The sequence below is a fragment of the Camponotus floridanus genome, unplaced genomic scaffold, assembly GCF_003227725.1.
Source record: "Camponotus floridanus strain SB8 unplaced genomic scaffold, Cflo_v7.5 scaffold110, whole genome shotgun sequence".
Classification (NCBI taxonomy): Eukaryota; Metazoa; Arthropoda; class Insecta; order Hymenoptera; family Formicidae; genus Camponotus; species Camponotus floridanus.
The window spans coordinates 260,068-548,425 of NW_020229227.1; the positions used below are offsets into that span (position 1 = coordinate 260,068).

Genomic DNA, 288,358 nt, shown 5'->3' on the forward strand with positions numbered 1-288,358 from the left:
CAGACTATTTTCTCGCGGGCTGTTATCCGGCTTCGATTCCGCTACATTTGCGCTTCCGGACACGAACGAATCACCTGATTCGCGACTAACAGCATTCTCGACTAAATTTATGATAAACGGAATTTACTGGCTGATTCTCGAAACGATACACCTTGGCTGGTTCATCTTTAAAGTACCATTCTTGGAAAATTTACTATCATACCAAATAAGCTCAAAAAATCAAGTCCCAGTATGCATGGGATTGCTAACGACGGCAAAGCATACGCTTTTAACGAATTAGTCCTGCCACATAACGTAAAAGGAAGATCCACCTCCCCCCTAACGCATGTCGTTTGGCCGGTTGCCGTAACTACTCGTCGGCCATCCGACTTTCGAAATTTTAACTTCAAATTATTCACCAATTCGACAACAGATCCTAGAAAAGTGCGAGTCGAACCACAATCCACTAGAGCGCTAATCTCATTTCCTAATAAATTAACACGAATAAATAACATCGACGGAATGTCACGACAACCAAAGGCACTAAACGAAAATTCATGAGAACAATTAACGACACGAAAAGGGGGTTGGAGTTGAATAGGAGTCGGGTCCCCCCCATTATTCGACTCCTTTACTCTTTTCCCGAACAGTCGGGACACGTTCGTAACGTTATTTCCGCTCGACCGCAACGATAACAGTGCATTCGCGGAGCGGCTTTACAATTTTGCGAAATGTGACCTACGCTCACAATTCCAACACTTTCGCGTGGCATTTCGCAGAGCTGTCGAATCTGCGGCTGTCGCCCCTGATGACGACGAAGCCTCTTGTGCGGCCTCTGTCCCGGTCGCGGCTCGAGCTGCGCGGTTTTTGTTTCTCCTCTCCTTTCGCGAATTCGACTTTGACTCTGATTCCGCCTCCGATGTACTCAACGCGCAAGAGTTTCCCGGCCTCGCGAGGGCTGTTTCGTATTACGCAGCGCATGGTACGCGAGATCCGGAAACAATAACTTCTCCGGAGTCGGGGGTGTCCGATAACGTTGCGACAGCAAATAACTAGCTTCTACGCGAGTCGCTAAATCTTCTAAAGCGTCTAAGTTTCCCACCTCATTTCGACAGACGGACTGTTGTAAGCGTGGTAATAAATTCCGAAACGCACTGCTCAGATTCAGTCCACGGTGGCGACAACCGATCAAACATAGCTCGAAGACATGAAAGAAAATCAGCGACAGACTCATGTTCTCCCTGAGTTCTTCGCATAATTTCTTCGCGAAGAGCAAATTGAAAATCTGGGTCCCCGAATCGCGTTCTCCACGCATCTTTAAACGTGTTCCAATCCGACAGCCGATTGCGTTTACTACGGAACCAATAAAGTGCTATGCCGGTTAGAAAGAACGGTAAGCAACGTAAGAGGTCTTCGTCGGATACGGGAACTAGCTCGCGACCTTCCTCAATTCGAAGTAAGAAGGTTTCTGCATCCTGCCCTCGCGTACCCGAGAATTTAAGATTCCATTTACGCATGACATTATACGCCGTCATCACGGAATTTCCCGTGTATTCACGCGGAAAATCTCGTTCTCTCGAGCGCGGAGTATCGCGAGAGCCAGAGGGTACGGTGAATCTTGCCCGATCCATCGGGCTATCAGGTCGAGCTCTCGCATCCGTAGGGACTTCTAAAAGTTCCTCGTCCGACATTTTGTCTGTATTAAATTTTCTATCTTTGCGTACGCGACGCAGCAAACGCGCGGTCTGAATTGAATAACTTCCTTCCGTGGAAAGTTTACGCCGCTGTAATTCTTCTAATAATTGCTCGCGACTTAACACGAAAATCCAGTCGTCCTCTGGGTCGACTTGACTCATACGGTACAGAAAGAAAAACTCGAAACAAAATAAATAAGCTCGAACTCAGCGATACGTGGCCTGATCACCGCGATAATACAAGTCGATAGCTCAATAACACAAGATAAGGCCATTATTGTTCAAATAATCGAAGGTCGACAACAAATACGAAAAGGTCGGCAAAAGAAACCTTCGAACGAAAGCATTAACTACAAAAGAAATGAAAACACGACAGAAGAAGAGTGACTCTGAAATGATTCGGCAAATAATATAGCTCGCATAAGCTCCCCAAACTTTCTCCTAATTTCTCCTTTTCAACGCGTGCCTCTTTTTCAGGCGCTAAAATTTTCTTTTGTTGGCGACGTGGCCCCACGTTGGGCGCCAAATTTTTGCGACGTTTCTTCAATTCAATTTAAATGATTCGCGACACTCCTCGAGGTGTTGGAGGGGAGCGTGCGCGGAGGAGCGAAAACGCCGTCAAAAAAAAATAGCGAAATTAATGTACGCGCGCTCTGAGGAACAGGGGATGGAGGACGTTCTCGCGCGAGCCGCGGCGGAGCGGAGGCTGTTTCGATATCTCGATAGGTTGGGCGCCAGATGCGGTCTTTCACGCATCAGTTTTCCACGAAACTACAAAGAACGCGAGAAATAATAGCCTGCTTCTCTACCGCGATATTATCGCCATTCATTACAACATTTTAACGTTAAAAAACGTTTCATTGTGATTCCGTAAATTTCTAAACGCTTTAATATTTGGATTTGTATATCCGACTCCCATGGTTCTGGGCTTTTTTGTGCTTTGAGCGTTTCTCTGAGGTTTTCTTCGAACAGTTCTTTTCAGAGCTACTTTTAACCGTTCTTTTAGGACTGCTCTCAGAACAATACTACAGAAAATTCTATTATCTGTACTATTTTTGATCGTGAATCTTAGAATTTGATTTTGAATATGTCCAGTATATACGTTGATAGATGTTGCAATCCCTACAATGTGGAAGGTCACAGAGGGAAAGATCTTCGACGCATTTCGAGTGTTATCAAACGATTATTCCCAAAGTTTCCAGATAATGCTAAAATTTGTGCAGCATGTAGGAAAATGAAATATCCTCGCATGAATGAAGATACGCACGTCTCATCGAGTCTTGATAAAATGTTTGATAATTGTACTCATGATACTGAACAGAATATTTCTGTATCTTCCGGTGCATCTTCATTATCTTTCAGTGGAATTGAATGTAACATAAAATCACAAAGAGAGATTGAGTTGGAAGATATGTTGAGTGGATTGAAAGAAAAATTTTCCACTCTTGAAATTAATGATCCTTTGAGATTGACGATTTTGACTGTAGTACCAGATGCATGGAGTCTAAGTCAAATTTCTCGGGAATTCAACTGTTCTAGGTATTTTGCAAAAAAAGCTAGAGAATTGAAAGCATCTAAGGGCGTTTTAGCAGAAACAACTGCTAAGAATGGTAAACCATTGCCGGAAAGTACTGTTACACGAATTAAAGATTTTTACAATAGTGACGAAAATAGCAGAATCATGCCAGGTATGAAAGATATGGTTTCAGTAAAAAATGACGAGGGCAGAGATTTGATTCAGAAACGTTTTCTCCTTTTAGACTTAAGAGGTCTTTATGATATTTATAGTAAATGCCATCCTGACTGTCCAGTTAGTTTTAGTAAATTTGCCCAACTCCAACCAAAACATTGTATACTTGCTGGTGCGAATGGTACGCATTCGGTCTGTGTCTGTACGATACATCAAAATTGCAAATTGATGATTGACTCTGTTAATTTAAATAATCTTACTAAAGATTCCAATGTGATTTTACATGATTATAAAGATTGCTTACGCCAAATCGTGTACAAAAATCCTGATGAAAATTGTTATATTGATGAATGCAGTAAATGTCCTGGTATTATTGAACTAAAAAAACATTTGAAAGAACTCTTAGATGAGAAAGGTATTCACCACATACAGTTCAGTGTCTGGACAACAACTAACAGATCAACTCTTCAGACGCAAATTCTTCCGTCGTCGGAATTTGTTGATGAATTTTGTGACAAATTGATCATTCTAAAACCTCATTCTTTCATTGCAAACGAACAATCTCGATTCTATCAGGAAAGAAAAGAGAATTTAAAAAGAGGTGAAGTTCTTGCAGTATTAGATTTTTCTGAGAATTACAAGTATGTTGTGTAAGATGCATCGCAGGCGTTCCATTTTAATAATTCACAATGTACTGTCTTTCCTGTCGTGTGTTACTATAAAAAAGAGTTAGAACATAAAAGTTTTATTTTTTTGTCGGATAATACACTTCATGACACAGCTGCTGTATATACTGTACAAAAGATGCTGATTCCTGAATTGAAAATAATCATTCCTGAGCTAAGAAGAGTAATCTACTTTAGCGATGGGGCAAAACAGCATTTTAAAAATAAATATCAGATGATGAATCTAATGCATCACGAAGAGGATTTTGGTGTTGCAGCGGAATGGAACTATCATGCCACTGCACATGGTAAAGGTGCTTCAGACGGTGTAGGTGCTGTGTTCAAAAGGGAAGCTATGCGAGCTAGCCTCCTTAGTAAACCGAACGATCATTCTTTCATTCGAGAAACTTGTTGACTGGGCTCAAAAAAAATCTAAACGTATTAGTATACTGTCATATAATGACAAAGAGCACCAAAAGACAAAAAGATTTTTGAAAAAACGATTTGATGTAGCTCCACCAGTTCCAGAGATTCTGAGAAATCACTGTTTCGTCCTAATCAACAAAGAAATGGTGATTAAGAGATATTCCAATACTGGTAATAGTTCGACTTTTTCATATCAAGATTTCAAAAAGTAGGGGGTAAGAGCTCAGGCGACATCAGAATCAGAGGTATCTCTAGTATCAAGTTTTATAAAAATCTGTCAAATTCCTAAATTTTCAATATTTTTGGTGTTCATATTAGATCTGACATTTTCAGTTTTCGAAATCCGACTTAAGATTTGTATTTAGCTGGCCGTAAAACTCTCTGTTCAAATTTTATAAAACTCCCTTACTTTTTAAAATTTTTCAAATTCTTAGTTGCCATATTAGATCCGTCATTTTGAATTTTCGAAATGCGACTTCAGATTCGTTATTAGTAACCCGAAAAAGTCCCTGATACCAAGTAAAAAGTCGTTAATTTCTAGAAAATACATAGTTATTTTTAAGAAAAAATATGTAATTTGCAATTACATATTTTTTCTTTGAAACAACTATGTGTTTTTTTTACACCAATTGATTTCTCTCATTATTTTGTACATAAAAGTATTAAAGCAAGATAATCGAAAAATGAATATTTTACTAGATATTTTACGGTTTATACAAAATTAAGAAATGATTTCAAGCCTCATCACTCGAAAAGTACGCAATGAAGAAATACTTTATTATAGTGTTTTGGAAAGCTCTCGAGATAAGCTACACGAATATGTAATAAAAAATAGGGAGTTCCATTTAAGAAATTGAAGGTTACCTTTACGTCATCTTCAAATGACTCTCCAAGATCAAACCATTGCCACTATCTGATGACCCCCTTCAAGCCATACAACTTTTATCTGAAACATTTTTTTGATTTTTCATTATTTTCCAAAATATTTGAGTGGATCACTTAAAATGGCCCACCCTGTATATATATACATATATGTAAATATATATGTATATATATATATATACATATATATATACATATATATATACGAGGGTAGTTCGAAAAGTTCTCGGCCTAATATAGAGATGTTGCTAAGAATATCAAATGGCTATGATTTTTCTCAAGTTTAATCCCTCAGAGGGCGTACCGCACAGTTTCAGACAGATTCGTTCGCTAGTTTGTTTACTGTGCTCGAGTAAAACAGACAAGATTTGATACTTCTCCAAAAATGGATAAAATTGAATATCGCGCAGTCATAAAATATTTCGTTTTAAAAGGATTAACGGCAACAGAAATAAAAAACGAGCTGGATTCCACTTTGGGAGACTCTTCTCCATCATTTTCAACAGTGAAGAAATGGGCTGCTGAATTTAAACGTGGCCGTTCATCCATCTTTGACGATGAACGTTCGGGTCGCCCGAAAACCGCCACGAATAAGGAAATCATTCAAAAAATCCACGATAGCGTGTTAAATGATCGACGAGTAAAAGTGCGTGAGCTTTCTAACATTGCAAACATCTCAATAGATCGTGTTCACAATATCTTACATGAACATTTGCATATGAGAAAGCTCTCAGCGCGATGGGTGCCGCGTTTGTTAACGGTCGATCAGAAACGCATTCGAACGAACATTTCTCAAGAGTGCTTGGACTTGTTTAAACGCAAGTCAACCGAATTTCTGCGACGATTTATCACTGTCGATGAAACATGGATTCACCATTACACGCCAGAGACGAAACAACAATCAAAACAATGGGTGGAAGCGGGTGGAAGTGCTCCAAAGAAGGCAAAAACAGTTCCATCAGCCGGAAAAGTCATGGCGACTGTTTTTTGGGATTCGCAAGGTGTGGTGTTCATAGATTATCTAGAAAGGGGACTATGTTGAAAAATAAAAAAGATTTTTGCTGGAAATCATGTGTTTTCTTTGCCAGGCCGAGAACTTTTCGAACTACCCTCGTACATATACAGGGTGGGCCATTTTAATCGATGCACTCGAATATCTCGAAAACAGCACTCTTCAGAAAGAACTGTTTCAAACAAAAATTGTAGGGTGTGAAGGGGGACATAAGATGATAGCATTGGTTTGACCTTAGAAAGTCATTTGAAGGTCACATAAAAGTCACCTTCAATTTCTTAAATTGAACCCACTATTTTTCATTACATATTCTTATAGCTTATCTCGAGAGCTTTCCAAAACACTACAGACAAATGTTTTTTTATTAAATACTTTTTGAGTTATAAGGCTTCAAAGTTTGCAGTACTTCGATATAAAATGCAAAATATCTCGTAAAATATTTAGTTTTCGGTAGTCCTAATACTTTTATGCACAGGATAATGAGACAAAACTATTGGTGCAAAGAAAACGTATGATTGTTTATAATAAAAAATGTGTAATTTGCAATGCACTTTTTGTTATAAACAATCATGCGTTTTCTTTGCACCAATAGTTTTGTCTCATTATTCTGTGCATAAAAGTATTAGGGTAAGACTACCGAAAACTAAATATTTTACGAGATATTTTGCATTTTATATCGAAGTACTGCAAACTTTGAAGCCTTATAACTCAAAAAGTATTTAATGAAAAAACATTTGTCTGTAGTGTTTTGGAAAGCTCTCGAGATAAGCTACAAGAATATGTAATAAAAAATAGTGGGTTCAATTTAAGAAATTGAAGGTGACTTTTATGTGACCTTCAAATGACTTTCCAAGGTCAAACCAATGCTACCATCTTATGTCCCCCTTCACACCCTACAATTTTTGTTTGAAACATTTCTTTCTGAAGAGTGCTGTTTTCGAGATATTCGAGTGCATCGATTAAAATGGCCCACCGTGTATATATACATATATATATATATATATATACATATATATATATATATATATATTGTGACGTGTATATATATATATATATATATATATATATATATATATATATATATATATATACAGGGTGAGTCATTTTAAGTGACGGACTAAAATTTCTCGAAAACTATAGGAGATACAGAAAAATGTTTCAAACAAAAATTGTAGGGTGTGAAGGGGGACATAAGATGGTAGTATTGGTTTGACCTTGGAAAGTCATTTGAAGGTCACATAAAAGTCACCTTCAATTTCTTAAATTGAACCCACTATTTTTCATTACATATTCTTGTAGCTTATCTCGAGAGCTTTCCAAAACACTACAGATAAATGTTTTTTCATTAAATACTTTTTGAGTTATAAGGCTTCAAAGTTTGCAGTACTTCGATATAAAATGCAAAATATCTCGTAAAATATTTAGTTTTCGGTAGTCTTACCCTAATACTTTTATGCACAGGATAATGAGACAAAACTATTGGTGCAAAGGAAACGTATGATTGTTTATGATAAAAAATGTGTAATTTGCAATGCACTTTTTGTTATAAACAATCATGCGTTTTCTTTGCACCAATAGTTTTGTCTCATTATCCTGTGCATAAAAGTATTAGGGTAAGACTACCGAAAACTAAATATTTTACGAGATATTTTGCATTTTATATCGAAGTACTGTAAACTTTGAAGCCTTATAACTCAAAAAGTATTTAATGAAAAAACATTTGTCTGTAGTGTTTTGGAAAGCTCTCGAGATAAGCTACAAGAATATGTAATGAAAAATAGTGGGTTCAATTTAAGAAATTGAAGGTGACTTTTATGTGACCTTCAAATGACTTTCCAAGGTCAAACCAATGCTACCATCTTATGTCCCCCTTCACACCCTACAATTTTTGTTTGAAACATTTTTCTGTATCTCCTATAGTTTTCGAGAAATTTTAGTCCGTCACTTAAAATGACTCACCCTGTATATACACAAACACACACACGTATATATATATATATATATATATATATATATATATATATACACACGTATATATATATACATATATATATATATATATATATATATATATATACACAATATGTATACACACACACATATATATATACATATACATGTGTGTGTGTATTGTCTGTGTTGCGTGTGTATGTGTATGTGGGTAGGTGTGTATATGTATGGACGTATGTATGTATAAAAGTGATGCAAGGATTACATGAGGAAGCGAGGTAATAAGAACGAGCGAAATAACAATAAGAGCGAACGAGATAGAAATAGTACGAGTCACGAGGATTCGAGCTCATGAATCGGATCTTTTTTTCTCACTATTATGTTTCTCTCGCTCGCATCTATTACTGTCTCGCTCGCTCCTATTATTGTCCCGCTCGCATCTATTACTGTCTCACTCGTTCTTATTATTGTCTCGCTCGCATCTATTACTATCTCGCTCGCTCTCGATTCTTGGATCCGCTCTTTTCGAGCTGTCTGTCAAGATTGTCAAATGTGACGGAGAAAGCAAGACCATGAGTAGAGAGCGAGTGAGATGACTTATCATCAAAGATTTCCGAAGACTCTTACAATCGGTTTCTTCGTTTCCTCTATCCATTAGCAATTCACGAAAATGTAAACATCTTATAAAATAAAAATGAAAACTTTTATTTTTAATTCCATCGGTTTGAAAATAATTTCAATGAATTTATAAGTTTTTTGCGATTAAAATGATATCAAACATGGCGTAAATCAGGTAATTTTTAATTATCTGATAATATAAGTTTTATAATTATATATTTAACTAAATTTATGCCACTTATATCGTTTGATCTTATTTTAATCATAACATTCTCATTATTCTATTAAAATTACTTTTAAATGAATAAAAAATGCATTTTCTGGCATGAGACTTTATTTATAATATTCACGAATATATGTCAGAAAATAAAATGCATTTTTTATTCATTTGAAAGTAATTTTAATAGAATAATGAGAATGTTACGATTAAAATAAGATCAAATACGATATAAGTGACATAAATTTACAAGGGGAATGACACATCACTGATTTTGATCTCCTTTGGTGTGTCTACGTCGAAAAAAAGTTGATCCGTGTTCGAGCTTTTCGTCCAATGCGCCTTGTAAAAAATTTTTTTTTTTCTCGAAGTTTAGAGAAATTGTCAGGCTCGTTATCAGGCCTAAAGAAAAACACACTTTCGATCGGTGCTGTTAGTCCAGTGGCAGAGTGCAAGACTAGTAATCCCGGGATCCCAGATTCAAGACTTTGGGCTGTCATAATTAAAACAATTTTTTTTTAATTATTTTATTTATATATATATATATATATATGTATATAACATGTATTATTTATTATGTTAAATAAATATTCGGCATACTAATAATGTTAGAATACACACTTTTCATTTTTCATAGCTTTACAAAATCGGATTTTCTACCTGCTGTGAATCACCGGATGCTATCGCCAATAATATTCTCATGATTTTATTCAAATTACTTTCAAATGAATAAAAAATGCATTTTCTGACATGATACTTTATTTATAATATTCACGAATATATGTCAAAAAATAAAATGCATTTTTTATTCATTTGAAAGTAATTTTAATAGAATAATTAGAATGTTACAATTAGAATAATATCAAACACGATATAAGTGGCATAAATTTAGTTAAATATATTAAATTTTAGTTAAATTTTAGTTAAATATATAATTATAAAACTTGTATTATCAGACTAATTAAAAATTACTCTATTTACGTCGTGTTTGGTATCATTTTAATCGCAATAATCTCATAATTCATTGAAATTATTTTCAAACCCATGAAATTAAAAATAAAAGTTTCAATTTTTATTTTATAAAATCTTTACATTTTTGTGAATTGCAAATCGATAGAGGAAACGAAGAAACCGATTGTAAAAGACTTCGAAACTCTTTGATGATAGATCATCTCGCTCGCTCTCTGCTCATGGTCTTACTTTCTCCGTCATACTTGACAATCGTGATAGACAGCTCGAAAAGATAAAAGAACCCAAGAATCGAGAGCGAGTGAGACAGTAATAGATGCGAGCGAGACAATAATAGGAGCGAGCGAGACAGTATAGATACGAGCGAGATAATAATAGGAGCGAGCGAGACAGTAATAGATGCGAGTGAGAGAAAAATAATAGTGTGAAAGAAAGATCCGATTCTCGATCTCGAGTCTTCGTTACTCGTACTATTTCTATCTCGTTCGCTCTTATTATTATTTTGCTTGTACTTATTACCTTCTTGCTTCTTCATGTAACTCTTGCATCACTTTTGTACATATATACGTCTATACATACACACATACCCAAAAACATCACACACACACACACACACACACACACACACACACACACTCGCACGCACGGATGCACCCACGCACGCACGCACGCACACATATACATACACGCACATACGCATGAACGTACAAATCATTGCATTATCTCTCCCTGATGCACGATTTTCCCTTCTCGTCTAATAAAAAAATTCCAGCACTCTCTATCGTGATGCTTGTGAACTAAATTTGCTGCTTTTTCCACTTTATTTTACCGACATCTCGAGGACTTGTGGACTGAAATTTTCGGAAGAATGCCATTTATTAATTAGGTAATTAAATTCAGTTTTTATAATTCTACAATGTTCTACGGTGCAGTACACAATCGTGAAAACTACTTTTATGCATAAAAGCTATAAAACTTTTATAAGAAGCTATATTTGTACAATTTGACAGCTCTGACGCCATGTTGCTTTGACATGTCTATAAATAAAAATGTAATTTTATACTTATTTTCTTTCTCAATATAAAATCTCGTACTATATAGAGTTTTCACGTATCCGTTTGCGTTTTATACTTCAGTTCTGGAGAAGGATTTTTAATTCTATACAAGCAATAAAAAATGGCACACTTCCGAAAATTACGGTGTTTTCGTCGATAATACAGGCGACTTCAGCATCCTCTTAATTTTGCATTTCAATGGATGGTTTGAATAGTAGTTTATATATCTCCCAGACCATGCAGGCTTCCTACATCAATTAGTAATAAATCTGTTGTCAGACCGAATGACAGTTACATTTAAAAAATTAATAGACGAATTAACTTCAATTTCATCAAGTGAATTTCAAACGTTGGTGGTAATTATTAAAATTCGTTAAAATCTCGTCTATCTTTGTACGTGGTACTATGACCAAAACATCATCTACAAATCTATAATAAATGGGAACAGTAAAATTCAGTAAATTTAAACATTGTTTCTCCAAATCATCCATATCTGCTAAGACAGGCGATAATGGAGAGCCCATTGGAGTACCGAAGATTTGTTCATAAAAACGTCCATCAAAAGCAAAGCAAGTTGAATTTAAAATCACTTCTATTGCATATAAAAATTGAGATAAATTAAATTTTGTGTTTTGCGCTATGTCATCCCATCGTTTTCTAATAGCATTTAAGACTAAATCTTTAGAATATTTATAAATAATGAACTAACATCCAACGATACCATAATATAACCATCATTAATAACCGTATTCTTTGAGGAGGGAAAGCGAGGGGCTATGGATGGAGAGGAAAAGAAGAGGAAGAGAGGAGGGGAAGAGAGTGCAGAGACGACAGAGGGGAAGATGGAGGTGGAGGGAGGAAGAAAGAGGAGGGTGATGGGGACATACGAGGGGAAGGGAGCGTGGAGGATGAAGAAAGGAAGAAAGAATGATGGTTGATGGTGAAGGAAGAAGAAGAAGAAAGAAGGAAGAGGGAAAAGGCTAGCGAGGGAAGAGGTGAAAGGAAGAGAGAAGAAATAAGTGAGAAGGAAAGGAAGCAAGGGGGAGAGGATACATGGAAGAAGGTCGAAGAGAGAAGAGACAGAGTGAGGAGGGAGAGGGAGAAGAGGGAGTCGGAGAGGAGGGAATGGGGAAGGGGGGGAGATACGGAAGAGGAAAGAAAGGAGGAAGAATGTGGTATGGAGAGGAGTGGAGGGGGCAGTGCGGAGGAGAGAAGAAGGGTGTTAGAGGGGATTGTGACGGAGGAGCTGGGGAGGAAGGTAGAAATAAGTGAGGTGAGAGAAAGAAAGGAGACGGCGGGGGTAGTGATAATTATTAAGATGGGGAAGAGGAGGGACAGGATGGAGTTACTGGAGAAAGGAGGGAGAGATCAAAAGAAATTGGAGAGTTGGAGTAGACAAGGACTTAACTATAGAGGAAAGGAAAGTTAGATGGAAGTTAGTGGAAAGGGCGAGAATGGAAAGAGCAAAAGGGAGGGTGGTAATGACGACAAATAGGAAGGTATGGGCAAATGGGAAAGCGTGGGGGTGGGATGTGGAAAAGAACGAATAGAAGGAGGATATGGTGGAGACGGAGGGAGAGAGTGATAATTAGGGAAAAGAGGGAGAGGGGAAAGGTTAGATAGAGGGTAAAATGGAGGTAGAAGAGAAAAGGGCAGAGAGGGATGAATAAGAGCAGCAGGAAACAGAGGGGAGGAACAGGGGCAAGAGGAAGTATAGGGATGGTGGGGAAGGTTAATTGAGGGAGAAGAGGGAGTTAAATGAATGTAGAAGGAACTGGAGGAAGTTGAGTTAAGGGGAGAGGACAGATATTAACTGCGCGAAGTTCTATATTTTGCAGGAACTGATGAACAAGAGGGAGCTATAAAAGGGACAAAACAGAAGAACAAGGAGGACAGGAAGGAAGAGGGGAAGAAAGGCAGGCGTAGGATGGAAAGGAAAAAGGAGGAGGAGGACGGACGGAAAGAAGCCGGAAAGGAAGAGGGGAGGGGAAAGAGAGGGTCAAGGGTAGGGAAAAGGGGGAGGGACGGTGAGAGAGGAAGGAAAGGGTCCGAGGAGAGGAGTAGGATACAAGATTGTAAAGGTCGCACAATGGCCAGGTCGGGTAAATAATTGACAGAATTGTAAAGGATTCGGGAACGCTCCCTAGAAAAGCGCCTTGTAAATCCTGAGGGAAAATACAATAAAACACTACTACTACTATTAATAATAATAATAACAATAATCGTACTCTTGATATTTGTGACGAAGGACCAACCATCCTTAACATATGAATTTGGTTTCCTGATAGAATTATATAAAATATCGTGGATATAACTCGAAATATTATATATCGGACTCCCTAGTGCAGATACTATAATTCTTAACGGAAAACCGTTCTTATGAATCTTCGACAGACCATAACAACGTGGTAAATTCCCATTAGTGCAATTTAAATATTTATAAGTCGTTTCATTAATCAGATTATTCTATACGCCAGGATTTGACTAATTTGTTTGTTAGTTAACAGTTTTGAAGGATCTTTCGTTAAACAAAAACACATCTACGTACTCCAGTAAAAGAACATTTTAGTAATATTAAATTACACGAAACGAATCATTCCGTCATAAGTAAGCATAGATTGGAATCTGGACATGAATTTGACTGGCCGAAACTTAATATTTTACAAAACGTGAAATTATCAAAGTTATATTTGCACACGCTACTCCGCGAAATTTTTTGTAGATGAAATCATTCTGGAATGTTCGATAAAACAATGCAATATATAAATCATGATAAAGAGCCACACCCCGCAAGTAGCTAAAATGCATCAGAACAGTCATTGGAAATGCTAAATTTTGCAAGTGTGTGTTACAATATGGATGAGCAAATTTTGCGAAAGCAATCCGCATTGATTGATTCGCTGGAAGATTACATTGTGTGAGAGCAACGATGCGATGCGTATATCGAGTCGTTGGAAGAGCAAAATCGAATCAAGCGACTCAATCGGAAATCGACAAGGATTGAAAAATTCGGTACGTGGACGTTTCATACACGCGGGTGGCGGATGTAGTGCGCGTCAAAATGGACTTGTGTCACGCGAGATTGATGCGGCGTTCGAGAGTATCGACTGGTGCGGTGATAAATTATAATCACATCGAACCTCGCCAATTTCTCGATGACACTAAAGATATTATAATAGAACATGTATAGGACGTTATAAAAAGATATAATTGTATGAAAGTGAACACAATATTTAATGGTGAATTTGTGGCTGCAGATAAAAGTATCAATACGAGAAACTATGAACTCTTTCGCACATCCGAGTGGTACGCGAGTGGTACGAACGGCGCGTTATCGAACCCACCCTAGCATTACTGGAAGAATTTCAGGAACGCGACAGCGGGTAGATACTGTCGCGAATACTAAATTTAACTGTAAATATAAACAAGTATAATCCTATATGCGCAGGATGTTACATTAAGTTACCGCGGGAAATTATGATAAAAAGAGCGGCTATTAACATGCAATCAAAGAACAATGCGTGTTTCGCGTGGGCAGTGGTCGCCCCTCTATACCCCACCGAAAGAAAGGCGGAACGGGAATCCTCGTATCCGCATTACGTGACAGTGTTGAATCTCCGAGACATTGAGTTTCCAGTGACTGTGAACCAAATAAAAAATTTTGAACTTGTTAATGACATTTCTACAAATGTGTACAGCATCAAAGACAAGAACAGCATTGCGCCAATACGTCTTTCGCAGCAGAAGCGGGACAAGCATGTCAACTTGCTGTACATTGAAGACGGCAACAACGTAGGACATTTTGGGTAGATCAAGAATTTATCCAGGCTCGTGAGCCTGTATTGTACAATACTATATTATGCAATACTATGTTATTGTCGGCAAGCACGCTTCGTCTCTTAATAATGACTGACGCGCCGTCGTCTCGCGTGTCGCTCACTAGCGTGACGCATGCGCTGTTCATACAGTTACAACAGTAAGTGTATGAGCGACTGGAATAAAATGTAATAGACATGTAATGAGTTATTTTATTTATATCAATATTTTTCAGATTGATCTTGTGCATTTTTGAAAAAGATTTTGTGGACAGACGAGTGCGTATTTCATAGTGACGGAGACATTAATCGACATAATGAATAATCATTATATAGAAGAAAACCCTCATTGCTGCAAAACCATTCATGTTCAGGGACATTATAATGTTAATGTTTGGACGGGCATTCTCGACGACATGATTATTGGGCCGTTCTTTTTCCCAGAAAATATTCATATTAATGGACAAATATATGCTGATTTCATCGAGTATACATTAAACGATCTTTTGGAAAATGTACCCTTACCTTTGAAGAGCTTATACCATAATTTTCCAGCAAGATATTTTAAACCTTCTGTAAATAAATTATGTTAAAATAAACATTTCAATTTTATAATTATTTAAGTATTTATTATAATCATTTAAATAATAATTTAAGTAAAAATTAATTATTAATTAATATTTAATTAATAAATAATTATAAAATAATTAATAATTCTTTTAAAGTGACATAGCGATTCTGAGAAAACTTATATAATAATCTCTAAAAAGTATTGATGAGAAATTTTAAAATTTTTCTTACTTTTTTCTTAATACAATTCGCGCGACAGCAATATAATTTCACAATGAAAAATATGTTTTCCGCAAAAGTTATAAACTGTTTCCGTATAATATTTTATAAAAGTATCTGTTTAAAATTTATATTTTACACACGCACGCACGCACGCACGCATACACACAATACTAAACTTTTTGAAAAATTTTGTCGTGGATTAATTTCATTGTAATATTTATAACTTAATATAATTCTTAACTTTATATCAATAATTCTCATATATACATGATTGCAATAATATTATAATATTATTACAATCATGTATATATGAGGATTATTGATATATAATGTTAAAAGGTATGTTATAATAATAATAATGTTGTAATATTATAACATTCTTTTCGATACATACTTTCAAATTTTCATGTCACAAGTTCACTATTCTGTGCAATTTAATTTTTTCTTCTAACAGCTTATAGTTGATAGCGTTGATAGCGTGACAGCTAGTATACTTTGTCGAAAATGTACGCGATCTATCCCTGTATTATCTATCCCTGCATTTCCGGCCTTCTATGAGTAGGCAACCCGTCGTAATGAGCTGTATGTTGATGAAACATCCTGTACATTGTTCATACGACGAATCGTTATCGGCATATCATTCGCGTCGTAGCGCCGATTGTATAGCATGATTCGCCACAGACCTCAAAAATTTAGCGTTACGTGTAAAAAATATTTTAAAAACAAATGTCCCCATGGTAAATTTGACGTCCGAAGAGTGGGAGAAATTCCATAGCGCCACTCAATGTCATATATGCGAAAAACTGTTCGCAGAAGACGATACACGCGTTTGCGATCATTGCCATGTGATCGGGCGGTGCAGAGGTCCAGCACACTCAAATTGCAATTTAAATTATAAAGAATCTTTTTGTATTTCCATAGTTTTTCACAATTTATCCGGTTATGACTCGCATTTTATCGAAGAAATAGCCACAGCATTCGAAAGAAGAATCGATTTACTTCCGATAACAAAAGAGAAATATATTTATTATATATTATATTTCGTTTACAAAAGATGTTTGTATGGAAGAAGAATTAAAAACTCATGTAAAATTACGTTTTATCGATTCATTCAAATTTCTCGCATCGAGTCTCGACAAATTGGCATCATTTTTGGACAAAGACAAACTCAAAATTTTAAAATCAGAATTTCAAAATTTATCAAAAAATTTCAATTTGTTAACGCAAAAAGGTGTATTTTTGTATGAATAAATCGATTCCGTTGAGAGTTGCAAGATACGTATTTACCACCGCGCGAATCGTTTTACAATTCCTTGACCGGTGACACTGTATCTGAGAGCGATTACATGCACGCTGAGAATGTCTGGAACCAATTCTTCCTTCGAATGCTAGGCGAATATAGCGACTTGTACCTCAAAATTGATGACTTGTTATTAACCGACATTTTCGAAAACTTTAGAGATAAATGTATCGAAAGTTACGGACTCGATCTTGCGTATTACTATACTCTCCCCGAATACACGTGGGATGCCATGTTGGAGCATACAAAGATCACGTTCGAGCTGCTTATTGACATCGACATGGTTATGTTCATCGAACGTGGCGGTCTGAGTCAATGTTCGGGTAGATACACTCACGCTAATAACAAGCACGTGGAGTCGTATGATCCATCGAAACCATCATCGTACTTGATGTAAATAATTTGTACGGATGGGCAATGTGTCAACCGTTGCTCTATGCTGATTTTCGATAGGTCGACGACGTGACCAATTTTGACATATCATCCATCGCGCTAGATTCGCCTACAGGCTATATCCTCGAAGTGGACCTCGAGTACCCGCAACATCTTCACGATGCGCACACTGACCTACCTTTTGCCCGACACGCGATAAACCACCTGGCGAGCGGGAATTCAAACTGCTCGCAAGGCTATACGATACGAAGCATTACGTGATACACTACCGCAACCTGCAGCAGTATACGCGTCACTGTTTTCGCATCACAAAAATACATAGAATTTTACAGTTTTCTCAATTTCCATGGCTTCAAAATTATATAGAATTAAATACACATTTCAGAACATTGGCTCAAAATGATTTCGAAAAAAATTTATATAAATTAATGAACAATGCGGTGTTTGGTAAAACGATGGGAAATGCGCTATCGTATCGATGTAAAATTATTAACAAAGTGAGATGGTCGGTACGGCGCAAAGGCGATGATCGCGAAACGAAATTTCCACAGCAGAAGTGTTTTTTCGAAAAACTTAATCGCAGTGGAATTGCGCAAACTCGAGGTGAAATTCTACAAACCGATTTACGTGGGTATGTGTATACTCGACATATTCAAGACGTATTTGTATTAATTTCATCACAATTATTAGCGCCAATGTATCGCGATAAATGCCGGATAATGTACACTGATACGGACAGTCTCATATATCACATTGAGTGCGCGGATGTGTATGAGAATATGAAGTGTGATATCGCTAGATTCGACACGAGCGATTATGCGGTGGATAATGCGTATGATATACCGTTTGTAAATAAAAAGGTACCGGGTCTAATGAAGGACAAAAACAATGGTGCCATAATGACTGAATTCGTCGGGCTCAGAGCAAAGATGTACGCGTTACAAGTGAATGAGAAAAATCACACGAAGAAAGTTAAAGGTGTCAAGAGTAATGTTGTCGCGCAAACGATAATGTTTGACGATTACACGCGGTGCTTGAACGAAGAGATTGAAATGACGCGTCAGCAGTCGTGTATACAATCTAAACTACACCAAGTATACACGATCCATGAGATGAAAATTTCTCTGAGTCCGTATGATTACAAGCGGTATATCGTACGCTGCCGTGGGGGCATTATAGGATACCTTTGTAAATACATGTATATATTTGTAACGATGCATTCCAGTGCATCGTTACGATTCCCGGCATGTCATCCGCCGGAAGTTGCCGCCCGGCAGAACACCCGCCGGGCAGAGACAGGGGCGCGATGCGCCCACCTTTTTTTTAAGACTGCCAAAAACCGCTCCAACTAAAATTCGGCCGAGCATCGCCGAACAGAGTCGATGTGACCCGAACCGTCGACCGGCGAAAGCCCGCGTTCGGCTCCTACCCGAATCCCTCCGAACGGGCCCGACCGTACCGTTTTCCGAAAACCCGTTCGGAAGGGGTTATACCGCCGCGCGCCGACGCGGGCAATTAGCCCGTATAAAAAGGGCCACATTTTGACTCTAGACACATTTTTCCGATCCGCTCGAAGCAATCCTCGAAAAATCCTACCGAACGCACAAAAGAGTCGAAGACAAGAGGTGGAGCGTGCTCCGTCTCAGAACGAGTGTTCTCGATTCCGACGCCAAAAAGTGCAATCCGCCTGATCCGCAGCTGCAATCCTCACGGAAGGTGGAGCTCTGAGCCGCCCCGGATCGGGAGTTACCGATCCAGCATACGCATAAACCATCCTTCGCGACCCGCTCCTATACCGCACGTGCAGCGCATACATTTATTGTTACCGTCGAACGCATACTGTATTGTTACCGCGGAGCGCATTTGCCTGTTACCGCCAAGCGCATACATTCTATTCGTTTGTTATTACCGATTCCGACATTTTAAGCGCCGTTATTAAAGCGCATAGACCGAATAAATCGAACGCGGACTTTAAATCGCGCCGGGGGATAAACAGTCCCGCGAAAATAACCGTCGATTCCGAGAATCTAAGAATTCTCAGAGCATCGGGATTCTCCGCAGAAAAAGCGCCGCAAAAACTCGCGCCGTCTCGCGCTTCGTAAACACCGGCCGGCGTCTAATATCGAGACCGAAATTAAAGCCGTTTTCGATTACCGTATAATCGTTTGCACACGAATGTTATATCCCCCACACCCGCACACACACACACACACATTGTACATTCATACACATTAAAACAATAAAAACACAAAACGAAACACACCGCGTATTTTATTTCCCGAACCTTGCACCGGCGATCTATCCGCGCTGTGAAAAACGTCCGAAAATACGACCGTTACATATTTTATTTATTATTGTATATATTTTGTACATAACCATGTATATTTTTGTATTTTTATATTTTATACATTTATATTTGATATATTTTATATATATTTAATATATTTAATATATTTTATGTATTTTATATATTTTATATATTTTAATAAATATTTACAATACATTATTTTGAATGGATCCAAGAGCTATATGATTTATCCATTCCCAATCATTTCACATATACGTCATCACCCTTTTCTCGCAAAATTTTTTCCACGAGATATACGTCGGGATTAGCGACGCGTTGTAGTTCGTATTCATAGAATTCTTCAGCTACGGAATTTTCACGCGAATCTTCGAGCATGAATGTCACGAGATTAGTTTTCTGCACTTCAATAATCTTAAACATTTCGGTTGTCCAATTTGGCGTGAAACCTTTTTCATGTGAAAGTTGGTCTTGTATTTGCTCACGTGTCCCGAATCGCCTACTTTAAATTTTGCGGGGCCGCAATTTTTACGTTGCTATACACCGTATTTAAAAGTTTTTCGGTGATCGCTAGAGTGACGTCGGCAGGTCTCATACCGATGATGCGATGTTTTCGCGTATTGTACTCTGCAACAAGTCGAGATAGCTCATCCATTTGTAATTTCTGTTGAGCGTAAACATTTTCCACATATTGTTTTTTAAAGTACGATTAAATCGTTCCACGACCGAGGCTTTCATAACGGAATACGTTGAGTAATGATTAATGTTGTGTTTCTTCATGAGTTTCTGCACACTCGCGTTGTAAAATTCTTTTCCTCTGTCGGTTTGAAAATTTTTCGGGCATCTTTTATCGTCTCCAATAATCTTTGCGATCGCTTTAGACATTTCGTTTCCGCTCTTATTTTTGAGCGGTACGACCCACGCATACTTGCTCAATACATGGATAACTGTGAGTATGTATTTATGATCCTTGTTGAGTCGCGAATACGAAAGCATGTCGACCACGTCCGCCTGTCATAGATCGTCGTATCCGCATACAATGACGCGTCTTCGTGGAAAATTTCTTCTCGCCGGAGCATGTAATTCCTCGACTAGTTGTCGCTTTTCCGTGGTGTTTTTCTTCTCTCGCACATTTGATCGAGGCATAATTAATATTACGATATTAGTATTTCTTGCTTACTGTGCCAAGTCAGATGTTGCATATCTCAGCGCATTCTTTATCTCGTCCATCATTATTCGCAGCGCCTGCACGTTTGTTTCGAGCGCGATTATCTTTTGCTCAATTTCTCCCTGTCGATTTCTTAAAAGTTTATCCACATATCGTTTGGCATCAGTATCAGCTTCTGATTGCACTACGCATTGAATCTTGCGCGACCTTGCGTTAAAGCCGGTAGTAGTCTGACAGAGAGCGTTATTGCGAACGTAATTTTTCAGTAAGCCATTCCATTGATAGTACAAATTGTTCGAAGTTCCGAGCGATAATCCAAATTTATTAATCGACATTTCAGTACCGAGAACATTGACCGAATGACATGTATTGCCGACACATAGTTTAGTTTATAATAATGCCGGCCTCGCGAAGTTCTTCGATAATTGACAAGATTTCATTGTTGTGAGCATTGTTGCCGGCTCGACGCGAGGCGTCCAGCAATCGTATACGATCTACCAATTCGTTGGAATCGTTCCAAGCACATAATCGATCATGTTGTCACTTAGCGTCTTAGTGCGTGGCGCGTCTAACCTCTTCCTATCTTTCTATCGGGGAATAATGGCGCAATTATATATTTATACTTGTATCCTTTATTATTTTTAATAGGATTATTAACTTTGTTGTCACGTTTATGCGCATTTGTTGTTTTTAATATATTTTAATATTTATACAAATCGTTTTGAATATATTTTTTATGAGTGGGAAATTTTTTTAAAATCAAATCGTAGATACCTTCGATTCCCTTACAGTTTATTCCGTCGATAATTACATTATCTTCCTTGTCCACATCGAAACGTTTATCAACGAGCATCATTCCTTCGCTAGTAAATTTAACACCATAGACGTAATCCATACTCTTATTTTTATCAACACTCATAGCTCCTATATATTTTTGCGTTGGTGGACCAAAATGATCTCGAAACATTTTCTGACCTTCGCACGTTTTTAATTCGTGTCGGACCGATGTTACAAATGAATCGAGCGTGGTCTTCGACGGACGGGAATGGTATTGTTTGACGCGGTTGTATTTTTATCGGAGTAGATACAGTAGTCATATTAGAAAATTGCTTCCTTCTTCGTTTTGATCGATTAGATGTCGAATATATCGATGAATTGTTTATCGACATGTTTATTTGTGCTTGCTTTATTCCTTGCTTTGACGTTTTTATTTTTTCCTCCTGCTTCTCTCCGAACATCAAACTCAATGGTTCGATTTTTGGCACATCAGATTCCGCAGTATTTTCGACAAGCTGTTTTAAAGGCTCGGTAATCGGCTTAAATTGTCTTTCCAATATGATATCTTCCACCATTTTAACAGTTTTCAAAGCGCGATATTTTTTGCGAATTGATTCGCTCGTTTTTGCAATCTCTCTCGCAATCTTTTCATGATCGTTCATGATGCTCGATCGATGTATTGATGACGACTGATCGCTTTACGGTATCGCGAAATCGTTAAATCCTCTTCTATTATATATCGTCCATTGATCAACGTACTATCTTTATCAATGATTACGAAGCCATATTTGCGTTGCCAACATTTCTGACACAATGCGCGGAAATAGTCGTAAGACATGTCGGTATTTATATGATCGTTGTATACGTGTTTCAAGTTTGTACCGTCTTGTTTAAACAAGATCAGCAAGTTCGCGTTGTTGCATATAAGATGCTTAGGTATCTTGGCGTACGTATGACAAAGATAGAAACAGTCAACGCTCGAGTGTCGACCCATTGCAAAATACTCTCTTATCGTATTCTGCTTGTCGCATGCCACATCATCAAAGGTGAATGGAATTCGGAAGCGCCTCGCTCGATGGAATGACATCGCTGTTATTAGAAAATGTAAAATAATTAATTTCGTCTATAGGTACCAGGTAAATTTTCCAAGTATCTATATTTCGGCTGTTGAAGCGATTTTGAGTATGCGTACACGTTCTCGAAACGTATACCGTATGGACCTTCTATCAAACTAATCAACACGTTTGTCTTACCGCAGTTTAAAGGGCCACAAACGATACCGCGTATTTAGTCGGCAGCATGTTTCCATGCTTGCGTACTTTTTTCTCCGATATTAGTCTATCGTCGAAATTTGATACTTTGATTACCTACGTTTGTCGCACGAACCTCATGTTTTCTGTTTCGAATCAATTTTGTGAATGATCACGAGAGAGAGATCTATTTATAGAGGTGTTTCGACTCGAAACCGCTCAGTATCAAAAATGTTTCTCCTTCTGTCGGATGAGAGAGATATTCTCCGGCTTATCGCCGAACAGCTGCAGTATATCCCAAAGATCGTTTTACTGCAAAATTTTGGTGATTAGGTGGAACGATTGTGGGACAAGCTTCCAGAATATATAAAGGCTGATTCGGAGGTTCAGACGTATCGTCGCTGTTACGAACACTACAATCAGCCATGGCAACGAACACTACAATCAGCCATGGCAACGAACATTACAATCAGCCATGGCAACGAACACTACAATCAGCCATGGCAACGAACACTACAATCAGCCATGGCAACGAACACTACAATCAGCCATGGCACACATCGATGGTCCGCCACCGTTGATAAAAGATTGTTACGAATGTCAACGAGAATTGTAAGAGATAGCGTTCTCTTAAATCGTGCGATAAACGTGCTTTTCATCGAATTACATATTCTTGGTTATCAGTTTTGCGGCCCGGAAACTCGATTAGAGAAACGATTGGCTAGAGGCGATTAAGGTATCAATTCATTGGACGCGGCGTGTTGCGAGCACAACATTGCTTACTCGCGAAGCAACGATCTGAACCAACGTCACATCGCGGATCACATACTAGCTGCAAAAGCGCGAGAACGCATTACCGCGAGGGATTCAACTCTCGATGAAAGAGCAGCCGCTACGACTGTTTGGGCGGCAATGAAGACAAAAAACAAAACTTGGCATGGGAATAAAAAAAGCAGTCGACGACAAAGAGAAGGAAAAAACGAATACTTCCAGCAGCGAAACACGGTGGTATTTTACTACTTTTATCGTTGTTGGGAGTTGTCGGTTCTTGGCCGACGGTGCGGTAAATGATAGCAAGGCGGCGCAACGTCAGTTGGAAGAGATGCAGCGTCACAATCGCGCTATGGAAGGTTGAAAATTTTATTTCGCTCCGTACAAGCGTCGACAAGGATTTTCAACAAAGTCTAAAAGAAAAAAAAATCGCCGAAAAAATAATAAAAATGCCTACGGGTGCGATAACTAACGTGCAATTGGAACAATTAGCGAAATGTATGCGCATAGCTTCTTTAGAGGTGTTTTCATGCGTAATAATTTACCGATAAGCGGTGTCGTCCGACGAAACGATATCGTCAATTTGGATGACGTTGAAGATTCCGGTACTCATTGGATAGCGTATGCAAAGAGGGGCGATCGTGTCGTATATTTCGACAGTTTTGGAAATCTTCAACCGTCCAAGGAATTTGTGCGATATTTCGGACGAATGAAAATTGAATATAATTATACATCTTATCAAAGTTACAATCAGAGTATCTGTGGACAGTTGTGTTTAAAATTTCTTCAAATGATCAATTTAAAGCCTGACAATCCATTGTCAGGACTCAGTATTCGTTCGACGTGTCACTGACACTTACTGGCAGAAGCAGCGTTCTCGCTGTAAGCTATTTTCCTACTATAGATTTGACCAATTACGAGCTCGGATTAACGGATTTTGAAACTTATCATACGATTCCGAACGTAAATTTTTCGAATAATAAATTTTACTTTGACAATGATGACAAGGAAATTACGATTCCTGAAGGATCATACGAATTGCATGCTATAAATGACTATCTCAAATGCGCAATTTTGCAAGATGAACACCAGAGATGTTGAAACGATTATGATGAGGAATATCCAATAGCACTCCGCGCTATCATAGCACGCTAAAGAGCGAAATCAAATGCGCCTACAGAATAAACTACTTTACCAAACCCGACAATGTAGGATCTTTACTTGGATTCTCATCGAATCGTATATATATTACAACCTCGCAAGTGGTACGAATCGGACGAACCGGTTAATATTATAAACGTGAATATTATTTGTATAGAATGAAACGTGACTATTGATGCATACAGCAATGACATGCGTGTACACACGATACATGAATTTTCACAGAGCGTACCGTCAGGATATAAGATATCGGAAACACCGGTACAAATCATTTATTTGCGGATCATCGTACGGAGCATTACGGATTTAACGATACGTATTGTGGATCAAAGAGGTCAATTGCTTGATTTTTGAAGACAGGAAATTACCGTAAGATTGCATATACGGTGGCGACAAATATGCAACATAGTATGCTCGTGCTGAACAAAATAGAGCACGCGAGAGACAATATTTTTACGAGGGACAATACTATTGGAGTAAGACGAGCGGTATCGGGTGACAATAATAAGATAGCCGTTAAAAAGAAGTTGAGTGCGTTGAATCGTAAATTTTTAAAGTCATTGGGATTTATCGTACGAAAAAAATGATTGATATTTTGAAAATTGGAGATGAGCCAATCTTTGACGATCGCATCGTCAAGATTGAGACTCATACTTACAATCTGTATGCCAATATGACGCTTGGATACAGCGATGAGATACGAATACCTATACAACATCAGGTTTTGTACACGTTACCGTGCGAAAGTTTTCTTTACACGAGGGAAAGTTGAATGTGCGTAAAGCGAATGAAGGTTGTATTGGAAAACAATTGCGTCGCATTCATGTTTCATGAGCTTCGATACGAACTCGATGGAGTACAGATTGATCGCAACAGAAATGTTGGAATAACTTTGACTCTCAAAAATTATGTCTCTAACGCACCAGAAAAATATAAATTTGAAGAACGCTGCGTGGAATTTGACGTACAACGGTGACAAAAATTATTTCAACTTTTACGTGCCGCTCAACATGTTGCTGGAATTTTAGGAAGATTATAAACGCGTTGTGATTAACGCTCGTCACGAATTGATTTTGATACGTTCGCACAACGATAATAATTGTCTATTCGGACATCCATCGTCAGAAGCTGAGATTAAATTACTCAAGATACAGTGGCGTATGCCTCATATAATATTGAACGAGATTTATAAATTGTCAATGTTGCGAATGTTGGAAAACGGACGATACTTGAACATGAGTTTCCGATATTGGTTTCTATACGAATTTCCTCTGCTACAAAGCATTCGTCGACCGTGAAAGCCTCCTCCTATCTAAAAAAACCGCGATATGTGATCTTTGCATTGCAAACTGATAAAAGGAATTCAGTGCCACAAGATATTACATTATGATGACTGCAAATTGACCAACGTTAAACTAATATTTAAACTCGGAATTTTATGATTTAAATTTAGATTTTGAAAAAAATAGTTTCGCCGTCCTATTCGACATGTATTCTCGTAAATTTTCATAAATCTTATTATGGATGCGATAATAGCATTACGCTATTAACCATTCCAAACTTTACATTACGGTCCTCTCGCGGTCATTGATTGCTCGCGACAAAACGAATCTATCAAAACTGCTACCGTGGACGTGAGAATAGAGTTTGAATGCAGGTAAAATATACCGGCGAATACTACTGCCTATTGTCTCATCTTGCATGATCGAATAGGGGTCGAATATAATCATGGCTGTGCCAACGTTTGTGGATCCGCAAGGATTTATCGTTGGGAAAAATTTGTCGTGAAGGAAGCTGCGATTCTGAGAAAGGAATATTCCATACTTTCCCATTACATTTTTACATGTCCCGAACCATGGCACATGCTCACAAAATCTGAGAGATGTCAAGTTTTATGGTTGCAAAATCACCATGGATTATCGTGGAATGATGGACACGTTTCATATTGGAAGTCGAAACGTTTAATTACGATGGCGGTGATGAGTGCGACGGAGGAGGATGATGCATGACCTCTCATATACGTTAAAGGACATGAAAAACGACAATGGCTAGCCGATATATTGGACAATGATGCAAGAAATGTGATTATCGAAACTTTGGATGCAGACTATGATGATGTGGCTTCTTTAAATAAGTTAGATGTTAAAAATACTATGCGTTGTGAAAATCATGTAAAAAATTGCGCTTTACAAAATGTATTTAAGATTTATAATTGATGGTCAAAGCATCATGATTGATCGAATTCATATTTATTTACAATAAATTGATGATGCGATATATGTTTACAATAAATTGATGATGCGACTTATATTTTTATCTTTCTTATTCTCTCCATTCTTTCCTCATCCCCATCTATGTACGTGCGCAGTATTGTGTTTCCGTACATGACACAGTTGCCACAGATATTGTATATCGATTTCGATAATACATTGTGATACATAATAAAACATTTAAATATTTGATAATTGAATATAATTTTGCGTTTGATAGCCGTTGATTTCCATTCAATAGTCGTTCATTTCCGTTCGACGGGCGTTCGACAGTCGTTCGATGACTGTTCAATTGCCATTGATTTCCGTTCGATGATCGTTTGAAAGCCGTTCGACGGTTGTTCGTTTCTGTTCGACGGGCGTTCATTTCCGTTCGATAGCCGTTCGATGATCGTTTATTTCCGTTCGATGGGCGTTCGATGACCGTTCGACAGTCGTTCGATGACCGTTCAATTGCCGTTGATTTCCGTTCGATGACTGTTCGATCAAGGTTGATCGTATTATATTATATCATGCTAAGTTGCATGGGAACATGCATACCAGCGGCCTTCCTCTTAGCCCGACGCACCCCCTCCGAAATATATTACACTTTTATTATTACTTATTATTATACTTTATTATATTTTTATATTTTACATTAAATTTTATATTTTATATTTTAAATTATTATTCTTAATTTTAAGTACACACACACACACACCCACACACATTGTATAGTACACGCACATTTTAAAATAAATTTTATATATTTTAATTGGGAAAAAAATTATTATTTACGCGCCTCTCCTTGCGTTCACATCCCTTGCATCTCTCTTGCGCTACTTGTAAGTTTCGCGTTAATCATAAGTCTCTCTTTTGTATGCGTTCTCTTCACTTTATCGTTCTCTCTCACTCGCATTGTTCACGCGCTATTATCGTTCTAAGTCTCGCGATATTATAGTTCTCTTTCGCACGCGTTGTTTTCGCTCTCTCTCTCTCCTTCTCTCTCTTTCATATGCTCGTTACTCACTTACCTTTGAATCGTTCTTTTCCCACCTATGCAGCATCTTATATTGCGTCGTCCTTGTCCCACGTTGACACCTTGTTACACGTGGATGCCATCCTTGTTGCATTGTCCTCTTCATACACTTAGTGTTATCCTTTTCCCATATGTCGTGCTATCCTTCTCACACCATCATTTTCTTTCCGCGGATTCCCTTTCTCCTCAGGGACCCCCTCGTCCATCGCTCGCGCCGCGGATCCTCCTTCCTCGCGCGTGACGTCACTCTTCCCTGCACTGCGGTTCTCCTCACGCCTCACCCTCTCTGAGGACTTGAGTTAGAACCCGCCTAGTCTTACTATTTATACACACACACACACAGTATATATAGTGTGTGTGTGTGTATGTGTATATACATAAATACATATACAGGGTGAGGAAAAAGTACCGGGACACCTAAATAACTTCTGAACGGTTTGAGATATCGGATTGAAATTTACAAGGTTACAATGGTATCACACAATCTATCACATAACACCAAAAACGCCCATTTTGACATTTCCGAGGGGCGGGGGGGAGGGAGGGCGAGAAAATTTTAAATGGAATGTGGGGTCGAGTGAGGGTTCGTTTGAAAGAGCTTTTCGAGATGAGAACAACGCGATGTCGCCGAGGTCTCTACGATTTTTTTTCGCAGAGTTATGATCATTTAAACATTGAGATTTCGCAGTAGCGGAGGGCCCACGACGAGGACGTGAGAAAGACTTTCCACGGACACGTGTGGATAAAATTGCATGTAGGAAGGCATGTGGGGTGTGCATGCTTGCGCAGTAATTAACGGCTCCAAACCACCTCTGCTGTGTGCGTGTGCGTGTATGTGTGTGTGTGTGTGTGTGTGTGTGCGTACGTGTGTGTGTGTGCGCGCGCGCGCGCGTGTGTATAAATACCTGTAATAAATACCTTTCTTGAGTTAAATAAAATTTTTTTATTTCAAGATAATCTTTCCCTCATTGTAACAATGTTAATTTCTTATTCAAATTAATAGTTATATACAAGATGTGTCATCTTATATGTATATATATATATATATATATATATATATATATATATACATATATCCCATTACACAAAGCAACAGTAACATAAGATTAATGCTATAATTTTTAACTCAATAATGTAATTATAATATGACATATCTTGTATATAACTGTTAATTTGAATAAGAAGTTAACATTGTTACACTGAAAGAAAGATTATCTTGAAATAAAAAAATTTTATTTAACTCAAGAAAGCTATTTATTCGGTGAATACCCAGATAGCACAAGGATATCCTATTTTTATCCGTGGATATCCTTTGGACGTCCTCGGGAAGAAGAAATGATAGCTGTATATTAGCCTCTGGAAAGTCCAGGGACATCCTGTGGAACATTCTAAGGATTTCTACAGGATATGTTAGGGATATTTTTCATATGTTTTAAGGAGCAAATTCTGAGCATCAATGTAATTTTTTCCTAAAAGCAAAAACGTAAAAAATGAAAAGTTTTTCGTGAATTTGATAAATAAAATTGCCGAATTCGTGCAAAACTTTTCACTTTTTACATTTTCGCTCTTAGGGAAAAGTTACATGATTGATGCTCTGAAAATGAAATAAACTAATATTACGTTCTGTTATTCATTGTGACTATTAAAATGTAATACTGAAAATAGTTCGTCATTTAATATTTATTATTAATTAAAAACAAATTACATTAATTTATTATTTTTAAATTATAAGTATTATTTATTTTTAAATTTAATGTTAATTAATATAATTTATTAATTATATTAATTATATTAATTAATATTAAATTTAAAAATTACAAACACTTATATGTTACAAAAAATAAAATTTTGATTTTCGCAAAAAACAGTAATAGGAAATGAGTGAACTTATATAAATAATTTGTTACGTCCAGACCCTGAAAGGATGGACTGTATGGAAGAACATAACTTACTTATCCGTGACACACTTTATTCGGGCTTGTGTATGGATCGGGTCGAACGAATATGAAGGGCCTGACACAGGTCAGCGACCGTAGGTCTCTTTAACTCTGCGTTTTTACGCCTATTCGTTCGGTGGTCCCTTTTCGGTAAAGGAATTTAATCCTTGTTACGCGGGATAGGACCTAGTGCGATCTCAGGGTTTAGGGAAGAGAACGGATTAAATAATTAAATTCTACATTAAATTAAAAAATACATATATTATATAAAAAAATATAAGGAAAGAAAAATACATCTTAGCAGTTATAGTTATGCATGAGTGAGTATGTGTGCGTGTATGTATATATTCTCGAGTATGTGTTATTATAGTTAGAATTAAAATTTTCTAAATTCGGCGAAATACAGGTCCAAATTAAAATACAATAATAAAATTGAGATAAAAGATTCGCCAAGTCTAAGTTCGAAAATTATTCATCTATTTCAATGATTTCTCCCAAAGTAGTGATAATACAAAGGAAAATAATATAAAGAGGAAGAAAGAAAAAAAAGGAAAAATAATAATAATAATGCAAGGAATGGGAAATTAAAAGAAAATGAAAGGGAGTAAAGAAAAAAATAGAAATGAAGAGTTAAATATATATATAAAGAAGGGCTTAAACGAAATATAAAGATAGAAAACAATACGAATTCTTGGTAAATAAATCAGAAAAGGCAACTAAAAGGAAATGAAAATTAAGGAATCTTTCGCGAACCGCCTTGCGGAGATTCTCAACGAACAAGGAAATGTTCGTGAATCGCCTTGCGGAGATTCTCGACGAACAGGTAAATTATTCACGAACCGCCTTGCGGAGATTCTAGGCGAATTTGAAAGAACTAGGAATGAGACTGGAGAAGAGGTGAGACAAGGATTGATAGTAATTAATAAAAATTTAATGATTATTAATTGTTTAAAATTATTAGTCAGACATAGATTTTAAATGATGAGATAGTAAGATATGGGAAAGGAAGAAAATAAAAATTATTCAAATTTACTCACAACTCATTGGGATCAATAAAATAAGTGCGTTGATAAAATTGCAATGGCTGAAGTCGGAGATTTATAACATAAAGAGCCGAGTAATGGAGATGTCCATCAGAAATTTCACACGATGCACAATTAAATGTTAACAAAATCATTTTCACTGTGATATAAAACAAATTAATAACTTAATTGCATAATGCAAGAAAAGGATCCCCGAGGCTATATAATTTTAAAATTGAATGGCTGAATCTTGACTGGAGCTGTCAACTGTACTGCTTATAGTCCTAGTTAGTGCTTCTTAGTGGACGCTTAGTGAACTAAATAGCAAGTGAACTAATGAACTAGAGAACTAATGAACTAATGAACTAGAGAACAAGTAAGCTCTCGCGCCTTGCGCTTGCATTTTTTAAAGTAGTTGCTCCTCCTCCTTAGTGGATGGTGGGAATCTTTGAAAATCGAATCAAATGATTTCTATTACTCCCTTCTTAGGGCCAAGGAGTTAGATTTTCAGTAAGAGAGGAGTATCTTAAGGTTTTTTTTGGTTAAGCCCTTTTGCGCGAGATTTAGCTCCATCCAGTAGAGTGGGAGCGAGGAGCTGATTATCTTATCGCTTGATGATTGAGAATGGCCTGTCGAACGAACGCACGTGCAATATTAATTTATGTTTACCTCTGGTCAATTTCTCGAGGACCACAGGCTCTTTGTTTAAAATCTCTAAGATAAACCAAGGATACGAGTGATTCGAATTTCATATACTTCCGAGTCTCATAATTCAAAAATTTGTTTAGGTTTTCCTTAGCGCTATCTCGATTGGCCACTCTCAATATTATGTTTAAATGATTATATACGCGGTTTAGATTCCGTTTTTCTATGCGCTATCATTATTCGAACAAGGATTGCTTTGTGCTTAAAATGCAAATCGATTCTTGATTTTTCTTTCACGGTATCATTTCAAAGAAAGAAAAGAATCGTGGAGTCCACTGGACGTAACAAATTTATTTAAATAAGTTTATTTGCATGAAAAAGTTTTTTTTATTTTGTGCAAATAAATTTATGTGAACAAAAAAACTTAAACTCAAAGTTGAAGTTAAACTTTAAACTAAAACTAAACGATTTAAACCAAAACTTTAAAACTACATTTAAAATAAATGTGTATTTATATATATAATAACTTTTATCTATTAAATTACATAACTGTATAAAATATGTGAACGCTTTTAACATTTGTACTTTATATTCATAAAATAGAAAAATAAATGAATAATTTTCTTCATAATAATATATGCGTGTGTCACTCTGTATATAATATTTTTCCACATTTGTAACAAATTACTACGTGATGCATTTATATATTTGTGTCATCTATCCTGTGAAAATAAATGATAATTAATAACTTATTAATAAATACCGTGTATTTAAGAAAATTTGTAAAAACTTATTTATTTTTCTTTAGATAACGCTCATTCGCATGTCGTAACCAAGATTTGATTGGCTCGGAAATACAATATTCAGTTGCTTCTGCAAATCGAAGTCGTACAACATCTAAAAAAATAACAAGTTACATAAATTACATTTATAAATAAATATTGTTTTTATCATGTATATTTAAATACTTGATTATTTACTCACTAAATATAATTTTTCGGAGTTGTAAATCATAAAATATCCGTTTTTTTTTCCTCCAACATAACTAAATGTAGAAGCTAACTTATCTGACATTAACACTCGTAAAAGATTAAAAGTGATGTCTTTGATATTATTTCCTCCAATAGATGATAGCTGCTTAATCTATAAAAGTGAAAAATATATAAGAAAAATTCTAATAAGTAAAATTACAATCTGTCGTACAAATTGGCAACTTCAGTTAGAATGCTATATGTATCTACATTAAGCTTTTATTCTATCAACAGAGCTTGTTAATATAATTTGAGATTGAGGATTTATCCGATGCTGCCGATATCTGATATCCAAAATAACAAAGTTTTTTTTTAAGAATTCTTACTTTTTAAGAAGCTATTATTATGAACATCATCATACGTTGGACACCAAAAAGACCATTAGATTTCTGTTAACATTCTACTAACTAAATTAATAAGAATAGAAACACAGACACTTGGAGAAATTTGTTTTAATAGATTTGACTATTAAGAATATAATTTTATACATACACTTAATAAAATTTTTTAATATATTTACCAATTCTTTGCGGTTAATAATATTATCCTTTAACGATTTTTCGAATTTTTCCAGATCCTCAATATTGTCAATAGGAAAATTATCCATTAAAGATTCTTCTGCAATTTGTTTGTCCAAAATTTCTTCATGAAAAACATTTCTCAAGTTTACGTAACATAATATCAATTCTATTGTTTAAAAGTCTTTCTTGTTCTTCTATTGAAGATAATTTAAATCCTATATCTGTTAATTTTCTTATTATATAGCGTTGAAAATCAGAGTTTGCTAAAAATATAAAATAAAATTATTGAAATATAAATATTAATAAAACATAAAATTATTTTAATAGATTCATAAATCACATTTCACACTTACATGAACTATTATTATTTTCAGTTTTATAATGGTTATTAAGAGATTCATCATCATATATAATTTCTTCATCTTTATCAAGTATTGCTACAAAAAATACATGTTTTAAAAATATTTTAATGATATTCTTATGATAATTATAAAAATTACCTCCACAATCATCAGCCAAATTGTACGTTGCTTGATTTGTTTCTGTTAAATTAATTTTTTTTCCAATTCTTTTTTTTCAAAGGTATATATCCTTTCTATATTTCAATATAAATAATAAGTTTAATTAAATTATTGTGTTATAAAAAAATATGTATTATTTATTTTTTACATACTTAATTGTTGCTTCGACTTATTATGAAATATATTCATTTTCGTTTCACGTGTATCCTTTTTTATATGTGGAATTTTAGGATAGGGTGGTAATTGAATCCTTTCATCATCATTAGTAGCGTTATCATCGCTGCTTGATATTGTTTTTTTGGCGCTATTCTTTCGAGATTTTTTTAACTCTTCAGAGTCATCGCTCTCTGAATTTATGTCCGATATAAATTCTGCTTTTTTTAATTTAAGTAGTCCTTTCTCATATGTGTCTAAATAGAAGATATAATTTATTAATGCTTAACACAGTTAAAAGAAACACAACATTATATTTTTAATTTATAACAGCAATTTCTTAACATTAAACATTTATTTTGTTTATATAACATTTATTTTTTTGTTTTGTTTATAACTTACTTGAAGTAGCTAAGATCCTTTTCACGTTATACATGGGCTAATTATCGTCAGATAAAATATTTTTCTGCATAGCTTTTACAAATCTCACATGTGAAGTAAATTGTGGCCAATAAGCAGCATCTTCTCATCTTTTATTAGCCAGGAAGTGGGAATCAGTAGGAGTATAGGGAGAGTTCTAACTCGGGTCCTCTCAGGGGGGGTGAGGCGCGCGGGGGATTACGAAGGCGCGGGGGAATGACGTCACGCGGGACGGAGGGATTTCGGCGGCGGTGCGTGTTAGATGTTTTATGGCAATATTATATTACATGCCCGGCTGATAAACAGTATTGCGCGTACGGACATGTTCGGTTTATAAATAATATAAATATCAGCATTTTTTGAATTGAGATTATGATCGTATAATAGGGATGTGACATTATCGCCATATCGTCGTAAACGCCTCGTAAAAAGTACGCGCGGTCTCATATATTTATCGAAAGTATATGAAATATTGTATCGCATGCCCTGTTGATAAATAATATAAACATCTGCATTTCTTTGAAATGCATCGCGTGCGAGAACAACGCGTGCGAGGGAAAGAGACTTAAGATTAACGCATGAGAGAGAACGATACTTATAACTAGCGCAGGGATGGGAACGCAAGAAGAGGTCTGTAAATAATCACATTTTTTCCAATTAAAAATATAAAATTTAATAAAATGTGTATGACTAATAAAATAATAAGTATAAAATAATAAGAAAAATATAAAATATAAAATTTAATCCGTTATATTATAGAGTGCCCATAGCTCATCAAAATTTACATAACAATCGTCATTATGATTTCTACTTATTGTTAGATCTCCATTCAGATTATTTTATTCTCCATTCTGATCTCTATTCAGATTTTTCATCTCTCCTGAAACATTCTCCTACAAAAAATCACCCAAAAATAATTACTTGAATATTTTAAATTAATTTCGTAATTATATTAGAAAAAATTATCCGTTACCTGTACATTCTCTTCCTGTTGCTTTTTCTTTTCATATGCATACTTTTTGTATATAATTTCAGGCGGACATTTGCATTTACGAGATTGACATTGTGTACAATACCGCGTTATATATAATAATTTATGATGATTACCAGCAATGCATTTTCTAAAATCATCATATTCAATATTATGATAAAAATCATTCCAGATTATTAAATCTATGTACGTTTGGTTTATGCCCGTTGGGATACGTATATTTATACACGGCGTGTATGTGCAGTCATTGATACACCTATCTACCCAACTGTAATCGACATTTTTATATATATAAACATGGTTCTCATATTCAAATATTTGGTCGCAATTATAGCGTCTAATACATTGGTATTGCCACCCATCTTCTGAGTCTATGATTCGAATAATTTTACGTTTACTGCCGAAATAAGAGTAATCATCATCATCATCGTATACATCAATTGAGAAGTGTGTCTTCCGAATTTCACGAAAAATTTTCAGTTGTACATGATCGGGCTATTCGATATACCCATTCTCGTACATATTAACCTCGGCTTGTCTGACGAAACGTTGCTTACGCATACCTCGTATGCCTAATTCTCGATCGCGCACATATTGTGTTATCGATATCTGTTGTGACGTGATGCATTTTAAGCTCCGTCCCGATTTCCCTGCCGAGGGAAAACAGCGTGCGCGGGGTCGTCTCTCGCGCCTGAGAGGAGACTACCGTTAGTTATTATTCAATTGTTTAGCCCTATTTTTTAGCGAAATTTAAGACCCGCGATTCGAATACGGCTACTGTGCGTGCGTGCAAGATCGACAAGTTGTAAAGGAAGCTACCGCTAGATATCGAGGATACCGAAGATATCGAGGATACCGAGGATACCGAGGATACCACAGGAATAAAGTCAAGTAGTAAGATCCCGCGCCACCGCGCTTTATAATGTAATTGGAGATTGAATCTGCATTATTTCAGATTGTAAAAGAAACGGCAGCAAACCCAGACGACGGTGATGAAGGCAACTTTCCAGGCAGCTGACTGGAAAAACAGAAATCTCGGGAGGAGACGCGGAGACGGCCTGGCCAGCCGGCCACGTCCCCGAGAATCGGCATCACGAATTACCGTCGTTCACAAGTACTGGGCCCCTGCGTAAGGGCAACGCCGTACAACAGCAGCAACGTTCGAGGGGGCGGAGAATCAACCCCGTTTCCCCGAAATCGACAAGATGCGCGGAGGATCGGCGCGGGATTCGAGGGCCTTACGAGCACAGACGAAGATCGTCACTGTATGGTGAGCTAGTGACCAGTGCACAGCAACCAGAATCCGGAAGAGACGACCCTGAGGGAGCCGCCACCCACACTAATTGTAAGCCGTCGCACAGGTAGCCGACTAGAAAAATTACTCCGGGATCAGCTGGTGTCATCGTGTCGAGATACCGTCACCGGGCGGCTATCGTACCGTAAAGAAAAATTACCGAGAAGTTGGATACTTGTACCGTAATTATCGGACGCCAGCTGTCACCGGGGTCGCGGAATTGTCCCTCTCAGGGGTGTTCGTACCGACAGTCCGTAGTATTATGTATCGTTTCCGTACCGTTTAGAATTGTATCGTTTCTGTTAACATTTTTCTTGTATCGATACTCCGAGCGTGACGCGGCGATTTTTGATCGAGTATACCGCATACCGGAAGGCGGGATTTGAGCGAGTAATTTCTTCGCGAGCGTGTGTTACCGGAATTAAGAGAACGGCTCTGCAAGAATATTGTCCTACGCGAAATCTCCGCCGAAAAGTATTTAACGTACCGCTTGTTCGAAATTTCCGTTACGCGGACGTTGTGATATTGTTAACGAAACAAAAGGTCGTGCTGCGACCGTTACATCGGGTAAACAATTTCCGTCTACCTCCTTGAAACTACCGTTAAAGAAAGCGTTTGTTTTTCATCAAGACTTTGTCGAAAGTCATCGTTAATTGCCGTAGGAAAAGGTTCGATTCGAGTTATATCGAACTTTTATAAAATACGTATATCGTCTATTTCGGGTTAAAATTCCGTTTATTTCGTAGTTATCTATTGTTCTTTACCGTTAATTGTCGTTGAGCGTAAAAGTTACCGTCACCATTGTATGAAAATTCAGGTTCGATTTATATCGATATTGAGCACGAGGCTCGCGCCTCCAGGAGTGTTCGTAAACCATCCGCGTATAATCGTCTGTTCGTGAAATCCCCGTACACTCTGGTTACCGTTAATTACGTGGATTACCGCCAATAAACTAGTTGAGAATTATAACGAAATTTGTTAGCGAGACGAACGTCTCGGCATACGAGCCGAAATCAGACGTAATTCGTTCTCGAGTTTGGTAGAGATTTCGCCGCTAATGTTCACGGCCTTCGATTACCGTCATTATTGAAAGGCTAAACTATTTTTTTAATACCGTTTTTTTTCCTTTTCTTTTATTGCCGACTCAGAGTCAAAATTTCACGTAGCCTCTCTGAGAGTATTGTATCTGACCTTCGCATCAGCCGTTATAGCGTGTCCATTGTTTCCGCAATTTATAAAATAACCGTTATATTTTCGAAATTTATCTGCTTTCTTTTATTATTTTATCTTGTGCCTTGCGTTCTTGTATATTTACCGGTATATTTACCGAGTTTATCGCTATTATATTAAATTTATCGCTATTATATTAACTTTATCGCTATTATATTAAATTTATCGCTATTATATTAACTTTGTCGCTATTATATTAAATTTTATCCATATTATATTCAAGTCGATTATACTGTTCATGGTGTGTGTATTCTAACATTTCAATATATGTAATTAATTCTGACCAAATAACTGAGTAATCATTTCTCTCGCCTAACAGTAATCTAGCGCTCTCTCCCCCTTACCGTAACTAATTCACAAAGAACTCTGCCCTTCTGCCATAAACTGAGCTTGCCGTTACCGTTTCGATATCGTGGCGCGGAAATACCGCGCCTGGCGCCCATATTCTATCTCCTTTTTTCTTGGAGATTCGGTTACCGTACTTTACCGCCATTTTAAGATACCGTACCGCCAGTTTGAGATCCCGATACCGCCAATTACCGACACCGCCAAATTTGCACGCCACCTCCTCGGGAGCGGCGTTCTCGAGGCGGGCGACGGCGTCGCAAAGATTTTGGCGCCCAACGTGGGGCCCGACGCCGTGTGAAGATACATCGAATCGTATCGAATCGAATAAAATAGTGGATTTTTTTTTTTTTGGTTCCTTTTTGGGAGAGAGCTAGAGAGAGAGAGAAAAAGGAATCGTTCTCGTTGGCTTTCTTAAGCCGAAAAATCTTTTGTTCAGTGTTGTGTTTTTTTTAGTATTGTACTTGTGCCGTTAAAAATTTTGCAGTGTTTTTTACTTTTCTGGTGTCCCGTATCAAACGTACCGTCTGGCTGGGGTAAGTTAAGACTTATTGAAGGCCCTAAAGCGGCCTGGAGTTTGTGTGCTTCGCGTCTTAAAGAGTACCAAAATTACTGAATATCATATACAACTGTCTAGAATTTATTTTTTTTTTCTTTTTGAATTTAGACCGCCTACCGTTCGTTTATCGTTCTTGACGCTACCGAAAATTCGATTTTATTATTATTTTACCATTATTTAGCATCATATCGATAATCTTGTGTGGTGAGAATTCAAAAATTTTTTTTTTAATTAATACCGTTAGTGGCTCGTGGTTAGGAATCGAAGGGGACGAATTGCTAATATTTTTTTTTTAGAGACCGTGCCACCCTCCTCCGTCGATAGCGAGAGAGACTTGTTTTGACTTTTGAATTTTTGAATTTTGTTTCGTTATCATTATTTTTTTTTTCCCTCTTCTCTGTTCCTTTCGTTCCTTTGACTGTATTATTATTATTTTTTTTATCTTTTCCGTTACCGCATTGTTTTGATCCCCTTTTCAACTTTCTTGTTCTCTTCTACCGTTATTTCGATTTTTTTTATTTTATTTGTATTTTTTTTTCCTCTCTATCATTTATTTTGACTTTCATTTTTTTACCGTTAAGACCTTTAGGCTTTTCGTGTTTCTGATACCGTTTGAACTTTTGAATTTTGTTTTCTCTCTGTACCGTTGTCCTTAGTATTATTAGTTTTTTCTATCTTTTCTTTCTACCATATTTTGTTTTGATTTTTGAATTTCTTGTTCCGCTATTATTTATCTTGTTTTTTTTTTTGAATTTCTTTTTCTGCTGCCGTATTGTTTAACTGGTGACTTTTTTGTTTTCTTTCCGTCACCGTACCGTCTTGATTTCGAAACATTATTTTGATTTTTAATTTTTTTTTTTTTTGTTCCTTCTGGCTCGTATATTGTTTTTGTTGTTTTTTTTTATTTCTATACTTCCGCCGTGTTATTTCGATTTTAGATAATTTTTTGTATTATTTCGGTCTCTTTCCCGTACCGTTTTCGATTTTGAATTTATTCTTTGATTATCTTATCTCGATCTTCTTTAGATATTTTTGCTACCGCTATTATTACTACCGTTTTCTTTTCTTTTATTTGATTAACTACCTCGTTTATTTTTTTTTCTCTTATTTTTGTTGTAATTTTCGCTTATCGGTAAGTCTCTCGTTGGCTCTATGAGGAAGGATAGCGATCCCCATCAGGGGATACAGGGATTAAACGTCGGTCAAGCGCATCGCCTCTTGTAAATCGGGGCCTGAGTGCCCCCGGGGGGGGAATACCGCCGGTTGGGAATGTCGTCATGGTACCGCAGATTCATTCCCCAATTCGCGACCTTTAGCGAACCCTTGATGCGCCTTGTGAAAAAGGGCAAGCGCTGGGAGTGGGGGGATGATCAGGGTCGCGCCTTCGATCAAATCATGGACCATTTAGTTACCGCACCGACACTAGCCTGTCCGGATTTTGAGTTACCGTTTACCTTACATACCGAAATTAGCACACAAGTTCCAGGGCCCGTTTAAAGTAGTGCGAGTGATCTCTCCAGTCATCTATGAATTGGGATTCCTGGATGGGTCACCCGCCGGCAAAAGTCACATACAAGACTTGAAGCCTTACCGTCTGCCCGGTACCGTTTAGATGCCGAGAAACGTGATGGACCGACGTGAGATGAGGAGGATCTGGCGGGCCTTCTGGTCGCGTCACAGATCCGTCTGGGAGCACATCGAATTTCACGATGAGGGCTTCTGGACGGATCTGGAGGACGTGGCCCACCAGGTCAGAGAGGCCTGCTGGACGACGGACGGGGCCGTGGTTAGGGAGTGGCCATCCTCCCGGAGCACCTCGGTGCAAACCACGTCCGACCAGGGGGTAGCGAGGGGGACTCAGACGGACGCCCCCGAGCCCCACACGGAGTCCGCGCCACGGGGAAGGACCCGATCTCTGGAGCGTGCCGTGGAGCAGGGTGCGGAGCAACACCGCGCCACCTCATCTGGGAGGCCTCGTGGCCCGGAGCGCCCGACGCGAGACGCACCCTACGCTGTAGGGTGCTGGAACTGCGGCTCACAGCAGCACTCCTACGCGCGTTGCCCCTTGCCCCGCACGGGTAGCTTTTGCTACGGGTGCGGGCACCGGGGGGTAACGCTGCGGGATTGCGACCGCTGTGGAGCCACCTACCGCCGCAGCACCCCATACTCGGCGTCGCGGGGACCGCGAGCGCCGCCGCCAACACCACCGCCAGTGCGGGATCATTCGCCCCTTCGGGATGGGTGACCCTGGAAGAGGGACGTGGGGGCCGATTGGTCGGAGGAATCCCGCCTCCGCTAAAGACTGTTGTGTTTCTTTTTCTTATTATTTTTTTTGTTTCTTTTCTTTTTTTAGTATTACGTTCTTAGTTTTTTTTAGTTCTTTAGTTTAGTTCTTAGGCTTAGTCTCGTTTTTTTTGTTACCGTATCGGCAGTTTTCTGTTTTTTTTTCTCGAGTCATTAAGTTTCGTTTCTTTTTTTTTCTTTTCTTTACTTATATATCAAGTTTTTTTTGTGGATTGTTGTTTATGTTGTTATAAGGAGGTCGGTTCGGAGAAGGACCGAAATAAAAACAAACAAAAACTTACTTTGACTCCGCGTTCACGCAGTTCCCTCTACCGTTTCCCAATTCCCCCATTTCCTGACGATTGTCAAAACGGAGATGACGGGTGGGAGAAAACCCCGCGGGGAACGCGAGGGCTGGGGTCGAGGTCGGACCTTCCGAGAACCAGAAGGGTGCAACGGACTGTCGAATAGCGGATACTTCAAAGGAACCAGGAGGGACAAGGTGGCCGCCTTATTGCAAGAATGAAGATAGAGCTACCGGAGCGACGGTCGTCGGTGTGCCGGGTCCTAGGGTCCCCTCGGCACCCGTCTGGGAAGGGGGAGTTGTGACGTGACGCTTTTTAAGCTCCATCCCGATTTCCCTGCCGAGGGAAAACAGCGTGCGCGGGGTCGTCTCTCGCGCCTGAGAGGAGACTACCGTTAGTTATTATTCAATTGTTTAGCCCTATTTTTTAGCGAAATTTAAGACCCGCGATTCGAATACGGCTACTGTGCGTGCGTGCAAGATCGACAAGTTGTAAAGGAAGCTACCGCTAGATATCGAGGATACCGAAGATACCGAGGATACCGAGGATACCGAGGATACCACAGGAATAAGGTCAAGTAGTAAGATCCCGCGCCACCGCGCTTTATAATGTAATTGGAGATTGAATCTGCATTATTTCAGATTGTAAAAGAAACGGCAGCAAACCCAGACGACGGTGATGAAGGCAACTTTCCAGGCAGCTGACTGGAAAAACAGAAATCTCGGGAGGAGACGCGGAGACGGCCTGGCCAGCCGGCCACGTCCCCGAGAATCGGCATCACGAATTACCGTCGTTCACAAGTACTGGGCCCCTGCGTAAGAGCAACGCCGTACAACAGCAGCAACGTTCGAGGGGGCGGAGAATCAACCCCGTTTCCCCGAAATCGACAAGATGCGCGGAGGATCGGCGCGGGATTCGAGGGCCTTACGAGCACAGACGAAGATCGTCACTGTATGGTGAGCTAGTGACCAGTGCACAGCAACCAGAATCCGGAAGAGACGACCCTGAGGGAGCCGCCACTCACACTAATTGTAAGCCGTCGTACAGGTAGCCGACTAGAAAAATTACTCCGGGATCAGCTGGTGTCATCGTGTCGAGATACCGTCACCGGGCGGCTATCGTACCGTAAAGAAAAATTACCGAGAAGTTGGATACTTGTACCGTAATTATCGGACGCCAGCTGTCACCGGGGTCGCGGAATTGTCCCTCTCAGGGGTGTTCGTACCGACAGTCCGTAGTATTATGTATCGTTTCCGTACCGTTTAGAATTGTATCGTTTCTGTTAACATTTTTCTTGTATCGATACTCCGAGCGTGACGCGGCGATTTTTGATCGAGTATATCGCATACCGGAAGGCGGGATTTGAGCGAGTAATTTCTTCGCGAGCGTGTGTTACCAGAATTAAGAGAACGGCTCTGCAAGAATATTGTCCTACGCGAAATCTCCGCCGAAAAGTATTTAACGTACCGCTTGTTCGAAATTTCCGTTACGCGGACGTTGTGATATTGTTAACGAAACAAAAGGTCGTGCTGCGACCGTTACATCGGGTAAACAATTTCCGTCTACCTCCTTGAAACTACCGTTAAAGAAAGCGTTTGTTTTTCATCAAGACTTTGTCGAAAGTCATCGTTAATTGCCGTAGGAAAAGGTTCGATTCGAGTTATATCGAACTTTTATAAAATACGTATATCGTCTATTTCAGGTTAAAATTCCGTTTATTTCGTAGTTATCTATTGTTCTTTACCGTTAATTGTCGTTGAGCGTAAAAGTTACCGTCACCATTGTATGAAAATTCAGGTTCGATTTATATCGATATTGAGCACGAGGCTCGCGCCTCCAGGAGTGTTCGTAAACCACCGCGTATAATCGTCTGTTCGTGAAATCCCCGTACACTCTGGTTACTGTTAATTACGTGGATTACCGCCAATAAACTAGTTGAGAATTATACCGAAATTTGTTAGCGACACGAACGTCTCGGCATACGAGCCGAAATCAGACGTAATTCGTTCTCGAGTTTGGTAGAGATTTCGCCGCTAATGTTCACGGCCTTCGATTACCGTCATTATTGAAAGGCTAAACTATTTTTTTAATACCGTTTTTTTTCCTTTTCTTTTATTGCCGACTCAGAGTCAAAATTTCAAGTAGCCTCTCTGAGAGTATTGTATCTGACCTTCGCATCAGCCGTTATAGCGTGTCCATTCTTTCCGCAATTTATAAAATAACCGTTATATTTTCGAAATTTATCTGCTTTCTTTTATTATTTTATCTTGTGCCTTGCGTTCTTGTATATTTACCGGTATATTTACCGAGTTTATCGCTATTATATTAAATTTATCGCTATTATATTAACTTTGTCGCTATTATATTAAATTTTATCCATATTATATTCAAGTCGATTATACTGTTCATGGTGTGTGTATTCTAACATTTCAATATATGTAATTAATTGTGACCAAATAACTGAGTAATCATTTCTCTCGCCTAACAGTAATCTAGCGCTCTCTCCCCCTTACCGTAACTAATTCACAAAGAACTCTGCCCCTCTGCCATAAACTGAGCTTGCCGTTACCGTTTCGATATCGTGGCGCGGAAATACCGCGCCTGGCGCCCATATTCTATCTCCTTTTTTCTTGGAGATTCGGTTACCGTACTTTACCGCCATTTTAAGATACCGTACCGCCAGTTTGAGATCCCGATACCGCCAATTACCGACACCGCCAAATTTGCACGCCACCTCCTCGGGAACGGCGTTCCCGAGGCGGGCGACGGCGTCGCACTGTTTAGTGTTCGATTTTTCCATAGCACTATTGTTATCATCTCGAAAAAGGGTGATTATGGACCTCCATTCGTCTATACGTGTTTGCAGCTCCATTGTTGTAATATGAAAAAAATATTCACTTCTTCACTTTCGATTTCTTCACTTTTGATTTCTCGAATCGCGCACTGCCAAACTCTTTCTGACAAGGCAGCGAGATCTCGAAACGAGATCGTATAATAGAGATGTGACATTATCGCCATATCGTCGTAAACGCCTCGTAAAAAGTACGCGCGGTCCCATATATTTATCGAAAGTATAAACAATATTGTGTCGCATGCCTGGTTGATAAATAATATAAACAAATAGTACCTCAGAATCATCTTTCACGATTTTTTCTCGGAAGAATTTTTAACGTATCAGCGCCGATGTTTGGCTGCTTTGTACCCTTGCTTCCACCGCTCGTATATCTGCGCTTTCGCGGTACACCCCTCACCCCCGATATAAGTAATTCTAGATTTTTTTTCGTTCGACGTATCCTTATCTCTCTTTCTTTCCTAGTGTTTGCTCTCTCATGATAAGTCTCTCGCGAGGAGCTATGCATGAAAGCAGGGATGGGCAAACGCAAAGAAAGTATACCATGATATAGTAAACTTAAAACTCTTTATTCTTGTTTTTTATATATTTTTGTCTTACATATTATATGGGCTAAAAACTAAAGCCGCCAGCTCGCAATCGACGAGTTGATGCTTGTTGAAAGCGTCACTCGCGCGTATTACATTTGATACTTCTTTAGGATCCGTTACAGTGGACGCGATATTGGAGAATTGCGTAAATTTGACATCAACTGTCTCGATCACTTTATTCAATCGATCAAAAGTTACATCTATGCAATCATCGAGATCGAGCATACGGTGTAACGTCGATTCGACCATCATCATGCATACGTTCGAAGATTCGAGACTTATGAGTTTAGCGTTGTTAATCGTACGAACTCGCACTGTTAGCGGTTCAACGCTTATAAAATTATACATGTCGTGAGAGTCGTTCCGAAGGAGATTTAGAATATTGCGACGTTGCTCGCAGAGTCCCTTCCACGTTTCGAGAGATAATATCAGTCCCTTTCCCCGATGATCTCCTATGACAATCTCCATGTAACTCGGCGGACCCATGTTGATACCGATTTCGAGGAATTTGAATTCCGTAGCTGTCAATGCGTATCGTCTGCCTAGTATACGAACCGCACGACGCTCCGATGAAATGTTACGGGAAAAATTAAAATTAAGTAATACTAATAATACAATTTGTAAAAATAGAAAAATAGAAAAATAGAAAAATAGAAAAATAGAAAAAATGTTAAACGAAACTTACTCGTCGTATTTGTTCTCAAACGATGGAGTTTTATCACGACTCGGCACGTAATTATTCACGTGTCTTCCGATGCCGCTGCTGCTTCTTTCATCGTAGTACATTTCTCTGGGAGGTTATGAAAAGTGAATCCACGAGCGGTTAACGCGACACTGGTCGGAATTACAGGAATTAATCGGTTATTCCTGACGCTCATCTATACCAAAAGTATGATGTAGTGGTGGGGGATCAATGCTTCTACCGCATTGGAATTTAGGATAAGAGGGAGGCGGCGCTCGAACAAAAGAATTCTTAGAAATGCAAGAAAAGGATTAGGGTGGGGAAATAAGAGATAACGCATATTAATGTTTACATATTTTATTTTTCTCGCAATTCTTTCTGGCGTCGCGACCACTAGTTAAATATTTTGAACACATTTTGTAATGCGCAATTCTTAACATGTTTTTCGCATCGCATACTATTCGTATCATCTAATTTATTTAGAGCATCGATATCTTCGTAATCCGCATCCAAGGTTTCAATAATATAGTCGTTCCCCGCATCGTCTAGTATATCAGCCAGCCATTTTCGCTTTTCAAGTCCTTTGACGTATACGACAGACGATTCTTCTTTTTCTTCTTCTTCGTGTATCGTACCAACGACAGCTGTTGTAATCGCACGCTGAGCCAAGCCATACGGAACGTTTCCGTCTTCCCATTGTAATCCGTGATGATTTCTAATCAGCCATGAGACTTGACATCGCTCAGATTTTGTAAGCGTGTGCCACGGTACGGGACTTGCGAAAAAGTAATGCGATAGAACGTATCCCTTTCTCAAGACTGCCGCTTCTTTCACGACAAAATTTTTCCCAACGATAAATCCTTGCAGATCCACAAACGTTGGTACGGACATGACGAGATCTCTCTCTCTTCGATACGCCAGTCGAGAGGAACGACAAAACTCTAAAACCATCTCGCAAGACTTTGATTTATATCATGCTCTTCTTCCCCCTCTCTCTTGCGTCGATGTTGTCGCAAACACTTAGGTGATTTTGCGTACAACGTTGGTCAATGGATTGTACTGGATCACGCGATCGTGTATGATGAGACAGTACGCAGTGGTATTCGGCGGCACGTTCTCCTTACACTCGAATTCCAATCTCACATCCACGGTCGCGCTCTTGACCGATTCGTTTTGTCGAGAACAATCGATAATCACGAACGGACCGTGTTGTAGAAACTTCAGGACGTTGAGACTCGGCTCGAGATACTCGTATCCGTAATAATTCTTGCAGAAGCGCATATACGTGTCGTACAGAATGGAATATCTGTTTTTATCTAAATCCAGATTCATATCGTCGTACGGATAATATTCCGAATTCAGATAAAGTTTAACGTTGATCAATTTGCAGTGGTTGAATTCACTCGTATCCTTAGACATGACATTCTTCCGACCTGTCTGCAGAGCGAAGATAACGTATCGTGGTTTCTCCAGCTGAGTCGCAGTCTTAATGGCCCACGAATGCTTGGTTGTAAGCTGCAATAGCGGATACTCGTACAGATCCCACGAGCGAAAAGCCATGCTGAGATATCGTCCGCTTTCCAGAGTACGCAGCATCGACAACTTTTTGATTTCGCTCAACAGCACGTGAGGCATTCGCCATTGTATCTTGAATATGTCGATCACAGGCTCCTGCGCCGAATTTGCATGCAGACAATTGTTGTCGTGACACTTGTTGCGCGATCGTATCAAGATCAATTCGTGACGAGCGTTAATCACCACGCGTCTGTAATCCTCGCAAAATCCCAGCAACATGTAGAGCGGTACGCAAAAATTGAAATGTCCATTCGTGTAGGTAAACGGCTCTCAATCAGCATTTTTCAAAATCGTGTCTCTATCGGATGATACCGTTACATAGTTTTTGAGCGTAGTAGTTATTCCTACGTTTCTATTGCGATCAATCTCAACACCGTCGAGTTCGTATCGAATCTCGTCGAACATGAATGCGACGCAATTATTTCCCATTATCACTTCATTTTCTCCTTCAGCTGGTGGTTTGTTTTTCGTTAGTCGTCCCTCGATGTATAGGAAACTCTCATGCGGCAGCGTATACAGATTCTGTTGTTGTATGAGTATTCTTATCTTGTCATTGTGTCCGAACGTTGTATTGGCGAACGGATTGTACGCGTGAGTCTCGATCTTGAAGATACGATCGTCAAAGATAGGTTCATCACCGATGTTGAGAATGTCTGTCATCGTTCAGCTGTTTCGCACCGCGAGTCCCAAAAATTGCAAAAACGCAACGTTCGATGCGCTGAGTTTCTTTTTCTCGGATGATTGGATATTAGCGAACGTCGACGTTGATGTTGTTGATGTCGCTGATTTCGTAAAGATTGCGTTATCTCTCGCGTCTTTCGATCCGTTCAACACGAGCATCTCATACGTCGCATACGTACGTACGTTATCGCCGCAACCGTCGTACGTGCAATCTTACTGTGATCTCTTCTTCTCGAAAATCGAGCAATCGTCCGTTCTGGTCGACAACGCGTAACGTTAAATCCGTAATGCTCCGCGCGATGATCGGAAGGTAAATGATCTGCGCCGGCGTTTCCGATATCTTATATCCCGGCGGTACCCTCGGTGAAAATTCGTGTATCGTATGAACGAGTTTGCCGTTGTTGTACGCGCCCGCGGTCACGTTACATTCTACGCGGATAATATTAACGTTGATAATGTTACTCGGCATGTTCGATTCGTACCATTTTCCCGGCTCGAGAATACGATTCGAGAATCCTAGCAGCGATCCAATGTTGTCGGGTTTGCTAAAATTTAATCTGTATGCGCATTTGATCTCGCTCCTCATCGTATTGTAATTAGCGCTGAGCACTATCGGATATTCGCCATCTTCGTAGTCATCGCCGTCAATGTGTTTCTTATCGCGATGTTTCCGTGAAATTGCACGTTTCAAAAATTCATGTATATCTCGCAACTCGTACGATCCCTCGGGAATCGTAATTTCCGCGTCGTCTTTGCCAAAGTAAACTTTATTATTCGAGGAATTCACGTTCGGTATCGTGTGATAAGTCTCAAAATCCGTTAGACCGAGTTCGTATTCATCGTCGCTCAAATCTACAGTGGGAAAGAAGTTTGCCGCGAGAACGCTACTCTTCCCAGTCAACGTGAATGTCATAGACATGTCGACGAAACTGTTTAACGAATACTGAGTTAAATAGCGCGATATCCGTCTTTAAATTCGCACGCATCGATCGTTCGAAGAAACTGCAAGCACAATTGTCCGCAGATGCTCTGATCGTAAGTTTGAACAGGGTGTGATTGTACTGTATCTTCATTACGTTTCGTCCGAAATATCGCACAAGTTCCTTGGGAGGTCGAAGATTGCCGAAATTGTCGAAATATACGATGCGATTCCCCCTCTTTGCGTACGCTACCCAATGAGTACCCGGTCCTTCGACGCTATCTAAATTTACGATGCCGTTCTCGTTTTGATAAATATCACCGATCGATAAAGAGTCGCGCATGAAAACACCTCTAAAATATGGAATGCGCATACGTTTCGCCAGTTGTAGCAATTGTACGTTGGTAGTTGCGCCCTGCGGCATTTTTAACGTCTCTTTGACGTTTTTTTTTTCTTCTTCTCGTTGAGACTCCTCGTCCGTATTTGTAAGGAGCGAGATATAATCCACGACCTTCCATGGCGCGATTGTGACGTAGCATCTCTTGCATCTGACGTTGCGCGGCTTTTCCGTCGTTCATCACCTTCGCTACACCCGCTGCTCCGCCGATCAGGGATCCGAGCGCACCCAGCATTGGTAGAATCGGCAATACGCCGCCGCATTTCGCAACCGGAAGTATCCGTTTCTTCGCAGTTTTCTTCTTCTTCGTCTTCGTCCTCTTCAGGCCCATACCGAGCTTCGTCTTGGCTTTCATCGCCGCCCAGACAGCTGTGGCGGCGGCTCTCTCAGCGAGTCTCTCGCACCGATACGATTTCGCGCTTTCTCGGCGAGTATCCTATCAGCCGCGTGTCTCTCGGTGAGATCGTTGCTCCGAGAGTACGCTATATTGTGTTCGCGACACGCCGCGTCCAATAAATTTATACCTCGATCGCCTCTGGCTAATCGCTTCTGCAACCGCGTGCCTGGACCGCAAAACTGATAGCCGGGAATATGGAATTCGATCGGAAGCGCGTTTATCGCACGATTTAAGAGACCGCTGCCTCTTACGATTCTCTCTGACATACGTAGCAATCTTTTATCAACGGAGGCGGACCGTCAATGTGCGTTCGCTGCCATGGCTGGTTGTAATATCGCATGCACGAACGATATTGTCGAACCTCCGGATCAACCTTTATATATTCTGGAAGCTTGTCCCACAATCGTTCGACGTAATCACCGAAATTTTGCAGTAAAAGAATCTTCGGAATATACTGCAGCTGTTTGGCGGTAAGCACGAGAATGTCTCTCTCGTCCGACAGAAGGAGAAACATTTTTGATACTGAGCGGTTTCGAGTCGCGACACCTGTATAAATAGGCCTTCCCCTCGCGATCATTCGCAAAATTGGTTCGAAACAGAAAACATGCGGTTCGTACGACAGTCTTTGACGATACGCGTGACGAATTGCGCGACGACAGATTACGCTCGATGGGGGACAACGCGGAGATGCGCAGACACGGTACGATGTTACCGACTACTATACGCGCGATCGTTTGCGGTCCCTCGAATTGTGGTAAAACCAACGTTTTGATAAGTCTACTGGAAAGTCTACACGGTGTACGTTTCAAGAACGTGTACGTGTACTCAAAATCGCTGCAACAGCCGAAATATCGATATCTGGAGAATTTATTGACGCCGATCGACGAAATCGGCTATTTTACGTTCTCGAATAACAGTGACGTCATTCCACCGAGCGAGGCACGTCCAAACTCGATTTTTATCTTCGATGACGTGGCGTGCGACAAGCAAGATACGATAAGAGAGTACTTCTCAATGGGTCGTCACTCGAACGTCGACTGCTTCTATCTTTGTCAGACGTACGCGAGAATACCGAAACATCTTATACGCGACAACGCGAACCTGCTGATCTTGTTTAAACAGGACGGTACAAATTTGAAACACGTGTACAACGATCACGTGAATACCGATATGTCGTACGAGGATTTCAGTGAATTATGCCGTACTTGTTGGCAGCAAAAGTATGGATTCCTAATGATTGATAAGGACAGCGCGCTTACGAACGGGCGATACAGAAAAGGATTTAACGTGTTCGCGATACCTCGAAACGATTAGTCGCTGTCGACATTCCGTCCAGAAGGGTGAAACGCTCGACGTTCCGTCAACATGGCTGGAAACGATAATATTCGCGAGCGTGAAAAGATTGCGCGGGAGATTGAAAAAACGAGCGAATCGATCCGCAAGAAACATCGCGCTTTGAAGACCGGTAAGATCGACGAAGATATCGCGGTCACGGCCCATTTTAGACCTATTATCGAGCCACTGCAAAAGATCGTCGACAACTCTAGGGGGGGGGAGGAGGAGGAGGAGGAGGAGGAGGAGGACACCGAAAAAGAGGAAACGATCGGTGAAGGCGAAACGTTTATCGATGTCGCGTATATCCGATCTATCGAAGACTTTATCGGATGAACCGCCGATAACCTCTACACCGTTCGCGCCGAAAATCGCGCAACTCGCGATACCCGAATCACTCGCAGTTGAAGATGTTTTCGAAACCACGGGCAATCCGCCCGAAACATCCGTTCGAAACATGTTACAAACGTCGGAAGGTCAAGAAGTGTTACGAGAGAACTTGGGACCACTAGGGCAAAAATATATGGGTGCTCTTCTTAGCGGTGACGAAAGAAAAAAAAACGCGATCGATCACGTGTACGGCGTCTATTTCGACGAGAATGGAATGCGTCTCGGTAACAAACGATTCGGCATTGACAAAGATGACTCTATAATCATAGACAATCAAACGCTCACGACAACGAGATCTTGTCGATCATAGAGGAACTCCGCGAAGCCGGCCTTATTATAAATTAAACGGCACCTCGACGAAACTAATCAGTCGATCGACGTCACTAGCATCGAAAAACAATGCCTATCAACAAATTTGGATTATTCGAACGGAGAAACAAAGAAATCAGCACGAGCGGTCATTGGGGTAAATTGGTGACGAGTTACTTGCGTCAAACGCTCTGTGTCGCATCGCAACGGACTATGACGCGAGGTCGCACAAGATTCGCCGTGTAGCGCAACCTGAGGCTGATACCGATGCGGTCAACAAACTGTACGTGGAAGAATGCGTTAAAACGTTGATAAATCAACGGAAAGAATCAGACGAGAAGCTGACTGCGTTCGAGAAGGACCTGCGAGCTTTGCAGGCTGCGATAAATGAGCTTCGTCGTACGATTAACGCTAATTCAGAAACGGCTATCAACCTGTAATGTGCTGTAGTGAACGGTTTAGGAGCGGCTATTGTACACTTATGAAACATCTAGAAAGGTTTATCGAACGGCTACGAACGATTATCCAACGATTATCGAGCTATAATGAGTGGCACTGATCGAAGAGGAAACGGTCTCGAACGAGGTTACGAACGATTCAAGAACAACTGCGAACGAGGCTACGAGCATCTCAAGGACGGCTGCGAACAAGGCTATGAACACGTCAGGAACGGCTACATACGAGGCGGCATACAAGTCCACAACGGCTACGAACGAATCAAAAACGATTGTCAACGAGGCTACGAACGGGTCAGAAACGACTGCGAACGAGGCTACGGACTGCTTAAAACGACTATCAACAGAGTCAATCGCGCCAACAAAGGGATCAAGAACGGCAGTGAACGGCAATTGAACGGCTATAAACGGCAATCGAACGGGTCAGCAACAGCTACGAACGGCTATTGAACGATTATTAACGGCTACGAACGGCAGTGAATGGCAATTGAACGGCTACTGAACGGCTATTGAATGGTTACGAACGGCTATTGAACGGCTAATTCGATCGACGAATCGAAACAACGATGGGTCGACGATCGGGAATAACCGGGGAAGCGAAGAAACAACATAATTTAGAGAAACGACAGTTGGTGAACGAACTGCACGCACCGGCGAGAAAAAATTTCCCCCGAAGACACGTAATAGTGTGGGGATACGATGATCTGTGGCAAGCCGACATTGTCGAGATGCGTCCGTTTCAACAGAGATTACAACTACATACTCACAGTCATCGATGCGTTGAGCAAGCACGCGTGGGCCGTACCATTCAAGAGTAAAGGTGGAAGNTCTTCTCTTGAAATGTAGACACGATCCAGACCTCAGTCCGGTTTATTCGAAGGAATCAGCGTATTTATCCCACCGTTGCCACCAAATTTTTGTTGTGACGTTCTGGTAACATCGCGATCATTGGTTCCGTGAGGCAGGTTTTTCCAACAGTTTTCCGAGTTCGACAGAACGTCTTAGTTATGGGTCTTCTTCTTCGATTAAGGGGAAAAACCCTGGGATAATTAACTGCTTTGAGTTGGGTTTCCTTTACTGACGATGATTAAAGAAATATACTTTGTTTAAAATTTAAATTCTTTATTCTGACTTGACTTGGTCTAGCAGTTTACAGTACGAGTAAGAATTTGAGTGAGAGTTTTAAAGTTTAGAGTATTTAAGTCTAGAGTGAATCTATGAGAATGAGGTTGAGAAGGAGAATGAGAATGAACTAAGCTGCTCTTTCCGTTGTTGGAAGAGTTTTTATACACTTTAAAATGAATGGTAGGGGTAATTTATGACGGAGTTTTAAGAACAAATTCTTTAGCTATGAAACGGATTTTTGCGAATTTCTTGGGTAGTCTTTAAGAGAAAGTTTTTCTAAGAATACATATTAGTTGATTTTCCGAATGCATTGCTTGCAAGGTCGTGTCTTACATACCCAGCAAACACAGAATATTGCAAATATTACAGCAATATTACAATATTGCAGCAATGTTGCGGCAATGTAGCTGCAATTTTTGGTTTGCTGGGTACATTATAATAAATTACGATAAATAACCCTTTTCAAAGAATTACAATAATTATTTAATTATTAAAAATATTTTTATTTTTACATAAATAGATTCTCTTTAATCTTTTAGATATATTTTACATTATATTTTATATAATTTATAATAAATAAGCTTATATTTAAAAGGACTTCCTTATATCGATCTTTGTCTTTCCTAAGTATTACATATAAGTCTATCTCGCTCGTATAGATGATTCATATATATATCTCTCTCAGATTCGCATTTTATTATAGGTGACGTATAAGTGTATCTCTCTTGGTTTCATGTTAGTTTGTGCTTGTAGCTTATTGGATGAAGGATAGTGAGAAAAGAAAAAAATCTTTCTGCTAGATCTTTCTGCTAGATCTAAAGATCTAGGGATCTATGGATCGCCGGATGTGACACAGTATATTACATCTGTAACGTATATTACATCTGTAACGTATGAGTATAGAATATTCGAATGATATCATGTGCTGTTAGGGTATTGTTATACGAAGTGTATTCAAAAAAAAAGGTGACTTTTCAAATTTCGTGGGCTACGTACATTCGATTTTCGAATTTTTTTTTGTTATGTGGGTACACATGTCCCCAACATATATTGACATTATCAGCTGTTTTGCATGTTTGGTTTGTTTTTCACAGATATAAGGGTTAGTGTGTTTTGGTGTGCTTGGCGATTTTTTGCTATCGAAAAAAATGGATCAAAGAATCTGTATTAAATTTTGTGTGAAAAATAAAATTAAGTGCTCTGACGTACTTGAAATGTTGACTGTGGCATTTGGCGAGTCTACTCTGAGCAAAAAAAAATGTTTACAAGTGGTACAAGCTCTTCACAGAAGGTCGAGAAGATGTTAATGACGATGTCCGCCCTGGACGCCCAGCACGTCAACAACCGATGACAACGTCAAAGCAGTGAAGAAAATTATTATGGAGAATCGTCGAATCACTATTAGAGAAGTTGCTGAGGATGTCGGCATATCGGTTGGCTCATGCCATGCAATTTTTTCGGGTGTTTTGGGTATGCAACATGTGGCGGCGAAGTTTGTTCCGAAATTGCTGAATTTCGACCAAAAACAACGTCGCGTAGACATTGCTCAGGAGCTGTCCGTGCGTTGAATGCCGTCAACGACGATCCAGATTTGCTCAAAAGGGTCATAACTGGTGAACGAATCATGGGTATATGGCTATGACGTCGAAACCAAAGCCCAATCATTCCAATGGAAGCGGCCAGAAGAGCAAAGACCGCATCACTGAAAAAGCTCGAGACCATACCAAAAAGCGCATATCAAAAGTGCTTCGAGGATTGGAAAAAGCGCTGGCACAAGTGTATAATATCTAAGGGGGATTACTTTGAAGGGGACAAAATAGATATTGATGAATAAATATTTTTCGAGAAAAATAAAAAGTCCCCTTTTTTGTGAACACATCTCGTATATATTATGTTACATATATATTGTATATATATTATGTTAATCAGTAAAAATAATATAGTAATACTAATTAATACTATAATATAAGTATAATTAAGTATAATTAATACTAATTTATAATAATATAATAATAAAGTTTTAAATTCCTAATTTTAGATCATTATTTTTTATACTGTGGATTGAAAATAATAATCAATTAGATGTAGCAAGGGCAAAAAACAATAAGATTTGTTATATGGAATACATACAGCCTTTTTGCTAACGTTATTTGCATTGATAATTGTCTGTTGAGACCATTGATTCCGACTGCAATATCAAGTTCTTTTGAATCAATAGGATAATTTGAAAAAGCTACAAAATTCATCAATAATTCTCCAATTAAAATAGATTTTTCATCATGATCTAAACAAATATTTTTAATGCGTACGATAGTCCTATCTTGCAAATAACAATATTGATCTGCTTTATTCATTATTGATAGTGTAAATTTATTAAAATGTAATATTATATGAGGTGATACCAAGTTCTTTCGATATTTTATGATTTTTACATGTCACTGTAGGTTTTTCGAAAAATAAATTTTTCTTTTTTTCAAAATTACATGCAATACGTTCTAAAATTCTATTGTGCAGCTGTTGTAAAGGTTTTTCTGCCTTTTTAATGTTTTTTAAATATTATATAAGTAAATCTCAAATGAAAAAGAACTGAATGAATCAAGATGATCAAATTTTAAAACATCACTGGCTAAATGAATTAAATTATGGATATTATATATCAAAAAATTGGTACCATATAATTCAGTACATTTCCCTATAAAATATTCCAATAAATCTGTAGCATATTTATTATTATCTTTGCAATCTGTTTTGTGACAAAGAATCCTGATTGCACAGTGTAGAGAAATAAAATGGATGAAATATTTCTTTGTGTTAGATTGAGCAATGTATAACCTCTCTCTCTACACTATGTATTCTATGTTTTAAATTCTTTCGTTTCTTATATATTTTTCATGCTTCATGACTCTTCTCGTACAGTTACTGAATATTAAAATACAGTTCAATGAATCTGTGATAAAACTTATTTCATCCACTCCTTATCCTCGCTACTCTACATCATCACTTTGATAAATAATTTTGAAGAACAACTGGACCTACATACAATAAAAATAATCTCAATTCAGTCGCTTTCCATCGATCAAGATATTCTAATTCCCGAGTTTTTCTAGCAAATTCAGATGGAATCCATTTTGCTATGATTTTTAAATTTACAGATATTTCTTTTAACAGATATCATTTTAGCAGAAAAACTTAATATATTTATGAGATCCTTTTGTTACCTTTTGTAAGATTTTTTTTACAGCTCCGAGACAAACAAAGTGCATATAATCAAGTGGGAATTGCGAGACCACCCCTAAATCTGCTTCTTCAAATAATGATGTTCCAGAATGATGATTTTCATCAATACATTTAATGAAATTTTCATCTGTTCTTAAGGTAGTTGTACCCCGACTGCACCAGTCAATGTAGAAAATGACATAAAAAGTGCAAAATATATATAATTTGTACACTAAAAATCTTAATAGGAGAAATACAATTCGTATTAAAACTATTTACACGGTAATACAAAATTATAATAACATGAACAAAAATTAATTTACTAATGCTCCACGTAGTGAAAATGAAAAGTTTAGACGTGGCAACGTCGCGTTCTCTTAATTCAATTATAGGTTGGATATTTATTTTTCTCAAATCATTATATAACCTCTACCGTCGCGTCGCTCATGCAAAATGTCATCGGTTACAAGAAATCCTAAGGGGAGATTTATAAAAAAAAAAGAACTCAAAAGGAGAGAAAAAGTAGCAGCTGCATGTGCTCAAATTGGAAGAAAAAGCATAATGCAATCTCCGGAGAAATTGAACCGTCTAATGTTTGCATAGGAAACAGGATCGTTGACATTCAAGTTTTGGCAAAAAACCTCGGGAGCGTCCCGTTTGACCACGTTGCGATTGACCACAGCCAATTATATCGACCTGTGCCTAGGGTAACCAGCAACGATTAACCAATCAGAGTCCTATTTTGAATTGGCCAATTGGCGACGTGGTCAATCGGGTGCCACCCAAAACCTCAAGTGTAAAGAATGCAAGTTACATTTGTCACTCCAAAGAATTGAAAAAGAAATTAAGCGAGGTTTACTTTCCACTTTTATGGTAAAGTGTGACCAATGTCAAACATTAACTCGAGTTGACACCGGAGAATTTCATCTTGTCGCTGAAGATGCTCGAGTTTATATTAAAGATAAAGTACATAATAATGTTACAACAAATGCAGTTCTAGGTAATTAATAATGTTCATTTACATCCCTGCAAAAAAATTTAGACAGGATTCAAACGATATTAATACGTATGGGAATTTAAAAGAAGTTAGACTTATACATGATAAATTTGATTATAGGTAGCTTGAATGCAGGAGTGGGTTGTACAGAGCTCAATAAAATTCTTGCTTGTTTGGATATTCCAACAATTTCAACAAAAATTTTCCGAAAATATGAACAAGAAATTGGTCCAGCGAATTGAAGCAGCAGCAAGAATTCCTGTAGAAAAGCTGCTTTAACAGAAAGAAAGTTGGTCCTTCGAAATATTGAGGAATTGCGAAAGGAAATGTAAATAACATTTCACAAATTTTTTTTATATATCAATTACTGCACGTTTCAGAATTTCATCGATGAATTTGAAAATAGTTCAAAGTAGTCTTCGTATAAAAAAATACTAATTTTTATTACATTTCATATTCATCAATGAATTTGAATATAGTCTAAAGTAGTCAAGAAGAATTTTTCCTCAATATAATGAAGCAATTGCAGCTGATAATAATAATAACAATCAAAGATTTTGACCAAAACTATAGGCAACATTGTCAATGTCATTGTTTTTTACGATATGGGTTAGTCGAAAACGCGGAAACGGTAAAAGTTACGACAACTTGAATTGGATACGGGGCAATAATAGTTCTTATCACAAAAAAATATTAGATTATCGTAACACGTAAGAGAAAATGCCGTTTGTGCAGCCTGGGACGAGCGAAGATAAACACGATTGCCGACTAAGTTTCACTGGCAGTGTAAAAGCAATGGAAGCTGATGCCGGTTCCGATCTTATTGCTGATAGTAATATTTAAAAGAGCTAATTTGGAAGTGAAATTAGTGTTTGGAAATGAAGATAGTTCTCTAATGCCTGCCGTTAATAAAAAAAAATAAAGAAAGTGCAATTTATAAATTAGCAGATATGAACCATGTGAAAAAAAATTTTTCAAAAAAAATTTATGGTCTGCAATGTAAACATAGCCAGTTAAGAAAAAAAGGATTTATATCGCACATAAAAAAATGCTTTAGCTATGCCATTGCGCAAAATAAAGGCAATAGTATAGAATTAGGCAATAACGTCCGCTGTATTCCTGATCATCTATATAACAAACATGAAAATTGCGGTCGTTGGTGCAAAAAAGTTTCTGGCAATAATGCTGAGCTGTATAAACCAAAATTTACTATCACAAATGAACAGTTTTATGAAGACTTAAAGGAAAATTTTTTCTGTTTATGCTGATAATGCATTTAAATATTGCATTTCTGCTTCTAGTCAAGCTAATGAAGCCTTTAACCATACAGTTACACGAAAATTTCCAAAAAATAAAAGTTACATACAAGTACATCTGGCCATATTCGAGTAGCTAGTGCTGTTTTAGTAAAGAATGATGGAAATATGTACTTGAAAGATTTAAAAGAATCAATCAATCTTCCAATCACTAGTCACATGCTAAATCATTGTAATAAATTAGATAAAATTAACGTAACCAAATCTATAAAATCTCATATACAACGTCTAAGCAGAGAAGAAATGACTGAGACAAGAAAGAGAAAAATTGCGAGTAGTCAATGAAAAAGAGGAAGGTATTACTTATAAGTCTAATGTAGCTTTTGAAAAACGTAGCAACAATGAAAAATCTAGTCTCAATGAAGTAATTGAAAATACAGATTTAAAAGAAGATTATAAGATGGTTGTATTTGATTTAGAAACTTCAGGCCGAAAGAAAAATTCAGATATTTTACAACTTGCTGCTATAGTTCAAGAAAATGTATTTTCGGTTTATGTAACGCCCACTCAAGATGTAGATAAGTTTGCTTCTGAAATCAATGGCTTACACAATATCGGAAGAGAACTATATTTACGAAATGAAAAATTACTTACGTTGTCTATGGTGGATGCATTACAAGCGTTTTATGCATTTTTATGTAAAGTAGGTAAAAGTAAAAAATGTATATTGATAGCACATAATGCTTCTTTCGATATATCATTTTTTTTTTAAGAGAATGTATAAAATATTCGCTAATTGATTGTTTTAAGTCGATTGTTTATGGGTTTTGTGATAGTTTACAGTTATTTAGACAAAAATTTCCTGATCGTAAGGGAAAAGGTATGTGTACGTTATCTAAATTAGCTAAAGATTTATTGGAAAATCACTCCAAAAATGAAAATTATCATGAAGCTGTATTTGATGTATCAATATTACAACAATTAGTTGTTGCAAATTTTCCTGTGAGCCTTATATTAAAAAATGTAAAGAGATTCGAAATGAAAGTAACAGATTATATTGACAAATCTGTGATACATTCCAAAGTAATAACCTATCTATATTTAAATCCATTTTATCTAATTATATGATAAGAAAAATTGCATCGCTTGATATTTCTTTTGAGCAGTTAAAAGAAATTTATACGAGAGATGGGGGAAAACTCGCTTATTTCTTTTTTATCAGAAAAAAAGGACAACAAAAAACCTCACGTTACTAATAATGCTGCTATAATACAAAAATTTATTGAAATTATTAAAAATGCATCAAAATAGATAAAGAATATTATTACAAATATATTTATTGAAATTGTTAAAAATGCGACAAAATATATCTAAATAATGTTATTACAAATATATTTATTGAAATAAATCGTTTATATTTTCACATGAACATATTTGCTTTTTTCTAGTAACCAAACCATATTTCGATCTCGGTTTGAATCGAGCACCACGCGCGCGCCGCGCGGTGGTCAGGCAACGTTGCCACGTGTACAATTCCTTCAGCAGTTGTTCATCGAGATACCCCGAAAATAGATAATTGTCAATTTTTGAATTAATATTACTCTACAACTGTATGGATGGCCCTTCCCCAAAAAAAATATCCTCTTCATAAAGGTTTTAATTAGTTTTGTGCGAATTTTGGAGTAAATTTCAATGTTTCGTCATTTACAAAAAATAAAAATACACGTTTTGTCGTTGTCGACGCCATTTGCCCTATGTTAATCATTGTGAAAAGTAAGAACTTTGACTGCGAATATCTAGAAAACTGTACGGGCAATCGATCCAAAATTTCACGTACGTGTTGTTTACAACAAAAATAAATTTTGCTAAAAAAATCAGCAAATTTTCAACATTTTGATTTTGGGGTACAACTACCTTAAAGCTGCACTCGAATTCAAAAAATAATATGATTGTAATAATTTCCTTCTTCTCTACATTTTCCACATCCAAAGTAGCCATTGTGATCTTTTGTACATGTGACGAAAGATCGTGTGCTGAACTGTCACAAATTACAGCTCTAATTGTAACAGTAAAAATTTGATTGCAATAGTCAAATCCGCTTCGATGTAAAATGTTATATTCATCAATAAATTCTCTCAAAAATGTATTACAGGAGTTAGGCTTTTCATATCCATGATAAGCTCCGATTACAATGGCTGGAAATTTTTGGATAAATTTCTCCCAGAATAAAGGGATAAAGTTCACTTTTTGAACTTTTAGCTATGGCAATCCATCAATATTTACATTTATTTGGATATCATGAGATATTTTGTTGATACCAATCATTCTCAATTGATCAGTTAAGGCTCCGGAGTAGTCACCGCGGCCATCTTTAAATCGTGACGTCATAAGCGAGAAAGGACATCCAGATTTATATTGCGACTGACATCTAAATAAAAACATATTTGAATGAAATAAGACTACCAATCTCTTCAGCACACCTGTAAAAATGGACGGATACTAATCCTTTCCTTTCACAATTTATAAATAGCCGTAAATTGAGTCCGAAATGAAGCCTTGAAAATGCGAAAAAACACGCGATTTGACAGCTGTCGAAAGGAGAGGAAAATGTTACTTTCTAAAGTTTATTCCTTATACAGCTTAGTATCCGTCCGTTTTTACAAGTTTCCTTAATACATTGCACATCACAACACTAGCACATAATTATGAAATGGAACGCAACGTAAATTGGGTCATTTCTCGCTTACGAGACCATTTTTCACGCCTTATAGTTCACCGATTTATAGCAATGAGGCTGCATGAGAATTTTGACATGTGGGTAACATGTGGGTAATATGATACCATGTAGGTAATGTAGAAATATTTGTACATAATGAGGCCCTTGTACAAAACAATTAAAAATTAAATTAAATTTACAAAATAGAAATAATTTTAAAACTTTTTGTATATACATATTTAAAAATACATACTTTTTATTTCTTTCTTTTAATTTTGTTCTTCCTCTTTTCTTCTTCTTTTCCTTCTCTTTTGTTTCATTTTCTTCGTCTTCATAAGTTGATTCTTCTTCTATACTCATCTCACTTTTTTTCTCATCCTTTCTTCTTTCATCTTTTCTTATATCTTTTTCCAATCTGCAAATTCAATCATGTCGTTTATTAAATGTTTTATTTACAGGACTTTAATTTAAAGAATACTCTAACAAAAAAAAGAAAATAATCTAAAAAGAAAACAATACATGTTATATATATATATATATATATATATATATATATATATAACATGTATTGTTTTCTTTTTAGATTCTTTTATATATACACACACACACACACATATACAGTATTGTGCAAGGTATTTTATTTTCAGCACTGAGGTACAGGTACAGGTACTCTGGAAAAAATGTACCAAGGCAGAGGTATTTCATAATATGAATACATTTTTTGCAGAGTATCTGTATCTGTATGTCGGTACATTTTTTCCAGAGTACCTGTACCTCCCTAGTAGCAGAATGACGTCAAATGACGTCTTAATAACGTCTTAATGATGTCATAGACGTCTTTAAGACGTCTTTAGACGTCATCTTGCTACCTGGGCTGTACCTAGGTACTGAAAATAAAGTACCTTGCACAACACTGCACATATATATATATATATATATATATATATATATATATATGGGACATTCTTTGTCAAAAAGGCCACCCCCTCTGTCCAAAAATTGAAGCAACCTAGAAAATTTTTCCGCGGGAAAATTTGAAGCTACACGTATGTAGTTTTTATTGAGCTGTGGCCTTTTCGGAAAAACCAAGATGGCGGACCTCAAATTGGTATCAATACGCAATGGTACAGAGATACGAAACACGAAATATTGGTTTATAGTCAATAAAACTATTTCAATTCAAACTAATGTAAGAGTCGATGCGTCTTCTAAGCTGTAGGGATAAATTTGTATAAAAGTAAGGTATCCGCGAACCAACAAAAACCAATATGGCGGGAAAAATCATACAAATCTCAAAAATATCCGAAAAAACGCACTTTACGAAAAAAACGCCCCTCACCATTCTTCAATAGTTTTCAACGAGGAATACGATGATGTGCTTGGTTTTAATCTTGACTCCAAATGTCATTTTCAAGGTCATTTCAAGGACAACTGTTAATAATAAGATTCTCATCAGCATTACCAGGATCCGAAATTTTAAAAAACCACTCGTTTACTATTCAACAACCAAAAACGGTAGTTATTAAACGATTTTCTTATGCTACCAAAGGAGTAGAATTTTATGCAGAAAATGCTTAGTATTTGCTCTTCTAGTAACAGAGAAATTTCCCGCCATATTGGTTTTTGTTTGTTGACCCCCTGGAGGACATTTTGACTTTGTCAAATGAATACATATCTGGATGTCAAATTTTACGTGCTGTCCATTCATACAGTCCAGAATACGGATTTTTTTTGTAGTAAAGAACAGTTGTCCTTGAAATGACCTTGAAAATGACATTTGAAGTCAAGGTTAAAACCAAGGACATCATCGTATTCCTCGTTGAAAACTATTGAAGAATGGTGAGGGGCGTTTTTTTCGTAAAGTGCGTTTTTCCGGATATTTTTGGGATTTGTATGATTTTCCCCGCCATATTGGTTTTTGTTGGTTCGCGGATACCTTACTTTTATACAAATTTATCCCTACAGCTTAGAAGACGCATCGACTCTTACATTAGTTTGAATTGAAATGGTTTTATTGACTATAAACCAATAGTTCGTGTTTCGTATCTCCGTACCATTGCGTATTGATACCAATTTGAGGTCCGTCATTTTGGTTTTTCCGAAAAGGCCACAGCTCAATAAAAACTACATACGTGTAGCTTCAAAATGACCCGCGGAAAAATTTTCTAGGTTGCTTCAATTTTTGGACAGAGGGGGTGGCCTTTTTGACAAAGAATGTCCCGTATACAGAGTGAGGCATCTAAAACAGGCCACCTGAATAACTCCGTTGGTAAGCCGAATACAAAAAAATTGTTCAGACAAAAGTTGTATGGTTTCAAGGGGGACATATGATGGTGTCATTAGTTTAATCTTGAAGAGCCACCCGAAGGTCACGTGAAGGTCAGCTCCAACTTTTTAAATGGGACACCTTATATGCTTTTGCATATTCTTGTAGCTCATCTCAAGAGCTTTCCAAAACACTACAATTATGTCAGTTTTCATTAAATACTTTCCAAGTTATGAGGCTTGAAATCATTTTTTAATTTTACATAAACCGTAAAATATCTTGTAAAATATTCATTTTTCGATTATTTTACCTTAATACTTTTATGTACAAAATAATGAGAAGAATCAATTGGTGTAAAGAAAACACATAATTGCTTCGAACAAAAAAATGTAATTGTTAATTGCAAATTACATTTTTTTGTTCGAAGCAATTATGTGTTTTCTTTACACCAATTGATTCTTCTCATTATTTTGTACATAAAAGTATTAAGGTAAAATAATCGAAAAATGAATATTTTACAAGATATTTTACGGTTTATGTAAAATTAAAAAATGATTTCAAGCCTCATAACTTAGAAAGTATTTAATGAAAACTAACTTAATTATAGTGTTTTGGAAAGCTCTTCAGATCAGCTACAAGAATATGCGAAAGCATATAGGGTGTCCCATTTAAAAAGTTGGAGCTGACCTTCAGGTGGCTCTTCAAGATTAAACTAATGATACCATCATATGTCCCCCTTGAAACCATACAACTTTTGTCTGAACAATTTTTTTATATTCGGCTTACCAACGGAGTTATTCAGGTGGCCTGTTTTAGATGCCTCACCCTGTATATAATATAATATAATATATATAATATATATAATATATATATATATAATAACACACAAACCTTTTTTTTCTTATTTCTTGTTCTTTCTCTTCCTTCTTCTTTCTCTCTCTTCTCTCTTCCTCTTTCCTTCTCTCAACTTTATTCCTTCTTCTATCTTCCTCATCTTTCTTCATCCTTCTGTCATCTTTCATCCTCTCGCTTTCTTTTCTCAGCATTTCTCTTTTCTGTTGCCTGGATCTATTTATATAATAAATAAAATTAATGTATAAATATTAAAATATACACCATGGCCCATTTTAATCGACGCACCTGAATATCTCCGTTGGTAAGCCGAATACAAAAAAATTGTTCAGACAAAAGTTGTATGGCTTGAAGGGGGACATAAGATGGTATCATTGGTTTTATCTTGAAAAGTTGTTTGAAGGTCACATGAAGGCTACCTTCAATTTTTTTAATGGAACCCCCTATTTTTATTACTTATTCTTATAGCTTATCTCGAGAGCTTTTCAAAACACTATAATAAAGTATTTCTTCATTGAGTACTTTTCGAGTTATGAGGCTTGAAATCATTTCTTAATTTTACATAAACCATAAAATATCTAGTAAAATATTCATTTTTCGAATATCTTACCTTGATACTTTTATGTACAAAATAATGAGAGGAATCAATTGGTGTAAAGAAAACACATAGTTGTTTCCAAGAAAAAATATGTAATTTGCAATTAACAATTTCATATTTTTTCTCAAAAACAACTGTATGTTTTCTTTATAGCAATTGATTCCTCTCATTATTTTGTATATACGTCACTACTTCGATGTATATACGTCACTACTTCACGTTATTTTTTATTACAGTATACTCTGAAAGATTTTCTATTATAATATTAAAAGAATTATAATTATTATATAAGTATTTATTATAAATTATTATTATAATATTTACGTATATATTACATACTCACATGTTGCTTGCACCGCAGTAAAGCATGGACTGATTTACACTAACAATACTCGCCGCTTCTCGCCGCGTTTTTCGCTAGTTTTTTGTTTTCGTCGCGTGCGATATCTTATTACATCTTTGTGTGCTAAGTACTTTAACAATCGAGCGATCTAGTAGACAGCTCAAGTTTTCATTACTTTCATAAAGTGATATTATGGAAACGCGTGAAATTAGTGAAAAAATGTGCGACGAAGTTAATGAACGAATTTATGGGAGAAGACGCAATACAAAAAAGTATCGATTATCATGCAAGCGGCTAAGCAGACGAAAATCGTCAATAAATAAAAGGTAACATTATTTTATTAGTAGAAAAGAAAATAGAAAAATTACCGTGCACATTGTTCGTTATGTAGCCAAAGTAATGAAAGCCAGTGTACATCAATCATGGTAATTAATCTTGGAATCACGGATTTTATCACGGATGAACTTTTTTTATAATGTAGTACTGTCAGTACCGTAACTAGAGGGTACTATCAGTACTTTATTAGAAACGTACCCGAGTGAAGTGATAGAGCGCAATATCAGACATTTTGTAAAAAATTTATTTAATAAATATAGCACTCTTTATCTACCGTTGACTCTGCACCATTCAGTATGAAGACGGCATTGCACGTGCACTTAAGTCCGAAAGTATCACGCTGCGAACTAGGGTTCTATTTCAATCTGTTCAATTTTTTTTCAAATTTTTAAAATTTTTGTTTTTATGTCTTATGTTGCATGTAATTGAGTCACAAATTATGGTTATTTATGAAAATTAATGTTTATTTATTTAAAAAAAAATTAATTTAAGTAACAAATATGCTGTTTTTAAAAGAGTAAAACAATTTTTCTTATTTATAATGTATTTTATTTATTTTAAACAAAATTACATATATATTTTATTGGTTCAAAACAAAATTATTTCGTATTATTTTATTTTTGTTCTTTGTTTATATTATTTTTTGTTGATTTTTTGGTATTATTAATTTTTTTCCTTCGTTTTATTCTTAAAAGAATTATGTTAGTCAAAATAATTTTATATAATTCGACATTAATTCGTTTCTAAATCAATTGTAACGATGCATCCCGGTGCATCGTTACGATTCCCGGCATGTCATCCGCCGGAAGCTGCCGCCCGGCAGAACACCCGCTGGGCAGAGGCTAGAGAACCTCTAGGAGAGAGAATGGACAACTGATCAAGCTTTTTCATGATTGGCTGGCAGAAAATGTATCAATTTTAGCTATTGCGACGCCAATGCAAATATGATAACACACAAATACGTTAATATAACCTATTTGTGTCATGATTTTTGCATTGGCGTCGCAATAGCTAAAATTGATACATTTTCTGCCAGCCAATCATGAAAAAGCTTGATCACATGTCACGTGATCAGTTGTCCATTCTCTCTCCTAGAGGTTCTCTAGCAGAGGCAGGAGCGCGGTGCGCCCACCTTTTTTAAGACTTCAAAAACCGTTCGGATTGAAATTCGACCGAACACCGCCGAACAAAGCCGATGTGGCCCGAACCGCCGACCGGCGAAAGCCCGCGTTCGGCTCCTACCCGAATCCTTCCGAACGAGCCCGACCGTACCGTTTTCCGAAAACCCGTTCGGAAGGGATTATACCGCCGCGCGCCGACGCGGGCAATTAGCCCGTATAAAAAGGGCCACATTTTTTGTTTAAACACATTTTCCCGATCCACTCTTAGCAGTACGCTTCAGAGCAATCCAGAAAATCCTCTCGAAAACGCACTAAGTAGCTAAGGACAAAAGGTGGAGCGAGCTCCGTCTCAGACGAGTGATCTCGATTCCAAAGCACAAGTGCAAATCGCCTAAATCCGCAGCTGAATTGTCACGGAAGGTGGAGCTCTGAGCCGCCTCGGATCGAGAGATCTTGATCCAACTGCATCGCGCAACCCATCCTTCGCGAAAGAAATCCGGAATTGCACGCACCGACCACCGCCGCACGCATATTTTGTGCTAATTACCGACACCGTCATTTTAAGCGCTCTGCGCTAATCACGTCGTCCGACGATGCGCCTAAACGCATTGTATGCAACTACGCGAGCGCATCTCGACATCCAGCGATAGACGCGTAAACGCCGCCGAATTAAAGCGCATAGATCAGAATTATACGCGGACTTTAAATCGCGTCGCCACGAAATAAATAATACGGCGCAAATACCCGTCGATTCCGAGAACTGAAGAATTCTCGGAATACCGGAATCATCGCGAAAAAAAGCGCCACAAAAACGCGCGCCGTCTCGCGCGATAGTAAACACTCGCCGGCGTGCGAAAACGAGGCCGAAATTAAATCAGCGTTAATATTCGGCATAATTACACGAACCACGCGACTTATACACGAACATTTATAATCACACAAACGCTCACACACTCGTCTACACATATACACACTCCAACTCTGTACACACATTAATACGATCTGAATAAACGCAATTATACTACACACCGCGTATTTTCATTTAAAGAAACCCAGCACCGGCGATCCGCGCTAAGAAAAACGTTCGAAAATACGACCGTTACACAATAAACACAATTTGTGGCTCAATTATATTTTTAAAAAATTGGAAAAAGATCGGAAATAGGAATCGAACCCTAATTCGTAGCGTAATACTTTCGGATTCAAGTACTCGCGCTACGCTGCCTTCATGGGGAATGATGCAAAGTTACTGATACATAAGGAATTTTGTATTTATTAAATAAATGTTCTCAAAAACGGTTGAGCGTTTCATCTTTTTGCTACACTGCAGTACTCCTCTAATAAAGTACTATATTATAAAAAAAGCTCATTAAATTTATATATATATATATATACACAGGGTGTTCTAGACCACCCGTACACCCCTTTTCTTTCAAAATCTAAGCATTTTAGAGAAAAATGTTTTCCATAAAAATTGTATGGTTTTGAGGGGAACATAAGATGGTGTCATTGGTTTGACCTTGGATAGCATCGTTAAGGTCAGCTCATCGTCAAGGACACCTTTAATTTCTTAAACGGAACCACCTATTTTTTATTGCATATTCTTATAGCTTATGTCGAGAGCTTTCCAAAACACTATAATAAAGTATTTAATACTTTTACGTACAAAATAAGAGGAATCAATTGGTGTAAAGAAAACACATAGTTGTTTTTAAAAAAAAAATGTAATTGTTAATTGCAAATTACATATTTTTTTCTTAAAAACAACTATGTTTTTTCTTTACGCCAATTGATTCCTCTCATTATTTTGTACATAAAGGTAAGATTTTCGAAAAATGAATATTTTGCAAGATATTTTACGGTATATGTAAAATTATGAAATGATTTCAAGCCTCATAATTCGGAAAGTACTTCATGAAAACTAACTTAATTATAGTGTTTTGGAAAGATCTCGACGTGAGCTACCAGAATATTTAATAAAAAATAGGGAGTTCCATTTAAGAAATTGACGGTGATCTTCACGTGACGATATATATATATATATATATATATATATATATATACAGGGTGTCCCGAATTTAAATGTCATAACCTCGGGAGCGTATAGGGAATCGATAAACTAAAAGAAAAAGTGGTATAGAGATATGCTCGTTTTTGCTTCGTTTTGGAGAAAATCGCAAAAAACATAAAACGTAGTTTTTATTTCTGTACTTATTTATTACTTTTTAATTCATATTTTTTTATTTTATTTTTTTTATTTATTTATTTATTTTTTTTCATTAAATATGAATTAAAAAGTAATAAATAAATACAGAAATAAAAACTACGTTTTATGTTTTTTGCGATTTTCTCCAAAACGAAGCAAAAACGAGCATATCTCTATACCACTTTTTCTTTTAGTTTATTGATTCCCTATACGCTCCCGAAGTTATGACATTTAAATTCGGGACACCCTGTATATATAACATAACGAAAAAAAGGTTTTTTTCGGTAAACACCTAATAATTATATCGCAACATTATATAATGATATAAATTATAATATTTTATAATTTTTTTATAAATTTTATTATAAAATTATTATTTTATTATAAAAAACAATATGCAAACGTTTTATTGATTTGAGATATTCGCGCATTATTCTCATCAATTCATTTCATTAATTTATGAGAAAAAAGAAAAATTGAAAAAAATAGATATATTGAATAAAGGAATTAATGTATTAAATAAAGAAATAATGCAAATAGATCAAAATAAGCATACTTTTCAGGATGATGTAATTATGCATGATAATTTAGCTGCAATGGATATCGAAATAAATATAGATTAGGAAAAATTGACACAAGATCACAATGACACATTAGATAGTAATGAGCTAACTTTTCACGAAGATAGAATAATGCATGGCAAATTAGCTACAATGGGTCTCGAAATAAATACTGACAAGGAAATAACGACACATACATTAAGTGATAATGAATTGGGAAAAATATTAGAGGACAGTGAGACTGAAGAAAGTGACACTTAATAACAGATAACAATATAGATGCATACCGCCTAGAAAGTAATACTATGTCAGGAAAATGTATCGTAGATTTTGTCTATCTTTTTGAACAGTTACATGAAAAATTTGATAACCATAGTCACGGAATAGAATGTAGTTTTCGTTACTTAATATTTATTGGTGTCCGAGCGTATGGACTAAAAAATAAATTCTTTTTCAAATGCCGAATGTGCCATTTTGAAAGCTTCGTCTGGAGTGAGCCGCCTCCTGACAAAAGTCATGTAAATATAGGGGCAGTGGCTGGCACAATACTAACTGGTACAGGATATATACAGTTACAAGAAAGTTGCGCTGCTATGAATATTAAGTGCATGACAAAGAAAACTTATGAAAAGGCCCATGAAACTGTTGCTGAAGCATTTGCAAAAATTGCAGAAGAAAGCATGAATGCTGCTGCGAATGAAGAACGTGATTTGGCATTACAACGCAATGAAATAATAAATGGAATACCACATATAGCAGTAAAAGGTGACGGAAGCTGGATGAAAAGATCATACAGAACAGGACGATATGATTCTTTATCAGGTGTAGGCACAATAATTGGTGGACGAACAGGCAAAGTACTGCACATGTTTGTAAAAAATAAATATTGTGCAGTTTGTGTTACAGCAGAGAAGCTTAAAAAAGAACCTACAAATCATAAATGTTATAAAAATTGGGATAGAGATTGTAGTTCAACAAGCATGGAAGCAGAAGCGATTGTAGAAGGATTTAAGAGAAGTATAGAAAAGCGCGGACTAATTTATTCCACATTTATAGCAGACGGAGATAGCAGTGTATATAAAAAAATAATACAAGCAAATCCATATCCTAATGTTTTTATAGAAAAAATAGAATGTCAAAATCATTTATTGCGCAACTTGGCATCAAAAATAAAGGAAATAGCAAAAACAAAAGGACGTTTTGGCAAATTAAGAAATGTTATTGGTAATCGGATACTTCGAAATAGAACAGCTGTAACGAAAACTGTAGAATATCGTTTGGAGGAGGAAAGTACAATGCAAGAAAAAATTAAAGCTCTCAAAATAGATGTGGATAATATAATAAATCACGTTTTTGGCGAATATAATGGATGTGCAAGAATAGAATATTTCTGATGGATCGCAAAAAGAAAACGAAGAAAATTATATTCCAGAATTAAAAAGATGTGGACTATATGAAAAGCTTCAAAATGCATTAAAATATATAAGTTGGAATGCCAAAAGTTTATTACAAAATAAAGACAGTAATAGAGTAGAAACTTTTAACTCTGTAATAGCAAAATGTACGGGTGGAAAAAGAGTTAATTATGGTCTAAGAGGATCGTATGAAACGCGTTGTAATGCTGCAGCAGTTACATTTAACACTGGCAAGCCTATAAGTCTTTTAAGTAATGTTCTGGGAACAAAACCAGGGGAAATAGCAGTGCATTTAGAAGAAAAGAAAAAAACAAGTACACATTATATGAGAAAACGATCAACACCGCAACGTTACGTAAAACCCCTTACGAAAAAAAACTACAGTGGATTACAGCAAATTATATTGCAGTGATTACATAAAAATATTACACGAAATTACTGACTATAAGTATTGTAATATACTATAATATTTCGCACTACATGCTCGGATTACAGGAAAATATTACAGGAAAATAATCTGTAATATGTCGTGCGCTGGGATTACAGGATAAGACTCTACGCACAGTAGAGAAACTATTAAGAATAAATATTAAATATAATATTAAGATTTTAAAATAAAATCGAAAAAAACTTTAATATAAAAGTATAAATTCGGGTATAAATATAAAGGACTTTTACAAATTTATTAGCCGTTCCTAATCCTTATTTATACCCGAATTTGTATTTTATTTATATCAGAATTTTTTCGATTTTGTTATTTAAAAATTTTAATATTTAATATATTAATTCTTAATATTTTCTCTATTTTGTGCGCAGGGTCTAATAACATATCAACATAATATATTGAATTAAATATAATTGTTTATTTTTTATATAATTTTTTATATATAATACACATATCCTTTGATGTAACGACATTATTATAAACTAATAATTTTAATAATCTAATAAATTAAATTTTTTTACTTATCGATCTGCTTAAAATAAAACTTATTTAAAATTAATCTTATTTAAAAAAATAATTAAAAAAAATAATTAAATAAAATTCTTTGTTTATCTTTTATTGCAGTTATTTTTTAAAAATTTTGAAATCTAATTTTTAAACAAATTTTTTTAAATAAAACATTTAAAAAAATAATGAAAAAGTAATAAAAAAATGATCAAATAAAATTATTTATCTTATTGCACAGTTATCTAAAAAACACAAATTCTAAATAAATCTAACTTTTTAAAGTTCAAACAAATCTTATTGTATTAATACTGATTATTATTATAATTTATCAAAATTTGTTTAACTAATATGGCTTATATTGGATTAATAATCAATAGTCAAACCGATCTTATATTGATTAAACAATTACTTAGCGAAGTCTGACAATTTCACCAATCACAAACTTTAAAAGTGTTATATATATATATATATATATATATATATATATATATTGTTAAATAAGTTGGATTTCGCGAAACAATTGCTTAAATAATGATTATAAATATCGGCCTCAGAATCTTTGAGTTGGATGACTTTAACAGATTGTAAAATTGAATGTTTTAGATTATTGAATTGAATTGACGGATGTCACTTTTTTCTTAGCATTGTTGCACTTGCTTCGAACGGCACTACGGAACAATTTTGTATTGTCATCTTGCCGAATTTCTCGTAAATAAAATCTGAAAAAGAAAACACAGAATGAAAAATCTCTTTCTATAACAATGTATCAAATTCAATTATGTACACATATTTTTGAATAGCATGCATAATTCAGATATTTTAAGCTCAATTTTAAATATATTATGTATTTTTATATATATGCACAAGTATAATGTTAAATTGCAAAATTTCTTACTTTCTACAGCTTTCATTCGAACATGATCTAATTTCTCGGTTGATTTTTTATCCGGATTTAAAGATTTATTTGCATTGGCTATAGATCCAGTCAAACTGGAGTTTCTTAACTTCGTTTTTTCATAAACCAAACTGAGAAGATCACTAGTTAGCTTCGAAACGCTGCTGTCATTAACCTTGCTCAGTTGAGTATTTGTGATATGTTTGAATCCAAAATATCTCCCTCCAGATATCACCTGAAAAATGTTTACGTGTAACAATTTCGTATATTAGCAGTACATATAGATGTAAATATATGTATAAGTTATTATAACATCAATTATGTATAATTATTTCACCTTTTCGGATTATTTCACCTGTCGAATTTTCTTTATTTTCATTATTACTGTCTTTATTAAGAAGACCGCTTTCATTAAAAGCAATGTTTTCCTGAAAAATTTATTTTATGTAATAATAGAATTTTTTATAATGTCAAAATACTCAAAGTTGCACGATTAGATACACTAATATAAAGACACACATATTTATATAAAACATACATTTATTTCAGATGTATGTGAGGGTTGATATTCAATTTTAGTATTTTTTATTATATCAGCATTGGTAATCCCAGAATTTGTAATCATAAACTCCTATATTAGAAAAATAAAATTGTTTAAAAATAGCATTTACAAATAAGCTCGCGCGTTGTCAATTATCTATTTAGATTATAGAATTAACAAAATTTCATGACAATTATGTATATAAATATCCCCAATAGCCAAGTCTGCTAAAGCAGATCTTGTCAGGGAATCTGTTAGAAATTGTTGTCGACAGAAAGATTACAGAATCGATGCAGGTTCTGATATATCATGTGATGTCGCCAGAATGTCAACAGAAATATAACAAAGCTTGTTAACATAATCAATTACCAGATTGGCAGCAAAAATCGAACAGATTCTGCCGGCATAACTTAGTGGCAGATTGGTGGCAGAAATTGAACAGGATCTGTGCGATGCAATTTGACAACAGATTGTCGGCAAAAATCGAACAGGATCTGCGCATACAATCTCTGATAGCAGATTGATGGCAGAAATGGAATAGGATTTGCATGATTCGATAGTTCTTTCACTTACCGCTACGTGAGCTGTACTTTCTCGTAATTGAATTTCTGTCAGAAATATATATAAAGTCACGAATATGAATAAAAGACTAAAAATATAGTAATTATCATTTTAATTTTTCACTTTAATTTCTGATATCTGATACAAGCAAATGAGAGTCAGAATTCAGAATATTAAACTGATTGGAATCAATATAATATATGGAAAATTATTCATGCACTGGCTATTTGAGGCATAAAGCAAGAATTTAATTCTAAATAAATTACATCTCAAGTTTTACAAGTTACATTTACTTTATTATTAATTTAATTAAATAGAATTGAAATTAGTCCTTCGCTATATGAAATATAACTATGATATAACATATTACATATATGTCATTTTTATGTATTTTCTATAAGAAAATTCTAATTAACTTGCTGATAATATTGTTATTTAGCACCTGTAATAATCAATTTTGTTGCATTTATATAATATTAATAAAAGTGCAAATCTTGTGAAATTTCTGCTGTCCATTTGCCATCAAATTGCACGCGCAGATCCTGTTCGATTTCTGCTAACAGTCTGACATCAAGTCATGTTAGCATTGATAGCAGATCCTGCTCAGTTTCTGCCGACAATCTGATATCCGATTCTGTGAGCAGGTTCTGCTAGCAGATTAGAAGCAGAATGAGGACGCAGTAGATGTCATTCTGCTGACATGGTTTGATCAAATCTGTTGCCAGTCTGTCGACATACTGCTTACATTTTGCTTATTGGGTATGTAATAAACTATGTACTTTTTGTTTCAATTTGTTTCACATACATGAATTGTCTTTAAGTTTTGTTTTCTTATTTTTAATACATAAGAATTGAATGATTTATATATATACGCAACTAATATAAAAAATATATACTTTACCTTATCCATTGGATTCAGGCATTCATCATTCTGTGAACTGTTTTTCTCTGGACTGTTTTTTAAATTACAATCAATTAATATATCAGTAACCACAATTTCGGATTTATTTCTATCATTAGTGTATATTGGAATCGATTCAATAGTACTTCAACTCTATATAATATAAAATAATACCAAGATATAACAATTTAGTAATTACATACAAGATATTTGTGTATATATTCACCAAAACCCCTGATATTAATATTAAAATTAATTGATAATAAATTTGTTATCTTACCATAATATGCTTTGTGTTTTTATTGATTTCTTTTTCTAAACATTTTAATTTTTCTTCAATATCTTTTGCTCTGAAAAATATTTTTTTATGATATTTGTCTATATGTTGAATATCTGAAAGAATTATTTATTATTTTATTTATTTAGGAATTTCTATTTAAATAGATGCTTATTTGCAAAGAATTTTTGTGGTGCATGATAAGTGACAATAAAAATATAACAGAACGTAAAGATCAGGCACAAAAAGATAGAGTAAAAGTTAAATATATAGATAAAATATAGTAAAATATGAAATGAAGAAAAATATAGGTATAATAAATATGAAATGAAAAAAAATATAGGTATAATTAATAATATAAGTATATTAAATATGTATATAGATAAATATTAAATATATAAATAAAATAAAAATAAATAATGTAGAGAAGAGAACAGCGAAAACGGTAATATAGATTATAAGTTCCGGAAATAAATAAAACAAAAAAGCGGTGATAGACAGTTCTAACTTCGTTACATTTATATATGTAAAATTGTATTTTTACCTTCCGAATACTTTATAATTTTTTTCAATCGAAAAATCTCATCTTTTAATTCCTTCACTTCCTGATGATACTTGTGCAAAAGATTTGTCTTTGACATATCGTGTTTTGATACTCGTTCGTCAATCATCTTGAATTATTGGATGAGTCTGTCAGGGTATTATCCTAAATTTCAATAAAATGTCACATATTTAGTTAAATAAAATTATGAAAAAACAGAACAAGCAGTACTGAAATATTCTTTACAACGAAAACAGTAAAGATTTAACACTCGCTTTCAGTCATTCATTTTTTTTTAATGTCCACAATTTTGTTCCACACAATACTTTGTATGAGAATAATAACTTTTTAATACCATGTTTAATTGGAATTAATAACGCTACTTACATCTTGAAATTTATCTTTCTTAATATTCAATGCTTCTACAATGTTCTTTTCTACTTTTTTTTGGCAGTTTCTCGTAATTTCGAAGTTTTCTTTTTTTCCTGAAAATATATAACATAAGAAATTTATACCATAACGATCTTGGTAGAAATGAATAACTTAAATCAATATATAGAAAATCTACTTTTAAAAACTAGATCTTAATAGTTACATTTCGAATCAATTTAATTTTGTTAAAATAAATAGTTACCAATCAAATTTAATTAATTATATTATTTAATAAAAAATATATTAATATGATTAATATCAATTAAAATTCAATCGATTTAATATTCACAAAAAATATTTACTTTAAAAATTGATTTTTTTTAATTGATGAAAATCGCAATTTTTCCCAAAATTTTTCCTTGGAAAAATTTTTTTTTAAATTCTATTGAAACCATGGTTTCAGAAAAATAAGCAGTTTTCTTCAAATTAACAAAAACAGAGTTTTTATAGAAATTAAAAAAAGGAAAATAATTTTTAAGAGAAATAATCAGATAAATATGTAATATAATTAAATGTATAATTATTGATAATTATTTCAATAAAATGTCTTAAAAATGAGAAAATATAATTTATTGCAAAATAGCAAAAGGAACGATAAAAGTCAACAATAGTATAAAAACATTAATACAGAATTAATAAAATTTAAAAAAACCATTAATGAAAATTTTATGTATATACATCATTGTATTTATATACCGTTCGATTTTTTTTAAAGTCATTTTCAATAGAGTCTTCATCTTCGGAATTTGTTTTCATGTCACAATTTTTTCGTTTTATCACTTTTCTTTCACTTTTTGATGGGTTTGGAATTTCAAATTTTAATACGTTATCGCACTGTGTACACATTTCAGTCCATTCTAATAATTACAAATATAAATTTATTTAGAATTATTGCATAAAAATGTTATGTGTGCGTGTGTGTGTGCGTGTGCGTGTGCGTGTGCGTGTGTGTGTGTGTGTGTGTGTGTATGCCTTTTACTGGGAAAGTTATTGACAATTTTTTCGGAAATGTCTTTAATCGTTTTCAGATAATTTTCAGACATATTTTTGAGAATTTCTTCAATTCTTATTTACAAAATCAAGATTTTGTTTTAATATATTCATAAATTTTTAAGCAATTTCAAGGATTTTATGAAGGAATTATAAACACCCAATAAGCAAAATGTAAGCAGTATGTCGACAGACTGGCAACAGATTTGATCAAACCATGTCAGCAGAATGACATCTACTGCGTCCTCATTCTGCTTCTAATCTGCTAGCAGAACCTGCTCACAGAATCGGATATCAGATTGTCGGCAGAAATCGAGCAGGATCTGCGCATGCAATTTGATGTTAGATTGTCAGCAGAAACCGAGCAGAATCTGCGCATGATAACAAATTGACAGCAGAAACTTCACAAGATTTGCGCTTACTTTTATTAATGTTATATAAATGCAACACAATTGATTATTACAGGTGCTAAATAACAATATTATCGGCAAGTTAATTAGAATTTTCTTAGAAAATGACATATATGTAATATGTTATATCGTAGATATATCTCATATAGCGAAGAACTAATTCAATTTAATTAAATTAATAATAAAGTAAATGATAAAAGTAAATGTAACTTGTAAAACTTGAGATGAATTGACTTGAGACTAATTTATTATATTTAGAATTAAATTCTTGCTTTATGCCTCAAATAGGCAGTACATGAATAATTTTTCATTTATCATATTGATTTCAATCAGTTTAATATTCTGACTCTCATTTGCTTGTATCAGATATCAGAAATTAAAGTGATAGAAATTAAAATAATTACTACATTTTTAGTCTTTTATTCATATTCGCGACTTTATATATATTTCTGACAGAAATTCAATTACGAGAAAGTACAGCTCGCATAGCGGTAAGTGAAGGAATTATCGAATCATGCAAACCCTGTTCCGTTTCTGCCATCAATCTGCTATCAGAGATTGTATGCGCAGATCCTGCTCGATTTTTGCCGACAATCTGTTGTCAAATTGCATCGCACAGATCCTGTTCAATTTCTGCCACCAATCTGCCACTAAGTTATGCCGGCAGAATCTGTTCGATTTTTGCTGCCAATCTGGTAACTGATTATGTTAACAAGCTTTGTTATATTTCTGTTGACATTCTGCTGACATCACATGATATATCAGAATCTGCATCGATTCTGTAATCTTTCTGTCGACAACAATTTGTAACAGATTCTGACTGACAAGATCTGCTTTAGCAGACTTGGCTATTGGGGCATATTTGAGATATTTCTGTAAGAATTCTTTGAAAACGATTTCAATATTGCAATATACATTTTTCAAAGAAATTTTCAGCGACTTTTCAATTTTCCATTTTATTGAATAACTTTTTTCTTCCAACAAGGATGTGTATATAGAGTACAAATAAGAATATTTCTATAGGAGACATGCAAGTTATAAGGTTATATTATTAATTTTAGTATAAAAATACTTACCTCCAAACGACAAAATATGTACAACGTGGGATTTCCATGAGCAATTTCGTACTTTTCTTTGCATCTTTAATGCTGGAGCAATTTCACAATTTACGGGCCAATTAATTGCAACTTCTTCTTTTGCATCGATAACTTTTTGTAGTGTTTCTTTATTTCGTAATGTCTTATTTTGAAGCCACGACCAGTAGCCTACTGCGACTTTATAATCCTCGTTAATAAATTCTACTAATACGCACTCGCTATCTTTCTTTTTTTTACGATGAAAGTATCTTGTTTAATAAAATAAAAGATATAACAGACAATATAAACGTCTTAATAAACATTCGACAGACAATATAAACAATGGCGAACGCACTGCCACACAGTCACACACAATGGGCTATGTTCAGAAACATCACCCGAATGCCCCCGGGTATCATTTTATCCTTGCTGTTCACCGAATGTTAAACAAGAATAAAATGATACCTGAGTACACTCGGATGATGTTTTCGAACGCAGCCCTGCCGGCTGCCGGCTGCCCCGGACCGCGATTCTCACCATTTCTGGCTCGGAAATGCTGGGGAATTGTTTCCCGGCTACAGCTGTTCCGCGTTCCGCGCAGTACGGTATTACGGTATGACGCAATGCACGCTCCGCAACAGATATGTAGAGCACATGCACGTGAACGAAAGTATATCGTTCCATCTGAATATAAATTGCAAATTATGACATAATCACAGAAAACGCGCTAATTAACAATGAGTGTTAATAAAAGAGGACCGTATAAACAATACATATATGAGGAACATAACCCCGAAATACCAGCATCAACAGCATTTTCTCGAAAAAAAAAATAGAGAACAGTAGATGAGAGAAGTAGATGACATTTTATCATGCTTAAGTTATACAGAAGATGATTCATTATGTTCAGATAACTTATCAGAGTATGAAATTGATTTGGTCTCTGACATGGACGAATATGAAGGAATTCCAACTGCTAATGACAATAATGTTATTGATAATGCCAATGATCATAATCAAGATCCACACATGGAGCAGGTAATATACATGTATTACCTTACAAAATGTCGTTAGTATATAACTAGTTCGATGAAAAACTATTAAAAATAATTCATTATAACTATACAGAAAGCTATTTACCATTAGATTTACCATTAGATTTACCATTTTCTATGTGATTAGTGAATATCGTTTTGAATAATTTTCTATTGGACATAGTTACTAAGAATTTGCTGATATTTGTGCACAAATGAAGTCTTAATTATGCAATGTATAGTTGTGTTTTATACAATGCTGTTAAAAAATTTCCGAACATCTCACCCCAAAATTAAAATATTTGAAGTTTTATCGTGATCAAACATTTTCATGAGAAGAAATCTAAAAACTTATTTCTTTGAAATAAATTATATATATGTATAATTTATTTCAAAGAAAAAATAGCATTCTTTAAGATTAATGTTGGTATTTTTATAGTAGTAATAAGTAATATAAAATTTTTTCATGTTATAGTTTCGCCAAATACTGTACGAAGGATGCAATCTTTCTAAAGAAGAAAGCAAAATGTTGCTTGTAAGTTTGGCTCTTCGTCATCAACTGACTGATGCTGCGTTGGAATCTCTTATTCAAGTAATTGATTGTCATCTTCCTCGTACACATCATGGCTCCAAATATTTATTATTAAAGTGATTACCAGAAAATAAAGCGCGTAAATATTATTATTGTCCGGAATGTTATATGATATTGAATTTACGTACCGATAATAGAATGAAATGTGAAGTTTGTACAACAATTTACAAAGAAAAATATCTCGATAAAAGAAATAATTATTTTATGCATATTCCACTCAGAGAATAATTAATAGAATTAGTAAAGACTGAAGATTTTGCACAATTCCGAAAAACTAAAGAAATGGAAAGTGATATCATTAATGGAAACATTTACCGTAATTTAAGAAGTAAAAATATCATTGGAGATAATGACATTACCCTCCAGTGGAATTCAGATGGAGTACAATTATTTAAGTCTTCTATATCATCCATTTGACCGATTTTAGTTACGATTAACGAATTGCCTTATCATTTGCGAAGGCAACACATTCTCTTAGCTGACATATGGTTTGACACATCTACGAAAGCAAATATGAACATTTTTCTTCAGCCATTCGTTGATGAACTTATTGATTTACATAATAATGGTTTTATTACAACAACATTCATGCATAAGGATGAAGCAATATGTATTAAAGTTCATACACTTGTAGCTCCTGTTGATTCAATAGCAAGGTCTATGATACAAAACATAAAATAGTTTAACGGAAAATACGGATGTTCATATTGCTATAATAAAGGAAAGGTAGTCAAGACAAAAAGCAGGGGTTTTAAACATATTTATTGTGGAGATGTTTATGCTTTACGTCATAAATATCAACACAACAAACATGTTAAAAAAAGTATTTCAAAAAATCATTCAGTAAAAGGCGTTAAGGGTCCTTCGGTAACACAACTTATACCGCTCTTTGATATAATTAAGTCTTTCCCGCCGGATTATATGCACAGTGTTGCGGAAGGCGTAGTTAAACAGTTTGTTATGGCGTGGTTTGATTCCAGCAATCATAATAAAGAGTGGTATTTAGGGAAATACCAACAAGTTTTTGATAATAAATTGACAAATATATTACCTCCATCAGAAATAACACGAATACCACGATCGATAGTTCAAAGAAAATTGTTAAGGCATCAGAGTGGAAGAATATTTTACTGTACTATTCATTGCCTTGTTTAAGTAGATTAATACCATAGAAATTTATTAAACTGGCTACGTTGGCTACTTTTTGTATTTAGTATGTATATTTTTCTACAAACACATATTCCTGAAGACAAATTTATCGCTGCTAAACAAGCATTACGAACATTTGTATTGCAAATAGAAGAATTGTATGGCGATGATTTCATGAATTATAATATTCATTTGTTATTGCATATACCTGCATCAGTGAAAAATTACGGTGCTCTCTGGGCTTGGTCAACCTTTCATTTTGAAGGCTTTAATCGAACACTAAAAATTTTGTTCAATGATTCACAATGCATAACACAACAAATATCTAAGTTTTATTCTAGATTAAGATTTATTAACAACAAGATTTATTAACAACAACAGATCGATTTTTATTGCCGAAAATTGTAGCTCGAAAGGCAAAGCTATTTTTGATAACTTAATGAAAGTGTGTCATATTAAAAGATGTATAGAATACGAAAATTCTTTAAAAGAGAGCATTTGGAATAAAAAAAGAAATAGTGTTAACTGTTACACAAAAACTTATTGTAGAAGAATTAATAGGGGAATCCGTCGAAAGCACGGCTTTTACTTTTAACCGATTTATTTTTAGAAATATTCTTTATCATACTTTAAATTATCCTAGATTATTAAAAAGATATAATAATACAATATTAACAAAGAATGGATTGATATTGGATATATTACATTTATGTATCGTGACAAAAGCAAATGATGGAACTGAAACTAATGTATTATTATGCAAAGAATATAATATTTTACCGGAAGAAGTATGCAAAAATAATGGAATATCTTCCAGAAATTTTAGTTTTATTACTAAAAAAACTGATAACATTAGAGGTTGTCTATTGGATATAATTAAAAGTAAATGCGTTGTTATACCATATTCCAATGAACATAAGCAATTTATCATACCTATCGTTAATACAATTGAAACAGATTGATTTCTAGAGACACGTAGACTGCGTTCCAATATTCACTGCTAGTACTAAAATTCTATAGTTTACGTGTGTCACGTACACTATAGATTTTTAGTACTGGCAGTGAATATCGGAACGCAGCTAGAAAGCGAAAGGTACGGGTGAATATAATGCGTACACACATAGAGATGAATATACAATTTACAATATTATATTATTATTAAGTTAGTGTTTTTATATAGTTGATGTAATGTGAGTTAATGTATTTTATAATAAATAAAATAATATATATTAAACAGATATATCAAATCCTTACGTATTTATATATATATATATATATATATATTGACCAATATATTATGATTATATTTATTTTATAAAAAAATATAAAAATATTTATAAAATATATATAAAAATAATATAAACATTTTACTGTTTCATATCAAAATGGCAAACATCTTGTAGTACATAGATATATTTTATACTTTTTATATTTATTTACTTAGAAAATATGAAATTAAAAAATAATGAAATGTAGTGTTAATAAAAAGTGATACATTAAATTTAATAAATTTCAAACATTATTTATAAAAATAATATATATACAACTGCATTGAAGTAAAAGTATACTATATATATATGATAAAAGACTCACTATTTCAAATTTCATTAAATACTGGTAGCATTATAGATTACACGCGTATAGTAATGTATTACACATTTTGTAGATTACGTATAATATATTACACATGTATTGGATTACACGTGTAGTCTATTACACAAGTTATTTATCACACGTATAGTATATTACACATATAGTGGACTACACGTGTAGTATATTATACATGTAGTAAATTATACGTGTAATTATACGTGGATTACACACTTCATGAGCTAAACATGTATTCCCTATTATAGAGATTTTACGTACTATAATAACTATAGCGTGTAATAATTACAGATTATTGTAATTCTTTCTGTAATAACTACAGGGGATCTTGTAATAACTATACAACTGTAATATTTTCTGGCTGTAGTTTCTTTCCGTAAGGGCTACAGTATAATATACATTATGCTTATGCAAGTTTATCTGGATAAGCTTTTATTATGGTTGATTATGCATATGCTTATGTCTTATGCAAGTTTGTCTGGATAGGCCCTAAAAGCTTATCCAGATAAACTTGCATAAGCATAATGTATAGAGAAATCGACCAATCATAAAGCTGCATTCCGAAATTCATTGTCAATATTGGCAATTGGCAATGAATTTCGGAACACAATCGCCGGTGTTATTATACTATAGTTTATTACCAAAGAATAAAATATTTGCCTCGTTTCTTTTTTGTGTATATTTTTAAAATCGGCTACACTTTTGTCATACAAATGAGGAAAATTTTTGACAAAATCTATTAAAATTATATCAGTATCGGCTTCATTATATTCATTGCATATTCATATTCTTGAGTGAGATCATTTACTTTTTCTGATTCCATCTTCTGACTCCAGTATTTATAGTATTTTTTTTCTTCTGGAATATTATTGAACCCTGTAAATATATTTTACAATTATTTTTGTATTGATCGCATACTTTTTCTTAGACATTTAAATTGGCATTTCTAACTGTACCTTTTATTATTATATTCTCTTAATAAATCGATTATAGAAAAGTATAAATATATAATCAATAATAATGTACGTATAATGTATGTAATAATGTAAAAATATGTAATCAACAATGTGTTTGCAATTCATTAATTTAATACACGACAATCACTATATTTATTTATAATTGTATGCATAGAAAGATTGTATATATTAAAAAATTGTAAGAATATATAAACTTTATAAAAATTTATAACAAATTCTAATATTGTAAATATAATGTAATATTGTAAATTGTGATAAAATTAAATATATATTAGCTATAAAAATGTATATCATATTTTATCATTATACAAAAATATGTTTTAATTATTTATTCGTTTTTTATTTTTAGGAATCTTACCTGCACAATGGAATAACTTGGTGAGCGAAAACTGAGTACCCGGTTGTCAGAGAATATCAGACTGGTTTAATCATAGATTATAATAAGTATATAGATTATCGGATGATATTCTAGAACAATGTCACAGTAATGTCCTATAAAATGGCATTAGCTCCTGCATATACATATTAGCTCCTCCATATACGTATGCATAAAATTTCAACGATATGAAATCTAGTGACTCTACTTTTGCTTGTGCATATGTTACATTTATGTTGATTTATATTTCATCACGATTTTTCTATAAAAGACGTGATTGACTTAGCTCACTAGGCCGCAGCACACACTTTTGCATAAGCGCATAACCATAAACATAAGAAAATTGATTGGTTCCCAAATATATGCATAAGAAAATGAACCAATTTTCTTATGCTTATGATTATGCACTTATGCAAAAATGTGTGCTGCGGCCTTATGCATACGCCATGCAAGCTTTCTGGATACACAAAATTTTTCGACATTATGTATATATTTTATGCTATAGTATAGTATCCTATATGAAAAAAGTCATGTGACGCTTGAATTGTTGCCGTTTTTCCGCGATGCCGATTCTTTTATTGCGCTCAATTCATGTTGTGAGCAGCTGTCATTTGCGATTATTACAAATTTTGACAGCTTGTCTAGTTCCTTAAATGAGACATGTGATTGGTCCATTTTCTTATGCATATGCTTATGCACTTATGCAAGTTTGTCTGGATAGGCCCTTAAGATCGGATGAATACCGGCCCTTGTGCGGAGGCCTCTATGGCCGTGTTCTGAAATTGCTGCCAGTTTACTGCCAGTACTGAAAATATATAATATACGTAACGTGCACTATAGAATTTGCAGTACTGGTAGTAATTTCGGAACACGGCCTATATTGGAACGTTACGTCGAATTTAATATCAATCTCAAATACAGGTTATTTTCAAGCGTGTATTTGCAATTATATATGTGATTTTTAGAGGACTTCTTAAAACTTGGTACTTTAATTTTATAATTGTGCGTCTTAAAAATGATAAATAAGATTTAAAATAATAAAAAGATTTATCGTACATCATTTCTTAATTTATAATGAGCCTTCTTTAAACTCGCTTCAATTTTTAGGGTAGACGTATATTTATAGAGCTTATGTACAGATTTTCTCACATAATATTGCCTGTAGTAAAACATGGCGAATTAAAAATACGTCTTCTTTGTAATTTTCCGATGACTTTGACGTATTGAGAATGGCAGGAGTATTCGACATTGAATTGCATGAAGGAGATGCCACAAAACAAGACGAATCAGATGATGAAATAATCGAAAACAGAGAGGTAAAATGTATCCGTCTAATAACATTTGAACTATGTAATAATAATTAATTTAATAATTTAATTAATTTTCTCTCTTCCCGTCCCCCTTTTCTTTGCTCTCATATATATAGAATGTATAAAAAATATTTAAAAAAATTCTTAAATGGAACACAAGAATTTATTTTATTGTAATTTGACAAAAAAGTTCAAAAATATCGTTCAAGATCATCAATACAGATTTAAATTCGAATTATAAAATATAGTCTACAGAAAAGTTCTCTTAAAAATATTTAATCATATTGAATCTCTAACTTAATATCTTTTCTCTCTTTGAAATGATTTTACATGAAATAATTGAGTTTGACTAAATAATGTTCAATAATAAATGTATTTTTTTTCCTAGTAATATTTACATTTAACATTTACGTGTTTATAAGATGAGTTTATGAATATATGTTTATAAAATATAATTGAAATATAATTATAAGATTATAATTGAAATATAAATTACCAAATATCATATTATATATATTTGTGTGTATGTATTCGTGTGTATATGTATGTGTGTGCATACACACATAATATGAATAATATATAATATGAATATTTATTTTTAGGAGGAATATAATCATGCTGCAACTGTAAGCACTATATTAGAGTAAGTATTTTAGTTCTATATGATTTTAGAATAATTATTCTTTTTTAATTATTAAAAAATAGAGTTATTGAATTACTTTTTAGATCTGAAAATTTGGAGAGAGTTCAATTATCTGAACAAAATGTAAATCCTGGTCAAGAAAAGGCTGGTCCACAAGATTTTGAATTATGCAAAATCTTAGGAGAGGGTGGTTATGGAAAGGTCTTTCAAGTTAGAAAAGTTACTGGAAAAGATAAAGGCAGTATTTTTGCTATGAAAGTACTGCGTAAAGCATCTATTATAAGAAATCAGAAAGATACTGCTCATACTAAAGCTGAGAGAAATATTTTGGAAGCTGTAAAACATCCATTTATTGTCAATCTTATGTATGCGTTCCAAACTGGTGGTAAATTATATTTGATATTGGAATATCTATGTGGTGGCGAACTTTTTACATACCTCGATCGAGAAGGTATTTTCTTAGAAGACACAGCCTGTTTCTATTTATCTGAAATTATATTAGCGCTACAACATCTTCACAATCAGGGAATTATATACAGAGACTTGAAACCAGAGAATATTTTATTAGATGCTGAAGGTCATGTTAAATTAACAGATTTTGGTCTTTGCAAAGAACATATACAAGAAGGCACAGTGACACATACATTTTGTGGAACAATAGAATACATGGCTCCAGAGATTTTAACTCGGAGTGGTCATGGTAAGGCAGTGGATTGGTGGAGTTTAGGTGCATTGATGTTTGATATGCTTACAGGAATGCCACCATTTACTGGTGATGACAGGAGAAAAACTATCGAAAAAATTTTACGAGGAAAACTAAGTCTTCCACAGTACCTAACACCAGACGCTCGAGATCTTATACGGAAACTCTTGAAGAGGCAAGTTGTTCAAAGATTGGGCTCTGGTTTAGAAGACGCCGAGCAAATTAAGAACCATAACTTTTTCAAACATATCAATTGGCAGGACGTAATTGCACGGAAATTGGATCCGCCATTTAAACCGTCATTGAAAAGCGCTGACGATACATCGCAATTTGACGAACAATTCACAGCGACCGTGCCGGTTGATTCACCAGTTGAAAGCACTCTCAGTGAATCTGCGAATATGATATTTCAGGGGTTTACATATGTGGCACCGAGTGTGCTGGAAGAAATGTATGCGCAACCGAAAGTCATAAACGCTAGAAGTCCACGTAGGACATTGTTGAATAATACTGGCTTTGGTGCAGCAACTGGTTTACAGAGTTTCTCTTCGTCTAAATCGATGGACGTTCATCTGCATCCATCATTAGATTTTCAACAGCAGCACAGACAACATATAATGGAGTCCAATAGTATAGAGGACACTGAAATGATAGATCTTGGCCAGCCACCAAATCATTTATAGTGCTGCAACGCATTGTGCACAAACTATCAACTTTCTGGTGTGAATTATGAACGGAAGAAATATAGTCCATAAATCTGTTATATCGTTCACGCTTATGTGACGATAAATGACGAACATAATTTAGAGCACAAATTCACAATATTATATATAGTAAAAAAATAAATAATAAATTTAGGCGGCCTCCTAATATCGCAATATGTTTGCACATGCGACTTAAGCTATGTTCCCATATACTGTCAATACAAAAAATCTATAATATACATAATGTAAACTACAGATTTTTCCAGTACTAACAATTTATATAGAAACCCTGATATATAGATTATTTTGGAATAGCCAAATGTTTGCAATACAAAAAAACGAATATCTTTTTGTTATGTAAATACACGTCAAGCACATTCTTTAAAAAACAAATTTACAGCATTAATGAAATATTTACAAACAAAATGCAGTTTAAATCCAAAGATTATATTAATAGTGTAATGCAAATACCATATCATATCGTTCATTATAATTGGCTAACAATAGAATTTCGAATAGTACAGGAACAAGTTTATATAAAATGACGAGTGCTTCTAACATATTAAAATAAAATATATATTTCAGAGATAAACATTTTTTTCGTCAATTTTTCATTTTTTATGTCAAGAACATTGAATCTTTTTTTGTTTTCACGTGAAAATAATCTATTTTTTTTTACTTTTAGTACTTTGGTACGCGTTTACAATCTTTTTATTTCAAATAAAACACTTGTAATTTGGAAATGTATTTTCTACTCTTTCTTGAGCAGCTTTCTTTTTCATGCAATAGATATAAAAACATATATGTAAAAGATAAGCTATTTGTTCAATTCTAATTAAAATAATTTTACATTCCGATTTTATATTCTGAATATTACAATAATTCATATTTATATATTTATCAGGGAATCTTAGAAATGAAATCCACGTTTTTTTTTCCTGCAGTTATATATATGCAATGTAAATATATATTCAATTTATTATGTAAAGAATATCCTGTTTTAATAAAAACAAAAATTATATTGAATAGAAATTCTATATTACATCATATATGTAAGAGTAAAGTCGATTTTTTCTAGTGATTTTCTAGAGCACCTGTTTTTTTTAAAAAAAACGACATTTCTCTAATAGGATTGCTTATGATTGTTATATCATTTTAGGCAATATGGAAAAGATGAAATGTTTCATTTATAATATAATGAATGTATTCTCCTTTTATCAACCTATTCACACATATATATATGCATTCAAATGTCATTATTAAACAATTAAGTAAATTAATTGTATAGTTGTGAACTTCCAACATTACTTTCTAAAATTATAATATTGTATCACATTGAAAATGTAATTTATTTGCAAGAAATGTATGCAAGCCGGTTAAAATGCCCAAGTGTTCAAGGTCAATATGGCTACATTTTATACACAATACACACATATAATACACAATACACACATATATAATATACTTTCGTATATTATATGTATAGCAAGGCAGAGGTGGAATTGTTATTAAATTAACTATATTATAAAAAATAAAATAAATTATTATTTATTATTTATTATATTTTTGAAAATAATACATGCTACATAAAAAAGGAATTCAATTAGCACTTGTAATATACATATATGTACATTGCCCGTGATTTTATGTATTATCTTTGTGGAAAGGAGAAAAGGATATATTACACTATAATTACACATAATTGTAAGAATAATATGTGAACATGCTTCATTGATTTGTAAAAATAAAATATGTTATAAAACTTATTAAATGTTTGTATTACTATTAGAAATGTTTCAGTCAAAATGTTAAAATTAATTTATTTGTGATTTTCAATTAATATTAATGTATTAGTAATTAATAATCTTCAATTAATACCCAGATAACGAAATCTGTTAGAACAGATTTTCATCAAATGCTCATTAAATTTTAAAGGCAGAAAGATTACAGTTTGTATGAAGAAACTGATATATTCGCCCCAATAGCCAAGTCTGCTAAAGCAGATCTTGTCAGGGAATCTGTTAGAAATTGTTGTCGACAGAAAGATTACAGAATCGATGCAGGTTCTGATATATCATGTGATGTCGCCAGAATGTCAACAGAAATATAACAAAGCTTGTTAACATAATCAGTTACCAGATTGGCAGCAAAAATCGAACAGATTCTGCCGGCATAACTTAGTGGCAGATTGGTGGCAGAAATTGGACAGGATCTGTGCGATGCAATTTGACAACAGATTGTCGGCAAAAATCGAACAGGATCTGCGCATACAATCTCTGATAGCAGATTGATGGCAGAAATGGAACAGGATTTGCATGATTTGATAGTTCTTTCACTTACCGCTACGTGAGCTGTACTTTCTCGTAATTGAATTTCTGTCAGAAATATATATAAAGTCACGAATATGAATAAAAGACTAAAAATATAGTAATCATCATTTTAATTTTTCACTTTAATTTCTGATATCTGATACAAGCAAATGAGAGTCAGAATTCAGAATATTAAACTGATTGGAATCAATATAATATATGGAAAATTATTCATGCACTGGCTATTTGAGGCATAAAGCAAGAATTTAATTCTAAATAAATTACATCTCAAGTTTTACAAGTTACATTTACTTTATTATTAATTTAATTAAATAGAATTGAAATTAGTCCTTCGCTATATGAAATATAACTATGATATAACATATTACATATATGTCATTTTCTATAAGAAAATTCTAATTAACTTGCCGATAATATTGTTATTTAGCACCTGTAATAATCAATTTTGTTGCATTTATATAATATTAATAAAAGTGCAAATCTTGTGAAATTTCTGCTGTCCATTTGCCATCAGGTTGCATCCGCAGATTCTGTTCGGTTTCTGCGGACAATCTAACATCAAATTGCACGCGCAGATCCTGTTCGATTTCTGCTAACAGTCTGACATCAAGTCATGTTAGCATTGATAGCAGATCCTGCTCAGTTTCTGCCGACAATCTGATATCCGATTCTGTGAGCAGGTTCTGCTAGCAGATTAGAAGCAGAATGAGGACGCAGTAGATGTCATTCTGCTGACATGGTTTGATCAAATCTGTTGCCAGTCTGTCGACATACTGCTTACATTTTGCTTATTGGGCGATTATGTTGCCAGCATGTCAGCACTCAGACAGCATATAGGACATTCCATGGATATTTATTTTATATCCATTTTACGTTCGTACGTCCATGGACATGAAATGAACATCCATCGTACATCCGATTTGAGATATCCGTTAATGGCCAATATTTGGACGTCCACAAAATGTCCGATCTTGGACGTCCACAAAATGTCCGATCTTGGACATCAAAGTTTCGCGCGAGCACACAACCCAAATAGCACATGGATGTCCCATTGACGTCCAGTGGATGTCTTAGTTCGGACATTGGGACATCCAAAAGACGTGTGAATTAAGTTCGACAGATATCCATTGAACGTCCATAAGGCGTCCGTTTGTCACAACTTCGGACGCCTTTCGGGCGTTCAAAATAATACTCAAAAAAGGACTTAAAATGGACATCATTTTCAGTGTCTTACTCTTCCAAATTATTGTTGGAATAAACATCAAAAATTCATAAACTCAGAAAAAAATTTATATTTAATTATGTATAATTGTGTAGATATAATTATGTATGGATTTTGACCTAATTTAATCATATATAAAAAATTGTTATTTATTATACATAAATAAATAGCATTATGCATCCTTTATAACATATAAAACAAAAATTCTTTGGCCCAACAAAATTAAATAATATAATAAAATAGTATAATTTATCTATTTCATATAAAACTTTACATAAAATTCAAGTAAAAATTTTATTTATATTTATACTTGCTTATTGCACTCTACATTTTAAATAGGTAATTTAAAATGTAAAATGCAACAAGGAAGTTTAAATAGGTACCGGATTATTTTCATTCATTTGCCGGACATTTACTTGTCCGACTTATAAAATCAATTTAATATCTGAAACTCTTGTATTGAGATCAGAAATTAAATTGAACAGTATATTTTTAATCTTATTTGTTATTCTTTGCAAACTTTATATAATTCTTATAACTAAAACTTAAATACGAGAAAGATAGCGCATCGCACATCGCATAGCGATAAACGAACGAACTAACACATCCTTGCGTGCTCGCGCGAAACTTTGACGTCCAAATCGAATATTTTGTGGACGTCCAAATATTGGTCGTTAACGAATATCCCGAATCGGATGTAGGATGAACGGTCATTTCATGTCCATGGACGTAAAATGGACATAAAATGAATGGCCATAGAATGTCCTGTGCAGTGGGAAGGACTTGTTAGTTCGTTTATCGACATGCGATGCGTTATCTTTCTCGTATTTAAGTTTTAGTTATGAGAATTATATAAAGTTTGCAAAAGGTAACAAATAAGATTGAAAATATACTGTTCAATTTGGGAGGATCCCAGTTGGGCACAGAATGAAACGGACACAACCATCATCTCGACCGATGCTCACCCGACACAAACAGTAAAATCCACGTGAAATCCACGTTATTACCATATGGATTAATATCGTTGAATCCACGTGGATGTTCGAGTGGATAATCCGCTTAAGAATGGTATTAGAATCCACGTGGATACGATTATCAATTTAATGTGGAATCCATGTAAAAATTTTACGAACTTTCGAGATATATCCTCGTAATATTCACATGAAGTCTTATTTTCTAATCTAATAAATTTTGTGATATTCATTTTAAATTAAAAAACTATATTTTTAAACATTAGAAATTGTTACAGAAATATATAATATACAGGGTGTTTCATTTTAATCCGACTACCTAAATTTCTCGGAACCTAAGCAAGATAGAGAAAAATGTTTTAGACAAAAGTTGTATGGTTTCAAGGGGGACATAAGATGGTGTCATTAGTTTGATCTTGAAGAGCCATCTGAAGGACATGCGAAGGTCAGCTCCAACTTTTTAAATGGGACACTCTATATGCTTTTGCATATTCTTGTAGCTCATCTTAAGAGCTTTCCAAAACACTATAATTAAGTTAGTTTTCATTAAGTACTTTCCAAGTTATGAGGCTTGAAATCATTTTTTAATTTTACATAAACCGTAAAATATCTTGTAAAATATTCATTTTTCGATTATTTTACCTTAATACTTTTATGTACAAAATAATGAGAGGAATCAATTGGTGTAAAGAAAACTCATAGTTGTTTCGAAAAAAAATATGTAATTTGCAATTAACAATTACATATTTTTTCTTAAAAATAACTATGTCTTTTCTTTACACCAATTGATTCCTCTCATTATTTTGTACATAAAAGGTAAATAAATTAAAGTAAAATAATCGAAAAATGAATATTTTACAAGATATTTTACGGTTTATGTAAAATTAAAAAATGATTTCAAGCCTCATAACTTGGAAAGTACTTAATGAAAACTAACTTAATTATAGTGTTTTGGAAAGCTCTTGAGATGAGCTACAAGAATATGCAAAAGCATATAGGGTGTCCCATTTAAAAAGTTAGAGCTGACCTTCGCGTGTCCTTCAGGTGGCTCTTCAAGATCAAACTAATGACACCATCTTATGTCCCCCTTGAAACCATACAACTTTTGTCTAAAACATTTTTCTCTATCTTGCTTAGGTTCCGAGAAATTTAGGTGGTCGGATTAAAATGAAACACCCTGTATATATATATATATATATATATATATATATATATATATATATATATATTTATATATATGCCATTTGCAGCTAAAAGATCACTCTATACTCTATATAATCAGCAGCATTGTTATTATCTCCAAGATATATAAAATTGTCATTTGTATTTTTTAATCAAATACATAAACAATTACTAAGTGATAAAATTAGTAACAAAGGCGCGATAATTGGCATGAGGAAGAAGAGAATTCATCTTGTTTTTTATTTATTGATATATTTTAAAATACTTGTTTTTGTTACAATATATACATCAAATACAAATGTTATCAATTAATAATTATTTTGAGGGAATTTTTTATTTTAATATTTTTATTATTATACCTACATAATACATTTTATTTCCAAAATTGTTATTAATGAGCTAGCTTTTTCTTTATTTTATAATTGTGTTTCAGATTATCTCTGTTTTTATCTTCAGATTTAATTTTTCTTTTCCTATCATAGTGATTATCTATCTCATATTTGATATTTCTCTCTTTATGTTTATACTTGTGTACATCGCTATTTCGTTTTTTCTTATGTTTATGAGTACATTTTTCTTTATAGTTAGATTTCTTTCTCTTCTTACTTTGTCTTGAATGAGAATCTTCTGAATCATTGTTGATGCATGTGCTGTTACTGTTATTATCGCTATCATTATTAGTACTACTATTAGTATCACTAGTACAATTAGTACTATTAGTATCACTAGTACTGCTAGATTTTTTATCATTAAATTTTTTTTTCTTCAAATTTTTCTTTTTCATGTGATTTTTCTTCTCTAATAACCGCAATTTTCTGTAATTCAATTGTAAAGATAAATTATAATATTCTTCAAGTTCAATAAAATAAAAAATATTTATAAAAAAATATTTTATATATACTTTTTTTTTATCATTAGTAAGAGAATATATATATATATATATATATATATATATATATATATATATTCTCTTACTAATGATAAAATTAGTATATATAAAATATATATAAGTAAATATATAAAAGTATATATATAAGTAAATATATAAAAGTATATATAAAATTTATACACACACGCACGCACGCACACGCACACGCACACGCACACACACACAGAGAGGGTGTTCCACCTAGAAGTGGCCATCCCCTTTTATCTTTTAAACTAAAAGAGGTAGACCGTAACAAATATATATGAAATTAAATGGCTTGAATAGAACTTTATTGTAAGTATAGTGATTGATTACAAAATTTATCTGTATTTAAGAACGTAGAGATATGCATAATTTTTTATAATAATGTAGATATAATAAAATTGATATAATAAAAATTGTAACGCTGTTTGAAGCAAATATAATGATGTATGATTTAATGTAAATATTTTACATATTATACGAGATTTTCCGGCTTGAAATATCGCAGGCGACGTCCACAATTTCATTTTCGGCCCTGCGATATAGCCAACTTCTGACTCGTGCATTAGAGGAGAGGTTGACGTATGTCATATTGTCATTTAATCATGATACTCAGTTCGAAGTTGGTTATATCGCAGGGCCGAAAATGACGTCGCCCGCGATATTTCAAGCCGGAAAATCTCATAATATGTAAAATATTTACATTAAATCATACATCGTTATATTCGTTTCAAACAGCGCTACAACTTCTGTCATATCAAAATATCTACATCATTATAAAAAAAATTATGCCTATCTCTTCGTTCTTCAACACATAAATTTTGTAATTAATCACTATATTCACAATAAAGTTCAGTTCAAGCCATTTAATTTCATATATATTTGTTACGATCTATTTGTTTTAGTTTAAAAGATAAAAGGGGGTGGCCACTTCTAGGTGGGACACGCTGTATATTACAATTATGCATATATAATTCAATTAACTCACAACAATAATTTTTTCTTTTCTTTTTTCGACAAAAATTTTAGAAAAGACAATTCTGATTGCTCTTCATCTTCAGAGATAATAAGATGCTCATGTTCTGGAATTTGTAAATGTTGTTGTACATCCAACACAGATCTGCAATATAAAAAGTTAATTTAGTAATTAATTTTTGTTTGCAATAATCCATTTCATAATTTTCATACACTATTTAATCAAAACTAATTCTATATTGTACATTCGCAAATACGTATGCGCGCAGATAATACATTTTATGAACATATGATGTAACGTTACTTTTTTAGAGCCAAACCATCTTCTCGCATTTGTTGTACAAGTATCATAGTATCTGGAGCAGATGGTACTTGCAAATTATTATTTGCCATTACAACACTCATTGCTTGACTATATAATGGACACTCCTTATCTAAAAAATAATTTAATATCAAAGTTTATTTCTTATATATTAACAGTTCTTTTAATACAGTTACTAATAATATTACTACTAATTCATAGTTTTTTAACTATGAATTCATCATAATTTTATAACTAAAGTGAGAACTTGTTTATTTGACAAAAATTGCCCTACAGATCTTTCCAATAAGTTACTGTTAAAGATATGTATAAGATAAATTCATCAGGAATAACTTGTCAATAATAGATACAATTTCAGATTCATTCAAATATAATTTTTAATTTTGTAAAAGTATAAAAAGTAATTTCATAATCCAATAACATTGTAAATATTGTTACATTACCTGTATTTATATGTCCCCATTTGTGACATTTGATACATCGTACATTTCTTACTTGTATACCAAAGGGTTGATCTCTTATTTCACTATCCCCTTTGCAATAACTTTCTCTTGGAGCATTATACTTCCGCTGCCACTCAAACTTGTATTCAGGTTCATTGTCTTCCTTCTCTCTTTCTTTTTTTGCTCCAGGAGGTGGTTCATACATGAAATTTACACTAAGTTTATCTTTGCTTTCTTTGCTCAGTAATGCTCTGAAAAAAAATATTACATTATTATTATTTTTATTAGAAACAAGATTATTTATTATAGAATATTGTAATTTACTTATTATTATGAAGATCTTGTTCTTTTTCATATTGTACTCGCAGTTCTTCCTGTTTCTTCTTATAAGCTTCTGCTTGTTGTTCTGCCATCCATACCTGAAGGAATATATTTTGCTTATGTTGTAAGATTATTCAAATATATGCAAAAAAATCAAGATATTGTCAAAATATTTTAAATATTTCAATTTCTGTTAAAATATTTCTGAATTTTACAGTAAAAGACTATATTGTATGTGTGTATATTATCATACTCGTTTTAAATTATCTCGTGATGCTGGGTGGAAAAACTTCTTGCACATGTAATTATTAAATCCTTTTCCCATTTTTACTTCCTCTTACAATTTTATGAATACAGTTACAGAATATTTATATATACGCAATAGAGAGCAGTTACTAGCTTCGAGCACATTTTTCTTAAATCCTGATTTACAATGGGCGTGTTCCAAAATTCACTACCAACGCTGAAAATTTAGCGTGGCACCCGATTGACCACGTCGCCAATTGGCCAATTCAAAATAGGACTCTCTGATTGGTTAATCGTTGCTGGTTACCCTAGGCACAGGTCGATATAATTGGCTGTGGTCAATCGCAACGTGGTCAAACGGGACGCTCCCTCACGTTTCGTATATTATATATTTTCAGCGCTGAATTTGCAGTGAATTTTGGAACATAGCCAATAGATAATTAAAGGCTATAGCACACACTTTCCATAAGACAACAGTAAAGTTTCGACCAATCACATTGCTCAATTTGATTACGAACGGCCAAATTGAGCAACGCGATTGCTCGAAACCTTACTGTTATGTCTTATGGAAAGTATGTGCTATAGCCTTAAGCGTCGTCTACAATGGCAGTAGGATTAATGGATTAAAGCAGTAACTTAAGAATTGACCAATCACAGTCAAGCATCAAAAGAATACTCGATTTCTTGAGTTACAGCTTTAATCCATTAATCCTACTGCCATTGTAGACGACGCTTTAAAAGTCATTCTACAATGGCCGTAGCTTAAAGCGGCCTTTTCATTGACGCGAAAAAGTAGCGTCAACCATTGATTGAACAAAGAAATAAGTAGTTGCTTCATTGGGTGCTTTCCAATTGTTTAACACATCTTAACACAAACATACACAGGAAGGCACAAAGTGTAGCGATGTGCACGACTCAATTGGAACAAAGTTAATGTGCGACTTTCGAGTGGAGGGTTAGGATTCTTCATAACCATGTCCATCTTGATATTTTTTAATCCATGCTGAGGGTGATAGCATCGATATATAAAATGGATTGACCATTGCGTGTAGACAGGCGTCAGCCCGCGGTGAAGAGAGAGATACTACATGCGAGGCCTATGTCTGTCTCTTTTGCTAGTATCTCATTGGTAATTTTGCATAATATTATATAATATATAAATAATATATAAATAAAATATATAAATGCATATTATATTAATATATAAATATGAATGAAAATTTAATCAGTAATATATCTAACCTGCAAATAATATGCAAAAGAGACAATTTTATTTTATTTATTAAATATAATAAAAAAATTAATTGTACAAAAACTCATTAATTTGAATTACTTACTTCAATGATACTTTTAATATTTTTATTGTCCATTTTTGTATTTGTATGGTGTACTTTAATGGTTGTCTTTTAATTAAAAAGGATAAAACGAAAAGAAAATTGCCAACATAATCGCCGTCAGTCTGTAACCGCATATTTCATTTGTCCCTAGAAAACAGAAGGTTACACAAGTTGACTAGTAGCCCTCGAGCTGAGTACGGATGTGTAAAGTTGTGTCGGCAGTTACGGCAATTGGAACGCGACTTGTGTCGCCGTGTGCATAAAAGTGTCTAGGGATATCTCAATTGGAAAGCACCCATTGTTTAACCAATGGTTGACGCTACTTTTTAGCGTCAATGAAATTGCACCTTAAGGTTATAAGGCATAAGCTAAAAAAATTGACCAATCACAGTCGAGTATTCTCTTAATACTTAACTGTGATCAATTTCTTAAGTCTTAGGGTCTATCCAGACAAACTTGCATAGGTGCATATGCATAACATAAGACCATATGGACCAATGAGCATCGAGTATTATGTTATGTAAGTCAATATAGCGATTTAATACTCGATGCTCTTTGGTCCATATAGTCTTATGTTATGCATATGCACCTATGCAAGTTTGTCTGGATAGGCCCTTAAGGCCGCAGCACACACTTTTGCATAAGCGCATAACCATAAGCATAAGGAAATTGATTGGTCCTCAAGTATATGCATAAGAAAATGAACCAATCAATTTTCTTATGCTTATGGTTATGCGCTTATGCAAAAGTGTGTGCTGCGGCCTTTAAGGCTATAGCACATACTTTTCATAAGACATAACAGTAAGGTTTCGACCAATTGCGTTGCTCAATTTGGCCGTAAACCGTAACCAAATTGAGCAACGCGATTGGTCGAAACCTTACTGTTATGTCTTATGGAAAGTGTGTGCTATAGCCTTTACGCCTTAGGGCCTATCCAGACAAACTTGCATAGGTGCAAATGTGCGCGCATGCGTAATATATAAAATATGAATTGATGGATAAATTCTTTAAACGAAAATGCAAAACAAATTCTCTATCTGTATATATAGGCACTGTATGTTCAACATAGTCGGTTATGCATGTTCTAGGTCGTCAGACGAAACCTTCCTTTCAATAATTACGTTAACAGCAATATCTGCAAATATAAATTATATAAAATTCAATAAAAATGCACAAACTAAAAAAAAGGCGAATTTAACATAAAACCAATCTTTAGAAATTATATTAACACAAGATTAGAACTCTACATCTTTTTAATACTCACTTTCCATTTCGTCATCGTTTTCATTTTCAAAATTATTAATAGCCAAGGGTAATAGATTTTGTTCTACAAATTCATCATTAATATTATGAATTATAATATTATTAATTATAATATTGAAATCAGTAAAAGCATCAAGATGTTGTCAATAATGTGTGATTGGTTGGAAACAAAAAAAGAAGGAAAAGTGCCTCGTGTCACTAAACGTTGGTGCATGAACTCATCTGCTCTAACCGCCATCTTGTGATCCAAGCTCTCTGGAGTACATTGGAGCATGCGACGCGAACAAACCTTTATGCTACGGCCATTGTAGAATGGCCTTAAGTTGTAGGCAAATTGACCAATCATAGTCGATTATTTCAGAAATAATCAATGGGTGCTTTCCAATTGAGATATCCCTAGACACTTTTATGCACACGGCGACACAAGTCGCGTTCCAATTGCCGTAACTGCCGACACAACTTTACACATCCGTACTCAGCTCGAGGGCTACTAGTCAACTTGTGTAACCTTCTGTTTTCTAGGGACAAATGAAATATGCGGTTACAGACTGACGGCGATTATGTTGGCAATTTTCTTTTCGTTTTATCCTTTTTAATTAAAAGACAACCATTAAAGTACACCATACAAATACAAAAATGGACAATAAAAATATTAAAAGTATCATTGAAGTAAGTAATTCAAATTAATGAGTTTTTGTACAATTAATTTTTTTATTATATTTAATAAATAAAATAAAATTGTCTCTTTTGCATATTTGCAGGTTAGATATATTACTGATTAAATTTTCATTCATATTTATATATTAATATAATATGCATTTATATATTTTATTTATATATTATTTATATATTATATAATATTATGCATATATATACATCTATGTATGTTAATAACTTTGCTTCGAATTATTTACAGACTAATTACACAAATTTTACGTGTGCAACATGTTTTTCCCTTTTACCAAATGGAGAAGAATTGTATGAACATATTTGCTTTAAGGAAAAAACTATTTATTCGAATGAGGGCGTTATTTATTGTTTGAGTGATGATCAAGAAACTTTCATCGAATTTGATGCCTGTCTACACGCAATGGTCAATCCATTTTATATATCGATGCTATCACCCTCAGCATGGATTAAAAAATATCAAGATGGACATGGTTATGAAGAATCCTAACCCTCCACTCGAAAGTCGCACATTAACTTTGTTCCAATTGAGTCGTGCACATCGCTACACTTTGTGCCTTCCTGTGTATGTTTGTGTTAAGATGTGTTAAACAATTGGAAAGCACCCTGTGTATGTTGTGTTAAGATGTGTTAAACAATTGGAAAGCACCCAATCATGATTGATCAATTTGCCTACGACTTACGACTTGCGACGTTACGATACGACCAATGTAGATCTGGCTTGAGACTGGACTATGAATACCTATGATGAATACCGGCCTAAGAGCATATACCAATCAGATTCACGAATTTTACAACAGTTGCAAAGCAGCTTTTCCTGCTGAACGCAATCAAGGCTCCTGCACACAGGACGCGGCAATATTTGTCGCGCGGCAGAAGCCGACTCGATAGCCAATACAAAAGTTGGATTGAGTTCAACTTGACGCGCGATGGATATTATATATCTGCTGATTGGCTATCGCGTCGGCTTCCGCCACGCGACAAGTGTTACCGCGTTCTGTGTGCAGGAGCCCTCAATGTACACTTTTTGAGCTGGTGTAGCCAGTTGAGCTAAAAAAGGATATTTATTTAGTATCGATTTGATTTTATAGCATAAAAAATAATGGGAAAGAAAGACAAAAAAAATAAAAATAAAATAAGTGGCAGTGTGAAAACTGCGCTAAAAACTGAGAAAAAACTTAATGCTAGACAAAAGAAGGAATTAACGGCACTTGGTGAGGTTAGATTTCTTTTTTTTCTTTGGTTATATAAAAAAATTTGGATTAAACAATAATTAATCTTCCAAAAAACTCTAATAAATTTTTACGAAAAAATATGTACTTTTAGTTCATGTTTTTGTGTATATATATATGTGATTTGAAAATGTTTAATTTGAATGTTTAAATTGAGATAAAAATTTACTTGTTAAGATAAGATATTTAATATAAATTTTATGAATATCACGTTATTGACAGTATTCATATTAAGTCAAAATTTAAATAATTTTCGAAATGAAAATTATATATTATATATTATGTAATATTACACACATACATACATACATATACGTATATATATATATATATATATATATATATACAATTTTTAAATTATAATTTAAAATTATATAAACTTCAATAAAATTTTTAACAAATGTAATTATTGTTGCAAAATTTTAAACTGTAAATTTCGCTGAAACTTTTGTTTTAATATGATGTAATATGAGCAAAAAACAAAATAATAATTTATATAATAACATATTATTAATTTATATTCAGCAAATTATTAATTTATATAATTATTAATATTGGTAATATGTTTATTTTGTCTTTGATAATAACATTATCTAACATTATCAACACATACAGTATTACGTATATAACATTATCTAAAATTATCAACATATATACAGTATTACGAACATCAATCACAAAATGATCCCAGACAATATATATCCTTAAAAAAAGGTCAAAAAATAACTTAAAGACGTTTTATCATTTTTTTGACTTTTTTGTGTTGTCTTAAATGAATGTAACATTGATAGTTAGTATAATCTGTTTATTTTTGTTACTTGTGCTATGGACAATAATTTTAATACGTATTAAAATTCATATAAGTGAAATAATTATTATAGTATTTTTTAACATATATATATAATATATATATATATATACACACACAATATAAATACAATATATTAATGAATTTGTAAATATATACACATGTGATATATATTTACACACACACACACACACACACACACACACATGTATATATTTACACATTCATTAATATAATTGTAATAAATTGTATTTTGTACTTATATCAAGTTTGCAGCTGCAATATGAGTAGAAAAAATACAAAAACATAATAAGCATACATATAGCTTATAAATATAAATAATTGAAAGAAGTATTATTTGCAATAAATGCAGGGATGAATGCATTGAAAGCAGGAATATACATTGCCAGAAAGAAATTTTAACATTTTTCATTCAACTTTAGATGCAAAAAGGAAAAAGTTTATGTAGAAGAATATCTGAATCACTATAGCTCTTTCAAAGAAGAAGAAAATGCATTAATAAATTAGATATTTTATTTGAATCAAAGAAGTTTCCCAATAATTAAAAATCAATTATTAATGTGCAAATGATTATTAGATTTTTACAAAGAAAAAATAAATTTGACAATAATCGCATGTCATTAGTTTTTTGGAATGATAAATAAGTTGGAAAAAGAATGTTAGAAATTGAAAATTTGATTTCTTGTGATTTTTGAATGCTGATGTTACTGGAAGTGCTTGAGAGATTAATTTTGTGATGAAGTAACTAATTATATAAATTTTAAAGAACTATTAAATATTACACCAGAAAGAATTTTTAACTTTGTCAAAGCATTCTTTTTATTCAATTTTAAAACTCATTTGTTTTGATAAAAAAGAAAATAAAAATGTATAAATCAGATGGTTCAAATTATAACAAATCAAATAACAGATGGATGGTTGCAGCCAATTTTTATGAATATTATTAATATATTTTATCCATGGCATATATACATGTACGAAATAGAACATTTTTTCCAGTAATATTCTACTTAGATGGTTATTCTTATATGATAAAACATTTTAGCGATTTATATAACATAAAGTATAATTAATTGCTTTTTATTTCAATTTACATAATTTTTAACTGATGAGTGTATCAGTATTTATAACTGATAGAAATGATATTGAAAACTTTCTTTCATAAATATCGCATGAAAAATAAATAATCAGCTCTTATAAAGAAAGACTTTGGATTATTATTAAATAGCCAGGTATAATTATAAGATTTTAGCAGCAGTTAGCATCATAACAGCAGATCTAATTATGACTTTACAGTAGATTCTTCCATTGTATCCGCAATTGTTTACTTTCTACTAGCATAAGTTTTTGATATAATGTGAAAGCAAAAATGCAAAAAAATTAAGTATGACTTATCAACATGCCGTGTCGATAAAAATATGGCAATTATGAAGTCTTGCCATCATGATGTGATAGCAGAAATACAGCAAGGATAGAATATGCTTGTCATAATGACGGCAGATTATACAATTGATGATACAGCAATGTTAATTATAATCCAAGTCAAAAAATTATCTAATTTTTTATTGGATCATTAATTGTGGAGCAAATAATTAATAAAAATACTCAAGTGTAATATTATTAATAATAGTTAAAATTAATATTATTAAAAAGTATTGTTATTAATAGTTAAAAGTAATATTTAGTAGAATGCAAAGAAGGTAATAAAATAATAGTCGCGTATATAGTATAATCCTCAAAAACTTACCTTTTTAAAAAAAGGTAAAAAAGGGCGCCAAGTTCATGCATTAATTGTATCCAACTGTCATATTGTTTACAAAAATAGTGATATAAAAAAATTGCGCCAACTAAGGATAAAAATTTGTACAAGATAAATAAAAGTATAAGGAAGAAAACTTGTACAATTTAAATAGAAATATTTTAATTGAAAACATTGTTATACAAAATAATTGTTTTAATTTTCAAAAATAATAATATTAAAAAATTAAAAATTTGTTTAAAAATTCAAAACTGAACATTAATATAAAACAAGAAAGTAAAAAAAATTTTAATTAAAAAAACTTGGCGCTGCCAATTTTATTAATATATTGTTCAGCTTAAAAGTCTAAATTTCCAAATGTAAATCAATATAAATTAATTAAAATATTAGGTTAGGTTAGGTCATTAAATTTAAATGTTAGACTAATAATTGGAATATGTTCCAATCTTTTAGATTTCCATACTACATAAAGTTGATAAAATAGAAAAAACATAAGAATAAATCTCATAGAAATTTCTAAAATAAAAAGTATAATTTGTGAAAATAATATGAAAATGATAAGAATTATAATAATTAAATTATTAATTGAAGATCCAGAGAATTAATCTTAAGAGAAGAGATTGAAGATCTTAAAAGAATTAATAATAAATGTCCAGCAATTATATTTGCTGTTAAATATATATTTAATTAGAATATATACCAATTTTATTGGCAGCGCCAAGTTTTTTTAAATTAAAATGTTTTCTACTTTCTTGTTTTATATTAATTTTCAGTTTTCAATTTTTAAATAAATTTTTAATTTTTTAATATTATTATTTTTGAAAATTAAAACTATTTTGTATAACAATGCTTTCAATTAAAATATTTCTATTTAACTTGTACTAGGAGGAGAGTTTCTATTTAACTTGTACAAGTTTTCTCCCTTGTACTTCTATTTCTCTCGTACAAATTTTTATTCTTAGTTGGCGCAATTTTTTTATATATTACTTTTGTAGACAATATGAAAGTTGAATACAATTAGTGCATGAACTTGGCGCCCTTCTTTTACCTTTTTTTAAAAAGATAAGTTTTTGAGGATCATATCACTTCTTTTTTTAGTCTAATTTGCTAAGAGATATTATATTTAAAAAAGTATATATATACATATATACATATATATATACAGGGTGATTTTAATCGCCCCAGGCGGATATTTCAAATGCTGTTGAGTTTAGAGAAAAATGTTTCAGACAAAAGTTGTAGGGTTTGGAAGGGGACATAAGATGGTACCATTGGTTTGACCTCAAAGAGTTATTTAAAGGTCACATGAAGGTCACCTTCAATTTCTTAAATGGAACCTACATTTTCTCTTTACATATTCTTGTAGCTTATCTCGAGAGCTTTCCAAAACACTATAATTAAGTACCTTTTCGTTAAGTACTTTTTGAGTTATAAGGCTTGAAATCATTTCTTAATTTTACATAAATCATAAAATATCTAGTAAAATATTCATTTTTCGATTATCTTACCTTAATACTTTTATGTACAAAGTAATGAGAGGAATCAATTGGTGTAAAGAAAACATACAGTTGTTTTTAAGAAAAAATATGTAATTGTTAATTGCAAATTACATATTTTTTCTTAGAAACAACTATGTGTTTTCTTTACACCAATTGATTCCTCTCATTATTTTGTACATAAAAGTATTAAGGTAAGATAATCGAAAAATGAATATTTTACTAGATATTTTATGATTTATGTAAAATTAAGAAATGATTTCAAGCCTTATAACTCAAAAAGTACTTAACGAAAAGGTACTTAATTATAGTGTTTTGGAAAGCTCTCGAGATAAGCTACAAGAATATGTAAAGAGAAAATGTAGGTTCCATTTAAGAAATTGAAGGTAACCTTCATGTGACCTTCAAATAACTCTTCGAGGTCAAACCAATGGTACCATCTTATGTCCCCTTCCAAACCCTACAACTTTTGTCTGAAACATTTTTCTCTAAACTCAACAGCATTTGAAATATCCGCCTGGGGCGATTAAAATGAATCACCCTGTATATATATATATATATATATATATATGTATATATGTATATTTTGTTTAATATATAAGCAAATTATATAAAAATATATAAATAGAATAAGTATATATAATATACAGGGTGTTTCATTCTAGCCAGGCGAATATTTCCAACGCTGTTGAATTTAGAGAAAAATGTTTCAGACAAAAGTTGTATGGTTTCTAGGGGGACATAAGGTGGTATCATTGGTTTGACCTTGAAGAGTTATTTGAAGGTCACATGAGGGTCACCTTCAATTTCTTAAATGGAACCTACATTTTTTCTTTACATATTCTTGTAGCTTATCTCGAGAGCTTTCCAAAACACTATAATTAAGTACCTTTTTGTTAAGTACTTTTTGAGTTATAAGGCTTGAAATCATTTCTTAATTTTACATAAACCATAAAATATCTAGTAAAATATTCATTTTTCGATTATCTTATCTTAATACTTTTATGTACAACATAATGAGAGGAATCAATTGGTGTAAAGAACACATACAGTTGTTTTTAAAAAAAAATATGGAATTGTTAATTGCAAATTACATATTTTTTCAAGATAAGCTACAAGAATATATAAAGAGAAAATGTAGGTTCCATTTAAGAAATTGAAGGTGACCTTCAAACAACCCTCATGTGACCTTGAAACAACTCTTCAAGGTCAAACCAATGGTACCATCTTATGTCCCCCTCGAAACCATACAACTTTTGTCTGAAACATTTTTTTCTAAACTCAACAGCGTTGGAAATATTCGCCTGGCTAGATTAAAATGTAACACCCTGTATATTTTATATATATATATATATATATATATATAAAATTATTATATTATATATATTTATATTTGGCTTGTAAAATATATATATATATACACGGTGGGCCATTTTAATCGATGCACTCGAATATCTCGAAAACAGCATTCTTCAGAAAGAAATGTTTCAAACAAAAATTGTAGGGTGTGAAGGGGGACATAAGATGGTAGCATTGGTTTGACCTTGGAAAGTCATTTGAAGGTCACATAAAAGTCACCTTCAATTTCTTAAATTGAACCCACTATTTTTCATTACATATTCTTGTAGCTTATCTCGAGAGCTTTCCAAAACACTACAGACAAATGTTTTTTCATTAAATACTTTTTGAGTTATAAGGCTTCAAAGTTTGCAGTACTTCGATATAAAATGCAAAATATCTCGTAAAATATTTAGTTTTCGGTAGTCTTACCCTAATACTTTTATGCACAGGATAATGAGACAAAACTATTGGTGCAAAGAAAACGTATGATTGTTTATGATAAAAATATGTCCCCCTTCACACCCTACAATTTTTGTTTGAAACATTTCTTTCTGAAGAGTGCTGTTTTCGAGATATTCGAGTGCATCGATTAAAATGGCCCACCGTGTATATACAGGGTGTATCAGAGCGACCGTATCAGGCTGGTATTTCGAAAAATACGCATTTACTTGAAAAATGTTCCGAACAAAAGTTGTAGGACTTTAAGGGGCGCATTACATAGCATGATTAGTGTGACCTTGGATAGTGTTGTTAAGGACACGAAAAAATCAATTAAAAGTTTTTAAATGGAAACCCCTATTTCTGATTGTATATTCTTATAGCTGACCTCGAGAGCTTTCCAAAACACTATAATAAAGTATTTCTTCATTGAGTACTTTTCGAGTTATGAGGCTTGAAATCATTTCTTAATTTTACATAAACCGTAAAATATCTTGTGAAATATTCATTTTTCGATTATCTTACCTGAATAATTTTATGTACAAAATAATGAGAGGATTCAATTGGTGTAAAAAACACATAGTTGTTTTAAAAAAAAATATGTAATTGTTAATTGCAAATTACATATTTTTTTCTTAAAAACAACTATGTTTTTTCTTTACATCAATTGATTTCTCTCATTATTTTGTACATAAAATTATTAAGGTAAGATAATCGAAAAATGAATATTTCACAAGATATTTTACGGTTTATGTAAAATTAAGAAATGATTTCAAGCCTCATAACTCGAAAAGTACTCAATAAAGAAATACTTCATTATAGTGTTTTGGAAAGCTCTCGAGGTCAGCTATAAGAATATAGAATCAAAAATAGGGGTTTCCATTTAAAAACTTTTAATTGATTTTTCCGTGTCCTTAACAACACTATCCAAGGTCACACTAACTATGCTATGTAATGCGCCCCATAAAGTCCTACAACTTTTGTTCGAAACATTTTTCAAGTAAATGCGTATTTTTCGAAATACCAGCCTGATACGGTCGCTCTGATACATCCTGTATAGATATATAGATATATATATTTATTTATGTATTTATTTATATATTTGTATATATTTACTTAAATATAAATATATATATTTATTTACCTTGCTCCAATTATCATACCATACTGGCTCTTGCCAATTTTTAATTAATAATTTAATTATTTATTATTTATAACTTGCACTTTATTATTTATTGCTACTCAAAATGCGGTTAATGATACATACTATATCACTAATGACACATATGACACATGTCATTAATATCGCAAAGCGTCGCTAACGCAATCTTCTGTGGAGAATAGGAAATGTACGTTTTCTCTTTCTATGTGTTGTGATGACTATGATGACCATGATAAAAACGTTTCTTAATTGAAAATTTTCATATTTCGAGTTTGCCTTATGATATCTCCGTTTATAGATTATGCAGCGCAAAAATAAAGATACTTTCTTTATACAATTCAAACCCGCTCTATCGATTAAAGCTAGTAAGAATTCGATCCATTCAGCCGTTATTGAAACCCGATAATCTGAGTTACTCTCAACTGTTTGACTCGCGTATATATATATATATATATATATATATATATATATATATATATATACAGGGTCTACCAAAAGTGTGGAAACCCCTAAATATCTCGGAAAATATACGTTTTACAGAAAAGTGTTTCCAACAAAAGTTGTAGGGTTTAAGAAGATCTATATACTGATTCTATCAGTTTGACCTTGGATGGCGTCGTCAAGGTCAGGTCAAGGTCACATTGACTTTTTTAAATGACACCCCCTACATTTGATTGTATATTCTTATAGCTTAATTCAAGAGCTTTCCAAAACACTATAATAATGTTCATTTTTATTAAGTACTTTGCGAGTTATGAGGGTTGAATGATAGAGTAGCGCCGGTATTAACATTATCCAAGGTGTACTACATGGAGGTTACTCGCTCGGATTTGCATCTGTTGTGTGTGTGATCCAGCTAACTAAGGCAAGATCGGTCGTGGATCCAGTCAGCAAAAGCAAAGACCCAACCAAATTACAATCGAGCATTTAAAGACCTGGAAAGCAATCGACATAGTAAACAGTAAATAAATTTGAGGATGCTCATTTATCATAATAATTGTTCGAAATGTGTGCGTGTGCGTGCGTGCGGTGCGTGTATACAGAGATCAGGTTAGGTTGCACCAAACGATTGCAAATGTGTTTCAATGTGTTAAAGTAAATGCTAAAACGTTTAATTTTAATTAATCGTACGTTGTATTTGGACGATAACAATTAATTTCTGCTTGCTCAAAGCTGAAGTTAGAAGGTGCTCGTTCTTTGATAGCTTTATACATTCTTAGTTGAATTTTAAATGCGAGTTAGACTGCATGTAGTGCGTCACATAGCGGTAAATGAAGGAACTAACGAGACGTTTCATACACGTTTTATGGAGCAATTTTTTGGCAATTTGACTTCAGCGAAATATGAGGATATGTTGAGGAATCGATCTTGCCTTAGTTAGCTGGATCACACACACAACAGATGCAAATCCGAGCGAGTAACCTCCATGTAGTACACCTTGGATAATGTTAATACCGGCGCTACTCTATCATTCAACCCTCATAACTCGCAAAGTACTTAATAAAAATGAACATTATTATAGTGTTTTGGAAAGCTCTTGAATTAAGCTATAAGAATATGCAATCAAATGTAGGGGGTGTCATTTAAAAAAGTCAATGTGACCTTGACCTGACCTTGACGACGCCATCCAAGGTCAAACTGATAGAATCAGTATATAGATCTTCTTAAACCCTACAACTTTTGTTGGAAACACTTTTCTGTAAAACGTATATTTTCCGAGATATTTAGGGGTTTCCACACTTTTGGTAGACCCTGTATACAGGGTGAGGCATTTATAGTGACGCGGGCGTATTTCTCGGAAACAAAGCGAGATATTAAAAAATGTTTCAGACGAAAGTTGTATGGTTTCAAGGGGGACATAAAATGGTGTTATTAGTTTGATCTTGAAGAGCCACCTGAAGGACACGCGAAGGTCAGCTCCAACTTTTTAAATGGGACACCCTATATGCTTTTGCATATTCTTGTAGCTCATCTCAAGAGCTTTCCAAAACACTATAATTAAGTTAGTTTTCATTAAGTACTTTCCAAGTTATGAGGCTTGAAATCATTTTTTAATTTTACATAAACCGTAAAATATCTAGTAAAATATTCATTTTTCGATTATTTTACCTTAATACTTTTATGTACAAAATAATGAGAAAAATCAATTGGTGTAAAGAAAACTCATAGTTGTTTCGAAAAAAAAAATGTAATTTGCAATTAACAATTACATATTTTTTCTTAAAAATAACTATGTCTTTTCTTTACACCAATTGATTCCTCTCATTATTTTGTACATAAAAGTATTAAGGTAAAATAATCGAAAAATGAATATTTTACAAGATATTTTACGGTTTATGTAAAATTAAAAAATGATTTCAAGCCTCATAACTTGGAAAGTACTTAATGAAAACTAACTTAATTATAGTGTTTTGGAAAGCTCTTGAGATGAGCTACAAGAATATGCAAAAGCATATAGGGTGTCCCATTTAAAAAGTTGGAGCTGACCTTCGCGTGTCCTTCAGGTGGCTCTTCAAGATCAAACTAATAACACCATTTTATGTCCCCCTTGAAACCATACAACTTTCGTCTGAAACATTTTTTAATATCTCGCTTTGTTTCCGAGAAATACGCCCGCGTCACTATAAATGCCTCACCCTGTATATACAGGGTGGGGAAAAAGTATGGAAGCAAACAATTATTTCCGAAACTATTCATTTTTCGACAAAATGTCTTAGACATAATTTTTATGGTATGAAAAGATGTATTATGTGGCATAGACGGCATGACCTTGAAATGACCCTTACGAGCTGCATACAAATAACGTAAAAAATTTCAAATGGAACTCGTCAGTTTTTGTTACAGATTCTTGTAGCTGATGTCGAAACGTTTACAAAACACTGCATATGAGCCCCATTCCCTTAAAAACACTCCCAGTTACGAAACAATTGTGATAATTCGTATTGACGAAATTGAAAATAGAGCGTACGTGTGATTACATGAATGTGTGTAACGCGACTGAATGTCATTATGAGAGATCAGTACAACAGTAGCGATTACTGCAACAAATGGAGAATAACCCGCTTCGTCTGAAAAAATTATTTTCTTATGCAAGTTGTCATCCGTCAATCTCAAATTTTGCCAACATTGTTTCACAAAATTCAAGTCGTCGATCAAAATCATCTTCGGCTAATTCCTGCACAAAAGTCATTTTGTAAGGGTGAAATTTATTTTTTTTTAGAATCTTCGCAACTGATTTTTTATCGATCTCGTTATCACCTGCAGCTTTGCGAGTTGATGTATGCGGATTTTCGATGAAACTCTGCAATACTTCTACCGCTTTATCATCATTTGTTGCAGAAGCTGGCCTTCCTACTTTTGGCTTATCCTTTACGGAACCTGTTTTATTAAATCGTTGAATTGTCTTAGCAACGGTAGATCTTACTATGCCCGGTTGTCCGATTCGAAAAGTTTCATTAAACAAAACTGTAACTGTAACTTCATCGTGAGTTCTTTCATTCTCACCCCAACCACGCATCATCAACAGCGATATTCGCTCTCGTTCTGTTAATCGGGCCATCGTGAAAATAACATTTGAAATTACAGAAATGAAAATCAGTAACAATTCCTATGATAGAAAACGACAAAAATAGCAAATTTTCAAACACAATATCCGAAACTTGTATGCTAATTGACACTACTTTTTTAAGGATAAAATAAATGATAATAATAAATAAGGTAGCGATGATCAAGAAATAAAAAAAATTCTATGAATACTCATAGACAGTATCATATGACAACAGGTACAATTACATGTTATTAGTGGACGCAACTGAACGTCATGATGCGAAATCAGTAAGCAAAGTCAATGTGCATACAAATTGTTTGTATCACAATTGTTTCGTAACTGGGAGTGTTTTTAAGGGAATGGGGCTCATATGCAGTGTTTTGTAAACGTTTCGACATCAGCTACAAGAATCTGTAACAAAAACTGACGAGTTCCATTTGAAATTTTTTACGTTATTTGTATGCAGCTCGTAAGGGTCATTTCAAGGTCATGCCGTCTATGCCACATAATACATCTTTTCATACCATAAAAATTATGTCTAAAACATTTTGTCGAAAAATGAATAGTTTCGGAAATAATTGTTTGCTTCCATACTTTTTCCCCACCCTGTATATATAGATAGATAGATAGATAGATAGATAGATAGATAGATAGATAAATAGATAGATAGGTAGGTAGGTAGATACACGAAGTGCCGCGCGATGCTTCGCATGAACTTAGCGCAAGACACTACCGTGTTTCTTGATATATAATTATTCTCTCGTTGCATTTTTATCAAACTAAATGTTATCATTAATTAGCTTTTATTAATCAAATATATTTTAATTTATGATCCCATGAAATAATTGCAGAAAATTGTTCTACTTGGATTGTAACAATGATATTACTTATATAGATATAATTGCATCACATTTGATTAGATATTATGTGTCTGAAAAATATATAGTTACATGATTATTAATTTACATAATATTTGTTCATATTATATATTAAGAAAAATTCATTTTGCTATATGCTCTTTTTTATATAAAATAAAATAAATCTTATCATACATGTATACATATATAAATCTTATCATACATATATACATATATAAATCTTATCATATATATATAATGTTCGTAATATAATATTCGTAATCTTTAAGAAAAACTTAATTTTAGCTTTCTCTGATTTTTCGGTAAATGTTTAGAGATTATCTTATTTTTTACAAAAATTTTTATGAAATTTGTGATATATAAGATTCAAAATCTAAATTTTTATGAAATTGGTGATATATAAGATTCAAAATGTAAATTTATCAGAACATAAATAGTACATTATATTATAATATACTATATATAATATGTAAAATATATATCACAATTTTCTTTTTTTGTGTATACATTCTATGTTTTAATAATATATTTCTTCTTCTTATTTCATACTTAAATATTGCAAAATCTTAAGTAGCAAGCACACATCATTTTGACGTTCCAAACTGGCCATGTTTGGTCATATGTCATCAAAATGACTAATTTGCTACATGACTATATTGACATCTTGATATGACATTATTTTGACGTTATATTTCAGTCATGAACTGAGGATTATTTTATTATTAATGTGATTAGTTAGTACATTAGTTAGTCGATCCCATAGAAAAAAATCTTTTAAAATTTTTTATTGTATATAACATGACTTTCGCGATCAGACTTTAACAATTTTTCTTTCGAAGCATGCGTTTATCTCATGTTGTTTAACTACTCAAGTGTTCATTAAATTAGTGTACAGTGAAAATATTAGCTATATCAATCGAGTGTAATTAAAGTGCCAAAAAATATACATTTTTTTTATAATGCAATTGATTGGCAAAATATATTTTTATAAAACGCAGACAATGGAAGACATTATTTGTTGAAATTTTATATGATATTAGAATTAAATTTTTATTTATGTTTAAATAAAATAATAATAACAAATATAAAACTTGTGACCTATTTTCTTACCATATTTGTGTTTTCCAACATTTTCAAATAAAGCAGTTTAATCGATCTGAGATTCCTCTGAAGAATAAAATGGTTGTAATTGTTCAATGATGCTCTCGAATCGGTTAATCTACTTTATTCGACAACGCTATTAAATACATTATTATGCTAAGAAAAAGACGTCAAAATATGGTACAAAATGCGGTACATGTCATGACGTCAGGAATAGTCAGTGAATGACCATATCTTGCGCTTATCTTTTCCATTTCTTTAGCTCTTCCATTTTTCCAACTTCTCTCCTTTTTTATTCGGATTAATTATTGATTTACTTGCAAAAATAGCATATCTTTAGTCCAAGAAGAATGCAATCCATTTTATCACTTTTATTTTAAAATTCTTGTTCCGGTTTTATATTATGTTTATCGTTTTCTGGCTCCAAAAACTTGGTACCTCAATTTTAACTTTTCAAATTCTTTTCTTTATTCGTTTGTGATTCATTTGTAAATGATTGTGAGATTAATTAAAATGTTTGTGAGATCAGCCTTTTATTGTAAAATAGAAAATAAACATTAAATTAGCGCCCTCGTTTTTAATTTTAATCCTATTTAAGTCTTGCATTATATTTAAGTTTTGCAGAGGATTTTTTTTTTAAGAAACGACGATTTTACAAACCTTTTAATATATTCTTTTTAATATATTCTTTTAATATAATTAATATATTCGTGATTCACAAACGATTTTGCGTCGATTGACTTCTAAAAAACTTAAATAGGAAGGACCGCTAATTTAACGGTCATTTTCGTTTTCAATTTTATAGTGAAAGATGTCACAAATGTTTTAATTAATCTCACAATCATCTACAAACGAATTACAAACGATTAAAAAAAAATTCGGAAAGTCAAAGTGGGGGTACCAAGTTTCCGGAGCCGTTTTCTTTCTCTGTGTTTTCATTTTAATATTTATAATGCTTCTATGATACGTTGTGTGTGCTCTCATTTGGTTTGCGGATACTTGTCTAATATCGCTGCTTTGCCGAACGTAATGCTTTTTTCGCATTAACTCGAAATGCTGCTTTAATTAGTTTGCTAAAATATTAATTATTGCAGCATCTCAATATAATATATCAAGTTATTAGCAATAAGATTATAGTAAACTATAATTCATATATTGTTATAAATAATGTTATATATGTTTCAATTCAAACATAGTACCATACATCGCCAATATACGTTTATTATAATCTCAGAATTCGCAGACATAGAATGCACAGCGTGGTTGTTTGTACCAAAAGAAGTAACATTTTCCTCTTTTTCAGACGCAAAATTGCGTCTGAACATTACTTTTTAAATAAGAACAACTTTAAGCGCTTTAGATTACGTATTAATCAAAGACAGCGCGCGTACAATATGCGCAGCATTTGAACATATACGCTATTTTGCTAAAGATACAAGGTTTCAGGAATTATGCATAATATCTAAATATCGCTGATTTCCATATCACTTATTTAATAAAAAAAGATTTTCTATTTGATATCATCGAAACAACAATTGAAAATAAAATAAGCAGATATATAATAATATATGTAGATATATAATAATATATTATATAACATATATTATATGTGAACAACTTTGATATGAATATTTTTGAATAATTATAATCCAAAATTATTGTTCCAAAAATTGTTTTGGCCCTGAAAAGAATTGATTAAATGTTTTAAAGTATATACTCGAAATGCAGATCTTTCATTTGTGTGCACATATTAGATTTAGAAAAATAGTTTTATTGTACAATAGCAACCGGAAATGGTCCAATATATACAAAAAAGAATCTTATTCGCAGAGCAAATATGTGTATACAAACAGAAGACCTGCATTTTAAGCATATATTTTAATCGACCTTTTTCAAGATCAGAAAATTTTTAAAACGTTAGAATAATAATTTTGGATCAAAATTATTCAGAAGGAAATTTACAACCCCTATACAAGGTATCCTAGAATTATACGTTTATTATAGTCTCAGAATTCGCAGACACAGAATGCATAGTGTCGTAATTAAAAAAATTTAATAATTAGAGACTTGACTCAAATAATCAAAAAATTAAAAAGAAAATAGCATAAGAGCGGTAGTTGGAGCGCGGTAGTTGGAGCACAGAGAAGCAACAACACTTTTTTTCTTTTTTCAATATTAGTTTATTAAAAACATATTATAAGAACAAAAAGCGAACATTTCGGATCATCTTTTGATCATTCTTCAGCGCGATGTTAACAATATATATTACAGATAATGACGCGTTATATTAAACGAATTTATTTTTATAATTTCTCGATGCGTAGGTGATGCTAAATTGCATTCCGCGGAGGTCTAGTAAGCACTCTGCTTCCAACAGTCAATTAAATATACTATAGTTATGTTATACGACGTCACAGCAGATCTAGCCAATCGAGTAAAAATAATAAAATAAATACCAAAAGATATTACACGTGAATAAGCTTTTTTGCTTAAATTGAATTTAATTAGAAGCATGACTCACCAGATTCCGCGCTTTCTTACAATTAATAATATAGTATACCGCTGTGTGCTTCATATTTATTCGAGACTCGATGACGAATTATATAAATATGTCCTCGGTAGTCAGGACGTAAACATGGACTCAATCAAGGATATGCGCAGTTGACTCAACGATAACAAACATACTGACGCGTGAACGAACACCTGATATTTTCGATAAATTATCGATTATCGTCGCAAATGTATGATGCAAGCCCTTTGTATCACTCTGCAAGTTTAAGCTATTTTTTTGGCGCTTGATAAATAGCATTTCAGAGACAAGCCTTTTGCCCAACGAGGATTCCCTGTCCAAAATTTCACATTCTTCTCAATTAAAATCGTGACCGAATTCCGGTCTGTGATTAGTTATAACCGAAGGTTGTGACGTATTTCGTCGGATGTGATTTCGGTGTTCGGAAATATCAGATATTTGTTCACGCGTCAGTTTGTTATCGTTGAATTAACGCATGTCCTTGACTGAGTAATAATCGAGCGAGAATGATTAATTTGCGAAGACGGAGAATCTCGCTTGCGACGAGCACGGTCGATGCGATCGATATTCGACAACCGTCGGATACCGCTTACTTTCCTTTCGGCGTAACGCTCTTTATTTATGCGCAATTCTCGAATTTCGGCAATTTCTTAAATCGTTATAATCTATTACGCACCGCGACACACTCACACGCACGACAAATATCTCGCAATAAGCGCAAACCATACACGTAGTGAGCGCGACAAAAACAGCACTATGTTTGCAACGTCACGATATGCAACAGTCATATACTCACTGACTAAAAATTTGTACATGTATTGCGAATTATCAGGTAATTTCAAGTAATTCCATGTAATGCACCATGTACTCTAAGTAATGCGACGTAATACGAAATAATTCCATGAAATATAAAGTAATGTAAATTCTATGTAATATAAATATATTTATTTATAATTTTTTATTTTGCAAAACATACATATTTAAAATTTTTAAAAATCTTAAATCTCTTTTAAACTTTGTTCCAATTATTAATTTAAAAAAATCTTCTATTTTAAACTTACGAACATGAATACATATAAGATACAAATAAAATTAGTACAGATCCTAATAAAATCATTAAAAAATATATGTATAACTAAATATTATAATTTATAAAATCATTAATGATTTTATTCCGATCTGTACTAACTTTATTTATATTTTATATATGTTCATGTTCGAAATTAAAATAAAAGATTTTTATCTTAAACTTATATATATATATATATATATATATATATATATATATATATATACAGGGTGAGTCATTTTAATCAATACACTCGAATATCTCGAAAACAGCACTCTTCAGAAAGAAATGTTTCAAACAAAAATTGTAGGGTGTGAAGGGGAACATAAGATAGTAGTATTGGTTTGACCTTGGAAAGTCATTTGAAGGTCACATAAAAGTCACCTTCAATTTCTTAAACTGAACCCACTATTTTTCATTACATATTCTTGTAGCTTATCTCGAGAGCTTTCCAAAACACTCCAGACAAATGTTTTTTCATTAAGTACTTTTTGAGTTATAAGGCTTCAAAGTTTGCAGTACTTCGATATAAAATGCAAAATATCTCGTAAAATATTTAGTTTTCGGTAGTCTTACCCTAATACTTTTATGTACAGGATAATGAGACAAAACTATTGGTGCAAAGAAAACGTATGATTGTTTATAACAAAAAGTGCATTGCAAATTACACATTTTTTATTATAAACAATCATACGTTTTCTTTGCACCAATAGTTTTGTCTCATTATCCTGTGCATAAAAGTATTAGGGTAAGACTACCGAAAACTAAATATTTTACGAGATATTTTGCATTTTATATCGAAGTACTGCAAACTTTGAAGCCTTATAACTCAAAAAGTACTTAATGAAAAAACATTTGTCTGTAGTGTTTTGGAAAGCTCTCGAGATAAGCTACAAGAATATGTAATGAAAAATAGTGGGTTCAATTTAAGAAATTGGAGGTAACTTTTATGTGACCTTCAAATGACTTTCCAAGGTCAAACCAATGCTACCATCTTATGTCCCCCTTCACACCTTACAATTTTTGTTTGAAACATTTCTTTCTGAAGAGTGCTATTTTCGAGATATTCGAGTGTATTGATTAAAATGACTCACCCTGTATATACAGTGATGGGAAAAAGTTCCGGAACGGCTGGATAATTTCAAAAATACGCATCACAGAGGAAAATGACCTAGACAAAAGTTGTAGGATTTTTCCCGGGCAATCCGACGGTGACCTTAGATTTGACCTTGGATAGTCATTTGAAGGTCACATAAAGATTACCTTCAATTTCTGAAATAAAACCCCCTATTTTTCATTGCATATTCTTGTAGCTTATCTCGAGAGCTTTCCAAAACACTATAATTAAGTACCTTTTTATTAAGTACTTTTTGAGTTATAAGGCTTGAAATAATTTCTTAATTTTACATAAACCATAAAATATCTAGTAAACCATTCATTTTTCGATTATCTTACCTTCATACTTTTATGTATAAAATAATGAGAGGAATCAATTGGTGTAAAGAAAACATACAGTTGTTTTTAAGAAAAAATATGGAATTGTTAATTGCAAATTACATATTTTTTCTTAGAAACAACTATGTGTTTTCTTTACACCAATTGATTCCTCTCATTATTTTGTACATAAAAGTATGAAGGTAAGATAATCGAAAAATGAATAGTTTACTAGATATTTTATGGTTTATGTAAAATTAAGAAATTATTTCAAGCCTTATAACTCAAAAAGTACTTAATAAAAAGGTACTTAATTATAGTGTTTTGGAAAACTCTCGAGATAAACTACAAGAATATGCAATGAAGAATAGGGAGTTCCATTTAAGAAATTGAAGGTAATCTTTATGTGACCTTCAAATGACTATCCAAGGTCAAATCTAAGGTCACCGTCGGATCGCCCGGGAAAAATCCTACAACTTTTGTCTAGGTCATTTTCCTCTGTGATGCGTATTTTTCAAATTATCCAGCCGTCCCGGAACTTTTTCCCATCACTGTATATATATATATATATATATATATATATATATATACAGTCTGTAAAGTAAGAGCGTGTACATATTAATGTGTAGAAAAATTTATTTTTAATGATTTATAAGTACATGGATTTGTTGTATTACATGAGAAGAAAAATGCTATACCATTAATAATGAGTCCAGTCATCACCGGCATTGATAATTGCCTGACATCTCCGAGGCATACTTTCCACTAAGTTGACTGCGTATTCGTTCGGTAAAGACCTCCAAATGAGACGAATTTGTCGTGTCAGCTGCTTCAAAGTGCATACTCTTTTTCCTCGAAGCTTGTGCTTGAGATATGCCCACACATTTTCAATGGGATTTGCATCTGGCGATTGCGATGGCCAATCAAGTGTGACGATGCCAGACTGCTGTGTGACTGCTCTTTCCATTCGGTGCAAAGCTTGCTCCGGTTTGGGGCGTTGTCTTCCTGTAAGATCCAGTCCTCGTTTTTTTTTATGAAACATCGTTCAGCAGTCGGCAACAAACACTTTTCATAAATTTTAAGCATTTTCGGAGCATTTAAATTGTATGTAAACAGATGTAATGCTCCAAAACTCTGTTTTGAAAAACAGCCCCAAAGATGAACTTTTACAGGGTGTTTAACGGTCCGTTGTATTAATCTATTGGTCAAGATTGACCAGGAATGTCGGATGGTAATATATCCCCAAACAGAAGCTTCGTCCGTAAAGATCACGTTGCTCCAATCTCGGTCCAAATTCTCCTTTGCCCAAGCGAGTATTTTCATCACATGTTTTTCGCTTAACAGTGGTTTCTTCATTGTGCTTTGATATTTGATGTTATGCGCAAGGAGATGGGTTCGAATAGTTGTATGTGATATTTCTACACCCTTCTGTTTTAATTTTGCTGCTCCTTGTCGCAATGTTAAGGTCGGATTCCGCTTAAACAAATTCGCAATTTCTTTTTCCATGTTCGGCGTCACTTTGCCTATCGAGCCACGTTCTGGAAAGTCATCGACATTTTTGGTCTTCTTATATTGCTGAACCCACTTAGCGACGAACGATTTTGACTTTCCCATGTATTTAGCAGCCGCTACATATGACATTTTTGGTCCTTTCGGGTGGGAACAAAGGAACACAGTCTCGTAGCGCGATGCGTATGCGGCACTCGTGGCGGTTAATGTGTTTCTCAGATAAGAATTCGACATCAACTGAATCTTTTGTGACAAAGCATTCACGACAAAGATTCCATCTATCGACTCACAAAAAAATTAGAACGATATTTGAAGCCAACTGCCATTTATGCCGTACACGCTCTTACTTTACAGACTGTATATATACAGGGTGTTTCATTTTAATCTAGCCAGGCGAATATTTCCAACGCTGTTGAGTTTAGAGAAAAATGTTTCAGACAAAAGTTGTATGGTTTCGAGGGGGACATAAGATGGTGTCATTGGTTTGACCTCGAAGAGTTATTTGAAGGTCACATGAAGGTCACCTTCAATTTCTTAAATGGAACCTACATTTTCTCTTTACATATTCTTGTAGCTTATCTCGAGAGCTTTCCAAAACACTATAATTAAGTACCTTTTCGTTAAGTACTTTTTGAGTTATAAGGCTTGAAATCATTTCTTAATTTTACATAAATCATAAAATATCTAGTAAAATATTCATTTTTCGATTATCTTACCTTAATACTTTTATGTACAAAATAATGAGAAGAATCAATTGGTGTACAGAAAACATACAGTTGTTTTTAAGAAAAAATATGTAATTGTTAATTGCAAATTACATATTTTTTCTTAGAAACAACTATGTGTTTTCTTTACACCAATTGATTTCTCTCATTATTTTGTACATAAAAGTAGTAATATAAGATAATCGAAAAATGAATATTTTACAAGATATTTTATGGTTTATGTAAAATTAAGAAATGATTTCAAGCCTTATAACTCAAGAAGTATTTAACGAAAAAGTACTTAATTATAATGTTTTGAAAAGCTCTCGAGATAAGCTACAAGAATATGTAAAGAGAAAATGTAGGTTCCGTTTAAGAAATTGAAGGTGATCTTCATGTGACCTTCAAATAACTCTTCAAGGTCAAACCAATGGTACCATCTTATGTCCCCCTTGAAACCATACAACTTTTGTTTGAAACATTTTTCTCTAAACTTAACAGCGTTGGAAATATTCGCCTGGCTAGATTAAAATGAAACACCCCGTATATGTATATATATATATATATATATATATATATATATATATAACGTATATTGTGAGGACATTTTCATTGAACAACCGTATATTATGTAGACCAAGCGTCATTATGAGGCCGGTACTCATAATATTTTATACGCAACGTATATTATGAGAACCGGATCTCTCAATTTCTTTACCGATTTTCGTACATTATGAGTACCATCCTTGAAAGTATACAAAACGTGTATTATGAGGACCTCTTTATTTATATGTACTGTATATTGTGAAGACCATATAAACACATCCAATTTACTTTGTAATGATTCGCATGTAATAAAATTTGATTTGAAGGTTATCTATTATTTTGTACAGTTTAAAGCATATGAAAAGATATTATATAGGAAAAAATTTGTACAGACAATTACAACACATTTTTACATAAAACATAAATAAATGATTTGAAATAGCGATATATAAGATAATATTTTTAAAATAGCTCGAGAAATTGATCAAAAAGATCTTATTTTGTAAATTGCAATCTGTCATAACTTTAGTGGAAAATGTAAAAATGTGATTCACGTTATAAAATATTTTAGTGTTCCGAGAAATTGTGAATTGGAAAGTTTTATTCTGCGACTCGCTATCTACCATTGTTTTAACATAAAAATGCAAAAAACGTACGTCTTCTTATCATAATATGATAACAAAATAATCAATACATATTTAAATTTTTTTTATTTGCGCAGTTTGACCTTTAACTGTATCGACATATGTCCGTATACTTTGAGTGCTCAGGAAAAATCTGCAATCGATAACGAAGGATCTGAATCATCGAGATTCTTTTATTTACACGTAGAGAAAATCATTTGATCTAGACCTTGAAAACAATGCGTTTACTTGCCGAAAAATTCACTACGGTGACAGCGTTTCTGCCAAATTTATGATGGTCGAAAAAATTGGAAAAGTCCCGGCGTTAAAGGATTAAACAGAAATAGCGATTTTCGGAATCATAGCCTTTCAATAACACTAAAAATTGTCGATCGAGAGTGTCTTATCCTTTGCATTGCAATGATTTTATGTAAAATGAAAAAAATATACCGGTCATCTTATTATACGATAGGTCAATATATTATATTAAAATATATTTTTTTCTAATTTCTGCTTAATTTGAGATAATGATTTATATTATATTTTTTTCTATAATACAATAAATTATCTATCAATTGATCTTATTGTACGAATCGTTATTTAACATTGTTTTCAAGTAAAATGTAAAAAAACGATCGGTCCTCTTAAAGTACAATAGGTTAGTATAAATCTAAAAAGTTTTTTCAATTAATACTGAAACGGCTTAGATAGCGATTTTCGAAATCATAGCCTTTCAATAGCGCTAAAAATTTCCGATGAAGAGTGTCTTATCGGGCGAATTGTAATCATCTTACTGTAAAATGCAAAAAATATACCGATCCTCTTACTGTACGATAGGATAACCATATATGTGATAATATTTTTTTCCATAGTACAATAAACTGTCTATCAAAAGTTCTTATTCTACGAATCGTTATCTATCATAGTTTTCAAGTAAAATAGTTTTCAATGTAAAAAAAACAACCGGTACAGTACGGTAGACCAATATATATGTAAAATGTTTTTTTCAATACTTAAACGGCTTAAGATAGCGATTTTCGAAATCATAGCCTTTCAATAGTGCTAAAAATTTCCGATCAAGAGTGTCTTATTGTGCGAATTGTAATCATTTTATTATAAAATGCAAAAATATACCGGTCCTCTTACTGTACGATAGGTTAATATATCATATATGTATTAAAATATAATTTTTTCTAATTTCTGCTTAATTTGAGATAACGATATATGATAATATTTATTTCGTACTACAATAAATTATCTATCAAAAGATTTTATTCTACGAATCGTTATCTATCATTGTTTTCAAGTAAAATGTAAAAAAACAACTGGTTCTCTTAAAGTACGATAGGCCAATACATATCTAAAAAGTTTTTTTAAATTTATACTTAAACGGCTTTAGATAGCGATTTCAGGAATCATACTTTAAAAATTATCGAGCAGAAGTTTCTTGCTCTGAAATTCTCTATCATATCTATTATTATTTTAATGTAAAATGTAAAAATATATACCGGTCCTCTTAATATACGATGGGCCGATGTATATTAAAATATAGGTTTTTTCTAATTTACGTTACGTTTAAACGGCTTGAGATAGCGAATTATGAAATAGTTCAACAAATATTCCTATCGAAAGATCTTATATTATGAATTGTTATCTGTTATCTGTTATAGTTTTAACAAAAAATGAAAAAAAACCTATATTATCGGTCTTTTTACAATGTAGCTTTTTCTTCCAATTTACGCCTAAAGAGTTTGAAACAACGACTTCCGGAATAATACCTTGTTGAGAGCTCTAGAAATTCTCAATCAAAATGCAAAATGAAAAAAATGTATCTTATGATACGATATGTTAATAAAATCTAGCTTTTTTCTAATTTATGCCGAAACTTGTTGATAGCGATTTTATGAGATAGAAGTTTTTTGGTGGTAAAAGAATTTTGCAATTAAAAGATATTATACTGCGAATCGCAATTTACCATTATTTTACTGCAAAATGAAAAAAAAAACATACCGATACTCTTACTATACGATAGGCATATACATTATATATTAAAATAGTTTTTTTCTAATTTCTGCTTAAGACTTGAAATAACGATTTATGTGATTTTTCAGTAGTACAATAAACTGTCTATCAAAAGATCTTATTCTACGAATCGTTATCTATCATTGTTTTAAAATGTAAAAAAAACAATCGGTCCTCTTAAAGTACGATAGGCCAATATACATATATGTAAAATACATATATGTAAAAAGTTTTTTTCAATTAATACTTAAACGGTTTAAGATAGCGATTTTCGGAATCATAGTGCTAAAATTTGCCGATCGAGAGTGTCTTATCGTGCAAATTGTAATTATTTTACTGTAAAATACAAAAAATATACCGGTTCTCTTACTATACGATAGGTTAATATATTATATATGTACTAAAATATGATTTTTTCTAATTTCTGCTTAATTTGAGATAATGATTTGTGTGATAATATTTTTTTCCGTGGTATAATAAATTATCTATCAAAAGATCTTATTCTATAAATCGTTATCTATCATTGTTTTCAAGTAAAATGTAAAAAAACAACTGGTCCTTTTAAAATACGATAGGCTAATATATATCTAAAAAGTTTTTTTCAATTTATATCTAAACGGCTTAAAATAACGATTTCCAGAATCATATGCTTTAGATAATTGTAAACATTAGCAGTCAAAAGTTTCTTATTTAGCAAATGTTTATCTATTTTAATGTTAAATGTAAAAATATATGCTAGTCCTTTTAATATACTATCGTATATCGGCCGATATACATAAAACATAAGTTTATTTTTATAATTTATGTCTAAAGGGCTCGACATAGCGATTTATGGAATAATATTTTTTCTGTTCGACAAATTTTTTATCGAAAGATCTTATTCTGCGAATCATTATCTACCATCGTTTTAAAATAAAATGTAATATCAGTTTTTTTTTATATATATGAAGAAAAGAATAATTTTTTAAGTAATTAAGTAATTACAATATCCGTGTAATCTTGTCTTATTATGACAGGAGCCGTTAATTATTAATCTGATCCGATTTAGATGGCTAGCTCACTTCAAGCCGCCTAGCCACCTAGCCGCCTAGTGACAAAAATTCTAATCTGTACATCCGTACATCCCTGGAGATTGACATAATTTTTTTGATATTTGGACTTTAGGCTACGATATCTTTATTTATACAGCACGCAGGAGAAAAAATAAACATATCTTTATTATATATTTTGAGTACACGGTGTCGATTGAGCCTACTTTTAAATCGATCGGCTCTATCGTTATTGAGATCCGAAAATCTCAGTTCGTCTTAACTTACGGTCTCGCGTAAAGAGACACGTGCGGTCTCGCGCAAAATTCGCGCTACGCGTGAACTTGGCGTGAGACACCGTGTCTCTTGATAAAACAAACAGCCGGTCCTCTTAAAATATTATAAACTAATATATATCTAAAGAATTTTTGAAATGCTTCTATGCTTAAGCGATTTAAGGTAACGATTTCAAGAATTATGCTGTAAAAATTATCGAGTGAAAGTTTCTTACTCAGGAAATCTTTATCTACCATTATTTTAATGTAAAATGTAAAAATATATACCGATCTTCTTAGTGTACAATAAGCCGATGTATATCAAAATATAGGTTTTTTTCTAATTTATGTCTAAAAGATTTGAGACAGTGATTTCCCGAACAATATCTTGTTGAGAACTTAAGAAATTATAGATTGAAATACAAAATGCAACAAAATATATCAATCATTTTATGATATTTGTTAAAATATAATTTTCTTTCTTATTTGTACCAAAAGTTATAAGACAGCGATATAGAATTTTTTTGTGTTCTAGAATTTTTCAATTAAAAGATCTTATCCTGTGAATCGCAATCTGCCATAATTTTACTGCAAAATGCAAAATAAACATACCGGTCTTCTTACTATACGATAGAGCGATATATATTAAAATATAATTATTTTTCTAATTTACCTAAACAACTGAAGATAGTAATTTATATGAGATACATTTTTTTTATGGTTTTAGAAATTTTCAATTAAATGGTATTTTACGAATCGCAAATTGTCATCGTTTTTATGTAAAATGCAAAAACATTAATTAATTAATTCTCCTTTACAGTAAATTTTTAATAATTTGTTTATAACAATTAGTTTTTATTGTGATATGTTTGTTATAACAGAAACATTCTTTTATACTTTGATCTTATTTTCAATTGTTATTTTTTTTTCTAATTTTGTTGATCTAGCTATGAGCCTTAATGGATCAATCCGTAATCCGATAGAGATTATCGATAGAGATTATCGAATTATGGATTAAATTAATAAAGTTAGATTATTATTGCAGATTAGCAAATTTTCATATTTCATATATATTTTTTGCTTCATATATATTTTTTCCCTAGTTTTTTATAGATTTATTTTTTATTTATAGATTTATTTATTATTTTCTCATTTTTAATATGCTAAAACGTGATGAAAAAGAAAACATAAAATTCAGAATAAACAAAGCAAAGTAGGGGAAGCAATGAAGAATGGAAACAAAAATGTACAATAAATTCGAAAAACTAATGCAAATATCAAAAATTTTATTGATTTGCATATATACGTGTCAAAAAATCTATCAAAATGTAATTCCAATTTAAATGTGATTGAAAATCGCTAAAATGAATATAGAAAACTATAGATATATTGCTGGATCTCATAATAAACGTTATATAAAATTTTTTTATTTTTGATAATATTTTGCTTGTAATAATATATATTTAGTTAATTCTGCAATCAGAAGCACTAATTTATACTAAAGATACTATGTATACAGGAATATTTTAGATCGAGAAACATAATTGTGTTTTATGATGAAATAAATTATTGGCTCTCACATTATACGATTACTGTATAAAGACGAAAATGCTCGATATTTTATAAAATTAAATATACATATATAAAATTCCATTAATATACTCATCTACATGTTGATGTATATCTATGTATACGAAAAAATATGTGTGTTAGTGTCGGTCCTCACAATATACGGTTCACGTACATATATATACAGGGTGTGCCATTTTAAGTGATCCACCCCAATAACTTTTTTATATTTGAATGTACAACAAAATGTTTCAAATAAAAGTTGCTTGACTTCGAGGGGGACAGAAGATGGGTGGCAAAAATTTGACTTTGGATAATCATTTGAGGGTCACATAAAGGTTACCTTCAATTTCTTAAATGGAACCCCCTATTTTTCATTGCATATTCTTGTAGCTTATCTCGAGAGCTTTCCAAAACACTATAATTAAGTACCTTTTCATTAAGTACTTTTTGAGTTATAAGGCTTGAAATAATTTCTTAATTTTACATAAACCATAAAATATCTAGTAAACCATTCATTTTTCAATTATCTTACCTTCATACTTTTATGTACAAAATAATGAGAGGAATCAATTGGTGTAAAGAAAACACATAGTTGTTTCTAAGAAAAAATATGTAATTTGCAATTAACAATTCCATATTTTTTCTTAAAAACAACTGTATGTTTTCTTTACACCAATTGATTCCTTTCATTATTTTGTATATAAAAGTATGAAGGTAAGACAATCGAAAAATGAATGGTTTACTAGATATTTTATGGTTTATGTAAAATTAAGAAATTATTTCAAGCCTTATAACTCAAAAAGTACTTAATGAAAAGGTACTTAATTTTAGTGTTTTGGAAAGCTCTCGAGATAAGCTACAAGAATATGCAATGAAAAATAGAGGGTTCCATTTAAGAAATTGAAAGTAACCTTTATGTGACCCTCAAATGATTATCCAAGGTCAAATTTTTGCCACCCATCTTCTGTCCCCCTCGAAGTCAAGCAACTTTTATTTGAAACATTTTGTTGTACATTCAAATATAAAAAAGTTATTGGAGTGGATCACTTAAAATGGCCCACCCTGTATATAAATTTAAGATAAACATCTTTCATTTTAAATTTACGAACATGAACACATATAAAAAATATATATATTATATATATTGTGACGTGACGCCTGGTGGTCCATCACAAGGATCGCGAGATCTGATCGAGAGTAATTTTGGGCCCTCGTTCTCCCCTGATTTAGGGAGAGAAAACGGATGTTGAAGGCGGGGATAGACTCGCCTCCCTTGCGTAAAGATTTATTTATTTGCGATAAAGCGAATAAGATTAGAATTAAGCGCGAACGTGATGGAAGACGTTAGCGAGATCTCACCCGGTGACTCGACCCGGTAGAAGACCAGGCCAAAAAGATACGAGCGCCGATTAGAAGGAGAGCGTCGCGCTAAGTATCCCTCTCTGTTTTTATGAATCGTAACATCAATTTAAGACTATCGCTGCCGCCCCTGTAAACATCCATATGCTCAGCAAGTACGAGGAACAATCGCGGGGAAGGCCGACCAGTAAATAAGATTAAATACTGGAACCCCGAAACGGAGCCACTTCGCCCGGGTTAAGCGCTACAGAAGAACTCTAAAAGTCACAGCGAGCGGCTACCGGAAAAATCCCTCACACCGGGCTTTAACTGCAGGTCCTAGAGAAATTTGAGAAGAGACAGGGTTGCGACAGGCGCGTATACGGCCCTGAAGGTCGCAGGATTAATTAAGACCCGCGACGATCCTGAGGGTTGCGGAAGCGCCACAGGTGGCCTAGTTACGCATTAACTTGCCGGCATGATTCCGACGGGCCTTCCGCTCGTCATTGTTCGGCGGACCGGCGAGGAATACGATGGCCCAGGAGCATTGATTTTCGTGCGAATGCCGAGAGCATCGAGGACCTCACGGAGTCATCGGTCGAGCGTCAATTCAGGCCGTTTTATCGTTATCCGGTAGAAATAGCTCGAACAGGGTCGGTGCCGAATTGCTGTCGTCATGAAATTCTTTTTAGAGATTCATTCATGTTTTTAGTAATTGCGTAGTAGAGTACGACGGCCGGCCGACATACTTGTTCGAGTTCAAATAAAATTAAGTACCCTCTCTCCCGGGAAAGCGCCGACAGTCAAATTAATTGTCTTTTCTTGTTATGATCGTTGTGTTGTGGAAAATGTTTGTCAATTATAATTTTCGATAAGACGAACTCACACACAAAAGCAATTGCGATATTCGATAACCGGCAACAGCGTTGCGGCGCACAGTGGATCGAACTACGTAAAAATGCGGACATAAGCTCAAAAAAATTTTTTTTTATATCCAGTTTTTAATTGCAAATTTGATTACTTCAAATATTATAGAAATTGTATATAATCCTCATTTTGAAATATATTATTACAATCGGTGCGTAAAATGACTTGGAACATTACGAGTTTCATGATTCTGTGTTTCCATCAATTTAGTTGTCTATTTTCAAGGCAGTATAGTTTATTTTACTTACTATATTAACATACTAATTTTTATACATCGAATGGACTATTCTTTTACTTAAAAAAAGTCCATATCCAAATAAAAAAATAATATAATTTAAGGTTTGATAACAATTTTATTATGTTTTGAAGAAAATTCCGATAACTAAATTATAAAATAATTTTTAACAAAAATCTTATAATATCTTAAACTTTGAATTGTCAGATTTGATTAAAGGGGTGTCCTACTTCATGAAATGACATGTTTTAGCTGCTCCTATTTGCTACTTTGAGAGATATATTGCAAAAAGAGAGAGGGCACCTCGAGAAAATCTAAAAAAAAAAAATGTAACAGACGCTCGCACGCGGATGATACTATTGACTACTTTTGTTCTTATTAAATTAATGACCTGATGTTATGTGAAAATTCAAATCCATCAACTTCATATTAAAATCAATGAACTTAGTATTGTCGATGTCGTCCGATAAAAGTCGAATTCGTTCATGAAAATCCAGAAATTAAAAAAAAACAAACGAAAGAATACAAAAAGAAACAACAAAACTATTACTCACAAAATGTGATAATATTGTTGTAAATTACGAAATGTTGTTCACCATGGTTGATTGGTAAAATGTGTGTAGCTTTATAAGATATAAGTATTATCTTGTTCCATATGTTATCTTTGAGGAAAAATCTTCTGAGATAAATGATATCAACAAAGTACTTCATAAGACTATTAATGTCAATGCATATAATTACGGAATTTCTTCACGGAAGTCTTCACGCAAGACCGTGCAATCTTTTTGCGTAATATATTGGTTACCAGTACTTTTGGCGCGGTATTTATATAAATTTTTAAAAAATTGTTGTTTAATACAATATTGCATACAACAATTATTTAAATTGTTATTGTTATTAAATTGTGGTTAGGTATACACTTCATAATTGTGTGTGCATAATTATTTCGATCTAATTGTATTTAATTGTTATATCATTCTTACAAGTGTGATGTCCACTCTTTCCTATGTTTCAACCCACTGTGCGGCGTCGGCTCGCATATCTCCGAGACTCGAATCGTTTGATACTTTATTATCTTTAATAATTGTTCGTATTTTGTTCGATCGTTTATGTTATGTAATTACGTAATCGCTCAATTATTTCATTAACGCAGTAGATCTGTACTTGTATAATCGATCAACTATGACTCACTACTTGAGAAATTATTTTATATTCATTTACATGCTGTTTGATACGTTCACAAATTTCAACAAAGTTTGTGATTTTCGTTTTGAAGTTTTTGATTTATATCTAAAACAAGATTTCTTTTTGTCTTTGTTCGATCTAATCTGCTTGGAAATTTTGTTATTTTTTGTGGAAGCTGGATAATTTCGTCAGAATTGCTGTTGTCATTTTGATTTGCCTCCTTAGTAATTTCATTCTTAGAAAAATCCGAGGAAAAATCCAAGAAAAGACTTGCATTATGTAATGTTAGTTGATCATTCGTATAAAGTTGAGTACATGAAACTAGAACTTTGTGACATTTTCAATAAAATAAATTTTTTTTAATCGAATCATCAACACATGAAGAATATAATGAGACATTTGATAATTTTTCAGTTTCCATACATGTATTTTCTTGAGTGTTGAGTACATTATCATACGGAATTACGACAACATTGTTATTACATTCATTAGATTTGTTCATTAATATGTTTTTCTATTACATTAGATTTTGGATTTACTTGGAGAAAATTTAAAATATTAGAATTTTTTACCATATTTTGAGATTTTTTATTTTTAAAATGCGTTTTAAAATGCTTATTAAAATTTGAAAGAACTCATTTATATTTATTATTTTCAATTTGTGTAAATGTTTTAGAAATAAAATTGCACTCTGTGCAATTTACATAAGCAGTTTGATTTTTTATTTCTATGTTAATATTATCTAAGTTAGAAAGAGTTTGTGACTTTTTAGCTTCATTATAATCGATATTTTGTAGGAGTTTAATAATATAATTTGAAACTACATTTTTAATATGATTAACAGCTTTAGATTTATCGTCTTTAGTTAAATAAGAAGATTTGTTTTTAGATGTATTAATTGTATTATTAAAATTATTTTTATTACGTTTTATATTTCTATCTTTATTTAAGCATTTCCGTTTATTAGACATACTTTAATGTGTACTAACGTCACATAAACATTCTAAATTTTTTTCTTGACTTTTCTACAATAGTAGATTCAAGAAACTTTTTACTACTTTTAATTAATATATTTAGTAATTCTTTATGCCTAAATAAAATTTCAAAATGTTCTTTCGTTGTGTATATACCAAAATTTTTTTTTCTTCAGGAGTTAACAATAGAGTTAACTTTTCTTTGGCAAAAGTCTTTCTTCGTTTATTTTGCTTATTGATGTGATATTATCATATCCAGTAAAAAGGAGAAATTGCTTCAAATAATCAAGAGATACATATAACTTGTAGATTGAATTTTTCTATAAGAAGAAAGAATTTTTCTATTTTTCTATAATTTTTCTATTTAACATCGACAGTATGGGGATGATTCTGAACGACCGCACATGCATACAAACACTGTGTACTGTCCAAAATGATGACCCCCACTCATCTCCATTCCTATGCTATCGATGCTGCTTCAGACGTAAGCGCGGTAAAATGCGAAGTAATTCGAAGTAATTCGAAGTAATTCGAAGTAATGCATAAGTAATTCTAGGAAAATGTACATGTATTGCGACAGTGAGACACTCCTTGATGGCTGACGTTGCAATCATCCTTGATGCCTCGGTCACTTGTCTCCGATCGCTCGAAATACACGAAAATCGCGAGCTGGGTACAAAGCCCAAGCAACAACGAGACACGAAAATGGCGACGGCGACAGAGCAACCGGTCTTCAAACGAAATCGCGTACGTGGCTTAGCGATGGGCAACCTCACCGATATTTGCTCCCGCGGCCAGGGGATAATCCTCGACTCATCCTTTCGCCCTAATTTCGACTGCGACACTTAACGACAACAAAGCAATGCTAAGCGACTACTCGGTGTGAGCGCCCGCACCAGAATGAATCCCTGGTTCTCGCGATCCAGGGTCGATAGCGGCGTCAATTCTGCGCAGGGGTGCGCGGATTCACGGCCAATAGCGCCACGACACGCGAGGTATTAATGCGCCTCGTGATAACGTCGTAACGGCCCCGAATATTCGAAAATCTTGATGTTGACGATCCGGTTATCGGTGATCTCCCTGATGCTGATCGTCCGTTCTCCATCCTCGGAGGGTAGCGCCGACCGGGCTCTGTTATCCCGGTCCAAGACAGCTGTTTCTTTAAAGCTTTTTCTCCTCTTGCTGCTGGGGCGAATTCCGCCCGCGATTCTGCGCTGTCCTGATCCTTGGGCACTATCTTCGTTCTCGAATAATTTCTTAATTTTACATAAACCATAAAATATCTAGTAAACCATTTTTCGATTATCTTACCTTCATACTTTTATGTACAAAATAATGAGAGGAATCAATTGATGTAAAGAAAACATATAGTTGTTTCTAAGAAAAAATATGTAATTTGCAATTAACAATTCCATATTTTTTCTTAAAAACAACTGTATGTTTTCTTTACACCAATTGATTCCTCTCATTATTTTGTACATAAAAGTATGACGGTAAGATAATCGAAAAATGAATGGTTTACTAGATATTTTATGGTTTATGTAAAATTAAGAAATTATTTCAAGCCTTATAACTCAAAAAGTACTTAATAAAAAGGTACTTAATTATAGTGTTTTGGAAAGCTCTTGAGATAAGCTATAAGAATATGTAATGAGAAAATATAGCTTCCATTTAAGAAATTGAAGGTAATCTTCATGTGACCTTCAAATAACTCTTCAAGATCAAACCAATAGTACCATCTTATGTATGTGTGTGTGTATATATATATATATATATATATATATATATATATATATATATATATATACAGGGTGTCCCATTTTAATTTGGACAGTAAAATATCTCAAAAACTAAGCCCAGCAAACAAAAATGTTTTAGACAAAAGTTGTATGATTTCGAGGAGGACATAAGATGGTACTATTGATTTGACCTTGAAGAGTTATTTGAAGGTCACATGAAGATCACCTTCAATTTCTTAAATGGAACCTACATTTTCTCATTACATATTCTTGTAGCTTATCTCGAGAGCTTTTCAAAACATTATAATAAAATATTTTTTCATTGAGTACGTTTCGAGTTATGAGGCTTGAAATCATTTCTTAATTTTATATAAACCGTAATATATCTAGTAAAATATTCATTTTTCGATTATCTTGCCTTAATACTTTTATGTAGAAAATAATGAGAGCAATCAATTGATGTAAAGAAAACATATAGTTATTTAAAAAAAAATGTAATTTGCAATTAACAAATTACATATTTTTTCATTTTTGTGTTCGCGAAAATTTAAAGGTGCACGAGGCGTATGCATATGTTCCTTTTAATTTATTTAATTCACGCGGAGAGATCGCGTTTTTATTATTTCCATAGATATAAACAAATAGACGAGAGAGATATCAGTGTGGGGCTGAATAGCTCAGTGGTAAGAGTAGTCGCCCGGCAAGCGAAAGACTCGGGTTCGATTCCCAATTCAGCGACTTCGCCCCGATATTTTTCTCGCCTACGTCTCTTCAGGGGAGTAAAGAGGGGTCTTATAGTGTGTTCTGGGATTGAGAATCTATATCTTGGTTTTATGCACCAAGTAAAATATAGGCATATGTCAATGATTTTCCAAAACGCGTTTTAATTTTCGCGAATTACTAATCTTTTAAATTTCACGCACTACCATCCGCGTTGGCTCTTAATTAGCTCTTTTCTCGAATAATATGTCTTTACGTGTGAGATTCTCGTGTAGGAAAAGGTTGTTTTAATAATGATAATAATAATAATAATAACAATAATAATAATATAATAATTTATAAATAATAATATAATTTATAAATATAAATATAATAATATAATTAGTTTATATTATATATTAATAAAAACTTTTAATATGCAAAAGCAAATAATATTAATAAAAACTTTTTATATTAATAATAATATATTATATTTTATAATATATTATATTATATTTTTATATTAATAATAATCATTTACATGTCAAACAGTACCGTAGATATATCTAAGATATTTGGATTTTCAGTACAGTTTTAATATAAATTTCTGGCATTAAAGCAAATAAGCACGCTTTTCAAGCACGTAATTTTTGTTAAAATTTTTTAACATAATGAAATCGACTAAATTATTAAGTTTAATGCGATTGCCTTGCAATCATTTATAATTAGGTAATACCTATCAGAATACATATATTTATTAAAGCGTCTTTGATGTAAGTAATACTTAAGATTTTTTAGTGATTTGTAACATTAGAAATATTAGAAACTATTGATAAACATGCAAAAAAGTAACTCGTCCTGTCAAATTTTAATAAAGTAAATCATAACATGACGGTTACAGCAGCCAGACAAACGGCGACGGCAGCTAACCAATTAGCAAATATAAAAAATGCTATTAATGTGATAGATCGATTTTAAGTCTAATTTGACTAGACTGTTTTTCACAGACTAGAACGTATACAAAAAATTAATAGTTTTAAGTCTTAACACTCATTTTTACTGCCTTCTGGAGAGATAGTGGGTGTTTCCGCATCTATGAAACTTTCAAAGTCATTATAATTATTCTTTGATGCCATCTGGTATGAAAATAGATAAATAAAAATGATTAAAACTGATTTAGTTTTAATACTGTTTCTAGCATAAAAATACATTTGATAAACACATCACTAAAAAAAAATGAAATAAAAATTTTATGTCGAATTCAGCATTAAAAAGGATTAAAAGTTAAAGCAGATTAAAGAATATGAAATCGCTTAAACACTTTTATGAATAGAATTGCATTGAAATTGAATTTGAATAATATAAGATAGAATAGGATAAGAATCATATCCAAAATCTGGCATTAAAACAGATAGATAAATAAAAATGATTACAACGGATTCATTTTCATACCATTTCGAGTATAAAAATACATTTGATCAATTCGTGATAAGTACGAATTAAATGGAATAAAAAGTGTAATATACCAAAAGTAGCATTAAAATGAATAAAAATATAAAACAGATTAAAATGTATTAAATTTCTTTACATTTATATGAATAGAATTGCATTGGAATTAAATTCGGATAGAATCAGATAAAATTTTCACTTGAGTTGGAATAGACAGTATAGAAATGGATTCAAGTGGATTCAGATGGATAGAATTTCAATTCATTTCAATCCAAATCTATTCTCGATTTTCACTAGGGACAACTTTTGTGTGAAACATTTTTTTCTACAATCAAAATTAAAAGTTATGAGGGTGGAACTTTTAAAATGGGACATCCTGTACACACACACACACACACACACTCACACATGTGTATAATACACGTGTAGAGGAGATATGGACTTTATCATATAGGTATTTAGATATTTATTAGATATCTATGAGATAATTTTTTTTATATACGCAAATAAGCATTTTGATATATGTTATTTATTTTACCTTTAAATGATATAATATTGTATTTTTCCAATATTAACCTTTACTTTTAAAAAATCTGTTAAAAATCAATAAGATAAATTGCACTGTTGACGCATTTTGTGTGTGTTAAAAATTTTAACAATATAGATATTTTATGAAAACAGACAAAAACACAAATATATACTAGAAATATATAAGAAGACAGAAGAGCTAAGAGATAAAGGCTTTTCTTAATGAAAAATTGATCCTATTGGATTTTATTATGATATCTTTATTTATAAGATAAGATTATAAGGCAAGAGCAAAAATAAAGATCCTGATATAATTGAACTCTAAGCTATATTAAGTTTATGAAAGTTTATTGAATATATTATTTATATATAAGCTATTATTAGATATTATTATTAGATAATACGTAACGTACTTGTACTAGATTGTCTGTGACTTGCTATTGTATGTAACTTGATGTGAGATACTGATTTTTGACATTGCTTTATTGTATGTGACTTGATGTGAGACACTGGTTTTTGATATAATTAAAAACTATTTCGTTGTACATTATTATGTTTTATTTATTATTTATAGGAGGATATAGAAAAAGTCATTGCTGAGATTGAGAAAGAGGAAGCCCATAGACAACGCATTAAAGAGATGGTAGTAAATGCGCCGTCTAGACGAGTCAACTTCACTTTGACGGCACATCCCTTCAAGAACGAACTTATTATGTTTGGTGGCGAATTTTATGATGGTCGGCAGGTATGTATTATATTTAAAAAAATTGATATTTAATATTTGGAATGATCTTAAAATTTTTCCATACAAAACGCATTAATATATTACACGTGTAGCAAAAAGTGCCAATATATTTACAGCTTATTCGTAAGAACGAAAGATTTATCGACTAACATATACAGAGTGTCATGAAAGTGAACATTACTTTAAAAACTTAAGGTAGATTGGCTCAAAGTTAGAAGAAAAGTTTTGTACAGTTATGCAATATTCGCAATAATTAACGAGAAATAAATTAAAGAAAATCGGCCAATCTGCGTGAATAGAAGCGCGCGGCGGTGAAAGCGATCTGTAATGGTGGCGCGCGGTGAAACGATGATTGAGGAGGGAAGAAGCTTTCGCCGCGCGCCTACACACTCATCGCTCCTCCTCTCCCTAATAGGGAGATCGTAGAATACAAATATATATAGAGTGTCCCATTTTATTTTTGTCAGTCAAATATCTTGATATTATTCAAAGTTATTCAGAGTTAAAAAAAAATGTTTCAGACAAAAGTTATATGACTGGAAGGGGGCCATAAGATGGTGTCATTGGTTTGACCTTAAAAAGTCGTTTGAAAGTCACGTAAGGGTCACCTTCAATTTTTTTAATGGAACCTCTTATTTTTTATTTTTATTTATTATTTATTTTTATAGTTTATCTCGAGAGCTTTTCAAAACACTATAATAAAAATGAAACTTTTTTAAAAAACCAAGAATAGAGAAAAAGGATAAAATTGAAAGTCTCAAATTGAATAAAAAACTCTAAAAACAACTTTTGTCTGAAACATTTTTTCGATTTTTTCATTATTCCGAAATATTTACCTGGGGATATTAAAATGAGACATTCTGTATGTATATTATAATACATATATTCGTGAATATGGATATACGAAACTTTTTTAAAAAACCAAGAACAGAGAAAAAGGATAAAATTGAAAGTCTCAAATTGAATCTTCGCCTCCTTCTACTTCTACTGATTCATCGGCTTCCTTCTACTGCTTCAATTATTTCTTCAATTACTTCTTCAATTATTGCTTCAATTATTTCATCCAACGTTGCCATTAACAATTACATATTTTTTTTTTAAAAACAACTATGTTTTTTTTTACATCAATTGATTCCTCTCATTATTTTGTACATAAAAGTATTAAGGTAAGATAATCGAAAAATGAATATTTTACTAGATATTTTATAATTTACGTAAAATTAAGAAATTTCAAGCTCATAACTCGAAAAGTACTCAATGAAGAAATACTTTATTATAGTATGAGAGAAATCAATTGGTGTAAAGATATTTTATGTTTTATGTAAAATTAAGAAATAATTTCAAGTCTCATAACTCGAAAAGTACTTGATGAAAAAATGTTTATTTATAATGTTTTGGAAAGCTCTCGAGATAAGCTACAAGAATATGCAAAAATATATATAGTGTTCCATTTAAAAAATTCAAAATGACTCATGTAACTTTCATGTGACTCTTCAAGGTCAAACTAATGGCACCATCTTATGTCCCCCTAGAAACCATACAACTTTTGTCCGAAACATTTTTTCAACTTTCCATTATTTTCCGAAATATTTTCCTGGGAAAATTAAAATGAGACACCCTGTATATAATACATATAATATAATATACGCCTATCGTCTATCGTTTATCGTCTATTGTACTTCACTTACTGTTCGCATGTTAGCAAGGAATGTTCCCCACTCATCGCTCGCACGTTAGCAACGAGTGCCCCCCACTCACCGCTCGCGATACGCGTAACTAAGGAGCACAGCGCCAGTGATGCCAGAATGGATACGCTGGTAATAGTAAATTATTTCGCATATAGTATAGTTTGGCGTTCCTGTGGAACAGTCGAGGGTCAAGGAGCGTCGAGGAGCGTCGAGGAACGTCGAGCTCTATGCGAAATAATTTGTTGTTGCCAGCATATCTATTCTGGCATCACTGCACAGCGCTTCGTCTCAGAAGCGTTCATAATACCTATATATAAACGTTGTGCTCTTTACAATTAGTTATGCGTATCTGGCGACTCGTTGCTAATATGCAAGCAATGAGTTGGGGGCAATAAGCGTAAATCGGATCGAAATGTGATCGAGATGTAAATCCCAGCACGTTTATTCAAAGAAAGAGTATGTAAATTCCAAATTTTTTGCTGATTCCAAATTCCAGGAGGGGGCAAATGCCCCATCTTGCTGTCTCCCGGCCCCCCTGGACGTCCATGATCATTAGATACATTTTATTTAGTTCTACAACTTGGTTCCTTACATATTTTTCATTATAGTTGATCATTTTCGAAATATTTTCATTATAGTTGATCGTTTTCGAAATATTAGCTTTCCGGGACCTTCTGAAGACCTTGTATACACACACACGCACACATACACTCACACACACACACACACACACACACACACTCACAATCACACTCACACACACTCGCACACACTCACACTCACACACACACACACACACACACTCACACACTCACAATCACACTCCCACACACATACACACACACTCACGCACACACTCACACTCGCGCGCACACACACACACACACACACACACACTCACAATCACACTCACACACACTCGCACACACTCACACACACACTCACACACACTCACAATCACACTCACACACACATACACACACACTCACGCACACATTCACACTCGCGCGCACACACTCGCACACACACACACACACTCACACACACACTGTCATTTTAATGTCCCACCCCAAATATCTCTTTTCCACCTTTTACAAAATAATGTTTCAGACAAAAGTTGTATGGCTTGAAGGAGGACATAAGATGGTGCCATTAGTTTGATCTTGAAGAGTCACCTGAAAGTCACGTGATGGTCACCTCCAACTTTTTAAATGAGACACCCTATATACTTTTGCATATTCTTGTATTTCACCTCGAGAGCTTTCTAAAACACTATAATTAAGTTTTCATTAAGTACTTTCCGAGTTATGAGGTTTGAAATCATTTCTTAATTTTACATAAACCGTAATATATCTAGTGTGACGTTCTGGTAACGTCGATCAGTTGGTTCCGTGAGGCAGGCTTTTCCAACAGTTTTCCGAGTTCGACAGAACGTCTTAGTTGTGGGTTCTTCTTTTTGCGGTTAAGGGGGTAAAACCCCAGGATAATTAACTACTTTGAATTGGGTTTTTTTTACTGACGATGATTAAAGAAATATACTTTTGTTTAAAATTTAAATTCTTTATTATGACTTGGTCTAGCAGTTTACAATACGAATAAGAATCTGAGTGAGTTTAAGTCTAGAGTGAATCTGAGCTGAACTGAGCTGAATAGATCTGAGCTGAGCTGAACTGATCTGAACTGACTGATCTAAAACTGAGCAAGAATGAGGTTGAACTGAGCTTTTCTTTCGTTGTTGGAAGAGTTTTTATACTCTTTTAAAATTGAATGTTAGGGGTAATTTATGGAGTTTTAAGAACAAATTCTTTAGCTGTGAAACGGATTTTTGCGAACTTCTTGGGTGGTCTTTAAGAGAAAGTTTTTTTAGGAATACATATTAGTTGATTCTCCGAATGCGTTGCTTGCAAGGTCGTGTCTTACATGCATTATAATAAATTACGATAAATGACCTTTTTCAAAGAATTATAATAACTATTTGATTATTTAAAATATTGGTCATTTATCATGATTTTTACATAAATAGATTCTCTTTAATCTTTTAGACATATTTTACATTATATTTTTATATAGTTGTATAATAAAAAAAGCTTATATTTAAAAGGACTTCCTTATAGCGGTCTTTGTCTTTCCTAAGTATTACATATAAGTCTATCTCGCTCGTATAGATGATTCATATATATATATATATATATATATATATATATATATATATATATATATATATACAGGGTCTACCAAAAGTGTGGAAACCCCTAAATATCTCGGAAAATATACGTTTTACAGAAAAGTGTTTCCAACAAAAGTTGTAGGGTTTAAGAAGATCTATATACTGATTCTATCAGTTTGACCTTGGATGGCGTCGTCAAGGTCAGGTCAAGGTCACATTGACTTTTTTAAATGACACCCCCTACATTTGATTGCATATTCTTATAGCTTAATTCAAGAGCTTTCCAAAACACTATAATAATGTTCATTTTTATTAAGTACTTTGCGAGTTATGACGGTTGAATGATAGAGTAGCGCCGGTATTAACATTATCCAAGGTGTACTACATGGAGGTTACTCGCTCGGATTTGCATCTGTTGTGTGTGTGATCCAGCTAACTAAGGCAAGATCGATTCCTCAACATATCCTCATATTTCGCTGAAGTCAAATTGCCAAAAAATTGCTCCATAAAACGTGTATGAAACGTCTCGTTAGTTCCTTCATTTACCGCTATGTGACGCACTACATGCAGTCTAACTCGCATTTAAAATTCAACTAAGAATGTATAAAGCTATCAAAGAACGAGCACCTTCTAACTTCAGCTTTGAGCAAGCAGAAATTAATTGTTATCGTCCAAATACAACGTACGATTAATTAAAATTAAACGTTTTAAAAATGGCTGGCGACTTGTCGGAACGTGAAAGAATCACTATCCTCATGATGCGTGGATGGGGTGATAACGAAAGATCGTTCTCTGATGTCGTTCGATTATTTAATGACACGTATCCGAACCGTCGAATTAATAAGTCCACTGTGTTAAAAACAATAGAACGTTTTAGACAAACTGGTAGCGTAAGAAATCGCTCTAAGTCAGGAAGACCATTGTCTGCAACCAACGAAGAAAAACAACTTGATGTTCTGCAGACATTTATTGAAGATCCCAATTCTAGTGTTCAGAGAGTCGCTCAAACTCACGATATTGCTCCCATGTCGGTTTGGAGAATTTTAAAGAAGAACAAGTTCCATCCATATAAATTGCAATACGTTCAAGAATTGCAAAACGGAGATGAGGAGCGTCGTATACATTTCTGTGAAAGAATGATGGCACTAATAGATGTCCGGCCCATCTTCCCTTATCAAATTGTTTTCACAGACGAGGCAACTTTTACCTTAACGGGAGAAGTTAATAATCAAAATTTTCGTTTCTGGTCAGATGAGAATCCGAATTGGGTGCGGGAAACTCACACACAACATCCACAAAAAATAAATGTATGGTGCGGAATAATAGATGGCTATTTAATAGGGCCGTTTTTTTTTGAAGAATATTTGAACGCTCAAAGGTATGAGAGATTACTTGTTGATCAAATAATTCCAGCCATACAGAATACTTTTCCAAATAATTTCCAAGAAATATGGTTTCAGCATGATGGAGCTCCTGCTCATTTTGGTGCAGGACCACGTCGTATTTTAAATGAGACTTTTCCGCTACGGTGGATAGGAAGAAGGAACGGAAATGAGGGAGGAGAGGATTGGCCACCTCGGTCACCAGATCTAACTCCTCTTGATTATTATCTATGGGGATATCTGAAGAGTAAGGTTTACAGAACAAAACCTAAAACCATTCACGAATTGATACAGCGAATAAGGGATGAAATGGCTTTGATACCTTTTGAAACGAATCGTAAAGTCATTTCTACATTCTACCAAAGATTAGCATATTGTCAGGAAGTAAATGGCAGCCACTTTCAGCATTTACTTTAACACATTGAAACACATTTGCAATCGTTTGGTGCAACCTAACCTGATCTCTGTATACACGCACCGCACGCACGCACACGCACACATTTCGAACAATTATTATGATAAATGAGCATCCACAAATTTATTTACTGTTTACTATGTCGATTGCTTTCCAGGTCTTTAAATGCTCGATTGTAATTTGGTTGGGTCTTTGCTTTTGCTGACTGGATCCACGACCGATCTTGCCTTAGTTAGCTGGATCACACACACAACAGATGCAAATCCGAGCGAGTAACCTCCATGTAGTACACCTTGGATAATGTTAATACCGGCGCTACTCTATCATTCAACCCTCATAACTCGCAAAGTACTTAATAAAAATGAACATTATTATAGTGTTTTGGAAAGCTCTTGAATTAAGCTATAAGAATATGCAATCAAATGTAGGGGGTGTCATTTAAAAAAGTCAATGTGACCTTGACCTGACCTTGACGACGCCATCCAAGGTCAAACTGATAGAATCAGTATATAGATCTTCTTAAACCCTACAACTTTTGTTGGAAACACTTTTCTGTAAAACGTATATTTTCCGAGATATTTAGGGGTTTCCACACTTTTGGTAGACCCTGTATATATCTCAGATTAGTATTTTATTATAGGTGACGTATAAGTCTCTCTTAGTTTCATGTTAGTTTGTGCTTGTAGCTTATTGGATGGAGGATAGTGAAAAAGGAAAAAATTTCTCCTAGATCTAAAGATCTAGGGATCTATGGATCGCCGGACGTGACACTAGTAAAATATTCATTTTTCGATTATTTTACCTTAATACTTTTATGTACAAAATAAAAGAGGAATCGATTAATATAAAGAAAAAACATAGTTATTTTTTAGAAAAAATTTGTAATTATTAATTGCAAATTACATATTTTTACGGATAAGCTTATCGATTTTAGTGACATTGACATATAAAGTCAAGCTCACTGTTCTGAGCAAGTATCAAAAGATTTTAAGAATCACTTATTATTTATTAAAAAATTATTATATCACCTATTATTTATTAAAAAGTTATTATATAAAATAATGAAAAAAATTTAATGAATAGAACATAATTTTGCGACAGCGTGTACGTTTGAGGAGAAATATCTAACGTAATTTAAATCAAATTTTAGTTGTAAATCAGAAATAGGGTTTGAGTTAGGTTAGATTATAGATAAAAAACGGAAAACGGTTGGGGTAGGTTGTAAATAAAAAATTCCAATAAGAAATAAGAATAGACTGTATTACTTATTGAAGATAATTATAATATATTAAGCAATATATTATTTTATAAATTGTTCAAAATGACTATCGTTTTGATCACACAATTTTGCTCTTTGAGTTATTGATGTTATGGCAATATCTAAATGAAAAATTTCTTAGGCGCTGAGTAACGATATACAATACATAATGATGCGGTACTTTTGTGTTCCATAACATCAATAACTTAAAAAGCAGAATTGTTTGTGTTCTTATTTCTAATTCCAATTTTGTTTTTTGTTTATAACTTTAAAACAATCGACTTTAGGGCATATGTATATTCAGACTTTTTGATTTCAAAAATTTAATTATATTTTTTTTTATCTCCTGGAAAAGATAAGGAGATATGATGTAAATGTTAATGTAAATGTTAGAAAATCGTTGTGTGAAAAATCGAAAATATATACCGAAGTTTATATTTTTAGATCTCATTTTGTATCTAAAATATTGAGTAATGTGAGAAATACAGATCGGAAAAAACATTTATTAAATACCTTTAGGTGTCTGTAAATGTTTAATACTTGTCTTTCCAGATTGCCATTTTTGACTGAAATTTATATTGCATAGAGAATCAGAAATATATCTTTTTAGATCTTAGTGTCAGAATATCAGACAACTAATATTTGTTTATAACTTTATATAATAAACAATTAACAACATCCTTTTACTAAAATTTTTTTAATGTTTAGGATTATAATCTTGATCACATACTTCTATCATTAAAAAATCAAGAGTGGCCCTTAATATTCAATTTTACTAAAAAATTACTGAAATAATTTGTTTTTAGATTTTTTGATAGAGTAAATCAAATCAAATTTGATAAAGATAAATAATATTAAAAGAGATTAACTAATATTAAAAGTGATCTAACAATAAAAAAAATCATTTTTCTATTTAATAAAACAAAATCTAAACATAATAAGAGTTTAATTATATTTAATTCTTTTAGACCATTGTATATGGCGATATGTTCTTCTATAACATAAATAAGCGAGAATGGACATTAATAAAAGCGCCTGGAGCACCACCACCGCGATGTGGTCATCAGACAGTAGCTACTACTGCAAATGGCAGTGGCGAATTATGGATATTTGGCGGTGAATTCACTAGTCCGAGCGAGTCGCAGTTTTATCATTACCGTGACTTGTGGGTATTCCGGTTCGCTGAAAAGAAATGGGAAAAGATCACGTATGTATAAGAAAATAGAAAAAGAAATAAATAATACATAGTTATTTTTAATTGTGAAAAATTATTTACAATCAAATAAAATTTGAAGTCTGGCTCAAATAATTAAAAATTAAATCGAAGTTTAGCCATAGCGCAGTAGTTTAAACACAGAGAAGAAATAACATTTTCTTCTTTTTGATTACTCATTTATTTATTATTATTATTCGTTTATTAAATAAAAATAATTACATTAATAAAAAAAAATTAATGCTTTACATCATCTTTTGATCTGTCTTCAGCGCGATGTTAACAATATTAAAAAAAGAAGTGATATAATCCCCAAAAACTTACCTTTTTAAAAAAAGGTAAAAAAGGGCGCCAAGTTCATGCACTAATTGTATCCAACTATCATATTGTCTACAAAAGTAATGATACAAAAAAATTGCACCAACTAAGAATAAAAATTTGTACAAGATATATAGAAATACAAGGAAGAAAACTTGTACAAGTTAAATAGAAATATTTTAATTGAAAACATTGTTATACAAAATAGTTGTTTTAATTTTCAAAAATAATAATATTAAAAAATTAAAAATTTATTTAAAAATTGAAAACTGAAAATTAATATAAAACAAAAAAGTAAAAAAAGTTTTAATTAAAAAAACTTGGCACTACCAATTTTAGTATTATATTGTTCAGCTTAAAAATCTAAATTTCCAAATGCAAATCAATATACATTAATTAAATAAATTAGGTCATTAAATTTAAATGTTAGACTAATAATTGGAATATGTTCCAATCTTTTAGATTTCCATACTATATAAAGTTGATAAAATAGAAAAAACATAAACTTGAATAAATCTCATAGAAATTTCTAAAGTAAAAAGTATAATTTGTGAAAATAACATAAGAATTATAATAATTAAATTATTAATTGAAGATCCAGAAGATCTTAAGAGAGTTAATAATAAATGTCCAGCAATTATATTTGCTGTTAAATATATGTTTAATTGAAATATATTTTATTGGCAGCACCGAGTTTTTTTAATTAAATTTTTTTTACTTTTTTGTTTTATATTAATTTTCAGTTTTTAATTTTTAAATAAATTTTTAATTTTTTAATATTATTATTTTTGAAAATTAAAACAACTATTTTGTATAACAATGTTTTCAATTAAAATATTTCTATTTAACTTGTACAAGTTTTCTTTCTTATACTTCTATTTATCTTCTACAAATTTTTATTCTTAGTTGGTGCAATTTTTTTATATCACTACTTTTGTAGACAATATGACAGTTGGATACAATTAGTGCATGAACTTGGCGCCCTTTTTTTACCTTTTTTTTAAAAAGGTAAAAAAAGAAGTGATATAAACCCCAAAAACTTACCTTTTTAAAAAAAAGGTAAGTTTTTGTGGTTTATATCACTTCTTTTTTTAGTCTAATTTGCTAAAAGATATATTTAAAAAAAATATATATATATACATATACAAAAATTATACAAAATAATTATACAAAAACATATATATTACACAATTATATAAAAATATATATAGAATAGTATACAGAGTGTTCCATTTTAACTTGGACAGTAAAATATCTCAAAAACTAAGTCCAGCAAACAAAAATGTTTGAGACAAAAGTTGTATGGTTCCGAGGGGGACATAAGACGGTACCATTGGTTTGACCTTGAAGAGTTCTTTTTTTAGTCTAATTTGCTAAAAGATATATTTAAAAAAAATATATATATATACATATACAAAAATTATACAAAATAATTATACAAAAACATATATATTACACAATTATATAAAAATATATATAGTATATATTAGTATATATTTTATAGTATATATTTATAAATATATAATAAATATATATAGATTTTTTTGTAGGTCACATGAAGGTCACCTTCAATTTCTTAAATGGAACCTACATTTTTTCATTACATATTCTTGTAGCTTATCTCGAGAACTTTCCAAAACACTATAATAAAATATTTTTTCATTGAGTACTTTTCGAGTTATGAGGCTTGAAATCATTTCTTAATTTTACATAAACTGTAATATATCTAATAAAATATTCATTTTTCGATTATCTTGCCTTCCCTCGCTCGAATTATCGCGCTGGGGCTCTTATTTGCCAATTTTGATTTAATTTAAAATTATTTACGTTTCATAAAAATTTTATATTATAAAAATTTTAAAAATGAAATTCTCTAAAAAATATTAAATTAGAACATTTTTTAATTACATGCATTTATATTACAGGATATACATTTATGTTAAATGTTGCTTGATATTGCTTATATTATTTGATATTTTAAACGATCTTTTACACATACAAAGTGTGTGTATGTGGTGTGTTATATATTTAAAATAATGATTGAAACAAAATGTATGTTATTTCTTTTATTTTTAGTAAAAAGACGAAATTCAAAATATGTTATATTGTATAACATTGTTTTTCCAATGTTAATTTTTACTTGTTAAAAGATTTTATCAAAAGTTGGTATCGCAAACATGTTTACAATCTTCCCAGCAAACACCAAGTAACAGTTATATAACTGTTAGTTGTAATTTCCCACTCAACAATATAACTGTTATATAACTTACATGTTATATAACAGTTATATTTGTTAAGTCTTTTTTTTTAATCTCACGCTTTTCTTTTTCTCTGTAATGATAATCGATAAATGAATCGAAGTCGAGCGAATTTTGGTCGATACAAGCGGTAGCGGATAGAGCTACAATATGGTAGAGCTTTGTTTTAGTTTTACAGATGTACTTTACTGAAAATAAAAAGTTTCTTTTTAACAAGTCTAAGTACGTAATACGTCTCTGAGTTAAAACCTTAATCTAAATAATATTATTGAGGGAAATTACAACTAACAGTTATATAATTGTTACTTGGTGTTTGCTGGGTTGAGACAGTAACAGCATTAAGATACACAGAAAATAGATAAGCCTATGCTGTTTAAGGATATTAGAACAGAAAGTCGACTATAACGACGACACTAACGTTTCTAAAATGATAATTTGCTTGATTGGATTTTGCATTATCGATATTTTTACTTATAAGATATACAAAACAAAAATAAAGACTTTTGACTAATTGAAACCCAAGCTATTGATTAAAGAACCTCGTACAAATCTTATGGAAAAATGATATCAGTGAAATTACCTAAAAGTTGGATATGTTTTAGTTTATGACCTCCTCATCAAAAGGACACAACCTTCAAAAATGGACAGATTTTTTGTTACAGACGTTCAGAACGGACAATTATATTTACGCTGGAGATGTATTCGACATTACATGTTGATATGCATGCATGTTGGTATATTTGTATGTGTGGACTTTATTTTGTAAATAGGATTTTATTTACACTTTGATTTCTACAATCTTTGATCGCCAAGCTATTCTTGGCAAATTCTTAGTGTATTTTACTTTCCCGAGTTTTTCTCCTCAGCTATTATAGAATTCGGTTTAGGTTCCTCTTGATCTTTTATTTGATGAGCGAGGAGTCCTTGGTGGAGAGGTACGAGGTGTCGCCGGGACAGAAGAAAATTTCCTCTCGAAAAGTTCAATCGGAATCAGTTTCCAAGGAAGAAATTGAATTACTTTCCGAGGGTCGGTTGGCATTAGTAATGCTAAGATGATCTTGATGATTTCGAAGATCTGGAAGATCTCGTCGGTCTCTGGGATCAGGAAGGTCTCGGAGATCTCGAGGATCTGGAAGGTCTCGGAGATCTCGAGGATCTGGAAGGTCTCGGAGATATCGAGAATCTGGAAGGTTTTGGTGGTCTCGAGGCTCTGGAAGGTCTCGGAGATTTCGAGGATCTGGAAGGTCTCGGAGATCTCGAGGATCTGGAAGGTCTTGGTGGTCTCGAGGATCTGGAAGGTCTCGGAGGTCTCGAGGATCTGGAAGGTCTCGAAGATAAGGTAAATCGCGAGGGTATTCAAAAAGTACAAAAGGTAATTTCGCTGAATAGCTAGAAGCTAATTTCTGCGAGGTTACAAGAGGTGAAAAAGTCGTTACCCGTATCTTTATAAATACATTCCAATGTTTTTAAATTGCGAGAAAATAATCTTAATCTGTCGCGCCTTTCAGCGGCATTAATTATAATTGAGATTGTGCCAACTTCATTACGCTGGTCAGCGCTTCCCGCGATCGCGCTCGGTGGCGAGCGTCAGGGATGCCACAGTATGTATGTATTGTTTGTTTGTTTGTTCGTGCGCGCGTGCGTGCGTACAGGATCCCATTTTTTAATTGTTCACCCCAATTAACATCGCAGAAAGTAGACGAATGAAAAAATGTTTTAAATAAGAGTTGTACGGTATCTGTGAAGCTGGCACGACAATCTACGAATTTAAAAAAAATACTAAGAGTTCTGATAGCACTTTTCATAGTTCTATAGTTTCTGATAAAAATTAAAAAGAGTTCCGCATTCTTTATATTAAAAAATCGAAATCGAAAAAATGTCGTGCTAACTTGACGAATCTAGCACGACACTCTTCCCTCTAAAGTATCAAAACGCGTTAAATATTATTATTTTTAGCAAGAGTTCCCGATAGTTCTGTTCAAGTTCAGCCTATATATGCAATTTCAGATCGATATTTCAATAATCAATAATTTTTAAACAATTTTTAAGATTTTCATCCGGCACGACATTCTCCCTCTAAAGTACTAAACCGCGTTCAAAACTATTATTTCTAATAACAGTTCTTTATAGTTCTGCTATAGTTCAGCCTATATATGCAATTTCAGACCGATATTTCAATAATTAATAATTTTTTATGAATTTTTAATGTCCTCGATTAGCACGACACCTAGTAAAAATGTGTCGTGCTGATGATTTTCCGTAGTTTTAACGGCAGTTTTGGACAGTTCTATATAAGTTCTATCTTTTAGAAATATTTTTATGCAGAATTCCAACCGATTACTATTTTTTAAATAATTTTTTACAATAACTCAGCACGACACTTTCACTCTAAAGTATTAAGACGTGTTGAATATTATTTTTTTTTAGCAAGAGTTCCCGATAGAATTTCTGCTATAGTTCACCTTATATACGCGAAGTTAGCACGACATTTTTTCGATTTTGATTTTTTAATATAAGGAATGCGGAACTCTTTTTAATTTTCATCAGGAACTATAGAACTGAAAAGTGCCATCAGAACTCTTAGTACTTTTTTAAAATTCGTAGATTGTCGTGCCAGCTTCACAGACACAGTTGTACGTGAATCTAATTATCCGTTTTGAATGTCTGTAACTGTTTTGTTTTAAGTATACACGCAGAGGATTGAAAGAGAGAGAGAGAGAGAAGGAGAGAGCGAGAGACGAAATAAATGCTCACTGCAAAAAATAGAAAAAATGAGAACTTTTAATTCACACAACATAAGCGATATAATCTATTAATTAATAACAACTAAATAACACTTCTGAGTATAATTAATATAGAGGAATTAACGTAATAATTAAGTTAGTAACGAATATTAAACTGAATTCACGTCGATAAGATTAAGAATAATTTTCTGATATTGAATAAAATTTAGAGTATCATATTTAGAGGCTTATAAAAGGGTGTGTGTGGTTGTATACAAAGAAAAGAAAGGAACGGGGGTAGGGGGCCGGTGCAACGTGTCATAAGATCTGTCCGGAAGAATTGATCGTAGATCAATTCTTTCCAGACGAAAGAAAAAAAAACCAACAAGATCCTCAGACGAAAAGACCAGCTCTCCCGTTATCCCGATCTGAGCCTCAGTATGAAGCTGAAAACCTGGATCCTCGTAGAGGATTCCAGTATCAAGATGGCGGATCCTTTGTTTCGAGCTGGAATAGTTCTGATTCCGGATTCACCATCAATATTTAGAAGGTCAGCTTCCCTTTGAGCTCAGCTTGCCGAATGATTGAACTCAGATTGCAGGATGATTCTACTCAGCTTCCAGGATGATCGCACTCGAAGTTCAATCCAAGTCGCATGTATCGTCACAGACCGTCGTTACGCGAACGTCGTCCAGGGAAGATTAAACACGAAAAACGGAAAAACCCGAGCTCGCCCCCGGGAACGGGGCGCGATCGCCGCGCCGCTCTATACCTGTACGCGAGATCGGGAGCGACGCTTCTCGTAGAGAAGCCATCTCAAGAAAAGACTTCTCGTAAAGAAGCACCATCTTAGTGGAACGCTTCTCGTAAAGAAGCGCATTGTTTGAATGCATCACTTCTCGTAGAGAAAGTGTCTATGTGAAGGAGATTATTCCTTCTTTCACTTTTAACATTCCGCCCGCCTTCGTCAACTAGTGTCGACGAAAGGATTAAATAGAGTTAACCGAAATAGGAAGGGGGCAGATTTTGACAACTGGTCGTTTTACAATGGCAGATTGAGTGCGAATAGAGACCACTCGTACCTGACCATCCTTGCCTGGATGAGTTTGAATAATTCGGCCTAAGGGCCACTTAGAGGGAGGATATCGTTTATCTGTAATTAGAACGAGCGAACCTTCCTGTAAGGAAGGACTGATTCGATTCCACTTATAAATGGCAAGGTGCCGTTGCAAGCACTCCCTTGACCAACGTGTCCAAAAACTTTCCAGCATTTGGCGGGTGAGTTGCCACCGCGAAAGGCGAGAGCCTTTAACTGATAACAATGACGGTTCAGGTATTGTGGTTAGAGAACTTCCTGTAAGAAAGTGTCCTGGAGTTAATGCATGAAGATCCTCTGGATCGTCAGAAAGACAACTGAGGGGCCTAGAGTTTAGCACTGCTTCTATTTGAGTTAGAAGTGTATTCATTTCTTCATATGTTAGGAGATTATCGCCGACGACTCTCTTCAAATGGTATTTCACAGACTTAACTCCTGCCTCCCATTGACCTCCGAAATGAGGAGCGGCAGGAGGATTGAAGAGCCACTGAGTACCATCGTTACTTAGCAGCGTAGCTAAATCTCCTAATTCCTTTGAATTTTTCGAGAAGAGATTCTGAAGCTCCGAGTCTGCTCCTTTGAAATTAGTACCGCAGTCGCTTCGAAGAGTGGCACATATTCCCCTTCGAGCTGTGAAGCGCTTAAAAGCTGCAATGAAGGCTTCAGTTGAGTAGTCTGTAACTAATTCTAAATGAATTGCGGAAATAGCCTGGCAGACAAAGAGAGCAATGTACGCCTTGTATTTTCGGGAATTTTTTCCTTTCCAATTCTTGAGTAGGAGTGGCCCCGCATAATCAACTCCGGTATGTAAAAATGGTCGAGATGGTGTAACTCTCTCGAACGGTAATTGACCAATTATTTGCTGTGCTCGGTTTTGGCGGTATCGAGAGCAGCGTACGCATTTAAGAATGAAGGAACGTACCGGACTTCGTCCTCCAATAATCCAGTATTCGTTTCGTAGAAACGTCACGGTAACTTGAGTTCCTCCATGGAGAGTTTTTAGATGAGCGTCAGCAATAATTAGAGAGGTGAGTGCAGATTTCTTGGGGAGGATGAGCGGGTGTTTTGCTGATTCAGATAATTGAGACGACTGAAGACGACCTCCAACACGCAATAACCCACTAGGATCGAGAAAGGGTGTTAGGCGTAAAAGAGAATTGGATCTCGGTAATGATTGTCCTGTCGATATCTTGGAAAGTTCGTCTTCAAAGTATGATTGCTGGGTGATCTTAACCCAATGAAGTTTCGCTCCTTCTAATTCTTGAATAGTGATCGGTCCTGTTATTGAATTCTCTGATTGTTTTTTAAATATACGAATTGCTCGCAAGCACCAACAAGTAACGCGCAACAACCGTGTTAGGCTAGAATATCGATTAATGAGGTTCCAACGTTCCATGGATTGTGCCTTAGTAATGACGTAGGATTTTGTAGGTCGCTCTTCGAGGTTGTCTTTATGAGATGGCAGTTGAGAGTATTTCGGCCAGGTTGATTGCGATAACCATTGAGGTCCTGTCCACCACATCAAGTGTTCAGACAATTGCGAAGGTGTTAGTCCTCGGGTTGCACAGTCAGCTGGATTTTCAGTGCCAGGAACAAATTTCCAGGTTGCTTGTGGCACCGTCTCTTGGATGAAGCAGACTCTGTTGTAAACAAAGTCTTTCCATCTAGAAGGATGATTGTTTATCCAGGTGTATGCAACGGCAGAGTCGGTCCACATGTATACTGGAGAAGTTGAAAGTTCTAGAATTCGGAGAACATGCGACATTAATTTGGTTAAAAGTACTGCTCCAGTAAGTTCCAGCCGTGGAACAGTCATTCTTTTTAAAGGCGCAACCTTTGTCTTGGAGCATACTAAACTGGAAATTGTCTCCCCTTGATCGTTAGAGGTTCGAATATAGATCACTGCAGAGACAGCTTGTTGAGAGGCATCGCAAAATCCGTGAATCTCGATTGGTTGTTTAGACTGAGTGTTCAACCAACGCGGGAATGTTAAATTTGACGTGGTCTTAAGTTGATCAATAAATTTGATCCATTTGGAAGAGAGGTGCGGAGGCAACGAATCATCCCAGTCAATCTTCATAGTCCATAATTCTTGAATAAATATCTTAGCTGGAATGATGACTGGTGATATCAAACCGAGAGGGTCAAACAATCTCGCGATGGTTGAGAGAACGCTTCGTTTTGTCATTACTGGAGATGATGATAAATTAATTGTAAATTGAAAATTATCCGCAACAGGTTTCCAGCACAGCCCGAGTACCTGTATTGCAGTCGTATCTTCGATTTGTAAACATGGCGAGTTAACCCGTCTTCCAACAGGAATAGGATCAAAGATTTCCGAGTTGTTGCTTATCCATTTTTGCAGGGGAAAACCGCCCGCCATACAGAGCTGATCTAATTGCCTGACAATCTCACACGCATGGTGAATCGAGTTACTTCCTCCAAAAAGGTCATCAACATATCTTCCACGTTGTAGAATTGGAACAGCGAGTGGAAAGTTAGATCCTTCGTCAGAGACCAGTTGATTCAGGACTCGAAGAGCTAAAAATGGCGTACAGGCCATTCCATACGTAACCGTTGTTAATTGATACGTAACAGTGTGGTGAGACTCGTCCAACCACAGAATACGTTGAAAGTTCCAATCGGTGGGATGTACCTTTATCTGACGATACATTTTTTCCACGTCAGTAGAAAACACGTACCGAAATTGGCGAAACCAAATAATAACGTCGAATAAGTTCAGTTGTAATTTTGCTCCCGTATGTAACAAGTCGTTTAAGGATACACCTGTGCTACTGCGACTTGATCCGTTGAAGACAACTCGTAATTTCGTGGTGAGACTGCCTTCTCGTACAACTCCATGATGTGGTAGGTAAAACGAAAGTGGAGGCTCTGTCTCATCGTCTGGAACACGTTTCATGTGATTCAGGCTTTCATACTCCTTCATGAATGCTGAATAGGAAGAAGAATAGGCAGGTTCGTTCTTTAATCGCTTAGACAGATTATTAAGAATTCGCCCAGCTTTTGATCGAGAATCACCAAGGCTGTTTGTCGTTTTCTTAAAAGGAAGTTGAACGACATATCTTCCATCAGCATCCCGAGAGTGGGTAGTGAGGAAATGCTGTTCACACTCTTGAGCTTCTCTAGATAGAGATGATGTGGAGGTTGTAGAGACTTCTTCGCTCTCCCAGAACCTAGCGATTAAATCGTGAAGCTCTCGATTAAGTGAGACGTGATATCCTTGTATTTTATTGAGATTCGCACGTGATCCGGCTACGCCTGAAATGATCTATCCCAGTTTCGTTCTTTGTGCGATAGGAGAGTTCTTGTCCGCTTTTACAAGTCCGCTTTCAATGATTTGCCCGTAGATATCTGCACCTAGTATTAGGTCTATAGAGTTTGGATACGCGAAGTCCTTATCCGCTAATTGGAGTCCATCTAAATGATGCCAATTGCGTTGTTCAATCTGAATAGATGGAATAGTGTCAGTCAGCTTTGGCAGTATATGCGCGGTCATTGACAATTCTGAGTTGGAATTGAAATGCGGTCTGAATTTGAAGAAAACGATTCCTCGTGTTTTGTTGGATTTCTTTCCTCCTATTCCAACTAACGGGATAGATGACCGTGTTCTTGGAAGTCGTAAGACTTGTGCAATGCGTTCGGAAATCAACGAAATCTCAGATCCTTGATCGATTAAAGCTCTTGCTCTTAAGGTTTCGTTGTTCGGTGCTATGACGTCAACTTGGGCGGTAGCCAAAAATATAGATGACATCGATGGTTTTGATTGTTTTGCAGCATGCAAAACATGAGCTTCGGTGGATTTAGGGTTTGTAACGGATGAATTATCAGGATTAATTCCCGTATCAGAAGTTGTTCCTTTATGTTGGTGAATCGTAGTGTGGTGTTTTTGCCCACATTTTTGGCAGCGGGTTGTTATGCGACAAGCAGACACTCTATGAGATCCTAAGCAATTATAGCATAAACGATGTTTTGTGATGATTGCAACTCGTTGTTGAATTGTTTTCGAGCTGTATTGAGGACATTTTGGCACATAATGATTGTCAGAACAGATTACACAGGAATTTGCTTTGCTGGACTGACCTTCTTTCGCCTTGCCCTGAAAATGAGACTTGATGGCACTCTGAGATGATTTACCTGTCCGGGATTTTTCGAAAGCTTGCAGTGATAGCAAACGAGTTATCAGAAATTCGCTGAATTGTTTCCATGTTGGAGGATCCTTGGATGGTCCTAGGTGATGCTCCCATGCCTTGACCGATTCTGAATCTAATCGCTGTACGGCGAGAAAGACTAAAAAATCGTCCCAAGTCTCCACAGGTCGATGTAACGTTTCCAGAGTCCGATATATTTGCATAATGCCGGTGTATAACTGTTCCATTTCGTTGGCAGATTCTTTCGTCATTCGCTTGAGGGTTACTAAAGAATGAAGAGCTGCATTAACTAACAATCGTTTGTTTTCGTAAAAAGAAATTAGTGCATCCCAGGCTTTCTGGAAGTTATCTGCCGTAAGCGTGGTATTTTTCAACAAATGAGAAGCAGATCCGATCAGACTCGTCTTTAAATATTGTAATTTCTCGACAGCGGTTAGAGTAGGATTTGCTAAAATGAGAGAGCTAAATAAATCCTTGAATGACAACCAATCAGCGGGAGATCCGTTGAATTTAGGAATATCAATTCGAGGCAGTCTTGCATGATGGAAGAACACAGGGACGCCAGATGTTTGAGACTCCGAAGGAGTCGATGGCGTTCTTGTAACTTGATTTTCAGAATCAAGTAATGAAGATATTTTTTCGACTGCCTCGAGATAGCATTCATGCGTACTTGAGAATAAGTTTTCTGAAAAGTAAGAGAGATTTCTTAAACATGATTGTTCCTCTAAGCTTAATTTTGTCATAGACAGTATGATGGCATCATGGATAACAGAGAATTTTGACCAGTTCTCGTTAAGAGAAGCGAGTCGTGCTTGTACTCGGTAAGAAGTGACGTTGGAGTATCCAACCTTTGCAAAATTGCCGTAGGCATTGTCAATCAATTCCTTAAGAATGATCTGTTGTTCGATACGTCTCTCGATATGATCGACTCTCATTCTGCTCTCCAACTGCTTGCCGTGATCCGGCTCGAAGGACCAAAAAATGTTTTGTTTTAAGTATACACGCAGAGGATTGAAAGAGAGAGAGAGAGAGAAGGAGAGAGCGAGAGACGAAATAAATGCTCACTGCAAAAAATAGAAAAAATGAGAACTTTTAATTCACACAACATAAGCGATATAATCTATTAATTAATAACAACTAAATAACACTTCTGAGTATAATTAATATAGAGGAATTAACGTAATAATTAAGTTAGTAACGAATATTAAACTGAATTCACGTCGATAAGATTAAGAATAATTTTCTGATATTGAATAAAATTTAGAGTATCATATTTAGAGGCTTATAAAAGGGTGTGTGTGGTTGTATACAAAGAAAAGAAAGGAACGGGGGTAGGGGGCCGGTGCAACGTGTCATAAGATCTGTCCGGAAGAATTGATCGTAGATCAATTCTTTCCAGACGAAAGAAAAAAAAACCAACAAGATCCTCAGACGAAATGACCAGCTCTCCCGTTATCCCGATCTGAACCTCAGTATGAAGCTGAAAACCTGGATCCTCGTAGAGGATTCCAGTATCAAGATGGCGGATCCTTTGTTTCGAGCTGGAATAGTTCTGATTCCGGATTCACCATCAATATTTAGAAGGTCAGCTTCCCTTTGAGCTCAGCTTGCCGAATGATTGAACTCAGATTGCAGGATGATTCCACTCAGCTTCCAGGATGATCGCACTCGAAGTTCAATCCAAGTCGCATGTATCGTCACAGACCGTCGTTACGCGAACGTCGTCCAGGGAAGATTAAACACGAAAAACGGAAAAACCCGAGCTCGCCCCCGGGAACGGGGCGCGATCGCCGCGCTGCTCTATACCTGTACGCGAGATCGGGAGCGACGCTTCTCGTAGAGAAGCGCCATCTCAAGAAAAGACTTCTCGTAAAGAAGCACCATCTTAGTGGAACGCTTCTCGTAAAGAAGCGCATTGTTTGAATGCATCACTTCTCGTAGAGAAAGTGTCTATGTGAAGGAGATTATTCCTTCTTTCACTTTTAACAGTAACAAAAAAATTTGTTCATTTTTTAAGGTGATATCTATTGAGACTTTTCCTGAGGAAATCATAAATTAAAATATTCAATTTTTAGACAATTTTACTGAAATAACGTTTTTCTATGATTTATGCGGGATTCTTTATTAAGAATTTAAGCAGTTTATGTCCTTTTCGAAATGTTTTTTTGTTTAAAATATTTTTTACAAAAATTATTTTCGAATTATTAAATTATATCGATTAAAATAGATTACTCTGTATATATTGATGATTATAGATCTGCAAACGGTCCGTCAGCCAGAAGTGGACATAGGATGGTACACCTAAAGAAGCAACTGATAGTATTTGGTGGATTCTATGATAATCTGCGGCACGATTATAAATATTTTAATGATGTGCACATTTTCGATTTGGAGAGTTATATGTGGCAGAAAGTCGAGCCTACTGGTAAATAAACAAACAAGTATTATTATTATTGTTGTTGTTGTTGTTGTTGTTGTTGTTAATATTATTATTATTGGTAATAATATTCGTCTAAAATATGATCAATCCCTACAAATATCAATAATCTTGATATACAGGATGATTCAAAATAACCCTATTGTTCGTAAAATGATATATTCTTTAGTCAAGGCAATTAGTTCTAAGGCAATTTTTCCTTTGGCAAAATTTTATCCGACGCTTAGTTTTTTGAATTATTAAAGAAAGTAATTAACTTATGATGGGTCGGATACAAGAGGCAGGCAAGGGTGGCGCAATTCACCGTCAAACGGATGCTTATGCGGGGCGCCCGTTGCAATAATGAGCAGAAAGAAGCTTAAAGTTTCCATTAGTTTATTGGCCTGGCCGAGCGGAAAGGCTGTTGTCTATGTGGCAAAGAAAAAAAGGATAGTATTCACATTGGCCTTCACTGGCCTTCACTTGGACACAGTACAATTAGACACGTTGCAAATGGACATATTACAAATGGACACAAAACTTTGCACACGGTTCATTTGGACACAGAAATATACACATTGTTTATTTAGAGAGGTATGAGAGGATTTTTGTTGCATAATTTATTTTTTAGAATTTTATTACATAAATCTTCGCCTTACTAACTACTTGATGAGTCTACTTTATACTAAAAATGATAGATACTGAAAAGATGCGAGGCCCCTACAGGGAGAGTGTATTATAAATCGCAAACAAAAGCGTCCTATCTTGCGTAAAAATTTTGTTTCTACTCTTGTCGGTATTTTTAGTATATATTTAGTATACGAGGGTAGTTCGAAAAGTTCTCGGCCTAATATAGAAATGTCGCTAAGAATATCAAATGGCTATGATTTTTCTCAAGTTTAATCCCTCAGAGGGCGTACCGCACAGTTTCAGACAGATTCGTTCGCTAGTTTGTTTACTGTGCTCGAGTAAAACAGACAAGATTTGATACTTCTCCAAAAATGGATAAAATTGAATATCGCGCAGTCATAAAATATTTCGTTTTAAAAGGATTAACGGCAACAGAAATAAAAAACGAGCTGGATTCCACTTTGGGAGACTCTTCTCCATCATTTTCAACAGTGAAGAAATGGGCTGCTGAATTTAAACGTGGCCGTTCATCCATCTTTGACGATGAACGTTCGGGTCGCCCGAAAACCGCCACGAATGAGGAAATCATTCAAAAAATCCACGATAGCGTGTTAAATGATCGACGAGTAAAAGTGCGTGAGCTTTCTAACATTGCAAACATCTCAATAGATCGTGTTCACAATATCTTACATGAACATTTGCATATGAGAAAGCTCTCAGCGCGATGGGTGCCGCGTTTGTTAACGGTCGATCAGAAACGCATTCGAACGAACATTTCTCAAGAGTGCTTGGACTTGTTTAAACGCAATTCAACCGAATTTTTGCGACGATTTATCACTGTCGATGAAACATGGATTCACCATTACACGCCAGAGACGAAACAACAATCGAAACAATGGGTGGAAGCGGGTGGAAGTGCTCCAAAGAAGGCAAAAACAGTTCCATCAGCCGGAAAAGTCATGGCGACTGTTTTTTGGGATTCGCAAGGTGTGGTGTTCATAGATTATCTAGAAAAAGGCAAAACCATCAATGGGGAATATTATGCAGCATTGCTGGAGCAATTGAACGATGCTATTAAAACCAAACGTCCTCATTTGGCAAAGAAAAAAGTGCTTTTCCATCACGACAATGCACCCGCTCACACGTCTTCAATTGCAGTTGCAAAGCTCCATGAATTGCGTTTCGAATTGTTACCACACGCACCGTACTCGCCAGATTTAGCTCCCAGTGACTTCTTTTTGTTTCCGAATATGAAAAAATGGCTTGCTGGAAAAAAATTCACGTCAAATGCGGAGGTCATCGCTGAGACGGATGCTTATTTTGGAGGCTTAAGCAAATCGTATTATACTGAGGGTATAAAAAAATTAGAACATCGTTGGTCTAAATGTATTGAGTTGAAAGGGGACTATGTTGAAAAATAAAAAAGATTTTTGCTGGAAATCATGTGTTTTCTTTGCCAGGCCGAGAACTTTTCGAACTACCCTCGTATATATTTGCTTTTATAGTTAAAACTTTATGAAAGACGGGGGAAGAACGGAGCATGCCCCTTCCTGTCTGCACTCACAAACATTTAAATATTTACAAATTATAAAACACAATAAATATTTACAATTATAAAACACAATAGGATAGCTGATATTTTTTCAAGTAAACCGTTTGCCTCTGTAACATATCTAAGTGAACGGTGTGTAAACGAACAGTGCGGAACTGAACGGTGTACAAAGGAACGGTACGCAAATAAACGATGCGCATCTTTCTATGTACAAATGAACGGTGTGCAAAAAAACAATGCGCAATTGAACGGTATGCAAACAAACGATGTGCATATAAACAGTGCGTATATTTCTGTGTCCAAATGAACAGTGTGAAATTAAACGGTGCAACTGAACAGTACCCAATTGAACCATGCAAAGTTTGTGTCCATTTGTAATGTGTCTATTTGGAACGTGTCTAATTGTACTGTGTCCAAGTGCACTACCTCCTTTACATTCTGTGCTACTGTCCTGTCCTTACTCTTAGGAGATATACTCTGGGGTCATATGTTTCCTGTGAATTACAAAACGTGAGGGTGCGCGACCTACACAACCTTCTTGTAACGAATAAGATGGATCGCCACTTATAACCTCAGACAATCACGAGAGTTACAAAAGAACTTTTAGATCTAGGTGACATTAGGGACTGACCTAGCCCCACTCGTTTTCTTTACTACTACTACTACTATTACTACTATAGAATTACACAATAATAGACTTGTTTTACACTAAAAGCAGTGTTTTATATAGGTTTCCAAAGGACATGCACATTCCCGCACATTTTATATGAAAAATGTAGCTTCGGCCAAATTGGCTGAAATTGAAAAATGTAGTTTGATGTAGATGGTACCGATCGAAAGTTTCCTCGGGCAAAAAGTCTGAAAATCAAAAGTATAAAAAATACGATGATGATAAGATGATACGATGATTTAAAGTGGATAGTATTGAAGTTTAAAAAATGCCTGTTTTTAAATATATAGATTAAATTAATATATAAATACTTGAAAACAAAATTTTTTTCAATTTCAGCACCACCTAAACTATAACATATTTTAATTTCAGCCAAGTTGATCGAAGTCACTTTTTTCATATAAAATGTATGGGGTCCTTTCCATACAAAATGAGGTCCACTACACACTTTTCCCTTTCTTTCTGTTTTGAAGCAAAATTATATCCATTGTACGATTCTACTGGGATTTTGATTTTCTATGCGAATGCGAGATTCGCGCGAGTCTCCTTATCATTCTCTTTTAGAATGAAAACAACGTATCATATAATTAATAAAGTTATAAGGATATAATAAAACTTATTTTTGTTGTTCTGTTCAGTTTAAAGATTTCTATTTGTATATGAGTATTGATCATTAATTGTCAAACACCGTATATATGAATATCTAAATATTTGTTTTGATTTAATGTCATAGTTTGTTGCGTTTAATCGTCTTATTTTAGTTCTTTGTGAATTAACAAAGGAACTTCGCAAAATGGAAAATTCTGATTTTGATGAAATTTTATATACATGTGGGAAGAGGGGGACTAAATAGAAAAATTAAATAAATTACGATCTATAAACGATTTTAAAAAAGTGAAATTATAAAACGGCTTGTTCACTATTCACTATTTACTTATTCATTACACATTTGTTCACTGTTCACTGTGCTCACTTGTTCACTGAATAAATAATATAATTGTTGAGCAGATAGCAGGAACGGGTAGTTTCGGGAATACTGAATAAACCGAGCATGTGCTGTATGACAATTAATCTTATATTTCGATCGTACTTAAATAACAAAATAAACTGTATAATGATGCACTGGACAAAAAAACTAAAAATGGAAAAGCATGTTTCAGTACGACCGACTCGATTCGACTAAAAACGAGAGAAGACAATAACACGCGCGGACGCATGCGCTGTCGTTGACTTCCTTTTTAGAAAATATTGCGTGAAGCGCGCGAGCATCGATAAAAACAAAATACGGTTTTATCCAACAATAATATAAATAATAAAAATTATATCATTATAATGTTTTATAATCAATAATTTTGTTTTAAAAAAGAATATCTTACATAAATTTAACGCTCGTGTTTTCTATATACAAAATATCTTAAAATCATCAGTTGTTTTTTTGTAGAATTGTAAATTTATATTGTGGAGATGATTTTCCGCCGTTCACTGTTTACTACTCATTACTTGTTATTCATTGCTCATTGCTCAGTGGTCATTGCTTTGCTCACTGCTCATTATTCTCTGCTCTCTCACACACACACAAATATATGTGTGTGCGTGTATATACAGAGTGTCCGATTCGTGAGGGACCAAACGAAAAGTGATGATAAATTGGGTCAAACTAAGAAGAATAGTCCTCTATCATTTTGCAAAATTCGCAATAATTATTAAGTAATAAGCAAAAAGCGGTCTACCGCTTCTCATGCGCCGGGACATTTTTGCTTATTACTTAATAATTATTGCGAATTTTGCAAAATGATAGAGGACTATTCTTCTTAGTTTGACCCAATCTATCATCATATATATGTATGCATGTATGTATATGTATGTACATTTTTGCTTATTACTTAATAATTATTGCGAATTTTGCAAAATGGTAGAGGATTATTCTTCTTAGTTTAACCCAATCTATCATCACTTTTCGTTTGGTCCCTCACGAATCGGACACCCTGTATATACGTGTGTGTGCATATAATTTTTTATATATTGAATTTTTATATGCTGAAATAATTTTTTAAGGTATTGCACCTGCTCCTCGATCCGGCTGTATATTACTGCCGACTGCCGATAGTAAGCTTGTTGTATACGGCGGCTATAGTAAAGAAAAGATAAAAAAAGAAATAGACCGGGGTTGCATTCATGCCGATATGTTTCTCCTGACTCCAATGGATAAAAATGATTTAACCAAGTACAAGTGGGTTTGCGTGAAACAAACCGGGATTCAAGTGACTCCAAGATGTGGCGTTTCTGTTGCATTACTTCAATATGCGAATCAGGCTTTCATATTTGGTGGTGTTTTCGATAATGACGATAGTGATAATGATGAAGAAAGTTTATGTGGAATATTTTATAATGATCTATTTGCATTGGACCTGGAAAAATTACTCTGGCGCGCTATAACATTAACTGGGAGAAAAGTAACAACTGTTAATGATGACACCAAAAGACAACAAAAGAAAAAAAAGAAGAAAGAATCTGATGAAGAGTCAGAACAGAGTAATAATTCTAACCAAGAAAAATCGGAAAAATCTCCAAATCCTGTACGGCCTACAGTTACTGTGGACGATGACGGAATATTTACGGTATGTTTTTTTCTTTGTTATGCACATATAAAATATACATAAATATATATAAAGAATTAGGAATCTTTAAAAAGTTCTCAAGGATCTGCATAGAGTCCTATTTTACTTTAACTTTTATATCAACTCAAAAACATGACGTTTTGATAAAAAATATTTCAAATAAAAGTTTTAAGATTTCAAAAAAATCATTCGATAAATCATCTAAATTTTCAGTACAGCGCCTATTTTCAGCCCAAATCCCATAAGATTCAAGTCGATTTTTTTAAATGGAAATTCCTATTTCTTTTATTACGGAAGTCGTTTTATACGGATTTGTTCTACATGAAAAAGTAAAGTTTTATTTCTAGTCATTTTTCGCTAAACCTCCTCCAACCTAAAACAGCGCTACTTATTTAATATATTACATAATGTTGATATATTATAGAATGATTTTTGACTATGATATCAAAGAAATGACGAATGTGACAAATAAATTTGTATTTTAATTTGTATTTCGTTTTTGGTAGCTATCTAATAATTTGAGTCATTTTGAATCCGGGACCTATGGAGCTCAACAAGGCTTTAATCGATTTTTCGGATTAAAATTTTTATTGCCACGAATTTTTTTGTGTCAGGTTTGCCTTGAAGCCTTTAACTTTCTGATATAGTAGATCTAATTTTGGATCTATTTCGAGCCCAAATAGGCTTCGATTTTTTTTTAATCTTCATTTTCCATTTTTTTTTACTTACGAGACTTTTTAATTTTCATTTTCCATTTTTTTTACTTACGAGACTTTTTTCGGATTTTTTATTGGATCTTATTGGACTCAATATAGAGTCAAGTCAATTAAAACTATCGGGGAATGATCCGATCAATTAAAGCAAGATCGGGAGATTTAAAGACGTGAAGCACATCTGTAGTTCCTGTTCACCAACAGCAGAATATCCACTACACAAAGAGATGCACGAAAGTGTCTCTCTCCGATTTTGATGAACTTTTAAGTTGTTTTATAGAAAAAAATAAGGGACATATATTTTTTTATATATGTCCATACGCATGTCTAAGAGGTAAAACACCCTTTTGAAAAAAACCGATTTTTTTCTTTAGAGACAAATATCTCCGCAACTATAAGAGATAGAAAACATTTTTCAAATTAAAAGTTAAATAGTTTCAAGAGTACTTTACAAAGACAAAAAAAATTTTATTTTTTAATTTTTCAAAATTCCCCACCACTAAACATTTTTTTTCCAATTCTGAAATTTCTTTATCATCAAGTGAAAGATTATTTTTTATGATTTCAACCATATATGATTAAGTTATGTTTCGAAAAATTATTTTCCAGAATTAATTATAAATCTCTCTGTAAATATGCTATTTGTGTTTGTCCATGCATACTTCGCGCAATACATTCTATATTTCTATAATAGAAGATAATTAACAGATACATTTGAAAGATATTTTATGTAATTATTGAAAGTTTTTATCGTACTAGACATTTATAAATCTAAACATAACATTTAAATATACAGGGTGTCCCAGTTTAAATAATACGCCCAAATATCTCCGAAACGGTGCGTTAAATAACAAAATGTTTCAAGCAAAAGTTGTATGGCTTGAAGGAGGCCATCAGATAATGGCAATGATTTGATCTTGGAGAGTCATTTGAAGGACACGTGAAGGTCACCGTCAATTTCTTAAATAGAACCTTCTATTTTTCATTGCATATTCTTGTAGCTCGAAGGCTTTCCAAAACACTACAGGGTGATCCCGAACGTTCCAGCCAAACTTTGAAATCTTATAGGAAATTTAAATCTGAACAAAAAATTTCCTATAAACATGGGTCGAAAAATGCTTTCTTAAGAATTTATCAAAACCTCAAAAACCTCTGATGAAGGAAGAGCAAAAGATGAAAAGAAAATGAAACTAAATAAATTTCTTGGAAAAAACGATAAAAATGAAAAATAAAAATCTTTTTCTTTTATGAAAATAAAATAATTTTTTTTTTAACTAACTTTTATTAGTTTCATTTTCTTTTCACCTTTTGCTCTTCCTTCATCAGAGGTTTTTGAGCGATAATTTCTTAAGGAAAAATTTTTCGACCCATGTTTATAGGAAATTTTTTGTTCAGAATTAAATTTCCTATAAGATCCCAAAGTCTGGCTGGAACGTTCGGGGCCACCTTGTATAATAAAATATTTTTCCCTCGTGTACTTTTCGCGGCCACCCTGTATAATAAAATATTTTTCCCTCGTGTACTTTTCGAGTTATAAGGCTTGAAATCATTTCTTAATCAAGAGACACAGTAGTGTCTCGCGCCAAGTTCATGCAAAGTAACGCGTGCTACTCCGTTTATCTATACGCGAGGCGGACTAGACTGAGAGTAACTCAGATTACCGGATTTCAATAACGGCTGAACGGATCGAATTCTTACTAGCCTTAATCGATAGAGCGGATTTGAATTGTATAAAGAAAGTATCTTTATTTTTGCGCTGCGTGATCTATAAACGGAGATATCATAACGTAAAGTCGAAATATGAAAATTTTCAATTAGGAAATGTCCTTATCATGGTCATCATGGTCATCACATGTACACAACACATAGAAAGAGAAAACACACATTTCCTATTCTCGACGGTTGCGAGAAGGTTGCGCTAGCGATGCTTTGCGATATTAATGGCATGTGTCATATGTGTCACGTCATTAGTGACGTGTATCATTAACCGCATTTTGAGTAGTGCTAAATAATAAAGTGCAAGTTAAATAATAAGTAATTAAATTATTAATTAAAAAATTAATTAATAAATAATAAGTAATTAAATTATTAATTAAAAATTGGCAAGAGCCAGTAAGGTGATATGATAATTGGAGCAAGGTAAATAAATATATCTATTTTACAAGCCAAATATAAATATATATAATATAATAATTATATATATATATATATATATATATATATATATATATATATAGTATACAGGGTGTCCTAGACCACCCGTACACCCCTTTTCTTTCAAAAACTAAGCATTTTAGAAAAAAACGTTTTCGACAAAAATTGTATGGTTTTGAGGGGAACATAAGATGGTTTGACCTTGGATGGCATCGTTAAGGTCAGGTCAAAGACACCTTTAATGGAATCACCTATTTTTATTGCATATTCTTATAGCTTATGTCGAGAGCTTTCCAAAACACTATAATAAAGTATTTTTTCATTGAGTACTTTTCGAGTTATGAGGCTTGAAATAATTTTTCAATTTTACATAAACCATAAAATATCTAGTAAAATATTCATTTTTTTATTATTTTACCTTAATACTTTTATGTACAAAATAATGAGAGGAATCAATTGGTGTAAAGAAAACACACAGTTGTTTTTAAGAAAAAATATGTAATTGTTAATTGCAAATTACATATTTTTTCTTCGGAACAATTATGTGTTTTTTTTTACACCAATTGATTCCTCTCATTATTTTGTACATAAAAGTATTAAAGTAAGATAATCGAAAAATAAATATTTTACTAGATATTTTATAGTTTATGTAAAATTAAGATATTATTTTAAGCCTCATAAATCGAAAAATCCTATCATGGTGAAAAAATCCTATCATGGTCAATCCTAATTATGGTGAAAGTGCTGAGTAAGGAAGAAAGTGGGGAGGAAGGGTAGGAGGAAGGAGTCAAGAGAAAGAGAGCGGTGCAATAGTAGTAAGGAAGGATAAGAAGTAAATGGAGAGGACGTGGGAATAGAAGAGCGATAGAGCGATAGAGGAATGAAATTTTTAGAAAAGAGGGTAGATGGCGTGAGAAGACGGCTACTAGGGAAGTAGAAGATCGATGGATCGATAGAGGAGTGAAATTTTTTGGAAAAGAGGGTAGATGGCGTGAGAAGACGGCCACTAGGTAAGAATGATCGAGATATCGATAAGCAGACAAGAATGATAAGACGGAGTTAAGAGGTACGTGGAGCTGGCAGTAAGAGTGATTAAGATGACGAAATCGGTGAAAAGTGGAGGCATGGTGGAGGAACTAAGAGAAATAAGAAGCGCGGTGGAGGAACTGGTAGTAGTTGTGAAGAGAGTAGTGAAAGGATTGGAAAGGAGGGAGCAGGGGGGACAGAAGGAGAGGACAGAAGCGGCCAGGAGAGAAGAGGATGTCGCATTAAGAGAGATGAAGTGGAGGGATGAAGAGAGGAGAACGGAAGAGGAAAAGAAAATACGGGAGGACGAAAGGAAGGCGGAGGGGAGAACACGGAAAGAAAGGAAGAGTGGACGAATTCAGGAAGGACAGAAGAGAGGGGAGGGAAGGAAGGGGGCAAACAAGAGAGGAAGGAAAAAAAGGTAAAGGGGGACGATGGTGGAAGAGAAAAAGACGAGGAGGGGAAGGGGAGAGTGACGGATGGTGAAGAGAAGAAGAGGAAGGGGGGGGAGTACGGAGAGGTCAGTAGGGAAAAATAAGGTCAAGAGAGAAGAGGAGGAGGGAGAAACTCGGGGAGAGAGAAGTAGGGGGAGTGAAGAGGAGGAGGAAGATTGGTGGTAGTTGGTGAAGAAGGAAGAAGAGGAAAAAAGGAAGAGGAAAAGGGCCAGTGAGGGAAGAGAAAAAGAGAAGAGAGAAGAGCCGAGAAGAGAGGAGAGGAAGCAAGAGGAAGAGGGTATGTGGAAGAAATTTGAAGAGAGAAGAGATAAAGTGAGAAGAAAAAAGGAGAGGAAGGAGTCAGAGAGGAGGGGTAGGAAAAGGGGGGAGGAGTGGATGATGAGGAGAGAAAGAAGAATGAACGTGGTGTGGAGAGGAATAGAGGGGGGAAATTCGGAAGAGAGAAGGAGAGTGAGGGAGAGGGGATTGTGACGGAAGAGTTAGGAAGAAGGGTTGAAATGAATGAGATGATAGAGAGAAGGGGGACAGCGGGGATGATTTTAATAGCGAAGATGGGGAAACGGAAGGACAGGAAGGAGTTATTGGAGAAGGGATGGGAGATAAGGAGGAATTGGAGAGTAGGGATAGATGAAGACCTAACGATGGAGGAAAGGAAGGTTAGGTGGAAATTAGTGGAAAGGGTGAGGGCAGAGAGGGCTAAAGGGAGGGTGGTCGTGGTGACGAATAGGAGAATATGAGTGGGGGGAAAAGCATGGGGACGGGACACGGAAAGGAATGAGTGGAAGGAGGATGAGGTGGAGACGGAAACGGAGAGAGAAAGCGATGAGAGTTAGGAAAGGGGGGAGAGCGGAAAGAGTAGATGATGGAGGATAGAGGGGGAAGAGGGCTAGGAGGAGAGGGGGGGAGAGAAGGGTAGAAGAGAGAGGAGGAGGGGTAAAAGAATATGTTAAGTATGTTACAGGAAAGAGTTGTAAAGGAAAGAGCACCTGATGACAGAGGAAGGAGGAGGAAGATGCAGAAAGGGCCCTGAGAAGGACAGGAAGGAGGAAGGAACGGAGGTGTAGTGGGAAGGAAGAGAAAGGAAAGAGGAAGAACGGGAGAAAGCAGGACTGAGGAAAGGGGGACAGAGAGAGAGAGAGAGAGAAAGGAGGGGACATAGGGGGGAGGGTTTATGTGAAAAGGAGGTAAGAGTTCGTGGGGAGGGAGAGGGTTCTAGAATGTAAGGGTCGCAAAATGGCCAGGTCGGGAAAATTTGGAGGGATTATGATGTAAAGGGTTCGGGGAACGCTCCCTGCAAAAGCGCCTTGTAAACCCTGAGGGGATAGACAATAAATTAATAGAATAGAATAGAATACTTTTTTTAATATAATATCTCTTAGCAAATTAGACTAAAAAAAGAAGTGATATAATCCTCAAAAACTTACCTTTTTAAAAAAAGGTAAAAAAAGGGCGTCAAGTTCATGCACTAGTTGTATTCAACTTTCATATTGTCTACAAAAGTAATGATATAAAAAAATTGCGCCAACTAAGAATAAAAATTTGTACAAGAGAAATAGAAGTACAAGGAAGAAAACTTGTACAAGTTAAATAGAAACTCTTCTCCTAGTACAAGTTAAATAGAAATATTTTAATTGAAAACATTGTTATACAAAATATTTTAATTTTCAAAAATAATAATATTAAAAAATTAAAAATTTATTTAAAAATTGAAAACTGAAAATTAATATAAAACAAGAAAGTAAAAAAAAATTTAATTAAAAAAAACTTGGCGCTGCCAATAAAATTGGCATATATTCCAATTAAATATATATTTAACAGCAAATGTAATTGCTGGACATTTATTAGTAATTCTCTTAAGATCTTCAATCTCTTCTCTTAAGATTAATTGTCTGGATCTTCAATTAATAATTTAATTAATATAATTCTTACATTATTTTCACAAATTATACTTTTTACTTTAGAAATTTATATGAGATTTATTCTTACGTTTTTTCTATTTTATCAACTTTATATAATATGGAAATCTAAAACATAATTGGAACAAATTCCAATTATTAATCTAACATTTAAATTTAATGACCTAATTTATTTAATTAATTTATATTGATTTACATTTGGAAATTTAGACTTTTAAGCTGAACAATATATTAATAAAATTGGCAGCGCCAAGTTTTATTAATTAACATTTTTTTTAATTTCTTGTTTTATATTAATTTTCAGTTTTTAATTTTTAAATTAATTTTTAATTTTTTAATATTATTATTTTTGAAAATTAAAACAACTATTTTGTATAACAATGTTTTTAATTAAGATATTTCTATTTAACTTGTACAAGTTTTCTTCCTTGTACTCCTATTTCTCTTGTACAAATTTTTATTCTTAATTGACGCAATTTTTTTATATCACTACTTTTGTAGACAATATGAAAGTTGAATACAATTAGTGCATGAACTTGGCGCCCTTTTTTACCTTTTTTTAAAAAGGTAAGTTTTTGAGGATTTTTTACATAAATCGTAAAATATCTAGAAAAATATTCATTTTTCGATCATCTTACCTTAATACTTTTATGTACAAAATAATGAGAGAAATCAATGCATGTAAAAAAAACACATAGTTGTTTCGAAGAAAAAATATGTAATTTGCAATTAACAATTATATATATACAGGGTGACCCATTTTAACTTAGGCAGCCAAATAACTCGAAAAATAAGCACACTACGAAAAAATGGTTAGAATCAAAATTTCGTCATTTCGAGGGGGACGTACAATGACGTTAAAATCAGTCCCCCCACTCCTCCCCCTGGGCGGTGAGGGGGGGCAAGTTTGAAATCTTAAATGGAACCCCCTATTTTTCATTGCATATTCTTGTAGCTTATCTCGAGAGCTTTCCAAAACACTATAATTAAGTACCTTTTTATTAAGTACTTTTTGAGTTATAAGGCTTGAAATAATTTCTTAATTTTACATAAACCATAAAATATCTAGTAAACCATTCATTTTTCGATTATCTTACCTTCATACTTTTATGTACAAAATAATGAGAGGAATCAATTGGTGTAAAGAAAACACATAGTTGTTTCTAAGAAAAAATATGTAATTTGCAATTAACAATTCCATATTTTTTCTTAAAAACAACTGTATGTTTTCTTTACACCAATTGATTCCTCTCATTATTTTGTACATAAAAGTATGAAGGTAAGATAATCGAAAAATGAATGGTTTACTAGATATTTTATGGTTTATGTAAAATTAAGAAATTATTTCAAGCCTTATAACTCAAAAAGTACTTAATAAAAAGGTACTTAATTATAGTGTTTTGGAAAGCTCTCGAGATAAGCTACAAGAATATGCAATGAAAAATAGGGGGTTCTATTTAAGATTTCAAACTTGCTCTCACCGCCCAGGGGGAGGGGTGGAGGGGCTGATTTTAACGTCATTGTACGTCCCTCTCGAAATGACGAAATTTTGATTCTAACTATTTTTTCGTAGTGTGCTTATTTTTCGAGTTATTTGGCTGCCTAAGTTAAAATGGGTCACCCTGTATATTTTTTTTAAAATAACTATGTATTTTCTTTACACCAATTGATTCCTCTTATTATTTTGTACATAAAAGTATTAAGGTAAGATAATCGAAAAATGAATATTTTTCTAGATATTTTACGGTTTATGTAAAATTAAGAAATGATTTTAAGCCTTATAACTCAAAAAGTATTTGAGGGAAAAATATTTTATTACAGTGTTTTGGAAAGCCCTCGAGAAAAGCTACAAGAATAAAAAAAGAGTTTCATTTAAGATATTGACAGTGATCTTTCATGTAACCTTCAAATGAACCATGACCTCTCCAAGATAAAATTATTGCCATCATCGGATGATGGCCCCTGGATCAAAGGGCCCCTTCAAGTCTTTACAACTTTTGTTTGAAACATTTTTTTATTTAACGCACCGTTTCGGAGATATTTGAGCATATTATTTAAAATAGGACATCCTGTATAATAAATATTATACGTCAAGATACATAAAAATCAAATATGAATATATCTGAAGCAACCTATTGGAGCAATAATATAAAAGTTGTTGTTTTGCGTGCGTTAGCTTAATACGAGACATTGTTTAATGGTGTATTATTAATTATTAATTATTAATCGATACATGTGCTTTTGTAAATATTTATTGATATTTTAAATATGTCTATTAATATGTCTATTAATTTATATTTATATTTCTCTTACGATTCTATTAATTTAATTTATATTTCTCTTAGGATTTTACTTTTATGCTTTTGTAAAATCGCAATTATATCAAATTTTTACTTTTTTAGAGTATTAAAGAAATTTCTTGGTACTTATAACTTTTGCAAAAAAAAACATAGACATCATTTACACATTACATAAAATTTTCGTCTTTTTACTGAACAAGCTTATCACGACGAACGAGGAAATTTAAAAAAAAATACGAAATACGATACATCCTTGATACTTAAAGAATAAAAGCAATATTTATTTAAATGATATAAATAATATAAATATAATAAGCATGAAATAACAGATTCCAAAATAACAGATTTCCAAAAGTGTATAGCACTTTTTTATTTTCAACTGAGATGTCATCATTTATACGTATCATTTCCTTTATATACATAATATGATACTTCTTGTACTTCATTTTAGGCTTTTACTTGGACATGGTTCAATTGAACACAGTGCATTTGGACACAGTAGTTTTTGAACACAGAGGAAAATTCATTTGGACACCGTTCAGTTGCATCGTTTGCTCAGATATGTTATAGAGGCGAACGGTTTACTTGAAAAAATGTAATCAGTTATCTTATTGCGTTTCATGATTGTAAATATTTAAGTGTTTTTTTATGACGATACATTAAGTACCTTCATAAAATAAAACAAACCGTTCGCCTTTGTAACATATCCAAGCAAACGGTGTGCAACTGAACGATGTGGACACATTTTCATGTGTCCAACATATATATATAAAACATAATAGATAAGATATAGATAATTTATCTAATGACCTTTTCGAAACTTTATAACTTCTATTTGAAATATTTTTCTATCAAAACGTTATGATTTTGAATTATTGCGGTATGGAAATTAAAATGGGACACTCTGCATAAATATATACAAGGTATCCGATAATAACTATATTATCTCTCGTATGCAAGTAAAACACATTAAACTGAATATAAAAGTTCTTTATTATTTTGCATTAAACTGAATATAAAAGTTCTTTATTATTTTGCAATTTTTGCAATAATTAATGAGAAATTAACTAAAAAGGATCGACCAATTCGACCGAATAGAGACAACTCGTTATTATATAGTCACTAAGACATGAAAATTCAATATTACACAAAACTCATATGTAATTATTCTCATTTGTAGAATACTGCTCTCAATGTTTCGTCATATGCTTAGTCTAACTATGACAGCAGATTATTTCTCTTTGCTACGTTAATAGAGTTAAGCATTATTTGCTCGTGCAAATCTTCTTTAATTAATTTTTTATTAATTATTTTGAAAATCGCAAAACAGAACAGAACTTTTCTATTCATTTAACTAACTATCTACAAAAAATGATACAGTTATTATCAGACATCTTATATACGAGATATAATTGAAAAAAACGTATATGGAGCACATCATCAGATATAATCCAAATTAAAAAATTCTGAGTTATTTTTTTATCTGAGTTTTCTCCGTTTTCATACGGTGTTAAAGTTAGTTAATCAATCTTGTCTTTAACAGAAAGTAAAGAAAGTAGGGCGAGAGATCGAAGAGTAGCAAGATGGTCCAGACTAATTTAGACAGACTAATTAATTAATTTTTTGTTTGAATTTGAATTTTCTTTTCGTTTATTCTAATAAAGCCATAACATAATAGTCATCATTTGGGATATGTATAATTTTGAATGGCGGAGATAGAATAATTTCCGTATTCTCATTTATATATTCTCATTTTTATATGGTGTTCTAATAATATTTGATCTTTATCTTTAATACAATTCTGTGTCTCTGAATATTGCAAAATTTTTATACTAGAAAATTTTTTGGAAGCGCGTATAATATAGTATGTCTTCCATATTCTTTAGAACTATGTACAGTTGAAGAATTTAATATATAATAATTAAAAATTAAATCGAAAATGGCAAATTAGAGCCATAGCGCGGTAATTATGTAAAAGACAGGAAAAAACATATTTCCTTCTTTCTAATTACTAGTATATTTTAAAATAAAAATGATTACATTAACAAAAAACGACCGTTTCAAATCATCTTTCGATCTCTCTTCAACGTGTTGTGATATTAAAAATATATATTACAAATTATTATACGATAATGCATTAAATTATAAAAATTTCCATCCTCGAGGTATTCAAAAATAGGGATGTATAAGGGAGGAGGCTAGGCGTGTCTCGCTCATTCGGTTAACGAACGACAGAATCTATGGCAATAGCATCGATGCATATCTATGATTTTAGCTTTTGGAAGTGAAACCTTTTGCAGCGGGTACTTAGTAAGACGAAACAGAGTTCACTCTGAGCGAAGGTCGGGATGAAATGTACATGCGTGGAATGTACATGCATGTAATGGGCCTCTCTGCGAGGGCTCCACTTCTGAAAGATATAACTTAGCCTAAACCTATTTTTGATTTACAATTGAGATTTAGTTGAAATCAAAAATAGGTTTGGATTAAGTTATATCTTCTGAAAGTGGAGCTCCCCTTAGGGGGAAGGGGGCGGAACCCACTCTATCCACGTATGTACTTTGCAAAACATAGTGAATGTGAAAATCATGAGTTATGAAGGACTATTCTAAAATTACACCATATTCTTCGTCGTTTTTTATGCCTATGTTTTTCACATTGTACCAGATGACATATGAAAAATATACGCTCACGATTTAATTGAGATCTGCGTTACACCGATCAATAAGAAAATCTATAAATCTATGTATTTATTTAGTCACGGTCGCGCGCGCAGCTTCGCGAGTTTGTCGGATAACCGCAATCGGGATCAAAGTTCAGACTGGCAATAGCAAAAAAAAAACACGTTCAATTATCAAAAGAAAATAAAATGAATTTATTAAGTTTTTGGGTGTGTGTGTGTGTGTGTGTGTGTGTGTGCGCGCGCGTGTGCGTGTGCGCGCGCGCGCGCGCGCGTGTGTGTAGAAACGCAGTTTAAATGTCCCCAATTACATGACATACAGGATGTATCAGAATTCGCGGCTGCGAAATGCACACCGTGATTTTTCATATCAAAACAAACGCACGGCATATGTAGCGTTTGAGCGTGTACGCTATTTTACTATTTCGCTAAAGATTATACAAATATTATACATATGACATCTAAATTCGCTATTTTCAATACAACGTATTAAGAAAAGATTTTTTAATTGATATCATCGAAAGAACAAGAAAATTTTATTCGCAGAATGAATATGTATATTCAAATGGAAAGTTTGCTTTTCGAACATATGCTTTAAAACATTTAATCAACCTGTCTCAGGACCAAAAATTATTTAGGACATTGGAATAATAATTTTAGATTAAAATTATTCGCATGTTATTTAATGTACTTATTTTATTTTCAATCGTTGCTTCAATGATATCAATTAAAAAACCTTTTTTCATTAAGTATATTGCATTGAAAATAGCGAATTTAAATATTATACATAATTCTTGTAAAACCTTTAGCAAAATAGTGAAATAACCCAGTAAGCAAAATGTTAGATTGGCGGCAGATTGGTAGCAATTCGATCAAAATCCCATAGAACCGTAGCCATCTGTGTCTGCATTAAGCTTTTGTTTTGGCGACAGAGTCTGTACAACATAACCTGTCAACAGACTGTCGGCAGAAACCGAGCAGGATCTGCGCATGCAATTTGATGTTAGATTGTCAGTAGAAACCGAGCATGTAACCTGATGGCAAATTGACAACAGAAACTGCACAAGATTTGCGCTTACTTTTATTAATGTTTTATAAATGCAATAAAATTGATTATTACAGGTGCTAAATAACAATATTATCGGCAAGTTAATTACAATTTTTTTCTAAAATGACATATATATCATATGTTATATCATAATATATGTTAATGTAATATATATTATTTCGTAGTTATATCTTATATAGCGAAGGACTAATTCAATTTAATTAAATTAATAATAAAGTAAATGATAAAAGTAAATGTAACTTGTAAAACTGGAGATGTAATTTATTTAGATTTAAATTCTTCCTTTATGTCTCAAACACAATTTTGTCAAAAAAGTTGTTTGTTTTGATACGAACTGTTGTGGGTCACGTTTTAGGTCAAGATTGACAGATCGAAGACCATTCGAGAGACATCAACAGATACATTGTCAGACTAAGATTGATAATCAATATTTGTACTGTTAATTAAATCAAAATAAACTAAATTGTGATTTAACAGGAATGTGTGTAGTCCCTATAACACATAACATATAACATAGTGGCAGCGATTTAAACCTAAGGAAAATAGTGAAAATAGTAGAGAAAGAGACCTAACCTAAAAATAAGTGCGATGGAAACAATTACAATGGGATCTCTGACACCACTGTGTATGGTTGGTGATATGGCAATTAACTGGAAAAAATTCAAGAGACAGTTCAACAGTTCAACATTTATTGATGTTTATCATCAGGCAGCGACGGAAGGTAGAAAAGTTGCCATATTATTACATTCGGCGGGAGATGAGGCAGTAGAGGTATTTGAGTCTTTTCAATTAAATGATGCATCATTTAATGATAATGCATTAAATGATGACAAAAAAAAAGTTGAATATAGTATTGAAAAATTTGGAGGAATATTACGTGCCGTCAACAAATGTGACATATCTACGGTATGTATTTTTCAATCGACGACAAGAAGACTAAAGCATATGAGCATTATATGGCTACTCTGAAAAATTTGAGCTTATCCTGCGAGTTAGAAGAGTTAAGAAATAGTCTGGTTAAAGATGTGTTCATCAGTGGGATACGAAACAAAAATATCCAAGAAAAATTGCTCAGTGGATTCTAGTTCAACAGGACGCCACAATGATTCAAGTGGGTCAGCCCATTGCATATGCCTCACGAGCATTGACAGAAGTTCAAACGAGATATTCGCAGATAGAAAGAGTTATTAGCAATATGTTTTGGAGTTGTGAGGTTCAGACAATATATCTGGGAAAGAAATTCAGTAGAAGTAGAAACAGATCATAAATCCTTAATTGGTATTTTCAGTAAGCCTTTACACAAAGTTCCAACGCGGCTACAAATAATGATGTTAAAACTTCAACCGTTTCGTCTGATCATTAAACATGTTCCAGGAAAATATATGTATATTGCAGATACTTTATCTAGAGATTTTTCTATAACTAATTGTGACAGTCAAATTGAATTGATGAGGACAAGCAAATAGCAATGCTCATTAAAAATTTACCAGTAACAATGGATAATTGGAAACTAATTTCAAAATAGACGAGAGAAGATTCTTTAGTAACGAAGCTAAAGCAACACATCTCGACAGGAGCTAACAAATGTTGAGGAGAAGATCAAACCGTTTTTCGAATTTAAAGATGAATTAGTAGTAATTAAAGAAATAGTTTTTAGAGGAGATAGAATTTTAATGCCAGCAGCGTTAAAGAATTATATGCTGAATAAGTGACATACGGGTCATCCTGGTATAAATAGAATCATCCTGGTATAAAAAGAGCAGAAATGACCATATATTGGAGGGGAATAAATCAGGACATTAAAAAATATGTTAAGTCGTGCAAAAGTTGTCAGAAATTTCAAAATAATCAAATTAAACAGATAATGAAGTACAAAAGGTTCCGGAGTTGTCATGGGCAAAAATAGGCTGTGATATATTTGAGTTAAATCAAAAATATTATATAGTGGTTAGGTTAGGTAGATTCAGTGTCAAATTTTACTGAGGTAGTATCGCTTAGCGATCTGAAAAGTTCAACAGTCATTGAGAAATTAAAGACAATTTTTGCTAGACATGGGATAGCCTTAATATTGTATACGGATGGAGCGTTATGCTTTAATTCAGAAATATTTAAGAAATTTACAAAAAGCTGGAGTTTTACCCATATTATGTCGAGTCCTCATTACCCAAAATTCAATGGGTTAGCAGAAAGCGCGGTTAAATCAATTAAAAAACTGTTTAAGAAAGCATTCGATGCTGGAGAAGATCCATATTTAGCTCTTTTTGATTTTAAGAAATACTCCTCGTAACAATGTCCACTCTCCTGCTTCTATTTTAATGGGTAGAAATTTAAGAACTAATATTCCGTGTTCATTCAAAGCATTAATTCCCAAAATAACATATAAGAAGGATAAAATAATATTAGAACAAAATAAAATTGTATCAAAACAATACTATGACAAAACAGCTAGAAAAGAAACAAAATTCAAAAAGTTGGAGAATCAGTGTTATTTCAAAAGATTCCAAAGGCAACATGGACTCCAGGAACAATTTAAGCAATTTAAACAATTGGATCCACTCCGAGATCGTTTGTGGTTCAAGGAGAAAAAGGTGGAGTCTATAGTAGTCATATAACTCTTAGAGAAAAAGTGTCTGATAAAGATAAAATGAATATGTCAATGCAAAGAACGGAAGATAATGATAATATAGTTAGTACCTCGGTAGCTAAACAAAAAAAATTATATCTAATGAAAACAGGCATTGGGGTTCACTATACGTAACAAAGGCGGGACGGACAGTTAACCATAAAACCAGACAAACTTAAAGATTATATAAAGTAGGGTAGTAATAATAATAATGTTAATAAATATTGATAAGTTTAGATAAAAGTATAAATAAATGTAATTTACGTTTTAAGTTAAGAACATGTACTATTTAGTTTAGTTTTATGGCAAGGTGCAATTAAGAGGGGAGATATTGTGGATCAGGCTTTAAGTCAAGATCGATAGATTGAGAATCAATCGAAAGACATCAACAGATACGTTGTCAGACTGAGATTGATAATCAATATTTGTACTGTTAACTAAATCAAAATAAACTAAGTTGTGATTTAACAGGAATGTGTGTAGTCTCTATAACATGAACACTCACGCTATGCATTCCATATCCGCAAATTCTGGGACATAGGAACACTCTATATAAATGTACAATGAAAGTTGTGTATGCGTGTGTATGTATGTTTACGCGTGAGCGCAGTGTATGTGCGAAAATCATTATGTGTATAACTATATTTGAAAGCACGTGTGAATGTAAACGCACCGGCAGGACTGGTGTTCCGGTATGCTTATGTTGACTCTCATTGACGTCACACTCACACAAGTGAAGCGCGCATGTACAGTAAGCGATTCTTTCCTAGATGGAGCAAGGGGAGCGTAGAACTGGCCAATCAGAGCCGGCAACGCGGCAGTTGCTGATTGGCCAATTCTAGTCCGCTTCCCTTGCTCCGCCTAGGAAATAATCGTCGCTTAGTGTACGTGAGCCGGGCAGCGAAGGAGAAAGTGGAGTTAAAGTGCGTTCCGATGCATCCTTCACGCACAGCACAAGATCGAGAGAGAAAGCATTACAAGACATGATACCGAGTTAGAGATGTTCTATAGCCGTTTCTCTCACTCGAACGAGAGAGTGCGAGACAGCTATATACCGTGCTAGGATATCGCGTTGTTTCTATATGTGTCTCGTGCACTCTAGTATCGATATGCATACTTTTCTTTTCTTTCTTTAAGAAATGTGGCTTAATCGCGTGTATTAAAGGTCGGAATTCATTCTATTAAATTAAATAATAATTAAACTATATAAAAAGATAAAATTTAATGAAATAATAAATTCTTGGCTATGTATGCGCTTCGCGCGTGTGTGTATGACTTCGGCCACATATACATACCCGGGACACTACTCTTGTTGGTGTACACAATATATAGGGTGTCAGGAAATTTTTCACAGTCCCGAAGTGTGAAGATGTATTGATTCAAATTAAGAAGGAAGCTCAACCAATGAGCGTAGCTAGAAGTATGCGGCGGCGAAGCCGGTCTCATTGTAACATAATGGGGACGCGCGGTGAAGCGGTGATTGAGGAGGAGAGGAGCGACGAATGTGTAGGAACAAAGGTTCCTCCCGTCCCCATCCCCCCACTGCTTTGCCGCGCGTTGCCATTATGTTACAGTCAGACCGCCTTCGCCGTTATGTGCTTCTAGCCATGCGCATTGGCCGATCTTCTTTAATTAATTTTTCTTTAATTATTGCAAATATCGCAAAATAGTATAAAACCTTCCTTCTTAATTTGAGCCAATCTATCTTCACACTTCGGAACTGCAAAATATTTTCTGACACCTTGTATAGTGTACGTGGTGACAGGTATACAACAAGCGCATATGACAGGACGCGGTGAAACCAATATTGCCAGATACTGGAGAAAGAAGTACTAACTTAGAGAAACAATAGTATATTATATCAGTTTGATAAGTAGTAGTACAAATAGTCGTATTATTAATTTTTTAAAAGAAGCATGCTTTTAAATTATTATATGACATATAATGAAACAAAACAAAACAAAACAATAATATTGTTGCGCCCCTGATGTCCGTGTTCGTCGGGACGGCGCCGATTGGCGGGGGCATCTGGTTGTCGAGAGGTTGTTGGCGGCGTCTGTCATTTGAATTTGATCCCAGCTGTCAAGTTGTGCGGACGCGTATTTGTATCGAGCCGATCCGTGTTATTATTATTGTGTGTTAACATTCTGTGGTTACGCTTCTGTGTTCTGTGTTGTGCATTAAAGTTCTTAGTTCTTTTTAGAAGTGTTTATTTATTTCGCGCGTCTCGCGAGCGGCTGATCTCTTTAGCGCGCCTTCGATATCTATCCTTGCCGCGGGCGTAACAATATATAACAATTTCTGAATTTTTGTAACATATATAACAAAAAATATAATAGAATTTAATAAAAAAATGTTTTATTATTTAAAAATTATTGTAGTTGAATTTTGATAATAAATTATTTTCATAGTATGTTTTTTAAAATTTTAATTCGATAATTATTCTATTAATAAAGGTATAATCATAAATAATAGAATAATATATGTAACATTTATTGAAATTAAATAAAAAACTCTAAAATTTATTTATATGTATTAGAAATTAAAAAGAAATGTCTTTTATACATGTATATACTAGTAAATATTTTAATTCAATATGTGAAAATTATTTGTTAATTTATAGATAAGTAAGTAATTTTTAAGATAATATATGTTGTTATAATGAAATTTAGGTAAAAATACAACTAAATTGTGGGGATGAGATTTGGAGGTCGTGGCGTGTGGACGTGTGTCGAGGAGCTCCGCTTTTGAGTGCATATTGTGAAGTATAAAGTGAATTCTTTTTGTCTAAAACTGGACACTGACTGTGAATAGTTATTGCGAATTCTGTGGTATATAAATTGGATATGTTAAACTCCGTTGAAATAAGAATTATTTAAAATACATCATACGCGCCCAACGACGTTGAAGCATGACGTGGCCTTTTGCAAGCCTCATATGCGAATATTCTTAGCCCAGAGGCTACAATCCTAGTCGGAATTTTTTAGTGATTTTGTTCTGATTTTGGAGCTGATCAAGTGAAAAGGCGATGAAAGGATGAAGGAAGTGGCGGAGTAAAGGATTAATAATAAGGTGTAAAAGGAGCAAGGAAGAAAATGAGAGGAAGAAAGAGAGGAAGATAAGACAGAAGAAGATAGACAGTAACAACGAGGTAGGAGAAAAGGCGGGATTGGGACCTGACTCACAAGGGAAGGCCCGAATCCGGCCATAGAGCAGGAAGGATATAGAGAGGAAAGTGAGGCGAGGTGAAGAACCTCAACCTCAAGCCTAACACACAAGGAAAAGGCCTCGATGGTCATAGAGTATGCAGAGTGAAGACGGGGAAGAGACACCGAGGAAGAACGAAACAAGGAACGAGGAACAGGAGGAAGTAACCAGAGGAGAAGAAGATGAAGAGGAAGAGACGTTCGGAACACCGTTAGTGGAAAGAGGGAAAAGAGCGAACTCATTCACTGCGGGGGAGGGAAGTGCAAGAAGGAGGGGAAGACCGAGAAAGGGGGCAGAATACACACGAGATATTAGTGAGTTTTTGAATAGGAATTCAAGCAAAAGGAAAATACTGGAAAGCCCGGAAGGGAATAAGGACCTGCGGAAAAAAAAGTGCGAAGAAGAAGAGAAGCAAGAAGAAGGGAAGAACAAAAAAAAAGAAGAAGAGGAGACAGTAGAAGATTTGCTGAGGGAGTCTGAAAATAGGAAAAAATTAAACAGATCACCAAGAAAAGACAGAATAGTTCAAGCAGAAAGAGAAAATCCTGTGACAGCACAGGAAATCGATGCACCAAACGAAGAGTGGGGAGAGAAAACAGAGTTGAATTCAGAGAAGGAGCGGTCTGAGGGAGAGAGAGAGATGGAGGAGAACTTGATGGAAAAGATAATGGTCAAACTGAGGGAAAGTAGAAGGGAGAGAGAGGAGATAAGGAAAGAAAGACAAGAGGCTCAGGCATTAATAAGAAAAGTGGACAAAAGAGGAAATGGAGAAGAGGATGCAGGACACGGAGGAAAAGATCAAAGAATTAATAGAGAGGATAGAAGAAAAAGATAAAAAAGAAGAGGAGGAGAAGGCAAGGGAAAAAAAAGAAGAGAAAAAGAAGATGGAAAATATAGAAAAAGCGATGCAAAAGGTTGAAGAGGAAATAAAGAAGATGGAAGAGGTGGAGAGAAAGGATGAGGAACAAGAGAGGAAACAAGAGGAGAAGAAAGAAAAGAAGAGTCAGGATAAGGACATGGAGGAAAAAAGGTGGAAGAATGGAACAGGGAAATAAGGAAGAAAAACATCATTATAACAGGAATAAATATAAAAGAGGAGATAAGAAAAGAAATGGTGGAAGAATGGCTTAAGAAGGAGTTAGGGATAGAAACCAGGCTGATAAAGATTTGGATAATAAAAGGAAGAAGAGGATTAGTAGGGGCGCAGTGCAGCAGCAGAGAAGAAAAGGAAAAGATTATGGAGAATAAAAACAGACTAAAAGGAACCAAAATATACATAGATCACGATCTCACATTCAAAGAAAGGAGGAACATAGAAATAGTATGGAAAAAGGCACGAGAATATAAAGATGAAGGTAAGAACGTAAGAGTAGGATATAATAAAATTATAGTAGAAAATGAAGAACACAGGTTCGATGAATGGAGAGGAAAATTTTTTCGAAAAAGGGAGGAAGATACAAAAAGAGGGAAGAAAGAAATACAGCAAGAAAAACAAGAAAGAAATTAAAATGGTAATTTGGAATATAGCAGGAATGACAGAGAATAAGGAGGATAAATTAGAGTATATAAAGAGATTTGATATAATAGGATTAGTAGAAACTTGGATAAAAGAAAAAGAAGAGTGGATTAAAGAAAAGCTTAAAGATTTTGATATAGAATGCGTAGAAGCAAGAAAAGATAATAAGAAAGGAAGAGCGAAGGGAGGAATAATCTTAGGCATAAGGAGAGGATTAATGGACGCACAAAGGAGATTAAGAGCGACAGAAGAAGTAATAGCAGTAGAAGTGAAAAAGAAGGAAAAAACCTACAGGATAATTGTCACATACATGAATGAGAAGAAAAAGGAAAACTGGAAAGAAATCAAGAAAGTTTTGGAAGACAATGAGAGGACGATAACTATAATTGGAGGAAATTTCAATGCGAGGATAGGAGAAGAAGAAGGATGGCTAGAGGAAGAAGAAACTTTCAACCTAAGAAGCGAAATTGAAAAGGAAAGAAATAGAAAATCAAGGGATAAAACAGCTAACAAAGAAGGAGAAAAAATGTTGGAGGAAGTAAGAAATAATGGATTATATATAGCAAACGGTAACATGAATGGAGACGAAGAAGGAGAATTTACATATATAGGCCCAAGAGGTATGACAACGATTGACTACCTGTTAACGAATATAAGCGGGAAAGAAATTATACAGCACATGAAAATTGGAGAAAAAATAGAGTCAGATCATATGCCAATAGAAGTAACATGGAAGGAAAAAACAGAAGAGAGGAGAAAGGAGATAAGGAAAGAAATAACGAATTGGACACAGGAAGGAATCAGAAAATATCAAGAAAACCTAAAGGAAGAAGAAATAGTTAGGGCAAAAAACTGGAAAGAACTAAAAGAAATAATAAGGAAAGCTATACCAAAAAAGACAATCGAAGAAAAAGTTAGGAAAGAAAGATGGTACGATAAGAAATGCAGACAGAAAAAGAGAGAACTGAAGAATTTACTAAAGCTCTGTAAGAAGGAAGGAAAAGGGCAGAAGAGATTTTATGAAGCAAGAAAAGAATACAAGAAACTACTGAAGGAGAAGCTAGAGAAGGAAGGAGAAAAAATTATAGAAGAAATGAGAAGGGATAAAACGGAGAAGAAGTTGGGAAATCGTAAATCAAAATAGGAAAAGAAGAGAAGGAATAGACGAAAACATAAGAAGAGAAGATTGGATAAAACATTTTACAAAACAGTTAGGAGGAACAGAAATAGATATAGGTGAGGAGGGAGAGAGAACTGAGGAGGTGACCAATGAGAAACTGGAAAAAGGCGGAAGCAGAGGAGCGGATTGCAGGATAACAGAAGAGATTACAGAAGAGGAAATTGAAGTGACAATAAGGAAGCTAAACAAGAAGAAGGCAGTAGGGCCAGACGGAATAGGTAACGAGGCATGGATCTACGGAATTGGAAAGCTAAGAGGAAAAATGAAGGAAATTTTAAATAAAATGTGGAATGGAGGAAAGTTAACAAAAGAATGGAAGGAAGGTATAATAACACCGATATATAAAAAAGGAGACAAGAAAAAAGCGGAAAATTATAGAGGAATAACGTTGATGGACACGGGTTATAAAATTTATACAGAAATAATAAGAAGAAAGTTAAGTAAAAATTTAGAAGAGAAAAAAGGTCTTAGTGAGACTCAATTAGGATTTAGGAAGGAAAGAGGCACAATTGATGCGGTATATATCCTAAAGAATGCGATAAATGAATCAATAAAAAGAGAAAAAGGAAAGTTATACGTGCTATTCGCAGACATGAAAGGAGCATTTGACAGACTAAAAAGGGAAGAAATTTGGAACATGCTGGAGAAAATAGGTATAGAAGAAAATATAACGGAAAGAATAAGGGACATATATACAGGAACAAAGAGCACAATAAAGATAAAGGAGAAAAGAGTAGGATCAATGGAACTGAAGAAAGGAATCAGACAAGGATGTCCCCTCAGCCCGACCTTGTTCAATGTGAGCCTTGCGGATTTGAAAGAGGAGATGAAAAAAGTACAAGAAGGAGGCGTAGTATTAGGGAGAAAGAAAATTTACTCACTGTCATATGCAGATGATGTTGCACTAATGTCCACTACGCCAGAAGGGCTAAAAGAGATGATAGAGAGATTGGGAAAGTATTTGGAAAAAAAAGGCTTGGAATTGAATACGGAAAAGTCAAAGATAATGGTGTTCAGAAAAGGACAAGGAAGGAGAACCAGATTAGAATTCAAATGGAAAGAGGAAGTAATAGAAGAAGTGAAAGACTTTACATATCTGGGATACATAATGAAGGGCAACAACAGTGATGAAGGACAAATTAAGAAGCTAGAAGGTAAAACTAAAAGCGTAGTAGGAAGAATTTGGAGCATAGGAGAGAGGAAATTTAAAGAAGATTGGGATAAAAGGATGAGATTATTCGATGCACTAATAGAATCAGTAATGATGTATGGAGCCGAAATTTGGGGGTGGAAAGAAAGGAAAGAATACAAAGGAAATATATTAAATAGGTGCTAAAGCTTGACAAGAATACACCGGATTACATAGTGATGAAAGAAACAAACAGGGATGATTTAATAATTAAGACAGGAAAAAGAGCATTAAAATATGAAGAAAAGTTGGAAAAACAAGAAAGAAACACGATCCTGGGAGAATGCTGGGAAAATACAAGAGAGAAGAAGAGAAGAAAAAAGCCAAGAAGACAAGAGAGAATTCTTGAAGAAAAGAGGATGGTCAATAGAAAAGTATTGGGAAAATAAAGGTAGGAAAGAGTCAGTGTGGCAAAGATTGGAGGAGAAAGGCAGGGAAATACAGACAAATTATAGAGAAGAAAGGATAAAGGATTCAAGATACGCAGAAGAGATCAGGGAGGTACTCTTGGAAGAACACGGAAGGAGATATATGGAGAGAGGCCAAAGACTAAGAAAAGATGAATTAAGTACGGTGGCTAGGTTTAGAACAGGAAATGAAAGCAGAAAGTGCATGTTCTGGCTAAAAGAAGAGGAAAGATTGTGCAAATTATGCGGCAAAGAAGAGGAAAGCTACGAGCATGTATTTGAAAACTGTGGAAAGGTTAAAAATAAAAATGGGAAGTGGAGAGAGATACTAGAAGGAGAAAAAAGAAGTCTAGGAAGGATGAAGGAAGTACTGTGGAAACGGAAGGAAGAGGAGAAAAGAAAGGAAATAATAGGTGGAAAATAAAAAAAAGAGAAAAAGAAATTCAGAAAAGTCAATAAGTACGTGGAGAGGAAGGAGTGCAGAGAGGAGAGAGAGCGAGAGGATACCTGGAAGGGAGAAGATAGGTTTTAGATAGGTATACAAAGATTGATTAAATGTATTAGAATAGATAGGAGAATGAAATATTTAGAAATGAAAGAAGAAGGAAGAAAGAGATGAAATAAATTATAAAAAAAAAAAAAAAAAAACTAATACACACGCAAATAAAATGAATAAATGTATCTTGACAAGTTGACATAAATTGTATAAAATTAGTCAATAAATATACTACTACTACTACTACTACTACAACTAAATTGTAAAAATTTATTACATTATTTTATTACATTATAATAATTATTTGCATATATATTTAAAAAATAAACAAAACAAATTATTAATTAAATATTATAATCATAAATTATCAAATATTATAAACATTTTCTTTTTTTTGGGAATTCCTATTTAATATACTACATATATCGCATAATGGAATTATTTGTAATTGTATATATTGCGAACTTGGTGAACTTGGATTACTTTATTGCGTTCTAAAATTCATTACTATTCGCATAAAAAAGATGCGGAAACGCATGCACACAAGAGAGTCAATTAACTTATCACTTTCCATAAAAACAAATAGTTGATTGGACATCGCATGATCTCCTGTCGCATGTCACATCTCGCACATGAGTAATAAGGATTCTATCGAAAATTGCTATTAAGCGCTAATAGTAGTATAAATAGTCGTACATAGTTGAATAGTAGTATAAAATAGCGTACGACATCCTTTCAGGTCGTATCTAAGAAAAAATATGAAAGTCGTATAAATATAACTATAGTCGTTTGGCAACACTGCGTGAAACAATATAAACGCTCGTAAGAAATCAAGTATCGATAATACAATTAGGCATGCGGGGCGTCAGCTCGAGGGTACATGAGTGGTTGCGCGCGGTGTTAATAATTATACAGGTCTGCGAAGGTTAGTTACAAAAAGCAGAGTAGGTGAATTTGATAGATTTTTTGATGCTGCAAACAATTTGGTCGTAGATTTCTCCAGCACAGGTCAGGTTTTTGAGCAATTTATAATTAAATAGTCCAAAAATGGCTATTTCGTGAATGGAAATTTCATGAATTTATTATGAAAGACTCTAATTTTTTGAAATATTTCTGACAGTGTTCGAAAATCATTTTATAATCCGAGAATTCGAAATTAACGGGCGTCAAGAAACTTCTCGAATTCTCTATTTATCAGAAAAACTCGATCGTTCGAGTTAAATTTATTTTTTTGATCACTCAAGCACTCAAACACTTGTCATCAAAACTGACAATAACATTGTCAACTGTCGACGAAATCTAAGCAGCGCATGGGCATGCGCGCCCATACGTCACGATCAGCTGATTGCAAAAAAGATCGCACGCATGGCAACCACAAAAATATCGACGTCAGACCTCATCGGCGGCCAATTGTACGCGGCGCTCTGAGGTCACCGCTAAAATATGAAATTTATTGGTCCACGTCGCAACGGGGTCAAAATTCTGTTCGCTATATAACGGGCACCGCACGCGAGCACTCCGAAGTCTCGCACTTTTCGCAGTTTGCTATTTTCCGATCGTAGTACCGCTTTGTTAAACCGTTTTAAAAAACCGCTATTTTGTTATACAACTGCTTACTCACTCGGACTTTCACTATCTTTTTTGTCAATCCGCTGATCAATCGCTTATAACGACCGCAATTTCGCCTTGACTACGATTATCGATTACGAATTCAGAAAATGCTTAGTTCGCTACACCGCTCGCGATATCGCGTACAAAAACCGCTTTCACTGTGTTGCACCGCTCCACAGTGGACTAGGAGATCCAAATTCTTGGCCAAAAACCAAGTATGGAATTTAAGTAACAGAAACTATTCACGTTTTTGTAGGTATATAGAGTACTATAGAGTACTTGAAAATCAACTCTAACGTACATATATTTATCGATTAATATCATTTGGCGGCACTTTGAACTTAGAAAACCACATAAAATCAGTAATAGGAAGCATAGTGCATTGACTAAAATATATTTTCGAAAAATTTTGTCATATACAATTTTTTTTGTATTTTTGCATTTATAAATGTTCAAAAAGAATAAAATAAGTAAAATAGCTATAAAGAAATATGTGACTTTAATGTGTCTGGTAAAATTTCTTCACCCGTAAATTGATATTTTCCATGTATGCGTATTGTCGATTATCACTACACTTGAACTTCACACTCAAATGAGAAAAATGAAGTATCATTTTATTCGATAAAATGTGTGTATTGTCATTGCCTGCTCAATTTTGCTCGTTTTCATTTTTTAATTTTTTTTTAAAGAAATCTCACGCGTGAGTGAGATTTACAGGTTTGACAATTACAGGTGAAGAAATTTTACTAGACACATTAAAGTCGCATATTTCTTTATAGCTATTTTACTTGTTTTATTCTTTTTCAACATTTATAAACAACATTTATATACAAAAATACAAAAAAAAACTGTATATGACAAAATTTTTTGAAAATATATTTTAGTCAATGCTTTCTATTACTGATTTTATGTAGTTTTCTAACTTCAAAGTATCGCCCAATGATATTAATTGATGAATATGTACGTTAGAGTCGATTTTCAAGTACTCTATAGTATCTACAAAAACGTGAATAGTTTCTGTTACTTAAATTTCATACTTGGTTTTTGGCCAAGAATTTGGATTTGCTGGCCTACTGTGCGTTCGTTGTTGCGAATTGCAATCACTGCACTGAACACTTGTTATTTTAATTTTGACTATAATAAAGTTCTGTCCTTCTCGTGTAAACGAGGCGCACTTTTGTCACTGAAAGACCTTCTATTTCCACTCACCGTCGGATTCGCTCGCGAACAGACAGTAGCACTGTATAATACTAGTCGTCATCTCTTAAATCCATTTTCAATTGCCGCTGTACGATTTTTTTCGTTGAGATATAAAAGTATGAAATTATAAGAAAATTTACATTAAGGGGGTATTCTCTTTAGGGAGGCGAAAAATCGATTTTTTTTCTTTGCATAGTTTGTAAATATGGAAAATATGTGTGCAAGAAGATTTAGGCCGATTCACAAAATTGACAAAGTTATAGCACCTCATAGGGAGCGGTCTCCGGCGCGCGCTCAGCGCTCGAGTCACGCAGCACACAATATAGCATTGTGTCGGCATTTCGGTTAGGTTCAGTTAGCGAATTGCTGGAACGTTATTTAGGAATAAAAACAAAATAACAATGAAAATTCTTTGAATTCATTGATTTGGACTTTTGCTCCAAAATACTTTCATTATGGAGCAAAAATTGTTGAAATAGCAACTTTTCTGGCAATTATTATCTTCAATGAAGGATTTATGGCAATTTTGAATGTTATAAACATAATGAGAGTGACTATTGGCCAGCAAGCGGAAATGTACGCAAATTCTCGAAACAAAACTCATATCACCCGCTCGGAACGGCGTTCAATTGACTTCGCTAGAGACCAGAGAATAAATCGCAGGGAAGAGAGAGCAGCTCAGCAAGATTTCTATAAGCAGGAGGAAAATTCCCTGTATGGTCTTGGGCTAGCTGATGGATTTTAAGTAAAATTATTTCTATATAATCAGTACGGAAAGCTTTACACATTTTTATCGAAATCATGTTTTTCAAATTGGTTCGCGTAATATCTCAAGAATCAGATGATCAATTGAATCGGGCACATCTTCAGGATGTATGCCTATAGTTCTTATCAAAATCAAGTTGAAATATTTTTTTTATTTTTTACAATGCTTTAATGCTGAATAAAAATAGTAAAAATCGAAATTTAATTTTCTAAGTGACATCATTTTAAAAATTTTTAATATTTTTTTTTATTTTGGTATCTGATATAGCCAAACTCATACTAATTGAAAATGTCTTTGGTTTTTTGTTTCAAATAAGCACAACAGCCGGCATCATAAGAGCTATGGACCAACTTTTTTTCATGTCCTTATTTAATTTTGTATACCGCATTGCTTATTTATAATTATTTTTTAATAAAAAAATTTTGAAATATATATACTTCAAGTATGGATAAATATGTGGGAAAAATTTATTTCCAAAATACTTATACTTTTTTTTTAAATTCATAAAAATAGCATAAAAATTCGGCTTCTAGAATACTCTTTTAAAGAAAATTCACATAGACATCAATATGGCAAATCTGCCATCTTGAAATTTGAAAAAAACTGTATATCTGTAAGGTTTGGGTGTCAGAAAAAGTTAGAAGCCATATTTAAGAAAGTGTACAAACCGTATTTAATACAATTGTTACACGTTTTGATAAATTCTCTTAAATTTTATTATGACTCGGTTCGCCATATTGAATCCGCTATTTTTAATTTCAAAAAATGTCAGGCGACGTTTACAAATTTATGTTTTTATTCAAATTTTGATTTGTGGTAACACGGTTGACTTGAAATGGCTTATTGGACAATCATGCATGATTAGTTTTATAACGTCAAAAATCTATCAGTTCACTACTCTGTTTTTTGTAACCAAATTTAAAAATTTTGCAGGCCTTTGTTATCGCTTGCAATAATCCTGTTGCGATAACATTTCTCATTAGATTTTGACAGTTGCTTCGATATTAAGAAAGCATCAATATAAGCAGACTGTTTACGGCCTGGAGCGTGCGACCATTTGATGTTTGCTGTATTGACTTAAAAAACGGCGCGATCATGTTTTTGAACGGCTGAGCGATGTATTCGGTCCTTTAAACGGGAATTTCGTAGTCAGCAGAAATATCTTTTAATTATTCCCCATAATGCACGATGCAAATCGCGGTGGATGAAATCGCAGGGATGCACCGTGCCGAGAGTAGCTCGTCAGAGATAGCTCTCCTCTTTACCTTGTGTAATTTGCAAGGTGTTAGGATTTTCTAGCCACAATCGAGATTTTTCGATTAAATCAAAGTGTGCTCTAATTCTTAGTGCGGTGTTCGGAGATGAGAGGTAACGGAATGCAACCGTTTATATCAGATGTCTCGACTGAAGCGGAATTCTCTCCAGCTTATGTTTGATTTCTAGGCTGTTTTATCAAGAGCAGTCTAAGATCGAAATTTCTCAGCACTGTACCAGTGTGAGCGGATCGCCGAAGAATGGTGATGATTAATCCGCCAAAGGTCTTTTTATACGCGAGTAATTAGCCAGCGCCGACGTACAAACAGAATTGCCCCCACCGAGCGGCGGTAAACGATACGGAAGCGGAATGGTTTTTGCTCGGGAGAGTGCGGCGGTGCCAGGCACGGAGACTTATTTGTCGTACTTCGGCGATCTTCGGCTGTTATTGGCGCGGTTCGCCGACCTCGGCAATTTTGAAAAATTAAAAATGTGGCGCAATGTACCCCTGCCGTTGTTGTCGGGCAGTAAGCTTTTGGTGGATGATCGGGAACGGAATGTACTAAGAGAATGCAACGGGGATGCATCATAATTTTTATCGTCAACAATGGTTAGGAATTCGTGTAGTCGCAGCTGTTAGCGAACTGTGAAAAATAAGTGAAATCGATTATTGACAATTTTTATGACTATGGAAAATGTCAAATAGATCATTACAATGTAAACAAACCTCATATACATAATATACAACGTTCTTAATAATAATCTATAATGGTTAAGAGAAGCGTTAATGTAGAAGCGTCATTATAAAACTTTAATTTGTTATATCTTCTAAATTAATACCGTCCCCACTTATTTTTTGCGGAAAATTACTCAGGACAACCTTCTCTATAACATATCCAAGCGAGAAAATCGGTGCTGTGTAACTTTTTTATGAACCAAAGAGACACCTTATACAGTCAAAAATTTCAAATTAAATTCTACGTTTTTCCGAATTATGGAGGGTTTTATTTTGAAATAAAAGGGATCAAATCTTTATGGAGTTTCCGAATTATAAAAATTCGTTTACAAGGTTCTATTGTAATATAAAAAAAATCAAAAACATAATAATTAGGTGCTAATTAGAAAATCGAAGAAATTATTAAAATATATTTAAAATAAATTAAATTTTTCTAAAAATATTGTCATAAACTCAATTATTTAAACAACATAATTTAGTATCGAGCACTAAGAGCCCATAAACGCGGATGGCAATGCGTAAATTTTTACGAACATTAATTGTTCGCGAAAAAATTTTTAAGACATATGCACATATACCAGGTTATAGATTCTCTTGGTTTGAGACTTCTATAACAACCCCTTTTACCCCCCTGGAGAGATGTAGACAGGAAAAATATCGGGGCGAAGTCGCTGAATCGGGAATCGAACCCGAGTCTTTCGCTTGCCGATTACTCGGGTTCGATTCCCGATTCAGCGACTTCGCCCCGATATTTTTCCTGTCTACATCTCTCCAGGGGGGTAAAAGGGGTTGTTATAGAAGTCTCAAACCAAGAGAATCTATAACCTGGCATATGTGCATATGTCTTAAAAATTTTTTCGCGAACAATTAATGTTCGTAAAAATTTACGCATTGCCATCCGCGTTTATGGGCTCCTAGTGCTCGATACTAAATTATTATGTTGTTTAAAATACATAGAGCCGAATTATATACTCAATTATTTAGTTTACGTATGCAATATTTTTCAAAATTTATTTTAAATGCTTTAACAATGTTTTCCTTAGAGCGGTAAATTAATACTTAATTATTATACGTCTCTGCGGTAAAGGTTGATATTAGGGGACTTACCTTCGATGAACTTCAACTTGACATATGTTATCAAGGTCACTGTCCTGAGTAACATGCAAAAGATTTTAGCCGTCGCTCGTTGTTAATTAAAGAGTCATAAACAAAACAAATTTTATGAATTTCACATCATTTTCGGACACCGTGTACAATAACAGACCTCTATATATTATCAAGATCACTATTTTAAGTAACATAAAAGATCACCATTTTAAGTAACATAAAAGATTTGTATCCCATTAACAATAATAATGCTGAATAAATACATAATTGTCAATAATATATCTTTATTAGCAAGTACATTGATTATAATAGAAATGCACAATAACTTAGTTGTTATATAAAAAATAATTATTTTAAATACATTTAATACAATTAAAAAATATCACAAATGTATGTGTACACACACACGCGCGCGCGCGGAAGACGATTACGAAGAGTTCAATCACAATCGATATATGCTGTAAGTTATAAAGCGAGGTTCACCTTGCCTATCGGCGAGATGATTGCGGGAAGGGGCCCCTCTCGCACCCCCCGCGCGCGCGCGCGCGTATGTGTTTGTGTACACATACATTTGATATTTTTTAATTGTATTAAATTGTATTAAATTCTATATAAATTTAAATTATTTACCTTTTTTTATTTTCCTTTGATTTACCTTTTTTTTTGCATTTTTCTTTACATTTATTCACATTTATAACTTTCAACGCAACAAGAGGTCTGTTACTTGTACACGCACCGGCAGGAATGGTGTCCCACTATGCTGACGCTCACTGACGTTACACTCACACAAGCGAAGTGCGCATGTACGCGAGCCAGGCAGCGGGAGAGAAAGTGGGGGGTAGAGTAGTGGGGGGCATTCCGATGTTCCGTCCTTTGCGCACGGCACAAGAGCGAGAGAGAAAGCATTATAAGACATGCCCAGTAAGCAAGAAACATTTGATCAACATTCTAAAATGTTGATTTTATATAAATTTTCTAAACATTATGATATAATGTTTTATAAATATTTTAAAAATATTTTAATAAATGTATTAATAACATTTAAAAAAATATTTTAATTTATGTTTTATAAATATTTTAAAAATATTATTTAATAACATCCTTCTCAAAATATTAATAAAATACGAGTATTTTAGAAACATTAGTCAAAATGTTTCTTAAATGTTATTAATACGTTTATTAGAATATTTTAAAAATATTTTTAAAATATTCTAATAAACATATTAATAACATTTAAAAAATATTTTAATTTATAACACATACATAACGGGCCTAATTCCTTTTGACTTTAGTTTAATTCACGCGTGGCTGAAAAGATCGCTTTTCATTTTCCATAGTTATAAACAAATAGGCGAGAGTGATATCGGTGTGGGGTTGAATAGCTCAGTGGTAAGAGCAGTCGCCCGACAAGCGAAAGACTCGGGTTCGATTCCCGATTCAGCGACTTCGCCCCGATATTTTTCTCGTCTACGTCTCTTCAGGGGGGTAAAGAGGGTTTTATAGAATTTCTCAAAAATGAGAATCTATATATCTTGGTAAATGCACCAAGTAAAATATATGCATATGCCTTGTTCTCGTTTACATTTTCGCGTACAATTAAAGTATTTTTAGACATTACCATCCGCTATGGCTCGGATACGCCAGTTTTCTTATCTTGTTGTTTGATACATAACGGGCTTTCCTTTCGACTTTATTTTAATTTATGTTTTATAAATATTTTAAAAATGTTATTTAATAACATCCCTCTTAAAATATTAATAAAATATTTTAGAAACATTAGTCAAAATGTTTTTATGTTATTAATATGTTTATTATAAATAAAAATATAACATCCAGTTACAAGTTCGTTCGCGTTGTTATTAAACGTCGTATTATTTATTTCGTACATATCTTTAAACTATTTTTTTTTCATAATATATCTTAATTTCTTTCTCGTGACGGGCATGACGACACCTAATACGTTACTGAGAAGCAACATTCGGTGAGATATGCGTATACACTCTATTGCGTATGCGTGATTTATTTTTTTGTTCTTTGACTTCGGAATACTCGTGCCGGCTACCAGCGTGCCACATGCTCTTACACGATCTCACATATTAAGTAAGTTACAGTGTTTTTGCGAGTTATAGTGCTGCACGAAAGAAGAGAAAAATGTTTCTTCCAGTGTGTTATAATATCTTGTAAGTTATTTTTAGAGATATGTCTAAATATTCGTTCTCAGATTTTTCAGTGAAAGTTCTAAAAGTCTTAAATTAATGTTAGAATTAATATTATTGTGATATTAATATTAAGTTATGTAGATGTTGATATTAATGTTATTTTATTATTGATTTAATTTTATGAGAAACATTATCAGAATGTTAAAACAACATTAATACAATATTACTTGTAACGACATAGAAAATGTTATTTCAACATTACCGAAACTTCTAAATCGGTGTCAAAGTTTGTTCATAATGATGTTGCATACAATGTTAAAAACTACATACTTGACAATATTACTATGTTAGTGAATATCATTATAATAACGTTGTGGTGATTTTTTGCTTACTGGGTGATACCGAGTTAGAGGTGTCCGTCTCTCTCGTTCGGCGCTCGAACGAGAGAGTGCGAGCGAGACAACTATATACCGCGCGGGATACCGCGCTGTTTCTATACGCGTCTCGCGCGTTTTAATATCGATATTAATATATTTTTTATTTCTTTCTTTAACGGAGTTACAATGCGGTTAAACCGCGTGCATCGGCGTATTCATTCTATTAAATTAAATAATAATTATAATTTTAACTTTATACAATATAATTATTATTTAATTTAATAGAATGAATATGCCGGTGCACGCGGTTCAACCGCATTTTAACTCCGTTAAAGAAAGAAAAAATATATCGATATCGATATTAAAGCGCGCGAGACGCGTATAGAGACAGCGCGGTATCCCGCGCGGTATATAGCTGTCTCGCTCGAACTCTCTCGTTCGGACACCTCTAACTCGATATCATGTTTTATTGTGCTTTCTCTCCCGCTGCCCGGCTCGCGTACATGCGCGCTTCGCTTTTGTGAATGTGACGTCAGTACAAGCATAGCGGGACACCACTCCTGCCGGTGCGTGTACACGGTGTCCGAAAATTATGTGAAATTCATAAAACTTCTTTTGTTTATAATTTTTTAATAAACAACAAGCGACTGCTAAAATCTTTTGTATATTACTTAGGGCAGTGACTTGATAACATATGTCAAGATGTAGCTCATCAGAGATGAGTCCCCTAATGTCAACCTTTACCACCTCTGCTTTTTTCATATACTTCTTTATTGAGAGATCATTACTCTCTTAAAAACTTAATATGTTAAATTCTTTACTCTTTTCTCAATATAAATTTGATTTTTTCTCAAACGATGTGCAAAATATAATTTTAGACTTCAGCATTTAATTATCACATAATTAACATATAATTTTAAGTTAGAATTTATTTAGCGCTGGTGAGGCTAATTTAATACAGATTATTTTTCTATATGTCATTCGTTTCTTCATGATATTCAATTCAAAAGAAAATACATTAAAATAGCTTTGAAAGTTTCAACTCATAAACATAAGAAAACGCACATATAAAAAGTATGTTTTCCTTATTTTTAACTGTTTATAATATATCCAAAGTCCATTCAAATTAATGAGGAAAAAAGTGAATAATCATGAATATAATATTATCTCTTTCGTATAAGCAAATATTGATTCCAAATTAATTAAAAGAAAATCTATCATTAGTTAAAAAAGTCTATCATTAAGAAAAAATTTAATATGATTTTTTGATATATAGATGACAATAGGCTCGACAGTGCCAATTTCTTCATCATTTCCTCATCAATCTTCTTCGTCAGTGGCAAATAATGGAGGGACGAAACTTTTTCCATCTCCACGGATGAATGCTGGAATGGTGATGAAACACAATATTTTATATTTATATGGCGGCTTGATGGAAGAAGGTGATCGACAATATACTCTTTGCGATTTCTATAGCCTAGGTATGTTATTAAAGTTGAAAGATATATTATACAGGGTCTACCAAAAGTGTGGAAACCCCTAAATATCTCGGAAAATATACGTTTTACAGAAAAGTGTTTCCAACAAAAGTTGTAGGGTTTAAGAAGATCTATATACTGATTCTATCAGTTTGACCTTGGATGGCGTCGTCAAGGTCAGGTCAAGGTCACATTGACTTTTTTAAATGACACCCCCTACATTTGATTGCATATTCTTATAGCTTAATTCAAGAGCTTTCCAAAACACTATAATAATGTTCATTTTTATTAAGTACTTTGCGAGTTATGAGGGTTGAATGATAGAGTAGCGCCGGTATTAACATTATCCAAGGTGTACTACATGGAGGTTACTCGCTCGGATTTGCATCTGTTGTGTGTGTGATCCAGCTAACTAAGGCAAGATCGGTCGTGGATCCAGTCAGCAAAAGCAAAGACCCAACCAAATTACAATCGAGCATTTAAAGACCTGGAAAGCAATCGACATAGTAAACAGTAAATAAATTTGTGGATGCTCATTTATCATAATAATTGTTCGAAATGTGTGCGTGTGCGTGCGTGCGGTGCGTGTATACAGAGATCAGGTTAGGTTGCACCAAACGATTGCAAATGTGTTTCAATGTGTTAAAGTAAATGCTGAAAGTGGCTGCCATTTACTTCCTGACAATATGCTAATCTTTGGTAGAATGTAGAAATGACTTTACGATTCGTTTCAAAAGGTATCAAAGCCATTTCATCCCTTATTCGCTGTATCAATTCGTGAATGGTTTTAGGTTTTGTTCTGTAAACCTTACTCTTCAGATATCCCCATAGATAATAATCAAGAGGAGTTAGATCTGGTGACCGAGGTGGCCAATCCTCTCCTCCCTCATTTCCGTTCCTTCTTCCTATCCACCGTAGCGGAAAAGTCTCATTTAAAATACGACGTGGTCCTGCACCAAAATGAGCAGGAGCTCCATCATGCTGAAACCATATTTCTTGGAAATTATTTGGAAAAGTATTCTGTATGGCTGGAATTATTTGATCAACAAGTAATCTCTCATACCTTTGAGCGTTCAAATATTCTTCAAAAAAAAACGGCCCTATTAAATAGCCATCTATTATTCCGCACCATACATTTATTTTTTGTGGATGTTGTGTGTGAGTTTCCCGCACCCAATTCGGATTCTCATCTGACCAGAAACGAAAATTTTGATTATTAACTTCTCCCGTTAAGGTAAAAGTTGCCTCGTCTGTGAAAACAATTTGATAAGGGAAGATGGGCCGGACATCTATTAGTGCCATCATTCTTTCACAGAAATGTATACGACGCTCCTCATCTCCGTTTTGCAATTCTTGAACGTATTGCAATTTATATGGATGGAACTTGTTCTTCTTTAAAATTCTCCAAACCGACATGGGAGCAATATCGTGAGTTTGAGCGACTCTCTGAACACTAGAATTGGGATCTTCAATAAATGTCTGCAGAACATCAAGTTGTTTTTCTTCGTTGGTTGCAGACAATGGTCTTCCTGACTTAGAGCGATTTCTTACGCTACCAGTTTGTCTAAAACGTTCTATTGTTTTTAACACAGTGGACTTATTAATTCGACGGTTCGGATACGTGTCATTAAATAATCGAACGACATCAGAGAACGATCTTTCGTTATCACCCCATCCACGCATCATGAGGATAGTGATTCTTTCACGTTCCGACAAGTCGCCAGCCATTTTTAAAACGTTTAATTTTAATTAATCGTACGTTGTATTTGGACGATAACAATTAATTTCTGCTTGCTCAAAGCTGAAGTTAGAAGGTGCTCGTTCTTTGATAGCTTTATACATTCTTAGTTGAATTTTAAATGCGAGTTAGACTGCATGTAGTGCGTCACATAGCGGTAAATGAAGGAACTAACGAGACGTTTCATACACGTTTTATGGAGCAATTTTTTGGCAATTTGACTTCAGCGAAATATGAGGATATGTTGAGGAATCGATCTTGCCTTAGTTAGCTGGATCACACACACAACAGATGCAAATCCGAGCGAGTAACCTCCATGTAGTACACCTTGGATAATGTTAATACCGGCGCTAATCTATCATTCAACCCTCATAACTCGCAAAGTACTTAATAAAAATGAACATTATTATAGTGTTTTGGGAAAGCTCTTGAATTAAGCTATAAGAATATGCAATCAAATGTAGGGGGTGTCATTTAAAAAAGTCAATGTGACCTTGACCTGACCTTGACGACGCCATCCAAGGTCAAACTGATAGAATCAGTATATAGATCTTCCTAAACCCTACAACTTTGTTGGAAACACTTTTCTGTAAAACGTATATTTTCCGAGATATTTAGGGGTTTCCACACTTTTGGTAGACCCTGTATATGTATTTGTATTATATTTATCATACACGCGTGCGCGTACACACACACACACACACACACACACACACACACACACACACACACACACACACACACACACACACACACACACACACACACACACACTCACTCACTCACCACCACACTCACACCCACACCCACCCACACGCACGCGCGCGCGCGCGCGTGCACACATTTTCAACCAAAAGGTAACCATATTAGAAAACACATAGTTATTTAAAAAAAATTTGTAACTGATAATAGCAAATTACATATTTTTTCTTAAAAATAATTATGTGTTTTTTTTACCAATTGATTCTTTTCATTATTTTGTACATAAAAGTTCAGGTAATATTATCAAAAAATGAATATTTTACGAGATATTTTATAGTTTATAAAATTATTTCAAGCTTCATAATTTGAAAAGTGCTTAACAAGAAAAAATACTTTAATATAGTGTTTTAGAAAACTTTCGAGTCAAGTACATTAAGAATATGCAATGAAAAGTAGGAAGTTCCATTAAAAAAAAATTAAACTTCATATGACCTTGACGATTAAATTATATTTGTTTTAAATCAGAAATAGGTTTGGGTTAGGTTATTTTCCGGAAGTGCTATCCCCCTGTAGGGAAGAGGGAATCCACTGTATCCATGCATATACTTTGCAAGAGAAAAGAAAGTTTATTCTGCATCTTACTTCTTGCTGAGAGCGTAGTTTATGTATATTTCCCCAAAATAAATTCAATGTTTCGCATGGGTTTTCAACTTTTTACATAAAACGACGTTTACTCCATATTGCGCGTTTTCAGCGCAAAACTATACAATCCATTATTGTATAATTTCATATATAGGATGTTCATTTTAAAACTTTCCACCCGTTTATTTCCCGTTATGATTACTATTTAACTATTTTTATGTAACTATTTTTTGCAAAAAATGCCAAAGGACGAAAATTTTGTTTCCGAGGGAGACATTTAAGTATATTAAATGTAACGAAATTTTTTCATTCTCTTCGTCAGGATAGTCCTTCAAAAATTTTAAATGGCAATAGGGATCAAATGGTATATCATTTTGAAAGTATTTTGATTCTCTATACAATTGTCTTTCTTTTTTTTATTTAAGTGAATATTTTTTGAGAAATCGCACTTGGGAGTTTTAGATGTTAAAAATGTTTATTACATACAAAGATACAATTTGGAGTAGAATTTATTTAATCATTTATTATAACAAATGATCAAAATCTCCATATTATTGCTTTTTAAGCAATAATATAAATTCTCAAATTCTGAACGAATATTTTGAAAAGTTTTTTCAGGAATAGTTCTGCATTTTTGTACAATTCTTTGATGCAAATCGTTTATATTTTTCACTGGTATTTAATAAAAATCACAGAAAAAGTCTTTGTCAAAATTCAATTGATTCAGGTATTCAAAGGTTGTATCGTTGACTTGTTGGCAATGTTGAATACGGCGTTCAAAATGTTTAACAGTACGTAGTACATCAAATGGAATGTTGTTACACGCAGCTTTGATCCTCTTTTTCATGTCATCTTACATTGTTTTATTCCTATTTTATAATAAAACATATGAGGAATCCTTCTCATTTCATTGGAATAGAACCTGTTTCAAAATATATCGTTAAGAATATCAAGAAAATTTGTGTTCTTGCTGAGGAAGATTAGCTCTACAATAATTAACCAATAATGGACTACAATAATTTGTGCTATATTTCATCAATATCAGCTATATTTTATTCTTAAATTTAAATAATTCGTTAAATGTTTCTTCTTCTTCTTAATAGGATTATATCTTGTTCTCAACTCCCGGCTTCTTAGTCCATCGGGACTGCTCTTATGAAAGTCTAACTGTCTTTTTCATTGTTTCATAAGTGATCCCGGTGATCTTCGTGTTTAGGGTGCCTGCGTTTTTTTGCCCATTTTACGATTCTTCATCGTCTATTCTATCCACATGGTCCTTCCATTTTCATCTTCTCTCCCTGTTTCATCTTACAATGTTTTGAATTTCGACTTGCCTTTTTGGATTAATCTGGTGTTTGTCTTAAATACTAATAGCCCAGTATCGATCGTAATGTCTTTACTTCCATAATTCCCTAACATAGATTTTGTCTTTGCTGTCTCTGTTCTTGTTTCGGCTGCATATGTTGCGTATGTTGCATATGTGCTATTTCCGCTAGGTTATACACATGTAGATACGGATTTTGTTTTCTATCTTCATGTATTGTTCCTCCATATTATGCGAAGGTATTCCGATACAGCTGCTACTTTATGTATTTGCTTTTGTGTCTCTCTGCATTTTGCCACTGTTTATGAAACTCTCAGGTGGCACCAGGTGGCTTTTTTGGATGCTGTAAGATATGAACACACTCGATTTTAGCATAGTTTGGGCATATAACTTAGATGGATAATAAATAAAAAAAATATACGTATTAAATTAAAAATAACGATATCTAAAATAAAATAAGTAATAAATATTTTAAAAATTATTATATTTNACGCACGCCGCACAGCACGCACGCACGCACGCACGCACGCACGCACGCACGCACGCACGCACGCACGCACGCACGCACGCACGCACGCACGCACGCACGCACGCACGCACGCACGCACGCACGCACGCACGCACGCACGCACCGCACGCACGCACGCACGGCACGCACGCCACGCACGCACGCACGCACGCACGCACGCACGCACGCACGCACGCACGCACGCACGCACGCACGCACGCACGCACGCACGCACGCACGCACGCACGCACGCACGCACGCACGCACGGCACGCACGCACGCACGCACGCACGCACGCACGGCACGCACGCACGCACGCACGCACGCACGCACGCACGCACGCACGCACGCACGCACGCACGCACGCACGCACGCACGCACGCACGCACGCACGCACGCACGCACGCACGCACGCACGCACGCACGCACGCACGCACGCACGCACGCACGCACGCACGCACGCACGCACGCACGCACGCACGCACGCACGCACCACGCACGCACGCACGCACGCAGCACGCACGCACGCACGCACGCACGCACGCACGCACGCACGCACGCACGCACGCACGCACGCACGCACGCACGCACGACGACGCACGCACGCCACGCACGCACGCACGCACGCACGCACGCACGCACGCACGCACGCACGCACGCACGCACGCACGGCACGCACGCACGCACGCACGCACGCACGCACGCACGCACGCACGCACGCACGCACGCACGCACGCACGCACGCACGCACGCACGCACGCACGCACGCACGCACGCACGCACGCACCCGCACGCACGCACGCACGCACCACGCACGCACGCACGCACGCACGCACGCACGCACGCACGCAGCCACGCACGCACGGCACGCACGCACGCACGCCACGCACCGCACGCACGCACGCACGCACGCACGCACGCACGCACGCACGCCACGCACGCACGCACGCACGCACGCACGCACACGCACGCACGCACGACGCACGCACGCCACGCACGCACCACGCACGCACGCACGCACGCACGCACGCACGCACGCACCGCACGCACGCACGCACGCACGCACGCACGCACGCACGCACGCACGCACGCACGCACGCACGCACGCACGCACGCACGCACGCACGCACGCACGCACGCACGCACGCACGGCCACGCACCACGCCACGCACGCCACGCACGCCACGCACCGCACGCACGCACGCCCACGCACGCACGCACGCACGCCACGCAACGCACGCACGCACGCACGCACGCACGCCACGCACGCACGCACCACGCACGCACGCACGCACGCACGCACGGCACGCACGCACGCACGCCACGCACGCCACGCCACGCACGCACGCACGGCACGCACGCACGCACGCCACGCACGCACGCACGCACGCACGCACGCCACGCACGCACGCACGCACGCACGCACGCCACGCACGCACGCACGCACGCACGCCACGCACGCCACGCACGCACCGCACGCACGCACGCACGCAACGCACGCAACGCACGCACGCACGAGCACGGCACGACCACGCACGCACGCACGCACGCACCACGCACGCACGCACGCACGCACGCACGCACGCACGCACGCACGCCACGCACGCACGCACGCACGCACGCACGCCACGCACGCACGCACGCACGCACGCACGCACGCACGCACGCACCGCACGCACGCACGCACGCACGCACGCACGCCACGCACGCACGCACGCACGCACGCACGCACGCACGCACGCACGCACGCACGCACGCACGCACGCACGCACGCACCCGCACGCACGCACGCACGCACGCACGCACGCACGCACGCACGCACCGCACGCACGCACGCACGCACGCACGCACCCGCACGCACGCACGCACGCACGCACGCACGCACGCACGCACGCACGCACGCACGCACGCACGCACGCACGCACCGCACGCCACGCACGCACGCACGCCACCGCACGCACGCACGCACGCACGCACGCCACGCACGCACGCACGCACGCACGCACGCACGCACGCACGCACGCACGCCACGCACGCACCGCACGCACGCCACGCACGCACGCCACGCACGCACGCACGCACCGCACGCACGCACGCACGCCCACCGCACGCACGCACGCACGCCACGCACGCACCGCACGCACGCACGCCACGCACCACGCACGCCACGCACGCACGCACGCACGCACGCACACACACAATAGTATATATATTTATTTAAAAAGGCATTTACAGTATAAAAATAAAAACCTTTATTATTTATAAAAGTAAATGTAATTTAAGTAGTTCACAAGAAAGAGTAGATACTAATAGCAGATACGATTTTAGGACTTATGATTCTGCTAATGATCTGGATGATACGAATTCAACTTTTGAGGAAAGTGATGGTTCGGATATTTATGATAATACATATAATATCGACCATGAAAATATTGATAATGATTTTAACAATGTCATTAACGATGATGACCGAAATGAACCATTATATCATGGCGCTGAAATAACTGTCGGTGATAGTATGTCACTAATTTTATCTCTTCTTTTACATCATAATCTTACGATGTCATCTATTGCCGACATTATTACAGTTATCGAATTCCATTGCCCTTTTCAAAATTTAAGAAAAAACAGTTTATATAAATTTAAAAAATTTTTTCGTTTAAGTGAGGCTGATGCTGTTAGACATTATTATTGTACAATTTGTAATCGAGAATTAAGATCAATGAATGATATTTGTCCATTGTGTCATCAAAAAAATAACGCCTATTTTATCGAGTTATCTTGCACAAATCAGTTAAGAGAAATGTACGCAAGGCCTTCATTTTATGATAAACTTCAAAGTCGATTTGAACGTCCAATGCAATTTCCTGGAAGTATAACGGATATTTATGATGGACAGTTATATCAAGAATGGTTTAACAATGGATTTCTTCGTGATCGTAACAATATTTCTTTCACATGGTATATTGACGATATACCAGTTTTTAAATCATCAAAAATAAGTCTTTGGCGAGTATATCTTACTATTAATGAATTGCCTTTTGAAGATAGAAAAAGAAGAGAGAATACTTTACTTGTCGGATATTGGTATAATGATAAAAAACCGCAGATGAACACATTTTTGTATAAGTTTATGAAAACATTTCAGGAAATTGCTGAAGGTATTCAAATTACATTACCTGATAACAACATTATTATTGTGAAAGGTATAATATTAATGGGAACTTGCGATCTTCCTGCAAAATGTGATTGTTTGAATTTTATTCAATTTAATGGCGATTACGGTTGTCATTCATGCTTATGTAAAGGTGAACACATTGAAATTGGTCCTCGAAGTCATGTACATGTTTATTCATTTGAAAATGAATTAACTTTAAGAACATCTCAACAATCTATTGAATTCGCTAATAGAGCAAAATCAGACACACCCTTTATGGGAGTAAAAGGTCATACAGTCATTTCAAAAATAATGCCAGATTTTATTAATGGAATGGCAATTGATCGTATGCACTGTGTTGATGGTGGCGTAATGAAAAAACTGATGACATTATTTTTTGATCAAAAATACTCGGATACTCCATTTTCTTTATATGCAGTTATAGATATTATTAATAGGCGACTAATAAGTATTAAACCTCCGAAGTTTATTCATCGCATGCCACGTTCAGTTACAGATTTAATGCAATGGAAAGCGTCAGAACTAAAGTGTTTTTTTTTTATTATTCTATTCCTGTTTTCGAAAATATAATGCGCGCAGATTATTTCGAACATTATTTACGATTAGTTGTAGCTATAAAACTTCTAAGTTCTGATGTAATTACAGACTTTATGATACAAGACTTTATGACTCAAGATTTATTACGACGATTTATTCGTGAATTTCAAGATATGTACGGAATTCAATTTTGTTCAATAAATATTCATGTATTGTTACATTTAGGGAATTGTGTAAAAAAATTAGGACCCTTATGGGTTTATACATGCTACGAATATGAAGATTTAAATGGTCAATTATTAAAATTAATTCATGGTACACGTCACATCGATACACAATTAGCTAATTCACAAAATCAATTCATCAAAATGATTAGAATATTAGAATTATTGCAAAATATTAACATTAAAAATTTTTGTATGAGAAAAAAGAAACAAGTTAGGATTGTACAACAGATATATCCACATTGTTATAGTGTTGGTAAATACAAAATACAACCAATTACAGATATTATTCGAAATGCATTTGATAATAGTGAAATAACTTATGATAATTTTACAATATATCAGTATTTCAGACTTCTTTACAATAACAAACTGTACGTATCTAAAATATATAATAGAATTCTGCAAAGTGAATCATCTATAGTACGATATTATCAAAACAATGAAGAGAAATTAGGTTCCATTTACTGTTTTGTTAAGCTTTCAAATTGTAATCAGCTTACTTGTAATTGTTGTCACCAACATTATGCAATTATTAATGAAATTAAAAAACACGATGTATTTAACACTGCAGGCGATCAATTTGATTATTCTACTACACAATTTTTATATAAATGTTATGTAACCAATAATTTATATGCTGTTAAGATGAATACTCTTATGACAACTTGTATTTATATGAATTTTGATAATCAAACATATGTTGCTTTTCTTATTAATAAAAAAGAATTTGAATGAGAAAAATTTGTTTAATTTTTTAATTTTTCTTATCTTTTTATTTGTTTAATTTTTTTTATTTTTTTTGACGACACAATGTACAAATATGCATGCGCGCATATTCGTTATCAATTTCATTATTTTGAGAAAATTGTACTCTCTTATGTACATCTAAAAAAATCATTTATTTGTAATTAATTACTGTTTTTTGCGTTTCAAATTCTTCTTCATATAAATTATTTGAATTATAAAAATTTTTATAATTACACACACACATACACATTTGTAATAATTATAAACATTTATTTAAATTTATTATATAATTATACATAAATTAAAAAAAAAAAAATATATATATATATATATATGCATCGTATATATTAAAATATGTATATGGTAAATATTTTATAAAAGTATTATTATGTGTGTCTAATAAATAAATATTATATTTAAATAAACACACAACATTTTTTATTATTATAATTAAGATGTAATAAAATAAGAGATAATAAGATAAAAAAATAATAATAATACTTGCGAGAAGACACGTTAAAAAACATGTATAATATATAACTTTATTTACTTAACACTGTAAAATAATTATAATTTTGTTTAACAATTGTAAAATAAGACATGAAGTGCAATTTATTACATCTTATATTTTGTGTTATTTTACAGTCTTGTTAAATTAAATTACAATTATTTTATAGTGTTAGCTAAATAAATAAAATTATATTTTAAAGTGTCTTTTTTGCCTTTTATTATTATTATTTTTATAAACATATGTAATTTTAAGAATAAAAGATATACATAGGTATACGTAGGGCATGAAGCTTCAATAGAGGTTTTATTTGAACCTATCGTGCTACTTTAGCTCCTACTGAAAGAGGACCTGCTTTAATTGTCAAAATATTGACAGCATTTTTAGTTTCAAAATAGCATTAAAGCAAAATTTACAAATTTGAAAATTCAATGCAGGAGTAAACAAGTATAATATCATCAAAGTAGGTTATTGCCACTCGTATAAGCATATAGATCTGTTAAGTAGGTGCAAATTAGTTTTAAAAGTGTCAAAGTAGGATCAATATTTCGACGGGATAAGTATCGCGATATCGTTCTCTCTTGTACACGTCGTCTTCGCGCTATCGTTCTCTTTCTCGCACGCGTTGTCTTCGCGCTATCGTTCTCTCTTTCGCGCGCGCTAATTGCAAATCTCGCGATATTATCGTTGTCTCTCTCGCACGTATTGTTTTGCGCTATCGTTCTCTCTTTCATATACTCGTTGCTCATTTACCTTTACGTCGTCCTTCTCCCACTATGCGTCGTCCTTGTCCCACGATGATGTCATCCTTGTCGCACTCGTAGCACTATCCTTTTTCCACACGTAGCGCTGTCCTTCTCACACCACCGTCTTCTTTTCGCGGATCCCCCTTCACCACGCGGATTCCCTCGTCCATCGCTTGCGCCGCTGATCCCTCTTCACTGCGCGGACCCCCTCGTGCATCGCTCGCGCCGTGGATCTCCCTTCACTGCGTGGACCTCCTCGTCCATCGTTCACGCCACGGTTCCTCCTTCCCCGCGGGTGACGTCACCCTCCGCGCGCCGCGGTTTCTCCTTTCCCGCGCGTGACGTCACTGCCCCCGCGGTTCTCCTCGCGCCTCACCCCCCCTGAGAGGATCTGGGTTAGAACCGGCATAGCTATACTACTATATCTAATAATCGACGAAGCAATTTATTTTATAATAGGATACTATCGTGTCAATTATGATATCGAAAATTGGCGAAAAATTGTGCAATATTTAAATTCTGAAGAATACAAAAATATACATATTCTTAATCGAGCGCAAATTATCGATGATGCATTCCATTTTGCAATAGAGAAGAAACTTAATTTCTCCATATTTTGGGAACTCATTAATTATTTGCGAAAAGAGAAAGATTATATAACATTATATAGTATCCTATGATCAAAGCTTTTGAATTTATGTCGAATATTTTCGTACTCTTAGAATTTTACCCTCACTTCGAGGTAAATATAATAATAAATTTTATCAAATTTTTTATTAAACCAATGCGTAATATATACCGTAAATTCATAATATATGCATATTATAATAGTGAAATAATTCTTAAAAAATTAGATACATGCAAAAAATTAAAAAATGAAATTAGTTATATAATTCCTTCTTCGTCAAAAGTCCAAAATCCAATTTTAAAGAAATATATAAATTTAAAAGACTTGTTTTTTTAAATTTAATAATTATATGTTATAAATTTTGGACTTTCCGTATTCCGTTTTTCCTATAATACTAATATTGTGTAAAATTTATATTTTAAATAATATAATTTATATTTAATTTTATAAAATTATAGATTACAATTACAATTATTTTCGTTATATTTATTTTCCTTCGTTATAAAATATTTATGGCGGATAAAAACTTGGAAATATTTTACACAGACTGAATCATACTTTTCATTTTGTTAAATTTTATACAAAACATATTAATCCATTTTTAAATGCTTGTTTTTTTGGAAGAAGAATTTGTAAATGATTGTTTTATAAAGAAAATTTACAAATTTGATATTTTTAAAATCAATATTTGTGTTACATGCATCATATTTAAATTAAATCAATTGAAAACAGAGGATCGCGTAGCAAGTTCATCGATGTATCAATATATACAGAGTTATATCACATCTAAATATATATATTATTGATACATATCTATACAGAGCAATCTCTTCCTAAATAAAGCTTTTGTAGCTTAGCTCGAGACCTTTCAAAACACTATAATAAAGTATTTTTTTATTGAGTATTTTTCGAATTATGAGGCTGGAAATAATCTCTTAATTTTACATAAACCATAAAATATTTAGTAAAATATTCATTTTTTTATTATATTACCATAATTTTCGTACAAAATACTTTCGCACAAAATAAAGATAATCGAAACGTGAATATTTTAACTAAATATTTTATTAGTTTATGTAAAAATTAAGAAATTATTTCACGCCGCTATACTTCGAAAAGTACTCGATAAAAAAATACTTCATTATAGTGTTTTGAAAAGCTTTCGAGGTAAGCTGCAAGAGCTTTTTTTGGGGAAGAGATTGCCCTGACATCCTGTATATGTGTGTTTGTATGTGTTAATAAATGTATTTAGATGTGGTATTTAGATGTGGTATAAATTATTTATATCATTATTCAAATAAATGATAGATTAATTTGAATATTGTATATACAGGGTGACCCATTTTAACTTAGGCAGCCAAATAACTCGAAAAATAAGCACACTACGAAAAAATGGTTAGAATCAAAATTTCGTCATTTCAAGGGGGACGTACAATGACGTTAAAATCAGCCCCCCCACCCCTCCCCCTGGGCGGTGAGGGGGGGCAAGTTTGAAATCTTAAATGGGAACCCCTATTTTTCATTGTATATTCTTGTAGCTTATCTCGAGAGCTTTCCAAAACACTATAATTAAGTATCTTTTTATTAAGTACTTTTTGAGTTATAAGGCTTGAAATAATTTCTTAATTTTACATAAACCATAAAATATCTAGTAAACCATTCATTTTTCGATTATCTTACCTTCATACTTTTATGTACAAAATAATGAGAGGAATCAATTGGTATAAAGAAAACATACAGTTGTTTTTAAGAAAAAATATGGAATTGTTAATTGCAAATTACATATTTTTTCTTAGAAACAACTATGTGTTTTCTTTACATCAATTGATTCCTCTCATTATTTTGTACACAAAAGTATGAAGGTAAGATAATCGAAAAATGAATGGTTTACTAGATATTTTATGGTTTATGTAAAATTAAGAAATTATTTCAAGCCTTATAACTCAAAAAGTACTTAATAAAAAGGTACTTAATTATAGTGTTTTGGAAAGCTCTCGAGATAAGCTACAAGAATATGCAATGAAAAATAGGGGTTCCCATTTAAGATTTCAAACTTGTCTCCCCTCACCGCCCAGGGGGAGGGGTGGGGGGGCTGATTTTAACGTCATTGTACGATGAAATGACGAAATTTTGATTCTAACCATTTTTTCGTAGTGTGCTTATTTTTCGAGTTATTTGGCTGCCTAAGTTAAAATGGGTCACCCTGTATATATATATATATATATATATATATATATATATATGCTATAAAATTATATATATTATATATATATATATAATTTTATAACATCCAATATATATATATATATATATATATATATATATATATATATATATAGGGTGGCAGGAAATTTTTGACCTTAACGAAATAAGGAGGTAGATTGGCTCAAATTAAGAAGAAAGGATCTCTATTGTTTTGTGATTGTCGCAATAATTAACGAAAAATTAAATAAAGAAGATCGGCCAATGCGCGTGGCTAGAAGCACACGACGGCGAAGGCGGTCTAACTGTAACATAATGGCGGCGCGCGGCGAAGCGGTGATTAGGGATGGGAGGAGCCTTCGCTACGCGTTTATACACTCATCGCACCTCCTCTCCCCAATCACCGCTTTGCCGCGCGCCGCCATTATGTTATAGTCAGACCGCCTTCGCCATCGTGTGCTTCTAGTCACGCGCATTGGCCGATCTTCTTTATTTAATTTTTCGTTAATTATTGCGACAATCACAAAACAATAGAGATCCTTCCTTCTTAATTTGAGCCAATCTATCTCCTTACTTCATTAAGGTTAAAAATTCCCTGCCACCTTGTATATTGGATGCTATAAAATTTTATTAAAATAAACACTTATTAAGATAAAATTTTCTAATAATAAGAATACGTATACATTTGCACATTATATCTATTATATCTATTATATCTATTTCTCTGTAAATAAAGTGAAAGAAATAAAAAGATGTTATATTTTTTGCCGAATTTTAGGCAAAATTAAAGCTTGGATTTGCAGCATGGAGACTTGAAATACATTTGTGGCATAACGAAACTAACGCCGATGATTATTTTGAATGTTTAAAGCAGAAACTCACAAAGTGGAAATGTATTATATCTGATGTTTCATGCAAAATAAAGGCTTCTCTTGATACAATGGTATCTGAAAAATCCTGAACAAAAGTAATTCTTTTTGTGATACTTGATTCTTTATAGCACCATTGTTTATAGGACTATTGTGCATATGTTAGAGATATTAATTATAACTTATGTCAAACATTATTACAACAACATTTATGTAATATTAGAACAATTAGTATAATTTCATTAGAAGATATTCTTTTCTAGATTTCTGTAGATTTTTGCGCGGACAGAAAAGATGGACATATTGTAATGGTTTGCGATGGGCAGATTCTTTATGGCATACAGTTTTTGATAAATACATGAAAGAATTGGATCATACAATTTTAGAATGTCTCGTTTACAGTGAAAATTCTGAAATCATAATTAATTATTTAGAGAAAAAATTACCAGAAATTTTTGCCATGCATTTGTATAATTTACCTTATCAGCATCGCTTTAAATCAACAGAATCAATTGAAGTTTTAATTGCTAATATTTTTCTTTTTACTATTGTTCGGGATCGCGCTTTCGATTCGCGAATTTTGTAAGACCGGGTAAGCGCGATTGAACTTTGCCGGCACATACCCGCGGGGGTATCGCAAGCTCTCTCAGTGCGTGATCGCGTAAGGAATACTTGATAGGAATGAAATGATCTGCAGTTGCGACTTAATGTGTTACAGTAAGACCGGTGAGCGAATTACTGTCCGTTTATTGTTAAAGTCACAAAATGATACACGTTTGCTGGTCTCAAGACGCGATGTAGGGTGAGAGCGCACCACTACGCGGATCGCGTGAGAGCGAGCGAGACAGCTATCGATCAGCTGTTAGCGAGATCGAGCGAGACGGCGCTATATCGGCCGTTCGCTTGAGAGCGAGCGAGACGGCGCTCTATCAGCCGTTCGCGAGAGAACGAGCGAGACGGCGCTCTATCAGCCGTTCGCGTGAGAGCGAGCGAGACGGCGCTATATCGGCCGTTCGCGTGAGAGCGAGTGAGACGGCGCTATATCGGCCGTTCGCGTGAGAGCGAGCGAGACGGCGCTATATCGGCCGTTCGCGTGAGAGCGAGCGAGACGGCGTTATGCCGCTCGGATAAGAGTTTGAGCGAGACCGCACTATACACGTCAGTCCGCTGGTCCGATATAGATAGAATGAATATTGCTATCTGCGAATGCGCGAACCGCACTGTTCACGACTTGACACAAATGCGAGAGAGACGGCGTTATGCCGCTCGTACTAGAGTTCGAGCGAGACCGCACTATACACGACTCGCCACGAATGCGAGAGAGACGGCGTTATGCCGCTCGTACTAGAGTTCGAGCGAGACTGCACTATACACGACTCGCCGCGAATGTGAGAGAGACGGCGTTATGCCGCTCGTACTAGAGTTCGAGCGAGACCGCACTATACACGTCGGTTCGCCACGAATGCGAGAGAGACGGCGTTATGCCGCTCGTACTAGAGTTCAAGCGAGACCGCACTATACACGTCGGTTCGCCCAATTTTGAGATAGATAGCTGACTTGTGGCTATCTATGAATACGCGAAACCGCACAGTTCACGGCTCGCCACGAATGCGAGAGAGACGGCGTTATGCCGTTCGTACTAGAGTTCGAGCGAGACCGCACTATACACGTCGGTTCGCCACGAATGCGAGAGAGACGGCGTTATGCCGTTCGTACTAGAGTTCGAGCGAGACCGCACTATACACGTCGGTTCGCCACGAATGCGAGAGAGACGGCGTTATGCCGTTCGTACTAGAGTTCGAGCGAGACCGCACTATACGCGACTCGCCACGAATGCGAGAGAGACGGCGTTATGCCGCTCGTACTAGAGTTCGAGCGAGACCGCACTATACACGTCGGTTCGCCCAATTTTGAGATAGATAGCTGACTTGTGGCTATCTATGAATACGCGAAACCGCACTGTTCACGGCTCGCCACGAATGCGAGAGAGACGGCGTTATGCCGTTCGTACTAGAGTTCGAGCGAGACCGCACTATACGCGACTCGCCACGAATGCGAGAGAGACGGCGTTATGCCGTTCGTACTAGAGTTCGAGCGAGACCGCACTATACACGTCGGTTCGCCACGAATGCGAGAGAGACGGCGTTATGCCGCTCGTACTAAAGTTCAAGCGAGACCGCACTATACACGTCGGTTCGCCCAATTTTGAGATAGATAGCTGACTTGTGGCTATCTATGAATACGCGAAACCGCACTGTTCACGGCTCGCGGGAGAGTGAGCGAGACGGCGCTCTATCGGCCGTTCGCGTGAGAGCGAGCGAGACGGCGATCTATCAGCCGTTCGCTTGAGAGCGAGCGAGACGGCGCTTGGTCGGCCGTTCGCGTGAGAGCGAGAGAGACGCCTAGTTCGCTTGAACGGAGCTGCGGTACGACGAAGGCTCCGCCTCTTGCCGAGAGTGGAGGCGCTCCGAAAGATCCCGGCACTCGCGTTTGAACTGTTCACGTGCACTGCGGACACGATTACTGGCGCGCACAATGTTACTTCGCGAAACGGTTACAATGATTGAGGCTCGCGGTTGAAGGATTTCACACGCGTGAGACTAATGAAACGAATCTTAACTTTGCTCGTTAAGATTCGCGAACTCTCGAATTTGCACTAATTTTACTCTCCGTATGACGCTCCGATCACTATGATGGAAAACGGAAGACTCTCGGGGAGAAAGCCTTTCTCCCGATAGATAAAGATTTGATCACGGATCGTATGATCGGAACTCGACGTATCCCTGATCATTACGTCAGATCGCGTGATATGTAAGCCTGTTTATTGGCCAGGACCGTGTATTATTTCGCGTGATCACGCGGATCCTGGATGATTTTTGAAAAACAGTAACGGCGTACGTGAACGCGGGTTCGATAGCGCGCAAACGGATGGCGCTAGTATGACCGGGGGTAATAATTTTATGCGCGATTTAGGGCAAATCCTAAACAACTATTATGAAAAATGCCAAGTTCATGCTTAAAAACATATTAAATAACTTCCAAAAAATAAAATACAGGTAATAATTGTTGAATGAACATATATTACTCACAGACAAAGATATATTACATACATAGGCACATGAAAATTTATTGAATTAATTATAATAAATGTATTGTTTTGTGCTCATAGATTAGTCAATGAGATTGCAGCATTAATTGTTATAATTAACAATGTGTATTCTGAAAAACAATTAGACGAGGTAAATTTTAATGAATCAGAACTCCATACATTTGTTATGACTTATTATAAAACATATTTAATTAAACATAAATGTAATGAAACAACGGCAATAAGAGCTAGCGCAGGTTTTTTGCATATGTTTATACACAGTAGTGTACTATTTTTTCGATTACATTAAATCAATTTAAATATTTTTTCGATTACATTTAATCAATATAAATAACGTGTACGTTTCGATGCTTTTTTGGGCCATCTTCAACACAGCAAATAGAATGATAAACAATAAAAACCAAAAACAATATAACTTTCCATCGTTAACAAGATCTATCCTGGTCAAATAATAAAAAATCGCACATCATTGTCACAATTGTCATGTTGAAGTTCGAACCCTCCATGATTGGAAGACCAAAGAGGTATGAAAGTTGGTCCATGTTAAAGTCGAAAATTAACTAAAAGTCAATGATTAAAAGGTGATCAACCCGAACACTGCAATATGTGGTAAATAGAATAGATAGGTGATAAAAAACTTATGATAAATCAAGATATACGAATATTCAGTTATTTAAAATACGTCGTTCAATTTATCGTTGCATTCCGGTGTCAGTCTACGAACCATTTTTTATTAAACAGTCTGGGCCGTTACATATTTTCCGTTATAGAAAAAGAATTAGATTCCATAAGAAATTCAATCATTTGTTGGCAAAAACTAATACCATTGATAACGGTTTCGACACCGGGCATATCTGTTATCTTTGTCATACTCCATCTCACAATCAAGCAATAAAAACCGGGAGAAGACTTAATTCGAAATTTTCTCTTAAACCTCTAAATAAGGAAAATGCACAGAATTCCTTTTAAAATAGAAACTACTAGTTTTAAAGAAAATCAACACTTCTTTAACATCGTTAAAGGTTGGTTTGTGAATTTATCTTCCACGTCGATTCCTGAAGATATCCAATCTCTTCTCCAATTAAAAGATAATTTTAGTTTACCGTTCACAGACCCAGCAAAACTCACAACCGAATTTATTAAAAACATTGAGAACAATATTAGATGCTTGTCTACGGGTGAGCAAATGATCATTAGAGATAGGTCTTCGCGGATCATCAAGGGATTACCATCATATCTACCACCATATTCTGCCATTCACGCTAGTCTTCATCAATTATATATAAAGACAAGGAGATTTCTGAATAATAACCTTAATTTAATGTTAACAAGAGTCGACAAAGAGAACCTTAAAGTAGCATTGGATAAGGATAGTTACATCACAAGAATAGAAAGCATGCTAAGCGATAGAGAGACTTACAACAACCTCAAAAAAGATCCTATCAAAAAACTCTCTAATCAGTTACGAGATTTGTTAAGTAGGTGGAAGAAATATAATTATATTTCGAATTCTTCATACAGAGCATTATATACTAGCGATGGGATTTTACCTAGGGCTTATAGCCTTTCAAAAATACATAAAATTGAATGCCCCTTTAGACTAATTGTTTCCTCTCTGAACAGCCCGCTATACAATCTAGTAGTCTCTTTACACAAGATTATAGTCAAGAGTTTCCCTTTAACACGTAGCCATGTTGCTAATAGCTTTCAATTAGTTGAACGATTATCTGACGTAATTGTTGAGGGTAGGCATACGTTGATTTCTCTGGATGTAATCTCTCTCTTCACCAATATTCCCATTGATTCAGCTATTGACAGGAGGTTGAAAGGAGGTGGAATTTTATTATTGATAATTGTTCCATTTCTCAACCTGAATTCATCTCAGCAATCAAATTTATTTTGAACTCGACATTTTTTATTTTCAATAATAATATTTACCAACAGATTTATGGTACTCCCATGGGCTCCCCTTTGTCTCCAATTATTGCGGATATTGTATTACAGGACTTGGAGGACAGAGCTCTCTGGCAAATTTAAAATTTACTGCATCATTTTACGTCAGATATATTGATGATGTGGCTCTATGTGTCCTTTCGATGTCAGTGAATGATACTTTGAACGTTTTTAATTCACTTCATCCAATTCAATTAACTCTAGAAGTGGAGAAAAATAACAAACTCAATTTTCTAGATGTCACTTTGATTTTGGACAATAGTTACTTGATATTGGTCACCAACTTTTTCGGGTAAATATCTCAACTTTTTGCCTCAACACCCTCTTTGTCAAAAAAGAAAGGTATAATAATTGGGTTGACCGATAGAGCCTTCTCTCTTTTTCAACCTCACTTCCATCAAAAAAATTTTAACTATATTGTTCGGATTCTTTTAAATAATAACTATCCGTTAAAATTTATATTCCAAACAATATACGAGCGCTTGAAGTATTTAATTTATAAATGAAATGATATAGGTAAAACCATAGATGATAATAACGATAAACCTGTTAGATATTTTACTGTGTTCTTTTTACCATCAGTCTCAGAAAAATTTAGTTATATGTTGAGAGACATTGATAGTGTAAAATTTCTTATTTTAGTGTTAATAAACTAAACAAATTCATTAAAGGTCATAAAGATCCCCCATTGATGGCCGTATTGAGAAATATAGTATAAGTATAAGATCGAATACAAAGATTGCAATGCATTTTATGTAGGCCAAACAGGTAGACAATTGCACACTAGAATCGAAGAACACAACATATAACTATTGAACATATAACTATTGAACAATAGAATTCTATTTAACAATAGAAATACTTCGAGTCGCTTTGTTATTACAGATCACAGGTTGAGTATAAGTCATGAGTTTAAGTCATGAGTTTAAGTGGGATGAAATTGAGGTCCTGGATAATGAACCGATTTTTCATAAGCGCTTCATATCAAAAATGCTTTTTATTAAAAGACAAAATAATGGTTTAAATGTGCAGAGTGGCATCGAATGCTTACATCACAATTATACATCAGCTTTAAGCAAGCTTTCAAACATTTGAATTTTGTCTTGACTATTTACGTGTCTTTAGTACATTGTAAGTTGTTTACCAGCTCGGTCGAAGATTATAACATTTGTTCCTCTTATCACGTTAATATCATCCATTTTATTGATATCTATTTATATTCTACATGCACATTGATTTATCATAAGTTTTTTATTACCTATCTATTCTATTTACCACATAATGCAGTATTCGAGTTGATCACCTTTTAATTATTGACTTTTAGTTAATTTTCGACTTTAACATGGACCAATTTTCATACCTCTTTGGTCTTCCAATCATGAAGGGATCGACCTGCGACATGACAATTATGTGCGATTTTTTATTATTTAACCAGGATGAATCTTGTTAACGAAAGTTATATTGTTTTTGGTTTTTATTGTTTATCATTCTGTTTGCTGCGCTGAAGATGGCCCCAAAAAAGGCTGCGTTATTTATATTGCGTTATTTATAAACATACGCGTTATTTATATTGATTAAATGTAATCGAAAAAATACTTAAATTGATTTAATGTAATCGAAAAAATAGTACACTACTGTATACACATGTGCAAAAAACCTGCGCTGGCTCTTACTACCGTTGTTCCATTGTACTTATATTTAATTAAATTTTTTTATATTAAATTTACTTTTTACTATAATATTGTAACATATTTTATATAAGAACGTAATTTAAATCGATCACACTGGCAATTTATTGATTGGTACAGTATCACAACGTTTCGACCATGGATTCGACCATTTGGTCCTTATCAAATGAAAGTATCTTAGTTAACCAATATATTGTGAGAAAAGGAGAAATCACTATGTCAAGATTCCGTCATGTCAATCTTTCGATCAAACACAAAGAGAAAGACATTAATAATATTTTATATAATCTTCTTTTCTAATTCTATTTATAATCATACTTCGAATGTGTGATAATGAGGCAATTACAAGATCATTTATTCCTGACAATTGTTAAAATTTTTTTTAGATAAATGCATTTATCAAAAATGAGATTATAGAATCCAGGTATTCCTTTAAAGCTTTTGATTATTTTGAAAGCAAGCTGGCAACACGGTTGGAGATCAAGAGACAGATAAAATATTTTCAGTTTTTATACAATTCTTAAAAAACTAGATTTATAAAACATCGAATTGTTTACAAATATCACAAATATATTATGTTTGAAATAATAATATTTATGATAATATTTATAAATTTATATATATAATAAATCACTATAATAAATATCAAATCAAGATAATTATTTACTTTAGAGGAGCAACCTCTGATGACCTTGACCTTGACATATGTTATAATGTCATCCTTCTGAGTAACCTTCAGATGGTTTTAGTCATCGCTCGTGATTCGTTGATAAATTATCAACACAAGAAATTATAAATAGAATGTAAATTTTATTGACATCGTGAAGATAGAACTATAGTATATATAACCTGAATATAAACATGAATTGTAGTCTCTGCAGAATTCTCGATTTTTATTTATTGGGACCTTGAATAAGTTCTCGCTGTTTTCCAACAGATGGTGTTACCAGAACTGCGTGCGTGTAATTTAAGATGGTAACGCATCTATAGGGAAGTACTATAAGCAAGCTTGAAATTCAGTGTATGTCATTGCCGAAGTGTAAACAACTTTTTTTTTTCATAGTGTTAACGTGTCGAGTTTCGTGCCAAAAAAAGAGTATTTGTGGGGAATTTTACTGCACTACTTTATTCAAAAAAAATCTGCAGCTGAAGCACACAGAATTCTTGTTGATACTTACGGCGACCATGCTCTGTCGGAAACAACATGCAGAGATTGGTTTAGACGCTTCAAAAATAATGATTTTGATGTTGAAGATAAAGAACGCTCTGGCGCACCGAAAAAGTTTGAAGACGAAGAATTGGAGGCATTACTTCATGAAGACTCATGTCAGACGCTAGATGAACTTGCAGAATCATTAGGAGTTGATCACAACAGTTTCGAAACGTTTGAAAGTATTGGGAATGATTCAAAAGCAAGGACATTGGGTGTCATGCGAGTTGAAACCGAGAGACGTCGAACGGCGTCTTTTCACGTGTGAATAGCTGCTTCAACGGCAGAAAAGGAAAGGTTTTTTGCATCGTATCGTGATGGCGATGAAAAATGGATACACTACGATAACCCTAAGCGTAGAAAATCATGGGATAAGCCCGGCCATACATCAACATCGTTGGCAAAGCCGAATATCCATGCTTCGAAGCTTCTGCTCTGCATTTGGTGGGATCAGCTGGGTGTAATTTATTATGAGCTGCTCAAACCGAACGAAACCATCACAGGAGATCGCTCTCGACTACAATTGATGCGTTTGAGACGAGCATTGAAGGAAAAACGGCCGATATACGAGCAGAGACACGACAAAGTGATTTTGCAACATGACAACGCTCAGCCGCATGTTGCAAAACCGGTGAAAACCTACTTGGAAACGCTTAAATGGGAAGTCCTACCCCACCCGCCGAATTCTAGACATTGCCCCTTCTAATTATTACTTGTTCCGATCGATGGCACATGGCCTGGCTGACCAGCACTTACATTCTTATGAAGATGCCAAAAAATGGGTCAACTCTTGGATAGCCTCAAAAGACGTGTCGTTTTTCCGACGTGGAATTCAAATGCTGCCAGAAAGATGGAAAAAAGTAGTGGCTAGCGATGGACAATATTTTCAGTGACATATTTTTTACGACTTTTTTAAAATAAAGCATTAATTTTCACGAAAAAACAGCGAGAACTTATTCAAGGTCCCAATATATAAAAGCGTTCAGTTGTTCCTTAGACATTAAAATTAAAATTTGATTAAATAAAAAATAGATTTGGGCTAGATGATATCTTTCGAAGGTGGAGGCCCCACAAAAGGGTGGAACCCACTGTATCCACGGGTATATATTTTATTTTGACTCTCGCAGAGAGTGAACTTTGCTTCGCCTTGCAAAATACACGCAAGGTCCACACCATTTCTGAGTCAGCACATTAAAATTTGTGTTATTCATATTGTGTTATTTATATAAATCCTTTTAATCCTTAATTGTTAAAATTATTAAGGAAGAACTTCTAACCTACAATTATCAAATAAAAATCTTACAAATTTATTTTTTATGTAATTATAACAACGATTAATTTTTTAAATCATGACACACTTAAATATAGAAACTTATAAATAGAAAACTTATAAATAGAAACTATATTTCAAACTTTATACTGTACAAAATATTATAAATTATGTTTAGAAGCAATTGATTATGATTTTTTATAAGTGTGTTACCATCTTTTTTTTCTTGATTAATTTAATTCGTATTCTACTTTTAGACTGTACCAGATTTTTGGATGATGGATTTATTTATAGTTCAAATTCAACATGAATTACTTAATCTCAATAATTATGTCAATTTAAGTTCTATAGAATATGAAGACAATACTAACAATTATATATACACTTTTCTTTCTCATGTTAAAGATATGCACATACATAACATTGTATAAATAAAGAAACAAATAAGTTATAATTTAATATTATAAAGAAATCAGCATCATAAAGAAATGTCAATATCATAAAGAAATAAGAAAAATCAATTATAAACAAAGTTATTTGTAATTCGCAGTTAATTAATTTATTATTATTTTATAGTATTTTATTACAAATTAATTCTTACTTTAACAATAAGAAAAAGGTTTCGAAAACTTAAAACCAATTTCCTTATATTGTTTTCAATTATAACTGCACATGTTACAATTGTAAAATATATGAAAAGACATAAATATGATTTTGTATAATGATCTAATTAATTAAATTTAAATATATTTAATCATAAATATATTTATCCTTTGATAGATATATTCGACAATTGTAATTACTGTATACATAGTATACTGTATTTCAGAAAATAGGCTTTATTTTTTAGAGTATGTAAATAGTTCGTTAATGTCAATATTATTAAATTATTTTATTGCGCGGTAATTCGTCTCCATAAAGTTTATTTCTATTACATAGTCTCTTTATCAGAATAATCATAGCATTTCGATTGATAAGAATGTATTCAATATCTTGCATAAAATCTATTTAAATAAATTTATGGGCATTATGATACTTGTCATGATTATGTCTATAATCCCTATAATAAAATTGAATGTTATATCTGCATAACAGGAAACTTTTTTTTGATCTCACATTTTTATATGAAGTTATAAATGATTGCACTGATTGTTTTGATAACACATAATAATATTACTCAATATGCATTTACTGTGAAAATTTTTTAGCTGAGCTTGCTTTTTCATGTAAGTTTCATCAAAATCTATATATGGTCTGTGGCGTCCCTGACGCTCGCCACATCGAGCGCGGTCTCAGGAAGCGCTGACCGGCGTAATGAAGTTGGCGCAATCTCAATATATAATTAATCTCAATTATAATTAATGCCGCTGAAGGGCGCGACAGATTAAGATAATTTTCTCGCTATTGAAAAATATTGGAAAGTATATACGAGGGTGAATCAAATATTAACCGGACTTTCCTTTTCAACGCTTCTTAGGTGAAGTGAGTAATGATATATGTTGAGTGGGGATGTAAAGTGGAGGGGAGTAAGTTGGTTTGGCTCGCCAGAACAGATCGGCTGTCAGTAGCATCATGTCAGAGCAAGAAGTGCACACGTCTGTTGAGCAACGCATAATTATTAAATTCCTGTCGCGGGAGGGCGTAAAACCTGTTGAAATCTTGTGAAGACTAACTAAACAGTTCGCTGAAAAAACTCTTTCAAGGACCCAAGTCTACGACTGGCACAAAAAATTTTCCGATGGCCGAAAGTCAGTGCAAAATGAGACCCATGCACGCCGACCACGGACAAGCATCAGTGAGACAAATATTGTTGCGATCCGTGAGATGATTGAAGAAGACCGCCGCCTTACAATATCGGAAATTGCTGCACATGTCGGAATATCGTATGGGAGTGCCCAATCACGTTCGTGCGCAATTGGTTACAGAAGCGACCAGATTCATTCTTTGATGACGGCATTAAAAAGCTTCCAATTCGATGGGAAAAATGTGTAAATAAAAAAGAAGATTATATAGAAAAATAAAGTATATCCACAATTGTATTTACTGTACCCATAAAATTTCGAAAAATAAAGTCCGGTTAATATTTGATTCACTCTCGTAAAAGAAGATGCGGTCAACGACTTTCCAACCATCTTGTAACCTTGCAGAAATAGCTTCTAGCTACTCAGCGAATAATTTTTTGTCCTTTTTGAAAACCCTTGCGTATACCTTATCACCGAGACCTTCCAGATCCTCGGAATCCTCGAGATCTTCCTGATCACCGAGACCTTCCAGATCCTCGGAATTCTCGAGATCTTCCTGATTACCGAGACCTTCCAGATCCTCGGAATCCTTGAGATCTTCCCGATCACCGAGACCTTCCAGATCCTCGGAATCCTCGAGATCTTCCTGATCACCGAAGCCTTCCAGATCCTCGGAGTCCTCCTGATCATCGAGACCACCAAAATCTTGAGATCTTCCGAGACCTTCCAGATCTTCGGATTCTGCAAGATCTTCCAAATGACAACAGATCCTCGGAAGATTATTCAATTTCTTCCCTGGAGACTGATCCCTATAGACCTTTTTGAGAGGACATTCTCCCCGGTTCCTGCAACGCCTCGTTCCTCTCCGCCAAGAATACCTCGTTCATCGAACAAACGATCAAGAGGAACCCAGACTGAACCCTACAATAGCAGAGGAGAAAGACTAGGAAAATTGAAAGTAACTAAGTCTTTGCCAAGATTAACTTGGCGACCAAAAGTTGTAAAAAAATAAGAAATGAAATAAAATTTTGTTGATAAAAATTCTACAAACTGGTGACGCCGATATGGACGGAGATAACCAACATATTGGCCGCCTTGAATAAAAGCACCTCCTTTCTGGCCAGAGGAACCAGAACTCTAGTTCGCACAACTTGAAGGACAATTTGCACTAGGAGGAATAAACGCAAGACGCAACAAAATATTTATACGTTATAGCGCATATTGGGACCAAGTACGCTCGGGAAGTAAGAGACATAATCACACAACCCCCGGAAAGTACGAAGCAATAAAAAAAGCACTAATACAACGACTAATGATTACTCAAGAACAACGGACCCGCCAGTTACTAGAGCATGAAGAATTTGGTGATAGAAAACCGCAGTTCTTACGGTACTTACGAACACTTGCCGGAACAAATGTACCACAACAACTCCTCCGTACTTTATGGATAGGACGATTGCTCTCACAAATGCAAATCATACTCACGACAAGGACCGAAGGCTTAAGGAAGTTGCTGAACAAGCCGATCGAATAGCCGAAGTAACTAGCCGATCAGTAGCAGCCACTGCAAACAGCACCACTGAAAAGCAAACTTTGGAGGACCAAATTAAAAAACTAACTGAACAAATTGCAAAATTAAATGACAGGCAATTTAATCGCTCAAAAAGTCCAGAAGGCGATCACAGAGTAAATCTCAGAGTCGAGCAAATCAAGAGAACGAAGAAATGTTATTACCATCGACGCTTCGGAAGCAAAGCAAATAAATGCCAACAACCCTGCAAGTTTAAGGAAAACGAGGAGGGGAGTCATTAATGGCGGCGAATGACTCGAATCCACATACCTGCCGCCTCGTAATCACGGACATTAAAACTAAAGTCTCATACCTTATACACTCCCCAGCAAAAAAAGCGGTACACTAAAAATTTAGAAAAAATTTACCAAACTTCAAACGCTTGTAAAACAGGAAATATTTATGATACGGGGGTGTTTAAAAAACGAAATTAAAGCTTGAAGCCAGTACTTTGAGACACTTTTAATGCCGATTAAGTGGCGTGCTTAATTTACTAATGGTCGATGACAGAACGAAAACTTGCAAAATCAATAAGTACAACGTGCAATTTCTAGAGTTGTGTGGAGTGAAGCAGTTGACGTAACTCAATGAAGTAAAAAGCGCGTGAAAGTTCGAAATTTTCTCTTCAAAATGCGCTTTTGCGGAACTCGATACAATAATTTTTCGCTAAGTTATGCCAATCTGAAGAAAAAGTGTTTTTTACGAGATAATAATGAATTATGAATTGTAATGTCGCCGTGTGTGTGTGTGTGTATTTGCACACCACAAGGATAAGGACCCCGTGGTTCGTCAACTCCACAGTATTTAAAGACTCCAAACCCTCCTTATGGTGTGTGTGTACGTGCGCGCACATGTGCACTAATAATGGGTATGACTTCCTCGTGCGCGTATTATTTCATTCATACGATCAGATACTGTCTCAAGCGATTGTTCGGAAACACTTTAAATACTGTGAGAGTTGACGAACCACGGGATCCTTATCCTTGTGGTGTGCAAATACACACACACACACACACACAGATATGTTTTCAGACTAACAACATAGCTTGGACAGAATTGTGGTGATTTGCATTCATAACGGCGGCATTACAATTCATAATTCATTATTATCTCGTAAAAAACACTTTTTCTTCAGATTGGCATAACTTAGCGAAAAATTATTGTATCGAGTTCCGCAAAAGCAAATTTTGAAGGGAAAATTTCGAACTTTCACGCGCTTTTTACTTCATTGAGTTACGTCAACTGCTTCACTCCACACAACTCTAGAAATTGCACGTTGTACTTATTGATTTTGCAAGTTTTCGTTCTGTCATCGACCATTAGTAAATTAAGCACGCCACTTAATCAGCATTAAAAGTTTCTCAAAGTACTGGCTTCAAGCTTTAATTTCGTTTTTTAAACACCCCCGTATCATAAATATTTCCTGTTTTACAAGCGTTTGAAGTTTGGTAAATTTTTCCTAAATTTTTAGTATACCGCTTTTTTTGCTGGGGAGTGTAGATACAGGATCCGATGTCAGTGTCTATCCACGCAAACTAGTCTAAGGTCCGCTGTGGTCAAGCACATATCAACTTTACGCAGCCAACGGAACAATCATACGCACTTTCGGACAGATAACGCTGGAACCAAATTTTGGCTTAAGAAGAACATTCTTATGGAGATTCATCATAGCTGATGTTACGCAACCACTCATCGACGCAGATTTTTTGTCTTTTTACCATTTACTCTCAGATTTACAAAAAGGACGTCTTATCGACGGGAAGACAGGATTTTATACACAAAAACTTAAATCCGTCGTCAAAAAAGGAAACATCAGTTCCATTAAAATATTACCCAAACAGGCAAAATACCACAACCTTCTCACAGAGTTTCCCGACATAACCAAATTAGGCGGAGTCAGAAAAGAAGCACGGCACTCGACAATACATTATATCAAAACCACAGCTGGTCCACCAGAAGGATGTCGCCTACACCGCCTAGCGCCCGACAAATTAAAAACAGCTAAGGCCGAATTCGATCTCTTACTAAACGAAGGGATAATTCAACCATCCAAAAGCCCCTGGGCCTCTCCTCTACATATGGCACCCAAAAAAAAATTCTTGGCGACCTTGCGGAGATTATAGAAAATTAAACGCAAGAACTATACCAGATAGATATCCAATTCCTCACATAGAAGATTTCACCCAAACATTAGAGGGCAAAAGAATATTTTCAACCTTAGACTTAGTTAGAGCATATAACCAAATACCTGTACATGAAGAAGATATTCCCAAAACAGCAATTGCAACTCCATTCGGCCTTTTTGAATACAAGTATATGCCGTTTGGATTACGCAACGCAGCACAAACATTTCAGCGTTTCATTAACGAGGTCTTACATGGACTAGATTTTTGTTATACATACATAGACGACATACTTGTTGCATCAAAATCAGAAGAAGAACATGAAACGCATCTTCGAAAAGTATTCCGGCGTTTGGACAAATATGGCTTAATAATAAATCAAACCAAATGCAACTTCGGGAAAAATCAAGTAAAATTCTTGGGATATTTGGTTTCGGCAGAAGGAACCAAACTTCTTCCTGAAAAAGTACAAGCTATTGAAAATTTCCCAAAACCAAAAACAGTTAAAGAAATGCGCCAGTTCTTGGGAATGTTAAACTTTTACTGAAGATTCATTCCTGGGGCAGCAGAGGATCAAGCTAAGTTAAATGAAACACTATCTGGCACATTGAAGAAAAAGAAAACACCTATTGTATGGACACAAGATTTGGAGCAAGCTTTCGAAAAAACAAAAAAAAAGTTTATCCCGAGCTACACTTCTAGCCCATCCGGATCCTCAAGCCGAGCTAGCTTTAACAACTGATGCTTCCGACAACGCTATGGGAGCAGTAATCCAACAAAAAATTGAAAAAAATTGGCAACCACTGGCGTTCATGAGCAAAAAATTTAGTCCAGCTCAGCGAAAGTACAGCCCTTACGACAGAGAGCTGTTAGCAATTTACTTAACAGTTAAACACTACCGACATCTCCTAAAAGGACGAAATTTTACAATTTTCACGGATCACAAACCCTTCATCTACGCTTTCAACAAAGATCCGCTCCGAAGTTCTCCACGCCAAGCACGCCACCTTGAATTTATAGAGCAATTTTCCACTGACATTCAACACATATTTGGGAAAGAAAACATCACGGCAGATACTCTATCAAGAGTGGAAAGTATTCACAACGCAATAAATTTCGAAGAATTAGCTAAATCACAAAAGGAAGATGAGGAGCTTCTGGAAGTTCTGCAAGGAAATGGAACTCTTAAGTTAAAAGAAATACCAATTCCAGGAACAGAGATTATGTTATTTTGTGAAGAATCAAAATTCTCACACCCGTTCGTGACTAGACCATTTCGAAAAAAGGTTTTCCAATCCTTGTATGGTCTTTCATCCTGGGATCAAAGCAACTGTGAAGCTAATTATGCAACGCTTCGTTTGGCCAGAAATACAACGCGATTGCCGCAAATGGGCACAAGCTTGTCTTCAATGCCAGAAAGCGAAAATTACTAGACACAACAAAGCGCCAACCGGAAATTTTCAAGTCCCTTCTAGACGCTTCGAACACATCCACGTTGATATCATTGAACCTATGCCAATCTCTAAAGGACATCGATATTGCCTTACAATAGTAGACAGATTCTTAAGATGGCCAGAAGCAATACCACTACCAGATATTTCAGCAAGCAGTGTGGCAACAGCCATTTTTACCAACTGGATGGCAAGGTTCGGCATACCGGTACGCATAACAGATGACCTACAGACCAAGGCCGACAGTTTGAAGCAGAATTCAAACGTTTAATGCAACTTACGGGCTCCACGCATCTAAGGACAACAGCATACCATCCATCTGCGAACGGATTAGTGGAACGCTTCCATAGACAACTAAAAACAGCTATTAAATGCCATGAAACAGAAAATTGGATAGAAATTTTACCAATAGTATTAATGGGTATTAGAACAGCATGGAAAGAGGATCTACAAGCAACAACAGCTGAAATGGTTTATGGAGAACCAATCAAATTGCCAGGTCAATTCCTTCAAAAAAATACGCCAGAAGTTCTTGAAGAAAACCAAGGAGAGATTCTAGAGGAACTGAGGAAGAACATGCAGAAATTAAAACCGCAAGAAATAAAAAGACATGGCGAAACAACGACTTTTATTTTTCAAGATATGAAAATAACAACGCACGTTTTTGTTCGAAACGAAGCATTTAGTGGAGGTCTCCGTACGAAGGACCTTATAAAATTATAAAAAGAAGTGATAAAGTTATCACTATCAGTAAAAAGGGCAAAAATATTAATGTGTCTATAGATAGGGTTAAACCGGCATACATCCTGGAAAAAGATGACATTTTAATAAATCATCAGAAAGAAAAAACGGATAAATCTCAATCGGAAAAACTCTAAACGCGCAGCGGTCGGACTTCCAAACCTCCGGTCCGTTTTCAGATCCCTAACTAATATACAGCGAAGGGAGTCCTGTGGCGTCCCTGACGCTCGCCACATCGAGCGCGGTCTCAGGAAGCGCTGACCGGTGTAATGAAGTTGGCGCAATCTCAATATATAATTAATCTCAATTATAATTAATGCCGTTGAAGGGCGCGACAGATTAAGATAATTTTCTCGCTATTGAAAAACATTGGAAAGTATATAAAAGAAGATGCGGTCAACGACTTTCCAACCATCTTGTAACTTCGCAGAAATAGCTTCTAGCTACTCAACGAATAACTTTTTTGTCCTTTTTGAAAACCCTTGCGGTATACCTTATCACCGAAACCATCTAGATCTTCGGAATCCTCGAGATCATCCTGATCACCGAGACCTTCCAGATCCTCGGAATTCTCGAGATCTTCCTGATTACCGAGACCTTCCAGATCCTCGGAATTCTCGAGATCTTCCTGATTATCGAGACCTTCCAGATCCTCGGAATCCTTGAGATCTTCCCGATCACCGAGACCTTCCAGATCCTCGGAATCCTCGAGATCTTCCCGATCACCGAGGCCTTCCAAATCCTCGGAGTCCTCCTGATCATCGAGACCACCAAAATCTTGAGATCTTCCGAGACCTTCCAGATCTTCGGATTCTGCAAGATCTTCCAAATGACAACAGATCCTCGGAAGATTATTCAATTTCTTCCCTGGAGACTGATCCCTATAGACCTTTTTGAGAGGACATTCTCCCCGGTTCCTGCAACGCCTCGTTCCTCTCCGCCAAGAATACCTCGTTCATCGAACAGACGATCAAGAGGAACCTAGACTGAACCCTACAATAGCAGAGGAGAAAGACTAGGAAAATTGAAAATAACTAAGTCTTTGCCAAGATTAACTTGGCGGCCAAAAGTTGTAAAAAAATAAGAAATGAAATAAAATTTTGTTGATAAAAATTCTACATGGTCTATTAATCGTTTGTCAACAAAGATATGTTCAGATAAGATTAATTTTTTCAACCAGCTCATTTTTTTTAATAAACAGCTGATTCGATATCTTAGTTAGATTTTATAAATAAAACAATAAAAAATTATCTTACATTTTTTTATGTCTGTTTATGTTCACTTTTTTTATTTTATTTTTTTCTTTTTAATTTTTAATCTTGTTATATGTGCATTGTTTACCTCTCCTCTTTCTTATCTTTTACTTTTTTTAACGTAACGCTATCACTATCATGACCAAAAAAAATTTCAGATAAATAAAATTTATCAAATTTATCTAATCGTTTATACTTTCTATCTGTTATAATTATTACATTTTTTAAATTTAAATTTTAAATTTTAAATTTTTTTATTACATTTTTTAAAAACAAACTTTGTCACCTAATTTTAATTTCAGATTTATTTATGTAACTAACTTATAAGCAATGCACAACAGAAGTATTTTAAATATATTATAAATCATTTTCTTTTATTTGTATTGTAGGCTTCATCATATGGTGAATGTTAGAACAAACATTGTCGCCTAGTATATTTTTAGAAGCTATCAACATATATTTGTATAACCAGTGAGTATAATATATTGTAATACATATAATGATATAAATACATTGTAGCAAAAATTCGAAGTATATGATAAATTTGACCATATGTTTCCTTTCTTTATTGTTTAAAAGAGATACTTGAAGAGAGTCAGATTTACATTTATTTATTTTTATTTATGAATGTTTCGAATGAATTTCAACTTGAGTTTTCCTTAAGAAATAAAGTAATACAGTTTAATCATTTTTAAATTACAAACTGTGTAATGCAAATTATATAATATTTCAAAAACCAAGTAATACATACAAACATATGGTTAATATAAAATGTTATTTTATTCTAAAACTTTATTTTAATCTCTATAACATAAAAATTATAAAACCTTTATTTATTTAGTCATGGTAAATCAGCTTCAATCATTAATAAAATTATACATGTTATATTATAAAAGAAAAAAAAATATATATATTAAATTATATTAAAATTAACAAATTTCTATATTTCTGAGACTTATATTATAACATTAAAATATGTAACTATAAATTATGTAAATTATTTTCTTTTATGATGTTGATAAATTATACGAAATGTTTAATATTATTGCCACAATGTTAAATCTTATAGACATGATAAGCTTTTGAAAACAACTTCTGATAATTTATGGGTGGTAGTTATGTAAATTACCTATTACGTATACTACGCAATCGAAGTCCAATTTTACTGTAACTTGGTCAAATATTTGGATAACACCATCACATTCAGAAATTAAACTCCTTCTTGAGAAAGATCAATGAATCATCTTAAACTTACAACAAACTGGTAAAAAATGAATGATAAACTTTTTTATTATCTATCATATTATATGTATAATTTCAACATTGTGATTATAGTCAAACTAATTTAAATTCATACAAAATTTTTATTAAAGTTTTTCAAAATTATTTAATTATCATATGTAAGGTTTTAATTAAAAATAATGAAGAAATATCAAATCTAACACACACACATATAAGAATAGAAAACAAAGACATCTTTAAATATAATAATACATTTAATATCGAAATATCTTTAACATTTTAAAATATGTTAAATCAATATATATAATTTTGAAGTATCTAATAATCGACAAAGTAGTTTATTTTATAATAGGATACTATCGTATCAATTATGATACGGAGAATTGGCGAAAAATTGCGCGATACTTAAATTCTGATGAATACGGAAATATACATGTTCTCAATCGAGCGCAAATCATCGATGACGCATTCCATTTCGCAATAGAGAAGAAACTTCATATGAATTCTTCATATTTTGGGAACTCGTTAATTATTTGCGAAAAGAGAAAGATTATATAACATGGTATCCTATGATCAAAGCTTTTGAATTTATGTCAAATATTTTTGCATTCTTTGAATTTTATTCTCAATTCAAGGTAAACAAAATCTAGAAATTTTCTATTGAGCCAATGCATAATACAAATCATAATCGTGATTTCATATATCGATATACCGACAGTGAAATAATTTTTTAAAAATTAGATTTATATAGAGAATTGAAAAAATGAACTTAATGATATAGTTTCTTCTTCGCCAACAAAACTAAAAAATTTAATTTCAAAAGACGCTTATGTTTTTTGTTTTATGTTTTAAATTTAATAATTAAAAATAAATTTAATAACAAAACGCAATAAAAAGGAAGGTTAAAAGACCGTGACGCAGGATGTTAAAACGTAAAGAAAATAGAAATAATAATGAAAGCTCTAAATAAGAGACATAATATATTAATAATGAGTTAGGTATAAAAATACAAAAATATGTCCGAAAAAATTGATGATTTGATTGAAAAAAGAAAATAATACATACGTTTCGAGCTTTTCAAGATCCTTTCCAATGTTCGAGATATCATTAGAAAATAAATAATTAATAATTACATTTTTTAAATTTTGAATTTTTCAAATTGCTATTTTCTTGTAATATTAATATTGTGAAAATTATAGTGTAAATGATATAAATTATACTGAATTTTAGAAAATTATAGAATACAATTACAATTATTTGCTTTATATTAATTTTCTTCGTTATAAAATATTTGTGGCGATATTAAAAACGTCTTAAATATTTTATGCAAATTGACTTAAATTTTTAATTTTATGACATTCTATATAGAACATATTAATCTATTTGTAAATAACTGTTGTATAAAAAATGAATATTTATAAATTTGAAATTTTTAAAGTCAATATTTATGCGTAACATGTATATTTAAGACATATTTGTACATATTGAAAAAAAAAATTATATAGCAAATTCATCGATATATACATCAATGTACATAAAGTAATATGTACATATTATAATGTATTTATATAATATAAAATATGTAAACAATTATTTAAATAAACGACCCGTGTTAAGGCATAATATAAAAAACGTCGTGCATGACTAGGCTTTCGTAATGCCTACTAGAAAAAGCGAAATTCGAGTCGTGCAATATTCTCCTTTTTCAAATATATCAAAATTGCGGGATATGATTGACAGACATGTGTTTGTCTTCATTTCGGACACCTTATTTATCCGTACACTCTCGTTGGACCATTCGCTTTCATCATTAATTAACCAGGACGGTCCGGTAATCCATGTTCGATTTCGCACGAAAGCATGAGGCAATTCGCTTCTCGATATTGCATCGGCTGTGTTCTCTTCCGATTTAACGTGTCTCCATTCATAGGCACCGGTAAGTTCCTGCACCTCCGCGACTCGATTTGCTACGTAAGTTTTGAGAAGATGTGATGGTGTTTTTAACCAATGAAAGACGATAGTTGAGTCACACCATAAAATTATTCTGTTGGGTGTGATACCCCACGCATCGTTTGTTTCGCGGCATAATCGTGCCAATAATAATGCACCGCAAAGTTTGAGTCGCGGTGTAGTGATAGTCTTTAATGGCGCCGCCCGGGATTTGACGCATAATAATTTAATAATAACATGTTTTCCACTCGAGCGTATAGAAATACACCGTAGCCATTGTTGCTGGCGTCGCAAAATCCGTGAATTTGAAAATTTTGATAGTTATTTATTAATAACTGACGATCAAAGGAAATCTGAGTTAGTAATTCCAATTGACGAGTGAATTCTGACTATTTGGTATATATGCTCTGTGGAACGGATTCACTCCATTACACTCCGCACCGCCACACATCTTGCATCAATTTTTTGCGTACAGAACGACCGGGCCCAACAATCCCAAAAGATCGAAAATTTTAGTGATTTCGGATAATATGTTCCGTTTCGTCAATCGTCCAGTGTTAGCGAATTCGCGAGTAAAGCGGGAAGCTAGTGCGGCGTTAGAGAGAGAGTCCAACAAGGAAGAAGAATTTCAATATCCGCGAGCGACGGAAAAACGTTTTTCTAAAATCCGAGAGCTAAGTGAGCGCGCTGAAGACTTTTGCGAAAAAGGCGCAGTGTTCCGCGATCGCGTCAATTTATACTAGAGCCCTTCTCGAAAGATCCCGATTTTTCGTAAACTCGACTGTGATAGATACAACGTTCAAATCGAACGGTCTAACGACTTATTTATTATTATTGGATCTTTCGAGAAGGGCGAGCGCTGTTTTCGAATTTGCGCTGACAAAGCAATATCGCGCTATCGGCCGCCAGGAGCGCCGAATAAGCGGTCGGGCCCTCGTCTTTTCTCCACTTATGGAGTGATAATTTCTAATTTAACCTTTTTTTGTGAATATATACATACGTTTGAAATGTGTTTCGAACATTCCGCCCGCCTCGCCGAGAGCGTTTGGCGAAATTGAGCAATTTAGCAGTGGATGCATTGACCGCTATGCAGAATGTATTTTTTAAACTTTGATACTCGCGGGATCTAATTTATTACGGTTGAGGCTCGTAATCCTCGCGGCCGTTGATGGGCAGTACGACGAGTTTAACGACGGGTCGTATGAACTCGGAAGCTGCGGTGCGCACTGTGACGACGCGAACTTGACCATCCTCTCCGGGATGGATTTTGGTGATTCGTGCGAGTGGCCATTTCGTGGGCGGTGTGAGCTCGTTCCGGAGAAGACATAGTCGGCCGACCTTGAAGCTCGTCTCTTTGCGCAACCATTTAGGACGGTGAGTTATGGAGTGGAGGTACTCCTTCGACCAGCGCTCCCAAAAGTGATTTTGCATCTTTTGCAGGAGTTGCCAGCGGGATAAGCGAGACGCCGGTTGATCCAGCAAGGACGGCTCGGGCACGGCAGTCAGGGCGGCTCCCACCAGGAAGTGTCCGGGCGTCAATGCAGCTAGATCTTCAGGGTCGTCCGAGAGCGCTTGTAGTGGCCGCGAATTGAGACACGCCTCGACTTGAGTGAGGAGGGTGCTCATCTCTTCGTATGTTAGTTTGGCGTCGCCAATCACTCGTCGAAGGTGGTGTTTGAGCGATTTGACTGCGGCCTCCCAAATACCTCCGAAGTGTGGCGCTGAGGGAGAATTGAACCTCCACTCAATTTTCTCGGAGGCGAGTCTGTTGATAACCCGGTGGTCTCCCGGAGTGCCAGTGGTGAAGAGGGCCCTCAGCTCAGAATCGGCCCCCACGAAGGTGGTTCCGCAGTCACTCTGGAGACTGCGACAGATGCCGCGACGAGAGACGAACCGTCTGAGAGCCGCAAGGAAGGCCTCGGCCGTATAGTCGGAGACCACTTCAAGATGTACGACTCTGGAAGCAAGGCAGACGAAGACCGCCACGAAGGCCTTGTAAGAGCGGTGTCCGCACCCCTTGGTCGTGCAGAGTTGGAACGGCCCGGCATAGTCGACCCCGGTGTGGAGGAAGGGCCTCGCAGGTACCACTCGTTCCCATGTAAGGTCGCCCATCAACTGCTGTGGGATTGCCGCCATCGCACACAAGTGATGCATCGCGAGATAGCCCCCTTAACTATCGCTCGACTTCGTGGAATCCAATATTGCTGGCGGATTAGCGACAATGTGAGCTGTGTTCCGACGTGCAACGCTCGTTGATGGCAGTCGTCCACGATTAGCCGGGTGAGGTGCGAGTCCTTTGGCAGGAGGACGGGATGACGCTCGTCATAGGCCAAGATGGAGTGCTTGAGCCGACCTCCAACCCGCAGGAGATCCTCAGCATCTAAAAAGGGACTGAAACGAGTGAGTGAGTTTGATTTACCGAGAGCGAGACCCTGACTTGTCAACTTTAACTCGGCTCCGAAATGGTCTGATTGTACTCGCCGGATCCAGGAAACTCGAGCCTCCTCTATCTCGTCAGCAGACAGAGTCCTGGGGGAGTGCCGGCGAGTGACAGCTGCATGACCTGCCTTCACGCTCAGCCACCGTTAGCACCAGGCTGTAACGCGCAGGAGTCTCTTCAGGGAGGAGAATCGCACCAACTCAGCGGCCTTGCTTGTTGGTGCCGCTGTCACTTCGGCGTGGACTCGGGTGCGCCTCTCCAGCAGGGGCTCCTCGACGTTATGACCGACGGTAGTCGGCCATGCGGCAGTTTCCAACCTTAGCCAAGACGGGCCTTGCCACCACAGCGGATGACCCAGCAGTTCCTTGGGAGAGAGACCACGGGAAGCGCAGTCGGCTGGGTTGTCCTGACCGGAGATGTGATGCCACGCAGCCTGCGGGGTGGTCCTCTGGATCTCGGAGACGCGATTCGCAACGTAGGTCTGCCACCTAGATGGGTGGCCGCGGATCCAGCTCAGCGTGACGGTGGAGTCCGTCCACAGGTGAAGTGGCGCAGCTAGGTCGAGGATCGTCATGGCGTGTTTGGCTAGGCGGCAGAGAAGGACATAGCTCCAAGCGAGGTAACGATACCTGCTTGAGTGGTGTGACCTTTGTTTTGGCGGCGATTAGGTTAACAACCCATGAGTCGTTTGATCTTGTCCTCAGGTACACTACGGCGGAATACGCCTGTTCAGAGGCATCGGAGAAGCCATGGACCTCGAAGTGGACACAAGACGGACCTAGGTTGATCCAACGGGGTACTCGGATTTGCTCGAGTACCGGTATCTGAGCGTGGAAGTTGATCCAGTTCGTTGCGGAGGCATCATCGAGCGGGGCATCCCTCTCAAGTCCTTGGAGCCAGGTGGACTGAAAGGCGATCTTGGCACGAACCACGACTGGCGCCAACCAGCCGAGAGGATCGAACAGCTGCGCCACCAAGGACAGCACGGATCTCTTGATGACGGACGGTAACGCCATATGGCGGGTGGCGAAGGAGAATTCATCCGTAGCGGGGTGCCACTGCAGCCCCAAGGTGGAGTGAGTCTCGTGCGGTCACCAGTCACGGATCTCGCTCTGCAATCGATGCTCCGGCGGGATGTCCGAGATCACGGCTGAGTCATTGGCCGACCACTTCCGTCGGAAAGGAAAGCCGCCCGCCATACAAATATCGGACAGCTGTTTGCACACTTCCTGGGTCTCCGCAATCGTCGATGCTCCTGTCAAGATGTCGTCCATGTAGACGTCTCGTTGGAGTGCAGCTGCTCCCAGAGGGTACTGCTTACCTTTGTCCTCGGCTAGTTGTCTCAGGGTGCGCATCGCCAGAAACGGCGCACACGCTAGGCCGTAGGTCACCGTGCTCAGTTGGTACTCCACAGGACTATTTTGTTTGGAATCCCGCCACAGAACTTTTTGGAGATCCCTATCGTCTGGGTGGACCAGGATCTGCCGGAACATTTTCTCGACGTCGGTGGCTAGGACGTATGCTGTCGCCAACGGAGTAGCACGTCGGCGAGGGGAGGCAGCAAATTCGGACCCACCATAAGATAGTCGTTCAGGGTTTTGCCCGAAATAGTAGGCGTAGAGCCGTTGAAGACCACGCGCAGCTTCGTGGTGACGCTGCTCCTTCGCAGAACGCCGTGATGCGGCAAGTAATGTACCGGCCTATTTGATGCGACACCTGGAGTCACGCGTGACATGTGGTGCAAGTCTTCGTACTGCCGCATGAAGTCCGCGTAAAGCGCATGAAAGGGAGGATCCCGAGCGAAGCGTCTCTCCACGCTGAAAAGGACCCGCAGAGCCGTGGAGCGCGTTGTTGAGAAGTCTGGCAGCGGAGAAACGACCGGCAGACGTACGACGTACCGACCGTCAGCGGATCGCGAGTGAGTCTGGTGGAAGAAGTTCTCGCACTCCTGGTCCGCGGGCGAGAGCACTACAGCGGTGTCAGAGAGCTCTTCTTGCTGCCAGAACTTTTGTACTAGAGCACCCAGGTCTTCCTCGACCAGACAGTGATGTGCCAGTGCGCGACGCGGAGTGGATGTCGCACCGGCGGCACCCGACAAAATCCAGCCCAACGCCGTTTTTTGTGCCACAGGTTCCTGTGACTTACCCCGCCGAAGTCTTTTCTGGAGGATGGTAGCGTAGACGTCAGCTCCTAGAAGGATGTCCACTGGGTCCGTTGCTAAGAAGTCCGGATCGGTGAGCTCCAATCCGTGGATGTGCGTCCAAGCTTGACGATCAGCCTTGATTCCTCCTTCATAAAGGGTGAGCAGGGGGAAGACCAATGCGGCCACGCTTATCGAAGGCTCGTCGCTCAGAGAGCGGATCTGGAGAGTGACCTGACCGCGCGCGAAGCCCGTTTGCTTGCCATCGACTCTGTACACCGCGACGGAGGTAGGATATCGCCCCAGGCGAAAACGCTGGGCTAAAGCTTCGGAAACTAGTGAGGACTCCGAGCCCTGGTCGACCAGAGCACGTGCTGTGTGCACGCGGCCGAACCGGTCCATGACACGGACGCGCGCGGTAGCGAGGAGCACAGACATCGTCGGCTCGGCTTTGCGTTGTGCTAAGTGCGATGTCTTAGCGACTTCGACCGACGGACATGCCTCGTGGAGAGTCGAGTGATGACGCGCGCGACACGACGAACACGTCTTTTGGGAGGCACACTCGCTTACCTTGTGCTTTTCCAGGCAATTCAGGCACAGATCGTTCGCCTCGACATGGCGCTTTCTTTCCTACGCCGTCTTGTTCTGGTAGAGTTCGCAGAACATTATGTAGTGGTCCTGACTACATAGGGAGCAGCGACCTCGTTTACCGTCCTGCTTACGTGCGTGGAGAGCGCGAGTCTTCTGTGTCGGACTCGGATTCGGCTTGGAAGAGATGGCTTCAATCTTGACTGGCTGCAACGACTCCAACGTGTGCAACCGACGATCCAAGAAGAGCTGCAGCTTATCATATGAAGGTGGATCGTTTGAATCACTTATGAAGTTCTCCCACTCGCGACGAGAACGAGGATCGAGCAGATCGACCATGAGGTGCACAAAGAGGTCCTCGTCCTTCGTGATCGAGCGCCCAATGCTCTCCAGTGAGCCCACGGTGCTCTTCACACTGTGACAGAGCTGGCGTAGCTCTACCATCGACTCGTTCTTCAGTTTCTGGAGTGACGTAAACTGAGAGATGTAACTGCGCACCAGGAGCCGCTTGTTCTCATAGTAGGCAATGAGAACGTCCCATGCGCGCTCGAAGTTCTCACTTGTCGTAGGCAGGCTTCGGATTAACAATTCTGCTTCTCCTTTCAGGCACGCCTTCAGGTAATGGAGCTTCTCAACTGATGACGTGAGGGTGTCCTTTCCGATTAGAGACTGGAAAAGGTCGCAGAAAGCTGGCCAATCCTCGTACTTTCCGGAGAAATGAGGCAGCTGGATCCTTGGAAGAGTAGTGCGAGGAGCTTGCGAGGACGGCCCTAACGCCTTCGTAGCTGCTTCCTTTTCCTCAGTCTTGAGGCTACGTAGGAGGTCTAACAGCAGACTTTTATTACCGAAATAGGCTTCCTCAGCCAGAGCAGGTATGTCGAGCTTTATGTACTCCGAATCGGCGACTTGGTCGAGGTAATTTAGTAGCTCGTCGTTGTGTGCGTCAAATTTGGTCCAATACCTTTCCAAGGACTGCAGGCGCGCCTCCACGGCGCCGACAGTGATTTTGGCAGCGCCCAGCTTCAACAAGTTCTCGTGAGTGCGAGCGATTTTGTCCGTCGCGGCGGTGATAATTAACTCCGCTTTACGACTCATGATCGCTTGAATTTCAGGTGACTAGGTGTTCAAAAATTAAAATAATCATTCTAGTTTTAAAATCGCATAGCGATTCGCATGTTTTCGCTAATAAATAATCGAGAATTTAAAATTAACGGGCGTCGAAAATCTTCTCGAAATGTCTATTTGTTAGAAAAACTCGAACGCTCGAGTTATCTCGCCTTTTTTGCCACCGAAAAAAACGCTCATCATCATCGCAGACAATATTATTGTCAACCGCCGTTGAAATTTACGCCGCTCATGGGCATGCGCGCCCATGCGTCACGATCAGCTGATCGCCAATCAGCTGATCTAAAAAGATTGCGCGCATGGAAAATAAATGATATCCAACGTGAGACGTCATCAACAACCAATGACACACGCCGCAATAATGTCACCGCTAAAATATTGAATTAATCGACATAATCCACGTCGAAGCGGGTCCAAAAATCCGCTCGTTTTATAATAGGCACCGCGCGTGGACCAGCTAAGTCTCGCACTTATCGCTGCTCGCAGTATTTCTTAAAACCGCTTCGCTTTGTAAAACCGCTTTTTCTAACCGCTATTATAACGACCGCTTTCTTACTCGGACTTTCGCAATTTCGGCTTCGTAACCAGGTTCTGTACCTGAAATATTTGTGTTCATTTTTATTCGTGTAAACTTTTATTAATTGTGTGGTGTAAAATAAAACTGAAAAAATCAAAAAGAATTACGTGTCGTGTCAAGTTTATTTTGCGTTAAACATTCTGTTCGTGGCCATCCTTCTGCCGCTTTCTCAAACTTTGCGCTGTCGCAGCAATCCGCGCTAACTCGCGAACACTAGGTCTTCGGAGCACAAAAAACCACACCACTTCTCACTTACACGGCGTCGTAGAAAGAAAAAACCGGCCACGATATCCGGCTCGAAGGACCAGCAAATGTTAGCGAATTTGCGAGTAAAGCGGGAAGCTAGTGCGGTGTTAGAGAGAGAGTCCAACAAGGAAGAAGAATTTCAATATCCGCGAGCGACGGAAAAACGTTTTTCTAAAATCCGAGAGCTAAGTGAGCGCGCTGAAGACTTTTGTGAAAAAGGCGCAGTGTTCCGCGATCGCGTCGATTTATACTAGAGCCCTTCTCGAAAGATCCCGATTTTTCGTGAACTCGACTGTGATAGATACTACGTTCAAATCGAACGGTCTAACGACTTATTTATTATTATCGGATCTTTCGAAAAGGGCGAGCGCTGTTTTCGAATTTGCGCTGACAAAGCGTTATCGCGCTATCGGCCGCCAGGAGCGCCGAATAAGCGGTCGGGCCCTCGTCTTTTCTCCACTTATGGATGATAATTTCTAATTTAACCTTTTTTTGTGAATATATACATACGTTTGAAATGTGTTTCGAACATCCAGTAATCTTAGTCGGATGAATCGAATAACATATTTTATCCGTATGTACGTTCCACGTTAAGCCTAACGTTTTTAGAGCGTGATCTATGTTCATCGTAAAGTTCGCGTGTGACTCGTTTTCGGCTAAATCATTGATGATTTTTTTATCATTAGACGCCCATTGTCGGATAGTGAAACCACCCTGCGCTAATAAATTGATTATCTCGTCTCTAATCGCGCGCGCTTCCTGTCGGCGCCGAATAACAAATCGTCTACGTAAAGATGTGAGTCAAGGATATTTGTCGAAATGTAAAAGGGTGTTGTGTCATCTTTGACAAATCGTGCAATTCGAGAATTTACAGGAGTTATCTCGATGAGAACGCAAACAATTGTAACAAAGTTCCACGTTTTTCACTATCTCAATGCGTTTGGGTACGGGCAATTGTTTAAATTTGTCGCACATAAAAAGCGGATGTCGTTTACTCTTGCATACTATGCAGTTACGCGACACGCTTGTTAAGAAGGTCTGATTCGGAATGCGTTTCTTTTTAATTGGAGGCTCGCTCTTGCCTTTGTCTGTTTCCGCTGTCTTTGCGCTTTCGCGTTTCGAAGCACAAACCGCGCTTTTATATAGAAATTCATACATTTGATCGAGTTGAGGAAATTCGTCTCTTTCAAGACTTGATTCCCATCTCTCTAATGCAACCTTCGGTAGCTTGCTTTATAAAAGGTGGACGATGATTTCAGATCCGACAGAAACTCCTAAGGCGTTCAGTGACGCGAAATGCTGTTGCGTTTCGTTGGTGAGCTTGGATAAGCCGCTCGTGGTCTCTTTGTCTAATGCGGGCATGTTTAATATTAATGCAAGATGTCGCGATATTAGGACGCGTTTTACCTCGTATGAGCGCTCTAATAACTTCCATGCGTTTGAATAATTTATACCGTCGATCGCGAAAATTCTTATTTTGGTCGCTTCATCAATTAATGCAGATTTTAAATAATGTAATTTGTTTACATTATTTGTCTGATAAGTCAGTCTGCGAGCCTATCATGCTACAAAACGCGTTTTTGAATGACAATCAGTTTTCGTATTTTCCTTCGAATGTCGGCAGCGGCGCCTCAGGTAATTTGATCCTTCGTTTTTTGACGGAAGCGAGAATCTCTGTGTTATCACTTCGCGGTTCGTCATTGGAAGTGCCGGCGATCGCGTCCGAGATATTTGCCGAGTTTAATCTTTCGATTTTACCCGCGAGAGAATAAAAACGTTCTTGTACAATGATAAATTCATTTTGATGCTCCTCGTTCGGTTCTAATACCGCGAGCTCATCATTGTAATCCTCGAATGCGTGGTATAAATCTGTTAAACGAGCGATACGCAGTTTTAATGTCGCGTTATCGATTTTACCTTTCTCGAGAAGATTGTTTACGTTCGATGATTTGAGATTTTAGGGAGGTTCGCTTTTGTATCAAAAATTTAACTCTTTCCGACATTGTTAGGCGTTTAGGATCGAAGATGGATGAACGACTTACACGTAAATGCAGTCCGTTGTTTTACGATCAGTCTCCTTGATCACTATCGATTCTTCCTCTGCTAACAAATCCGTGCGCCTTGTCGTGCGGCAATAGTACTTGTCCTCGTCTTCTTCTGTTGTGCGAGACCTCACAGGAGGCACCAATGATCAATTCAGCGTCAACACTCTCGTGTTCACTCTGCAGTTTCGTTTATTGTTCACCTTACAATAGTTTCATGTTTATACAGATTTCGTTTAATCGGTTATTAATAAATAACTTTCAAAATTTTCAAATTCACGGATTTTGCGACGCCAGCAACAATGGCTACAGTGCATGTCTATATGTACGCTCGAGAGAAAACACGTCATTACTAAATTATTGTGCGCCAAGTCCCGGGTGATGCCGTTAAAGATTACACCGCGACTCAAACTTTGCGGCACATTATTATTGGCACGATTATGCCGTGAAACAAACGATGCGTGGGGTATCACACCTAACAAAATAATTCTATAGTGCGACTCAACTATCATCTTGCATTGGTTAAAAACACCATCACATCTTCTCAAAACTTACGTAGCAAATCGAATTGCGGAGGTGCAGGAACTTACCGATGCCTATGAATGGAGACACGTTAAATCAGAAGAGAACCCAGCCGATGCAATATCGAGAGGCCAATTGCCTCATGCTTTCGTGCAAAATCGAACATGGATTACCCGACCGTCCTGGTTAATTAATGATGAAAGCGAATGGCCCAACGAGAGCGTATGGATAAATAAGGTGTCCGAAATGAAAACAAACACATGTCTGTCAATCATATCCCGTAATTTTGATATATTTAAAAAATATTCATCCTATTCTAAATTGCGTAGAATCGTCGCTTATTGCCTTCGGTTTCGTCCGGTTAACAAATACGTTGGACCGTTATGCGCAGAGGAAATCAATGAAGCCGAGATGCGAATTTTGAAAATTTTGATAGTTATTTATTAATAACCGACGATTAAACGAAATCTGTATAAACATAAAACTATTATAAGGTGAACAATAAATGAAACTGCAGAGTGAACATGAGAGTGTTGACGCTGAATTGAACATTCTTTAAAAATAAATACAATAACACAAAATAAATTATAATCATTGCTCCATTAAATTATAAATATAGAGAAAAGGCTTAAGGAGCGTGAATGACAATTTCATTAATTTAATATTATTCTGTAAATAATATTTAATTATACAAAACAATTATACAAAAAAAATATATATATAAGTAATTATATCATGTTGACAAATATAAATACAGTAAATCGACAAAAAATGGGGGGAGGGGAGAAGCGGACGTTTCGGTTCAATTATTCAAGCCTTCTTCAGCGCAATATTCTTTTAATTAGTCATGGATAAAATAAGCTAATCTTATAAATTTAATAATATAAAATCCATAATGGTATCGCAAACCGAACGCAAACGCAGATGGCGATGTAGAATAAGAAAATTTTTTCTCTTAAAGACACTTTGGTCCTATCTAATTCGATTGTTAGAAGGTCCATAATGATTGTCATTATATCATAATATTCTACATCTAAAATCAATATCATTCTAACGGTTAAAATTTGAATGTAATAAATTGTTAATCGAATTATAAAACTTATGAACAAATTGAATTTAAAAACAATAATGTTAAAATATTAAGATATAAAAAAACAGCTTACAATTTATTGAAATTCCATCTGTCTAGTCACGTTCTATGGTTGATAAAATGTACTAATGTTTTAGACGGTAGCGATTTAAAGTGAGATACATTAATGTTCGTCCTATGTTTCATCCTTCTTATATATAGAAATCATACATACAGAAGTTTATCAATAATATTATTGTATATGTCAGGTGTGGTATTGTATATGTCACATGAAGATTCTCTGTGTCGGTTTGCAAATTCAAACTTTGCTGAATTCCGGTAGCCCGGGCTCGTCAAGAAATTGTCTGCGCAAATCCCGCCTTCTCCGATACGCGATACAAAGCGACCAAAATTTGCCCGTCACGCGGTGACATGAAATTCGGCCCGGAACGTAACGGTAACGAGACGGTATGTACAAAAAACGAAACGGTACAATATTAAACGGTATGAGACGAAACGGTACGGAAACGTCACGACACGCGACTGTCGCACAGTGGGCCAAAGTCCCGAAAAGCTGGCCAAAAGTCAAAAAAAGAATTTCGAATTTTCGAGAATATTATTACATTTTCTAAAAGAGAACTAAATTCCCTATTAAATGTTGCCAACCCTAGAATTATATCTCCTATACCTGAAATTTCAGGTCAGTTCAAAGTTGCCCTTCGTACGGAACAGACGTGACCGTTAAGAATAACGAATATTTTATATTTATAGTCTTGTGCGTTTATTTCGAAAACGAAGTGCGCAAATTCAATTCTGCAAAATGGATTCTATTCCTGGAGGTAAGTATAACAAAAGACGATAATAACAAAATCTTTTTATATGTGTTATATATAGTAGATTTTAAGTTGAATTTAAGTCAGTAAGAAATTATATATTTTGAAAGAATTAAATTTTCAAGTAGCCAAATAGTTATGTATTCCACCTCATTCCGAGATGTTATTAGAACCATCTTTTAGCTTATATTTCTCTCCTTCGAATAAAAAAAAATTTAGCTGCCCATATCTGCCCTTCTGGTTTTGCGACAATTTTCTGTACGAGCGCTCTGCGCTGTGAGTTTCGGTATCGATCGCTAGCGACACAAAATAAACAGATCATGCCGCGACATTCAGGTAGTCGTTCTGTCTGTGGATCTTTTGTTATTATACGATCGTACAGTACTGTAAAGAAATATCTTAGATAAAAGAGTCAGGTACAGTATTGTCGAAAAGTTAAGTAAAAATTACTTTTAACTTTCATATGATTAATGGTCGAATTAAAAAAATGCTATAACGTTGGAACAAAAAATTGTACGAATGCATAAAAAATATTTAAAAAATTGTAAAAAATTATAATATATTGCCAATTTTTTCAAATAAAAATAATAAAATGATCACTTAAAAAAATTAATTAATTAATTATAATTATTTTAATAATTAATAAAACTATTATTTTAATAATTATTAAAATAATTATTTTAATAATTATTTAATATTTAATAATTATTAAAATAATTATTATTAAAATGAATATATTTCCAAAGTTTTGCTACTGTTAAAAAAACCTCCAATAGTTCCTGGTGCAATTATGGATGAGAGATATACTAGTTTCGATAGTGGATCTTCAGGAACCGACACTGAGTCTGATATTCATTGCGATTCTGATATTGAATTGGATTTTTGTTTATAAAATAAAAATGTGTTTATATTGTACGCGAAATATATATTTTGTATATATGTATATATATGTATATGTTTTGTATATATATGTATATTTCTTTTCTTTATTACCGACCTCGAAAACCTCAGGTATCAAATTTCGATTACATTAAACATATTTAAAGTACATGTATCCGCCATATTGAATTCGCCATTCTGTTTTTTTGCAACTTTAAGTTCAAATTCGTAATTAGCGACCTCAAAAATCCCAGGATATCAAATTTCGACTACATTCAACATATTTAAAATACATGTATCCGCCATATTGAATCCGCCATTTTGTTTTTTGCAATTTCGACTTCAGATTCGTAATCAGCGGCCTCAAAAACCCCAGGATATCAAATTTTATGCAAATCAAAAAACGCTTTCATATTTTGGCCATCTTTTCGAGATTTTGGCCCACTGTGTGTCGGCACGAACCCCCCCCTGAGAGGGACAAATCCGCGGCGCCCGAGGGCAGCTGGCGTCTGATAATTAGCGGTACAAGTTTGATAATTTTCGCGATAATTGAGACGGTAAACTCGCCGCCCCGCGACGACTCTTTCTTTAAAGTTAAAAGTGGTGATGCCAGCTGATCCCGGACGGAAAATACCTAGACTACTCGTGCGGCGGCTTACAATATTAGTTAGTGGCGGTTTCCCTCGGGATCGTCTCCTCCGGTTTTCCAGGTAGCAGTACACTGGTCACAGGCTCACCGAACAGTGACGAATCTTGTCTGCGTCCATGAGGCCCTCGGATCCCGCGCCGATCTTCCGCGCATTCCGTCGATTTTTGGATAAACGGGGTTGATTCTCCGCCTCCTTCAAAATCTCCGCTGTTGGACGGTATTGCCCTTACGCAGGGGTTCCGATCCGACGCTGACGGTAGTTTCTTAACGGTGTCTCCTTGCAGCTCGGACTCCGCAGGCTGGCTAGGCCTTATCGTGGTCCGGAGTCTGCAATAATTAATTTTCTTCCCAGTCTGCAGCCTGGGTTGGTCAGTCGTCCAGATTTTCTGCCGTCCTGAAATTTTTCGGGATTAGTATTTCGCGGACTTCGACTAGCGGCGGCGCGGGATCTCTATACGTGACCTTATTGCTGTGCGGTATCCTTAGTCCATCCTCCGACTTTACTGGCGGTATCTTCGGTATCTTCGGTACAGGTTACAATCTCACACGCTCGCACAGACCGCCGCACCCGCTATCGCACGAATCTTACTTGTCTAAAATAAATCTAAATATGCGGTCAAATTTCAAATTTAAATTCCCTCTCAGGCGCGAGAGACGACCCCGCGCTCGCTGTTTCCCCTCGGCGGGGTCACTGTGACGGAGCTTAAAAAGCGTCACGTCACAGTATTTATAATATTGTGAATATTTTTTTGGTGAAAGGTAGGATGGGATAATAAGATAACCCTATCAACCAGACTAATAATTGTTCCCTTTTTCTGACATAACGGATGTTAAGAAAAAAAGTTTAGATATCTGCCGTAATATGTCTTTTTATGGTACCAATCTGTAATAATTTTATCATTGTCAATGATTATGGTCGTGTCTAAAAAATTCAGTCTTCTTTTGCATTCTAATTCTAATGTAAACTGTAATCTGGGGTGAAATGAATTAAACGTTGAAAAAGTGTGGTCGACAAAATTAATGGGAGCTGCTAAAATTATATCATCAACGAATCTGTAATAAAATGGAGGAGTAAATTTCAAGGATTGTATAGCTTTGGTTTCTTGCAGAACAATATCTTGCATAACAATATCTGCTAATATCGGGGACATAGGAGTACCAAAAGATTGATTGACGGTATATTACCTGATTGAACGTGAAAAAAGTAGAGTTCAATATCATTGCAACACCGTTCATAAATTCAGATTTAGGAAAGCTGCAATGATTCTCAAGTAGTTGCCATCTATTGGATACACTTTCCAAGGCTAGATCAATAGGAAAGTAATAAGACTATAAGAGTTCTAACTCAGGTCCTCTCAGGGGGAGTGAGGCGTGAAGGGAACTGCGGTGCGAGGGGAGTGACGTCACGCGCGGGGAAGGAGGAACTGCGACGCGCGGTGGGTGACGTCACCCACGGGGAAGGAGGAACCGCGGCGCGAGCGATGGATGAGGGGGTCCGCGAGGTGAAAAGGGATCCGCGGCGCGAGCGATGGACGAGGGGGTCCGCGCAGTGAAGGGGCATCCGCGGCGTGAGTGATGGACGAGGGGGTCCGCGAGGTGAAGGGAGATCCGCGGCGCGAGCGATGGACGAGGGGGTCCGCGCAGTGAAGAGGGATCAGCAGCGCGAGCGATGGGCGAGGGGGTCTGCGCGGTGAAGGGGGATCCGCGGAAAGAAGACGGTGGTGTGAGAAGGACAGCGCTACGTGTGAGAAAAGGATAGTGCTACGAGTGCGACAAGGATGGCGTCATCGTGGAACAAGGACGACGCATAGGTGGGAAAAGGACGACGCAAAGGTAAGTGAGCAACGAGTATATGAAAGAGAGAGAGAACGATAGCGCAAAACAACACGTGCGAGAGAGACAACGATAATATCGTGAGACTTGCAATTAGCGCGCGCGAAAGAGAGAACGATAGCGCAAAGACGACGCGTGCGAGAGAGAGAACGATAGCGCGAAGACCACGTGTACAAGAGAGAACGATATCGCGATACTTATAACTAGCGTAAGAGAGTTATAGGGATAGGGACGCAAGGAGAGGCGCGTAAATAATCACATTTTTTAAATTGAAACATAAAATTTATTTATTAAAAATCTATACATTTTTTCTATGTCAGCGTGAGAGATTACTTATTCTAAGCGCGAGAGAAAGAGATAGACAACTAGTGCGTGCGAGAGAGAGATTACTAATTCTAATCGTGAAAGATAGACTTAAGATTAACGCACAAGAGAGAACGATATCGCGATACTTATAACTAGCGCAGGGAGGGGAATGCAAGGAGAGGCATGCAAATAAGTAGTAGTTTTTTAAAATTAAAATATACAATTTATTAAGAATGTGTGTTTTATTCATTTGGGTGTGTGTGTGTGTGTGTGTATGTACTTAAAATTATGATTATAATAAAAATAAAATTTTAAAATATAATAATAAAATAAAATATATTAATATAAAATATAATAATAATAATATATAATAAAATATAAAATGTAATTTTAAAAATATATATAATTGGGGGGGGGGGCAGTGCGTCGGGTTGAGGGAGATAGTCGCTCCTAGAACAGAAAAAAGATATTAAATTAATAAAAACCTAGTCACAATAAAATTAAAAAAAAACACTTACATCTTTCCACCCATTCCTCTTCTTTTTCCTCATTCTCCTGTTCTTGTTCTTTCTCCTGCTCCTCTCCAATATTCCAGTCTTCCTCTTCTTCAATTTCGTAGGGCTCTTCCCCGAAGAGCCGCCGCAGGTCAAAAATATCTTCGATCTGGCGACTCTCCGGAGTGTCGTTCCACATGTAGGAGAAGTGGCTTATATTTATAAAACCGGGTATCTGGACTTCATCCTGAAACTACAAAAAATATTTATTTAAAAAAATGCTTATAAAATTTTTCACAATTTTTCATAAACACTACTTACGTTCCAAGTAAAAGTCATGTTTAGCACAACAATACAAAATGTATCTAGTAATTTTGTCTTCCAGTCCTTATAGAACGATATTAAATGATCCATTTTTGAATTTGATACACTCTTCACATTTTACTCGCGCAGCGGTTAGAACTTTATTATAAGGCAACGAGGTCCCGGCATAGGATTTTATAGTAGAAATGCAGCATTGGCAACGCATCTCAGCATTAGCACGCAACTCAGCATAGTATAATATAATATAATATAATATCATATCATATCGCGACTTTGCGAGCAGACAAATGGTGGACATATCATTATCGCTTTACCAAAAACGCGTTGTAAGACAAAAGTATGCATGTTCCCATGCAAATTAGCACGATATAATGTGTCAACCCCAATCAAATGGTAATTGAACGATCATCGAACGGAAATGAACGGTCATCGAACGCTCGTTGAACGGTTATCGAACGGAAATAAACGACCGTCGAACGAAAACGAACGACCGTCGAACAGAAATGAACGGAAATATACGACCGTCAAACGGTCATCAAACGCCCGTTGAACAGAAATGAACGGTCATCGAACGGAAACGAACGTAAATCAATGCCAGTTGAATGGAAATTAAACGCAAAATTATATTCAATTATTTAAATGTATTACAATGTATCACAATGTAGTATCGAAATACAATATCTGTGACAGGTGTGTCACGTACGGAAACACGATACTGCGCACGTACATAGATAGGGATGAGGAAAGAAAGGAGAGAATGAGAAAGACGATAAAAATATATCGCAACATCAATTTATTATAAATATGGATTCGAAGAATCATCATCATGATGTTTCAACCACCAATTATAAATCTTAAATACATTTTGTAAAGCGCAATTTTTTACATGATTTTCACAACGCATAATATTCTTAACATCTAACTTATTTAAAGAAGCTACATCCTCATAGTCTGCAAAGTTTTGATAATGACATCGTTTCTCGCATCATTGTCCAGTATATCGGCCAGCCATTGCCGTTTTTCGTGTCCTTTAATGTACATGAGAGATGACGCATCATCCTCCTCCGTTGCACCCGTCACCGCCGCACAGTGGGTCGAAACATAAGAAAGAGCGGACATCACACTTGTAAGAACGATATAACAATTAAATATAACAACTAGATCGAAAATAATTATGCACATACAATTATGAAGTGTATACCTAACCAATTTAAATAATTGTTGTATGCAATATTGTATTAAACAACAATTCTTAAAAATTTATATAAATACCGCGTCAACATTACTGATAACCAATATATTACGCAAGAAGATTGCACGGTCTTGCGTGAAGACTTCCGTGAAGATATTCCGTAATTATATGCATTGACATAAATAGTCTTATGAAGTACTTTGTTGATATCATTCATCTCAGAAGATTTTTCCTCAAAGATAACATGTGGAACAAGATAATACTTATATTTTATAAAGCTACACACATTTTACCAATCAATCATTGATTTTCATGAACGAATTCGACTTTTATCGGACGACATCGACAATACAAAGTTCATTGATTTTAATATGATGTTGATGGATTTGAATTTTCATACAACATCATGTCATTTATTAATTTAATAAGAGCAAAAGTAGTCAATAGTATCATCCGCATCCGTTACATTTTTATTTTGAAATTTCTATTTATAAGCGCTTTGATTAAAAATTCCATCATTCTCCATTTGCAAATTAATTTCAAGTTTATATGGCTGCCTAAATTTTGTTCACAGATTGTAAGTAATTTTTCACTCGCGTAAAATCTAAAACTACTTGTAATTCAATTGAAACAATCGTCTCAGTTATTTTCATTTTATTTTTTGACGGATAACATGCTAATTGTGCAACATGTGCTTGTTGAATTTTATAATAGGACACATATTGATTTGTGCCACTTTCGATGCATGGTTCTCTCAAATGTATGTATTGTGATTTAAATAGATTTAGACTGAGAAATAAAGCTAAACATTTCTCTTTGGAGTATAAAGAAATTTCTATTCAATTTTCACAAAAATCTCTCACTCTTTTAGCTTCATTTGAATTTTTTATAAGATAATCCAAAATTTTTGCCATGTCTGTGGAGCCATCACTTAATAATTTTTGTTTTGCGGCATAAAGAAGGATTTCTGTTGGATTAGATTCTCGCAAATCTTCAGTTCGCCTCCGTTTATGTCTTTCAGTAACTTCATTAAAAGATTTATTACATAATAAGGAAGTAGTGCGCGCAGACTTGTATGAACATTCAGGTTGTTTGACATTATCTGGAATTTGAAATTCTTTATTAAGCCACGAATTATTATTCTTTTCGAAACGTTCTAATATTCTACGTGATTTATTCCGTCTTGTAGAAGCGTTGAAACGAAATGATCGTAAATATTTTTTTATTTTTTCCGAATGTTCAGATTTTGATAAATTAATATTTAATTTTTGAACGACGAAATCGAACAATTGTTCTGTATAAGTTATAGTAGAATGTAAATTTCTTAAGAAAAAGAATAAATCTTTATTTGTTAATGTCGCCATCAGTAATCAGAAAGAAATCTGGATATCGATAAAAAATAAAAGTGCAGAAAAGATTTGTACCTTATATAATATAAATTATTAATTTATAATATAATATAAATTTATATAATTAAAATATAAACCAGATGACAAATGAAAATAATCAGATGGAAATACTCAACAGAGCAGTGAATCGTCTACCGCTTTCGATTATATAATTTAGTGAATAAAATTCACTATCGAGAAAATAATCTATAAGCGTGTCACCTAGCGATAAATGTTTAGTAGTATAAATAAAATGTTAGTAGTATAATGAATAAATGTTTAGTAGTATAATTCATGTAACAATTGCTAGGTGGCACGCTTATAGATTGTTTTCTCGATAGTGAATTTTATTCGCTAAATTATATAATCGAAAGAGATAGACGATTCACTGCTCTGTTGAGTATTATCTGATTATTTTCGTTTGTCATCTGGTTTATATTTTAATTATATAAATTTATATTATATTATAAATTAATAATTTATATTATATAAGGTACAAATCTTTTCTGCAATTTTATGTTTGATCGATATCCAGATTTCTTTCTGAATACTGATGGCGACATTAACAAATAAAGATTTATTCTTTTTCTTAAGAAATTTACATTCTACTATAACTTATACAGAACAATTGTTCGATTTCATCGTTCAAAAATTAAATATTAATTTATCAGAATCTGAAAATGCCGAAAAAATCAAAACATATTTACGATCATTTTGTTTCAACGCTTCTACAAGACGGAATAAATCACGTAGAATATTAGAACGTTTCGAAAAGAATAATAATTCGTGGCTTAATAAAGAATTTCTAATTCCAGATAATGTCAAACAACCTGAATGTTCATACAAGTCTGCGCGCACTGCTTCCTTATTATGTAATAAATCTTTTAATGAAGTTACTGAAAGACATAAACGGAGGTGAACTGAAGATTTGCGTGAATCTAATCCAACAGAAGTCCTTCCTTATGCCGCGAAACAAAAATTAAGTGATGGCTCAATAGACATGACAAAAATATTGGATTATCTTATAAAAAATCCAAATGAAGCTAAAAGAGTGAGAGATTTTTGTGAAAATCGAATAGAAATTTCTTTATACTCCAAAGAGAAATGTTTAGCTTTATTTCTCAGTCTAAATCTATCAAAGTCACAATACATACTTTTGAGAGAAACATGGTATCGAAAGTGGCACAAATCAATATGTGTCCTATTATAAAATTCAACAAGCAAAATTAGCATGTTATCCACCAAAAAATAATACGACAATAACTGAGACGATTGCTTCAATTAACTTACAAGCAATTTTAGATCTCACGAGTGAGACTACTTACAGTCTGTGAACAAAATTTAGACAGACCATTAAATTTGAAATTAATTTGCAAGTGGGGCTTTAATGGAGCTTCTAGTCAAAGCACTTACAAACAAAAATTTTTTAATGAAGATGTTACGGATGATGCCATTGTCATGACCAGTTTTGTTCCAATTAAATTAATGAATAACTGTGACGTTGTGTGGACAAATCCAAATCCGTCCTCAACTCGTTATTGTCGTCCAATAAAATTCGAATTTATTCACGAAAATGAGGAAATTACAAAAAAAGAATACGAAAGAATGCAAAACCAAATAACAGACTTATTGCCGACAAAATGCGGCAATATTAATATAAATTATGAAATGTTGTTCACCATGATTGATGGTAAAGTATGCGTTGCTTTATCAGACGTAGCATTATCTTGTTCCACGTGTTATCTTTGTGGGGCAAAACCTTCTGAAATGAACGATATTAACAAAATACTTAATAGGAATATTGATATCAATGCATATAATTACGGGATATCTAGTCTTCACGCAAGAATTCGCTGCATGGAATTTTTACTCCATGTTTCATATAATTTGCTCTTTAAAAAATGGAGTGTACGAGATCCTGTTTTAAAAAAGCAACGAGAAGATAATAAAAGAAGGATACAGCAAGAATTTAGAAAAGAATTAGGATTGCTTCTTGATATTGTAAAACAAGGATCAGGGTCTACTAATGATGGGAACACAGCCAGGCGATTCTTTTCTAATATACACACAACTGCTAAAATCACAAAGTTAGACGAATCCTTAATAAGAAGGTTTTCTATAATATTGCAGGCGATCTCATGCGGAGAAGTAATAAACACAAAAAAATTTGGCTTATTTACTCTCGAAACCGCCAAAGAATTTGTTAAAAACTATGGATGATATTATATGACAGCTTCCGTGCATAAATTGTTAATCCACGAAGAGGCAATAATTTCCAATTTTTCGATTCCGATTGGACACTTATCAGAAAAGGCAAGTGAAGCGCGAAATAAGGAGTTTCGAGAATACAGAAAAATGCATTCACGTAAAATGGATAGAGTGAAAACTAATGAAAACATTTTACATCAACTATTAATTTCATCTGATCCCGTAATTTCCAATTTAAGACCCAAAAAAAGGGAACAGAAAAAACAAGACATGTTTCCCGAAACATTGGAAATGTTGGTATAAACACACACAACACGTACAACACACACATACCAAACACAAAACACAAATATATGAACGCACAGCAGAGAGGGTTTGGAGTAATTAAATACTACCGGAGTGACGAACCGTGGGGTCCTTATCTCTGCTGTGACACAGAAACACAATACACGCGTGCACGCGCGCGCGCGCGCGCACGCACTCACACACACACACACACACACACACAAAAGTATGCAAAATCCGACCGTGGAACCTCCTCGTGATGCATATTGGGTAATACTAATCCCGGTGGTAGCAGCGCTTATTGTTGTTTAATACAAAATATTGCATACAACAATTATTTATTGATAAGGTACACACTTCATGATTATGCTTGCATAATTATTTCACTTTAACTATTACATTTTATCTTTACAAGTGCGATGTTCGCTATTTTTCCAATTTCACTTTGGTTACGCATTAATTCAAAATTTCTATCAATACTAACGTTAAATAACCGTAAATATTACATTTAAAAAAATAATTAATTAATAAATCTACAATGACAATATTGTTAAATAATTTTTAATATTTTCAGTGGCACTTATTAATATTAACAATGCAAGACATGTACATGTCGAGATTTTCTCGAGGTGTCCTCTCTCTTTTTGTAATATATCTCTCAAGGTAGCAGATGGGAGCAGCTAAAACATATCATTTCATGAAGTAGAACATCCCTTTAATCAAATCTGACAAGTCAAAGTTTAAGATATTATAAGATTTTTTTTAAAAGTTATTTTATAATTTAGTTATCGGAATTTTCTTCGAAACACAATAAAATTGGTTATCAAACCTTAAATTATATTATTTTTTTATTCGGATATGGACTTTTTTCAAGTAAAAGAATAGTCCATTCGATGTATAAAAATTAGTATGTTAATATAGTAAGTAGAAAAAACTATATTGCCTTGAAAGTAGACAACTAAATTGATGGAAACACAGAATCATGAAATTCGTAATGTTCCAAGTCATTTTACGCACCGATTGTAACAATATATTTCAAAATGAGAATTATATACAATTTCTATGATATTTGAAGTAATCAAATTTGCAATTAAAAACTGGATTTAAAAAAAAAATTTTTTGAGCTTATGTCCGCATTTTTACGTAGTTTGATCCACTGTGCGCCGTTGTGATTAAACGTTTCGACTTCTAATATGAAACGTATCCATCATTCCACGATAATCCATGGTGGTTTTTAATCAGCCATAAAACATCACATCTCTCAGATTTTGTGAGCGTCTACCATGGTACCGGACATGTAAAAATGTACTGAGAAAGTACGGATCCTTTTCTCAAAACCGCAGCTTCCTTCACGACAAAATTTTTCCTAACGATAAATCCTTGCAGATCCACAAACGTTGGCGCAGTCATGATGACAAGATCCGATCGCAAACTGATGTCGATCGTCAAACATCTCAATCTTTTATATTTTTGATCATGTGCAATGGAGGGGATATTTGCTGATCTATGTAATTTTGCGGACTACATTAGTCAATGGATTATATTCGACAACCCGATCGTGCAAGATGAGACAATAGGCGGTAGTATTCGTCGGTATATTTTCCCTGCACTCAAATTCTATTCTCACGTCCACGATAGCAGTTTTGACAGACTCCTTTTGTCGCGAGCAATCAATGACCGCTAGAGGACCGCAATGTAGAAACTTTGGAATGCGCGGTGCTATCGCATCCGTAATAAGATTTGCGAAATCGAGAGTACATGTCGAATAGGACGGCGAATCTATTTTTTTCAAAATCTAAATTTAAATCATCATAGGGATAAAATTCCGAGTTTAAATAGAGTTTAACGTTGGTCAATTTCCAGTCATCGAACAATGTAATATTTTGTGACCCTGAATTCTTTTTACCAGTTTGCAGTGCAAAGATCACGAATCATGGTTTCTCTAGCTGGGAGGCGGCTTTCACGGTCCACGAATGTTTGGTCGTGCTATGTAGCAAAGGAAATTCGTACAGATCCCAACATCGGAAATTCATGTTCAAGGATCGTCCGCTTTCCAACATTCGTAATATTGATAATTTATTAATCTCGTTCAATATTACATGAGGCCACTGTACCTTGAGTAATTCAATCTCAGCTTCCGATGACGGATGTCCGAGTAGACAATTATTATCGTTGCGCGAACGTATCAAAATCAATTCGTGACGAGCGTTAATCACAACGCGTTTATAATCTTCGCAAAATCCCAGCAACATGTTGAGCGGCACGCAAAAGTTGAAATAATTTTTGTCACCGTTGTATGTCAAATCCCACGCAGCGTTCTTCAAGTTTATACTTTTCTGGTGCGTTAGAGAAACATAATTTTTGAGCGTCGATGTTATTCCAACATTTCTGTTGCGATCAATCTCTACTCCGTCGAGTTCGTATCGAAGCTCATCAAACAATGAATGCGACGCAATTGTTTCCCAATACAACCTTCATTTCATCATTCGCTTTACGCACATTAAACCTTTTCTCGATGTAAAGAAAGCTTTCGCACGGTAACGTGTACAAATCCTGATGTTGTATAGGTATTCATATCTCGTCACTGTATCCAAGCGTCGTATTGGCATATGGATTGTATGTACGTATGAGTCTCAATCTTGACGATGCGATCGTCAAAGACTGGCTCACCTCCGATATTCAAAATATCATTCTTTTCGTACGATGAATCCCAATGGTTTCAAAAATTCACGATTCAACGCGCTCAGCTTCTTTTTAACGGCTATCTTATTATTGTCACCCGATACCGCTCGCCTTACTGCAATAGTATTGTCCCGCGTAAAAGTATTGTCTCTCGCGTGTTCCGTTTCGTTCAGCACGAGCATACTATGTTTGTCGCCGCCGTATATGCAATCTTACGGTAATTTCCTCTCCTCGAAAATCGAGCAATCGACCTCTTTGATCCACAATACGTATCGTTAAATCCGTAATGCTCCGTACGACGATCGGCAGATAAATGATCTGTGCCGGCGTTTCCAATATCTTATATCCTGGCGGTACGCTCGTTGAAAATTCATGTATCGCGTGTACGTGCATGCCGCTGCTGTACGCACCAGTAGTCACGTTGCATTCTATACGAATAATATTTACGTTTATAATATTAATAGGTTCGTCCGATTCATACCACTTGCGAGGTTGCAATATACGATTCGACGAGAATCCAAGCAAGGATCCTACATTGTCGGGATTGGTAAAATTTATTCTGTAGAAGCATTTGATTTCGCTCTTTAGCGTACTGTGATTGGCGCGGAGCGCTATTGGATATTCCTCATCATAATCATTTTCAACATCTCTGGAGAGATGTTCATCTTGCAAAATTGTGCGTTTGATATAGTCATTTATAGCGTACAATTCGTACGATCCGTCGGGAATCGTAATTTCCCTGTCGTCGTTGCCAAAATAAAATTTATTATTCGAAAAATTTACGTTCGGAATCGTATGATAAGTTTCAAAATCCATTAATCCGAGCTCGTAATCGGCATCGATCAAATCTATAACGGGGAAATAGCTTACAGCGAGAACGCTGCTTCTGTCTGTCAACGTAAGTGTCAGTGACATGTCGAACGAATACTGAGTCATGACGATGGATTGTCAGGCTTTAAATTGACCGTTTGAAGAAATTTTAAATACAACTGTCTACAGATACTCTGATTATAACTTTGATAAGATGTGTAATTGTATTCAATTTTCACTCGTTCGAAATATCGCACAAGTTCCTTGGGCGGTCGAAGATTTCCAAAACTGTCGAAATAAACGATACGAGTACCAAGACTATCAACGTCATCCAAATGGACGATACCGCTCTCGTTTCGTCGTACACCGCTTATCGGTAAATTATTGCGCATGAAAACACCTCTAAAGAAAGTTATGCGCATACGTTTCGTAGGCATTTTTAATGTTTTTTCGATGTTTTTTTTCTCTTAGATTTTGTTGAGAATCCCTGTCCACGCTTGAACGGAGCGAGATACAGTCCACGACCTTCCATAGCGCGATTGTGACGCTGCATCTCTTCCAGCTGACGTTGCGCCGCCTTGCTATCGTTTACCGTCTTTGCGATTCCCGCCGCACCGCCGGCCAAAGAACCGACAATTCCCAACAACGGTAAAAGTGGTAAAATACCACCACGTTTCGCTATTGGAAGTATTCGTTTTTTCCTCTTCTTTGTCGTCGATGACTTTTTCATTCCCATGCCGAATTTTGTCTTTGCCTTCATTGCCGTCCAAACAGTCGTAGCGGCTGCTCTTTCACCGAGAGTCGAATCCCTCGCGGTAATGCGTTCTCGTACTCTTGCAGCTAGTATGCGATCCGCAATGTGACGTTGGTCGAGGTCGTTGCTTCGCGCGTAAGCAATGTCGTGTTTGCGACACGCTGCGTCCAATGGATTGATACCTCGATTGCTTCTAGTCAATCGTTTCTCAAATCGAGTTCCTGGCCCGCAAAACTGATAATCGGGAATATGTAATTCGATGGGAAGCGCATTTATCGCACGATTTAAGAGACTGCTGCCTCTTACGATTCTCGCTGACATTCGTAGCAATCTTTTATCAACGGTGGTGGACTGTCCATGTGTGTTCGTTGCCACAGCTGGTTGTAATGTCGCATGCACGAACGATATTGTCGAACCTCCGAATCAGCCTTTATATATTCTGGAAGCTTGTCCCACAATCGTTTCACGTAATCACCGAAATTTTGCAGTAAAAGAATCTTTGGGATATACTGCAGTTGTTCGGAGGTAAGCCGGAGAATGTTTCTCTCATCCGACAGAAGGAGAAACATTTATGATACTGAGCGGTTTCGAGTCGAGACACTTCTATAAATAGGTCTCCCCCTCGTGATCATTCGCAAAATTGATTCGAAAGAGAAAACATGCAGTTCGTGCGACAAGCGCGGATAATCAAAATATCAAATTTCGACGATAAAGTAATATCGGAGAAAAAAATACGACGCAAGCATGGAAACATGTTGCCGACTACTATACGCAGTATCGTTTGCGGCCCTTCAAACTGTGGTAAGACAAATGTGTTGATTAGTTTGATAGAAAGTCCGCATGGTGTACGTTTCGAGAACATGTACGTATACTCGAAATCGCTTCAACAGCCGAAATACAAATACTTGGAAAATTTACTAGCACCTATAGACGAAATTGGTTATTTTACATTCTCTAATAACAGCGATGTCATTCCACCGAGCGAGGCGCTTCCGAATTCCATCTTTATCTTTGATGACGTGGCGTGCGACAAGCAAGATACGATAAGAGAGTACTTTGCAATGGGTCGACACTCAAGCGTTGACTGATTCTATCTTTGTCCGCCAAGATGTGCGCCAAGATACCTAAGCATCTTATAAGCGACAACGCGAACCTGCTGGTCCTGTTTAAACAAGACGGCACAAACTTGAAACACGTGTACAACGATCACGTGAATACCGACATGTCTTACGACGATTTCCGTGCATTGTATCAGAAATGTTGGCAACGCAAATATGGCTTCGTGAAAAGATTGTGACAGAGATTGCAAAAACGAGCGAATCGATTCGCAAAAAATATCGCGCTTTGAAAACTGGTAAAATGGAGGAAGATATCATATTGGAAAGGCAATTTAAGCCGATTACCGAGCCTTTAAAACAGCTTGTCGAAAATACTGTGAAATCTGATGCGTCGAAAATCGAACCGTGGAGTTTGACGTTTGGAGAGAAGCACGAGGAAAAAATAAAAGAGTCAAAGCAAGGAATAAAGCGAGCACGGATAAATATGCCGATAAACGATTCACCGATATATTCGACACCGAATCGATCTAAGCGAAGGAAGCAATTTTCTAATATGGCTACTGTTTCTACTCCGATAAAAGTACAACCGGGTCAAACAATACATCCACGTCCGTCGAAGAAATTTACGAGACTACGCCGGATTTGTTTGTAACATCGGTCCGACACGAATTAGAAACGTCAGAAAACGTTTCGAGAGCATTTAGGTCCACTGGCGCAAAAATATATAGGAGATATTATGAGTGTTGACAAAAATAAGAGTATGGATTACGTCTACGGTGTTAAATTTACCAACGAAGGAATGATGCTCGGTGATAAATATTTCGATGTGGACAAGGAAGATAATATAATTATCGATGGAATAAAATATAAGGGAACCGAAGGTATCTACGATTTGATTTTTAAAAAATTTCCCAATTATAAAAAATATACTCGAGACGATTTGTATAAATATCAAAGTATATTAAATTTAACAAATGCGCATAAGCGCGACAACAAAGTTAATAATCCTATTAAATCTAATAAAGGGTACAAGTACAAATATATAATTGCGCCATTATTCCCCGAGAAAGGTGGGAAGAGGTATAGACGCTCCGCGCACCATGACGCTAAGCGACAATCTGATCGATTACGTGCATTGGAACGATCCCAACGAATAGGTGGATTGTTTGCGATTGCTGGACGCCTTGTGTCGAGCCGACAACAGTGCTCACGACAATGAAATCTTGTCAATTATCGAAGAACTTCGCAAGGCTGGCATTATTATAAATTAAACTATGCATCGGCGATACGTGTCATTCGGTCAATGTTCTTGATACCAAAATGTCGATTAATAAATTTGGATTTTCGTTGGGACGTCGAATAATTTGTACTATGAATGGAATGGATTATTGAGAAATTACGTTCGCGATAACGCTCTCTGCCAAACTACTACCGGCTTTGACGCAAGGTTGCGCAAGAGATAAAGAATGTGCTGAAATATGCAACATCTGACTCGGCATAGTAAGCGAGATATACAGATATACTAATATCGCATATTAATTATGCCTCGATCAAATGTGCGAGAGAACAAAAACACCTCCGAAAAGCGGCAACTAGTCGAGGAATTACATGCTCCGGCGAGAAGAAATTTTACACGAAGACGCGTCATTGTACGCGGATACGATGATCTGTGGCAGGCGGACGTGGTGGACATGCGTTCGTACTCTCGATTCAACAAGGGTTATAAATACATACTCACGGTTATCGATGTGTTGAGCAAGTATGCGTGGGCTCAAGAGCAAGAGCGGGAACGAAATATCCGAAACGATCGCAAAGATTATTGGATACGATAAAAGGTGTCCGAAAAATTTTCAAACCGACAGAGGAAAAAAATTTTACAACTCGAGTGTGCAGAAACTCATGAAGAAACACAACATTAATCATTACTCGACATATTCCGTTATGAAAGCCTCGGTCGTGGAACGATTCAACCGTACTTTAAAAAACAATATGTGGAAAATGTTTACGCTGAATGAAATTACAAATGGATCGACGAGCTATCTCGACTCGTTGCAGAGTGCAATACGCGAAAACATCGCACCATCGGTATGAGACCTGTCGACGTTACTCCGGCGATCACCGAAAAACTTTTAAATACGGTGTACAGCAACGTAAAAATTGTAGCTCCGGCAAAATTTGAAGTAGGCGATTCGGTACGCGTGAGCAAATACAAGACCATCTTTGAAAAAGGTTTCACACCAAATTGGACGACCGAAATTTTTAAGATTATCCAGGTACAGAAAACTAACCCCTCGACATTCATACTCGAAGATTCGCGGGGAAATCCCGTCGCTGGAGGATTCTACGAATACGAATTACAACGCGTCGCCAATCCCGACGTATATCTCGTGGAAAAAATTTTACAAAAAAAGGGTGACGAGATTTACGTGAAATGGTTGGGAATGGATAAATCATACAACTCTTGGATTCATAAAAATAATGTATTATAACTATTTATTGAAAATATACGTATAAAATATATAAAATTTATTAAAATATAAATATATAAATATAAAAATATATAATATAAAATGTACAAAATATACACAAATATATACAATATAAATATATACAATTAATAAACAAAATATACATTTATTTATAACGGTATCCGATAATGTCCCCACGGTAGCGTATCGGTGGTATCGGGTATATACCGCTTGTCGTCGTACGGACTCAGAGCAATTTTCGTCTCGCAGATTGTGTATACTTGGTGTAATTTAGATCGTATACATGACTGCTGACGCGTCATTTCAATCTCTTCGTTCAAGCATCGCGTGTAATCATCGAACGTTATCGTTCTCGCGACAACGTTGCTCTTGACGCCTTTAACTTTCTTCGTATCCTTTTTTCCATTCACTCATAACGCGTACATCTTTGCTCTGAGCCCGACGAATTCGATCATTATGGCACCGTTGTTTTCGTCCTTCATCAGACCCGGTACCTTTTTATTTAGAAGCGGTATACCGTACGCATTGTCCACCGCATAATCGCTCGTGTCGAATCTAGCGATTTCGCGCTTCATATTCTCATACACATCCGCGCACTCGATGTGATATATGAGACTGTCCGTATCGGTAAACATTACCCGGCATTTTTCGCGATACATTGGCGCCATATACTCGTGATGAAATTCGTAGAAACATGTCTTGGATATGTCGAGGATGCACATACCCACGTAAATTGGTTTGTAGAATTTCACCTCGAGTTTACGCAATTCCACAGCGATTAAGTTTTTCGAAAAAACATTCTGCTGTGGAAATTTGGTTTCGCGATCATCGCCTCTGCGCCGTACCGACCATCCCACTTTGTTAATAATTTTACATCGACACGATTGCGCACATTTTCCATCGTTTTACCAAACACCGCATTAATTTGTATAAATTTTTTTCGAAATCATTTTTAGAAATGTTCTGAAATGTGTATTTAATTCTATGTAATTTTGAAGCCAGGGAGATTGTGAAAACTGTAAAATTCGATGCATTTTTGTTACACGAAGGCCGTGCCGCGTACACTGTTGCAGGTTGCGGTAGTGTATCACGTAATGCTTCTTATCGTATAACGTTGCAAGCAGTTTGAATTCCCGCTTGCCAGGTGGTTTGTCGCGTGTCGGGCAAAATGGTAAGGTCAGTGTGCACATCGTGAAGATATTGCGGGTACTCGAGGTCCATTTCGAGGATATAGCCCGTAGACGAATCTAGCGCGATGGATGATACGTCAAAATTGGACACATCGTCGATCCATCGAAAATCGGCATAGGGCAACAGTTGACACATTGCTCATCCGTACAAATTATTTACATCAAAGTACATCAAGTACGATGATGGTTTCGATGGATCCATGTGCTTGTTATTAGCGCGAGCGTATCTACCCGAACATTGACTCAGACCACCGCGTATACCACGTTAGATGAACATAACCATGTCGATGTTTGTTAGCAACTCAAACATGATCTTTGTATGCTTCAACATGGCGTCTTATGTGTATCCGGGGAGAGTATAGTAATACGCGGGGTCGAGTCCGTAACTTTCGATACATTTATCTCGAAAGTTTTCGAAAATGTCGGCTAATAACAAGAAATCGATTTTGAGGTACAAGTCGCTATATTCGCCTAGCGTCCGAATGGAGAATCGCGTCCAGACGTTCTCGGCGTGCGCGTATATATCGCTCTCGGATATAGTTTCGCCGGTCAAGGAACTGTAAAACGATTCGCGCGGTGGTAAACACGTATCTTGCAACCTGTTAACGGAATCGATGTATTCGTACGGAAATACATCTTTTCGCGTTAACAAATTGAAATTTTTCGTAGATAAATTTTGAAATTCCGATTTTAAAATTTTGAGTTTATCTTTGTCTAAAAATGATGCCAATTTACCGAGATTCGATGCGAGAAATTTGAATGAATCGATGAAACGTAATTTTATATGATTTTTTGATTCTTCTTCCATACAAACATCTTTTGTAAACGAAATATATTTTTCCTTGGTTATTGGTAATAACTCGATTTTCCCTTCAAACGCTGTGGCTATTTCCTCGATAATAAAATGTGAGTCATAACCGGATAAATTGTGAAAAACTATTGGAATACAAAAAGATTTTTTATAATTTAGATTACAATTTGAATGCGCGGGACCTCTGTACTGCCCGGTCAGATGGCAATGATCGCGAACGCGTGTATCGTCTTGCACGAACGGTTTTTCGCATATATGACATTGAGTGGCGTTATGGAATTTATCCCACTCATCATATTAAAAATATCCTAGAAATATTTTTTCTACATTAAGATTTATTGAGTTTGGAAAATAACATAAACATTAATTTAAGTATATCGGCTAAATAATATCGACCGGACTCAATAAGGCATCCTCTATGTTCTTTCTTAATGCTATAATATTTTTCAGACAAAATTCGAAATTTGGTCTAGCATCCGCTGCACTCCAGCAACTTAGCATCATCTGGTACAATGGTGACGGATAGTTAAGAGTCATTGGCAACCTGCGTCCAGCACATACATAATTTATCACTTCTTCATTAGCCTTGGCACTATAAGATTGCTCACCCAACGATGTAATTTCCCACATTAATATTCCAAATGACCAAACATCGCTTTGAAAAGTAAATATTCCCATTATCAAAGATTCGAGTGCCATCCAGCGAATAGGAAGCAAACTTACTCCTTTTTAAAACATGATTTAAACAAAAATTTAATTTTCTGATTTAAGTTGCTCATTTCTAGAATGTGTGCAAAATCAAAAACGTTAATTTATCTCTTGCTATATATAAATAAAAATTACTTCTATTCTATATTACTTAAAAAAACAATGCATGATACTATTATGATAAAAAAATAGAAAGTATTTTTAGAAGAATTCATTTTTTAATTATTAACTTTTTTCCATAATTATATATACCAAGCGATAATAATCATCCTTGATCTCTCTAGCTAGTCCAAAGTCTCCAATTTTGATGACACGATTATCTCGATTTCTCGAAGATACTAAACAATTGCGACACGTTAGATCTCTATGTACGAAACGCAACTCTTCCAAGTAGCAACAACCTCGCGCAACATCTTCGCACATGGCGAGCAAATCTTGCAAACGCAGAGCAAGCGAATCTGACGCTTGCAAATTTCGACATTCTCTCAAATATTTTAACAGATCTCCAATTTTCATCAATTCCAACACTGGTAACGGAGAATCTCCATCTAAACAAACGGCCAACAATCTTAATATATGTTTGTGTTGAAAATGACTCATAAGCTTGGCTTCCTTTAACAATTTCTCTTTCTCATGGGAAGAAGCATCTTTTCGAAGCGTTTTTATTGCAACGGATATCTCTGTGCCCGATTTTTTTAAATCCTTCACCTTTCCTTGATACACCTGCAAAATATTTCACACAAATTTACATGCGTACTTTATTGAAAAATGTATAATTTAATGTCAAGTAGTATTTTACTTTATATTTTACTTTATATTTTACTTTATATTAAATAATTCAATGAAAAGTATATAATAAAGTACATGCTTGTTTTCTCATATAAATTTTATATTACTTATAATCTATTTAAAAAATTCATGTAATTTATATCTTTATTAAAAATATATACGTATCTGTTTTGTTAATCCAAAAAATAATTTAAAATATTGCTTGAAAAAATTAATTTTTACCATTCTGAATGCGCCTCTACCAAGATGTTTCGTAAGTGTAATTTGATTTCGTGCGATTTTAGTTATCGCACATTCATCCGGGTTATAATGTAGGACTGTAAATCATGTTGAATTGAGTGTTTCAGCAAGGTACTTCAGATAGAATCGCCAATTCTATATCGGTCATTGTAGAAGACAAATGTTGTTCATTATTACCTCTGCGTTGACGATACACTATTATAAAATTTCGATTTAATAAATTATGTAATAATATGTATTATAAAATTTACTGTATTTTAGTAAAGTTATTTGTTTAGTTTTATATAAGTAAATTACTATTTCCAGTAAATCTCTAGATATTATATCAGATATATATATGTATAATCTACAATTCAAGTCGACTTCTACATCAAATATACTTACAACGATAAATGTAGAAAATGCAGATTATAGGAACTATAACCAACATCAATAATAAGTAATATTTATTCCCTATTATTCCAGGAGTGCTCGGAATATCTAGATTAAGCAAAAATATAATTTTAATATCTTCGTGTGTGTATATTTTTACAAATTTATTTTTACTTATAACTTTATTATAAGATTTAATTTTTTTAAATTTTAGATTCCTATTCATATCCAAAAAATATCAGCACATATTATAATATCTATCAATATTATAATATCTATGCAGCACAACTACTTCGCAACAATGTTGCAATATTACAAATTGCAAGGCAACATTACGAAAACATTGTAGAAATATAATTTAACAAAATGTGAATTAGATATTAGCAATATGATATTCATATTTTGAAAACATTTTAAAACTATAACACTCTTTAATTTATCTATAAAAATAATGTAATAATATATTTTTTTATGTCTGTATATATGCGATGCATTTTACTTTTTTGCAAAAGTCAAATGAATTATTGACACAAATAATATCGAGTAAATATAATTCTAAGCTACAGATAAGCCTTGCTATTTTTTTATTAAAATATAGATAACATTTTATATCAATGTTACTATATATTTTATGATATATTTTCACTTCATGTACGAATACGATATTAATCTTCAAAGATAACATATCTTTTTATTATATTAAGAATATATATTATTATATCTATCATTATATTTTTCTATGCATTTTTTTTGTACTTTTTATAAACAAATATATGTAATTATAACGAATTTTTAAAATTTTAAAATTTTTAAATCAAAATGTAATTAGGAATGTATAACTAATTCTATAACTAATATATAAATGTGTATAAAATACCCATTATAAGAGTATATAGAACATTTAAAATAAAAAAAGTGATTCGTAACTAATAGTTTAGAGCAATTTTGTATAAAAATATAACATTTTATTTTATATGATGTTATGTTTAAATATAATTTTGCAATATATTAGATATCATAAACTAGTATTTATATCAAGCTTTTTAATTTAATTAAATGTTTCCAAGATATTCATCCATCGAAAACAAAAAATATTTTATACGTAATGTTATTAAATAGCTGCAATAATGTTGCATTCTTTCCAATATATTACACTATAATATTGCTACAATATTTCATTGCAACAAGCGAACACTTTAACTTTATCACAATCTTATAACAATAACTCAGCAAAGTTTCGCATTTGATTTGCAATATTGCAATGTTTCAATGAAATTATTCTTCAATATATTCGCAACCTTATCGTGCTGTATGGATATTTTCATTTGCTTACCACGTTTGCTACCACGTGTTGAAAAAATAAATCTTTCATCAGCCGGCCATATAAAAGTTTCCTCATATTCGAGATATCTCAATATCAAGCGAAACTTGTATAAAGTTCCCGATTGTAAATTTTTGACATAGTATATTACTTTATCTTTATAATTCATTTTAAAAGAATTCATTGTTTGCTACTTTTCTGCTGCAATATCTTTGTACTCTAGTGTAAAAAAGATCGTCAGATTAATGTTGGAGATCCACGAAATGTTCATGCTATTTATGTTGATCTCGCTCAAAATAATATTGTTTGGTTCTGAGGATATGTGAACGATCTCATTTAAACTCTCGTTGTACAAATTGCTGAAATTAATTGGGTACACACGCACGTATATCAAGTAATCTTGTACTGGTAGCGACAAGTCAATCTTTGTGAAAAATCTGCCATCTACCATATGTTTCGGCATATTAATCAATTGTTTGCTCTTTTGTTGCGTGCCGTTCACTAATGTAACTGACTTCCAATGCACATCGTAGGTCATGCCCGCGCAGTTCAATTTCTTGGGTGGCATCCAATGAACTACTGCTATAGTAGGCGTCAAAGTTAAAACACTCATGTTTTCTGGTGCATTAGGCCTGTCCAAATTAGTTTTCATTGGTATCACATTCGAATCGAATGGATTTATAATTATAATATAATTGATAATTGATCAAAGTAAAAATTACTTAAAGTAAACTTCAACTTGTACTCTGTAAATGATGTTAAGTTTTGAATCTCGTAATATCGCTCGCCCGTCAGCACATTGAATTCTTCAGACTTGTTGAGATTGTTGTCTAAACAGTTTATGGAGATAGTATATATAGTAGTTGGTAAATTATATTTTTTGCATCCACTCTTTACCACCGGTTCCGGAAAATTTACAATAATGCTGTTTGCTATTGCATTCTCAAAATTGTAAATTTTTTCGTAAAGTGTCAGACATCTCATTGAACAATATGGTTGTACTGATTTATCAAAAGCGTAAATTTCAAAAAAATGGTGTGAATTTACTATCTTTTCAACATGTTCGGCTGAATTTACGCTCTTGAGACTTGCATATTTCTTTTTCAAAACGTATATATATGAAGGAAAGTCGTATTCCGTATAATCCGTCTTAAACAAATCTATCTCTTGTACTGGTAAAATGTAGATGTTTTATCAATCGTCATAAAATGGAATGTCATAGATAGGTAGGGTCGGCTGTTATAATCTACGTTTTTGTTGTGTAAAATTGTATTGCACATAGAAATGTTAATGTCTGTTACAATTATACAGGGTGAGGCAAAAGTATGGAAACCCCTAAATTTTTCGAAAACTATGCATTTTAGAAACAAATGTTTCAGACAAAGGTTGTAAGGTTTCAAGTAATGCATTACGTAGCAATATCAGTGTAACCTTGAATAGCACCGTCAAGGTCACATAAAAATCACTTTGAATTTTTTAAATGGAATCCCCTACTTTTTATTATATATTCTTGTAGCTTGTTTTAAGAGCTTTCCAAAACACTATAATAAAGTATTTTTTCAGTGAGTAACTTTTCAAGTTATAAGGCTCGAAATAATTTCTTAATTTTACATAAACCATAAAATATCTAGTAAACCATTCATTTTTCGATTATCTTACCTTCATACTTTTATGTACAAAATAATGAGAGGAATCAATTGGTGTAAAGAAAACATACAGTTGTTTTTAAGAAAAAATATGGAATTGTTAATTGCAAATTACATATTTTTTCTTAGAAACAACTATGTGTTTTCTTTACACCAATTGATTCCTCTCATTATTTTGTACATAAAAGTATGAAGGTAAGATAATCGAAAAATGAATGGTTTACTAGATATTTTATGGTTTATGTAAAATTAAGAAATTATTTCGAGCCTTATAACTTGAAAAGTTACTCACTGAAAAAATACTTTATTATAGTGTTTTGGAAAGCTCTTAAAACAAGCTACAAGAATATATAATAAAAAGTAGGGGATTCCATTTAAAAAATTCAAAGTGATTTTTATGTGACCTTGACGGTGCTATTCAAGGTTACACTGATATTGCTACGTAATGCATTACTTGAAACCTTACAACCTCTGTCTGAAACATTTGTTTCTAAAATGCATAGTTTTCGAAAAATTTAGGGGTTTCCATACTTTTGCCTCACCCTGTATAATCCGCACTTAACCGGTAAATTAACAGCTCCTCATTATTCATGTCATCAATTTTTAGATCATAAAAAGAATCGATAGAAAATAGGCAAAGGGATGTATTTATCTTAACAGATTGCTCGATTTCTCCATCGAGATGATATTTTACCATACTATATTCTGTCATTCTCCTATTATTGTATCCTTTTATTCCGTATAATCTGTATAACATTCTAAAAAATATGTAACTATTTTACTCATTATAAAACATTATTTTAACACAAAATTGCTTAACATTATTTTAAAACAGAAACTTATATGTAGTAAAAATTCGAAATTCTTATAATTATATAACAACTTATTATAATTTTTACTTATGATTTTGGTAATTATTCGGAAAACGGTACACCTCATCGATTTCATTGCTTTTTGGATATGTTGTAGAGGATTATATGTTGTAGAGGTTATTTTGAGTAAATCTCCGCCAAAATTAAGTCCGGAACGGTTATTAATTAATTAAGGAACGGCATTGGTTTAGGAAATATAACAAGTTAAAGTTTCAAAATTTTAATGCTTCTTGCCGCAATATCTCACCATTATACGACTCTATTCAAGAATGTAAACATGTTTATTTTTTCATAGGCACATGCTAACATTCTGTACTTTCCACGCGAAGCGAGATTCATTCCCACCACCCCCTGCTTTCGGTACGAAGCGAGGTCTATAACTGTACTTTCCACGCGAAGCGAGATTCATCCCCACGACTCTCTGCTTTCGGTACGAAACGAGGTCCATTGGCGGTTCCATTGAAAAATGTTTTCCTTTAGTTCCATTGAAAAATTTAGCACGTGTTTTTGAGAACGTAAACATGTTTACATTCCTCAATAGAATCGTATAATAGACAGTTTCTTGCGATGAGAAGCATTAAAATTTTGAAACTTAAACTTGTTATATCTCCTAAACTAATGTCGTCCCGGACTTGGTTTTTGCGGGGATTTACTCAGAACAACTTTCTTTACAACATATCCAAAGAGCGATGAAATCGGTGAGGTATACCGTTTTCCGAATATTTACCATGATTTTAATTATAAAATCATGTAAAATTATAGAAAAATTACAAATTTGTATAAATCTTTAATGAAAAATTATTTTCTCAGGTGAACGGTACTAAACGTACCCCATAGACGGTGATACACTTAAATGGAGAATATCATTTTGCGATTTGATAATCTCATCAAATTTAATTATGCCATTTTCCCACATTGTTAAGTCGAACTTCATAATATAAGAGTAGATGAAATCATTATAGGTGAAATATAGATTTCTTGCTACCCAGTCAATGCAGAGATTCTCTAGATTATTATCAAAGCTAGCTATTTTTGTGATATTATTTTCATTAATCTTCCATGTCTTTAGATCATTTCTGTCAATCCAATAAATTCTATGGTCTTGTATCAAATAAGTGACATATACTCTTGATGAATGGAGTATATGACTTACTACTGGTCTGAAAAAAAAGGAACTAGAATTGTATGGTAAAAAAATTATAGTCGAAATTTCTAATTTCATAATTATGACTACTATAATGTTGATAATAATAAACTTGTGCATAATAATAATAACTTTAACTTTATAATTATAAATGATTTATGATAATTAGCAACATTTATTTTATTAGTATACTTTGTAAAATTACATACATTTTAAAATTTACGATATTAATAATGTTTAAATCCAAGTCCCATATTTTGATATCATCATACGTTATATGTAATAATATAGGTATTGAATTTTCATGTGTAGTCGACACATTGATTAAATCCGTGTAAGGACCAGCAACAATTTTAGTATGCACACGTACTCGAAAATAATATGTCATGTTAGATGTTAGGTTGTGCATCGTGTGCTCCAATTTTGTAGTTGTGATATTTTTATCGTCGCAGGTTTCTTTAAAATCCTCGAAGAAAGATCACTGCACTTGGTACCCTTGTATTATTTCATCAGTAAAGTTAGGTTGGTTCCATCTGTAAAAGAATAACATTTCAATCTTTTTATATTTAGTAAAATTATAACAGATTTAACGTTTTTATGTGTATATGTCGTTGAATTTAAGAAAAAGAGACAAAAATGGAAGATACAAACTGAGAATTTAGATTCTTTACCTCAATGTCACAAAAATGTCGTTTACTTTTTCTGTGAATTGACTGTCGAATTGTACAAATGCTCTGAGAGATGTTGGCTTGTTCAAACCGCCTTCTAGAGATTTTGAGATCGTACATATTTATATATAAAACATAATTATATATAAAATTTAGTGGATTATCTCAGTATATTAGAAAGAAAATTCAATGTAAAAATAGAGGAAAGAGAAAATATAAATGTACTCTACAAAATATGAAAATTAGCACAGTATTGAGTTTTAAAAAAATAATATAATAATTTAAGATTTAGAAAAGTTATTGTTAATAGATGACAAAAATGAATAAATAACTTTTAATAAGATGCCAAGTATTTTTCGATAAATTACTATAGCTTAAGAAATCAAAAGTATAATATTTGCCGTGTGCTCCAATTTTGTAGCTGTGATATTTTTTATCGTCGCAGGTTTCTTTAAAGTCCTCGAAGAAAGAACACTGCACTTGGTACATTTGTATTATTTCATCGGCAAATTATGGTTGGTTCCATCTGTAAAAACATAAAATTTTAGCAAAACGAAATAAAAAGGAAGGCTAAAAGAACGTGGCGCAAGATGTTAGAGCGAAATAATAATAAAGACGATATAATAAAATAAAAAAATCGAAATAATAATAAAGACTCTAAGTAAGAGACATAATATATTAATATATAAGATATATAAGACTCTAAGTAAGAGACATAATATATTATATATATATATAAGACTCTAAGTAAGAGACATAATATATTAATAATCAGTCAAATATAAAAATATAAAAAATATGTCTGAAAAAATTTATTCGAGTGAACAGAAAATAATACATACGTAGGTTTCGATCTTTTCAAGATCCTTTTCAATGTTCGAGATGTCGTTAGAAAATAAATTAAATTAAATTAAAATTAAATTAAAATAAATTAAAATAATAAATTAAAATTAAATTTGAACCATTTTATATTTTAACAAAATTATAACAGAATAATCATTTTGATATATTTATGTCGTTGAATTTAAGAAAAAGAAAGAAAAATGAAAGAATACAAACTGAGAATTTAGATTTCCTACCTCAATGTCACAAAAATGTCGTTTACTTTTTCTGTAAATTGACTGTCAAATTGTACAAATGCTCTGAGAGATATTGGCTTGCTCAAACTGCTTTCTAAAGATTTTAAGATCGTACACATTAACACAGTTATATATAAGATTAAGTGGATTATCTCAGTAAATCAGAAAGAACAATTTAATCTGAAAATAAAGGAAAGAGAAAAAATAAATGTAAACTACAAAATGGAAATTAGCACAGTATTGATCTTTAAAAAAATAACATAAGAATTTTTTGCGTCATTTAAGATTTAGAAAAGTAATCGTTAATTCATTGCAAAAACGAATAAATAATTTTTACTAAAATGACAAGTACTTTTCGAAAAATTCCTATAGCTTAAGAAGTCAGAAGTATAATATTTGCGACTGCTTTAAAACAGAGTAATATATTAATAAAATTGATTTTACCTTAAATTATAACAATTTTTATGTACAATGTTATGTTTATATTATGCTTTTCTGTTTTTTTTTTAGGGCAGAATTAGAATTTATATTCTTTTCAATACTGGAAGATATTTTTAGATTTGATTGCCATTCTCTCTTGAATTTAAATTATATTTACACTTTTTTATCATAGATTTTGTTATTAATGTTTTATTTTTTTGCAACTTACCGATAAATTCTGGAATGATAGTAATATTTCCAAGTATAACTTCATCGACTTCTCGTTTATTTCTCACAGTCATACTATCAGAATAACTCCGGTCAGATTTGAAATTTAGTATATGATGATCACTTTTCTCGGACATTGAAATATCCTTCATAAAGTGTAACATACGAAAAGAATTAAGTGAATATCATTGAGGCGATTGTTTCTGGCTTTTAATGATAAATTATATAATATATAAAATTAAACAAAAAATTGTCATTCGTTTTTGGTTTGCTTAATAATACCGGTTTTATATATACCATTCCTAAATGATATAAATTGAATGTGATGTAGTTTTATTCATGAAATCTATTTTTTATTTATTTTTTAAGGCATCTTGCATATCAAACATAACTCATGTCAAAAAGAAAATCAATCAATAGGTTAACGAGAGTCAATGAGGATTCATAACAGCTTTTGTCAAGTACAAACAAAAGTGTAGCTCTTTGCAATCATTAAAACAATTTTGTCTAACGATTTGATTCTTTCTCACGATAGGTTAGTTAACTCTATTCAATTAACTAATACTTTTTTTTTTTAATTTGCCGATATTACTAAAGTTTTATTAATGTTTGTACTTCAAGAATAAAAAGATTGAAAAATATTGTTTCTTTACAGTTATTAGTCATAGAATTATATAAATTTTTTATTTATTACCTTGTCAAGTTTTTTCGCGAATTGTTTCGAATGTTCGTTATATTTTTAACACAAACAAATTCAGCAAATAATATAATATAATAGTATAAACCGATAATGTCTCGATAAGAATATGTGTATATAATTGTATATAAAAGGATATATGTACAATGAAAATTAATATAAATTCTGGCGATAGATGTTAGATATATTGTCTATCGAAATATTAGCGTTAATAGATACAACTTGAAGAATAGATACAACTAAAGTTGTTAAATATATTGTCTATCGAAATATTAGTGTTAATAGATACAACTTGAAGAACTTTGATGAATGCTTTTTTTATCAGACAGATTTTCTATCTCGATATTTAGTAGCTCTGTCCCGTTATATAATTATCCTAAACACAAAGAAATGATGCTAATTTTCTAAATTAATTTTATAAAATAAAATCTACATTAATATAAAGCTTTAATCAATAAATATTATATATATATATATATATATATATTATATATATATATATCTAGGAAAAAATAAAGAAATTTTAAAAATTGAAGAAAAATAACATAAAAATTTGTTGAAGCGCCATTGTATGTATATATTTATGTAGCAGATAGTAGACACAAAACTTCATTAATTTTAATAATTGTTATTTTTAGAAATAATTATTATATATATATATATATATATAAAGAGAAGGAGAGAGAGAGAGAGAGATAAAATAATACAGTCAAATTTTAAAATACCGTTTCAATTAAATCTAATATACTATATAACATTCATTTTTAAACAAAATTTCGAAACTTTAACCATCTTTTTTTACAACATCGTACATACTTTATTCTTTCATATTGAATTATTTTATTTCATCTTAGCTTATTATAGGTAGAATATATAATTTATTTTCATTCATGTTTAGTTATGTTGTAACATTTTCAGCCATATTAATAGTTATACTACTAACTGCAATAACATTCAATTGTTTCTTAGTCAAACGAAAATATATCTTACCTGCGTGAAATTTAATTCCGGACACATGGAAACATTTTCTTTCTGCAGGATGTTTAAAGTGGTATAATCCTTCGGCGTGATAGTTGCCTTTGTCAATACTAAATCTTTCAATAAAACACAAAAAATTGTTTTGTAAACATGATTTGCATTTTTTGTAAACGTTTGCACTCAATCAGTTCCCTGTTCAACCATTCCCGTTGAATTCTCAGTTAATTGTTTATCTCACTCTACTAATTCTGATGTGTTAATCGAATTGATATTAATTCAAATATATATAAATTTATTTTCGATAAATTCTTTAAAACTCAGTTTTAACGATTCGTAAGTTATTATCTTCTAATATTATGTTTTTAGATTTTTCTTTATGGTCGCGATCACAATATATACCTTATGATTAAATTATGGAATTCTTAGCAAATAAATAATTTTTTTAGGAGAACAAATGGCAATGCAAAATGATCATTTGATTGTATAGCGAACAAAGGAATTATCAGCTTTTTTTTATTAATATTATAGTAGAAAAACATCAATAAAAAAATAACCACAATCAAATCACAAACGATCAGAGAAGTTATAGAATTATAGACGTTGTAACATTTTCAGTCATATTCAAGTACACACAGCGTGTAATCGAATTCACTTGAATATTTATTATATCTTTAGTTTTAAATATGTAATTATGACAAATTGTTCGTACGATTTTGTTACTATATACAATTGTGTTACTACGTATACTTTTTAAAATCCACTATTCGTACACAATTTTTTATGATATTCATTTGATGCAGTTTGAATCAAACGATAAGTAACGCGGTAATGTGTTTGGCTGGCGATCACAATACTAACTGACTTCGAATGATCAATCTGATCATGTGTTGCCATGACGTCTTATTAGCTGCATTCCGTTTGTAATTTATTTTTTTCCACGGAGATACTCGCGTTATTTCAAAGAGAATTAAAATCTTTAAAAATTATTTGACAAAAAAGTTATACATGTATAAAACAAAATAATTCAATGTATAAATAAAAATAATTATATGTATATATAATTGTTTAATAAATTTTATTATTAACTTTTTATATTATTTTATTTCTGAGTAACTTCTCTTTGGCATAAAAGGAACCTTTACCATATAAAATGATATTCTGATTATAAGAAAATATAATAATCGATTTAAACAAGTGATTTATACGTTTTCTATGACATTCATATAATGCAGTTTGAATCAATACATAGCGTTTTTAATATAAATCTTCTAATATAAATAAATACAAATTTTCAATAGAGCACATAAATAACTAACATAAATAAAATAATTGTACGAGATATTATTATCGTTATTTGCATCGAATAAACTTATAATAACGTATATAATATAATTTTACTTAATATTAACTTAACATAATATTTAATATAATATATAATATAAAAAACTAATAATATTAATTAATTTATTATTTTAATAATATTATTGTAATTTTATATATGATAATTTTTATATGTACCAGTGTGCATTAGTTTATCCAATCAAATTCTCTCTTTCCCCGTTATAAATCAATGACTTTTTTCAAAAAAGTGATTTTCTAATGCTCCGGTCTCCTTTTGTGACTTATTCAGTCCATTCATATATTAAATGATATACAACATTTTTATTTTCAAAACTATTTTTATATTTTTAAAGAAACATTCTGCTAAGAATAATTAAGAATAATGTTGCGTGTCAAGAATAACTAAGAATAATTAAACAAGTATTTATATAATGGCCTCTTTTTTAAATTCATGCATAATAATAGACGTATTTTCAAATATTTTATAAATTTATAAAAATTTATTCCCTCCACAGCAATGATATATGTATGTACAAAGATTTATATGTACAGTTTGAAATAGGAAAAAGCTCCAATACATAATATAAAAAATTTTGAAAAGAAAATTACAATTGTGTGTTAACATTTACGAATTTACAAAATGGTTAATATTAAAAAGTGTGCAGATCTTATATAATATATAAAATACAAAAGTACACACACATGTCGAATATCTAATAAGTATCGTAAGAAAACAAACATTCGAGTATTAATACATGCATATTGATTTACAATTTTTTTCAATAATTAACAATAAGTTATTTCTATCAGTTAGATAATACATATAATAATAATATTTATTGGATTCAATATATCATCTCTTTTACGTCACTTCTTAGACCTACAATATTTTCGAGATAAAATTTAAAGTTTGATTTAATTTCCGCTGCATTGCAACTAGACAGCATTGATATTAAATGGATAGTTAACCTTTAATTACGTCAATAGATGACGAAACACAATGTTTTATGACACGTAATTGTCGTCAATAAATAACTTTAAGATATTAATCAAGAAAATTTAAACGTCGTGGCATATCACCAAATATGAGCTTTTATTGTATGCTATTTAAAAGGCTGCCAACCTTCCCTCCCCCAAGGAATGTTTAATAATTTTTTGAATGGTAACATGGGTCATGTTCAAATCAACAAACAAGAGATGATCAAGAAACTATAAAAACAGAAATGCACCTGGATACTCAAACAATTTTGTTGGCGGAAAAAATCACGTAAGAGATTACGATGGAAGGAAATAATTATTCATACGAAGAATTAACGGACATGATCCTTATTTATGGCGAGTGTCGAAAAAATCAAAGGCAAACAGTTGCACTTTACGCTCAAAGATTTCCGGACAGACGACAAGTGGACCATAGTTTCTTTCACCGATTGTGTGAGTGTGAAAGATTAAAAAGAAATGGACAATTTTATAAATCCACCAGGCTTATTCATGTTCTACAAGAAATAATTGATGCTGTACAAGAGGCTGTTATAACAAATCCTCATATAAGCACAAGAGCAGCTACCGCATTTGAACATGAATCAGGTTACTGTTCATAAAATTATTAAATATTCCCTGGGTTGGCATCCATTTAAACGGCATACAACACACGAGCTCGTACCTCGTGATATGCTACGACAAATAAATTTTTGTGAATGGGTTATTGAACAGGTAAGTATAGTTATATTAGTATAGTTATATTTAAAAGTATATTTATATTAGTATAGTGATATTTAAAAATTTATTTTCTATTTTTTTGTTGCAACCTATCAGACGTTTTGTTGTCAATTGATATTAGTCGTCAACTTTATACTAATACTTTAAACTCGATTTACGCAGGTGAATTTCAATGATGTCGGAAACGTTATTTTTATATGTTATTTTAACGTATATTTTTGAAAAATATTCTCTAGAGTGACGAGGCAATTTTTAAAAGTGACGGATGCATAAACAGACATAATGAGCATCATTATGCGCAGCATAATCCACATTGTATGAAGGAAGTAAACATTCAAGGCAGATGGGCTATAAATGTGTGACTAGGAATAGTAGGGGATCACATTATCGGTCCCGAATTTATTTAAGACAATGCAGATTATTATTTACAAATTTTTTACTCCATTGGCTTGATGAACATCTTGAAGATGTGCCACTAGTTAATAGTCTAGAAGTCTAGACATAATACTTCAACAAGATGGACATCCCGCTTACACTTCTATTTTGGCAAGAATCATCTTAAATCAAAAATTTCCTGGGAGATGGATCGGACTTCATGGTCCTCAGGAATGGCCACCACGGTCTCCGGATCTCACACCTATGGACTTTTTCATGTGGGGCTTCTTAAAAAATAAAGTTTACTAAACCCTGCCGGAAAATGCAGAAATTCTTAAAAACAGGATTCGTAATGTGTGTGCATAGATTACACCTCTCATGCTAAGACGAGTGAGAGAAAATTTCATGCGCAGAATTGCTCTATGTTTAGAAGAAAATGGTGGTTATATTGAACAATTATTATAATTTATTATATAATATTTAAGGACCAAAAATATTTTTTATTATAATTTCATTATTATTTTTCATTTTTTATTATAATTTTTTTGTTTAAATTTGTTTGTTAAATTTTATTTACATCATTAATATATGTTAATATATACTATTAAATATAATTAAATAAAGTGTAATAATCTAAATTAATAATTTGTTATAATCTATGTTAAATAACGGATAAACTATGTAGAGAACACACATTCCCTATATATTATATTCTCTATATATTATTAAATGTATTGTATCTATATCATTAAATTTCTATATATTATTATAATCTATATTATTAAATATATTTGATCTATATTATTAAATTTCGCAACTGTTTACTATAACAGAATGATAAAAGTTGATTTCCCTTTTTTTTTACTCTTCGCCGAATTCGCATTCTAATCTTATTCTGTGAGCCCAGTAAAGCATGCGCTTGATGGTGGGCAGTCAAGCAACTAGACTTAAAGTTGTGCATGTTGCGAAAACGTACGACTGCATGCTTTTGTAATCATCAATATAATTTGAATATATAGTGAGTAATTAAATAAAAAGATGTAATATATGTATATACTTATCACGAATGATGCAAAAAGTTCATTCATGATAACTGTTATAAAATCAAAAATAATTATATTATTATATTATGATAACTGTTATAAACTCAAAAATAATTATATTATTATATTTATATATTCACAACTAATTATAGAGGATATTATTCGCGTTTTCTCTTTCACTCATAATTTTACATCAGTTTGTAATTATCGGTCATATATAATGTCGAAAATTAATTATATTCCCATGTACAAAAAAATTTTGTTTATACATATACATATAATCACAATCATTAAATTTTGCTTCGATTATTCAAAAAAACAAATTAGATATATCATTATATTATTTGATTTTGTACAATCATGAAAACGGATATTTTTTAATAATAATCAAAATTGTATAAAAAGTAAGATTACAAAATTTCTTTAATTTTCATTGATATATGTAACATTAAGATTAAACCTAAAAATAATCAGATCAGAATCAATTTAGAAATATCTTAGAAATATTTTTTCTACATTAAGATTTATTGAGTCGTTTGGAAAATAAAATAAACATTAATTTAAGTATATCGGCTAAATAGTATCGACCGGACTCAGTAAGGCATCCTCTACGTTCTTTTCTAATGCTATAATATTTTTCAGACAAAATTCGAAATTTGGTCTAGCATACGCTGCACTCCAGCAACTTAGCATCATCTGGTACAATGTTGACGGACAGTTAAGAGTCATCGGCAACCTGCCTCCAGCACGTACATAATTTATCACTTCTTCATTAGTCTTGGCACTATAAGGTTGCTCACCCAACGATGTAATTTCCCACATTAATACCCCAAATGACCAAACATCACTTTGAGAAGTAAATATTCCCATTATCAAAGATTCGGGTGCCATCCATCGAATAGGAAGCAAACCTTCTCCTTTCTAAAACATGATTTAAACAAAAATTTAATTTTCTGATTTAAGTTGTTCATTTCTAGAATGTGTGCAAAATCGAAAACGTTAATTTATCTCTTGCTACTCTGGTAGAAATTGAAATCGGGCCCTGACCGGGTTCCTGGTTGCTTTTCCCGATTTGAAATCGGGCCCTAGCCAACAAGCCCGGTGTGGACCCGGCCAGGGATGTAATGATTTGCCAAGTTGGGTTCCTAACTGGAGAGCCCAGTCGGGCCCCGACTGCGGTTCCTAATTAGGAACCTGATCGGTGTTTTTGACCGGGGCCTGATTGTGCTTCTGTGCTTGAACCTGACCGGGTTCTTGACTAGATTCGATCGGGCTTTGAATCACGAAACGATAATAAATTGCGAAATAATTTTTTTAAAGACATACAATTTTGAATGTATGAATTATATTTATTTTTTGTACTTTTAACATATATATAATATTAAAATGAAACAAAACAGCAATCCTTTTATTAAGGTTTTTTCAGGAACTTGTTTTTATGCAGTAAGCTTCATGGCTAAATCTCTACTTAAATATTGTTTAACCATTCGCGTAATTGATTTTCCGGATTCTCCCGTCTGATCAACACCAAAAGTTGCAGAAGATAACTCTGAAAATGAAATTATACATGGAAAATTTGTTTGCACAATCCGTTCGAGTTTGTTAAACAATGTTTGCTTACAAACTATTCCTGGCATCTTTCATTATTTGTCAATGTTTTATTGAGAGCTTTTAATTGTTTCAATATTTAACATATGGTAAAGTTGAATTATATTTTACTATATGACAGCAATAAGTTCTGTCATTCTTTTTGCTTGTAAATTATTGTTTTGTTGGAGCATCATCACAACGTCTGTCAACTGATTATGGATTATATACTTTTAATGTGGAATCCATGTCATCCACTTTTTATTTAAGTATTTTTAGATCTGTAATTTATAAATATATATATATTTTAATTAATATTATATAGAGTGTCTAATATTATTACGTGAAACATCTTCTATAAGTTATATCTTATTATACTAAGACTATACTTCTATAAGTATATCTATTTTAAAATATACTATATATTATCTGGTAGAACTTTGTCTTTGTATTTACTATTATTTATGAATACGTCCAAAGCATCTGAGCGATCCAAATTTATATTCACATTAACGATTGGAATAGAGATTCTTTGGTAAAAAATAAAAAATTAGTATGAGATTATAAAAAAAAAAAAGAAAAAATGGAAATAATAAACATAAATCCACTGAAAAATGTTATCTTTTCATATATACACACGTGATTTTTTAGGTGGTTAATTTTTTTTTACTAAATTCTTTGTTCATTTTATTCAGCCTAATATTTTCGATTTTGCAGTCATCCTCACTAAAAATTATTTATAAAGAAAAAAAATCTTAAAGTATCAAAAATTGTTGAAACGATTAATTCGTATTTTATATATAATCTTTTTTTTTGTAGCCCTTTATTTTCAGAAATTATAGGAGTATGAGAATGAATCTACAGTTTTTTTGTCAAGTTACTTAAAAACGTTTCTACAAAAACACAAATTAAAAAATACTTTAACAAATGACGATTTTGTGTCAAAGGAAATAAACTGACATAATTATAATCTACATCTATACATACCATAAATATTAAATGATTTGACCGTATCCAGCAGTAATATTACAATCTCATTTTTTTGAAAGACATTTTATTTTAAAGTCTCTTTCAAAGCGTGTTGTCTTCTTCTGCTTCTGTTCTTCTGCTTTCATATCAGACGCATGTTTTTTTTCTGCAGAATATGTAACTTTTCCATTGCATCTGAATATGTTTCTAGATTATAAAATAAAATTTTTATTGTTTTATTTTTTGTTCAATAAAATATTTGACCAATTAGATTTCTAATTTATAATTGACCTGCAACTTTTATGGAACAGGGATATTCCGACCAACTTTCAGGAGCATCAGCATTTAGCCCTTTGAATGATTAATTCAAAATTTCTTCGTTATATATTAAGGCGATCATAAATTTTGTCATAAACTTTCCTTTTTTTGATTATTGAAAGACACCCATTTGTTGAGAACATGTATTGAATATCTATTGATTGTGATTTTAGACCACGGTTCCTAAATTCAATTATAAGAAATCTTTCTTATTATTGTTGTTTTTGATTAATTAAAAAAAAGCAATTATTAAATATAAATAAAATAATTAAAAACGTTTATAACTTTAAGAAATGTGTTATTTATATAAAATTATATAAAATTATATGACTAATGTAAACCGTTATTCACAGCTTAATAAAAAAAGATTTGACACTATGTAATATCTATGTGTAATAACGTACCGGATTTTGAGAATCACTCATTTTATAATTATTTTTTCGTATCTTGATTAATTGTGATATTGAATTTATTCGTGTAGCAATGGGATAACAAAAACTCGAAATCTTCCTTCTGATTGAAAGTTCAGACATAACTTTATAGCTTTGTTGGCAATTTCATTAATGGAAATTTGAACAGACGATGATGCATGATTATGCATCTCCCACATCCTTAAAGCCGATGAATTAATTGGAACAGTAAATATCGGTTTTTTTACATTCCAAACACAACCTTCAGTCATTATTGGTTCATGATAAATGATTCGGCGTATTTCCACTATTCTGTTATCTTGCAGAATGACGAAATTATTTGGTGGTTTTATTGACAATAATGATTATTTGTATTGTAATTTGATAATTTCATTATTTTTCATTTTTATAATTTTGAATGTATTTGTCAAAGGAATTGCTTTTATAACATATGACTGCTCGTGAAGTCGTCTACAAAATTGAGCCAACGGCCGATTTGGTGAACGAATCAAAGACTTTATTTTGCCCAAATAATTTTCAAACGGGAAAGCTGTAATCTCACTTAAACTGCAACCTGTATTCAGAACATCTTCAGATACATGGATTAATTGATGCATATTCAGTACTACAGCTTTACGTCCGTATAGAGATGATAATTGAATAACAAACTGCTTGAGATATTCTTTAGCTATTTCTGTGTGAGTAAATGCTGTTTCGTTTGACCATAATAATCGCGAGCCTGCAAAATAATATAAAATGATTGTACATTTGTTCATTTAAAATTTTCTTGAATATGATGCTCCCGAGATAAAGTGCAATTAATTTATATTCTGTAGCTTTGTAGCGGGGCAAATCTGTTAATGGTCGACACTTTCTGGGAAACTCATCAGGTATTTGTTGCTTTAGATATTGTAGGCGTCGAGAAATTTCATTTTTGCTTGAGTGACTTAATTTGTCAAAGAATAATTCTATTAATTTTTTCATTACTCCGAGAAATCCAAGATGCATATAATCTAATATAAACGATGAAATCATATTTATAGGTGGCTTTATTAATAATAATGGTGATGCGCCTAAATGATGATCGGGATCTTCAAAGTTTCTAAACGATTCATCAGATCGCAGATCACAGTTGGATTGTAAATAAACTGTTGTTCGTTCAACTTTTACACCCGTGATATTGCAACGTTCACTTGCCTTGAATGCTGTATGGCTCACTGTTGATTTTATATATGCTCGAGCTAATGTATCGCAAATAAAACCTTTAAAACATAATTTCAAACGTATTCCGGATATGATAATATCATCTTCTTGCATTCTATTTAGCTCGGCGACAAATTCACGTAAATACTCATGAGATTGTTTCGGTTTACAATTACCCGAATATATAGCAATTACAAAAGGTTCATAAAGTATACGAGCCGAATGTATCATACCTAAGATGGGCCAAAAGCATTTCGTGCTAGATTTGAAAAGTTGAACTCCGTCAATGTTTACAAAAAAATCTAATTTTTTTTCGTCAGTTATATCAACATTTACGCATTTTTGTAAACCTTGAGCAATCCCAATATATACAAATTCTCCAATTGAGCCATCTGCATCTTCTATTTTCTGAATATTATATTTCGCATTTGTCGTACTTAAAAATGTTTTGGCTGATTTTGGCAAATTTGGTTTCCAACTTTCTTTCAATATTAATAGTAGTTCCGTCAGAGCAGTATGATTAATTTTATTTTTTAATGCCCATTTTCTTAAATTTTCAACATCAATGTCTTGTTCTTTGTCATCCCTTTCTTTATCTTTGTCATCATCTATTCCTTCTTCAATTTCATTTTCTTCAAAATAATTGGAAGATTGATCCGTATCAGATTTATAATTTACTTCTTCTTCAATTTCATTTTCTTCCAGATAATCGGAAGATTCCGTACTTGACGTATAACTTTTTTCTCTTACAACAGTCTCAAATTCTGACTTGCTATTCGCCTGTAAATCAAAATTGTCAATAGTGCTTTCAATGGAAATGTTACTGCGAGAGCACGACTGTTGATTTTCACTGCAATATTCTGATTTTGAAGGATTTTCTTTTTTTAATTTCATCACAGCACGATATTTCCGTAACCTAAGGCGATTTAAGGTTAAACTCTTATTCTTTTTATGATTCATTTTACTTTTACACTTTCACATACAAATTTACGCGTAACAATTAAAAACTTAGATTTAGTGAAATCTTACGGAATAACAAACGTGTTAAAAACGTATATAAAATAACGCGCTCAAGCTCGTATATATAACCACACTTACATCAATCTGTCGTCTGTCATCACTTATATCGATCCGTCATTGATAGTTTTTGTTATCCCGTTGCTACACGACGAAATTCAATATCACAATTAATCAAAATACGTACTGGAAAAAATTTGTCACGAAAAAAACAATTATAAAAATGAGTGATTCTCAAAATCTGGTAAGTATTATACAAATATAGTAGATACGTAGTGTTAACTCCTTTTTTATTAAGCTGCGAATAACGTACATTAGACATAATACATTAGTCATAATATAACCTTATATAAATAATATATTTTATTAAATTATAAACGTTTTTAATTATTATATTTAATAATTACTTTTTTTTAGTTAATCGAAGACAATAATAAGAAAAATAAAAAATTTCTTATAATTGAATTTACAAAACGTGGTCCAAAATCAAAAAAATCAATAGATATTGTTCTTAGCAAATGGGTGTCTTTCAATAAAAAAAAGGGAAAGCTGATAACAAAACTTATGGCACCGCCTTATAACGAAGAGGATTTTGAATTAATTATTCAAATGGCTAAATGCAATGCTGATGCTCCTGAAAATTGGTCGGAATATCCTGAAAATTGGTCCCTGTTCCATAAAAGGCGTTGCAGGTCAGTTATAAGTTAGAAATCTAATCGATCAAATATTTTATTGGACAAAAAATAAAACAATAAAAATTATTTTATAATCTAGAGACATATTCAGATGCAGTAGAAAAATTGCATATTCTGCAGAAAAAAGAATATGCGTTTACATCTGATTCCAATATGGAAGCAGAAGAACAGGCTGCACGCTTCGAGAGGGACTTTAAAATAAAATGTCTTAAAAAAAAAATGACTGAGACTGCAATGTTAATGAATGCGGCTAAATCAGTAACTAATATTCAGGGTATATAGATTATAATTATATCAATAAATCTATTTTCTTTGACACGGAATTGCACGTTAAAGCATTTTTTGATTTGTGTTTTTGCAGAAACGTCTTTGAATAATTCCGCAAAAAAAATGAAGACTCATACTTCTATTATGTCTGAAAAGAAAAAGCCATACAAGAGAAAATTAAGTAATGATATAAAATACGAATTAATCGTTTCAATAATTTTTCATGCTTAATGATTTTTTTTCTTTATAAGTAATTTCTAGCGAGGATGACAGCGAAGTCGAAAATATTAGGCCGAATAAAATTCACAAAGAATTTGACAAAAAAGATCAACCACCTAAAAAATCACGTATGTATATAAAAAGATAACATATTGTGAATTAATGTTTATTGTTTCCATTTTTTCGTTTTTTTAAAATAATCCCTTACTAATTTTTTATTTTTTAAGAATCTCTATTCCAATCATTAACGGATAATGCGAATATAAATTTGAATCGCTCACATACTTTAGACGTATTCACAAGTAATTGTGAATATAAGGACAAAGTTCTACCGGAGAATGGTATATTTTAAAATAGATATCTTAACTTATAGAGAATGTGTTCCATGACATATTAATATTAGATATATAATATTAATAAAAATATATAATATATTTACAATATACAGATATAAAGATAATTAAACAAAAAGTGGATGATATGGAGTCCACATTAAAAATAATCCATAATCAATTGGCAGAAGTTGTTACGCTGTTGCGCCAACAAAGTAATAATTTACATGCAAATGGAACGACAGAACTTGCTTTCACCGTAAAATATAATTTAAGTTTAGACAGGACCATGTCAAACATTGGAACAATTAGAAGCTCTCAATGAAGCATTGACAAATGATAAAAGATGCCAAGAACAGTTCGTAAGTGAATATTGTGTAACCAACTCGAATATATTGTACAAACAAATTTGCTATGTATAATTCCATTTTCAGAGTAATCTTCTGCAATTTGGTGTTGATCAAACGGGAGGACTCGGAAAATCAACTACGCGAATGATTAAACAATGTTTAAGTAGAGATTTGGCAATGAAGCTTACTGCACAAAAACAAGTTCCTGGAAAAACATTAATAAAAGAAATGCCATTTTGTTCCATTTTACAAAGTAATTGAAACTATTGAAAACAACTTTTACTCTATTAAACTTATTTATTTACAAATTTAACTTTAAACAAAACTGTAAACAATTTACTATGCTTTTCAGATACTTTGAGAATTATTTATAAAGATATAACGAAGAGCAATTCAATTATCAAGGCAATTGGTGACGTTTTAAGTAATGCTAAAGATTGGTTTCCGGTTAAAGAACGGTTTCCGTAAAAAAAGGCAAAAACAAACTAATGATAACGATGATGCTAATAACAATGATGCCAATAGCGATGATGAAGAGACAAATAATTAATATAATAATATATTAATAATAAGAAATATGATTATAGTAATAATAATAATTATTATTAAGAATTTTAAAAACTTTAATATTATATGTTAAAAAAATATGTTAAAAAAATAAAACTTGTGTAAAAAAAACTTTAATTTATAATGTTATATCTCTTATTTTTTACATATATATGTAAAAATATAAAAAATAAATATAATTCTTACATTCAGAACTGTATGTCTTTAAAAAAATTATTTCGTAATATTTATTATCGTTTCATGATTCAAAAGCCGATCGTGTCTAGTCAAGAACCCGATCAAATTCCAGCACACAAGTTCAATCGGGCCCAGGCCAAAAGTCATGATCAAGTTGCTGGTAAAACGAATGTAGAAAAATATATAAAGTATACAAACGAATTCGTAACTACACTTATATACCAATCTGTTATCTGTCGTCTGTCGTCATTATATCGATCTGTTATCTGTCTATATTTTATAACTCAATAGATTTTGATGTTTTAATATATTCATTATTATCGCTATTATTATTTCTCCCGCTGAGACACCAGATCGACTCACCTGGTTTATACAGACTGGGCTCCCGATCGGGTTTATCAATTCAGGATCGCCTGATTTGTGCTATTCGGGCTCCCGATCGGGCTTCTCAACTCGGGATAGCCTGACTTGTGTTAATCGGGTTCCCGATCGGGGCTCGCCGAATCGGGATAGCCCGATTATTCCTGACCGGGCTCTGGTTGGGAACAGAGAATGCCCGATCGAGTTTCTACCAGGGTATATATAAATAAAAACTACTTATATTCTATATTACTTAAAAAAACAATACATGATACTATTATAAAAAAATAGAAAGTATTTTTAGAAGAATTCATTTTTTAATTATTAACTTTTTTCCATAATTATATATACCAGGCGATAATAATCATTCTTGATCTCTCTAGCTAGTCCAAAGTCTCCAATTTTGATGACACGATTCTCTCGATTTCTCGAAGATACTAAACAATTGCGAC

General features: G+C 34.4%; 9 protein-coding genes, 3 long non-coding RNA genes and 1 other non-coding gene across 23 annotated transcripts in view; 4 read left to right on the plus strand and 9 right to left on the minus strand.

Moving 5' to 3' along the window:
• The window catches only part of LOC105256474 (retrovirus-related Pol polyprotein from transposon 412), a 3,706-nt gene extending 2,746 nt beyond the window's left edge, over window positions 1-960 (minus strand). Inside the window, exons 1-2 of the mRNA XM_025414102.1 lie at window positions 728-960; window positions 1-85 (exon numbers count right to left, since the gene is read on the minus strand). The exon at window positions 1-85 is cut by the window's left edge and continues 138 nt beyond it. Of these exons, the coding sequence (XP_025269887.1) occupies window positions 1-85; window positions 728-960 (318 nt within the window). The remainder of the gene's footprint in view (window positions 86-727) is intronic.
• A 31,615-nt stretch (window positions 961-32,575) lies between these two features.
• LOC112639576 lies at window positions 32,576-33,353 on the minus strand. Its single transcript, XR_003123578.1, has 3 exons — window positions 33,333-33,353; window positions 32,766-32,924; window positions 32,576-32,678 (listed from the first exon to the last, which is right to left on the minus strand). It is a non-coding gene; the product is annotated as an uncharacterized LOC112639576 (long non-coding RNA).
• A 39,115-nt stretch (window positions 33,354-72,468) lies between these two features.
• Window positions 72,469-79,221, minus strand: LOC105259061. 5 transcript variants are annotated; one of them, XR_003123575.1, is made up of 11 exons: window positions 79,133-79,221; window positions 78,596-78,864; window positions 76,816-76,976; window positions 76,075-76,172; window positions 75,691-75,852; window positions 75,150-75,262; window positions 74,870-75,022; window positions 73,405-73,497; window positions 73,204-73,294; window positions 72,867-73,101; window positions 72,469-72,690 (listed from the first exon to the last, which is right to left on the minus strand). It is a non-coding gene; the product is annotated as an uncharacterized LOC105259061 (long non-coding RNA). The 5 variants fall into 5 exon arrangements; XR_003123574.1 differs by having other exon boundaries at window positions 79,061-79,155; XR_003123573.1 differs by having other exon boundaries at window positions 78,951-79,155.
• A 104-nt stretch (window positions 79,222-79,325) lies between these two features.
• On the plus strand, window positions 79,326-81,430 carry LOC112639572. The gene is made up of 2 exons (XR_003123577.1): window positions 79,326-79,633; window positions 80,105-81,430. It is a non-coding gene; the product is annotated as an uncharacterized LOC112639572 (long non-coding RNA).
• Window positions 81,431-85,207: 3,777 nt separating this feature from the next.
• Window positions 85,208-88,265, plus strand: LOC105253504 (ribosomal protein S6 kinase beta-1). Of its 2 annotated transcripts, none has more exons than XM_011261582.3 (4): window positions 85,208-85,314; window positions 85,439-85,647; window positions 86,244-86,284; window positions 86,368-88,265. In XM_011261582.3, exons 2-4 carry the CDS (start codon window positions 85,561-85,563, stop codon window positions 87,668-87,670), a joined length of 1,431 nt encoding a protein of 476 aa, XP_011259884.1. In that variant the 5' UTR covers window positions 85,208-85,314; window positions 85,439-85,560; the 3' UTR covers window positions 87,671-88,265. The 2 variants fall into 2 exon arrangements, with proteins under 2 accessions (XP_011259884.1, XP_011259885.1); XM_011261583.3 differs by having other exon boundaries at window positions 85,256-85,333.
• Window positions 88,266-93,787: 5,522 nt separating this feature from the next.
• On the minus strand, window positions 93,788-96,809 carry LOC105253502 (corepressor interacting with RBPJ 1). Its single transcript, XM_025414063.1, has 6 exons — window positions 96,621-96,809; window positions 96,371-96,465; window positions 96,047-96,297; window positions 95,586-95,715; window positions 95,295-95,426; window positions 93,788-94,211 (listed from the first exon to the last, which is right to left on the minus strand). The coding sequence occupies exons 1-6, from the start codon at window positions 96,690-96,692 to the stop codon at window positions 93,788-93,790; spliced, it is 1,104 nt and encodes a 367-aa protein (XP_025269848.1). The 5' UTR covers window positions 96,693-96,809.
• A 4,085-nt stretch (window positions 96,810-100,894) lies between these two features.
• Window positions 100,895-220,228, plus strand: LOC105250006. Its single transcript, XM_025414112.1, has 10 exons — window positions 100,895-101,119; window positions 136,644-136,814; window positions 144,693-144,931; window positions 157,757-157,926; window positions 162,825-163,387; window positions 196,805-197,067; window positions 215,836-216,149; window positions 216,676-216,916; window positions 219,376-219,704; window positions 219,795-220,228. The coding sequence occupies exons 1-10, from the start codon at window positions 101,003-101,005 to the stop codon at window positions 220,226-220,228; spliced, it is 2,841 nt and encodes a 946-aa protein (XP_025269897.1). The 5' UTR covers window positions 100,895-101,002.
• Window positions 194,365-194,436, plus strand: Trnav-gac. Its single transcript has one exon. It is a non-coding gene; the product is annotated as a tRNA-Val (tRNA).
• Window positions 220,229-233,998: 13,770 nt separating the features above from the next.
• Window positions 233,999-235,000, minus strand: LOC105248313. Its single transcript, XM_011253056.2, has one exon. The coding sequence runs from the start codon at window positions 234,998-235,000 to the stop codon at window positions 233,999-234,001; it is 1,002 nt and encodes a 333-aa protein (XP_011251358.2).
• Window positions 235,001-236,814: 1,814 nt separating this feature from the next.
• On the minus strand, window positions 236,815-237,846 carry LOC112639587. The gene has a single exon (XM_025414117.1). It carries the CDS (start codon window positions 237,844-237,846, stop codon window positions 236,815-236,817), a length of 1,032 nt encoding a protein of 343 aa, XP_025269902.1.
• Window positions 237,847-238,074: 228 nt separating this feature from the next.
• Window positions 238,075-239,127, minus strand: LOC112639590. The gene has a single exon (XM_025414123.1). The coding sequence runs from the start codon at window positions 239,125-239,127 to the stop codon at window positions 238,075-238,077; it is 1,053 nt and encodes a 350-aa protein (XP_025269908.1).
• Window positions 239,128-269,405: 30,278 nt separating this feature from the next.
• LOC112639570 lies at window positions 269,406-275,385 on the minus strand. 6 transcript variants are annotated; one of them, XM_025414009.1, is made up of 6 exons: window positions 274,973-275,385; window positions 273,287-273,431; window positions 272,638-272,817; window positions 271,100-271,423; window positions 270,577-270,906; window positions 269,406-269,632 (listed from the first exon to the last, which is right to left on the minus strand). In XM_025414009.1, exons 4-6 carry the CDS (start codon window positions 271,297-271,299, stop codon window positions 269,413-269,415), a joined length of 750 nt encoding a protein of 249 aa, XP_025269794.1. In that variant the 5' UTR covers window positions 271,300-271,423; window positions 272,638-272,817; window positions 273,287-273,431; window positions 274,973-275,385; the 3' UTR covers window positions 269,406-269,412. The 6 variants fall into 6 exon arrangements, 3 of the variants coding, with proteins under 3 accessions (XP_025269794.1, XP_025269813.1, XP_025269802.1); XM_025414028.1 differs by lacking the exons at window positions 269,406-269,632; window positions 270,577-270,906; window positions 271,100-271,423 and adding exons at window positions 271,594-271,655; window positions 271,960-272,084 and having other exon boundaries at window positions 272,638-272,731; XM_025414017.1 differs by lacking the exons at window positions 269,406-269,632; window positions 270,577-270,906; window positions 271,100-271,423 and adding exons at window positions 271,594-271,655; window positions 271,927-272,084 and having other exon boundaries at window positions 272,638-272,731.
• Window positions 275,386-279,978: 4,593 nt separating this feature from the next.
• The window catches only part of LOC112639591 (protein sevenless-like), a 12,559-nt gene continuing 4,179 nt past the window's right edge, over window positions 279,979-288,358 (minus strand). The window contains exons 5-6 of the mRNA XM_025414128.1: window positions 288,258-288,358; window positions 279,979-280,356 (exon numbers count right to left, since the gene is read on the minus strand). The exon at window positions 288,258-288,358 is cut by the window's right edge and continues 370 nt beyond it. Coding sequence (XP_025269913.1) covers window positions 280,009-280,356; window positions 288,258-288,358 — 449 coding nt within the window. The 3' untranslated portion in view covers window positions 279,979-280,008. The remainder of the gene's footprint in view (window positions 280,357-288,257) is intronic.

Coding starts and splice junctions, on each gene's coding strand:
- LOC105253504 (XM_011261582.3), top strand. CDS start 85,561: ATGGCAGGAGTATTCGACATTGAATTGCATGAAGGAGATGCCACAAAA. Junction 85,648..86,243: donor AAATAATCGAAAACAGAGAG/GTAAAATGTATC, acceptor ATTTATTTTTAG/GAGGAATATAATCATGCTGC. Junction 86,285..86,367: donor ACTGTAAGCACTATATTAGA/GTAAGTATTTTA, acceptor ATTACTTTTTAG/ATCTGAAAATTTGGAGAGAG.
- LOC105253502 (XM_025414063.1), bottom strand. CDS start 96,692: ATGGGAAAAGGATTTAATAATTACATGTGCAAGAAGTTTTTCCACCCA. Junction 96,466..96,620: donor CACGAGATAATTTAAAACGA/GTATGATAATAT, acceptor ATATTCCTTCAG/GTATGGATGGCAGAACAACA. Junction 95,716..96,046: donor ATGGGGACATATAAATACAG/GTAATGTAACAA, acceptor ATTATTTTTTAG/ATAAGGAGTGTCCATTATAT.
- LOC105250006 (XM_025414112.1), top strand. CDS start 101,003: ATGGGAAAGAAAGACAAAAAAAATAAAAATAAAATAAGTGGCAGTGTG. Junction 157,927..162,824: donor GCAGAAAGTCGAGCCTACTG/GTAAATAAACAA, acceptor TAATTTTTTAAG/GTATTGCACCTGCTCCTCGA. Junction 219,705..219,794: donor CAGTTTCGAAACGTTTGAAA/GTATTGGGAATG, acceptor ACGTGTGAATAG/CTGCTTCAACGGCAGAAAAG.
- LOC105248313 (XM_011253056.2), bottom strand. CDS start 235,000: ATGGCGGCAATCCCACAGCAGTTGATGGGCGACCTTACATGGGAACGA.
- LOC112639587 (XM_025414117.1), bottom strand. CDS start 237,846: ATGGACCGGTTCGGCCGCGTGCACACAGCACGTGCTCTGGTCGACCAG.
- LOC112639590 (XM_025414123.1), bottom strand. CDS start 239,127: ATGAGTCGTAAAGCGGAGTTAATTATCACCGCCGCGACGGACAAAATC.
- LOC112639570 (XM_025414009.1), bottom strand. CDS start 271,299: ATGCACAACCTAACATCTAACATGACATATTATTTTCGAGTACGTGTG. Junction 270,907..271,099: donor AATATCGTAAATTTTAAAAT/GTATGTAATTTT, acceptor CTTTTTTTTCAG/ACCAGTAGTAAGTCATATAC. Junction 269,633..270,576: donor AGTGTATCACCGTCTATGGG/GTACGTTTAGTA, acceptor CATATTTTTTAG/AATGTTATACAGATTATACG.